The sequence below is a fragment of the Puntigrus tetrazona genome, chromosome 23 (genome assembly GCF_018831695.1).
Source record: "Puntigrus tetrazona isolate hp1 chromosome 23, ASM1883169v1, whole genome shotgun sequence".
Taxonomy (NCBI): Eukaryota; Metazoa; Chordata; class Actinopteri; order Cypriniformes; family Cyprinidae; genus Puntigrus; species Puntigrus tetrazona.
Window position 1 is genome coordinate 2,043,507 of NC_056721.1, and position 268,987 is coordinate 2,312,493.

Here is a 268,987-nt window from a genome sequence, read left to right on the forward strand (position 1 = left end):
CTACAATAAACATAGGCTGCACGAATGTCGCGACAACCCCCGGTGCTTTGCATGGACTAATACCTCTCACATTTACATCAGAAAATGCAAAAGTCCAGCTGGATTTACAAGAGCTCAAGCGAGAAGGGTACACTTGCAGAGGAAGACGGCAGCGGCATTTTATTATCTACTACGGCATTTGCATGGAAATGCACTTCCGCTTGCAGCTGACCGAAGTAAACGCCGATGAAAAGGCCGAACGCGGAGCTGCTTCCTGCTGCACCGTTGTCTCTGCTCCGTGACTAAGACGCACTCGTTCGTCAGATGTGTCTCTACACGACTGGAACAAACAGTCCCAGAGGAATGGCCTTGGCAGGAATACGAAGCACACTGAGTCACCGGGGATGAGGCTCCACCAGAGAATACACGGTCCACCAAAAGAACGTCTGAATGTCCTCCTAACCAAAAAATGTAATGTTTTTCTTCCCCTCCCTGTCATACGGGGCCGCTTTTCACCACACGGTTCGATTGGAGTTATAAAGGCCCATCTCGTCAGTGTTTTTCTGCTGATCACGTACATACCGGCCAGGTTTATGGATATGTAGGGGTGAGTTCAAACCTCAGATTACATAACCTTTATCTGTCCCGTCCTGAAATATCCTGCCCGGGCCTGTGTCTCCTCTTACCCTTAGCCTTTGCCTGATAACATAAAGCAGCGCTGGGAGCGGAGGTCGCGTGAAGAGACGCCGCAGGCCAGCAGGTGGCGCGCTGACGTACAGCCTCAAGCAGGTGAAGGACTGTTTTTGACCAAACCTGGCCAAAACTTTGCTGAAAAACCTGCCTACATGCCTTCTGTCGTCTAGCTGACAGTTTCGTATCAACTAAAATGTCTTTCAGCATAATTTTACACATTCAGCTCGTGCCTAGCGCGTCTTTTAGTTGATTTTTGTAAGGTAAGCGCGAGAGCAAGTTTGTCTTGTTAGCCGTACATCAACGGGAACATTAACTTTACAGGCTATCAGAATCAGCTCGGTTCGGTCCTCGAAATAAAAATGAGGTGCTTTATAGTTTTACTAGATGATACTATATAAGCTATAAGTATTTCAGACTAGTTTCTGACTATTATATACAGTGTACAGAATTTATTATTATTTCTGTCAGTTCTGCTCTTAAGGACCAGAGACCTAGTCAAGTACAATAAAAAATAAATAAAATGCAGATGTATTGTGACGCTTTCTTGACTGATCAGACAGGAATCAAACAATAAACCAGCCGACTGCATTAGTAAAGACATTTAAAGAAGTGCCAGTACTCGCCTTTCAGAGAAACTCCTCGGGAACTTAGACTGGAAACCATGTGACAAAACCTGAAACTAAACCCAAAGTTGAACTCTTTGGCCTGAAAGGAAAGCGCTATGTTTGGCAGAAACCGGGTAACACCATCCCTGTCGTGCTATGGGCTCGCTTTTAGAGAACTGCGGGCTTGTTTGCATTAAAGGCTGCTTTGCATTTGTTTGTTTTTTTTTCGTAAAAATCTCAAAAGCAATGGCTAAGTAGTGCGTATAAAATGGAGGTCCGGGCCATTGGGTGCCATCTTTTATTGCCAAGTCAGTAGGTGTTGAGCCATTTTGCTTCCAATCCAGATGAATACAGATGGGTTTAGTTACTTCATCTAGCGGCAGGTGCAGACAACCACAAGCCCTGACTCTTCACCTACTTATAGGTATGGAGTTAGCAGTGCTGTTTAAACTATCTGACTTATGTATATTGACTCAAGTAAAGCTCATCAGAAAATTACAAACACTTTCTATCACAGTGACTAAGAAAGTACTCTGCTTCCCTCACACCTAGCTTGCAGGCGGCTTCCTACTTTCAGCCTTATTAGGTCCAAAATTGGCCAAAATTTGCCATTTGCATTAAATGTTTGGTCAGTATTAAACAGCAACAGCAATTATCAGCCCTTTGGTTGCCATAGCAGGCATTTGTAATAATGCCGATTATTTATTTTGTATTATGTTAAGTATTTAGCAGTGTTATTCAATGGAACCATAATTAAACCATATACAATATATACCTCGTTATTTTTTATATAGCCTAATAGAATATTAAAAATATATGCGTAGTTCGTGGTGGTGAAATTATTACCGACAATAAAATACATTAGCCTACCAGAAAAAGAGACCATTACAACGAGATATTTTCCACACTGCTGGAGTTTATTTGTTCGTTGGTTCATTTATATACATGTATTTAACACGCGCATTAAAGCCGTTTTAAATCCCTGCGCTTGAAAATCTGTTTTTAGACTCTTCGGGAGTCTTGGGTTGCCAAGTCCGCAGTTTGTAAGCGAACGTGTTATTTAGCCACTGAATGCGAATTTAATAAAATGATAAATTTTTTTGCATTTTTGTTCCTCAGAGCGCGATTTTTACCGGGGGCTCCCTCGAAACGACTTTGGGATAGTTTTAAGTAGCAACTGGGCTCGTATTATTTTTTTTTATTTGAAAACCTGGCAACCCCTATTATAACGGCGAGTCAAGCCACGTGATCTACTCACCATATAAGCAGCTGTTCTCTGTGGGATGCGCGGCCACGCACATCAGACAGAGGCTGAGGATGTGTGAAACATCACGATACAGCATCATCCGGCTCGCACTTATCTTAAAAGTCTCTGCGACGACACCAGAGGGAGTCTGCGGACCTGGAGCCTATCAGGCGCTTTCACCCCCCTGCTGTTCCTGAGGCGTCCACTAGGGGGGAGTACAGTATCAGCTGTCAGAAAGACAAGAAGCGACACGAATAACGTTAAACCATCGCTCAAGTTATTACCGCTCAGCCGTCGCGCAATGTTGCGACATTTCATTATTATTATTTAATTTAGATTATCAGCTAAGTGTCGATTAATTTTATAATATATGTTAATAGCTGTAAAAATGCACTTACTGACGGTCACGTGGACGTGAAGGAAACAACATTTCACAGAGAGTCATCAACAGGAGTCATGTTTTTAATAAACGATAACACATTTTTGTAAACCAAAAAAATTTATTTTCTTCTCGGATGGCTGTTTGTCTCATAAAATGTTTTATAGGACACTGTATGATGACCAGCAGCGAATACTAAAGCATAAAAAACATATGTAATTAATTGTTCATATGATTACGCTGTACGTCTGAAAGGCTGAATATGGTTAATATCATAATGTATTGTTATACATAAATTCAACACTAATCCATTTGATCCAAATGTGTAGGCTTTTTATTTTTTAAGTCACCAATTAAATATGTAATGTTAATGTTTAATGGGTTTAAAACACTAATTCGCTTTTTCTTGTATGCAGTGTATGTGGACCAAGAGTGAATATTTACATATATTTTAATATAATGTTTATATTTAAATTCACACAAAAAACAACACAACTCAATTTCGATGGACGGGACGGTCATTAATGAAGTTTCAAGACTCAGTTAATGCCTTTATTCGCTTATTAAGACAACAAACAGAAAAAAAAGACGAACTCTTGTCAAACAGGATCCGTTCACTCTTTTTGACCCCTGTGATTGGTCAGGAGTCACAGCGCAGTGATTTGTTAAAAATAAGAAAATTACATTGACTTAAATTAGACGTGAGGTACTAAAAAGCAGCTTTTATTTGCGTGGCTTGTTATTTCATTCGCAGAACGCCTTAATAAACAATACATTTATGAATGAGTATATTACACTACAAAATCCATATTCCCTGTCGAGTAAAAACAGCTTTTTGTCCCTTCGGGGAACTCGACCGTTTCTTTCACTCAGTATTTAAACAAGCGGTGTGTGTTCAAAGGGAAGCGTCTGAAGTGTGACTTCTGAATCACCCAGCAGTTAATTAACGGCCTCTTAGTAAACGAAGCTGTCTTTAAAGTAATTCATTTATTTGATAGGCTTTGATTTGCATAACAATTAAAAGAGAGAAAGGGTAAGGATTATACTGCAGCGGTTGTGCTGTTCTCCAGTAGATGGCGGTGTAGGAGAGGGGCAGAGAGGCTCATGGGAGTTTACGAGGCTTGATTAGCATGCCCGTATTAGCCGCTTCACTATCACCATTTTCTCTTTTTTAATGGACATTCAAAAGCAGCCACACATTCCAATAAAGAATATGCATTTCCACTCACCATATTAATTACCATAGTAATAATAATAACACTCATATTTTCCCTGTCCGCTCTTCTTGACGTCACAGCTCGTGATGGTCACTAGTGAGGGCTTTTTGTGCTCTTATTATCGTCACGTGACCCATTACCGCCTCATTGATTTTCCTCTTTAAGGTGTTTGGCTCAAATGTTTTGTCCCATAAGCGAAGGCTTTCAAATTGTATAGCCTACCTTTGTTTTTGTCCAGTGGGAATGCTAACAGACAGACCTCTTTGTGTTAAACACCCTCAAGGTGCCTTCACCACATGCACAGATATCCGAGGTGCTCACATCAAACCTCAAAAATCGTAGATCGTAGACGTCGCAAACTAAATCTGAGTAAATTAGATTGGAGAACATCCAATGCAAGTGTTATCTGACTTCAGAAACAAATCAGGTCCATGACTGTGTACAAATTAGACCAAGGATATTTTTTGGGTCTGAAAACACCGGGATTTTCGTTATCATTTGTAATTATTCCCGTCAAGGCGAGCGTGTTGTATTCAACATCTGTGGTTATTTTCACACATGGTGAGCGCGGCCCGGCGTCCAGCCTCAGCCGGTCATCTGAGGACGCTGGGGTGTTTGCTTTAGAGTCGCTCGTGTTTTGATTGAGGTCGAGTCCGGAGGAGCAGCAGGGTCTTAACAGACAGGTCATCAAGGTAGACAAAGGTTGTTAAGTGAAATTCCTGGGCTCCTCCGACAGAAGGAGCGTTTCGCCATATGTTTCAGCTCAAATTCCAGAGGGGGTCTTATACAGTACCTTATCTAGCTCACGCTGTGTCAGGCGGGGGATCTTCACACCCCGCACACCCCTCCCCCGCGACACTCACTGACTTTCAGTGATTTCCCTTTTCAGCATTTACACTTTATTTTGATAGTGCACTTTAGTAACTATAAATAATTTTGCAACTACATGTCAGCTGCATGTCTACTAACTCTCAGAGCAGACCGTTAGGTGTAGGGTTAGTAATAAGCTGACATATACTAGCAAGGTTTCTGATATCAGTATGCAGTATCTGATATCTCATTAAAATAAAGCGTTAAAAGATATTAAGTCTCAGGACTGAGGCTAACCTTCTAATGACTGCTAGTTAGAGACCCGATCTGGCTCTTTAAAGTCAAACAGAAACCTTAGCATCTTAATTATAATCACATTTTCACAAATTTTATATAAAAAAAAAAAAATATATATATATATATATATATATATATATATATATATATATATATATTTATATATTTTTTTTTGGGATTTTGAAATACTGTAAACATGCTTTTTGGACATATAAAGTATCAATTACCTTATGATTTAAATGCCATTAAAAAGTTTGCATAGATTTTAAAAATTGTACATTTTTGCTCAGCAAAGATGCATTCAACTGATCAAAATTAACAGTAAATACTTTAATGTATCAATATTTAATGTATTGACAGTAATGTTCTTTAATATTTGAATTTCTATGTTATATTATATTATCATATTATGTTATGTTATAGTTACTTTACATAAAAGCTATGCTCAGTGTGTCGTAATGCACAGCAGTAATCATACATGTTTCGTACTCACACACACACACACACACACACACACACACACACACACACAGGGTGAACTCTGATCACAGGTCTGACGTTGATGAAATCATATGACTCATGTAGGGCGAGTGCTGAATGAAGCTGGAGTGTAAATGCTCTTTTCATGACTGCGCCGAGTGAGTGTCTGTCTCTCCTGAGCAACACAAGGAAAACATCTGTTCTCAGCTCGGGACATTTCTGCGCTTTATGTGCTCCCTGTGTCCAGGTCAAAAGATCACGGCGCTCTGCTCACAGAACACAACCTGTGGCTGTTTCCTAATGCGAGCTGACAGGCATGAAACGCAGGGAGTTATGTGGACGCCGGTTCAACACTAAAAGCTTTTGTGCGCGTGAGATGTTTCGGACGAAAATAAAAAGAGCTAATGCTTGTACTGTGTGTGTGTGTGTGTGTGTGTGTGTGTGTGTCAAAGTGTCTAGCTATCTGTCTACGATAACTAATAACTATGATATGACAACTATGTTAAAATGCTAGATATTGTTGATGTCATTATCACGCGACATTCAGTACGACAGCGCGCGTCTGTCTGCGAACACGCACTCAGTCGTTTACGGTGTTGTTTACGAAGGGAGCCGTCTGCTCGGCGTCTCCGGGTCAGCGCGCTCCCGAGCACAGTCCGAGCACAGCTTAGCGCCTCGTCTTCCGGTCACGTGAGAGCCGGGCACCAGAGGAGCGTTCACGACGGACACCTTTGTTCAGAGAAGCGGGCTCGGCTTTAATCGCCCCCGCCGAGCGCCTCTCGTCTCCCGCGGTGTCCCCCTGGTCCCGGAGAGGCCCGCGCTCCGAGTCACTGATAAATGAGCAACGATTGTGCTTTGTGTCACCTTCAAGCCTGGGTGTCCCGCAAACGTCGTTTAAGGCTAGGAAGAATACTTTTTAAACCGTAGCGAATAATAAAGATACAGGCTACTGCTAATGATTTTGCTAAGTAGGGTACAGGCTAAATAAAACAAGGATCTAATATAGGCCTGTTACTGTGTCTTTGTAATTGTTTTTGAGACATAGGCCGATAGTAATATTGGGGGGAAAGTCGTTTCTACACCAGTTTTTTCGTTGTAGACTTTTATGTATTTGTGCTTTTCATTAATTGCTTCATGATTGTTTAGCTGATGGCAGGTTTCATTGCGACAACTTATACTAATAATTTAAAAATAATACATTTTTACTTAACCACTGTCACTTACAAAGCGATACAAATCAAGGAACGATTTTACGAATGCGTGTGTAATAATCAAACGATATTTCCGCAAACGGCAACCTTTTATTCTGCAATACGTTTAACGCATCTCATTAACATATTAATCAGCTATTATACAGCAGCTCATCCAATCAGATCTCTTTACCCAATCTACAATCTGATTTTTTTTTTTGTTTAATGGCCTAAATATAAAGGGTGTAAGGAGGCTGTAAGATGGATGCTGTGGTGTTTCCCGCGGGCACCTGCGGGAGACGGGGTCAGTCGGCGGGCGTTCCAGGGGGCGTGGGCAGCGCACAGGCCCCGCCCTCCAGTCCCGCCCCGCCTCATATGAAGAGACCCGTGTGTGCTGAATGGCAGTAGTTCATGTCGCGACTGTCAGAAAGCTTTTCATCCGCTTCGAGCTCGAAGACTGCTGGAAGCAGACCGTGATCCTGAAGGATTCGCGCAGAGACTCAACCCAGAGTTCAGCTAAAGCCTTTGAGTTTGCGGGAGGATCTTTTCAAAATGCCACGCTCATTTCTTGTCAAGAAATATTTCTCCAACAAGAAGCCAAACTACAGTGAACTGGAGAGTCAGACTGGTGAGTGCCGAGAGATACATGTTTATGTCTGTTACTGTATACAATATGAGCAGGCCTGTGTCACATTAAACAGCTTATGATTAGTCAAAACTTAGTGAGCCAAAATCTCAGCCACCTAAAGTTGTCATAACGTCCTGCACCACAGATATTGACATAACCTTTTCCATGCTTTTATCATCCTTCAAAGCATTTTCATATTACCAAAACGTGTTCATTTTTGTTTAGTTTTGGTCATACTTGCTAGTGATTTTTTGACTTAAATTTTTTAATTTAAGTTTTACTAACTTTTAACTAATATACTTCAGCTGTAGTGTTTAATTTAACTAAATGAATATTAAAAAGGTGAGTCATAGCTTCGTCTTTGGGGTATGAGGTAGATCTTTGGTAGATACTAGGCACATGTGACCACAAACCAACTTTTGAGATCTGTACAAGATGCAAATATTTAAAATCTGAGGGTGCAAAAATAATTACATATTGAGAAGAATGTTCAAATTAAGTTCTTAGCAATGCATATTCCTAATCAAAAATTAAGTTTAAATATATATATATATATATATATATATATATATATATATATATATATATATATATATATATATATATATTATTTTTGTAGGAATGTACACATAATATCTTCATGAAACATGTTTTTTACTTAACATCCTAAAGAATTTTAGCATAAAAGAAAAATAATAAATACCTGTGCTACTTATGACTGGTTTTGGAATGTGTTTCTGACAAACCAGAAAGCAGGAAAAAATATCATGCAGTCCAGCAACCCTCTAAAGGGCATCTCTTCTCTCCCCCAGACCAACGCTATGCTGTCTTCCCACAATGCTTCCCCCTGGACGACTTCCCCACCGGAGAAGGCGATTCTGTGGGGCCCAACTATCCCTCCATGCTCGTGTGGACCGCCGGTGCCTTACCCCTGTCTCTCACGGCGCAGTCGCCCAGCAGCCCGTCTCCTTCGAGGCCTCTGGACCTGAGCTCTCAGTCCAGCTCCAGCAGCAGCAGCAGCAGCGGAGAGGAGGACGACTGCCGTACCTCTGACCCTCCCAGCCCGGACCCCGCTGACCGCTTCCAGTGCACCCACTGCGGCAAGACCTGCAGCGGCCCGGCTGCGCTCACACGGCACCAGCTCACGCACTGCACCACGGGGCCGCAGACCACCGTCAGCGCCGCAGGAACCCCCGGCGCCGGCCCCAGAACCGCCTTCCGCTGCAAACACTGTCCCAAAGAATACAACAGTCTGGGAGCGCTCAAGATGCACATCCGCTCACACACGCTCCCCTGCGTGTGCACCACGTGTGGGAAGGCCTTCTCCAGACCCTGGTTACTGCGAGGACACATCCGCACACACACCGGTGAGTGAGCTCATTTTTTTTTCAAACTATGTGGGGAGCAAACTTGGAAAGTTAGGTGTGTAACTCGCCCTGCAAAAACATTTCCAAAAAAAAAAAAAAAAAAGTAAAATTGTAGGCAGAAATAAAACAAGGATATGAAATAGCACACTAAAACGAGCAAAACAAATTAGTATAACTTGGACACAATTGAACAGAAACAAAGAAATGAATTGATAAATCAAGAAGCAAAATACAATCTCATATATTCAGCTTTCATTTAATGCCATAGTTATTTAAAGAATAGATTGAAGATATAATTTTAATTGCTGTTTTTTCCAGTTTTTATTTTGTGTTTGTGTAACTCTTGTATTGAAGATAGCCTTTCATGCTGAAAAATAATATACGTAGAAATAACATTCCCATTCTTGTCAATGGCAGTTGCTTGGCTGGCACATCTATCAGCATAAAGGACGGCCAAAAAGTTATTTCTAGAGACAATGCTTTTATAGAAACCTAGATATACATTACGAAACGCTTCCAAAACGGTGTTTTGAAGATCTCTTTTTGCACAATCCTGTTTTCTATATTACCTGAACTGCATTTAGAGTTAATCTATAGAGGTTATATATATATATGTGTGTGTACTAAAAACGAATCTCTTTTTTTTTCCCGAAGGCGAGCGTCCCTTCTCGTGCCCGCACTGTAACCGTGCGTTTGCGGACCGCTCAAACCTGCGCGCTCACCTGCAGACCCACTCCGAAGTGAAGAAGTACCAGTGCGGGACGTGCTCTCGTACCTTCAGCCGCATGTCCCTCCTGCACAAGCACACGCTGTCCGGCTGCTGTCCGTCTGCCTAGAAGACACGACAGCTGCGGCCCGTCGAGCGAGTGAACGTTCGGACTCGTAGAGAACGTGCAAGGTGCCTTATCTTCGCTTCCGCAAGCCAAAGGAGAGGAGATGTTTTTCTTCCAGTGTTAGTCTTACGCGCAGGTTTCTGTGGCTGGGGAGGGGGCCATCAGACTGGCTCTCGGTGGATTCCCAGGATGCACCTCGGTGCCGGCTGGTCCGGGACTGCGAGGGGGGCAGCTGCTATAAAGCGTGTGTGGTGAGAGGTCATCTCTCAGCGAGATCTCCACAGACACGCGGGGATGTATTGGGACAGCTGTCGCAGCGCGGGCCTGTCGACAAATGCATCGGCTGTATCTCTAGAGCGAAGGCCGAAAAAGCACACCAAAGAGCTGTTTTAATAAGAAGTTCAATCCGACTCTGGAATCCGTCTCTGTAATATGAGCTCGGAGGTATTAAATCATCCTGAATGTTGTTATATTCCTAAAGAAGTTCGTTAGATGTTGTACAAAGTGTCCTCCACCTGAACTGATTCGAGAAAGTTCTTCCGTGAAACCCGTTTCGTCTGGTCGTCTTCAAACGTATTTTTCCCAAAGCCACAATGATGTATGAAGCTGCCTGTCTGCATATTGTTTATATGTCGGACGCATAACGCAAACCAAATGCTATGCAATCCTTTTTTTGGAGCGAAGATGTGTTTTAGTGTATTTCCACTTGCCGTTTTTTCCAATAAAGTAATTTATGTTCTTTGTTTAACAGAAAGGTGTCTTACTTTTGTGTGTTTTTACGAAAGTTACATTTAAATGTAAAGTTATTCCGTATTTATGCACACGTACGTAGCTTTTTATCTTTCGTGATAATCAAATTGCGTTGAGCAGAATGTTCTCGTCGCTCATTTAAATAACTAGAAAAAGAGAGTATAAGCATTTCGCACAGACATGTAGAAGTTCTGGTTATTTTGGTAATATAATGCGATTAAAATCATATCATTCACGCCCGAGCACATTACACAAGATTTGACTTCGAATATGGTTGATAATGGCCAATAATGCTCGCTTAACCGTTCTCAAATCAACCGAATTTTGAAAGAATTGTTGAAAACAAGAAATGCGAATCATTCCTCGAATGCTTGAATTGACATCCAAGGGTCCCCGAATAGATACGGTGCAATAAATATATAGTGTCCACGTCTAGACGCAGTCGGATATTTTGAGTGATGGTCAGAACACCTGCACACGCTTTTTTCTGCTTAGCCTAACGCTAACACAACACTAACCCAGTTTAGCTGACACATGGCCAACAAATGTTCGCCTCTCAGACACTGCAGGTGGAAAGAGACCAAAAGGGAGGCCGAAGACTTAAGAGGAGCGCCAGTCCTCACCATCAAGACCAGTGGATCCAGCTCTGAGCTCCAGAACCTCAATCTGTCGAAAAGATAGATATGGCTCCCCGAGGGGAGATGTAATAAATGTGGGAAATGCCAGCAATCTGCGCTTCCAATGTGGCCAGAGTTTTGAGGTTTTAGGTTCTGTAGACCTCCTCCGCAGCTCACCCTTTCTCTAGGAAGCTGAATCCACAAAGCCCTTGTGACCTGCGCTGACGCCAACCAGTCTTGCTAGAGTAACGATGCACTTCCTCTGCTGATTTGGAGGCTCAAAGCTGTGGGATTTTGGTGGGGGAAGCTAGCTGCAGGGGGAGGGCACGCTTAAAGAGATATTCCAGGCTGAATGCAACTTAAGCTCTATTTAAAGTATCTGCGGCATTCATATCTACAACATCTGTGACCGCTAAAAAATGCTGTACTCCTTAAATGCAGAGCACAATACACGACATGCTGAGAATTTGTTCAATTGTTCCCTTTTAGTTAAGTTGTGGCCTCGTACTAATTCGTGCTCTCATGTTAGTTAATGTTGTAGTTTGTTCTCTTGTGAGTGAGCGCTGGCCCAGGTGAAAAAAGTACACTTCTATAATGTACTCGTTTTGTGCTTTATATACAGAAAATGATTCCTTAGTACTTATTAAGATAAATAAGATCATCTAAATGTACTCCACTGTGATATTTTAGGACACCATATGCTTTTAACACACTCTCTTTGTACTTAAAAAAATGTATTTAGTCAAATGTATGTAGTACACTAAAAGGTTAAGAGTAGACTTGTCAAATAATTTTGTTCTTTAAGATTGGTCAACATTTTAAAACATAGATCTGGAAAAAAAGTGACATTTTTTATATTCAGTCTTTAATCTTATGTCATGGCCATTTCAATTTTGTGAACTTGGTAACTTTCGATGATATATGCAAGGATAAACGAAAGGGATGTGGTGTAAGCTCACAATACAATACCTGGAGAAAGCTTAACATTCCCATTCTCGTAGTTTTTTGGCTGGTATCTATCTACCAGCAGGGACTAACCAGTAAAACCTTCACATGAGGATTGAATAAAGGACTGCTTACTCGAGGCAAATTTTACCAACAGAAAATAAATGCTGACAAGATGTTGCATTCATCCAGAAAAAACTTTAAAAACACATTATGTGCAGGACACCAGGATCATAACCAGGTTGTAAGTGCTACTTTAAAATAGTAAAAGAAGAAACAGGTCCAAGAGACAAAAACATAGAACATTTATTTATTAAAAACTGCATTTAAACTCAAACAGGCTGTTTATCGGCTGATCAAAAGTTTTAAGACCATTGCCTTAAAAAGTTCAAATCAAAACAAAAACATGGATTTCACGCCATTGTTCTTCAGGCAGTAACGCTGTCATGATTTCCTGATGGCAAAGACAAAAGTCTTTCTGTCTTTGAGTGCGTCAGGATTGTTGAGCCCCAACATGCCATCACTGCCGAGGTTAAACTCAGTCAAACATTCATTTCACAATCCCTAAAATATCCTGAGAGCGATGGGACAACAAAGTCAAGTGGTAGACCCCCCAAAAAATCAGCTGCTCTGCGTCGGCTGTCCGTGATGACACAGGCTGATCCTCGACACAAATGAAAGCCTTTCCTGATGCCGACTGGGCCCAATTACCAGAAGACGGCGTCTCTGAGAGAAGGGTTTCAAGAAAACCCTTTAAATGTCTTTAAAGGCCAGATCTCCTCCCATGAGACAATCTTGTCTGTTTGTAATTTGCAAGAGCGCACCAAACAGGACACTGAAAGGTGGAAGAAAGTTTTATTCTCCGATAAAAACATTTTTGCCTGGACAATCCTGATGGCTTCCAACGTTACTGGCATGACAAAGAGATCCTCTGAAGGTGTTTTCCACACTGCTCCATCATGATGTGGTGTGCTTTTTTCTTCAGTGGGATCATGGATCTTCAGGTTGTGCGGTGGAATATGTGGACATGTTGCAGGGTCATCCCTCTCGACTGAGGAGCTTGTCTGAGCGGAAATGACTGGGTCATTTCAACAGTTCAGAACAACCGACTGATGAACCATATTCTTCCAGGTGAAGACATCCTGCTACATCCTTTCGGACCATTCTGTGTGTTCTATAACTTTCTCAACGTTTTCTCCCATCGCTCTCAGGATATTTTAGAGTTTAACCTCGGCAGTGATGGCATGTTGGGGCTCAACAATCCCAACACACTTAACGACAGAAAGACTTTTGTCTTTGCCATCAGGAAATCATGACAGTGTTACTGCCCGAAGAACAATGACATAATAACCATATTTTTCTGCATATTGTAAGGCTATGGTCTTAAACCTTTGATCAGCCGATGAACAGCCTGTTTGAGTTTAAATGCAGTTAGGTTCTGTTTCTTCTTTTGGCATTTTTAAGCTGTACTTACAACCTGGTTATGATCCACCAACGTGAAACATGAATACATGTAATATTTCCCAATATTTAATTACTCATTTAAGGTAGTTTTCATAAAATCTGCAATAACTGTGTCATTTTCTTATACGTATAGAAAAATTAGCATAGTTCATCAAGAAACTGAAACGGAGGTAGGTGTATGCTTGTGCATTTCGATAGCAAGCCAAGAAACTGTCAGGCCGCATGATTGGTGTTCAGAAGACAAAAGTCATTTGGGATTTCGGTTTTGATGTGGTTGGCCTAAACCGGAGACATAAAGTCAGACATAGTAGACGTGGAGGACTGAGCGGCCCCTCAAACCCACGGAGTCATGTTCACACAGAGATGACAACTGTGTGTGGGCGACTGGATGGATGACAGGGGCTGATGTCATTATCTTTCAACCCTCAAAGCGGCACGAATCTGCACGAATGCCCCGTAAAGTCGAAAAATGTACCTGTGAGGGGGTGAGATAATGTGTCTGTAATTGACGGGGGTGTAGGGTGGTATGAGTTGCCTTCTCCTCTTTTTCTCCAGCTGGAACAAACATATCTGAGGGCCCTTCAGCTGCATATATTATATGTCTGTCAGTAATGAAGAGCACATTTGTCAAAGTATTGGTGCGTGAAGTATATAATTTGAAAGCCACAAGGCGCTAATAGAAACACTGGTACAGTTGACCAGCTTGACCTAGTTTAACCTCACTTTTTCCTTTCACTTGGTCTTTGGTTTACTCCTTTCTTCTCTCTGGGCTGAAGGAGCTCATCGGACACAGGAAACGGCTTGTCAGTCACATATAAACACTGGCCTTGCTGCAGAGCTGATAAAAAACATCTGAAGCATCTGGCTAGAGAGAAGGGTCCTGCTAGCTGGAGCCTGAAAATGACAGGAATAGTTTAGCCAAAAATAAAAGTCCTGTCATCGTTTACTCATCCTGAGGTTGGTCCAAACCCAAAGACTTTCTGTGAAACACAAATGGAGATTAGACAGAATTTCCCTATTTTCCACACAGCGGAAAGAGATGGAGCTGTCAAGAAGGGCCATAAAAATCTAATAGAAGTGGTTCATATGGTTCATGCACTTTATTCCAGACTCATATATGACATCTTGGTGTGTGGTACAGATTCGAGTTATTCACCGATCATTAATGACAGGCAATCATGAGACATATAAGAACGAGTGACAAGTTTAATAATACTGACATCTCAATTCGCCCTCGATGCGTCTTGACACGTTTCATGACACTTTAAACTTATAATAACCTTGTAACCTTGTAGTTGAGACCTCTGTAGATCTACCTGCTTTTTTCATTTGGGTAATTAAGTTGAGACCGAGACATGAAAATATGGTTTTATACTACACACTGTCATGTAGCTTTGAAGTGATGAGAAAAAAGTGAACTGTCATTTTTTTGTATGATCTATACCTTCTTTGTCCTAATTCTCTAATCTCATGTGTTTTTGGTCATTTACCCAGCTCTGAGTTCAGTTCCTTTGGAGCCTGTCTAGTTTGAAGTGGGAGAACTGGTCATAGATATTCAGTGCGAAGGCCTTTGGCCTGGCTCTAGTCTCTGTGTTCAGTTGTAGCCGTACATTGCCTTTAAAAGGGCATATTTGAGCAGTGATGTTCATGTCTTTTCATGTTTGAGGTGGTGGTTTAGAGAGCTGAGTCACAGGGATCATGTTTGAGCCAGGAGCTGTTATGATGGTTTGGATTACTAACAGAGTTCTGGGTGACTTTGCTCTTGTGTGGGGATTACCCACATACTTTGGCTTCCGGCTTTCTTTCTCCAACTTTTATTCTTTCTTTCTTTTCTAGATGCAATTCCCCTCTGGAAGCCGGCACTGCTCTCTTTATATCATTTGGTCTTCTTCTTCCCCTTCTGGTTTCCTTAAATGTTCTCTCTCACAATGAACATGAGTTATAGCGGGTGCCTTTCTGTCATCATTTACTCACCCTCTTGTCATTTCCAATCCATAAGTATTCGATTTCTCCCGTTTTTCAATTCTAAAGTCAAAATGCTCCAAAAAGAACATTAAGATATTTTCCAACCTCATAATAACACAAATGTCAAATGTTATGCTGTTTGGAGAGATGACGTGCTATAACTCGTGAGGTTGGAAGTTAATTGACGTTTAAAGTTTGTGTTACCATATTGTGTTATTCCAATGTGGTGTCAATCAAGGCCTTGATTGGCTATGTCTCTCTTCTCTCCACATCATCACATCATCCAGGTGGATGCTACACACTAGTGGTGGCTGAGGAGAGATCCCCGCCAACATGGCATCAAGCAATACACAAAAAAGTGCTATATAAATGCTTCATTCATTCATTCATTCATAATGTGTGAAAATTGTGCTTTATTAAACAAAACTCTGTTTCAGTGTCAGAGTTTTACTGCCTCTAGTATTCATTTCTTCTGGAAAATGCAGTGATATGTACCTGTTGGTACGTATTTTGTGTCTCCAAGTGCACCAAGGTACATTTGTGCTATAAGACCAGGTAAAAGTCATAAATGTCAAAAAGTGAAGTGAAACTTAAGTTTCAAACCTGCTTCAACACACCTGGTTATTGTTTTCTAGTCATCCTGAACACCTTGACTATGTTCGGTCTAGTGTTTATTCATCCCTTTGTCACAGGGTCCATTCCTGCTTCTGGAGGGCCGCTAGGTTCAACACACCTGCCTTTGTACTGCCTAGTGGTCCAAAAGACTGGCTGTGTTTAGCTGATTCAGATGTGTTTAATTAGGCTTTGGAGCTAAACTCTGGTGGGCCTCAAGGAGCAGGATTGAACGCCCCTTTTCGTAACGGAGGGGACAGGCTGAAAGTGGGGTGGTCTAACAGTTTAGGATTTAGGCAACCTTGAACAGAGAAAAACAGATGTTATAGAACAGCAGCACACTGTAGTCTGGTGCCCATGGCTTGTGGCCCAATTTAATCATCTCTGCAAGAGCCAAACAAATTATGTGCCATTCAAAATTACAGGGAGACTGAAGAGAGGGCAGGAAATTAGATGCAAGGGCTTCACTTTATTTTGATGGTCCCGTTAACACATTCTGTTGACTACAACTAACTTTGCTTCTACATATCTATTAATTCTCATTAGAGTTTTAGTAGAAGGTTAGAGTAAGCTGGCATGTATCTGCGAAGTTACTAAAAAAGTATTTTGGTACCATTCACAACTTCTGAACAGAAACGGTCATAATTAATGTACAGTACAGTATACAGTACAGAACCGTGCCTCTCAGTGGAAATGAGCCATTAGTAGACTAGTAGGGTCAGGGTTAGAATAAGTTGACATATATGTAAATAAAGTAGCAGCTCACCTGAGCATGATTTGGTTCATGTCTGCATTGTACACTGGGTATTTCCATAGAGGGCTTGAACGCAAGCACAGTAAAAGCGTTGTTTTGTGCTGTGAAACTGGGGGCGTGTTTATCGCTGTGTGCTGCACCTGCAGAACCAGAGAAAACACCTGCAGTGTCTCTGACTGCGCCACAGGTATTCAGAGCCTCGGGAGGTACTTTGGATGATTTGAAAGGTGCAAGGTGCACTTTTGTTCTGCCCTGAGACCTGCAGCACTTTACAGCTCTATTGTTCTGCCACTTGTGTGAGGCGGAGGTGAAGGAGGCCGCTGTGGGTGTCACACACACTCACTGGCCTTTTCGCTTGCGTCCCGAAGACGGCCTCCAGAATTATAATTGCACCTGCCTGAAATGCACACCCTCTGGCTGCCTTCGTATCTCTTCATCTCACACCCTCTCAGCGCATTCATAAGTCTGAGCAGTCATTTATCTGCGAGTGTGTGCATTTTTGACTAAGATTGGTGTCTTCTTACCGTGACGTATGTCAGCATATTATATTCCTTTTCTAGAAAGCATATGCAGCACTGATCAGTTCAAGGTTCTGATGGGATTACAAATTTCACGAAGCATATGGGAAAACTTAATTACACACACACACACACACACAAACACAGCATATCCAATCTCTTTTCAGAGATATCAATAGAAACTTCTAGGTCTATTTTGTTATCCTTATAGGGTAAATGTTGGATTAGATGAAGTGTACTTTAAGAAACCCAGTGTGGAACAAAACCCACAACTTTTTTAATATGGAAATCAAGTGCAAATTAAGAATGTAGTTTAGGCCCTGTCCCAAATGGCACACTTCTTGTGACATATGTGTGTCTTTTTAGATTTCAGAAGGTTGCTCAGAAGCCCTTCTTTGGCCTCTATGTGCCTCTATGGCCTCATCGTGTCATGAAAGGATGGATTCGGAGGAAATCTGTGAGGGCTTTAGGGTGTCATTTGGGACATGGCCTTGTGGACGGTGCACAAGTAACCTCATTTTGAGTCTTGGCTTGTGATCTGTTCCCGATTCTGTATCTCAATGCTTACTGTCAAAAATAAAGGCAGAAACAATAAAGGTCTCCTGCTTCTCATATATAAGTTCCAGAAGAGAGCTAATAAAATGTGCTCAGTTGTGAACGTTTTTTAACTGCAATGTGAGCTAAAGCAGCCAAATTTATTTATTTGATATATTGAAACCTTGATAAACCATTTTGGAGATTCACCATTCACCCACGTGGATGGGTTCATAGCTCTCTTATTTATTTTTGACAACAGTTTCCAAAGATTGAAGGAATTTCCGGAGAAAGTGTGTTCACTCTGAGTGTAGTGTTTGGAGAGCTGGGGGTCCCAGCACAGAAGGCACAGACAGGTGGATGGAGACGAGACAGAAGGTGCCTGTGACCTCTGGATGTGGTCAGGTGGGTCCACACCTGTCTCCTTACTCCGACTAAAGATTCCGGTTACATAAGACACACTGGATATCTTGAGGGAATTTTAAGGGATCATAGAAACACTTTCATCCAGAGGCCATTGATTACGTTTTTTTTTTTCGTACATTCAGTGCTTCAAAGTACTAACAAACAGTGAGTCACATAAAAATGAATCAATTTCACCTAAAGCCTTTATTCTTATTACAGGTACACTTCAGCATACTTTAATATGCATTCAAAGATTGTACTTAGGTGCAATATGGATGCAATTTTTTCAAATACTGCGCTCATTTTCTGTTAAATATGGTTTAAAAGTATTGTACTGACATTTACGGTAAACTAAAATAGAGACATTTGCATATCATGTGTTTACATATTTTTGTAACGATGAATTTTAAATATGGTGCAGTTTAAGAAACAGTCATGATGAAAGTACACTAATAGTGATTAAAACCTATTATATTGTGTATTTTTTCACGTTCAAGAATGTAAGCACACTTTCTATTGAATTAAGCCTTTCTTTTTCACAACATGTCGTAAACATGCCAACGTTCAGCCCTGAAATCAAACGTTGCATGCGTTTAACGTGCATCTTACTTTCACTGAAAGGAATCGAGGTGTTTCTAATACATGCAAGCACACGGAGATCAGTGAGCTGTGACAGACAGTGACCTGCCAGCTTGGTCTGAGGTCTCTACAGCTGTCGCTCTGTAACTCTAGATATCAGTCCACCTGAGCAGCCCGTGGAGCCAAAACAACAGAGGCCCAGCTCCGTCCTGCTGAAGGGGGTCGTCACGCAGGTATGTGTGGATAAATCAGACAAGCTCACTCCACGACCTGTTGACTTTTAGCCTTTACTTCTTCCAGACTGAAAGGACTTCTTATCTTAATCTGATTTCACACTGCTCCATTAGCAGGGGGACGTTTTAAGCTTACAAGGCTGTAGCTGAATTTCTCAGTGTAAAATGATTGTGAATTGTTGGGTGCTTCTCATGTAGTTTTGATTCACATTCGCTCAGAATGCTGATTTATTAAAAAGAATAAACTGATTCATAAATTAATAATTTACTATGTGCATTGCTATCACAAAGCCAGGATGTTTCCTTCAGAAATCATTATAATATGCTAACACGCTATATTTCTGATTATTTATATATCATGATTATTTTTAAGCTGCTTTACATTGGTGTAAAAAAATATTTTTGAATGTTTTTCTTTGATGATCGGAAATAAAAAAAAAAACAGCATATAGCAATCTCATGTAACATTAAAAATGTCTTTCTGATCAATTTTAATGCATTCTTGAAAAATAAAAAAAAAACAAAAAAAAAATAGGTCTATTAAAAAAAACCAAAAACAAACGCGTACTGATCCCAAACTAAAGAAATATAAAGCCTTTTTAAGAAACATTGTAGTAACAGTAAAAATCAACATACACATTTATACAGAAGTAAGTTAAAAATATTACCATTTATTTCAAAAAGTGTCTGAAAACGTCGCACAGGCGTAGCAGAAAAACCACAGGTGTCCCGATACTGCCATTTTGGGCAGTGCTTATCTAATAAAACTTCACAAAGAGGTTATTTAGCTTCAAAATACTTTGGTTTGATCCTTTACATTAACGCATTCAAACATTGATAATGTGAAACACTAGGTGCACAGGCGCAAATGAAGAAAAACTGGCGATGTATTGTCCTCGAGTAGCTCTTAATTTTTTTTCCGAGGACTTCATGTGCAGTTTAATTACGAGCGCTGAGATCCTAAAATACCCCGTGAGCCAGACCATGAAGGCCACATCAGTGAGCCAAAGCCAGCACACGTATATTAGAGGCTTTCTAACCCAGAGCAGAGATCAGAGCGCAGCTCGTGTGGCTCTGCATGTGTGGCATTATAAAAACTGCGTGTTACTGAATATTACGCGCACGTAGCGTATACAGCGTGTGTGTGTGTTTGCTGGAAGCGCACGTTCTGTGCGTGTCTGATAGGCAGGTTGCACTCAGATGGTTTCGGGTCAGCACCCAGATGCTACGTTGTACATCAACCTGACGCGGTACCCGAATTGTTTATCAAACGAAATGTCGTATGTTAAAATGTATTAATGTGATAATTGCTGCATGGACGCAGACTCACAGAGGGAAAAGAAAAAAGTGATAATCGTTTAAAAATATCTCCGACGTGCTCCAGGCGTGAATCCCAAGAAGCTAACTTGAGGATAATGAGGTTTTATCAATACAGTCTCTCGTTTGTGCACATGGAGACACACACTCACGCTCAAGTCACTGCTTTAAAGCTGGTTTTGGGGGGTTTTGAGAAAAAACTCCCTCCTACAGAGACCGCTGAGAGAATTCCCACACACACACACACACACACACACACATGCGGCGGCTCGGCTCCAGAGACCCCCGCCTCCAGCGTGTAAGCCTTTCCAGATGTGCTCACATCCGTCCCACTGCTGAGAGACGCCACGAAAGACACACACACCACATTTAAATGAACGTCAACAGGCAGAGAATAACGTCAACAGTGTAAAGAGCCTTAGTAAACGTAATAAAGATGGAAATCATATTAGTTGCTTTTCTTTTTACACAATATCACAATTAAGCGAACACCGGTCATTTCAGTAAGTATAAATCATTTCACTACTTTGGTTTCATTGGGTGTTTTCTTAAAAATAAAAGAAAAAAAAAATATATATTTTCATGCTATTGCACAAGTCAAGTTATAATAAATAATATAAGCCTGAACAAAGCAAATGCTAGGGAAAAAGAAAAGCATATATATACTGTATATATATATATATATATATATATATATATATATATATATATATATATATATATATATATATATATATATATATATATATATATATATATATATATAGCAGTACACTTTAACTTTATTTCAAAGACAACAGAAGCAATGATGAAAATATTAAAACATTAAAAATCATACTTAAGAGCTAACAGCAATCAATATTTATTCATTTATTGCAAGTAATGTGCCATTAAACATTACATTTAGTCCACACTTAAGTAGCCTAAATTCTTTTAAGATATATTATTTCCATAACAGGTTCTGTAATAAGTACACAAGAACAAACTGTATGACAACAAACACTATTACTTCACGTCTCTGGAGAAAAAAAGCATGTTCCTTTGGGACAACGTGAGCATGTTCGTGTGTTAATGAAGTGTGTCTCATGTTATTTAGCTAGTTAGCATTACTGATTTTCACAGCAATGTTAACAGGCTAAATACAGTCTTTCACAGAGGTGCTAAATGAGCAGCAAACAGCTAATTAGCTTATTCGTGCTCAGCTATCCAGTTCAAAGAGCTCTGTGTGTGTGTGTGTGTGTGTGTGGGGTGGGAGACAAGTGTTGTTACAATCAAGAAGTTATTGTCTTCTAAAGTTCCCTACACCTCATCTCCTCTCAACACACACCCACACCCACACACACACACTCTTTAAGGACCCTCATGCCTCAACAGGTGCTGGGTAGAAACACTTTTAAAAGGAAAGGGAGGGAGAGAACATCTGTTATAAAGACCTCCCATGCAATGTTTACAAGAACAGCACATTATAGAACTATATTTTTATACAGTGCTATTAAGGAATGTTAAAAGTGTAATAAAAAGTCATTCTATTGAATTAGACACCTCAGTAACACACCTTCACATGAGGAGGAGTGAAAATGCAGGGCTTGCCATCTCTCTCTCTCTCTCTCTCTCTCTCTCTCTCTCTCTCTCTCTCTCTCTCTCTCTCTCTCTCTCTCTCTCTCCTTTGACTCCTTTCAGGAGGTTGTGGAGCCAGAGAGACTGTGACCCCCTAATGAGTGAATGACACACACACCCACACACACACACACACACACTGATGCATTGTTTTTTGTGTATTTTACGAGGGCTTTCTATAGACATTTTATATGCACTGTACTATCTATCTCCAATAACACGTTTTCTCATATTCACCAAAAAAATTTCATAAATATAATGCACAAAACATACATTTTTTGTGTCTTGGCTGAGAGCGTAACATGAGCGATCAGCATGGATGCCGACGTAAAGAACTGAAAGAATGGATACTGCAGCACAGAGATGTTTGTGCTTTGAAGAGCTCCTTCATCAGGGTGCAGGAATCTTCTAGCCCGAGGACGAGGAGCTGTGAATGCTTTTATGGTATGAGGACTGCTGGAGGAAAAATGAGTCCAGGGGAATTCTGTCAGCTGGAATAGAGGTGGGATCATACTTCATTTCTCCTCGTTTAATCATAAATCGCATTCAATTTAACATAACATTCAGTTCCAGTAATCACGCAATATGCATAATCGCTCTCCCTGTTTTTCAGAGACAGTGATGAGAAATAAAACGTAGGCTTTTTACGCGTTTTATTTTTGAAGCATGCAATTTAGGGTTGTGAACCAATGTGCCCTTGAGCGAATCACTTATCCCCAGCTTCCCCCGGGGGGGTCTGTTTCTGCTATTAGCGTACTGTAATACTCTCCGGGTTAAAAAAGTGTCTGTTAAATAGCGAGCACCCAATAGGGAGAGAGATAGAGAGGCTGAGATTAGGGTAATCAGTCCATCAGAGAGATTGATGGAGAAGACATGCGGAGTTTAAGGAGGACCTTAAGTGAGCGGTCTGGCAAAACGGCAAGTGCAGTGGAGCAGGGGCTGCTGGGTAAGGCACCTTGCAACAGCTGGTCTCAATTATCCACCCAGGGGTCGAGGGACGCATGGGGCTGTGGGACGGGAGGGGGGGGTTCAGAGACCACTGGCGCCAGGAGAAGAGCAACAGGTCAGGAAAGATGGAGATTATAAAAATACTAGCAGCCAATTGGCCCCTAAAAGAGAAAACAGATACCGTGTGTGTGGGGTTTGTTGAGGCCGAGCCACAGCGTTACAGAGGAGGAGCCGAAGGGTGGACATTTTATCTCCACTTCCTGTAGAAAACTAAATTTAGAAGCCGAGAGAATGAGAAAGACAAAGAGCTACGGAGACACAAAATACAGCACAAAAGTTGGGGTACAACCAATACAGGACTATATTTTATACATATCTTCTCTGTTGTGAAAGAAAGACATTCGTTCCTAACCGTTTCCATGCTGAAATCTCGGATGACTAGACTAGTGATTTATCTCTATTGAATACTCAAAATAGTTGTGTCTGGGACTCCCTGAGCCTGGAGACCGTAGCGAACAATGTGGATTTTTAAAGACGTGTGATATGAACAAACAGTGGCCGTCTCAGTTGAAAACAGTTGAGGTTTTGACTCGGAAATGATATTCCCTATGTTTTCAGCTTTGGGTCATTAAAGCACCCATAGAAAAACGCCTCAGAAAAGTCGGTTGACGCTGATGTTTTGTACCTAATGCATTTTCCAGATACATGGATTTCTAAATGATCTGGATTACTGAATTACTGAACACCAGAGTAGTGTACATCTGTAAGGCTTTCGCGCGCTTCATTAGCAATGAAAACATAGCGTATAGTGCCCTCTGCTGGACTGCTCTTCATATGATGGGGTCTTAAAAGTCTTAACTCTATGCTTTACCTATCGATCTGAATCAACTCAAAAAATTGCCAGTTTACATATTTGAATGAATTAGGGTGACTTCAGATAAACGTGTCAAAAGTTAGATCAGATAATTTTTTTTTGTATAAAATATGTGATTATTTACTAACAAAACAAAATAAAATATAAAATATCATACAAAACGAATTATTATAAATTAGTTACCACCAGTTATGTAACAAATAGTTTTAGATGACAAAATGTAAATGACTAATGAAATATATTAATTAAACTATATGCTATTATACGTGGTGCAATGACGTATCAACAATTGCAAAATAAAACCTTATGTTAATTCATATTAATAAATGATCTTAACAATATTTAATTTAATTGATTGTGTGAACGCACGCAAACAATGACATATATTTTTTTAAAACCAAACATAATTTAATGGGTAGAATTCTACGGCGATTCGATTCGAATTCATGGAACGCCCGCATAATGCGCCGATGACGTCACAAGGCGCGAGGACGACGGGGATCAAGTTCTGAGTCCAGAGAAGAGGATTTCTGAAGTCTGTACAGAAACACAAACACACACCATGTTCAGACAGCTCTCCTTCGCTAAAACTTCGTTTCCGCCGTGGAGAACTACAGGTCAGAGCCTTAAAACCTCGATAACGTTGATGAACACAAACTTGCCTCATTCCCGAGGCCTGTGATAATGAAAATATTTTTCCCAAATTACAAAATTCTCACCTCAGTATATAATTACAGAGCGTCTGTAATTGGCGTCTGTTCTATTTACTCTATTATAGATAAGCAACCAAACATGAAGAAAAAGAAAGGCATTCGTGCTTTCTTCAAAAGAACGTGGCTGGCTGTAAAACGCGCCATCGGCGGCGGCGGCGGCAAAGTTTCGCCTGATCGGTCTGGTCCACTTGGTCTTGAGCCAACAGATCCATCCAGCCTCGAGCCAACAGCTCTCCAGGATCCAGTTGATCTGCAGCCTGGCCCGTTCATGCTTGTTCCATGTCCGTCCAGTCTCAGGCAGATTTCTTTCGCAACACATGAGCCAAGTTCCACAAGTCCATTTGCCTCCCTATATGAAATGGGACGGAGACTGGGAACAGGAGGTTTTGGTACTGTGTTTCAGGGGACTCGCACATCTGATGGCCAACAGGTGGAGCCGCTTTCACAGCATTTGTTCACTTTCCCATATATTAATATCTAGCGTTTTGATTGAAACAAGTGTGAAATAGATGACAGACCACATATTGTCATTAACACAAATTCCTGATTCACGATTGGTAACGTTTTTTTCTCTTTGCAGGTTGCCATCAAGATCATCCCTAAGTATAAGGAGGATGATTATATCGCTATTGTAAGTTGGCAAAACGCATTACTACCTTCAAAAGATAATACATTAAATATATAAACCTAACCTTCTCTTGATTTTTCTCTAGCCTGGCTATTCCAGCGCATTGCTTGTAGAGGTGGCTCTAAATCTGCGGGTCAAAAAGTCTCCAATAAGCCCCAACATCGTCCAGATGCTGGACTGGTTCGAAGAGTCAGATTCTCACATCCTGATCTTGGAGTATCCGCAGCCCTGCGTGACGCTGGACAGTTTCCTGAAACTCAACTCAAACCGTTGTTTAGATGAAGATCAAGCTCGTCGCTTTATGCTCCAGGCAGTTGTTGCAGCCAAACACTGTATGGACCGCGGCATCGCTCATAACGACATCAGGGCGGATAACATCCTGATCAATACAGACACGCTCCAGCTCAAACTGATAGACTTTGGCTGTGGAGGACTCATCGAGGGGTGTGACGATGAAGACGTTCCATGGAGAGGTGAGTTAGCTTATCATTATAGAAATGTTTGCTAAACCCTGAAACTTTTTCGCTTGGTTGGACAGGACATGTGGTGCCGGAGCTTTATGTGGCGCACAGATACGCTCTGAGTGAGACGGTGTTGTCTCTGGGCAACCTCCTGCACAGGATGGTGATCGGTCGGTCTGCTCTAGAAAACGATCCATGGTTTAATTCCAGCCGCTGCTCAAACGGTGAGCCGATAACACGCACATAAAGCCTTGTAGTTGAAACACGGTCGGAAGTAATACACAAGACCGTACGTGATCACACGGTCATAAAGAACATACGTGAATAACCTTTTGTCAAAACTTGCACAGAGTGTCAGGATCTGATACGCCTCTGCATGAGATACAACCCAGAAGAGACACCAACATTAGAGCAGCTGTTAGAACATGAATGGTTTAAGCAGGGAGATGAACAGGAGTAGCTCAGGAGTCAGGTAACATCCTGTCTGAGGTAAATCAGGTGATAGAAAACAACATTTTTAATGATTTATTTTGATTTATTTAGTAAGCAGACAAGGAAACATTTCATGAAGGACAATCTCAATCAATCAAAAAAAATAAAATAAAAAATAGGGGAACAAATGTAATGAAAAAGCAAAGCACAATGTAAAGAAAGCACAGCAAAAATATTTATTCACACTGATGCCAAGCATATAACATTTTGCCAGAATTATTACTGTTCCTTCGTACTATATTGGATATTATAGTAAGTTTCCAGATGAGGCTTCAGAAGCTCAGTGGTAAATTTACTACGAAAAAATGATAAAATAATGAAAAATGTTTAATAAATATTAGTTAAAAAAATAATAAAAATAAAGTTTTTATTCATTATCATATTTCAAACAGTGCTGTGAAATTATGATAAAAAAAAAAAAAAAACTATCTATTTTCTATCTATTCTCTTTTGCCTTGCTCGGTTTGTGCCGTTTTTCAGTCTCTGCGTAACAATAGTAGTAAGGCCTTCCTCTGTGTATACGTATCCTTATGTAAGGATGAGGCGGAAGCCGGAGTAGAATCCATGCGCGGTCGTTTATTAAGGATTAGACAATAAACGGTGTGATTAGGCAGGCAGAGAGACAGCGACGCAGAGGCATGTACAAGGAGGAATCCAGGAGGCAAAGGTCAAAAGGTAAGTGATGGGTCAATACCAGAATCACAGTCCAATCAGGCAAATGATAGACGGGGACAAATCCAAGAGACGGAAAGCTCAAACGGGAAACTTGGTAGAATGCTCTGTAAGGCAGGTATACCGGCAATACTTCTCTTGGAGCGCATGGAGGTCCTCTGGATATAAAGCCCTCAAACAGGAAATGAGCGTGGAAGGAGACGGAGCACAGCTAGCACTCGGGTGAGGGCTCCTTCTGCTGGCTAGGCATTACACCTTACAAGTACAATTGCCGCTGGCTCTGACAGAGACACGATTCGCTTTGTTATATTTAACAGGTCATATAGTTCTGGCACAAAGCACAAAGCTATGTTTCTTTGCCTATTCATTTTGCAGCAGCGGCACGCTGACAGAAACGAATGTGAGGATGTTGCAGTCTCTGCGATCCGGCAGCAGCTTTGGGAACCCTCCCAATTAGTGAGGTGGAAACAGGTTTGTAAAACCCATTCTGCTTCATTTGTATTTTTTTACGGGCTATAAATTTAGCCGATTTTGAGTTTCTGCCTGTAGGTCGGTATAAGATGAGCCAAACAGTAATCAGAGAGTTCTAGACTCGCTTGTGGGACAGAGCGATATGCTTCCTTTATCGTTCTCGCTCATCAGATTTTAAGCCGAGGAGCTGGGAACGCCATATTGTAGTAGTCTGACTTGGCTTCATTCATCACAGTGATCCTGAATATCCATCAGTGTTCTGACATTCCACGCTCCAATCTTAATATGTACTTGATTTTTACCCCAAGTCGGATGTCCAGGAGTAAGGTCACCTTTCGATCAGGACGACTGTTCTAGGCCCTTCCCAGTTCATACGGCTGCTCCGACATCCAAGAGCTCTGCCGATTGGTCTGCTATACCTTGTGTCAGAGCAGGATGACCGCTTGACCTTGGCCACCTGGATGTGACCCCGATGCCATCCAGCACCTCCCACCGTCACACCTCGCCCATGGCTCCAAGACTCATGTAGATGTTCCTGGGCTGGACGTTCAGAGCCAAAAGTTGCCCGGACTTCACATCTCTCCTCTCGGCTAATTTCAATCCTGCAATATAACAAATAAAAGTCTTTTCCATCTTGTGAAATGAATTCCGCCGTGTCAATTACAGCACAGGCTCAACCTAGTCGTTAGGTATAAAATAACCCAGTGTTGGGAAAAGCTGGATTTATTCAAAGAGAAAGGTATTTGTCTTTTAATAAAACCTATACTCTTCCGATGCGCTTTTTCTCATTAAAGTGTGTCCGCTAGGTTTTCGATGGCCAATGCGAATAAATCTAGATGTAAATTAAAACAGAAAAGGCAGTAAATTCGTTTTGAAACGATGTTTCGTTCTTACTCGACGCCAGAGGGCGCCCTCGCGCACAAAGCCCGAAGCGGGCTCGCATGAGAAGAAAGGGTGTGCGCGAGTCTGGAAAGGTAAAGGTGTGTAGGAAACTCATACGTAGCCTGCGTCACTACGGAGCAGCGCGACTCCTCGCAGGTTTCACGAGACGTTTGTCGGCGGTGTACGGTCGGCAATCATTCGCCATCGTCCTTCGGTCATCTCTCCTCGCCTTCCTGTTTGTGAGGTAAGTGAAACGTTATGTATTGTAACGAAAGGGCTGCTGCTAGCAAAGTGACCCCGTCCTGGTTTTGGCTCCGTAACGCGTTACTCGTTTCCCGTGCTTCCCGGACACATCCCTAAACAGACGATGAAACGTGAAGACGATATGTGTGTTTTTTTTTTTTTTTTAGGTCTTCTCCAGGTAAAAAGAATGATGCAGTGCTAATTGACAGAAGTAATTGCAGTACAGAAACTATAGAATGTATTTTATGACTTATTCTGTGATTAAAAACTGAAAAATTGTAGTATCTACTAATAAAATTGTAATTAGTAAATTATCTAAGAATATTACAGAGGACAATTATATATTGTACAAAAGTGTATTTTTTTTTTTTTAGTAAAAGTAAAAGATTTTTTTGTCGATTTATATACATATATGCTTGTTGTTATTGTTATTATTATTATTATTATTATTATTATTATTATTATTACATTTGACACTCCCCCTCACATCTAAAATGGTTGCTACTATGATAATTGACAAACCAATCTTCCACTAATAATATCACACAAAGAAAAGAATGTTATGTGTCACTTAAAAGTCAACTTTTAAGTTCACTTAGAGGGGTTCTTCTGTTGTTTTGACGAAACCTTAAAATGATCGCCCTGGTATTGGGAAAAAAGGAAAACAAATGATACCCAACCCTAGTTTCCGTGAGCCTTTGAAGAGAGTTTAAATGTAGGAACTGAACGCAAGACGCAATTTATGTGCTGAATGGAGGATGACAGACAGCCGAAGCAGAGAGAAACATCTACCTGAACTTGAATTTGACAACTTAAATATTCGTTTGTACCTCGGATTTAAACTATGGAACGTGGAATTAAGTGCACCAAAAATTTTACGCTGCTTTTATAATGTTTATGTGCCTTTTTGTAGGGTTTAACAATAATACAGAATAGTATACGCACAATATTGTATTTAAATCAGACTCGACGTGATCGATGCATACCCTAGCAGGTCGTTAGATGTGGAGAATGGTTTGGAGAGGCACCTCAGAGGGAAAAGGGCCGGTGGCTCTAGTCAACCGTGCACGACCCTGGAATGGAGGGCGCACGATCATTTTTGACCACGCCAGGATATAAGCATGTGGATTGCTGTGATGTGTACAAGCTTTAGGATAAATAAAACTGATAAAAGCAATACCTACATGGAAACTTAAGTCAGAAAAAAAACTCACACTACCTCATAGTGACAATGTTTTTTTTTTATTGTCACTACAATTGTGAAATTGCCCTAACTTGAACTTCCAGTTCATGTTTCTGGTTTCCCACATTCGCGTAAATATGCATGGAAGCAAAGCGGAATGGTGGGTGCAAGTCATTTTCAGTTCCGGTAATGTGATCCGTATTCTGTCCCATTTCGCGCAATCATTGTGGGTTCAGTATTAGGCAATGTTTAAAATTTTTGGCATGTGACCATGAATAACTGGGCAATCAACCTCAGATAAAACACAAAAATAAATACAAATCAGTGTTGTCAGACCTATGATAATTATCACTATCTATATGATAATTTGGTCCTCTATGTGGCGTATGATCAGTAATGAAAAAAAATCCTATAGCGTACGATAATTTCAGATTTCATAAATTGTCATTGTAATCATAGAGCTTGATCTAGCTGTGGATCCTCCATCTACTGTGATGATTGTGAGGAGAAGGGAGACTTGGTGTTACACATTCTTTCAATTTCATCTCACGTTACGTCTTCTCTACCAATCGTCAAGGAGCATGACTCTGTCTTATGAGCACAGTTTAACATTTCTGCCGTGCTTCGGTCAGTTGTTTCATAATCGAGGTAGATAGAATACCAATAAAGTCTAAAAAATGAGAGCTGACTCGTTTTGACTTTGTACAATAATTTTCATTTGTCTAAGAAATTTCAGTAACTTTCTTTGTCCACATTTCAAAGATTACTTCAAATCTATAGGTCTGTGTCTGTGATAAAATTGTTACATTTAGCTTGAGCTTAGAATTCAGAAGCGTAAGACAGAACTTCTTAAAGCAGTAAAGATAATGAAATGGTGCTCTATTCAAGTACGTTCAGCAAAAACAAGGGTTTTTTTTTTAGATTACCTACAGTTTTTAGTTTTTTTTTTTTTTTTTGCAAATAAACAGCTAATTTACAGTTTGGGGCAGAATCTGGGATCTTTGAGCATTCACAATATACACTGCTGTATGAGAAAAAGTTCACTGAGAACAGAAGTTGCTGAAACTCTTAGGTAAGCCTTGGAAAGAGAGGAAAGAAGTGGGTGTATTTGAGCATTTTCTTTCCAAATGTCCTTTTTTTTACATGTCAATCTCTGCTTCTATCTTATATTTGGAGTGAGTGACTGTTGATTTAGTAAAAGTTGCACCAAGGAGATCTCCCAGTGCTGTCTTTCTGTAGGTGGTGGTTGTTCTTGCTTAACTCATTGTGGTAGCTCTCCAACATGCAAATTCTCAAATATTTGGTAATCAGACATATCTGCTGTAACTGGTTTGATTTGTCCATCCACTGCTGGAAAATCCTTTTCGCGTTGTTCAGGGGGTAGGAGAGGCAACTATCAAAATCTGGGGTCCAATGCAGTACTCTCTAGCAGATAATCCTGTACTTCTATGCATCTGAGTGAGAGGTTTTAAAGGATGGCTGCTTTTATGTTCGCTCTAGCTGTAGAGTCTTTCTCATCCAGTGTCATGATCATAAATCAACTCAAACAGCAGGCTAGTCTGAAGCACGAAACTTTTAATTTCGTGATCGCACTATACCTCTGACAAGCCCGCAAAGTCTGCCAGTCAGGTGTTACTACCACAATTTCTGCTTTTTTCAGACCAGATTGAAGAGGGTCAAAGAAATAGTTTTCAGCAAGAAGAGTTTTGGCAGCTTTAGCTTGGAGGCAACAGTGCTGTCCAGTCATTTGGAAATGAATGGTTGCTAAGTAGAAAGAACTCCAAGGTAAGTTACAGTTTTAGGATATGCAGGATACGGAATATAATTTCAGTATTAATTTGATGATGGAGGAGGGTTTAGGAGGTAAATCGAGCTCTAAGGTCTTATCAGAAAAACTAATATTGAAAATAAAACAATGTTTAAATGAACATCATGAGGTGAAGGTTTTGCTGAGCTTGTGTGCGCGCGCCTGTTAAATAATGCTTTGCACCTATTGCTTGACGCAGAAACAATAGAAACAATTTTTTGAGGTGTTCCCCACTGATACATAAATATATACATATATAAATAAATATTCGGTAGCCGTATTGGAAAAAGCCCTACAATGTCTTATCATTCTAATTGAATTTATTGACTAAATAAAAAAAAAAAAAGGTTTGAATAGTAACCTAACGGTAAAAATGCTACTGTAAATTGATTTAAATTTCACTCTATATTAGAAAAGTTTTGGAATTTTTTTTTTTTTTTATTGTCACTGCTTATGGGATTATTTTTGCATTTTCAACCTGGCTTCACTGTATCCTTCAAAGTGTTCTCCTTCCTCATTTCAAAGTCCGTCAGAAATATAAAAGGTGGACAAATACCTTAACCACTATAAAGGCACAATAAAGACAGTTAAGCCGACCAAATCCATACGCAATTTATCATATTGTCATGAGTATGTTAAACGTCTAAAGATTCATCTAAGGTTTCAGTAAGAAGAAACATGTCATGCTTCTTGTCAGTGATAATTTCACGAATGATAATGAATCTTCATCTAAAATCTACAGCTCAGAGGGGTGACGTCGACAGGGTTGATCATTGCTGTATCGTGTACCCAGTAGATGGTACTTTAGACTTATGCAAGACCAAGTAGTGTGACCAAATGCACATGAGCCGCAAATGTTTAAACTGAGAATTTTTTTTAGAATTTATGCACTAAATGAGCTCATTTAAAATGTTATGTCTACTACAATAGCTGGGATGGGGGCATGTTTACCGTGGTGACTAGTAGTAGTAGCACACTGACTACATTAAAGGGTTCACCCAAAAATTTGAATTAGCCTGTGTTTTATTTACTTTTGAAGCATCCTGGGTGTATGTGACTTTCTTCTTTAAGGCTTCGTCCCTTATGCACATAGATTTCACCAGTTTCTCTGAATCTTTTGACAATTTTATGCACGGTAGGTGATGAGATTTGCTAAACCTTTGCAATCTGATGTTGATGACCAATGTTTTTAAAGAATTCAACAATCTTTTTACGCAATCTTTCACAGATTGGGGAACCTCTGCTCTGCCTCTCTAAAGCCTGAGACGCACTACATGATTTCCTGGCTGTTCTACACAAAAGATTGGTGTCGTGAAACAATTGTGGCAAATCAGAATTCGCCACAATTGTTTCAGAATGCCAGTCTTTCATCTAGAACAGCAGAAAGTCGTGCAGTGTGTCTCGATAGTCACAGACCTGAAGTCAGTTAACTTACTTGGTTGCTAGATGTTTTCCCACCTAAATTGTATTGCTTCTTCATCCCTTTGTTGCCCCAATGCCAACTGTTTAAAAACCTGTAAAGATGACAAATTTAAAAGGAGCTCATTTAGTGGATAAAAGTGAAAATACTAGTGTTTAATAATTTTGGCCACAACAGTAAGAGATTAAAGACCTAGAAGTCATTCGAGTAGATTTGACAAAGCTTACTGGTCTTTGTTTTTATCAGTTATTTATATGCCTATTATTAATTATTTTTTTTCTTTGTCCAACTTGAAAACATGTGACCATGGTTCCTGGAGAAGAGGAAAAAGACACTCTGTCCTCTACCGGCCACTTTGGGTGAATGTCATCAGTGTGAGGTGTCTGAAGTTTACATCTAAACACGACAATGACATTGGCCAATAATATATAACATCATTACTGGCTAAAGGTTGCACAGACTAGCTTGAGCACAGACTAGATTCATGTTGATTAGTCATGCTTCGCAGATCATGTGAAGATGCATTTCCTGACTCTCCTCCTAAACGCACCTTTAGAGAGGTGTCATCTTTACGGATTAATGAGAGTTTTTTAAAAAAAAAACATGATGTATTCAACCCGTTTAACCAGTCCTGGAAAAAACACTTACAATATACACAGATTGCCCCCTTGGTCTTCACGGCTGATGCAAAGATTGTGTGTGTCATCTGGTATTCAAATAGCGAACACGGATCCACACACTTCCTAAACATTTTACTTGTGTTTACTGTAAGCAAGAACAATTCCAGGAAGATGAAGAAGAGGATGATTTGTTCTTCTTGCACTTGTTTATACTGTGGTCGGGCTGGTAGTGACGTCATAGGCTGTCACCGCCCAATGTCAGTGTCTCATTTCGATGCTGTTTGATGTTCCCTCAGAAAGGAACTCTTATGGAAGGCCTTATTTATGTAACGGTGGTCTCCACAATTGTTTATTGTGAATGAAATAGTAGAATGAAATAGGAGAACTTCAACAGAAAGAATACTTTGACCTGAAAGTAACATTTATGTACAGTAATATAACCGTAATATAACTGTAGACTGTAAAAAACATGGACGTGGTGTCCCGTGATGCCACCTGTAGGTTTAAGAGCTTTTTGAAGCTCAAAGAGGGTGTAAAATAGGAAGAGTACAATGATAGGCATGTATAGTTACGAGATTACTCTGTAATCAATTTGACAGAGATTAAGTGTCCTCAATTTAGCAAGGAAGCAAAACCCCATCCGTACAGGGGGAAAAAAACCTTGGGATAAACCAGGCTCAGTTGCGGCCAGTTCTCTGAGCAGACGACCAGCACTTAACCTCCAGTTAAATTTTAAACGCAGCTATTTGAGATTGTGTGTGCATCTGGATCCTGGTGATCTGTCTACGGGGTTCATCTAGGTGTTCTGCTCTCTGATGAACATAATCTCTGGGTGCTGATCCACCATCTGATCTGTATACAAGATGAGAAACAGAATAAGAAAGAAACAAGACTAATATTAGCATAGATGCCTCTTATTTGATGTAGACAAGTACATCATGTTTTATGAGGAGTGTTCCTGGTTCCGGCTGATCTAATTAATTCAGCCTAGCAATCCTTTAACGGATTTGGATAATAAAAGTGTCTAAGTGTGTTCTGTGAAGGCTAGGTTAGCCAGTGCAGGGTTGACAGAACCGGGCTAATATGATCATACTTCCTAGTTCTAGTTAGGACTCTGAAGTTTTATTTTATTAAGTGTGCAGAAAACCACACAATAAAGCATTACAATAACCTTGAGGTCATAAACGCATGAATTAATATTTCTGCATTTGACGTTGAGAACATAGGTTGTAAAAACACATTTTTCTTTAAGGTGCGAGTGTTCTCGTTATACCAAAGAGTCCGATTGTTTTCTTTCATCTTTCTTAAGCATACAGGAGCAACTGTATCTAAAGTGCTAGAAAAAAGAGAGTGCATAGTTTCTGTTGCACCATCAAGTTTTTGTGTTGTATTGGATGAGCTAAGGAATTGAGAAAAGTCAGGTAGAAGGAATTACAATGCAGTGTTATATTATTGAGGAAAAACCAAACAGAAGAACAGGAGAAATGAGGGAACAACACCATCAAACTCAAACAACTGAACTATACAGTAAATACACTGACAATGAAGGATAAAAAAAGAAATGTTGATAAAGTAAATGTGATCTAAACTATACTTTGCTGTTTTCTCTCTCAATCTCTGGCATCAGTTTCTGTAAGGAGAGAGGGGAGGGTGCTTTAGAAAGCACTATGTCCTGAGGCCAGCTGTGTCTATGAACAGTAAGAAATCAACGCATGAACTCCTTAACATCTGTAAGAGAGCAGTGACCTCTAACACACGGTAAGATTCAGCACAACCACCTGGCTTTTTCCAAAGAAATGAATGAACGACGACAACAACGTATAAAATTTTTCTTTTACAGATTATTATTGCTGTTTAACTATTTAGTTTTTTTTTTAACCCATCAAAATGAGACGGACAACAGTATCCCCAGTATCCATCTGTTTGTCTCTGAAGAGTAACGACTCTCTTTATCAGCCTCCTAATCTTGGGAATGGAACAATAATTTCTAACACCAGGTATGATGATGTTGTTGTTTTTGTTATCCAAAACTAACTGAAGTATCATTTTTCGTTTTCTAGCATACTGTCCCTGAATAATCTTTGCTAATTATATCACTAGATCGAAACAAAGAGGAGCATCTACAGTATCCAGCTGTGTGTCTCTGAAGAATTCCGTTTGTCAGCCTCCTAATCTCAGTAATGGAACAGTGACCTTTGAACCTGTGTGAGTAGAAACATGCAGTGAACCTAGCTCACAGCAGCAGCAATCCACCTGTCACTCAAGTTGCCATGCCTTTAATTATGCTGATCTTTTAAGGCTTAATATAATTTAAAGACGACCTCTGACCCTCTGGTAGTAGGAACATACACTGAAACCCTAATGAGATGTTATGATGACATGACTATAATAACAAAGATGTGTTGATTTAGTTAAAGGGATAGTTCACCCTAAAATGAAAAATTGTTGTTGATTTATTCACCCTCACGCCATTCAAGACGTAGGTGACTATTAAAGATAATACAAAGTATATCAAAGAACGCAAAATTAATGTTCATGGATTTTGATGATATATTATGATTTAAAACGATTAGTCTGTGTAAAAAAAACAAAAAAAAAAAACCCTGAACATTATTTACAATATTAATATGTAATCTATAGCCTCAGACAGTCTGGAATGATGTCAGGTTCATGGACAAATCATAATGCTGCATGCTCATAATGCAAAAAGTCAAATTTTCAACAAAAAGCATGTTATTTAAAAAGTTTAATGCACAGGTAGTTCCAAGTTTAAATACCCTATTAAGCACTTCTTTCATTGACATGCGCACACACACAAGAAGTATACAGAGATCAGAGATTGCACAATGACTTCACTGAAACATAACTAAACTGACAGCTTCATTATTTGTAGAAAGAGGCACAAAAAGGTAACGTGCACATGCAACTTTCTCTTTCTTAGGCCTAAAGGTCTTATGTTCAAACGCCATGCAAAAGTTAATTTTGCATTTAATGGCCCCTTTAAATGTGCTTTATCTTTTTTTTTAATTAATTTATTTTTATTATTATAGAGATTATCTGATCTGCACTTCCTCCTCCTGTCAAATCCACATCAGGCAGCACAACAAAGAAGCAGCTCTGCAGACACACTCACTGCAAGAGGGTTCTCACCAACCAGCAGATGCTGTCTTGCTTGGAGTAATAGACACTCATAAAACCCACATGAAGAGAAAGTATGAGAGGTTGTCTGAGGGAATTAAACTACAAAATAATCAAACCCTGCTGGATAGGATCTACACAGAGCTCTACATCATAGAGGGAGAAAGTAAAGGAATGAATGAAGAACATGAGATTGTACAGATGGAAAAAAAAACAAAAACACATCAGTCACAACACACTCCAATCCTTTGCAATGACATCTTTAAAGCCTTATCTGAACCAGGATGTAAGAAGAAATACCAAATCAGAGCTGTTCTTACTAAAGGCATCGCTGGAATTGGAAAAACGGTCTCTGTGCAGAAGTTCATTCTGGATTGGGCCGAGGGAAAAGCCAATCAGGATGTAGATTTCATGTTTGTGCTTCCATTTCGAGAGCTGAACTTGATAAAAGATGATCAGTACAGTCTTCACAGACTTTTGCTGGACTTCTATCCTGAACTTCAAGATCTGGACTCTAAGATTTATGAGGAGTGTAAAGTTGTTTTCATCTTTGATGGTCTGGACGAAAGCGGAATTACACTGTTTTCACACAGACAGAAAGTTTCTGATGTTACTGAGATTTCATCTGTCAGTGTGTTGATAACAAACCTCATAAAAGGAGATCTTCTTCCTTGTTCTCACATCTGGATCACCTCCAGACCTGCAGCAGCCAAACGGATCCCCTACCGATACATCAACCGCTTGACAGAAATACAGGGATTCAATGAGTCTCAGAAGGAAGAATATTTTAAGAAAAGAATCAGTGATGAACATCAAGCCAGCAGAATCATCTCCCATATTAAAAGATCAAGAAGCCTCTACATCATGTGCCACATCCCTGTCTTCTGCTGGATCTTAGCCACTGTGCTTCAAAACCACCTGAACCACAATGACAGTGCAGAAATCCCCAAAACTCTTACTGAAATGTACATCCATTTCCTGCTAATTCAAATTAATACAAGGAATCAGAAATATGAAGAAAAGGATTCAGAGAAGATCCTAAAGTCAAATAGAGAAATGATTGTGAAACTTGCTGAACTAGCTTTCAAACAGTTGATGAAGGGCAATGTGATGTTCTATGAGGAGGACCTGATTGAGAGCGGCATAGATGTCACTGATGCCTCAGTGTATTCTGGGATTTGCACTGAGATCTTCAAGGAGGAATCTGTCATTCATCAGAGAAAGGTCTATAGCTTCATACATCTGAGCTTTCAGGAGTTTCTTGCGGCTTTCTATGCGTTTCATTCATATATTGTTAGTAACATGCAAGCACTGAAACCTTTTTTAAGGGTTACAAGAATCTCGCTTTCTGAGCTACTAGAATCGGTAGTTGACAAAACCCTATGGACTAAAACTGGACACCTCGACCTCTTTCTGCGGTTTTTGCTGGGCATCTCGATGGAGTCCAATCAGAGACTCCTACAGGGTCTTCTGACTCACACAGAGAACAGTTCAGAGACCATCAGAAACGCTACTCAGTACATTAAATACACAATCAGAGCTGATGATAATTTCTCAGCTGACAGAGCCATCGGTTTGTTCCTCTGTCTGCTGGAAGTGAATGATCTGACTCTTTACAAAGAGATTCAGGAGTTTGTGAAATCAGACAAACACTCAAAGAATAAACTCTCTCCTGCTCACTGCTCAGCAATAGCTTACATGCTTCAAATGTCAGAGGAGGTTCTGGATGAGCTCGACCTTAAGAAATACAACACAACAGATGAGGGTAGAAGACGACTTTTACCAGCTGTGAGCAACTGCAGAAAGGCAATGTGAGTATTAATTTATGTGACTGCAAAATTTATAGTAATGTGAATAATTTATAATTAAAGAAATTACCAATTCCCATTGTTCAGTTCCAATTTCTTATGTCTTATTCTTTGGAATGCTACAGAACATAGTTTTATGAATATCTGGTTGAGTGAATTCTGTACACTAATTCATCTTAACATGTATTAAATTGGTGGGGAAACAATGACTTGAATTTGAACAAAAGATGGTGGATTCTTTATCTCACATTTCATACATTTAATTTTCTTACCATCCTATAAAAAGTAGTCTAATGAAAATAGGATGACCATTTTTAAAACACTAGGGCACTTTTAGAAAAGCCAAGATATAATTAAAAAAAGATCCCAAACCTTTAACCAGTGAAAGAAAATACCTTTGGCCTGATTTTTGCATTTATAAGGGCACGTTTTTTGACCATATCAAATTTGTCATAATTCTTTAATAAATGAATGCAAGTTGTAAGACGATCTTTTTAATGCAGCTAAGTCAAAATAACGATAGATTGTATTTATGCTATGGAAAAATAGCAATATTTTATGCTATGTTCTTATTGCAAATACTGGCAAACATCTGCACCTCAGTATTGTAGTACGTTACAAAACAGTATCCAGTAATAATGTATTGAGTATAAATGGATATTTGTATAACAATTAATAAATGGATTCTGCCTTATTAGGACAAAAAACCTCCCTATTACCCTGACCTTACTTTTCAGTTATTTCCTTGATTTTTATTGAAAATGCATGATTTCCTGCATGCGTAATGCGTAATGAACGTGAATTTGTCCAGTGAAGAACTGTGTAGTAAATGCTGCTCATTGTGAAATCATGAGCGTTATGGGATTTATCGCTAATTACAGAACTGGCTTCACTGATGTGCATTACATATGGGCAAATGTTTATTGTGCATTCCTAAAATTAATTTTTCCATCAAAGCATGGTGCAATTTTTAAAATTAAATCAGCAACGACTAAATAACTGTTAACTGGTGATACTGATCATCAGTGAACTGCAAAACATACAGAAATGTGTATAATGTCAATGAGAAAACTAAATAACTTATTTTAAATTAAACCTTTTTGTTCTTATAATTTTTGCTACAGACTTTCAGGCTGCAATCTCACTGATGCATGCTGTAAAAGTGTGGCCTCAGTTCTAAAATCATCAATATCCCCTCTGAGAGAACTGGATTTAAGAAATAATGTCCTACAGAGACAGAAGAATCTACAATATGGAGAGGAAAGGTTTGTGGTATTCAGTAGTAATATGGAGCTGACACAATAAATTAACCTATCAGTGTCTGTTAGTGCATTGTACCTTTCATTGGACAAGAATTTTTGCAAAAATAATGTTTTTTTTTGTCTAGGTTGGTTGTCTTGGATCAATGCTTTCGAAGTTTGAATTCATCTTTACAGAATTGTGGAGTGGAGATGCTTTTTGCTGGACTGAATAGTTCACAATGCAAACTCCAGAAACTGAGGTATTAGAAATGGCTTTATTGCTTTATGATCTTTAATAGATCCGCACATAAGCCCCTTTCATTTGTCCATGCCTTCAGGGTGTCTAGGATTTTGTAAGCTATATTCAACAGAAGAGAATGAGTAGGAGATTATAGACAGATTTTAGACTAGGTGTTCCTCCTGATTTCATCCATCAAGTCCACCACATGACACTGCAGTGAACCATCAAGCTGGAAGTTTCTGTGGTGTTTTTGAGGGACCTTTTAAATCAAAAGTGTTCACACAGGAACACTTAAACACATATTTTAAAAGGATTGAAATACATTTTAAATATACTGTATAACTACGCACTTAATCACAATACCTATGTGATGCATTTAGTTTTTTGTGTTGTTTAGATTGGGCAACTGCAGTCTCACTGATCAATCCTGCAAAAGCCTAGCTTCGGCTCTACAATCATCAGCTGCATCACTTAGAGAGCTGGACCTGAGTAAAAATGACCTGAAGGATTCAGGAGTGAAACTGCTTTGTGATGGACTGAAGAGTCTAAATTGCGTACTGGAGATACTAAGGTATTTTAAAACGTTACTTGGATTGTAAGAACATTTTAAAATTTAAAGCTGCTGTCTGTAACTTTTTTTGTTTAAAAGTTATCCAAAATCAATATTTGAGCAAGTAATCGCTGGGGCAGCAGTCTACGAAGGGACACCCAGACTTCTCTCTCCCCAGACAGAAACTTTGTGTACTGTGTGACATTACCTGAAAAGTTGCTGACCTAGATTAAATATGGTAAAAGGTGCTTTGTATGTCTCTGTAGATTATCTGGCTGTATGGTGTCAAAGGAAGGTTGTTATTATCTGGCTTCAGCTCTAAGGTCAAACTCCTCATACCTGAGAGAGCTGGATCTGAGCTACAATCACCCAGGAGATGCAGGAGTGAAGCTGCTCTCTTATCTGCTGGAGGATCCACATTGTAAACTGGAGAAACTCAAGTATGTTGGGCATTCAGATTCACATTTTCCTTTGTTTATATGGGTGTAACGTAAACTTAAGCATGTATGTGAGAACAATAAACCATGAAACCTAGGAATGTCCCAAGCCAATTTTAAGGATTGGGATTGGAGCCGATCAAGCACTTCCCCTCAGCCCTCATTTGATTAAAATTTACAATACAGACATTCAGTGTGAGCTTCATGCTTACCAAACATATCTCTGATTTAAGTTGCAATCATTCTACATATTGTACATACAAAATAGAAGTCATCAATGGCTGTTTCAGTAAGTTCTTCAGCGATCTTGTGTCCTTGTGTTCTCGTTCTACTTCATTATTAATTGTCAAAGTTTAGTTCCATTTGTCAAGAATGCAAGTACAGAGGACACGTGCAAGTACCCAGATGTCTTCTTGATATCAAGGATGCATCTAGTGCAGAGTTGAGAGAATCTAACCGTTAGAAATCCCAGAATAATCTGTGAGCTGCTATTAAACTCGTAAATACTTGACTGCCCTTTAAATATTTATTGTTTTGTTTTACTTAATATTAATACAGCTTCAAGATCCGAAGAAAGTCTGTAGTATTTTATTGGCATATTAAAATTAATCATAATATAGTCAAAGTTAAACTCTGTAAAATGAAACAATAGGCTATCTATAAGAGTATTACTTTTAAACAAGTTATGACATTTGTTTATAAGTTACGTTATATTTATTGTTCATTGAACTCTATTTATGTTGAGACTATGTGGTCACTTAAGCAAGAATGCAGTACATCTTTTTACGAGGATGCATTCTATGTTCTTTTTTATTTTCCATGAGAACACAAGTACATTCTCTGTGTTCTCAGAATTGAGAAACAATATCTCAAATGGGATCGGGGCACAAAATATCTGATCGACAGATCCCTAATGTAAACCAGTTGATGTCATGTTTGTGTGTATGTCAGGGGTGGTGTGAGAGTTCCCATTTTAATTAAATGTACGAAAAATGATCACTATTACTCCCTGTTTCTTATCGATGACATCAAGTCAACTTTTTTTTTATAGTGTGGATCATGTTGGAGAGGACATGATTGCAGCAGGACTATGCAAATGTAAGTGTACACACACGCGCCCAAACACTTTTTGGTTTGTTGTTTTGTTCTGTGCAAATGTTCTTTTCTCTGTGTCCAGATGCCTGTGATCTCACACTGGATCCCAACACAGCAAACGTTCATCTCTGTCTATCTGAGGAGAACAGAAAGGTGACACGTTTGGAGGAGCAGCAGTCATATCCTGATCATCCCGACAGATTTGATTTCTTTCCTCAGGTTGTGTGTAGAGAGAGTCTGACGGGACGCTGCTACTGGGAGGTTAAATGGAGCGGGTGGAGGGGGGCTGTTATATCAGTGGCATATAAAGAAATGAGCAGGAAAGGAGGAAGTGATGATTGTAGGTTTGGGTTCAATGAAAAGTCCTGGAGCCTTGATTGTTCTGATGACATTTTCACTGTCTGGCACAATAAACTTAGCACTGACATACCTGTACCGCACTCCTCCAAGAGAGTGGGAGTGTATCTGGACTGGGAAGATGGCACTCTGTCCTTCTACAGCGTCTCCAAAACACACACACTCACACACTTACACACATTTTACTCCACATTCACTGAACCCCTCTGTGCTGGATTCAGGGTTTTTATGGACTCTTCTGTGTCTTTATGTCAGATTTAACAGATTGAGTGCAACAGTGTGAAAGGTATTTCAGAAGAGATTGAGAAGCTTGCAACATTCATAAATGCTAAAGTATTTATGCTGCCATTAAAGGGCAAATATTAAGTCCTTTTTTTTAATCCAAATCAGACCTGCAAGCATATATGTATATACATATGCTATGTGCAAGCGGTGCCCTATTTATTATCACTCAAAGGGAACCCTGTGTATTATGACTTGTATGGCTTAATATAACGTAAATTATGTCCCTTACTGAAATATGAAACCCATGAATGGTTTGAGTTATTAAAATACGTTTGTGATGATAAACTCCTTTTAGCGGCTGTGACGTAAGCTACGTTTGCTTCCTCAAGGGATGGTGTAGCATTTCTTATCTCAGCCGTTTGTAAGCTCTTTCGGTAGCTGTGGTCTACTAAAAGAGTCAAAGGCTTCAGAGCTAAATTGGACAAAAAAACGGGTCTTTAGAAAGTTTTGTCTTGAGAAAATTGGCTAGGAAAGTAATGCATTGTTTCTTTTGTTGTCCTTCGACTGAAAATTACAACCAAAAATGACACAATATGGTATCTTATAATTGTATTTTCTGAACTGTTTGTTCAGTTAAGTAGCTCACCGAGTGCAACCATTTGACATCACTGATGCTAATGCTAATGCTGCACATAGTGCAAAAAACGGTTGTCAGTTTTGAAACATAACATAACACCTTTCATGGGTTTCTATTACATATTTCAGTAAGAGACATAATTTACGTTATATTAAACTATATAAATGTCTTAACACCCAGGGATCCCTTTAAAGGGTTGGTTACTACTTACGCATGTCTTTCCAGAAACTGTAAAAGCTGTTCATCCACAGTATGCAATTTATGATATTTTGGAGGAAAACAGGGAGGCTTGTGACTGTCCAACAGTTATGACTGCCAAGGTACAGAAAAGTATGAAAGATGTCATCTGAATGCTCCATCAGCCACCGGTTAATCAACTGTAATAGTATTAAGCTACGAGGATACTTTTTGTACAGAAAAAAAAAAGTTGTCGTGTACATAGTTCTGTGTTAGACGCAGTAGAAATCCCATAGATTATTTTTTATATGTATGGTTTTATTCCGTTTTCCCTGATCCGACCTCGTTGAATCCATGTTCTGCTACAGTATCCTGCAATTTTTGCTGGTTTCAAAACACAACCTGCATATTTCCTGCCATTTACTTTCACTTAATTGTAGGCACAGCTTCCTAAATGCTAGGGCATTACCATTGCGACTTTTGATGAATTTGTAAACTGCACACTTGTAAATAACATGATCTGTACATTTATTTAAACAATAATCTACGTTTTCCTTTATATTTCTACTCTGTTTTTCTAACATTATTGTTATATTCTAACGTTACTGTGTTAATCCTAAAGGATGCATGTGAAGCAGTTACATATAATCGAAATTGTTAAAGAAAAGACAATTTTTAAAAGTCTGCACTGCACATGTTATGATAGACCTATTATATTTATAGAGAGGGAGAGAGAGAGAGATTTTTTTTTACTGTTTTCTTACAATGCTACAAAAAAAATAAACCTAATTTAGAAATGTAAGTTTCCTAAAAAAAAAAAAAAAAAAATGTGCTCATGAACCTGGTCATTTCTCTTCAATCACCCCAAAATGAAGAGCATTTGTGTTAGAAGGAAATGAGAGAAGTCAGCATCCAGAATCTGAATCAAGGTGAACCTACAATGCTCCCCAGAAGAATAATAAGTGTCAGCTGGACATTTGCTGTCTAATCGGAGATGCCTTAAACCCAGCTCACACTGCAATTTTAGCCATGATTTAGCTGTCTGATATCCTAAAGGATTTCTATAATCCTATGCTAAAATCTATAGTCTTTGATTGGTAGTTTCCGACAGGTTAAAATTTGACCTCCAATGAAATTCTGGCAATATTTTGTACATTGTCATGCAGTGTGACATCTCCTATTACAAACAGCAATCTTTCTTCCTTCTTTCTTTAGGATACAGGAACCGAGGCTTGGCAGCAAGCCATAAGGGCATAATCAGCCTACACAGCAACACACCTTTTACATATACCTGTGATACACACACACACACACGACCATTTGTGAAAGAAACCCCAACGCCACTCCAGCCCTAGGCACTCAGCTCCTGCAATGAGCAAAACTCAGATTAAACACTTGACAGTCACTATCACTATTACTTTGGAAAAGTATGAAACGCCCAACCCCTCGACTAACCCGCAATTGACATAATACTTAAAACCATCAAGACAATTCAAGCAAAACAGCAAAAATTCATTACCATTGGAACACGTTTGTACAGTCTAACAAGTACAATCCTAAACTACCTACTGTATCTTAATTTGCGGAGGATGAAGAGAAAGCACACAGAAATGACAGTTGAGAAATAATAATTTTTAAGAAATTGACCCCGAGTTAAATTTCAACTGTCCCAGATAAGGGTGTGAATACTTATGCAAGTAGCACATGTTTCTGGTTGCTGCATATGAAAATGTATTAGCCAAATCTGGCAACGCTGCAGAGCGGTAAGGCGAGCCGAAACCAAGTTAAGCTGTGGGTGGGGTCAAAGCACGCTGGTGGTAGTTTCTCAGACTGAAACAGGAAATATTCAGTTAAACCTGTGGATGAAAAGAAAACTAAAAGCCGATCTTCTTCACATCTCACGGTAAATTCTGATTAGAAGCTGTCAACAAATCACCAGGCTGTAAGCTATTTATTTAAACTTTTTTTTTTTTCGACAGACAAGCTTATCTGTGTAGCGATCTGGGTCTTATTTCATTACATAAAACGAAATTTGAATACTAAATGACTACAAAAGCACTGCACCAAAAGTCACAGTAATGGTAATCGGTAGGCTATTCAATTCACTTATTTTTTGTTATGATATATATAGTTTTCTATTTGATGTATTTAAGCTCAAGTGCCACTTGTATGTTATATTGTAGTATGTTATATTACCATTTTTGATAATTAAGCAGCATTATTTCATATAGGTCATGGTGTGGTGTGGGAAGGAGTGCACAAAGATAACAAATAACAAGTCTTTTAATAAATCAAGGACAGATTTTAGACAGAAGGGTAGCCACCACACACACATATATATCATCAATACCAGACAAACTTGCACTGAACAGAATAAAACTGACATTAAATGATGAGACACACCTGAACGTAATGAACTGATTAACAAAAGAACAAAACTAGGTCACACAGAGCACATGGGGAATGAAAACACACACAAAACAGTCCAGGGATGAAGACGTTACTTGTCTTTATTTGACAAAATAGTGTCCTAAACACACTGCACTGGGCTGCCTGCTTGGTCTTCTCAGAATGTCACCATCTTTACGTCAGCATGTGAAACACAATGTACATAACTTTTTCAGCTTACATTGGAACCTACATTGTAACATTTGTGAACAGTATACATGTTAAATTTGACAAAAAAAAAAAAAAAAAAAAATTCAAATGTATCACCTCATATCTTGATTAAAGCAAAGGCAAACTTTTGATATACAAGATATGGTGAGAAGACTTTAAACCAGCTATGCATTCTCTTTGCCATTAACCTCACTGTATATTGAGGTAGGCTACTTTAATGAATCAGAATACTGTAGACCAGGGATGGCCAACTTTGATAGTGACCGAGGACCAGTATTTTTTCTCCTTTATACCAAGGGGCCAGATTACTCGTCTTCCACGTCTTTACATCTTTTATCTTACTTAATATCCTTTTTATTGATGGAAATTAAAGGTACATTTTTTTCAAAGGTTTCAGCTATAAAACTTGTGCTATAACAATGAAATTAAATGTACATACAGAGGTCATTTTTTATTAGTGGACGACAGAACAAATTAAGAGGGTCGTTAAAAATGGTTTATTCAAAGAATAGTACCATATAGCTTACCATATAATAAACTGGCATCTGCAGGATTATTTTAACATCCAATTTAAGAACTTTCAAGACTTGCACTTCATTTTTAAGAAAAGTCAAAATAATCACTTATTATCAATTATTTTATTACTAATTATTGAAATTATTTTATTAAATAACATTATATCTCTGTCTCGCAATTGTTTCGATTTTTAGAATGCGTTAGTTTTTTGTCGAGCCACATTTAGAAACGTGTAGCAAAACCTTCTTGTTAAAAAAGCCAATGTGTAGCAGTTCAAGGGCTTGTTCGAGATGAACTATATTAGCCTGCCACCTTCTGGAGAGAGCAGCAGGTGGAATTACTTTCTTCTCTTCATTTGTGAGCTTTATTAGAAATGAATTGTTAGAATGAGCATGCAATACGTGTCGTCCTTGTCATCCCAGAATCTGACCAATGAGAATAAAGTGCATCGTCATCAAGGCTCTCGCTTAAACTGTAGGCATCGTCTCGTTGAAATGGTTACCCAACCCCAAGATGCCTGTTAAAGATCTCTTGATCTGGAAAGCCTCTGCTGTCTACAAACGTCTGGCAGACATTCTTAATCAGAAACATCTTAAAGACATCTAACAGACATCTATTTGACATCTAAAAGGAGACGTCCAATTGTATAGCAGATGAGCAATTTTTGGGAAGTGTCCGATTTGACTTCTCCATTTTCAACGCCTCCCCCGAAACCCAGCAGAGCTGAAAGCTTAAACGCAGTACTACTCAAAACGTCACATTTAGGTGGATTACTTTTCTGGATTCCTGCTCTCCAGTGTTTATATCTTGACATAGTCTATTATTTATGATGTAGGAACTATCAATTAAAAAAACGTTTTTTCTTTAACTTCCTCTTACATTACATTAGTTAGGCACACCAAAATATTATAACCTTTTTATATACATGATATTTATTGTCACTTTCAGTCCTGAAATGTATCTCTAAAATGAGTGCCGACGAGGAGGATGTTCAGAGAGAGCACCAGAGAGCACCATATCTAGAGTCCAGCTGTGAGATGTCAGTGACCTCTGACCCCAGGTGAGGCGTTGACAGTACTGCAAACATGAAACCAAATCATAGTAATATAACAGATTGTCTTCTTCAGCATACAGTCTCTGAATCACCTTTTTCATAATCATATCATCAGAAGGAGACAGACAGCAGCATCTCCAGCATCCAGCTGTGTGTCCATGAAGTGTAATGAATCCGTCGGTCATCCTCCTGATTTCTGTAATGAAACAGTGACCTCTCACCCTGTGTGAGTATAAACAGTGAAAGCTGATGAGATGTTATGTATTTATAGGCTATGTTTAAATGATTAAAGGAATCTTTAAAGGAATTACTGCACTTAATCTGATATTTTAATTCATGGTTCCTATACCAACATTTTGAAACATAAAAAGCTAACTGACAATCATTTTGTAAATTTTTCAACATAAAATTTGTATAAGATTTGATCAAATTTTAATTGTTTTGTCGTTAATGATGTGTAGAAATGCTATCATTTAAATGCAACATATAAATATTTTAACCCTGACACAATTTTCATAATTTTGGCTTTGATTACCTAGAATAGAATAGACATAAAATGCTCAGGAATTATAACTATTTTTATACACAGTCCCCAACATTTTGAGGGGCTCAAATGCAATTGGACAAAAATATATAATCATAAATAAAATGTTAATTTTTCCCTTTGTTGAGAATCCTTTGTGGGCAATGACTACTTAAATATAGATCTTATGTGCATAACCAAAGACCAGTAAAATGCATACTCAGTGTTGAACATTTACAGTATTATTTACAAAACTATTCAGAATGTTAAATAAAGAGATTGAAAAGTAGGTGAAAAAATGTATATCAATATATCAATGAATATAAACATGTAACCACAATAGGTTAATAATAACAATAGCCTAATAATAATAATAAAGGCAATCAGCTAATAGAATGGATAAAAATGTTTTCTTCTATTTTATTTTATGTATTTTATGTAATATTTATTCATGATAAACTTCATTTGAATGCTGTCTACATCACACACAATTCTTCCTAATTTGCCACTACATTGCCAAGCAGCAACCTCCCGGTTTTTCTTGTGATTCAAGCTGCAATTCATCGAATGTTAAAATGCTCCACTTTACAGCCTTTATTTACAGCCTTTAACTGTGACTTCTCTCCTTAGTTTTGATATTATAAAACACTTTCAGTTTTCTTTCTCCATAAACATTTCTGGACATATCTATATTGATTAGTAACGAAATAGACCTGTTTTTCACTAAAAATCGAATTTGGAAGTATATACAACTTTGTAAAGAAAATCATTCCACCCAAAAAAATCCAGTTTCTGTTTGAGTACATAGTAAAGAACACTCAGTTGTTGCTTGTTCTTTTCCTAAAATTCTGTAAATTCATTCATTCTTGAGAAAAGTTGAGAATTTAAATGATCTAGACTTAAAATTCAAGTTCTGCTGTTTATAATGATATATGGGACAATAATGCTGACTGCTAGGATCTGAAAAAACTAAGAAAACTGCAGGTGTGTCAGGCACCCAAAAAATGCTCATGGCTTTAAGGGTTAAAGGAGTTTAACATACAGTGGCAACATAAACACAAAAACTTCTGCACAGCACTGCATATTTTCTATCTTAGATTTTAGTTTCACATACTTTCACAATGTTTTTTTCTGTTTGTTGTTCTGCTTTTCTGTTGCTGTTTCTCCAGTGACGAACGCAACGATCTAGTGAAATCTGTGAATCATCTAACCACTTCCTTAGTGGAGATCAACATCATACAACAAAGAATAAAAGACACTCACAAAACATGCATGAAGAACAAATATGAGACCTTATTTGAAGGAATCACACAAAAGAATCAAACCCTTCTGAACAGGATCTACACAGAGCTCTACATCATAGAAGGAGAGAGTGAAGGAGTCAATGAAGAACATGAGATTGTACAGATTGAGAAAAATCCCAAAACACAGCCCTCACAAGACACTCCAATCCTTTGCAATGATATATTTAAACCATTGCATCATTCAGGATGTGAGGGAAAAAAACAAATAAAGGCTGTTCTTACTAAAGGCATTGCTGGAATTGGAAAAACGGTCTCTGTGCAGAAGTTCATTCTGGATTGGGCCGAGGGAAAAGCCAATCAGGATGTAGATTTCATGTTTGTGCTTCCATTTCGAGAGCTGAACTTGATTGAAGAGCATCAGTACAGTCTTCACAGACTATTGCTGGACTTTTATCCTGAACTTCATGATCTGGATTCAGAGATTTATGAGGAGTGTAAAGTTGTGTTCATCTTTGATGGTCTGGACGAAAGCAGAATTGCAATGAACTTTTCAGACACTGAGAAAGCTTCTGATGTTACTGAGATTTCATCTGTCAGTGTGTTGATAACAAACCTCATAAAAGGAGATCTTCTTCCTTGTTCTCACATCTGGATCACCTCCAGACCTGCAGCAGCCAAACGGATCCCCTCCCAATACATCAACCGCTTGACAGAAATACAGGGATTCAATGAGTCTCAGAAGGAAGAATATTTTAAGAAAAGAATCAGTGATGAACATCAAGCCAGCAGAATCATCTCCCATATCAAAAGATCAAGAAGCCTCTACATCATGTGCCACATCCCTGTCTTCTGCTGGATCTTAGCCACTGTGCTTCAAAACCACCTGAACCACAATGACAGTGCAGAAATCCCCAAAACTCTTACTGAAATGTACATCCATTTCCTGCTAAGTCAAATTAATACAAGGAATCAGAAATATGAAGAGAAGGATTCAGAGAAGATCCTAAAGTCAAATAGAGAAATGATTGTGAAACTTGCTGAACTAGCTTTCAAACAGTTGATGAAGGGCAATGTGATGTTCTATGAGGAGGACCTGATTGAGAGCGGCATAGATGTCACTGATGCCTCAGTGTATTCTGGGATTTGCACTGAGATCTTCAAGGAGGAATCTGTCATTCATCAGAGAAAGGTCTATAGCTTCATACATCTGAGCTTTCAGGAGTTTCTTGCGGCTTTCTGTGTGTTCTTCTCCCATGTAGTCCAGAACACAAGATTACTGCAGTTATTTTTGGGTCATAATTATGAAAGGTACAGGTCTGAGTACAAATCTCTGTGTGAACTACTAAAAACAGCTGTTTATAAAACCCTTGAGAGTGAAAATGGACAACTAGATCTTTTCATCAGATTCCTCCTAGGCATCTCACTGGAGTCCAATCAGAGACTCTTTGAAGATTTATTGATAGGAACAGTGAACAGCTCGGAGAGCATTACAAATATTACACAGTACATTAAAGACAAAATTAAAGATGGACGTAATCTCTTTGCTAGAAAATCTATTATATTGCTCCTCTGTCTGCTTGAAATGAAGGATCAGACTCTGTACAGAGAGATTCAGGACTTTGTGAAATCAGACAAACACTCAAAGAATAAACTCTCTCCTGCTCACTGCTCAGCAATAGCTTACATGCTTCAAATGTCAGAGGAGGTTCTGGATGAGCTCGACCTTAAGAAATACAACACAACAGATGAGGGTAGAAGACGACTTTTACCAGCTGTGAGCAACTGCAGAAAAGGCTATGTGAGTATTGATATGATGTTATTCAATATTATTTAAACTATTTATTTTCCAGTTCAGGTAAACCATATCTACATAGCTACTAAGTCTGTGGTATTGTGTTGTTTACACAATGTTCCTTCTGCAGATGCTTGAGAGAAGCAGTGTTAGCAATGAAAAACTACCAGTAGGTTCTACAAAGAAATTATAGTGTAAACTATATTAAGCTTAATACACCCCCCTAAGTTCTGCCTTGTCTATGAATCATAAGCAGTGTCTCAGGACAAGCTGTTTTCAGAATCTTTAAAATAAAGCGACATTGTATAAACCTTATTCATGACTGCTGATGGACTTATTAGAATGGTCATACACATTCCTCAATGTTAATCTTCACACTACATTTAACTTACATTTAAAAGCAGAATTTAAGTTTGAAATGTCAAGGACTCAGGAGTGATTTTCTGTCATATTAACAGCATAGACAGGTATTTTCCCCCAGCTGTTAACAGTGTATGTATTTCACAGGTTCAGCTCATTAAGACATGAAAGAGAACTTAGTTTAATACTTCCATCCGACCGCCACTCTATGTTCACATGGTTTGGATAGTTTAAATCAGAACCATAAATCAGTCTGTAAGTTTTAAACCTGACCCTAACACTTTGTCGCCATATCTGTTGGTGTCAATCGTTCATGTTGGTCAAAATACACAAACAAACTCATTGTGAAATTTTTTGTCAGCCATCACAGACATTCACGTTTAGATGAGATTAGTTTCTCAGAGGATCACTAAGATTACCGCCAAAATTTTTTTAATTTACTTTGGAATTACTACAGAAGTTGGAATAGGGTTTAAAGTAATCACGAACTCTCTCTGTGGTTCTGTGAGATCCACTTACAATATTTTTACAATTTTAACATAAAAAACATAATAATAAAATGCTTCGTTTGAATAGGCGTGGTGGATTGTAGACTCAGAAGTAAACAACCACTGCTCTGATTGGCTAATAGTTTTGTCCTGGTATGTTTGACAAGTTTATGTTCCTTTGATATGCCCTCGCTATGTAGCTGCCTTCAGGTCATCTAGATCAATGTTGATTGGAGCGTAAATGTTTTCATGTTACAGCACATTAGTCATCAGGTAATTGCTAATTATGTTAATTGTTTTATCTTCTACCTCTGTTGTAGACTTGCAGGCTGTAACCTCACTGCTGAGTGCTGTGACATTGTGTTCTCAATTCTACAATCACCGGACTCTCTTCTGAGAGAGCTAGACCTGACTAACAATAACCTGCAGGATAGAGAGAACAGTCCACAGAGTCAACTGGAGAGGTTTGTTATTTTTGAAAATAATGTACTGATGATGCAATAAATTGACATCAACTTCATGCTTTCAAAATTTTGTACACTTGTACAATTTTACAAAACTTTACAAAGCACTAACAAAACCAGATGAATATATTGGGTTCAAAAGGTAGATGCCCCGAGGGAAGAATATTTTTCTATGTTTGGCTGATTGGTGCTCATGGTGGTGATTGCCCCACTTCAGGTCCTGAGAGATGGTGGTGCCCAGGAACATAAATGGCTTCACTGTTGTTAAAGTATTGTCCATGTTATTGAATAAGGGGAACGCAGGAGTGTTTCTCCTGAAGTCTTCTATCATCTCCACTGTTTTAGCATGTTAAGCTCCAGGTTGCTGTGACTGCACCAGGCAATTCTTTAACCTCTTCTCACATCATCTTCACTGATCTTAAGTACAGGTGTGGGGGTTACCTGGAGGTGTTAAGAGTTGTGCAGAGATATGTTTAAAAGCAGGTGTGGGGTGTAAGACCGGGTTTGAACCTCCAATAAAACTGCAACTTGTAGTATTTTTATTTTTTTTAGGCCTTTCCATGCTGATGCCATGTCATTGGAAGATAACTGATACTCTAGCTTTTTAGTATTTTTAGCTTTTTTACTTTTTCTTAGCCACTCTGATCTCTACTCTGATTGTTTGTGAATCTCGTCTGAGTGTACAAGATAATGTGAGCTTGTCCAGATTCAAACGGTAAAACACTTCAATCACTGCAGTCTAAAAAGGCTTGTAATGCCTGCTCTGTTTCATTAGTTTATCTCTTTACAGTCCAGAGGTTTATCTGTTTACAGTCAATCAGTAATCAGTGAGTCCCAAAGCTGCTCTAGTAAACACTTACAACAATAAATAGGAATAGAAATGCTTACAGTTGATAAAAAGCAATTTTAGCACTGTACAACACATTTTATTGATGCAAAAGCATGTTCCTTTGCCACACATTTTTGCCTGCTGATTCTGCATCGCATCTGCATTTTGTTGGAGTGGAGATTCTCTAGATGGATGCTAGACTGCGTCATTTGAAATCCGCTCTGAAAATGCTTTAAGAGCGTGCCGGCTTGCTTCCCCCACTTGCGCATTCTAAAGTGCTACTCTGTCTATTACAATGTTCAGCAAAATTACTGAATAGTGAAAAACTAGAAAAAGATATTGTGGTGTGTATTCAGCAATTCATTCGACAAAACGGATTGTGTTTAAAAACCAAAAAACTAACGAAAACAAGACAAGCACCATGGATCCGCACTTTGAGAAGCTTGATAAATAGGGACCCTGGTCTTCCAGGTGTCACTTCATCACAACAGTACTTTACTCAGTCTCCCTTGGTTTGTATGCATCCTTTGGAATTTTATTGTGCTACTCAACTTCTCTCTCTTTATCGGTTGCCAGTACAGCTGGTAGCTGAATAGAAAATCTGGGTCAATAGTATCCTAATAGCAGAGTGCCCACAAATATGCATTCAATTTTAAGGTAACAGCAGGGATTGGCACATAGCTTATGTCTCTAAACATTATACAGGTGATGGCAATGAATGTTTTCCAAGCTCCTGTAGTACAAGTTTAGATTGAGTGATGCTGAATAGCTAGAGTGCAGCATGGCTTCTATCTATACTGTAATACACATTCAGATACGCTGGATAGGGGTGAGCGATATGGCCAAAATTTTAAAAATGTTTCTTAATTTTGGTCTATACGATATAATTTATATATCAGTATGAACAATATAAAAAATCCTCAGAAAAACACCCACAAAAATACCCCTAAACAGATTTCTGTAGTTACAAACTCCTGAAAAATGTATGTGACTCTTTTATAATATCTATATATATATATATATATTAGATACTAAATTAAATTATTGTTCAACTTTATTTGTATTTAGCAATCAGAAATTGCCATCAAATAATCATAAATTCTCAGAACCACTGTATTAATATATATATATATATATATATATATATATATATATATATATATATATATATATATATATATATAATACTCAATGTATAGAAAAGCTAGTAATGTATATTGAAATACTGAAAATGTGTTGAAACACCAGCATTTAAGACTTTTAAAATTGTTTTCAGTCCTGATAAAATAATTAAATTATATCATTATTATCATTATTGTAAAACATTAAATCTGGCCCTCAGTAGAAAAGCAGCTAATGGGAGAGAAGATAAGGAAAGCAGGGAGTAGATTAGAAACTAGATTGATTTTAAACGTGATTATTTTAGGGGATTTGTTTAAACAAGATTAAAATAAATGTTGCATTATTTTGCAACATTATTTTGTTAGGTTTAGAATTTTACCTTGGAACCATGTGCTTTCATTACAGTTTTCAGGTGGCCAAAGTGTTGAAGCAGACCCAACATAAACATTTTCTGTAATAGAATATTAGCCAATCAGCTAGGACAAGTGGACAATGCCAAATACTACCAGTCCAAAGATTCTGAACAGTAAAATTGTCAGTGTTTTTAAAGTAGTCTCTTTGGTAGGTACTGACTCCAAAAGTTTGAATGGGATAGTGGATAATGCAGGGTCGCCAGGTTTTCACAACAAATCTGCCCAATTGCTATTCACTTGGCTACACTAGTATGTTACAAAAACTTATATATAAAATAAATGCTGATCTTTGAATCTTTTTATTCATCAAATAAACCTGAAAAATTTACTCAAATGTTTTAAATATAGATAACAACAACAACAACAACATGAATAGTAGAAGTAATAATACTAATAATAAATGTTTCTTGAAAAGCCAATCAGTACATCAGAATGATTTTCTGATGGATTATGTGACAATGAAGGCCAGTAATGACGTAAAATGAAGTAAAATGTAACTTTGATCACAAGAGTCAACGGTAACACTTTATTTTGATGATCCCTTTTGAACAGTCTGTTAACAATAAGTAACTTTGCACCTACAGGTCAACTAACTCTAATTAGAATATTAGTAGACTGTCTGATTAATATCTGCTAACTCTTTATTGTGATGGTCTCCCAAAAGACATTCTACTGACTATAAGTAATTTTGCAAGTGCAGTGTAAACTTATTCCAACCCTAACCCTACCAGTCTACTAATACTTTAATAATACTCTAATTAGAGTTTATGTAGGTGCAACATTAATTGTATTAAACAGAATTTGTTAAATCGACCATCAAAATATAGTAAAACCGAATTACATTTTAAAATATATTCAAATAGAAAGCAGTTATTTTAAATAGAAAAAAAGTATTTCATTATATTACTGATTTTGTTGTATTTTGGATCAAATACTTGCAGGCTTGGTAAGATTTCCATAAAAACAAAAAATCTTATTATATGTTATTTTTTTCCTCTTCTTCTGTTATAGAGGTGCATGCTGTAATCACACTGATGATTGCTGTAAAAGTGCACCTTCAGTTCTACAGTTAACAGACCCTCTTCTTGGAAAGCTGGACCTTCAGGAATCAGGAGAGAATGGTCCACAGTGTCAACTCATGAAACTGAGGTATGTGATTTTTTTTAATAGTGAAAAGCATTTAGTTACGATGGTATCAACTTAAGTGTTTTTCAAAATTTACCATTAAACAATCAGAAATTCAGTAAAAAAAAATGTTATGTGTTATATATAACTGTTAAAAGCTAAATTGCCCCTTTTCTGTTTAGACTTGCTATCTTCAAATACCTACATAAATCATTTGAAGATTTCACGTTCTCTTCACAACCTTCAAATTACCTGCAGAGAGAACCATATAACAATGATCAGCAGTATTCAGGAATGGAGCTGCTCTTTGCTGGTTTGACGAATCCTTACTGTAAACTGCAGATTCTGAGGTATATACCTTTTTTAATACAAATAATTATACTTTGTCTGTATAGAGTAAAGGAATGACAGTAATGTTACGGTTTAGGGGAGAGAATGTGTTTGTTGTTGTGTTTCGCTTACCTGTTAACACAGAGTTTGTGTTTTTTTCTTATTGACATTTTCATTTAACTATTTAAATCTTTTGCTATAAAACTTGCCATTTGTTTCTATTTCACACGAAGTACAAGCATAGACTGCATACATAGGTTTAATTAAAATTTAATAATAAACTTTATTTTGATAGTCCACTTCAGACATTCTACTAACAGTAAGTAACTTACATGTCAACTAGCACTCATTGGTAGACTGTCTGATTAATATCTTCTACACCTTTATTTTGATGGCTCCACAGCATACAACATACTGACTATCAGAAGCTTTGCAAGTATATGTCAACTTATTTTACTAACTCTAAACCTACCCTAACGGTCTACTCTGAGAGTTAGGAGACATGTCGTTGCAGATGAATGAGAATTAGTTGACACAAAGTTAATTAGTAGAATGGAGCTTTAAATATTTATTCTTCTTCTTTCTGTTTAGACTGGCAATCTGTAATCTTACTGATCAATCATGCAAAGGCTTGGCCTCAGCACTTCAATCATCAGACTCCTCACTTAGAGAGCTGGACCTGAGTAACAATGACCTGCACAATTCAGGAGTGAACATTCTCTGTTTTGGGCTACAGCGTCCAAACTGTACACTGGAGATACTAAGGTATTATAGCAAACATTGTATAAAACCTTTATGATAGACAAAACATTTCCTTTGTAATGTTTCACTGAAATTAATGCATTATCATTGTAAGCAGCTAAGTCCACTACTTTAAGCTGCTGAGGGATGCTGGTCGGTGCTTGTAAATGGACGCGCACACTTACATTTATATTAACTCGAATGTCCACACAAGATATTAAAATGCTCATGGTTGTAGATTTATTTTACCCATTACTGGTCTTCATTTCCATATGGCAAGAATCCAAACAAACAGTCAATAAATCCACCTGTCCATCACCTTACAACTTGTATAGTGGTACAAACACTTTAGCGTAGCGGTCAAAAAACTGTGTGCACCTTCCCTCCAGCAACACCTGTCACCTGAGGGAAGGTTCCCACCTATATACTGTGCCCAACCCACCAAGAGTGACCCCTACTGGACACACATGCACACAATCCAAAACAAGCCCATAAAATGGCTCTTACAATCATTCCAAACTATACTTGACGCTGTTTCCTCACAATGCTAAGTTTCTCCACATTAAACGGTACATGTCTTGGCAATGATGCACAGAGGGTACAGGAGCAATTTCAGCATGACAATGACACAGCAGTTTAATAAATATTATAAATAGCTACAATTGTTGAACATTTTCTAATAGTTTAAAAAATCTAGTCTGCTATTCCTTAGGCATACCGAGCTGTCTGATGTTCCTATCTAAGCTTATAAGTAGCTGAAATAAGCACAAATGTCAAAAGCACAGAAAATTGTTTCCGTTACATAGTTGTAAAACATGTTTCAGTGTTGGGGTCTTTACTATTTATGTGTGCATGTCTCTGTAGATTATCTGGCTGTATGGTGACAGTGGAAGGCTGTTGTTATCTGGCTTCAGCTCTACGGTCAAACCCCTCACATCTGAGAGAGCTGGATCTGAGCTACAATCACCCAGGAGATTCAGGAGTGAAGCTGCTCTCTGATTTACTGGAGGATCCAGGCTGTAATCTAGATAAACTTAAGTATGTTGCAATTTTTTTTGTTTATTTGGAGTTAAAAGTGTAACACTCTGCCCCATCAGCTGAGCAAACAATGTTAAAACAATATTTTACAATATACAATAACAAAAATATTTTTTCACAAACAACACCGAACTGAAATAACACAACATATACATAGAGCCCTTAGACTGTTAAAAGCTTAGAGACTGCTGGTTCTTTATCAAAAAGCAGTCTTGAAGAAACTTCATGTGTTGATAGTCCATTTGTTCACCTATGTATATACAATCCAAAGTGTTATAACACTGTGCAAGTGTCCTGGAAGGGAAAGTGTCCACCAAGGGTACTTCACAATCAAGTAAATGATATTGACTAAAGTCAATAATATATAATTATATAAGTTATATATTAGATATACTGATAAAATATACATTGTTCACTTTTGTTTGCTTTTTGTTTGCTTTTACAGTGTGGGTCATGTTGGAGAGCTTATGATTACTGCAGGACTACACAAGTGTAAGTTTACACACACACACCTTTTATCATTGTTGTTCTGTTGTGTTCTAATTCTCTCTTATTTTTCTCTGTGTCCAGATGCCTGTGATCTCACACTGGATCCCAACACAGCAAACGTTCATCTCTGTCTATCTGAGGAGAACAGAAAGGTGACACGTTTGGAGGAGCAGCAGTCATATCCTGATCATCCCGACAGATTTGATTTCTTTCCTCAGGTTGTGTGTAGAGAGAGTCTGACGGGACGCTGCTACTGGGAGGTTAAATGGAGCGGGTGGAGGGGGGCTGTTATATCAGTGGCATATAAAGAAATGAGCAGGAAAGGAGGAAGTGATGATTGTAGGTTTGGGTTCAATGAAAAGTCCTGGAGCCTTGATTGTTCTGATGACATTTTCACTGTCTGGCACAATAAACTTAGCACTGACATACCTGTACCGCACTCCTCCAAGAGAGTGGGAGTGTATCTGGACTGGGAAGATGGCACTCTGTCCTTCTACAGCGTCTCCAAAACACACACACTCACACACTTACACACATTTTACTCCACATTCACTGAACCCCTCTGTGCTGGATTCAGGGTTTTTACTGATTCTTCTGTGTCTTTATGTCAGATGTGTTAATCACCTCTACACGGTCAGCAAAATAACTAATAAAAATTGTTAATGTTTTTAAAATTATTAATATTTTTTTGTAAATAAATGACAGACCTGGTTGTCTAAGACTATCCTGGGCAGACAAAAAGTTTAGCCGTAAATCCTAATCCTTGTGTTTGAAGCAGTTAGAATAACTTCATATTTGTCAAGGACATCGACCTCCAAGTTTATCTACCAGTTGAAGCATCTAGAATTGAAGCATAAATAAACACTTGTCATAGATGAATTAGTGATTAAAATTAAAATATTTGTATTTATACATACATACATTAGATTTAATAATTAAAGTGGTAACTGTCAAGTAAAAAGTATTAAAACATTTTTGTACTAAAATTCCGTGTTAAAATGTAGTTTCAAGATTCATGAATACACTTTAAAGTAAACATGCTTTTTTTGTGTCCAGATTAATAACCAATACAACAAACTTTTGTTTTTTTCACACTTCAAGTAATTTGATATGCTTATACAAAAATATGTCCATTCCTTGTTCTATAGAATCTATGTTTACCTAAAACGATAGATGATCCAAATTATTATTTGATTAACTATCAAGACAATTTGGATTAAAATATAGAAAATACTACGATTTTATATATTAAAATATTACAGTGAATAAGAGTTTAGGATGCAAATGAAAAGCTTGATAGTAAAAGTTACTGATTAGATATAGTGATATGGTGATTTTAAAGTGACATATTTTGATGATTCTGTTACGCTACATTTTTAAGTTTTTTTAAAAGATTGCAGTGCTAGTAAAAATAACACCAAAGCACTTTAGTTAAATTAGTAAAAAGTGTTTAAGTTTAAAAACGTTTGTTAATTTGAATAGATGTAAATATTAAATAAGTGTAAACATGAAACTCACTGTAGTTTACACTGTGGATCATTTTGTAGAGCATAGAGCTGCATCACTCCAAAATCTCCTAGTTTGTTCTTACTGAGATTGAGGTGTTTTAAGTGCGATCTCAGAGTTGAAGCAAGGGAACTGCAGTCTTCCTCTGTGATACTGCAATTACAAACCTGCATAGAAAAAAAAACACTTCAGATTCTCCTGTAAGTTTTAATGAACATTTTTTGTGTCCTATCATATATGTTTTACCACTAATCCACTTGAAAGGCCTCATTTACAAAAAAAAGTGCAGAAATCACATGATCTCAAAATCATCTCTCAACTATGCATGTGTAGAATGGGCCTTATTCATGAAACACAAGCAGAACAATTTTTTTTGGTCTTTGGTAAAAATGTTCAGATGTAAATATGATTATTGTTTGTATTGTTAAAAAGTTAGTTTGAAATGTATCCCTGCACCCTACCATGTATAAATAGTGTGTAAAACTACAATTCTGTGTTGTTTTTGGCAAACCGATGACACTAAATTTTGACGCACTGCCATCATTCTTTTTTCAATTTTTTTTTATTGTAGTTAACTGTTTAGCTTGACACTCTTACTATCTATAAAACCCTGGACAAATGCTACTTTGACCAATTGCCCTAGTAATAACAATAACTGAACAACAATAGAGTTTATATTGTGGGTTACTGCATTTTTATATTCAGTAATATTCTTCAAAATAAGATACTAGTAATATGTTACTGCCATAGATATTGCTCATCATAGTAACTAAAGTGTCTCAGCTGGAAAATACATGGAAAGCATTCTTAATCACCATCAGCTGGCTGTTTTCAGCAGGCGAAAAACATGTTAGTGGACACACAGTATTGAATATTTATTGTTAGGTATATGGCGTATTAGTCTTTTTTGCCTTTATAGGGGTGTGCAATATCATACCATTCACAATAATACCGCCATAATTTTATACATGATAAAAAATGTGTCATATTGCGATATTAATGTATAGCAGATTGATGGTGTATTTTTAGGGATGCACCAAATATTCGGCCAATAATAGCAAAAAGACTTAATAAATAATGCTGAACAATGATGTGCTGAACATATTACAAGCACCGACAGCAAGAGACCATTTAGTACTGCATTGCAAGCCTTCCATGAGAAGAGGAAGGGGTAGTTGTTGCTGGTTACTAGCCTACTGTATGGTGATTAAAATCATGAAATGGCCTTAAACAATTAAATGCACTGCAGAACATTATGTTTTCTAATACGCGCATTAACTGCCTGTGTGCTGCACCAGGGTTCAAAGTCCAAACCGTGAAAGAAATCTGCGCTCGTCAGCTGCTCGGTAACATTTTAATGTTTTTTTTTTACAATGCATTTGACAATGTGATATGTGCATCATAGCAAATTAGAAATGAGAATAATTTATAAATAGTTAAATATATAATAAAAACAAGTAGGCATTCATTGTGTTTGCACTGATAAATGCTGCCTCCTGCCAGCTGCAATCACCAAGAAAACATTGTGCCATATTTTTATTTATTTATTTATTTTTTATTTTGTATATCGTCGTAAATATCATTATTGTAAATATTTTGGAAATATTGTGATATAATATTGAGGCTATATTACCCACCCCTATTAGGAGTAGTCAGATTTTGATCAGGTGGCTTTACATACACTTACAACATGTAGAAGTAAATTTTGCATAACAGAAGCCCTTTAATGTATCTTTTTATGTTGATATGTGCTTTCGTGGAAAAAATCAAATGTCTGTATGTTTTTAAATGTATGAGACTTGAGAACAAAATTAGACAGTATTACAAGTGCTTCTAAAATTGTCCAACAGTTTGATTGCCTTGTGTTTGAGCTCCTCCTTTTCTAGACGCAAGATGTTGTGAGGACAGAGGAATCAAAGCTAGTGGTATTTGTATGATTGTCCTTGCCTCATTACAGTGTATAGTAGATGCATACTTCTCAGTGTTACAGTTGATAATATCATAACAATATGATAACACGCACCTCAGTTTCTCCAGTTTACATTGTGGATTCTGCAGTAGATCAGAAATCTGCTTTACTCCTGAGTGTCCTAGTTCATTGTTGCTCAAATTGAGTGCTCTAATATGTGAAGGGTTTGACATCAGAGCTGAAATCAGAGTAACACAAGCTTTTTCTCCAATACTGCATTCAGACAGCCTGGAGAGAGAATCAAACAAATCTTCGTCAAATTAGAGGACTGGGTCAAATTGGCAATATAATTTGAGAATATCAATACCTAATGTAATAAAATACACTAACAGTAATTTCTCTAGTTTACAATGTGGATCCTGCAATAGACCAGAGAGTTGCTTCACTGCTAAATCTCCTAGATGATTATTATTTAGATTCAGTTCTCTCAGGTGTGAGGGGTTTGTTCTTAGAGCTGAAGTCAGAGCGGCACAGCCTTGCTCGCCAAGTCTGCATTTCCAAAGCCTCAAGAGATAAAAAAATATACTTTACACTTACAAGTCAGCACAGTAGACAAAGGACGTAAGAACATCTCTTTAATAACTCAGTATATACTCACCTGAGCTTCTCGAGGTTACAGTTAGGATTCCTCAGCAGAGCAGAGAGCAGCTTAATTCCTGAATCCCCTAGTTTATTACAGCTCAAAACCAACTTTTTCATGTGTGATGGGTTTGATTTCAGAGCTGAAGCCAGAGCAGCAAATCCTTTCTCTGTAATGTTGCAATCGCACAGCCTACAGCATGATGCATAAAAACATCAAACACACAAACACCATACCACAGATCGACAGAATTTAAAGTAAAGTAAATAAAGTAAAGAAACCATTTTTGGCATCAAACATCCATCTATGCATTTTCAATACATCTGGTTCTATATAGGGATGCATGTATGCTGGAGAATATACAAGCATCTGGCAGGGACGCATGCTGGATGGCCACATACAATTATACACATAGACATGAACACATTTCCTGGACAACTTAGTGACTCCAGTTTGTTTATCATGTATGAAGACATGATACTTGAAGACATACAAACTAAAGAATGTATGTTTTTAATTCTTCATTCACCATTTGGCTACATTAGTTGAGCCACTGGCAAAGCTCACCCAGAAGTATTTGGCACACATCTGAGAAACAAAGTATCATTGGTTGGTGAATTAAAGTATGGCTTTTCGGTATTGTAATTATGCAAAGAATTCACAGAAAGAGCAATCAACTTAACATTGTTTGAGTTTATATATGCAAATTCATTTGTGGTATTCTTCAAAAATAACATCAATTAAGAATACTGACTTGAGTTTCTCCAGTTTACAGCCCTGATCCTTCAGTAGATTAGAGAGCATCTTTACTCCTGACTCCCCTAGTTCATTGTAGTTTAGAGTCAGTTCTCTCAGGTGTGATGGATTTGATCTTAGAGCTGAAATCAAAGCAGCACAATCGTCCTCTCCAATGCTGCAGTCAAACAGCCTGTAGAAAACACACTTATAATAAATTGTATCAATCCAGATAAACTGGTAATAGCTAATAGCCACTAAAAATACGGTTGTTGAAGTAGAAAAGGTGTGTAGCTGGTACACTTGTGTAATGAGTCAAAACTACCAAATCAACTATTTAGATTAGAAAATATAAATCAGATGCACTCACTGTAATTTCATCAATTTACAATCAAGGTCCCTTAGAAGAGCAGAAAGCTGCTTAATTCCTGAACATCCTGGTTTATTATAGTTTAAACTGAGTTCCCTCAGGTGTGAGGGGTTTAATCTTAAAGCTGAAGCCAAAGCAGTACAGCCTTCCTCTCCAATATTACAGTCCCTCAATCTACAGAAAGAAGGATAAACAGTGGGAATAATGATTAACGTCAGCATGATACAATGCATCTAGTCAGGGGCAACCAACCCTGCTTTTGAAGAGCAATTGTGCTTCAGAATTTAAATGCAATTATTAAACACACCTGAACCCCTGATTAAGATGCTTAAGAATAGTTGTGGATGCACATATGTAGACTACATTTCCATAGTCAGGCATCAGCAGAATTAACAGATGCAATTGTGTATTGACCATTTCTATTATTTAATTCAATAAAAAAACACTTACTTTAGCCTCTCCAGTTTACATTGTGGGTCTTTCAGTACAACGGAGAGAAGCTTAACTCCTGAGTCTCCTGGTTTATTCCAGTTCAGATCCAGTTCTCTCAGATGAGAAGGGTTTAATCTCAGAGCTAAGGCCAGGGCAGCACAACCTTCCTCTCTAATTAGGCACCTAGACAACCTGTGGAAAACAGTTCTTATCTACCCTTAACTTGACTTATTACAAAAAGTCTGAAGAGAGGGGGAACAATACATCCACACACATTCAGCAAGAAAAAGCACTCCAGAGGAAAATTAATGTGTTACCTGACAATAATTATAAGATAATGATGAAGATAACAGTTCTAAATATTATTCGAAATATTGCTGAAATCACTTTTAGCACCATTTTTCACCTAATGAATGATAAAAACATTCAGAATCCATCCTGCCATAATAAGCTTAAGAGTTTAAAGCAGCAGGAGTGCATGCAGTTTGCTGTGTTCTATTACATTGTAATTAGCCAATCAGATTTAAAGAACCAATTTTAATTTTTGTGAAATTTAGGCTCAGTGTTTGGTGCTTGTATATTAGTATTATTCATCTGTCATTTAATCTGATTTTAGGCATTACTTAAGGTTAGGTTTAGGTGTAGAGATATGTTCAAGACTAAATGTCTGGATTAAAATATATCATTGTGTTCCTTTTATCTGAGACTAGTAACTGCTTTGAAGAATCTTACTTTAATGTCTCCAGTTTACATTGAGGATTCTTTAGTCCAGTAGAAAGGTGCTTCTGTCCTGAATCTTCTAGGTTGTTGTCACTCAGGTTCAGCTCTCTCAGACTTGTGGAGCTTGAGCTAAGAGCTGAGGCCAGTGCCAAACAGCTTTTTTCTGTGAGACCACATCCACTCAGACTAGAAATAACCATATATTTGAAATATGTAAACATCATACAATTGTGCAGATTCTTTCAAATAAATTGCATAAATCAATCTTCCTGTGTATTCTGGCCATATCTGATAAATCATGTGATGATTTATATGCTTATTCATGCATTTGCATCTATAAATTGCACAGCTGTGATTTATGCAATACACACATTTATCTGTTTTCCGTATCCTGTGTTACTGCATTACGCACAAATGTACAAATTGCATATATGGGTCATTCCTGTGATTTGGTTTTTAAATTCATAGTTTACTAAAATGAAGAGTTTTACTGAAGTATTTCAGTATACTATTGTAACGAAAGAATCAGAGGCGAGCAGATCCATATGACTAAAATAATTATTGCATTTTTAATAATTTTTTTAATAAAACAATGTCTTATTTCTATCATACGACAAGCAATCTGTCATGTGCCTAAGGCGCTTCATTTAGAGTTTGTACTTAGAAAATGATTACCAAACTGTGTACAGTGTCTTTACTATTTTTAAATAAATAAAATAAATGAATAGAACAAACAATTAAGAATGAAAGATTTTTTTGCTGATTACTGTTTGACATGTTACGGACAAACACAATAAAATAGCGATTCAGGTTAAACATCTAAATTAAATGTGAAAATTGTGAAAAAAAAAAAAAATATGATTAATGTGATTTTTTTGTCATAAAATTTTTATTAGGGACACACAAGCAGTAGGTAGTTGTTTGTTTTATAGCAAGTTCTGTGTCATTTTGACCTGTTATGGGGTCGAGTAAAAAAGATATATAAAACCCTAAAAATAATAAAAGATATTTGATATCTGAAGTAAAAAAATATGATTTTTTTTTAGGTTTGATATTTGTCTATTGTGTGGGGTATTTAGAAAATCAATCATATGTGGTTGAAAAAAAAAAAAGGATATTCTTTTAGAAGTTAAAATGTTAGAAAATCCCATCAATGACCCATATACTGGTGTGCATTCTCTTTTCTTTATATAGATTGCAATTTATCATATGCTGTACAGTGTTAGCAAAACGTATATTATTATACAAAAAGAAAAGAAAGAAAGAAAATACTGACTCTGCTTTTCTAGATGTTTTCACTACTGGCAGTAGCTTTAGAAGACATTCCTCTGATGGATCAAATTTGCTTAGATTAAACTCATCCAAGTCATCATCTGAATTTAGCAATACAAACACCAGAGCTGACCACTGAGAAGACGTGAGTCTGGCTTCGGTCAGACGACTTGCACCTGTTTTGCTCAAGTATGTCTGGACTTCCTGCACTAATGAATGATCATTCAGTTCATTCAGACAGTGGAATAGATTGATGGATTTCTCTGGAGAGGAATTCTCCCTGATTTTCATCTTAATGTACTCAACTATTTCCTCTTGGCTGGAGGACATGCTGTCTGTTTGTGCCAACAAGCCCCGCAGAAGCACCTTACTGGAAACAGATGAGAGACCCAGAAGGAATCGGATGAAAAGATCCAGGTGTCCACTCTCACTCTGTAAGGCCCGGTTCACTTCACTCTTTAGAAACTCAGTAATTTTTGAGCTGTGTTCTTTGTTCTCAATACAGGAAATGAGCTTGAATAGAGCAGCAAGAAACTCCTGAACGCTCAGGTGAACAAAGCTGTACACCTTTCCCAGGTAAAATTCAAACTCCTCTCTGAAGATTTGAGTGCAAATTCCAGAGTATACTGATGCTTCTCTGGCGTCAATTCCACAGTCTCTCAAATCCTCCTCATAGAAGATCAGGTTCCCTTTTTCTAGTTGTTCAAAAGCTAACTTTCCTAGTGATAGAGTTAGCTGAGGATTTACTTCATATTTATTTTCATACTTTTGTGTCTTCAGTTTGATCTGATAGATCAGGAAGTGTGTGAACATTTGAGTGAGTGTCTTGGGGATCTCTGCACTCTCTGCTTCACATAACATACTCTGTAGAACAGTGGCTGAAATCCAGCAGAAGACTGGGATGTGGCACATGATGTATAAACTCCTTGATGATTTGATGTGTGTGATGATTCTACTGGCCAGACTTTGATCACTTATTCTCTTCATGAAATATTCATCTTTCTGAGGGTCATTGAATCCTCGCACTTCTGTGACCTGGTCAACACACTCAGGAGGGATCTGATTGGCTGCTGCTGGTCGAGAGGTGATCCAGAGGAGAGCTGAAGGAAGAAGATTCCCCTTGATCAGGTTCGTCAGCAGCACATCCACCGAGGCCGGTTCTGTTATATCAAATAGGTTTGGGTTTTTTGTCAAATTTAAAGGAAGTCGACATTCATCCATTCCATCAAATATGAACACAATCTTGTAATCCTCATAGTCTGTTGATGTCAGTTCTTTGGCATCTTTAAAAAAAAGATGAAGAAGCTCCATAAAACTGATATATTTCTCCTTCATCAAATTGAGCTCCCTGAAAGGAAGTGGAAATATGAAGTGGACATCCTGATTGTCTTTTCCTTCTGCCCAATCCAGAATAAATTTATGCACAGACACAGTTTTTCCAATTCCAGCAACTCCTTGAGTCAGCATGGTTCTGACAGATTTATCTTGTCCAGGTAAGGCTTTAAAGATGTCATTGCATTTGATTAGTGTTTCTGGTGTCTCTGGTCTCCTAAATGCTGTCTCAATCTGTCTCACCTCATGCTCATTATTAACTTCACTAATCCCTCCTTCTGTGATGTAGAGCTCAGTGTAGACCTCATTAAGAAGTGTTGAGTTAATTTGATGGAAGATCCCTTCATTAATTCTCTGAAATTTGTCTTTAAGTTTGGATTTAAGTTTTTGTTGGCATACAGGGGCACATTCTGAAAGAGGAAATGTATATTCTTTGTAATATAAAATATGATAGCCATGGTATATCCTTAATGCAGTTCTTATTTATAACAAACAAATTATTCTATGAAATCTTTTTAGATTGTATTCATGCATTTATCCAAATAATTAAGTAAGTCCAAGTAAGCAATTCCAAGTTCAAGTTATTTTGATTTCTCAAGCGATCATTAAATAGTCTTTTTTTAAAATAGTCAAATGATGCATAGTTCTTACTGGTCTGTAATGTGTTTGCGAGGTCTGCCTGGTTCATCTGCCTCAGGATGTGCAGTGTTATTTTCAGAATCCCCCTTCTCAATCTGTCCTGACCTTTATCATCATTGTCCCACTCTTTCTCAGAGCACACTGGGTAATCTGGACTCAGTAATTTCTTGAATATTTTCAGCTCTTTTTTCATCAGAGAGATCATTTTGGGCTTAAGCTCCTGAAATAAGTGTGCAATCACAGTGAAAAGAGAACCTCCATTCAGTAACAGAGAGGCTGAACTGAACCATTAATATTATTGCAGCACGGACAGCGTTGGAGAGATTAGTTGCAAATTGTAGTTTATTATGGATTACAGGATACATATGCAAAGTGATGAAGTGAATGGATATATTGTATCACAGTCCAAAATTAGATGTCTCTGACATTGTTGAGAAAAGACAAATTGGTGAGAAAATGTGAAGCTGGCCATGCTCCAGGTATCCAGGTATAAATAGGCCAGCGTGGCATGTGGTCACTTACACGTCATGGGTTATTGTTGCAAAATGCTTTGGCTGAACTCAGCTACATAAGGAGTGTTTACTGTAAGTAAATTTAGTTGTCCTAAGACAGGAGCACATTTTGGTTTTATGTTTTAGGAAAATTTAGATGTATGTTTTTGATTCATTTCAATTGTTGACCACTGTATGCAAGCTCTACACCTTACTAGCGTCCTGATTACATAATTTAATGTCCAGAACTCTAGAAGAACAGACTACAGCCGACTGCAAACTTCTGTGCCCATGTGAGAACATTTACTGGTCTCTATCAGAAACGTTTAATAGTACATATTGGTTTAAACATATAGTGATTATATATACTAATATTCACATTTTAGTCATGGTCTAATTTGAGTCCATGAGGTTGTGGGTTTGAGTCCTATGTCTGGCATTGTAGGTGAGGTGAGCGAATAACCAGTGCTCGCTCCTCGTTTAATACCATGACTGAGGTGAGACCCTCGAGCATTGGCTGCCCACTGCTCCTGGTGTGTGTGCACTTTGGATGGGTTAAATGCAGAGCACAAATTCCAAGTATGGCTCACCATACCTGCCCACAAATCACTTCACATATTAAAATGCTTGGGTAAGATCACGTAAAATTAAAGTAATCTTCTATTTGTGTGACTCATTTACTCATTTTTATCACTTTTGCTTTAATTCTCAAAGAAATGTATTCAAGTCTGCTAGTAGTATAGTTATTTTAAACTAAAAAAATAGAAAAGTATGCTTAAAAAAATTACAAGTGAACTTTCAGGATAAAACTACTAAACTTTATTGAGACTATACTTAAGTGTACTAAAAATGCTACTAGTAAGCTATCAGTATATCTGTCACACATGTGGACATGTGGTTTTGTTGTTGTTTTGTCTTCTCCCATGTGCTCTGTGTGACCTACTTTCCGTTAATTATCTTTAGTGTGTTCACCTGTGTGTAGTTAATTTAGTCATTTCCTGTGTGTATTTAAGTCCAGTGTGTTTGTATTCAGTTTGTCCGATTTCGTCTTTAATGCGTGTGGTTTTTGTTCTGCCTGCATATTATTATTTTGCTCTTTGGAAGAGGATTAAGTACTGTTTATTTAGTTACAATACTAGTATTTAGTGACAATACCAAGTTCACATTTAGTGTAGTTTCAGTACAAACTAGTTGTATACTTAAAATGAACAGCTGTTATACGTAATGTACACTTTAATATATTAGAAAGTGGAGTACTGAAATAGTGCACTTACAAGTATACTATATTTGTATAATTTGTAGATAAGCATAATATAGACTAATATACCTTTAACTTACGTTTACGTTTTAGGCAGCTGTAAACAAAGAATACTTTCAGAAATATAATTAATAATAATAGTTTATTTTTGTGGATTTACAAAAGTGTAATCCCAAATCAAATCAATATTTGGCGTGACCCTGCCTTCAAAACAGCAGCAATTATTTTAGGTAAACTTGCGCAAAGTCACGTATTTTGTAGGATTATAGTCAGGTGATCAACCAATTATACCAATTTTCCATGACGTTCTAATTTATAGAGATGCACCTGTATATATAACTACTTAATTTTTCTGCTTTACTGAGAGAAGCAAGCAGCATGTTGATCTGTCAGTCATTGGTTTCTTGTGCTTTCTGCTCCCTTTATGAGTTTTTCATCATGAAAAATGTTTACATTTATTTTATAATCTATACTCCATCCACACAAAGTGAAAACTGAATTTTAGAAAAGTTTATTTAAAATAAAAAAAATGGAATTATCACATTTATGTGAGTGCTCAGATCCTTTAATCAGTACTTACTTAGCAGCAAGCCAAATACCCAAGTCTTTTATGTCTGTACTTTGCTCCATTCAGCTTTCCCTTGACCCTGACCAGTCTCCCAGTCCCACCACAGCATGCCATGCGGCTACCACTAGCGCACTTTACTTTTGGGATGGTGCTCTGCAGGTGATGAGCATAGCTTGCTCTTTTCAACCCTCAATATAACGGCTGAGGTGAGACCCTTGAGCAAAGCCCCAGTGCAGGAAAAATGGCTGCAGCGATTTGAATTTAGACAGACTATTGGCAAGACAGAGGGATCTGGGTAGAAAGTATTTAGGGGCAACAAAACTAAATGATAGTAAGCAGGAGAATTTTAAACTTGACATGAAAGGCCGCTGATAGCCAGTGCAGATCAGCTAGAATAGGGGTGATATGGGCTGAAAGCTTAGTGTGAGTTTTGAATATGGTGTAATGTAGCAAAAGCGTTAGCTGGCCAATGAAAAAAAACATTACAGTAACCGAGAAGAGATGAAACAAAAGCATGATGATTGGTACTAATGGAAGGAAGGAGCTGTACAATTTGTCCAAAGTGAAAGAATGCTAATTTAGAGAGAAGGTTAATGAAACAGGGGTCAAATATAACACATTTCTAACAATACTAGAAGGAGCAATTGAAGTGCCAGTATTAACGCAAGTAAAGGTAGCAAGAACTTTGGTGGTAAGTGATGGAATACCAAAAATTATAATCTCCGTTTTATCCATCTCTAGTTTCAGAAAATTAGAGTTAAGACATGCTCTTGTATCCTGCACAAAAGGGAAATTTTGTCACTTTGGGGTGGACGTAGTGTAGATTTGAATGTCATCATAAAATGATAGGTAAATCTATGACTCTGTAGTATCTGGCCGAATGGTAAAAATTAAATAACACACAACAAAGGCCCAACAGCTGAATGGAAACATACTTTTGACTCTCACAGATGTGCAACGCTGGATAATTGTTTTAGGACTTGTAGTAGATATACCAAATTCACGTCCAGTGCAGTGGGTTGTGGGAAATATCAGCTGTTGGATTGTGCATGGATCCACACTTGAAATATTAAGTGAGGATACTCTTTTCAACGTACTGTTTTGTTAAAACATTTATTTTAATCTCAGATACTATTTAGGATAGACAGTATTAACATTGTGACATAGGGACATACACAATTTCTTTTAAAAATCTCACTCACAAAATCACAAAAATCAGTCTTACCTTAAAAATGGAGTCCAACTTTTTCTTTTCAAGCAAAACTGACCCATCCTGTTTGTTACTGAAAATATTGGAAATTCTGGTAAATATTTATTTTAATTATTTTTTTCCAAGCATTCAACATTGCGTGTATGGTTTCATACAGTATGTAATTTTCTTAGTATTTTCATACCCTCTTTATTGAGGGCACACGGACAATACACATTTTTGAACTTTTTCTAATTAAACACACCAGACTCATTAGCTGAGAATCAGTTTTAATATATAAAATATAACTTGTTTTTTAGCTCTTTGTAAAACTAAACGATTTAGTACATTTAGTTCAATTTAGTTGCAATTGCTAAATCAGATATAAAGGAAGTTTTGTATGAACTACTTTAATATTGCTTCCTCCCAATTCCTTTATTGAAATTAGATTTTGAATGACAGATTTACAATGTGCATAAGATGAGGCCAATTGTGCATTAAAGCCGATCAGTTTAATCACCATTCTAAACGAATGTGCTGTTTTAATTGGCGCGCACACACACACACACACACACACACACACACACACACACACTTCTCTCACACAGACATCAGCAATAGTACTACACACTCACATAAATATTCAGTAGCTCTGAAACTTCAACATTGCAATCATTACATTATATTTCTCAGCAATGAGGGGATAAAACTGATGTTTTAAATGAAACCATAAGTATGCACTCACCTGACATCAGCAGAAGATTCCCTAAAGTTAACTGGTGTGCCCTTTGACTCATCACTCTTCATGGACACACAGCTGGGCTCAGGAGATTCACCCTGAGTACTAAAACACAGCAACCAAAGTTCTTCATACAAAATTAAAAATGAAATTAAGGGTGTGTTAATATTGCTGTTTCTTATGTGCAAGGTCATTATCAAATTTAATGATGGATGAATGATACAAGCACCAAACACTGATTGTAAAGCTAAACTTCTCAAAAACTGTAAACTGGTTCTTCAAATCTGATTAGCTACAATGTTGTAGGAACACGTCAATCTCAGGAAAATCAGGTTCTGAGGAACACCCTGGCCATCTTTTCAAACAGAACAGGCAAAGAAGTCCAAGAAACCATTTCTTATTCTGTTTCTCAGTTCAATTAGTGTTTGGTGCAAATGTGCCAGATTCTTAAAAATGTACTCTTCATTTATTTAAGTATGCACTCACCTGACATCAGCAGACGATTCCCTAAAGTTAATTGGTGTGCCCTTTGACTCATCACTCTTCATCGACACACAACTGGGCTCAGGAGATTCACCCTGAACTAGTCTAAAACATAGCAACAATCAGGCACAGTGAGGTCGCAGCTCACTACACAAAAATTAAACTGCCTACATTTCCAACAACGTATATAAGCAGACAGTTAATGAAAACAATGCAAAAGATTAATACAAAACATGGTTTCATCTTACAATACAAGGATTATGATTTGGGTTTTTTAAAATCCCATGAGCGCTTATACAATTTTCATTAATGTAGATATGCTTAACATTCTCTCACCTATTGACAACGGGTGTGTTTAGGTGTTCCCCAAAGAAACTTCTTTTGGCAGCCATACTGTAGCACTGTTTAAAAAATGCATATAGACAACTTCCTGAAGTTGTGAAAGGTAAACCTTAAAAGATAAACAACTATTTAGATACAGAATATAACTTCAGTACTTACTGTGTGCTTCTCACTTGTCACAAGAGCATTTGGAAGCTGCTTATCGTATCAAATTACTTAAAGGTGGTTTGTTATCGTTCAGTCAGTCAAAGAATGTTTTGGAGATAGAATCTTAACTTTCCGGTTTTACAGCTAGTTTCAGTAATTGTCATTTATCCAAGGCGTGGATATTGTAGAAATGTACTTATAAGGTAATTTGGCTTTATGAAAATAATCACGCAAAATAATTATTTCAATATTAAATAATATTTCAAACAGAAAACAAGATTATTGTCCTTACCCCATTGGCAAATTATTTTGCTTCTTTCAAGTAAAAACTCACTTAGCTTTGACTAGATTATTTCTGAAAACAACACAATTTTTGTGTCTTGAAAATCCTTCTTGATTTAAGAATTTTTATATATTTTGGCTGGAAACAAGACAAAAAAATCTTGGCTTAAGAAGCAGTGTATTCTAGAAATGTTGGTGGTCTAAGGTGCTTTCAATGATGGGGATTGTTTTGTGTTGCATTTGAGCTGCATACACTACTTCCGAACTATCAGATATGGCTTCAGGAGCAATAATGTCTCCCGAGATGGCAGCTGAAGCTGTGGAACTTTTTGAGACACTGCTGTATGCTCTGAGAGAAGAGTTCCCACCACATTATCTTCAGAAGTGTCGATTCTCACTCGTTATAGTGGCAGCACCCAGCAAAGTTACCTTATCTCGTCATGTTACTGTCAAGTAAATGACTACAAAACTCCCGAGCTGGTGGCAATTGCTGAAGAACCACCAGAGGAGTCAGTGGTGTCTTCCATTCAGCTCTCGCTCTGCCCTGTTATGGCTATGGAAGCTGTTAATGATCCTTTGCTCTGTCCTGTCATCAATGAGCTCTTGTACTGTCTGGTTAATAGCTTGAAGGCTGATTTTGAACTCTTTCCCTACTTTGAATCAGCCGAGAAGGCTACCTCTGAACTCTCACCCTGCTCGGAACCAGCCATGTTGGCTGATTATGAATGGTCTAACTCTCTTTCTGATTTGTCTGAATGTCCTGATACAGTCCAGAAGTCTAAAGTTGAATTATCCATTTGTGTTAAATCAGTCTTTACCAGGGAACCCTTAAATCTGTCAGCTTTCCCAGATTCAGTCTGTAAGCCTGTTTTTGATCATTCTGTTTTGTCATTTCCAGCCAGTGAGTCAGTTTTTGAAATGCCTATTTATTCAGTTCATTGCCAGTCAATGCTTGGCTTGATGAGTTTTATTTCTTTGTGTCTTGTCAGATCCCCCTAACAAGCAGGACATTAAAGCTTTGGTCTGTTTAAGGTAAACCAGTTCAGGTTTCGATTGTAAATCCATTGGTGATCGGTCTGCTGGTTTGCTGCTAACTAATGTCCTCAATACTGAACCATTGTTACTGAACATTGTTTCCCTGTACAGTCAAGGCTATGTCAATATATGGTCCTTGTTGTCTGTCTCTACTCTCCTGCCATCCCAGTCTTTTCCATTCTGCAAAGTTTTAAATCTGAAAGTGCACAGTGTATAAAGTTATTGTCTCTCAAAAGAAAGAATTTTCTGCTGAAGAAAACCGCATATGCTGGTTAGGTATGTTTTGAAGCTGGGGTGCTTAGTTTTACTGGTTTTAGCTGGTTTCCGCTGGTCCTTTGCCAGCATGTGAGCAGTATAAACCAGAAAAAGGACCAGCGTAAACCACGATGCTTCAAAACATACCTAACCAGCATATTCATTTTTTAACTCTGAATCATTGAAATGAGTCCCAAACTGTTTCATGTTGATGTCAAAATGAAACATTAGCATATTGCCTGGTGAATTGGTCATTTCGAATGATGAAAATGCAAATTCATTCTTTGCCACTAGGTGCTGCTTTTGGAGCATTAAAAGCTAACAAACACTGCTTTAAATGAAATCGACCAATCACTGGAGGGGTTTGGAAAAATTAATTGTTAAACAAATTCTTTGGGAGTCATTGAGCAAATAAGGAAAACCTAGATTTTTTAAGTGTGATTTGTCCATGCAACTTGGGCTATGAGCTTCTCCACCCTTCCTCCAGGCTCTAGGATCTTGGTTCCCAAATCAAATACAAAACTTGCTCTCATCTGTAAAGAGGACTTTGGACCAATGAGCAACAGTCCAGTTCTTCTTCTCCTTAGCCCAGGTAAGACACACTACAGAGAGGTAGAATTAAATGGGAACTGTAAACTAATGTTTGGGAAATATTTGGGAGTTTACTAAGATTTTCTGAAGAGCACACCACTAAGGGGCGCCATTTAATCATTCAGATGGGACGTTGTGCATGTGACTTGCTGTGGAAACCACTTTCACAGCACTTGAATATGAGGCTCGTCTGAAAACGAGTTTGAAAACGATTATAATATATAGAGGCTGAGTGTCCTTTAGTTTTGTAGAACTGAAGAAGAGCGGATTTCTGCCACAAGTGTCTTTGCTATTCTGGAACTGGTTTTCATTTGCGTCACACAGTCGACTTGTCAAACTTCAACATCTAAGCGTTCTCAGTGAACGCTCTCACATGGAAAACTAACTCGAAGGCTGACAGTCTCAAGCTATTATCAAGTGCTCAAATCTTAAATCCTTTTGAAAAGTCCACCCTATATTTTCTATTTCTGGCTGAATATTATGATACACATGACTCTTCTGATTTGTACAAATATCATTTCAGACTCATAAACAATGTCCCTGGCCAATGTCAATGTTTATATACACTGCTGTGAGCAATGGCTGCATTCACTCACTCAGTCACAGTAACACAGCCACATGGTGATAATGTGGTGAACTGGGCTGGAACAGCTGTTATTTATAGGAATCTGGTCTGAATCTCAATAATGTCTTTGCATGGCATTGTGGCATTATGAATAGCGATAAACACTTAGTCAAGTAGACTTAGTCTTGTTTTACATTTCTGTGTAAATCTTTGTTACCTGTTTTTGTTAGCCTGAATCTCCTATGAATAATTGTAAGAAATATTATCACATTATATAATACCATATAAAAAAGAGCTGATTTATGTACATTTAAATATGAGAAAAGTCATAAAGTATTACCTCTATGTTTATGAAAATCATTAAGACATGCCTTAAATGATATCATGTTCTATTCTGCTCTAAAACACATTTCAATAGTCTTTAATCTGCATTTTTGATCTTATAAAGATAGCAATTTACCCTTAAACGGCGAAACATGACTGCTCTTTGTCCTATGAAAATTGATGACTGCTGTTTTTCATGTGGTGATCCAAACATTGGTTTGCTTGCCAAACTCTGAGCTTGTGTTTGTCCGTGTGGACACTGAGGTGAGAGAGGCTTCATTTATCATACTGACCATTACAGTTTTTCTCAATGCATTTCTCGAATAATTAATATTAGCAAAGACGTATGTGCATTTCTCAAAACAATTTGTACGAATAGCACAACACAATGGATTCGCTTCAAAAAGTCTGTAACTTAAAATCTTTAGTCCATATCCCAAAAGTATTCGTCAATAAGCATATCAGTATGAAAGGGTAGTAAAAATGCTTAATCATGTTGATGACAGTTACTGTACAGAATTGATTGAAAGAGACTAAATGTTTTAAAATATTTGAATTGAGAATATGGTCGATCTCCCAATATGTAGCTGCAGCCTTCAGCCATTGTACGACCATGATTAACAACATGATCCACAATAGTGGCCCTTATTTCATCTGATATGTGCCTCTGTTGTTGGCCTCTTCTGCATCTTCCTTTGTTTTGCCTCTTTACCCAAACCACCGTGAATCTTTACTCTCGGCTGTTGACCCATACATTGTCATAATTTGTAACTCTTGTGTTGTCTATGCTTTCCAGATTCATGAGATGCACATTTGAGCTATTTCAGAAAACTGGTTCATAGTTGATGGATCTATATTCTCTTCATTAGTAAAAGTTAAGATTCACTCCCACAATTCATGGCAGATTTACAAAAAGTCTAATAGCAATGTATAGAAAATTTCCTTGACATTTTTGACAACTAGAGCAACCATTTTGCATCCAATGACTAGATGTTTTGAGGGGTGAAGCTATAGCGCTGAGAACTGTATAATACATTTTGAGCAACATGATATTAGCAATTAAAATGTATGAAACTGCAGACAAATGTACATAATCAGTTGCAAAGCAATCCTAATTTGTTTAAAAGAATGAGAATTTTTATACTGTGCACAAGTAACTAGATAAATGCAGAGATTGAAAAAGTAGTTTTGAAAAATTCATTTTTAACTCAGAAATGCACCAAAGAAAGAAAAACTGCTAATTTAATTCACATTAGAGACATAGAATCATATTTTACTTTGGATGATTCCTACATTATCAACTGCTTATGTCATGTTTCTCAAAATATAATAACTGCTCTCTTTTGAAGAGAGCAATTATCCCAAAATGTCCAAGTCTGACTTTATTGCCAAAAAAATTGCAACAACTAAAAAATGCAAAATGTTTTAACCTTTTATCGTAATCTGTTCATACGTTTCATACGTTTTATGAATTTTTTCCCTAAATGATTATAATAGGTGACAGTGGCCCTCCAGGAGCAGGACACCACTGGTATATAGTAACCATATTATGTCAAAGAGGCTTAGTTGACAAAAAAACTGGGAATCCTTGGGTGCCACAAATCTGGAGAACACAGATGAATAATGAGCAAGCACGATTATTAAGACAAAGAGGACTGGGAGAAGTAAGCGGGTGAGAACCGGTGAGAACAGTGACTGGATGCTGGTAGTTAGCCTTGAGGAGCTTTAGAGCGGGTCACTGGGAGTAAGGAGAATCCACGAGGAGCACACTCTGGGAGATCACTAGAGAGGTACAGTAAGGAATCTAGAGGTAAGTAATACCATTAAGACCATAAAGGGAGTCTAGCTTAGTTCAGAGTAGTGAACAGCAGACCAGACGGCGAGTGACTGAATGTAGAGTGTATCTGAAGGTGGCTTGATTGCAGATTGTCAGGTTCAGGTGATCAGAAAGCAGATGAAGGTTACATATTAAAATGAGATTAAGTTCATTTGTGTATATTGATGACAAAAGCTTTCAAAGACATTGAAATACATAGTGCCGTAAAATAACGAACCGGTTTATTTGCTGGAAGTATCTACAATAGTGTTGTGCTATTTATTGGGGAAAAGTATGTTATAATAGCCCATGTTGCAGCCAACACGTGGTCAGTACTGTTGTGTGTGAATTTAAGTAGAGCTTAATGTAGTGTGATACAGTTTAAAATATGGAATGTATATGTTTGTTTGTGTTTTCTGTAGGGTTGTGTGTGTGTGTGTGTGCTGGTTGGCAGGTATTGCATATGTTTATTAAGCTGAACTCTAGATTAGTCCCATATGTGAATCTCTATTGCTGAAACATCACCACCACGGCTGGAAAACTCTAGTCTAGCAAATGAATCATCAGAAACATACTCATTCAAGACAAAATGTCTCTTCCCTATCTTTTAACTGAATTTGTATAATAACTTTGCTCTTTGTTTGTTTATCTGTCTGTTTGTATGTTATCTCTGTATCAGAGGTGGAATATTTGAGAGTAATCTGCATTATGTTTGTTGAGAAATATATCAGAATTCAAATGGATGAAAAATAGACCATTTATTTAAGGCATTTAGCAGATGCTCTTTACTAGAGAAACTTACAAAACATCACTTACGAAACTATTTCGATCAACAGGCAAGCATTAAATTGGAAACACTTAAAATAATAATGAAATGACTGAAATGTCCTCCACTATTGTCCTTAAATGAATTGTCCTGAATTATCCTCAACCTTCTGGAGACTGAAGCGAATATTTAGCAGGAATGCATAAATATATCTAGTCCCAGATAAAAAGGGAATGTCAACCAAAATGTAGTAATCATGAAACAATGCAGATGTTTAAAACATTTATGAATGGATTAGATGGGACTACAATCAGTAAACAATTAGAATAGACATATGAATTCAAATCTGACTAATCAAAACAATCTATTCTAAGATCTACTCCCTATCCAGCTGAATCTAAAATAATTGAGCTCCTTTTTGATACTGAGATGGCCTAGTTTACCTGAACTCACCCTGATTTTAGAGATTGATCTGTTGATATGTCTGTTGATGTTGATACAGCACAAAACTTCATTTGATTCTTTCATGCACTTGGTGGGCTAAATAAAACAGCTCACTCCACAAAACACACTGTGGTCAACATTAATCATATTCATGCCAAATGTGAAAACAAACGTATCGTAGTCTGGCTTGTAGTCTTTTGCTTTCATAAGCATGCATGATTTTCTGGTCAGTTGCCTTGTGCTATCTGCACTTTGCATTGTTTTCCCGGCTGTCCACAACCATATTAGAACAGATCTGCCAGCCGATTATGGTTTGTGACCCCACCAGCCGAGCCCAAACACTGCCCGTCTAACAACACAATAAGAAAGAACACACACAAGCAGACAGCAGGAACACTCTCTCACGCCTGATGCCTTCAAGCTAAGGAATATGCGTCTGTGCAGAGCCAGAAGATGAGGGGGTAAGAACTCAAATGTTTAAGCGTTGAGAGAAACTCAACTCAGTCAGTCCCACAGTCCAGGGGTCATGACCCCAGAATGGGAGTTGCAGTCCGTTCAGCAGGTTGATAGCTGGCCATAGCGATCCATCACTGAAGTGCCGTCTTAAAAAGAACATTTGTGATACTGTGAAAACCCGACGAAATATGCTTTCCATTAATGTAACGTGTTAGGATTTGACTGACATACATCTATTTGAAATTTCTGAGGTGCAAAAAAATTCAAATACTGAGAAAATCGCCTTTAAAGTTGTCCAAATGAAGTTCTTAGCAATGCATATGATAGGAAACGTACAAAATATATTCATGAAACATGATCTTCACTTAATATCGTAATGATTCTCGGCATAAAATAAATCATTTGGGCCCATACAATGTATGTTGGCTATTTCTACAATACCTGTGCTACTTATGAGCACCTGTGCTCCAATGTTACAAATGGGTTCATTTTTGTATACTGAACCATTTTTGGATAAATATGCAAAAATGTATTTAAAATACATATACTAAGCATACTATAAATATAACAAAATTACACAATTGTACTTTTGGTAAACTAAATTGGAACAACTAATTTTGTACTTAATACACTTTAATTGTACAGAAGTATGCTAAAGTCTAAGTATATTTGATTGTGCTAATGAGGAACCATTGCTAGTGTACTTCAAGCATACTGCACTTTAAATATCCTGCATTTATTATAAGACATGTTATTGAAAGTTCACACAATCCTCACCAATAATGACGTTAAAACACATTTTAGGCTTGTGCGCTGGATAGTACTCCGAATAAAGTTTTTATACCACCAAGTCTTTAGCGTGAAACAAACGTATTATTATATTACATTTTTACTAGGGTGGGCCTCTATGTAAAACGTGCATCCTGATGGGAATATCTCAAGTTCTCAACTTTAATCAGAGATGTGTGTGTATGTGTTAGCAGAGACGCTCGCATATCCACATCTGAGGTGAGAGTTAAATGAAGAAACTGTGATTATGTCAAATGATAGCGTGTCTTAAAATGAGCACTCATTTGGGTGTTCGAACTTGATAAATGGGAAGACGCCGCCAACACGTGTACGCGCGTGTGAAGTCGCATAATAAAAGAAGTGCGTATTGCGTGTCGCAAGCTGAAATCTATTTGTGCCGACCCCAAAGTTTGAGCGATAGTAGCGATGACGCTCGCCTTAGCACAGCATGAAATGCTTACATTATTGCTGGGACAGAGCTATATTAATCACGTCAATGTTTGCAACAAAATAATGTCACTAATAAAAAAAATACTATCCCATAATGCTCTTCTAACAAGCATTATGCGCGTATAGAGAGTTTGTAATAATGCAGTGCATGAGTTTGTTGCCATTAGAGTGAATCACAAGGAATGCTCTCATCGTCAGTACTTTGATTCATCTCTCTCTCTCTTTCATCACTGACAGTCACTGTGATTAAGCACACGTGTTGTTGTGTGCATCAGCTATCGTGTGTTGATCGTGCTGTCGTACTCGAGTGGAAATAAAGAGGCAACGAGAGCGTGAGAGAGAGAGACAAATTACAGATCTTGCCGAGTCTGTGTGTGTTTCAGTTGTCTGCCTGCTCTTAGTTTGGGGTTTTGGGCCACGTACACAAGTTCTGTGAGTCTGTCAACTTACTGCATATGTTAGAAAAGTGAAGGAGTGTGTATTGTGCATGATATTTGTCTATCTATTAGAAAATCGAATGGCCGGTTATTATGTCTGGCAGTATACTTAGCAGTAAATTAAGTAAGTTATAATGTCCGGGTTTCGGCTTTGTTTTTCTGTTGATAAACAGCTGTCTTGCATTATATGTGTGTGTGTGTTTGCATCGCTCTGTTTTCTGTAGATTCTTTGCGTGCCACAGTTGGTCGATTATGTACGCTATTGGTCACTGAACTACTCTTCAGTGTTTGCCTTCAGCAAGTACGTCACCAATAAGAAAACAAAGCCAAAAACCTGAATGTTGCCGGCAATCAAGAAGTGCCCTATACTGAGTCTATTGGATGAGAACAAAACATGACTGTGATTTTTTTTCCAGTTGATGAACGATAATGACATTGACAGCCGATCAGAATGTATGCTGCTGCTTGAGCTTGAGAACTTAAAACAGCAGACGAGCATGCGCTGAGAACAAACAGACGGTTTTGTTCGCTGGTAGTCGTCCTTGGTGTAGACGGGGCTTAAGCAGCGTGTCTTCAAACATCTCTTGAAGGTTGTGAGTGTTTTAGCCCATCTGATGGAGGTTGTTCCACTACAGAGAGAGTAAAGGCTCTGAAAAAACGACTTGATGGAACCACTAGGCGCTGTTTGTTCACTGACCGCAGGGTGACTAGAAGGAACTCATTCCTATTGTAGTCTTGCATAGTCAGAAATCTGGACTTTTTCATTGCTTATCCTGGTCAAGAGCACTCTCTCAGTTTCCCGATGTCTCGAACTGCGCCTCTGAGCCTCTGACCATCGATTTCCCTCAACGCTGGGGAAAAAACGTAACTAGCGTTTTGACATTTTTTGTAAATTATAAAGTAGTGCATCACTTTACTAGTAACTTGAAAAGCGTAATCTGCGTTACTTATAATGCGATACCCCCAACACTCCTGACAACACGTTCTGAACAAATATTAAAAACAAGACTGATAGAAGCAAACAGGAACAAAAGTGTTGATTCTTCAATTTTATTGGTAGCTTATTAAAGCAAATGGTAAAGGTCAGGTTCAAAAGTTCTGTGTGGGTTTGTTTACATGTAAACTCCTCGCATTCGTACGACCGGATCCATCTGGTTGACCCCTGATTGCTTTTATTGGAGATAATCTGCCCCAGAAACATGCACGTTCCCATGAGATTATACTTTTAGTGAGGTTTGATTTGAAATTGCGCGTATAAGAGAGAGAATTCACACAATTTACGTTTTGGCGTTTGTCTAGATAAACTGAATTTGAATTGGACTGACTCGAGTTTTTCCTGGCTAATAAACAGTTATTTGTTAATCAGTGTTATTGCGCAGTTTCCTTCTGCATAACGAATGCCTCTATGATTTACTTTTGCTTTTTAGTGAATAAATAGAAAAGATGAATGCCAATATACACAAATAAATAGCTTGTCAAATTAAACCATATCAACCAAATGTTGAAACAGGTGGAAAATAATCTAAACTAATTACTCATATGGTAAAAACTCGATTCAATAAGTCGTAAGTTTGAATAGCTCATACAGATCAGCTGGAGAGAAGAGGAAAAAGCACTTTGGGCATATGGTATGTATTGTCTAAAATTCCTTAGACAATACTAATATTAAAAAATCATGAACGAATCATTTTCATGTCTGTGCTGTGAATTCTTTTGAGTTTTCTTCTGTGCTTGAATGCTCCTGTATCAGCAAATCTCAAAAATGTGTTTTTGGGTTTCATGATCTTTTAAAGTGTGTGTGTGTGTGTGTTTGTGTGTGTGTGTGTGTGTGTGTGTGTGTGTGTGTGTCTATGCACAATTAATTGTGGGTATGTTTCATCATCCAGATGAAAGGAACCGTTCTGAGAAATTGCTGTTTTAGCTATTATATTAATCAAGAGAAGCAGGCAAGAGAAAGCCACAAAGTTTTATGTCTAAACAAGTTGCACTTGTTCCTGATACTGATTATATGAGTAATTTTCTTTCTATTTTATGCACTAGCTGTTTAAACCAAAATTTAAAACAGATCGACCGAACCTGCAAAGTTGGACCGACAATTCACAGACTCATAAGACATAATCAGTCGCAGACAAAAACATGACTATTTATGCTGTAGCCTGAGGATATTCACACAAACAGCTGTGTGTGTGTGTGTGTGTGTGTGATTTCTCTAACCTCTTTAAAATCTGTTAATGTCTACTAAAATGAGTCTCGATCAGCAGAAGCCTGGAACGTTCTTTTTGTTTTAACGGTTTTCCAGTACAAACAGCCAAGCACAAATTTCCGAAACTAAGTCTTGTTTTCTGAACTATTTATCAAAATAAGTTTAAGATCAGTAAAATCAGAGTTTATGCTTAAGATGTGGAAAATGCCAAGGGGGTAAGACGAATTAAAACATAAGTTTATTTGTTCAAGCGGCAATAAAACATGTTATGTCGTTTAGCTTGTCAAGAAAATTGTTTCGATATTTTTAGGTCGCAATCGTGAGACCTACGTTTGTGTAATTATTGCCTGGTTGATCATATGACAATGTGTAATTACAGATGATATGTTACGATATGATATATATATAAAGTATACCTAAAACACCAGTGAGACCATTAACAGATTGCCGTCCCTATTCAGATCAAATTTAGTGTACTTTTGTGATGTTTTTGTTATTGAAACCAGGCTTTTTACTGCCACCAGATTGAAACAGTACTGATATTTTTACTGTGTAGACGATCGTTGATTCTGCTCTGGATTTGATCAAAACAGTTCTCTTTAACAGAGACATATGTAGATATAGAGATATATATAATAGCTGGCTACATTGTGTCTGGCCACGTCAATCTAAATATCAATGTACGTATGTCTATACGTCACGGTTTCCCTCAGTCCTCACATAATCGCCTGCTCCCTGTTTGCAATCACGGACTAATCAAGGACCCTGGCTCTATCTGAAAGCTTAGCAAGCTGAATTGTAGTCCTGCTGCCCTGTTACCTAATAACCATAATATAGGCAGCGTATTTTATTTTTTAGCTCAGCTGTATGAAGGATACATCAATGCAGCTCTAAATACGTGACTGGCATGACTGGCATGTTTTGTTCTCTCTCGTCAATGCTTCAGCATGCCACCGTCAGCAGAAGTGAGACAATAGCGTTTATTAAGTTTGAATTATGGATATATGGGTATATTTGGAGTGCACTAACCCTTTGAAAGAGTCAGCATGCCAGACAAGCAGTGTCATGGCATACGACCATTTAGTGATCACCTGATAACTGGATTAGTGGAGTTTTCACGGAGGACTTTTCCAGCACTTTTGGGTTATCACTTCTGTGGACCTTTATATATACATACGGGACATTTATAACATTCATATTGGGACTTACAGCACACTATGAATCATCGTGGACTCATCCCTTCTCCTGTTCTTTCCACATCTCCTCACTATGGATGACCCTGTGAGATAAAACCATTAACATTCATCCAACGCTTCATATTTACGTTTTTAAGCAAACTCCACGTACAAATCCCCCAAACACATATATAAACGTGTACAACACATGTCCAGACAGATCTTTTGCTTAGTCTTTGCAGGTTTGGTCTTGAAGACTTCTCCACCAATGAATCTATTAGCGATTACACTTTTCATTCTGGTTGAAAAACAACCTACCCTCAATGTTATTAAACAGAACAACCGACCTAATTGCATTAATGGTATTTTATGATCCGGTTTCAAGAATAATTAAGCTAAACATAAACACGTGTCGTCAATTCAATTCAGTAAGACTGAAAATATATTGTGGCTTTCCTCAAAGGGATTCCAGCGCGGAAATAGATGATATTCAGTTATTCTTTACATTTATGGGTGTGTTAATTATATGTTGTAGCCTCGTAATTACATTTAGTCGCAGATGATTTGTTATCAGCAGTTTACAAGAGCTCGCGTGATAAAATTATATATGTTTATATGGGTATATATGTATATGGGTGTAACGTGCAACGGGGAAGGTATGTTTGTAATTGCTATATGGGCTGCATGGTTGCGAGTTACCGTCTACCAAAGCTGCAGCGAACAAATTGAATAAATGTTTTGCTCAAAGATGGCAATAGAGTGGATAATTTGCAAGCAGTAGAAGTGGACAGCAGTGCCAGATAGTCGCATACCTCCGCAGTCCACACATAAAAACAGGTAGTGGTCAGACCCTGGCTCTCACAAGACTGGATTTAGCGGTCAGGACAACAACTGGACACCACTGCATTAGTTCGTCGTCATCTTCGTGCTTTGCGACCGCAGACATACCCGATTTAGCAAATGATTGGCTAGATGAAAAGGAGAAAAAAGCAAAACAAAAACGGTAACTGAGGCTAAAGGCGCTTCCCAGTTTACATACCTGTGCACTATTTTGCTCTTTTTTTTTTTATATAAATAGTGCATTCAAATTGAAAATGTACATTTTAAATACCTGGATGATGCACTTCAAATCGAATGTGGAAAAGTGCACACGTAATAAAAACACAATTTGAGTTGTGAAAATGCTCGTTCATTTCAGACAAATATAACAATGCTTGACGCATATCAACTGCTAAACATGTAATTATGGTAATTATGGCATATGTTGAGTGTTAAAAGTGGAAGTGCATTTTTAAAAAAAGTTCACAAGTGTCCATATTTCATACAGACGCAGAAATAACTACAAACATTGTCAGGGTGGCAACATAGCCTTAACAAAAATGAAACATGAACTGTAGCCTAACGATGGAATGCAGCCTGTATCAAAAAAATAAACTTACTCAGTAATAACTCAGCTGGGGATGTAACCGCTTTAACCCATGCCATGTATAATTAAATTAAGTGCCCGTAGCCTCGTTTAAACGCCATGGGTGTGCTTTCTACAAATAACTATATCGTTCCTGTCGTCCCGCCTCCCTCTCTCTCTCTCTCAGCACTGAGCACCTTCACCCTGCAGATGTGTGTTAAACACAGTGACTGCTGTCCGCTGGAGCGAGGTTTTCTCTCGTCGGGTTCATTTGAGGGTGAGTTCATTTTTACATTTTAAAACTTCATTAAAATGCTGGATATGAATTAGAAACAGGAAGTGTAAAAACTTGCACTATTGTTATCACTGTATTGTTTAGCTATATATTATCTTTTCCTCACTCTGTACTGCATTACTCCTTTAATACCCCACTCTTTGAATCAATAACAGCCTAATCTAAATCTGTTACTGTGTAATTATTTAGAAATGCATATTGGTAAAACTCTATACTTGTGATACATTTTTTTTTTTTTCATTTTAAAAGTGTCATACACCATACACAGTACTGCATACAGAGGATTATATATCCTACCCACTTTATTATTTGTATAAATAGGACAAGTAATTCTTTATTAATGGCAATACTCTTCTATAAATTTCCCATTTGTTTCACAACTGCAAAAGCATTGTATTTTTGTTTGCATATTTTCTTGTTTAAAATCATGTCATTATCAACATTTAGACCAACATTAATACTTTACCTACAGTTTATCACTTTTTCCATTCTTGAACCCTTGTACTTGGCATATTGGCTTGCTCTACCGGTCAAGCTACAGGAACTAACTTTAGGAAGTGCATTTACACTTGGTACAACTTTTGCAGATTGCATAGCTTTTGCAGATTGCATAGCTTCTAACATAACCTTCCAAGGTGGTTTGAACCAAAATGCATCTGCTTGTTCAAGTCGCATATAAATTGTACTCTTCCCAAAATGCAACTGTCAGCATTACCATTCCTGTGATGAGAGTAGTCAGGAATCCCTCTTCAGCAAAGCACACATCTGTTGTCTTTTTTTTGACTCCTGTTGTTAATTTTCATTTGCCACATCAAGTGCACCAACATTTTTAGCCTCACATTATCACTACCAGAAGTAAACAGAGCAGTCCAGTCTGTTCTGTGACCATTATCTTGATGTTATGAAATATAACCTCACCCCTGAACTCTTGTGTCTTTACTTTCAGGTAAAGCAAGATGACCGTTCCTCCATCTTTGTTGTTCAGTCTGACAGCATTGGCTGTGGTTGCATTTTTGGTCAAAAGTGGTGCGTCTATCACAAACGATGAAGATGACTGCCTTTCGGCACGAATAAAGATCCCAGTGATCCTGGACCAAAGCACAGTGAGGCTTCAAAGCCCAGAATTCACTGCAGAACACTTCAGTGAGCCAGAAGTGATGTGCGGGATCGAGTGCCAAAGAAAGCTGCCAGAACCGAGGCCTGCGGAGCTGGAGCGGCTGCTGTCCTACGAAACAGTCTACGAGAACGGAACACGTACTCTCACCGAAATACAACTGGAAGAGGACGGCGAATTAAGAAACGCATCCTCTTCTGTCGTCTGCAACGCAGGACACCTTAAACGCAGAAAACGGCAGGTATACGGCATGGATGGACGCTTCGTGATCACAGATAAACACTACACCACCAATTACCCATTTTCTGCCTCAGTCAGGCTCTCTACAGGTTGCTCCGGCATTTTAGTTTCTCCAAAACACGTATTGACCTCTGCCCACTGCGTCCATGATGGCCAAGTCTATCTGAAAGGCACCAAGAAGCTGCGAGTGGGTGTCATGAAGCTTCGCTCCAAAAAACGCAGAGGAAACCAACGAGGAGGCAGGAAGAGAGGGAAAAAAGTGGGAAACGGACAAGACGTAGGAACTGACGAAGACCAACTTCATAGAGAACACAACCGGAAAAGAAAGAACCGTATTAGACGTAACACAGATTCAGATCAGTCCAGGCAACCGGTGTTCAGGTGGACACGTGTCAAACTAACACAAGTGCCAACAGGCTGGATGAGGAGAGAGGGCAAGGAGATCTCGGCTGACTATGACTACGCCCTCCTGGAGCTTAAACGACCCCACAAGATGAAGTTCATGGAGTTAGGAATCGTTCCTGTAGTCAAGGACATCCCAGCTGGGAGAATCCACTTCTCTGGTTTTGATGACGACCAATCGGGGAAGGTGGTCTACAGATTCTGTTCGGTCTTAGAAGAGTCCAATGACCTCATGTATCAGTACTGTGATGCGCAGAAGGGGTCAAGCGGAGCCGGGGTGTACGTGAGGCTGCGAGATCAGGGAGGAAAAGGGAAGTGGAAGAGGAAGGTAATTGGGGTGTTCTCTGGACACCAGTGGGTGGATGTTGACGGGATACAGAAGGACTATAACGTGGCAGTCAGAATAACACCCACCAAGTACGCCCAGATATGCCACTGGATCCATGGAGAGGCTAGTCAGTGTAAACTGGCCTGAATAAGGTCAAACGTCCTCAAGACTGCTGGGACGGTCTAGATGCAAACTGCTCATGTGTTCCACCTAATTGAAAACCTACAGTGAGTAGCTGAGAGCACAAATGGAGCATCTGTACAGGAAATGCTGTTTTAGCAAGATGAATTTGGATGCTGTATATTTATTTTTGTTTTCCTTGCCAAAATTTGAGACTGTAGCCTTTGTAATGTCATGTTCAGGCCATGTTTGTGTTAAAAAGCCAATATCACCAGCTGAGGCCAAGTAGTTAACTACTGAAAAACAAAACAGCTTGACATTCAGTATGATTTTTGTTTAAGTTCTCGGGGAGTTCACCCAAATATGAAAAATATCACCAGCTGCATGAGGAAGAGCCCGTTTTCCATAAAGGAAGAGTACATGGCGGTTCATACTACCTCTGAAAAGAAGTGGGAGGATTATTTGCTTACAGTAAGAATAAGGTGCACAAGTGATATGGACTATTATGCGTTTTAAAGCCTGGCAGTATAAATCACTATGCAGTAGCTTAGACATTCAAGCTTGGAAGAAAGTGGAGGTCATTTTATAACTGGGGTGATTGTTTGACAACTGTATTTGTATTTATTTAATATTTTATGCATTTGCCTAATAAAGTCAAAAGGAGTTAAAACATACAATTTAGAAAAGCACCAACTCATATGTACAAAAAGAAGCATTTGCTTTGTTGTTTTAATATTTCCTTGCACAAAACATCAGAAACAAGATTCCTTTCCTCACCATTCTGGTTTATTGTCTTTGAAATGTCAGAAAAAGGAACATTTGTTACATTACACATGACCAACAGCCATGTTAATAGCAAAAAAATAAGTAACGCAAACAAAGTGCACGTTCTACACTAACAGCTCATCAGATGGATCCAAATATAAATACAAAAGCTGAGCGGAGTGACACCAGAACCAGCCAATAAGCTGGACTTTATCCCTCCAGAGATCCTGATTGGACAGCATCCTGGTAGGAGGGCCCGCCTTCTTTCTGGTCGGGGAAGAGCTTGATAAGGTCATCGATTCGAAGGATAGTGATGGCTGCCTCTGTGGCGAACTTCAGACTCTTGGTTTTAACCATCGTGGGTTCATACACTCCTGCCTGCTTGTTGTCTCTTGGCTTTCCATTCACCAAGTCCAACCCGATCCTAACACACACACACACAAAAAAAGAAAAGATTTAAACAGTGTAATCCATCTTTTTTTTTTAACTGCACTGGCTCTCATCTTAATCCATAATAAGCCATATTGCTTCCAGATTGTGTGCACAAATCCCATTCATCTACCAATTCCATTCTTAGGACATTTTAGGAAAGTAAACCAAAACCTTACCTTTAAACACCAGAGTTTTTATTCCTGATTGTATGTTTGTCTGCTGTCTGACAGCGCGGTCATATTTCTAAGACCTGAACAGCTTCCCTGTGTGATGAGAAGAGAGCAACACTAACCATTTGAGGTTCTTGCGTTCAGGGTTGACCTGAGCCTCGTTGTGGAAGGCTCTGAGCTTGGCCACCAGGTCCGTGGAGTCTTGTGCGGCGTTGACTGCCAGAGTTTTAGGAATGACGAGCAGAGAGCGAGCAAACTCCGCAATAGCCAGCTGCTCACGGGAACCCTAGGTCAAACACACAACCGTGTCAAGTATTAATGCCAACTTTTAAAAAACATGTCAAGACTTTGAAATTTTTTCCCCATCCCATGCCATGTTTTTAAATGGAAAAGTACTTTTTGTGATTGGTTTTCGGTCCTTGCACACACATGATACCGTTTTGTTTCTAATCATTTAAGCAAATTAATTCATAATACGGTTTATTACACACAAAATAGAGACATGCATTGGTAACAAGAAGGTGCATAGAGCAAATTATGTCCTCAGGAAAGAAACCAAAAGACAACTCCCCTCTTATTTGGAATTATGCCTTTTAAATATAACTTTAATATTGATAATATTAAGAACAAAACTCTAAATATTCAGCCATTTTGACAGCCCTATTACAGTCTAGGTATGAGATTATTTCAAATTACTGAAATATTCAAACAGACTTCAACAGACCATATAATTCCGATCTGAAAATAATTCTGCTTAAAAAAACGAAACAAAAACCTGATGTCTAGAACGACCCCAGAAGTAGAAAGCTAAGGTAAATCACTACAAATCTATAATCATGAACTACTCTGAATTGTCTTTAACGGTTCACACTGAAGGCCTAGTGAGGGGTTGAAGCGTCTCTACGATAAATGAGGTATGTTTGTTCTGAGCGGGATGGAAGCAGCTGTCAGCAGAGCCGTCTCTCTGTCCCTTTCCCCACTCAGGACTCTCACTGTCTCCCACGCGTATAACTGCGCAAGCCATCAAACAGGCATGGCAGCAATTATAATGGGAGTGTGCATACATCCAGGAGCACATAATACAGAAACATAACATAAAACCAAACATTACATCAAGAAAGTAAAGCTCCCAGCAGCTGTGAAACGGGGTTCTCACCATGCTGGTTGCGTAGTTCTCCAGATAAATGGACAGTGCGGCCTCTACAGCGCCACCTCCTGGCACCACAGATTTGGACTCCAGCACCCTCTTCACCACACACAGGGCGTCGTGCAGAGAGCGCTCCATTTCATCACACATGAAATCATTCGCCCCACGCAAGATGATAGAGGCAGACGTACGGGCCTTTGTGCTGAAAAACGAAGAGAACAATCAATACGGAGATACTTTCGGCTTCATTTATTGCCATTTTGCGTTTTCTGAATTTTCAGCGATGCACAAACACAGAAGAAGATGCGTTTAATGTCTCCTCTTTAACATGAGACCGAGATTATTCATTTTGGGCCTGTTTGAGCTCTGGAACTGCCAGTCATCGAAGATCAGTGCTTTGATGCAACCAGTGCTGTTAAAAGCGCTATATAAATAAAAATGATTGATTGATACGAGGTAGAGTGATTAAAAGCAAGCAGGACTGATTTAATGAGACTCGTTTCGCTGTACAGGCCGTGTGAAATCTCACAATTATGAGGTTCAATCTCTGGAGGACGCGATGTGCAGACAACCTAAACACTACTCTTCAGAATGCAGGTAATATCAGGTTTTGTTGAAGAAAGAGGAGGATGATCTCACTTCTTGATGAGGATGAGCTCGTCGTCACACACTCTCTCCTGTAACACCTCCTCGGCCTGACCCAGCATGGACGCCTCAAACGTTTCCTCTCCCTCCAGGTTTGACAGAGACGAGCAAACGGTGGCTATAGGGACAAATCAAACATCGTTCATCGAAACGAAGGCAAAGAGAATAAGTGACCTGTAGTTCTAAAACAGTGTAGATCCGCTCAAAGGCTGAAGCTGACCCCCGGTGGCTTTGGCGATGCGTTTGAGGTCCCTCTTGAGCACCCTCCTCACGGCCATGGCTCCTACGTCTACAAAGTATTTCAGACACATGTCATCAATGCCTCCTGTGGTCAGAATCACATTCGCGCCCGACGCCAGGATCTTCTGAATGCGCTCCTTTGTGATGTCTGACTCCCTGAGAAACAAATCCAGAGAGAGATCATCAACATGAAGAAACCCATACGGTCCGAATAATGCAAACAGAAATAAAATGAAAAGATGGCACTTATTTGCATTCAAGTATGCATGCAAATAACATTCTGCCCAACCTTCTGAAAAATATATGGTCACGGTCAGGAGGTAAAAATAAATCCAATCCAATAAATTCAATGCAGTTTAACAGGTTCACCTCTGATGTTGATCTAGTAATCGGTGCTAAATACAGACATAAGAGTCTAAAATAAACATAATGGCCTTTTTACGTCAATAAGTGAACATTTGGAATAACTTTTAGTTTTCAGCATCATTACTCCAGTCTTCAGTGTCACACAATCCTTCAGAAATCATTCTGAAATGCTGATCATAAACATTTCCGATTATTATCGAATGTTAAAAACAGATGTGCTGTTTCATATTTTCTCTTTTTCTTATAGGATTCTTTGATAAACAGAATTTAAAAAAAAAGCCTTTACTGTAAAAAAAAAAAAAAAAATCCCACTGAGCCCAAACTTTTGTGGGTATACATAAAGATGCATGTTGTACAGCCCAGAGGTAAAACACAGACACGTGTATCTGTGTGTAAGAGAGGCCCCCGGGACGCCGATGCTTTATCCCACGCGTATAACTACACACACACCAGATGTGTGGCAGTAATGTAAATGGGAAATTTCTTTGTGCGTGTGTGTGTGTGTGAGACACGACCTCACCTCTGCCTGATCTGGTCCAGTTTCTCCGGATCGCTGATGACCACCTGAACGCCCAGCTTCATCTTGGTTTTCTGGAGGCTGAAGTCCAGACAGGCTAGCTTGGCATTGGACACGCGCTTCACCATTCCTGAACACCACAAACAACGTTTACAAACACACACTAACGCACACCTTGCACTGGTGAAAAGCAGCACGCACGCGTGGCCAGACCTTGTGATCCGACGGTGCAGTTAAGTGCGTATCCGTTGACGAGGAAGCTCTCTTTCTGGCTGCGTCCGTGAGCCTTCAGCACATTCACGGAGTTGATGGGGTAGCGAGCGACACCTTTACCATCGACAAACTTCACAGCCAGGGCAGCGTCCACCACCATATTAGCAAAAAAATCGGCATCACTGAGAGAACGTCAAGGAACGGTACTTTCATGTCAGATGATTAGTCAAGGTCTGCAAAAAACTCTCAGATGTACTACAGACTCTTTATGCAGCCTAACCGAGGGCTAAAAGTGTCACAGTAATAACATGTTACTTTGGGTACAACGGCATGCCACTTTCTGGATATTGTGACATGATTTTAGACATTATTATATTGAAAATAATACAATAAACAAATAATTTAATAAGCAGAATCTCTAATAAGTAGTCAAAAAGCAGTATTTGTATATAGAAAATGCACTAATATATATATATATATATATATATATATATATATATAGTCAATATATATATCAATATATATATATATTAGTCAATATATATATCTCAAATGTAATATTATAGAATGCATACATATGTATATGCATAACACACACACACACACACAGAGGATACACTCCAATGATCTTAGAGGACATGGAAGTCTTGGCGGCATTGATGAGACACTCTCTGCCCAAATCATCAGTGCCGATGGTCAGGTTCTCATTGATGTATCGGACTGCCTCCCTGTGAAACACAGCAAATTAGACCTTTACATGAACATGTCAATCACGCTTAAACACACAAGACTTCCTGTCAGGCACAGCGACTCTTACTTGCAGGCCAGTCTGTATCCGCTGATGATGGAGGTGGGGTGGATCTTCTGTTTGACGAGCTCATCAGCACTCTTCAGCAGCTCAGCGGCGATGATCACCTACACACACACACACACACACACATACAGATGAGTGGTTCTCACTTGAACATATCGGCTCAACACTGTCTGATGTTCTGTCGGGATGTGGAAGCTGGAGAGAAAGACCTGCAGGTTCCGTAGTTTACGACAGACGCTTTCTGTATCCTGCTAGCATAGCCACTCATACCGATACTGTACGGACGGCACTACAACAGGAAGCGTTTCTTAACAGAAGCAGAACGTCTCACCACTGATGTTGTGCCGTCTCCGACCTCCTTATCCTGCAGCTCCGCTAGCTCGCAGAGGACCTTAGCCGCCGGGTGCTCCACCTCCAGCAGCTTCAGGATGGTGGCTCCGTCATTGGTGATGGTCACGTCCTGAAACGCAGAGGTTAAACGTGAGAAAACGAGCCCAAAGGGAACACCTTCACTGCATTTGGACACTCGTCCGCACTTACTCCGATGTCATCCACCAACATCTTGTCCAGGCCGACGGGACCGAGAGAGCTCTTCACGATGTTAGCGATGGATGCTGCGGCCATGACTGCGAGGCGACAAATACAATTTAATTTAACGTTACACTTTTTCCCGCTCGAACAGCAATGTCTGCGCTGCTGAGTTGAGAAATAAATCCACACTGCTTTTTAACGACTACGGCCCTCATAGAAGACACCATGTTTGATTTGTGACCATAAAACCCCAATACTATGGCATGAACGCAACGTGTTAAAAACATCAATTTGATAACACTTGCTGCATATATTCACAACACAAATGGATGAAAAAGTGCGCTGAAATAAGTCACAAACCACCTTAGAAATGTGTACGGGATCCATAAATGATGAATATGTCCCACATATACATGCTATATCACCATGCACAAGTTAACTGCGGATTTAACTATACTAACCACGTTATTATCTATATACTAAAGTCTGAAGGGTTTTAAACAAATCACTGGCTCTTTGTGAACAGCTCCTTATAGGGCAGCTCTAAGGACTTGAACTGTCAGCAGGTGGGGCGTGAATCATCACAGAAAAGCCGAAGCCTTCCGTTTCCGATGCCGTATCGTATGTATACACACGTGCGTTAAATGCATTTATTTCACGTTGCCGTATTGTGTCGTGCAAGCAAGAATTTTTACGTCTCACAGACCTAGTTTAAGATGCGATTATTGATGTGACAAGGCTGTTCCTGCTCACGGTATCAGAGCTGCGACACGATGACCACGCGGGACCGTACCGACGGAATTCATTTGCTAACGACTTCAGGTATACGTTGCTCGAAGTCGAAGACGCATTTTGATTTAAATCGAGGAGCAGGCACTCTGATTCCTGTTAGCCGCACGTGCTGCTCGAGACACCGGCCGGCCCTCCGTTCAAACACCGCCGCGTGAGGCCCGTTCACCGCGCCGCCGCGTTTAATTGAGGGCGAATACGAACGCATTCCCGACTCACCGTTTTGAGTCCTCACGGACTCGCCGGTCGTCCTCTGGCCGAGCACGTTTAACGGACCCTCTGTCATGGACATGTTGGATGGGAGAGAAGAATGGAGACGCGCGCGAGGGGTTATGGGTAGCCCGCGAGCGGGAGGGGCGCGTGTGGAAAGTTCCAGATCGATCCAGAACAGCAGCTTAGTTCACACACAAACACAAAAATGAGCCACTAAACCGATCACAAGACGCGACTCGGCGGATATATGTTTATAAAGAGCTCTAAAACAGCCCATTTTAATCCGCAGATTGATGGGGCTATAAAAACTACAATTCCCTGTTTGAATGCGGTAATTCACTCGGTGGTTTTCGCCGAGGAGTTTATTACGATTGAAGGACCTCTAGTGGTCTGACGGGGCATCGATATTTTAAACATTTATCTCCAAAACTAGATTAATGAAGCACGAGCACAGACGGTCCCTAAGCACCACCACCAGCCCTTTTGCAAACAATTTTGTTTTATATTTTGGTTAATGTTTTACAATGTTTTAATTAATTCTTTAAAAAAAAGTAAGATTTTTGGTGTGCAAGTGAACCAATCCATTTAAGTGATGCAGCTAATGGGCCGCTAACATTTTGTTGGAACTCCTTTTAGCTTTGAAACCTTGTTTTTTTCTTTGTTGCATTGTTTCAAAAATGCAATACAACATGTTTAAACTGAGCTCATTTACAATATGATGCCTGCGGGTCTTAAAGTAGTTGCGACGGGGACATGTTTACAGTGGTCTCCTTTTCAAAACGGTTTGAAGATGTCTGGGCATCAAGGTTATGAGTTTCTGGAATTCGGTCCCATTCTTGCCTGATATAGGCTTCCGGCAGCTGAAGAGCTCTTGGTCGTCTTTGACATGTTTTTTGTTTAATGATGCACCAGATGTTCTCTATAGGTTCTACTACTTCTACTGTGAAGCCGTGCTGTTGTAATAGCTGCAGTATGTGGTTTTGCATTGAAATACACGAGGCCTTTCCTGACATAGACATCATCTGGAGGGGATATGCTCTGGATATATCATACGCTGCTCTAAAACCCTTTATATACCTTTCAGCATTCATAGTGCCTTCTAGCACACGCAAAATGTCCACCGCGTATACACTTTCGCACCCCCATACCATCAGAGATGTTTTTGAAGTGTTCCACTATCTTTTTACAGATTGGAGAGCTTCTCGCCATCTTTACTTCTGAGGGATCCTGCCTCTCTAAGACATCTCTTTCATAGCTAATCATGTTACAGGCCCGATGCCAGTTAACTTAATTAGTTGCTAGACATTCTCCCAGCTGAATTTAGCTTTTTTTTAACCCTTTGTCGGCCCCTTACCAACCTTTTTGAGATCTGTAGCCTTTGGAAAAACATGGCACTCAAGACAGGTGTGTTCTATGCTGTTGTTTTATGCAGTTGGGTGTTACTTCTAGATTTAATATTATATGCTCTTTAGTCCATCCTTTAAAAAAATATAATCTGTATACAAAGTGACCCACGTTTGATTTTTTTCACCACAGAAAATATATTTACCAGTTTACTCCAGGAACCATTTTTAGATCCCAATATCTCTGGAACCAAAACGACGCAGGGCCTTAAAAATAAAGATGCCAAAAGGAAAGTTTAAGACCCAAAATAAAACTTTACTATACATTTTCTTGTTAAAACGTGATTGAAAAATAAAATTAAAGGCAAAAGCAGGTTTGTTTTAATTGAACGTTTATTTGTTGCCTACATTACATCATCGACCAGTTACAACTAGGCAATTATAAAAAAAAAAGAAAAAAAAAAGCAAAAACTTAAATTAAGATCACGAAAATAGGTGAATGGCAACATTCATGATAATGTACATCTTTACAAACAGAATGTTTAAAAGGAGGGAAAGTGCAAAAGTAACAACTCCAATGGATAACAGTCCCCACCAGTGAAACGTACAACTAAATAAAAATGAAAGAACTATATAAACATACTTCATTCAAAGCTTCCATTAGACTATTTACAATGGAACTTAACAGATCATGATTTTTAGGAGATTTCTTCTTTCAGTGTAACATTTCGATAAGGTAACATCTTTGAACAACGCTCATAAAAGCACTGCAATATTCACAGCACATTCGAAACATTTATTTAATTTTTTTTTCAAAATCATACCAGATGAACCACCGATCAAAACATAATAATTACAAGTTTCTGGAGACTGGGGGAGGAAAATGCATTTTTCTCAGAAGTTAATAAGTTAAATCACTAAACTGAAATGTGCTGCGAAAATCACTAATAAAAATAGCGAAGTCTTTGGGATGACAGACAGTGTGTAGTTTGAAGGCAGAGACACGGTGGGGACAGCGCACAATTGATCAGACGACACTGGATTAAACTCAAATTTACAGTACATTTGTAACACCTCGAACTCCTTAAATCTCCATCATGGTCCCTGAACGCAGTCAGATTAACCTAAAGTTAACACGCTATAAATCATATTGTCCTGTCTTTTAAATTACATTTACAAGTGATGTTCCTGAAACAACGCTATCAAAAATCAAATCTAAAAGCAGTATAGTAATTTTATGCCATAATTACTCGCAATATGCTTATGTCTGAGGCTTGGTTGATTGTAACTAGGATTTTAGCAAAACCAGATAACATTTTTAAATATACTTACGACTTTCCAGACTGATAAATCTATATCTATACCTAATGTACAGCATAATAAAATATATATATGGATTCTATGTATTCTTGGCTTCTGAAAAATGTGGCATGCAAATATTACAAATTACACACTGAATGGTCACTGGCTGATGTTAGCGTAGTTTCCTGTAGATGCGGCCACCTACACAACCAACTGTACTAACTTCTACACAAAATATTTAGCTATTGGCTAAAGGACCTGTTGTTTACACAGGAACGATGGCAGATAATTAACATCACCATTCATGTGCACCTTATGTGGCTTATCTTAAAGCTTGTATGGCAATATTTATATACATGTACTAGAATATTATAAGCAGTAGTTTCAGAATATTGTAACAGCTTTAGAGAGAAATGAGTTTAACTACTGCCTGCCACTTAAGCCCATGTAGCCAATGCGTTTCTTTCATTTCCTTTCTTTTCTTAAAACGTGTTCTGGCATGTACATGACTTTTAATGTAATTATTGGCTCATCATATTAAGAAAAAGAGAGATAAGATAAATCATTTGAAAGATGTTGTGTACAGTGTTCCGCTTGGATATATAACTACTGTGTTTAACTGAATTCAAGTGTAGAGATGAGCAATGCAATGCTGAATCCATAATTTACACATCGTATGTTGTTGAGTGCATCTAGCTCTGTAAAGTAAAATTAATAGTTAAAATATAGTATGTCTTGTGCTTTGTGTTGTGTCTTTAAGTAACATGTTCCATGTGTAAGTTTGAGTTGGCTGTGTCTCATTTCTTCCTGTGTGTGACATGTCATCCATCTTTTCTTGCTTCCTATGCAAAACTGCTTGAGCTGAGACACTGGAACTTCTCCCTCAACGACTGGACAATAGTTGGCTGATTCACACCTTGCTGACTGCAATCTGGATCATTCCACAAGTATTCCTGCAGAGCCATCTCAGGGTTAGTGGAAACCTGCTGTCCTTTTATGCTGCCTTGATTTGGGTTGCAGTAATTTACTGCAGTTCCAGGCAGATTGTGCGGCTGAGCAGTTTCCTGCTTCTGCTCCTCACCCTCATCTTCAGAACGGATCTCTACATAGTCGTCATCATCATCTCCAGTGTCTTTAAAGTTGGCCAGATAATTCTCAGTGGCACTTTGCGCATTCAGTGGCACCTTTTTGTTGAGCACCAGTATTTGCTGTGAATCCCGCAGTGTGATATCACATGCTGCCGAGAGGTCTGAAGTCCCTTGGACGGGGCAATCTGGCAGGCTGTGCTGCCGCGGCATATGTGTCCTTGATTCGTTACCGCTCACCTCCCACGCCTGATTACTTAGACCCCTGCCATTCTCTTTTCCGGTCTGGTCTATCAGTGAAGATGAGGACTGGCAGCGATTATAGGGTGACACCTTGGCATTGCGTGGCCCAATTGAAGTGTAAATGTGATCAGAGTCATCTTTAATTGGTGTCACACAAGCACTCCAACGCTGATTGGGAGGAGTACTTGGAGTTGGAGGGAGGTTCTTCAAAGCAGGAGTAGAACTTGCTTGTGCCAGTCCTCTCTGTGGGGGTGAAGTGCATACTGTTGTTTCTGCTGGCCAAGACACAAAATCAGCAAGTTCACCATTACTGTATGTGCAGTTCAACCAGTCAGACTCTTGGGTAGAGCTCTCAGATAGGGAATGGGAGGATGTGGTGCTGGGGAAAAGTGGATGGGGGCCAGCAATACTGATAGATGACTTGAGCACTGGAGTAGTGTTTGGAGAACCTTTAAAAACCACCTGATCATATAGATGCGAGTACTCTGCTATTCTTGCTCCTAAGCAAAACAAAGGAAGACAGAGGCATTCATAAACCTTTATGAATAACAAATTGTAGGACAAAGAAAAAATTATGTTTTCCATACAGATATGTCTTACCTATTGCAGTGCCACCTTGTTTCTTCTCCTCCAGTATGGCTGCCAAGTCTTTCTGTTTGCCTAGCCTTAGCTTAGCACAACTGGGTTCATGGTCCATGCTCTTCATCTTCAGTAACTGGTTGGCCTTTTTGATCTTCTGACTGTACTGTCTAGCCATGAGGAACACTCTGTTCTTGCCCCTCTCTCCAAGCTCAAGAAACTGGTCCCCAGCTTCAACACTCAGCAGCATACTAGAGGAGCCTGAATCCAAGCTACTAAACAGGGTCTGAAGCTCTGGGTCCTTTGGTGAGGGGAGATCTTCATCATCCATCCTGAAGCTTCCACTGCTTAATCTTGCAAGTTTATTGCGGATGCTCTTCACTGTACCAGGTTGAGGTTCAGGGGTTTGAGGGAGTGGAAGGGAAGGTGCTGCGGGGGAAGATGCTTCGTCTTTCTCGTCCAATCTAGTTTCTACAATTTCAGGAATGTTAAAGATGGGGATCTGGGGAGCTGGAGACGGGTTAGAGGCTGGTGAGTTGGGTGACCCAGATGCAGCACAAACAGGGACCGTTTTGAAGGGTAATTTACATGGAGAATCATTTGACTTTTGGGCAGAATTGGCTTTCTTACTTGGAGATTCTTGTGCTTTGCATTGGGAATCACTAATTCTTTGTTGCTGCCTGTTCCCTTTGCTTGGGGAGTTGTGTGTTTTTCGTGGAGAGTCTTGTGCTTTGCGTGGGGTATCATGCACTTTTTTGGGAGAGTCCTGTGTTTTACATGTAGCGTCCGTTCCACTTACAGGAAATGCAGCTGGAAGTCTATCTGGCTTCTTTTCATTTTTCCGTATGTAGTTTTCCAAATCTGTCCAGATCTCTTCCACTTGCTCTAATGTATGATCAGCTGTGGAATGCTGAGATACTTCAGTGTGTGAAATTGCAGCAGAGGGAATGTAAGGCTGTTCAAACTGTTTTTCCTCGGATGCAAACCCTTCTAAAATCTGGCTAGCCATGAGGTCTACTTCAGATGTCTGCAAACTCTGTGGTTTTCCTTGATCCTTCACAGTTGCAAGGACGGAGGGCTCCTGGTAGACAATGGTATCATAGACATTCTCCTCATCCTCAACAATTTGCAGTTCACATGTCTCAAGTGGCTCCCCGCTTTGACCAGAAGACCTATTGCTCTCACATGAGCTCTCGGTTTCAGTTGGAGTTATTATAACTTGTGGAGCTATCCTAGATTTGACCTCTGATACCTCAGAGTCTCCATGGTTAACTTGATCCTTGCGGATAAGCCCCATGGCCTGAAGCTCCTCATAACTAATGTTGTCATAAACATTCTCAATATCATCAATTGTTAACTGCTCGGCAGAAGATGACCCTGAGATTTCATTGCTTGAAGACTCAGTCTGGTTGGTGGTCTCTTCTTGAAGGGCTCGCTTGGTAGGGCTTTGTTGCTCACTTTGGTTTTCTCCAACACTGTTGGCCCTGCGAAGTACTCTGCTCCTGCTTGTGGGAAGGTCTAACCGAGATGTTTTAGTTTGTTCAACATGCCAGCTGCAGGGTCTTTCTGGATGGTCAGCAGTTTCATGGTCACTTTCAGCATCATGACTGCTCATATCATTCTCTGTTGGCACAAACATCTGATAGATGTCTTCATCATCATCAATTTGAAAACTCTTTTGACGAGTTGGAAACATAGCCCTCCGGACTCGGTGGTCTGTCCATATGTTGCGGAAGGAAGGTTCTTCTCCAGTTCCCAGCATGCGAGAGTAGCGTTCATCTCTGTCCCCTTCTGGAGGTGCGGTAACCCGTAGGATGGGTGGCGTGATAACCTTATTTTGCAGGGACTCTTTAGCAGTCTGAATGAAAGAAAATGAATAAACATTTTTTTTACCATACAGATTGTAAGATTAGGGCTGCAGGAAATACAAAATAATTATTGCTGTAAACTATGTCCTAGTCACTTCACGTATCACACTGTGTCCTTACCTGGAGGTCTGCATGAGTAAGGTTATGGTTTCTCCACTGGTCAATGCTGTCCACCGACACTTGCTGGTTCAGTCTTTTCCGGCTGCCCTTCCCTGGTACTCTTAGCTTGCCCCCAGAACTCTGATTGTGCAAAAGTTGACTCTTAGAATGTTAGCATTTCAAACCTTTACTAACTGTCATTTCCTTGCTTGCTGCTAATTTGACAACCCCCTAAATAATTATTAATATGATATATTATTAATATATCATATAATTATTAATATGTAATAAAAATATTACATCAAATGTCATTTGAGACTCACCAAACCAGTATCGTCCTCATCATCAGCATCCTGTGGATGTGGCTCGTCGTCAACATCACTGTGGTCACCAGGGTCCAGAGATTCCTGTGACTCGCTGACAAGGCTACGGGATCGGCCAATGGTACCCAAATGGGCAACAGGTGACAGCAGAGTGACTCCCAAACTAGAACGCTATGAGGAGCAAATATTTTATTTTTTACTCTTTAAAGATTTCAAATCTGATTTGTATAATAGATTAATGTTCACATGCTATGGTTGGTGTTCTTTACCTTCGGAATATCTGGACTGGATACTACTGCAAGAGAGAAAGAAAAAATTCCGAAATGTTTAAAAGATGAATATTTTAGCATATTGTTTCTTGATTATAATTTTTACTGTGAATGCTACTCACTTATATGTTTGGAGTTTTTCAGTAATTTGGATAAGGGCTCTATTGAAACAGCAAAACAGATTGAGATACAAAGAATGAGTAAGCATGATCAGTGAAATGTTGTATTTGTTTATTTGCTACGGGTCTCACCTGTCTTCCTTCGTACTCTCCGGGGCGAAGGACCCTCTTTAGTGTTCACTCTCTTGTCATCAGCGTTGTAGTTAAAACTTGGGTGGTCTGAAAAAAGTTAAGAATGGTGTCTAAAAAAAGTCTTCATGAAAACACATAGAAAGTGCTGAATGTAGTGCTGTGTAGCTTTCAGTTTAATGTTAAAATAATGCTTACTAGCAGTATCCATCTCCAAAATGGCCTGCTTAGCCTGCAGAGACAGAAATAAAACCATCTTTAAACCCTTTCTTTTAGTATGTATTTGTGTTTCATGACTAAAGGGCCTCTGGGTGGCGCTATGTATTCACTTCTGTAAGCACAGAAACTTCTGCTCCACCTTTGAAGTTCTTTTATTCTTTCTGAGTGAACTACTTTATCGTGACACAGTTGAGTGTGAATAGCCAGATTCAGCCACAGCTGCCTAATTACAGAGTACATTGTACAGAAGCAGAGTAAGGACATTGTGCGTGTGTGCACGTTCTAACCTTGGCCGGTATTTTGGCAGGATGGTTTTCAAGGATCAGCCGTTTTAGATGCAGGACCCACATTTTCTTGTCCTGTTGAGACTTCGCCTTAAAGTGAATTAGAGACATATCAGCACGATCTGCAAGTTTAAGATCATTTACCGACACACCTTTAAAAGTCCTATAACCGAGTCATCCCACTATCAGAGAACATCAACACCATTCGTCAAAATCAAAACAAACACTTCCATCAACTGGGTGAACGTCAGCAGAATCAGTAACAAACACACACAGATGTGGTTGACTGGAAGCTCTACTCAGCGGTGACGGTTTATTTCAAAAACATTGAAACCCAACATCCTGCTGTAAGGATTAAGATATCTAAATTTTTATTACTGTAATGCTGTGAAAAAAATATCAATAGGTAGATTGATGGTTGGATAGAAAGATGAATAGATGTACTAACCCCTAGGAGGTTATGAGTACATATGACCAGGCATGTATTAACTTCTGAGATGACAGTGGGCTGTTCAATATTTAGGACGCAAGGTGATTTACAAGCGTTCAGTAAGATCAGGCCTCTGTGGCACATACTGAATCATATTTATGATCGCTCGGCTGAGGTCCAACACAAAGGTCAGATGTACCATCACTGGCTTTAGGCGAGACTCGTACCATCATTCGCACACACACTTTCGTGTGCGTTTATTCATACATGCCGAAGCCTGTAGGTAAAGGGGTGTGGTTTTACTAGGGTAAAGTTCAAGGCGATTGGCTGTCCGTCAGAAGCCTGGCCTCAGGCTGGACATTCCACTGTGTGTTTAACACAACCCACTGATCTTGGGTTACATGCTGTTTGTGTGCGTGTGTGAGAAAGTTTGAAATATTACCTGTACAGTGTGTTGAAGTTTGGGGTTCTTGTAGTGGAACACGCTGAAGCTTAGAGGCTCTTTAGGAATTACTTCTACCAACATTAGATTACAGCACTGGAAAAATGTAACAGAAACAGAATATAGATTAAAGTGATCACTCTCATTTATAGTTCCAAACATTTTATTGAACAATAATAACAATTTAGGCATATTTTATTGCACACTGTGCAATAAAAAAATATGCTTAGAGGTACATCTTTGTAGTAGACCTATGTGACTTGCTTTACCCACAAAGGCTGCATACAAGTACCTTTAAGTAAAAATAGTATACACTCTTAAAATAGAAATATGTGCCCTTGTGGTACTGTTATGGTACTGTTAAGTCTGGGTAAATAAGGTACAGAGTTCTCCCTTTGAGGTTACAGTTTTTCCTTTTCTAAAAGTGCACACTGTTGCAATAAGTAATTTTTCAATCTGGACAAAACTAATACAATAGGTTGCTTTCAAAACTGGATGAACTGATCAGAGTAAGAGCTTAAAAAGGTTAATTCACCTTGAAATGATAATTGTGTCATTAATAACTCACCCTCATGTCTTTCCAAACTTGTAAGACCTATATTCATCTTTAGAACACAAATTAAGATATTTTGTGATGAAATCTGAGAGCTATCTGACCCTCCATAGACAGCAACACAACTCTAATGATTCAGAAACAGTAAATACATCGAAAACAGTCTGCATGATATCAGTTCTGTGTTGTTACAAGAATACTTTTTTTTTTTAAGAACAAACAAAAGTAACAATTTACTCAACCATTTTTTCCCCCTGGTTCCACCATTTTAGCGAATAAACGCATCCATGTACATGCTTTCTCCCTGTATATAAACAGCGCTAGTTCTTAAGCAATCTCCAAGATGGCGTATGATGTAACTCAGGGGAGAAGAATGGTTATGTAAATTGTTATTTTTGTTTTCTTTGTGCTAATAAAAAGTACACGTCTTGTAGCATTGGAAAACTGAATCAACTGATTTAATATGGACTGTTTTACCAATGGTTTTACTATGTCTCTGGATCTATGATAATTTCATTAAAAATATCTTCATTTGGGTTCCGAAGATGAATGAAGGTCTTCCAACTTTAGGATGACATGAGGGTGAATAATGAATGACAGAATTTTCATTTTGGGGTAAACTAACGCTTTATTTCCACCTCCCCTGCAGGTCTATTTAAACACAGTACTGTTAGTGTTCAAACCACATTATATTTGCATCTTTATTGGGAGTACTATCCAAAGCTGTTTACTACAGTAGTTGCATAATGAATCATTTGTGCCTTTAGATTTTCCACCAAACTTTAAATGCACAGACCGTCACTTGTATTTTCCATGGCTACATTGCAAGAGATGTTAAGAATGCAAGCTGCTCCCCAAATGGCATATTCCAGGGACAAGTGTCAATGAGAAATGCATTATGACCAGCTGGTGAAGACAAGAGTGACATGGAAGACCATTTTGGAAAAGTCTAACTACCAGCTACCATGTCTGAAACACCAGCTTGACCTGATGGTGGAAACTAGTATGTATATGGACTCTCACCAGGATATGGGCTTTGTAGGTGTAAGTCTCCTCGCGTTTCTTGGTGATCAGCAGAAGTTTGTCAAACAGGAAGAGAGTTCTTTCATTTTTCGCTCTCTGGATACGGAATGTTCCCTCAAGAACCAGCTCGCCGTAGCCAATCAGATCAGGCCCCTTCCAGTTAGTCAGCAAGCTCTGAATCTCCTAAAAGAGAGAAGGTGAGAGCAGAAGTAAAGGAGTGTCATTCTTAATGTACATCAAGTAACTTAGCCAAAGGGCAAGTCGGGAATGATGTTTATAATGTTCTGCTATCTGTTACCATGTACCCATACATAAAAAAACATGCACCCTGTAGCCAAAATAAAATTAAATTAAAGTAGTTGGTAGTGGATTTTACTTGGTTTGGGATTATCTTTTTCTTTCAACAACCAAATTCAAGTGTTTGACCAAACTACTAGTTGGTGGCCAGGGGTGTCTAATCATGCTCCTGTAGGGCTCTTTTTTTCTCCAGAGTTTAGTTCCAACTTGCTTTAACACATTTACCTGTAAGATTAGTAATCCTGAAGACCCTGATTAACTGGTTTAAGTGTTTAACTTAAAGGAACTTACAGGAACGTTCTCCTTGAAAAGGAGAATTGGACACCCCTGTTGTAGAGCATCTACAGCACCTTGTGCCAGTAAAAAAAAAAAAAAAACAGCTACTATTTTCTAAACAACTATAACTCCCCTTTTCTAAAATAGAAGCTATTGGCAGTTCTATGATTTACTTAGGCCTACAATTCTTTGGGGAATGAGCCCAGGTCAGTTTACACTCTTGTGAAGTAACTGATCTACTAGTCTGCATGATGCATAGTGTGTGTGTGTGTGTGTGTGTGTGTGTGTGTGTGTGTGTGTGTTTTAGGGTACACAAACCTGCAGTCTAACTGCATGCTCGTGTTTTCTCTTCATGTCATTGATGTGCCAGGCAACCCTCTGCATGGTGTCGATGGCCTCCTGGATTACATCATACATCTCTGAATCCTTCTCCAGATGAGTGGCAATCTCCTGCAAAACACGGTACATCTGAGTGTATGTGTATCTAGGACAGTATTTGTGTACAGGTGTACTATGTCTAGGGTCTGTGTGTTAGGGAAGGTCATTCTGGGTGTTTGTGTACTTACATGCAATAGAAGATGATACTTTAGGATCCTCTGGACAGGTTTTAGCAGGTAGGAGCCGAGAGGAAGGGAGTGTTTAAGACTTTCCTGGCGCTCTCGTAGAAACTTTGCCACTGTTTTGTTCCGCATGCACTCTGTTAAGACAGCAACAGACCTGCAAATGCATATAAACGCGTGTTATCAGTAAAAGTGTTTGGCAAATATGCGACTTTGGCAAATATGCAAGACATAAACATGCTAGTGACATATTAATTTGCCATCGCTATTTAATTCTTTTGCTTGGGCTAAAACCAAAATTATATATACAATGGCCAAAAAAGTACTTTAGCGCACTTAAAAATATCTCCTTGTAATTACATTAGATGCCAAATATCAAAATGTCATCTACACGTAACTTCACTTTTGTTCATTGTTGCTGAGCAGCTTTTAATCAGCTGGTGTTTTGGTGATTTTTAAAGGATCTATGAAGTCAATTCATGAAGCGTTGTTAAAAAAATAGTTTTTTTTCCATCTTAGATCTGTATGTAAGTTGAAGTCTGTGCTCTCTTTTAAAGAGAGAAAGTTGTGCGTGCCTTTGTGTCGTCTCATTTGGATTACTTTAATTCATTATATTTGGGTGTGAGTCCAGTCTTTCTCTCTCGCTTGCTCACTCGTCTGCAGCTTGTTCAGAACTCAGCTGATAGGATCCTAACGAGTATTAAGAAGAGAGAGCACATTGCTCCTGTACTTATCAATCTACGTCTTCAAAGCTTTCCGTGGCTTAGCTCTTGAATAGTTGATTAGCTGATTTCATCATTACTCTGCATTCATCTGAAAGGTCTTGACATTCAAATGATCAATTACAGCTTATGGTGCCTTGATCTCGCTTAAAATGCGGAGGTGATGATCAGGGTGATCATTCCAAAGCTGTTTCAGCTCCAAGGCTTTGGAATGACCTTCCTCTGCGGGTTAATTCATCTCCTACACTTATTATATATTTTAGATGGTGCTAAAACCCATCTGTGTCCTTTAGCTTTTCAAAAGGCTTTGTAAATTGTTCTGTGGTGTGGTTTTTATCTTCTTTTTATCTTCTTTTATTTATTTGGTTCCACATTGTGTTTTTGAAAGCGATTTAGAAATTAGGTTCAGTTGATCCCTCTCAAGTTCACGCAGGTGTCCCAGTGAGATATTATGGATGTTGTTGATAACCATGATGACCATCATTTTCATAATGAACAACATCATCTACCAAGAGCTGCGCGAATTGCCAAAAAGCAAAACAAGTGATTATCGAATGCAGGTTAACTACTAACAGCTGAAAATTGACTAGCACAAGCCGTAGTAAACCACCTTGTATAATTCATTTCAATGCTTTCCTCCCATAAGTTTTGTGTCTGAAAGGTGAACGAATACAAATGCATATGCAATAAGGCCGCAAAAATAATTTCATTGCTATTTTTACTGTCTCTAGTAAATCTGTATTTAAGTAAAACTATTTATTTATTTAAATACCAAAAATGCAAGCTGTTGGTAAATCTGTTCCCTCGGTTTGCTATTTTATCCAATGCAATGACTTTCAAACATTTTGGATTTTAGATTTGGATTTTGAGGCAAAAGTTATAGTTAATGATTTGTTAATGGTAAGCATTGGACCTTAAATCAAAATGTGACCGATAGATCATCCAAAAATTAACATTAACACTTTACGATTATACCAGTTTGGAACGAGATGTGGGTGAGTAATTGATGACAGAAAGTTCACTTTTGGGTGATCGAGTGCCCAAACATTTTTTGATAGTTATAGATAAACAAACACAGACATGCGCACACGTATATGCACGGCTGAGAGAGTAAGGTCAGGCCCTTCTGTTAAAACACAGATTTTACAGTTTATTGGATCTGCTGCCACGCCTCGCAAAGCACTGGGACAGATAGACGTGTGTGTGTGTGTGTGTGTGTGTGTGTGTGTGTGAGTACTTGCATTCCAGCGTCCAGCGCACAGACTTCACATTGTCCCGATGGGAAATATGACCCCAGTATCACTGAGATACAGCTATTGCTTTCAGGAGTGTTACTGTATGTGTGTGCGAGCGTGCCACATGACCTTGGTTAGGGTCAACAGCTGTGTGAGGGTGTGGAGAGAGGGTCTCCGTGGCCCAGACAACAATCCATTCATACTCACACCATTCAGCATCTGATGAAACTATAACTGAGTCATGTCACTTTTAATTTCTCCTAGCATCAGAAGTAGGACTCATGACAGCACGTGCTGCACTAGTGTGTATGTGTGTGTGAGTGTGTGTGTTTGATAAAAAGAATGGAAACCATGGGTGTGGGTGGCATTTTGCAAGGGTAAGGTGTCGTATGTCAAAGCTTTTGTTGAACCTCGTCAGATTTCAGGCTCATGAATGGATTTAAATCTCCGCACATATACAGGCAAATATATTTGACACACATTCACAGTAATCTGCGATAACCTTTATTATTCAGTGTTCTTTATTTTCAATTTCGATTCTCAGCTGTACACACGCTCAAAACACATGTTTGTGAGGCTGACCCAATGTAGCATACTAACCAAGCAAAGCTAAGCTAACTTGAAGGAGCTGAACAGCATCAGTTTGTTTTATATTAGCATGCTAGTTTTAGTGTTTAGCTAGTTTTGCACGCCCTACGTTTTGACCAGTCTGGTTCACTTGGACCGCTAGCAGTGTTAGTCTACTAAAGAATAAAATAAAATTAGATTTCGTAATCGTAAATTGTATGAATGAACTTTTTTCCTCAACTAAGTGGCATATACGGATGGATGTTTTGTGAACTTGTTTTTAAATGCATCAAACAATAATCTTTAGGATTTGATACAATAACCTGGAATAAACATGAATTAATATTAACTAGTTCAGTGCAACAGGCCAAACAGACTCACTTCAGATTTCCCTCTTACTTCATCCAGGGTTCACATAAGAACATGCACGCTCTTCAAAAACACCCTCTTCATACAGAACTAAGCTTTTGTCTGTATAAACTGAAAGATATGGATTCGTACTGCTTTTTTAAGTCCGTGTGAAACAAGAAACCTTGTTTAATCGCAGTTTGAGGTTGTAGCTCAGATCTGCAAAGCTGTTTGCAAATGTTTGTTGGAAATATGGTTTCGGGAAACAGCAAATCAATAAACTATGATGGGAAACGCACCCCTGGTCAATAGACCTCAACATGTCGGCCATTTTATCTCATCCGTATGTCATTTTGAAAAAAGTTCTATTCATTTCTTTTGGGGTAAGATTAAAGCGCTAAAGGTCACTTGGTGCATTTTTACATGTAATAAACAAAGGAGAAGATTGTCCATGTGATAGAGAGAGAGAGCCAGACAGGCAGACAGGGGGTTTCCCTCAGGGAGGAATATATAGGAACAGACTCCCAGACTCCAATGGTGTTATATACATGCACACACACAACATATAACATGAGCACACACTCTCACAAGTCTCACATTCCACACAAACACACACAACAGGCATCTGAGGCGGCCGTCTTACAAAGCTCTACATCGAGAGACAGATGGTGACATACAAACCACAGGAAGTAAAACTGCAACCACAAACCACAGGAAGTATTTCTTACCTTGGATAATTTGTGCAGTACTGTGTGTAGATGTGGAAGTCTTCGCTCTGAAAAACAATCAGGAAATTAGGGTCAATTACTCAAAGACTTGCATCTGTGTGGGGGTCAGCCAGAGGTCCCCACAAGGGGAAATAACTAGATTAACATATTAAACGATATCGTAGTGAAAAGTAAAGCAGGAAGGTTTGCGTGAGGGTAAAGAAAACTGCGAAGGACAAGTTACAAGCCAGATTTTAATATGACTTTAAAAACTCATTTACTCTGTCTCGTCAAATACGGGAAACAGAAGTTCGGTTGTTTGTTCTTGATGCACAAGAACCAGTAAGGCTTACTGTTGCATGTCATAAATCTGTCCATCATATAAAGTAATGGTGTCTCTTCAGAAGAAATAGATTGAACATGACCGATGAATGTTTTGAGTATGGTCGAGTTTTGTTGACATGGACCTTCATTGAAGGAAGTGCACATAAAACAAAAGAAAACAAAGTCCTACAAATGGTCCTTAGTTCATACTTTTAAGTTTTAGATGAAATTACATATTAATTCGCCACATTTGAAACAATATATTTCTAAAGGCAATAGAAAATTACATATACCAAATTCCTGCTCGGGTTAAAACGGCTAATTGCATTCAGTGTAAATGTAAACTGTATTACGCTTTCATTTATTTGCAATTGACATTCAATTACTGTCAAATATTGCATTCAACTTGTATATATTTGGAAGTATTTTATTTCTGTAATTACTGATTTTAAATGGATGATGAAGTGCGCGCGTTTAGATAGCCAGGTCAGTGTTTATATGGCTGTTAGAGAATCATTTTTGCTCTGAAAGGTCACATCAGGATGGTGCATTACAGCCTCGCACACACACACACACACACACACACACACACACACAGCAGCGGTTGCAGTGACTGTAATAAGAGTCCTGATGTTGTGTTTACAGTAATGGTAGATGTGAGCGTGCTCTGATTAAATCTCTCTCCTCCTTCATCTGGAGTCTTTTGCTCTCTCATTCCGCCTATATGAACATCAAAGCACTTGGAAAAGTACAGAGAGTCTGAGTATCAAAGAGCCATTTATCCTCTTCCTCTAATACCCCCCCCCTCTTTCGGCCGCCCCCGCCGGCTTTCACATCTGCCCGCTATCTCCCTCTACACACACACACACACACACACACACACAGGTAGCTTTATTAACGAAGGTGTCCTTGCATAAACGCTGTGACCCAGCGCGCACACAAACTCACTGAGTGGTAGGTTCCCCATGGGAAAATGTATAAATTAAAGAGCAGCGTACTCTCCTGTTTTTAAAAGCCCGGAATCAAAACCAGATGCGCGCTTGCTGCTTGATTATGCCAAAGCTGTCTTCAAGTCTACAAATATGAATAGATGTGAACACGCGTACTCCTGTTTTTAAACGAACGGACGCTTCTGTGTCAGAACCGTTGCATGATGCTGGTGCAAGCAAAACTCTTATTTGTCGTATAAGTTGTGACAAGGCTGTGTAAAATAGTCCTGTCTGAACTGAAGAGCTGCAAGCAGCAGGTGGAGGATGTTGTCAAGGAAATAGACCGAGTCAGCGTTAACGGAGAGAAAGAGAAATGCAGTGTTCTCAGGAAGCTTTGATAGGAATCAGGTGTAATAAAACTCCTCTCTCTTACTGGAATCCTGAAGCTCCTTTGTGATATCAGTACCAAGGAACTCGCTGAGTAATGCTTTTAAACACACACACACACACACACACACACACACACTGGGAGTGTTTGCTAACGATGACTAACCTTTACTGACCAACACACTGCAAAATGTGGGAACAAGCTATTTATATTTCATTGGCCCAGCCTTTCTTTTTGTTGTAACGTAACGCATTTGGATGGATTCAGCGATATTAAATAATATTTATCGCATAAGTAAAATGTTAGCATTTTTAGATTACAATTAAAACAGTATAGCTCACTGCTGTTGTTGGTAACTCAAACAGAAATGTCTCGGCGAGAAAAGTAGTAAAATCACTTGTGAAAAAAGTGATTGGAAATGTAAAAAAAATATTAAAGCTAAAAATAAATAAACAAAAATACACAAATAAAAACCAGCTAATTAAAGTATTATTACATGCTATGTTAGAACTCAAATAATACTAAAATTACATGTATTATTATGATTGGATGAGAAACCTGAGATGAATTGCTTTTGTTGTATTCATCACTTGTTTCTTTTATTAAAAAAATGTGAACTCGATACATTAATTCATGTTTTGTTGTTTTATATATACAGTATAGCTTTAGTTAATAACCTATTGTTTTTATATGCATTATTTTTTTATAGTAATGCTCTTGAAAATCAAAAACAGGTACAGTAGCAGATGCTAAAAAGCTTACAATCAGACACTACAGATACAAGACTAATAGCTACAGTCTAACCCTGATCCAGACGATTGATTGATTGATTAAATTAAAATAATGTCGTTAATATTTTGTTCAATGTATCCCTTTTACCTTAGAGGACATATCTGGATACTCTTGTGATACGTTTTACGCACACAGATTAGACTCCATTATAAATCCTGCTATTGTTATATCTCTCTATATCTATTGTAATATCTCTCTGTTGTTTTCTCAAATAGACATAAACATAACCCTCATAACTCTACACGCAGAGCCTTTCTCGCTCAGGGCTGGGCTAGCTGTGTGGGTTTTTTAGCTTTATTTGAGATCTTGTAAGCCACAGTCATTCGCACTGTGCAAATTGTCAGCCCCCTGCTAACAGCACATTAGCACAACAATAACCCGAACAAAACAAAGCAATTATCACACAAGGCCACAGGACAGAAACCACACAAAGCAGCTGCATTCCAGCAGCTGTTAATTAGAGCTATAAAACAGCTATAACACGTACTCAAGTATGTGTTATTACACCAGAGAGGGGAAACCGATTGTAACACATTAGCGTTGTTTGTTTTTGTGCGTGAGAGCAGATTAATAATTTCCCCATTCGAGTTTCACGGACGGAAGACAGTCGGAAATCTGGTTTGGAATAACTTGAGGGCGAGCGATGATCGTCAAAAGGTTTGTCTTTGTGGAAAGAAGTGAGAGTTTTACCTTGGCTACGAAACACTTGGCGATGGCAACTGGGTTGGCATTACACTTCTCCAGGTCATGAAGCAGATCACTAAAACACACACACACACACACACACACAGAATGATTATATATCATTACTCACATCCATTAAAGGGCTGAGCCGTTATGAAACTCTCCGGCTTCCAGTTATGTGCTGCATTGTAGGCTATGTACTTTAAGGAAAGACCCACTTCCATGAATTGAACGGCTTTGTTAATATGTGTGTGGTCACTTCAGCATTGCAGTCATATGAAGTCACACTCTCTCTCTGAATTGTGTGTGAGCCTGGCAAATTGTGCAAGCGCATGTGTGTGTGTGTGTGTGTGGTCCGAAGTGAGACGGACTGAGGAAAGAGAGATGGCAAATTCAGCAGAACAGAAGATCTTTCCTCATTGTCGTTTTTGTCACTCATTTTGTTGTAATTTTCGTTCATTTTTCTGCAAACGGTCAGTGAAGGTATTTCTAAAATATTCAATAGTCAAATTAAATGTTAAAATAATAATTTATAAATAAATAATTAAAATAATATTTTATATATATATATATATATAAAAACTACACCCAATTCATAAATCTGTCGGCTATTGTGGAATGAATTATTGGCTTATAAGTACTGCATTTATTTCCCATAAATCCCAAAAACTTGAATTTGGACTGAATGATTGATTGATGAATGCCTTTAATATATCAATATTTGACAGAAAAAGAGGAAAGATATCTGCTGTGGAAAGTTGTTCAATTGATGTCACAACATTCTTTTAATACATGTCAGAATATTGTGGTTTTAGGGTTTCATAGATATTTCTGATCATTAAAATTAGGTAACACTTATTCACTATTAACTACGACTTTTCCCTAAGCCTGTTTAATAATAGTCAGTGTGGTAGTTGTTAAGTTTAGGTATAGGGTATGATCAGAGATGTAAAATAATGTAGAAAAAGGCATTAATATGGGCTTAATTACTACTAATAAATGGCTAATATTCTAGTAATATGCATGCTAATAAACAACTAGTTAATATACCCTAAAACAACATGTTACTATATATATATGTGTGTGTGTGTGTTGTCCTAGGAGCGCATTTTTTGTTTGGAAAGGTTTTGATCCACTTCGAATGTTGACCACTGTGTATATCTGCATCTGTATCTTTGTACCTGTTGAAACGGTAGATCTCACGGATATTTCCAAATAAAGAATTCCTCTCTTCATCTTCCAACAGCAGAAGAGACTGATTGCCGATGCACTCCAGGTAATCCTGTAGAGAAACGGATGAAAGCGTGAATGATCTCATCAGCAGCGTCATGTCTGCCGTCAAACACACTGCGTTCACAATGTCCAGGGTTTTCTGTACTCCGGACAGACGGACCTGCTGCTTTCAACTCGCAGGCCTGACATGAACATTTCCACGCTGGTCAAATTAGCTCCGATACGTCTGCTTATGTCTGTTATGTAAAGTACTTATGGAGCGACGCTTTGATGCATATAGCATGAGGCATCAAAAGTGTATCCTCGTAGCCGCTAGCGATGCATGACTAAAAGAAGTTCGACGATGAGCTCTAGTTCTGTAGAAACATACCGACGTGTCAGAAAGTGTGAAACTGAAACACGGTAAGAGTGTAACAGTGCAGAAGCGCGGTGAGCTTTCACATACACCGATATCAGCAAAGCGTGTCAGAATCTGTAACTTGTGCTCCGCCCTGCATCTGAATGTCTCTGTCTGGGGTTGACAGATGAGATAAGTGATTCTCTCGCTCCTACACAAATCCTTACCCGAACACCCTCGGGCAGTGTAAAATAACCATTCTGTGGGGAAAACACAGCTTGCGTTGACAGACCGAGAGCTGCTGTTATTTTTAAAACCGAAGGATAAAGACAGGATCACCTCAGGGGAAAAAATCAACATCATGACCAACATACCGTCTACACCGGAGGTACCTGCTTTGAGTGTGCTATAGTGTTCTAAAAGTGCAGAAGATATATTGAGGTCACGAGCAGCTGACATATTAATCGCCTCAAACCTGTCAAAACACAAGCGATTTCAAGTGCAATAAAGTGTTGTGATCCATCAAGAGCTCCGGCTTTGCGACCCCAATAGTTACTGGAAACTGAGGGAGGCTCTTTTAAGTGAATAACCTTTAAAGGTCGTGACCTTTATTGGGTCAAATGATGGCTGTCCTGCTTGTGGTTGCACTTCAGGCCGCAAGCTTCCCTTCCCTAGATTGTCTCAGTGAACTTTTAAGGGGTTTCTTTAAGTAGATTTTGTCCAGTGACTCCATATGACTACGGCCTTTTCAATGTATCTATGTAAAGCATGAAATAATCGATGCCCTTTCACAGATCTTAGTTACCGTAAGCCAACAATTTTCTGAGAGAAATAGCTATAGATTTGAACCTTTTTCAAAGAAAGGTTTCTAGGTGATTGCTAGCTGGGAGCTACGTGAACTGTGTTTAGCGAACTGAGATATGTTATAGCACTTTTTTTTAATTTTAATTGCTTCCACTGTCCTCATTTATAGGACACATTGGATAAAGGCATCCGTGTCACACCGTCACTCCCCTCATCAACCGATCCCGCCACCTGTTCACGATCCCGATCTCCAGAGTACTGATTACTCACACCTGCAGCCACTCAGTCCAGTCCCTATATTAACCTGTGCACCACAGCTAGTCAGTGGCTGATCTCAAGGTTACCAACCACAAGCTCTGATCCTTGCTCTATCAGACAAGCCAATGGGATCTGTCTGCCTGTATAACAAACTCTCAGATGACTGTGATCCTCGGCTAAGGAAACTTATAAATGGACTTTGTATGCCATAGAAGATGCTTCAGTTTCCTTAATTGGATGCTGACTGCGCTTTGTGTTATTGAAGTCCGTGTCGTTGCATTCAGAGTCCGTGTCGTTGATCAGAGCCTGACAATCTGCTAAATGTCTAAATGTAATGTAAATGGTGGTTCCTTTCAAGATATTCTGGCTCGTATATTTGAATTTCATTTGTAATTAATGCATATTCAAAAAGCAACAATGCTGAGTTATTTTAATTTTTTACAAAAATATTTTTTAATGAGTTTTTTGGTTTATAATTTCAGTTTGAATTTTAGTTTTTATGTTTTTAAATATTTTTCTTTAGCTTCAGTATACTTTTTATTTTAAGTTGTATTTTATTTTTTATTCATTTCACCTTAATTTCAATAAATGAAAATTATTTTAATAGTTTCCGCTTTTCCTAACGCCGACAAACAATAAACATTTGCACGCCATTTTTCCCATCTGTTTGCCAGTACCAGATTTGATATGCTCACGTTTACATTCTCTAACAAAAGGGAAGCAAAAAAAGTCTGTAGACTGGATGTAAACGTGGAAAAAAACTTTAAACCAATCGAGGATCTGCTATTTCTAGGGGGACTATGCTGTAGGGGTCCACTAAGTTTTGTTTGATCTCAGATAAAGTTTAGCTAAATGATGAATTTCCTTTCACTCGTTAGCATAAGTGAATGAAGTTAAATGACAATTCTGGGGTTTTCGCACAAAGTCAAGCTGCTACTCTATTATTTCTAATAGAAAATATTCTTAAAATAGCTTGGTCTTTTTGAGAAACCAATTATAGATCAGCAGGAACCACCAACTAACAGCGTTATGGCTTATTTACAACACTGAGCTCACAAATGTGTTGTAACTAAGAGACAATAAAAAGAAATAATGTAAAGTGAGAATATTCACGTATTCATCAGTCTCATGTGTTTTCCTGAACCTCTTTCCGCTCTTTTATCTGTCCTCTCCATCCGTCCTGCCCGCTTTCTTTTCTTCCATTCTCTGCTCGGACCATCTATCATTCCCTCGGTGTCGGGGGGCTGTGAATGTGTCTGTCTGTAGGCGGGGAGGGGGCCGCGACCCACTAAAACCCTATCCCCCGCATTAACCGAAAAAGAGAGAGAAAATCAGGGCAAGGGTGAGAGGAAGAGTTTAGCATTCATCTCCTCGCTCTCTAGGTCAAATGACAGCCATGTGCACTTTACATCTGACAGCTATATAAATCATACACAAAGAAAGCGCACCCATGCCTCTTACTCAGAGAGAGTCAGTAGTGTCGTGGTTTATGGGGAGCGGTGGTTGAGCACAAAGGTTCAAGGTTTGAGCTGAAGTATGAGAAACCCGTGCACCGGACAATCACTGCCGTTTGTTTCCTTGAGCGAAGCACTTCACTCGAAAGTAAACACTATGTCATATCTCCTTTCCCCAGACTTTTTCCATAGAAGAGAAATAGAAATGTTCTGAAGAAACCAGGTATTAAGATCTATGTCAGTTAATGATTTATATCAGTGACACCAAACTCCATTGATTATTGCGTGAGTTTGTGTGTGTGCATTTACGTATGCATTTGCACTGCAAGTTTGAATATGCAGAATTACAGTTGAGATCTGAGCAGAGATGATTTTCAGTGAAGAATGATTTTAAATGCGATTCATGTTCTTGCATGAAGTTATCATGAGTTTAGAAAATGTAGCACATTATATGGTCTACTGTACTTTTCCAATACTTCCACGATCGTCCATGATCGTCCACTGCAATATTGTTTTTGGAGATGTTTTCGTTAAAGCTAAAATTTATATCACAAGCGAGTACGCCATTAATTCTTTTTCCAAATTGTGTTTTTGGCTTGTGACATGATTTGCGACTTTCTTACCTGGACTATGCTGCGAAGGTCCTGGACGTAGGTTTTTTCCGTTTCAAGAATTTCCTCCACCACTCGGTCCACGTACTGGACTTTACGTCCTTCCGGCGACTGAATATCTGCATCGCTCTGACTGGTGGGTGTAGGTGTTTGTCTTCCCGTCTCCTCCTCCTCTAGTTGTTGGGCGGGCACCAGCTCCAGTCGGATGGCTCCGGAGTCATGATCCCTCTCGGGTGCAGAGCCTAATACCGGCCGCCCCCCCAGCGAGCAGTGGCTGTCCCGGGACGAGGCGGATGAAGACGTGGAGCCGTAGCTCACTGGTCGCTCATTGCAGTCCATGCTGCGCGAGGAGCAATATCTCAGAGCTGAGTTTCTGATGGGACCCGCTGGGCTTAGGACCGGCCCTCCAACAGGGACCTCCGGGAGTGGCGGTAAAACATCAGTGGAGAATGGATAATCTTCTGAAAGATAAAAAGTGGTTAGACATTAGTGCTGCAAAAGATGAATGTTCTTAACCAAACAGTTGACTTCCATACTATTATACTACTATGAAATTCAATAACCTTGGCAACTGTTTGGTTTTTAGGCGAACTTTCCCTTTAAATGGACTCTTGATTCATGTTGAACACAATATTATAACCAAAAATCCCACCCACTGTAATTATAAATTTGATTCCCACAGACTTAGATCTCGAGGGGGAACTTACAAAGAAAAACATCATGAGAAACCCACAGCAATTTCTAGCATTCCTGTGTGCCGATCGCCCTACACATACTCAAACCCATTCTCGGCTTGTCTTTCAGACCACAATACTGGTCTCTTTTTTAAGTTAACATACTTTTAAGCAGCTATAGCTAATTCCTATCTCAGTAGTATAGACTGACCATACATGCCATTTTTCCCGGATGCCTCTTTGCCAGGATTTTGACCTCGAGTACCTCGAGAGCGCTTTGAAAACATAAGGAACCGGCGTCATACACCGACTGGTCTGCACGCGAACAAAGCTAAAACCTAGATATTTTAGGCAATGTAGAAATCTTGGCCAGGACAATTCCTGGGAAAAATTACTCTCAAGAACACAACACTAAAATACATAATTCTTACATTCACAAAAGAAAACCTGTGGGGTTTATATGTAATTCTATTAGCTAAGGTGTTTTTAGCATAATGCTAGGTTATTAGCAAGTTATTCTAGGCTGTTGCTAGGGAAGGACTCATATCTAGAGACCAGAATATGACAGGGCAAACTTAGGGTGGACCTGGGACAGTAAACAACACCCTGAAAATACTCAAAAGACCCTAGCATTGTGACGTTTGAGCAGCATGGTAAGCGCCATTCACATTTTCATAAGAAGATACTAGTGTTTATTTAATCTAAAGAGTTGTTACTGCTATAGGTATAGTATTTGCACGTGTCTCTGATTTCAGTTGTGATTCAGTCACTCACTGAATCACCATGGGAACACACACACACACATACACATGTACATACATACACAGTCTTTCATAAAAGAGAAAGGCCAGCACTGAAAGAGAGAGGCTTTAATGAACAGATTAACGTGTAATGGAGACATTTTACTCTCTGGGTGAAATGAAAGAGAGCTCTGTGTGACCGTGCATGTGTGTGTGTGTGTGTGTGTGTGTGTGTGTGCACGTGTAGACTGTCTATTGTCAGACTCCCTAACACAACAATGTAAGATCATCCAGACGCACCCACTCCACACACACTGGCACAGGTGTGCACACACAATCAACTCGCTGTAACCTGGCCATTTTTACCCTCCGTTAACACAATAGGTAGATTACCGCACTGGAAAACGGTAAGTGATATACATATGAGACAAAGCGTAGCATAGAATTACAATATATCATACAATTCACAACCCAACAGCATCGTGGAAGCCAGTTAGATGCAACAAGTAATCGCTCTCTGACAACAAAACCATATAAAGGGATTCCAGGGAATTTAAGACCGTCTTTTTGTCTTGCATTCAACCACATGTCTCCTTCTCAGCTGCCAGTTATGAGTAATCACCGTCATTACTCACTCAACACGGAGCCGTCTATATTATCCAGGGCTCCAGAGCAAAGCCACATGATTGGTTCTTGATTGTCTGAGGTAGCCCGTGATTGGCTAATTCCCATGCATGCCAAATTCACACACTGACCCACTTTCACTAGACAAACACTAAATGAGATGCAGCCATCAAGTAAACACACATGCTTTTGGGAGTCATGTTTATTTCAGTTGAGCTATTGAGCAGATAAATGGATATGTCTGTATATGTTAACGGCGTTATTAATGTTTCACGCATCAGGTTCGCCGCTGATTGTTTGTTTTGGTGGGCGGGGTCGTGCTCAAGTAAAATAAACTTCTCTGGGTGTGTTTGTACACCGTTCGTGCACCGATTTGTCCGTGTTTATTTTAAAGTACAGAGACTCTCGTGTTTCTTGCAACGTTTTGCCTATTAAAACACAAAAAGTATAATATATGCACACCACCAATGACATGAATTCAATTAATTCTCTTACACCAGTATAAATGTATTTTTATACTTGAAAACATCTGACCGCCTTTATATTTCAGGAAGGATGTCCGTCGCACAGGGATCGTGTTTTTCCCCACAACTGTTGCGCTGGGGAATGGGGCCAATATTAGCTCAAAAAGCATGCATGGACTTTGAAAATCCACCAGACATAGTAAATCATCTGGGCACTTTTGGCATTCTAATACTAATCTTACAGGCTAAACTAACCCAGACCCACAACAGGAGTGCAATGCAAGAGCTCGAGTGTAAGGTAACGCAGCTCACAACGTTCAGTCAGTTCTGAGTTTTATGTCAGTTGTCCGTCAGAAGAACAGCTTCTTTTTTTTGACCGGTCTATTTATATAACTGATGTAAAAGTTATGACTAGTTCCGAAGAAAAACTAAAGATGACTAACTTGTCAGACTAGTCTGAGCAGTTTATGAATTTGGCTACTGATCTCCACTTCCTTCCAGCATTATAATGACGTCACATGCTCATTTCTCAAAACAGTAACAAAAATAGGCCAGGGCTTATAATACTTATAATAACCATATAATACACACTTATGTCTGCTGTATGATGCAGCATGTATGTCTGATACAGCAGCATCTACAGCTTAGTTTTTATAATAATTAGGTCAAAATGAAATCTCACAGACAATTAAAAACGTTTTGATCTGTTTTTAAGTAGGATTAAATGTGATTTTACCTTGATTAATCCGACCTGTTCTCTTTACCTGTACTGTGCCGATATACAGTACCTGTTCAGTGCTATTAACATAACATCTATGCCTCGTTTTCAGCTTCTAGGGATTTTAAGCATTAAAAGCTACCTGCTGGACATAATGCTTTGTCAATAAATCAGGCCGATGGCCTCAATCTCGTGAAAGTCCACTGAACTAGAAAATATGTTCCGTGTTGTTACGGTGGATTTGTTTTCGGTTAATAATTTTAGTATAATTTTTAGCATCAATTTAGTAGACGGTCCATTGAGAAGTGGCAACGCTCCTGTTACCTTCCAAATTATCCGTTGCCATTTCTCACCAAAAGTGGCACAAAAGATCATTGTCTTAAAAAATATTTAATAAAGGCAAATGTAAAAAATTAAAAAAAAATTCTCTGTTGTACAGTTGTCTGTTCTAAAGTATACACTGACTATACAGATAAAACGTTAATGTCACAATTATGGATTTTTGTTTGCTTTTATTGCTCATGTGGCATGTGTGACCTAGTTTATGTCTTGTGTTAACTGTCATTATGTTCAGGTGTGTGTCATTTAATTAACGTCATTATGTCCTCTTTCTAAGTTGCATTTGGTTTATTCTGTCTTCGGTTTCGTCTACAGTACATTTATGTAAATGTGCAAATGTACCCTTCTGTGCAAGATTGCCTGTCTGTGGATTATTAACCCTGTTTATTGTGAACTTTCATCTACGTTTGTTCCTTCCCGCACCACACCATGACATTTAAAACATTTGCTATAATAAGTACATTAACACAAATGTGCAATAATGATGTATTTATTGATGTAAGTGTGTACTGCAGTCATATATGTGTTTGAAGAATATTACATGCAATAGTTATATTTATTATTATTGTGAATGAGATAATTCAATTTTACCTGATTATATGAATACAGAATCAAACTTATAAAGGGGAGGTAATGACATTAAATGATGAGACACACCTGAACATAATGAACTGATTAACAAAGGACCGAAACTAGGTCACACAGAGCACATAAGGAATGAAAACACACACAAAACAGTCCAGGGATGTTGAACATGGAGGAGGACAAAGGAGAGGATTTGCAATGGTGATAGGGGATGGCAAAGGGCTGGCAGGAAGGTAAGCGGACAACACTGGGAAAGGTTCTGGTGGAGGACAGACACTAGCAGAGTCCAGGGTAGTTCAGACGGTGGGAGAAGCCAGGGAGGAAACAGGAGGACCTTGGAGCAGGAGAAGCCAGGCGGAACTCAAGCCACAGCCATGGTGGAGGAATGGCCTCCAACTCCAGGGGGCCGACCGATGGTGGCAAAGCAGGTGGAGGGGGAGCCGAGGTGGAGATAGAGAACGGATGAGCCAGGGCGATGGGGAGGATACGGAGGGTGGCGACTGATGCAGAGACCGAGACCCAGAAGGCCACGGTGGAGCCGGAGTGACAGAGGACTGAGGTAGAGCTGGAGGGAAGGAGGGACGTGCAAGCAGCGGGAAAGAGACAGGAGCAGGTGGGACGGCGGTTAATTGCAATTTATAGACTATGTTTCCTGTTCCACACAAATCACACACACAAACACTGTTTCATGAGCACACTGTGTCGTGCAGACACTGTCACTGACGTGCCTTGTGTAAAAAAAAAAGAAAACAAAAAACAGCTGTCCTACCTTTACAACCACATACACATATGCACACACACAGACATGTAAATAAACACAAGCATGGCATGTGCTGTTGGACTTCAAAGGATACAGGGAGTTGTGTATAAAGCTCAGGGGTAACTCAAAACCAAGCAATGGTGCAAGAAAATGTGTGTGTGTGTGTGTGGTAAATGTAAAGACATTTGTATAAGATCATGTTTACTTTGATCATTGCACCCAAACCCATTAACACACTAAGGCTAAGCCTTCAGTTTATTTAGCAAAGGATTCTGGGTTTCACCATCTTAAATTACAGCTAATCCAGTGTTCTTTATGTATATTTACCCTTTGATCTGTGAAAGTACAGTGATATATGGTAACTTTTTTGTTGGTACACCATAACTGTTCTGGGTGCTTTCTGGGGCATTTCTAGGTAGTTACTAGGGCTGTATGATTGCTGGAAAATTGATCAGGTCCAGTGCTGATTATTAATTGTTATCCATAATGTGTGGGATGAGTTATGTGCTAAAGTTTGAGCAACACTAAAAGACAATGCTTCTCTTAAATAGGGGCTGAAATCATCTATTAGTCTTGGGATATTATTGTAAAAAAAAATATTTTATTTTTGTGTTAGAATTACCCTCCCTCCCCATGTTAAATTGCCTGTTGTTATGAGGACTTTTATTCTGACGGGGAGAGAGAGAGCGGTGAGTGGTGGATAGAAAAAATAAAGTGGAGAAAAAGAGCTTGTCCGTATTCAATGGTTTTATTTATATAAACGCGCACAAGCAAAGTGTTACACTGGTGGCAGCGGTGTTTTGACGGATATTCAAGTTTCTTATATATATATATATATATAATATATGTATGCACTTTTTTTTTTGCCGGCGCAAAGTTGGGTGTGCCGTTAATAACGTAAGACATGTCAGACGAGGAAGCGAGGAGAACAGTGTTCATACTACCCCGAAAGACAATTCCATTACTGCCACCATTTCGCAACGACGGCACTTCATTTCAGCTGTGGGCTCGTCGTTATGAGGTTATTCAAGGCTCGAGGTTCGCTATAAAGATAGCGGTGTTGATTTGGATACAGTGTTAGCAGCAGAGTTGCCTACTTGACTGCCACCTGAATTGTTCATTGTTTGGGACAATTTTCCATTTGAAATTCAGCACTTATTCAAAGTAGCGAAAAAAGAGCTGCAAGAGGCCTTTAACCAGAAGGAGGTCATTGCATCATTTCAAACATTTCCAAATTCACGTCATAAATTACCGAATGAACCAATGGAAGTGTATGCAGCAGACATATGTAGACTGGTCAAAGAAGCTTTTCCTGATTTTGAACAAAATGCATCTGAATTCATGAGACTGTCACGATTTCTGGCAGTAAACCTGATCAGATCAAGCCAGATCAAGAACAAGATTAAATGTCACAAGAAGGGGGTGAAAACGTTCAAAGACGCCTTCCAAGTTGCCACCCAAGCTGAACGGGCACGTAAAGCAGCCAAATTGGTACAGCCAGTTTTATCTACGGTCAGAGAGGATTCAAGGGCACAGACAGTGAACATTATTTCTGACACGGACACTCTCATTTTAAAGCAAGCCGTTGTTGACCTTACAAACAGTCGAAGATCTAAGTAAGGATGTCTCAACACTGAAACTTCATCTAGATGATCAACGTGGCCGATCTCATCAAGACGTCATAGTCGAGATATGCTAGTCCAACAAGATAATTCTGTCACCATTAAGTATGCCCATCCATTGCCTAAAACAGATAAGAGGTTCATCTATATTCAGTACTATGGATCTTTCATCGGCAATAACCAAAAACAACTTTCACCACGGGTCGTTCGTTGTATCAGTTTACAATGATGCTGATGCGCCTTGTCAATGCTCCGCCCACTTTTCAACACTTGGTGCAAGTAATGCAACACTTGAGAGAGGTTTTCCAGCGTTTGAGAGCAGCAAACCTGAAGCTAAAAACAGCTAAATGATCTTTTGCTCAACCACAAGTGACATTTCTGGGCCATGTTGTATTATCTGTGGGTCTTCAGCCAGATGGAAAGAATATTCAGAAAGTCAAGGATTGGCCTACACCAGCAAGTCCTATGGAAGTTTGAGCCTTCTTAGGTTTGTGTTCATATTAACGACATTTCATTCACTGCTTTGCTAAAATTTCAGAGCCACTGCATGCCCTAACACAGAAAGGGAAGTTGTTTGTTTGGACTGAGACAGAACAGGAAGCATTCAATTCCCTGCAACATGCACTTACACATGCTCCAATTCTTTTTTATCCAGACTTTTCAAAAGAGTTTTTACTCTTTACAGATGCGTCTAATACAGCCATTGGATGTGTTTTATCTCAGCTAAAGGCTGACAACAATGAAAGGGCCATCACATATGGTAGTCATGGTTTGACACCTATGGAGAACCGATGGTCCACCTATGACAAGGAGTTGTGGGCTATCGTTTGGTCCATTCGCCATTTCCGTCAGTACCTCATGGGCCACTCTTTTCGGATCATCACAGACCATAAACCCTTGCTTAGTCTTAGAAGAATGGTTCTGGTCACAGAACAGGTCACATCCAACAGGTCACATCCAACAGGTCACAGAGCAAGGTGGGCTCTAGAGATTGAACTCTATGACTGGACTATTGAGTACCGGCATGGCCATAAACATGCCAATGCAGATGCCATGTCTTGCAGACCTAACAAGGAGAGTAGGGAGAGATCATGACTGTCCATTTAGTGTCCATTTCAACACAGGCTGGGGTCACTGAACCATATACTACTTCTGAGCAGCCTGCTGTTTCTGATACATGTTCTGGGGCTGAACCTTCAAATTCTGCTCTCTCTACCTGTTCCAGCATTACATGCTTGGGTATGGGTAGTGAAGATATACAGCAGGCTCAGACAGCTGACCCTGTCCTAAGCGTTGTTGTCGAATGTGTATCAAGTAATAAGAGACCTTCATATTTAACACTAAAAGGAACTACGAGCGAACTGAGGCATTTCTGGAAAGAGTTCCCAACGCTTCCTTTGTGGAGTCTGTTCTTTGCCATGAAGTTAGACCCCCACCAGGTGATCAAATCTTGCAAGTTGTAATTCCATCTACACTGCAGCCAAAAGTGTTCGAGAATTTGCATGGTCATTCACTTTCTGTACATTTTAGTGCACAAAAGACATTACAGCATGCTCTGGTGAGATGTTTTTGGCCCCACATGTTTGCTCAGTGTCAAGCCTGTGAATCAAGGAGACCACAAACACCTCATCAGCAAGCACTGATGCAAAACATAATCACAAGCATGCCTTTTCAGAAGATTGCTGCTGATCTAACAGAGTTGTCTGTTACTCAGAAAGGGAACCGTTCTGTTCTTGTAGTAATGGACTACTTTACAAAATATCTCAACCTACATGCAATTTCTGATCAACGTACAACGGTCGATTATGTGGGCCAACATGAAGTGCCCCAGAGTTTGCACACAGACCAAGGATGGCAGTTTGATTCTGACTTGGTGAAAGAACTGTGCTCTCTACTTGGTATTCATAAAATCAGGACATCCCCATACCATGCTATGTCGGACAGTATGGTGGAACGTGCCAATAGATCTATAAAACATCAGCTTGCAAAACACCTGTATACCTAAGGTGGAGAATGGGATAATCACTTAAAACAGGTTGAATTTGCTTACAATACAAGTGTTCATTCATCAACTAAACACACATCTTTTTTCCTGGCGCATGGGCGAGAAGCCCGCCCTCCTGCTGATTTTCTTCTGGGTGTTCCCATATCACCTTCTAAAGCTATTCTAGGATCCCCAAATAAATATGCACATTCTATGCTCAGCCAATTGCGTTCTGCATTCAATACAGTTGCAGACAATATTCAGAAAGCTGGAGCACAGCAAAAGCAGTACAACGACCGCCATATCCGCCATTCAGCTTATCAGCCTGGTGATCTCGTATGGGTTGATCTTCCAGCTATGGCCAGGCACAAGCTCTCTACAAAATGGACTGGACCATACAGGGTCTTCAGCAGATTGGATTCCTCCACAGGTGACACTGGAGTGACGTACAAAGTCTAGCAGTAGATCTGCTTGATCCTAGGTCAAAGCCTAAAGTGATTCACTATAACCAGCTAAAACCTTACTGCTCTGCGTGATCCCCTGAACAACGTCCTGTGCTGATATCCCCTCAGAGTGGACGCCCTCTGCTTACAGAGCTCTCAGGGTCCAGTCCTTATGTTCTTCGAAATTCTTTGGTACCCAAGCCTGTAAGACCCATCCGAATGAGGCCAGGGATGTTACATTACCTCATGCTCAGGATGAACTGTCTGAGGGATCTAGAGCAGAATTGCCAGTAGAAATCCTTTGTGGAAAACCAGTAGAGCGAACGACAACAAGATCAGGATGTTCTATAAATTTTCTGATAAAATATAGGGAATTATAACGTCTTTATTCATCTCTTTGGTTTTATTTATATAAACATTTATATAAGCCCCGAAAACACCCAAAAACACCCATCCCACAAAGCGATACATTATTAATTTAGTCAATATTATCAACAATGTGAACAATTAAAAAAAATTGTTCAATAGTGATTTTATCTCATGTGACATAATGTAAGGGCCTGTAATAGCTCACTTTGACCATTGGGGCGCTGTAGTGCAAGACTATTTCATGAAATCCTACCAAAGATGTGATGTTTATAAGAAGTGCAAACAAAGCAGAGGCTGTTGGGTGCAGGAAAGTTAAAAATGCTGTTACGTATCAAGGCACCAAACTATATTTACCAAGAATGCAAATATAGGCTTGATATATGCAAGCGGGGGTTAACCATTAGCAAACGTCCTGATGCTAATGAAAGCAGTATTAATGTGAAAGTGTATGCTACACTTTTTCCCCTCAGCGAAAATAAACAAAAACAATCAGTGGAATAACTGACGATTAGTCATTTAATCACTCTAGTACTCATTAGATTAATCGGTTATCAAAATAATAATTAGTTGCAGCTTTATAGTCTTTAATCAGCACTCTTTACTTGTGTGCGATGTTAACATGTTAAGAATGTGCTTTATGAAGCTCTTAGTAGCTCTCAAGAAGCTTCGCTCACACAATGTGACTCGGAGGTAAATCCAGAAGGTGGGCAGTCGGTCTCCAATTTCCCACTCTCTCCTTCACATCACAATGCTGGCTTAGACACACAGATCCATTCCTCGCAGTGAACGAGAGATGGAGAGTGAAGAAAGGGTAGAGAGTAACTCAGGGGGTTTAAGGCGGATTAAGCCCCGTCTGCCCCCCTCTGAGCGCTACTGCTGGGAGACTCAAACATGACATAATTCAGAGGAGACTAAAGGACAAAGACCTCTCTCTCTCCCTCACACACACACACACACACACACACACACACACACACACACACATAAACTCTGTGCCTCGCTCTCATCCACTCATCAGACAGACAACATCAAATAGTCCCCCCCCCAAACAGCCCTCTTCAGATGAATGTTTCACGTTTTACAGTTCCACACACATTTAGCGAGTTGAAGGCGCTCAGTAAATGTGGGGGCGTGTATAGTTATGCTGAGGGAGAAAGGGATTTTGAGAGACTCCCAAACTTGAGTCATGTGTGTGTGTGTGTATATATAGAGCTAGATGTCAATAAAAGTTTTAAATACAGACTTGGAGCTGAAATCCAGCTGTGAGGTAAGCGGTACAGCTGAGCGTTTCCTGAGGCCAGTCTGTCCAATTTAAAACTATTTTTAATCTACAAAACACACTCGTGGTCATCCAGCATGGGGTTTGCGATGGCTGATATAATGGCGATTTCTATAACGCAGATATACATTTTAGTATGAGATACAGACAATTTTTCTGCATAAATGGGAAAAAGTTGTGAATTACAGAAAGCTCAAGTTTATGATACTCATACTCTTTTCAAAGTTTTATTGCTTCTAATCGATGCAAATCACTGCACTCTCCCTGATTTAGGTGCCAAGACCTCATATACAGTTTCACAAAGTATGCACACACAGTGAAAAAGTCATATAACTGCAGTCTGTGTACATTTCCTCCCTGTCATTATGCACAGTAAGCAGTTCCTGACCGCACATACTGTACAGTAAGCATACATAATCATTTCCAAACACACTCATAAACATGTCAAATACTTAAACATAAGTATGAATGACTACTGGTTTGCGCGTATCTGAAATGTGACCATTATGCAATCATATGTAACTACAAAGTGTGCAACTGATGTCATTTCTTCTATAATGTAGTGTGACGTATATAAAGGTCAAAATGTAAGTAATGTTACATCACGCATGCCCATCTGTAGAGAATGTGAGCTTTTGAGTGTTTTTGTTCTGGCCAGTGAACTGTGCTCCACTGGAAAGTCTTGCAGGAACTGAAATCAGAAGCTTGTGAGAACATCAAAGCATTAAACTTATTAAAGATGGTTGACCGCAGATGATTGTTAAATGGCTCGTTTAGCACAAATGATGTTGCTATGAAATGCTGCTGCCATAGGTTTTGCGGTATAAAAATTTTAACAGCATCATTCTGATGAAAAAAACACGGGTGTGGTCATAAATATTAATCATTTTCATATTATTTTGTGTTCATCCATCAAACACAAAGGGACGTATTTAGCTGCTGTTTTCTACACAGCAAAGGTTGATGGTGCATTTATACTGTAAATTATATTTGAGCAGATTATCAGTCACCATTGGTCTGTTCTTTACACTATACTATAATATGGCTCCAGACAACGTGTAATTCAACACGTGAGTTATGTGAACTACTTTTAGGGTTATTATTTTATGCTGCTTTTATTATTTCCTTCTAAGATTTCCTTTTGAGTTTGCAAGAAAATAAAAATCCAGGGCTAGAAAAACGAGACAGTAAAGCAAACTATGACAGAATTTTAAGCAAATTATTAGTATACAAGTACTTTTTCTGCTTGATTGATTGTCCATTTTTATATTAGATTTGAATGTTGTTCAGACAGACGAGGTCAATCCCTTAATGGTGGATTCAGTTTGATAACCTCATTATCATATGAGGCAGCAAATATGCGCGTCAGTTTGCAAATTAATTTCCACATTGACAGATTTTCATTAAAAAAACGACACTATAGAATTTTTTCTTCTGCTGCATCATGCTTTTTTCGGTCCCAAACACTGGCGTTATTGTGTATTCATTCTAAATGAATCCTACAGCGTGAAACATATGCAAACACAAACCAAGATTTTACACTGTCACATTAGCTTTAAGAGAGCTCTGATCACAGAACATAAAAAGAATCGGACACATGCGCAAAATTACACAAAGCTCTCACGGTCTTGACATCTTCACGACAGTGTGTGTTTTGCAGCCAAGCGCTGCTTGTCCATAACCAATGGGATTAATTCTCTCCAGCCCGACTGCACGAGAGCAGCACACACACACACACACACACACACAAGAAACACAACTTCTATTCTGGTCTCAGGAACATGTTGGAAGTCCACCACGGCTTCTGGAGCTGGAATGCCTGTGACGGATTCATAACATGCCGAAAACAATCCCAAAACAACTCCAAATTCTAATCTACTCCAAGATCAAGGATCCTTGAGAAAAAGTCCTTATCACGCAATCAAACATAATGACTCGGAGTAATCACATCTTTATAAATAGCTCTTCTTCTCTGCCCATTTCCCGCAATCAGAACGACTCAAGTGCTGATTTTAGAATGTTCTCAAAGTTGGACATTCTAGCTCGGAAAGTCATCAGTGTTACAACCAGATGAACAGTGAAATAGAGTTATTTCTTTCTTTTCCCAATACGTTTTACTTGTAGACGTTCCTCTCTATCTACTGTAACACATCAAAGAACTGCAAAAGAAAAAAACAGTTTGACTGCAGTCCAAGGAAATTCCTAAATATATTCTTTATCAACCACAAATACTCGTGGGAGAAGGCTAGACCCGTTTACACTCTTGATGGATGGATGACTATATATCAGACTTTGTCTGATGATCTCTGCAGTCATCTGCGGAGCGCTGCTGTCCAGTATGACATCTGAACTATGTTTGCCCTGTCTGGAGGATCAGGATCTTTTATTGATGTGCTTCTATTCCCAGACAGCAGCAGTGTGGTGTCATTAACATGAACAATTAGTTTTTTTCACACCCCATGTATAATTATTACACATGGGCCAGATAAAAAAAACCCAATGGGTTAATTACACATTTATAACAACCAAATTACTGACAGGCTGGTAAGAAGTTCCCTAGAGGACCGAATGCATTTAAAGAATAGGATGTGACAAAGAGACTTAACCTGCATGAATGAACATACTAACACACACACACACACACACACACACACATACAGGGTGAATGTCCGCCCATGACCCAGTGCCCCAGCGCTACCCACAGATTAGATTTCACTGAGACGGATCTGCTTCAGAGAAACCTAAACCTGACATTCATATACGCCATGCATTTATAACCCCAGCACACAAATGATCAAAGAATGCAAATGAACAGGCTTTGACAACTTCCTAATTTGAGGAAAAACTGTTAGATTGAAATGTGATAAAAATGGTATCTTAAAGTAAGAATAGGTACCCTTAAGGGCTAAATAAGGCGTACCCCTAAAGGTACAGTGTACTTTTAAAATGCAATTTCTAACGAGAAGCTCTGGATAAGCTAGGGTAAAACCTCCTAGGACGACTGCTTTTTGAACTTTTGAAGCAAGTAATTGTTATCCTCAAATAAGTTCTGACAGGTTTTCACCATGCCATCTTTCAAACACACGCTTCAAACTCTTTCTCGCTGTCTCCAGCTGGGTTGCGTCCCGGGGGGTGTATTACTTTAGGGACAGATGTCCTGAGGGGGTGCTGGTATTGTCTAAAGCAGACTCTAAACTGTTATTATCCCCCCGAAACCCTCAACCCATGGGGGACTAATTTAGGTCAGGGGTGGGGGAGAGCGACAGAGAGCGAAAGGTTTCCTCACAACGACAACACAAGCGAAGCATACCCATATTTATTACATCTTACTTCTAAAAAGCGGAAAACTTCAGCACTGAATTAAACATGAACATTTGAACTAGGGCTGTAGGACATTCATGCAAAACCCTACCAAACGCATGCTCGTGACAACCCACAGTTTATCAATCCTTACCTTTCACAGTGTCTTCAAATAAAGGTTCGGTCAGCTCTGCTTAAAAATCTGGAGGCAATTTGGAGCCTAAAGTATAGCTAAGTTCACCAACCCACACACGTATGTATGCACTTATAAACATTTCAGTCAGTTGAGGTTGTGTAGAGGGCTTCTGTTTGGTACAAGAGCCCACCGGCACAAACCAAGCCAAATAAATACTCTTCAGTTCACAACTTGCCAACACACACACACACACACACACACACACAGATATTTAGTTAAACAGAGAGTGCCCTAACGGCAGTTTAAACACAGCAGCTCTGACTTCAATCAGAGAAGTGTTTGAATGTTGCCACACATTCGCAGGAAGCTTTCGAGAGCTGATATGACTTTAGAAGCCATAAACACACATATAACCTGGACATAAAACACATCTATCTTATGAAACCAAGTGCACACAATAATACAACAAAACATAACAGTAACAACAAAGACTTATTATGTTTATATTTGCTGCATGCAAGTGGGATCTCTTACCCGTAGGCATCGCAGCTCGATCCAGGTTTGATCACATAGTATTCCACTTAGTATCCACTTAGTATTCCAGACCAGTGCCACACACACACGCACACACACACAACACACTCCTCTAATCCTTCAATTCACTTTACATTCTCTCTGAGACACACAGGATAGCGCCGTCTGTGAGTGATACTGAGGCTATCTGCACACACACACACACACACACACACATTCAGTAAATCCTCAGAGCTCTGAGCCGCACCACAACGCTCCTGACGGTCTGCCTGTCACTCACACATTGAGCACTTCTAGATTCTCTTCCAAAATCTCCCTCCCCATGGCTCCTCCCTCTCCCACTGCAACAAATTAGCAGCTCAGACTTCCACTGAATGCCTCTCTCTCTCTCTCTCTCTCTCTCTCTCACTTTTTCTTTTGAATTCCCGTGAATTTCCTGTGTTTATCCATTTACTCCATTCTTTTTCATCATGTGACTTATTTGAAGTATTTCTAAAATTTGACACCAAGCTTGACGCAGTTTGATTCTGGCTGAATTTTGGAAATTATGAAAGGTTGCTTTCATCGGGCCAGGTCTTTGTTTTCTGCGACATGTTCACTGCTCACCGACAGATGATTAATTGCAGAGAATTTTAGCCTCCGATGAACTTCTGACAGTGTGCTTCAGGAAGGATTCTGATCGAAATGGAAGTTCGCGTTAGACAGGCAGACAAAAATAACATGCTATAAGTGTCTTAAAACATTACATTCACATTTAAGTATATTCTTATTGGCAGTTTTTTGTTGTCTGGCATTGTTATCTTCAAATAAGCTCTGACAGGTTTTCACCATGCCTTCTTTCAAACACACGCTTCAAATTCTTCTCTACAGTGATTGCATGTGGCAAAAGAAAGCCATTTAGACTGAAAAATACATGCGTTATAATTTGGCTAAACATGTCTACCTAGGCAACTCACTAGGTAGCCCTGGAATGAGAAAAAAAGAGAAAATGATATCAGGTTGTGAATGTCCTGCGTTAGTCAGCATGTTCACAGTGAGCTCTCTCTCTCTCTCTCTCTCTCTCTCACACACACACACACACACACAGAGACTCACACTGAAACAGTAGCAGGGGTTCAGGCCTGATCAATAGCTGAGAACAACCCCACATAAAGACTGCCCCCTCTGCTCTCAAACAATACAGCCACTTCATCACCGCTATCAGTCAGGGAGATTTATTCCTGTCCACTAACGAGCCTGATTAAATCACACACCTTAAACGTGCTGGTTATTTTACTTCATTCATTATATGTAATTATCTAAAAGATATTAGATTAGATACGACTATCTTTTTTTACAATAAACGAATAAACATAAGAAAACACGCTCACTAATGTGCGGGGGAAAGTATCTTTTTTATAAATTAACTAGATAGGAATAAGAATGAGTGAAGGAAGTAAATTACCAGACAGCGAACTAACTAAAAAAACGAACAATAAATCCACCTGCTGATTAACTGACAGCAAAACAAAATACATTTTCAGATTTATTTATTTTACTCAGCAAATACAAAAAGATATTTCTATCGTGGCGACAGTTTATCATGGTTTTAGATATGTTTTCTAATGTGGTATAAACATGGTCTTGGCACAATAGAACTGATAGACGTCATAACAAACTGCTGTTAGCATGCCACACACATCAGACTTACTGTAAACGGTAGCAGCCCTGCACAGGTGGAGCTGGGGAGGTGGAGGGTTTCTTTACAGTCAGAAATCCTCCGCCTGTACATCTCTGCTACAGGTAATGAACCATGGACCAAGAGCTACATATATACATCTTCATATACACATTGACCACTTCTTAGTATATATGTAACTTATATGTAGCATATTTTAGCATTTTGAAAATGTTTACAAAATCTATTTCAGTTAGATTTATCCCTCTCTCTCTCTCTGTGTGTGTAGGATTATCTAACTAATAAGCAAACCTATGAACACAGCAAACCTACACACTGACAAAAGCATACAAGTGACGACTGAGCAACGAAAGGAAGGCATCAGTGAGCTTTCATGCCAGCAAACGAGCAGACATCAGCATCGCAGCCTTGCCTGTACTTATCTCATGCGTCATTCAGACGTCCGTGGTCACCCCGCTGTGGACAGTCAACCAAAGATTGAGTAATGTTCAGTATTTCACTGGGTAATTAGTAAGTGTGAAGTAAACAGAAGTGCGGCTTTGAGCTGATTCAGAATTGCCTCGAGTTGAAAAGACCCTAATTCTCCTTGGACACATTCAGGAGGAGACAACAGAGGTACATGCTAGTACAAGTGACTCCAACACACCTTAAATACACACACCCTCTGAACGCCTAAAAAAAGCTATTTACACAATATGATAAGCGACTGTGAAAGTGATAATACCTTTTAATGAGCACTAGTTTAACACACACACACACACACTCAGTAACTAGTTTGACAATCCTCAGTCGGCAGGCTATTCATATCCAGTGACCCAAATGAAGCCCACCTTTCAGCTCCAGCATACAGCTCATCTCTCTCTGTCTCACACACACACACACACACAAACACACGTGCGCACGTATATTTATACATAAATGTTTGACCACGTCTCAAATCCAGATTAATGTCAGTATAGGTGGAGCAATGAGGTTCGAAGGAGTGTGTGTGTGTGTGTTGTATTATAACATGAGCTACAAGAGTTTGTTGTCAGTTAGAATTGATGGATTAAAGTCTCTTTTTCACACACAAGCGCACACATGCACACACACAAATCCAGCCCCATTCACAGTTTCAGAGTTTGAAACTGCAGTCTAATCCTTGATCGCTCAAACAAACTGAACAAAACCCCCGTTTACCAGCAAGAGGGTGAGATTTCACACACACACACACACACACACACACACACACACACACACACACACCCATTACATGTGTAGTTCACGTATGTTTAGTGTTATCTGAGGACATCCCTAACATTGTGTGCTCGGTATTACCCATACAGTGTATTTTTAGCTATTGCTACAAATATAGCTCAGTGACTTAAAACTGGTTTTGTGGTCCAGAGTCACATATATTAATTTGATGAAGCCTTGCAAAAAAGCTCGGTTTGAGGAAACTAACGATGAACAATATATATTTTTACATCTAAGTTAATGTTACTTTTTAAACACTTCGGTTCAACAAGGATGCATTACATTGTTCAAAAGGGACAGTGCTATAAACATTTATAATGTTTCAAAAGACTTTTATTTGAAAGAAATGCTGTTATTTTGAACGTTCTGTTAATCAAACCATTAACTTTAACCAAACTTTCTGTCAACAAACCAAGCTAATAATTAATAGTTAGTGCTGTAGTTGTTAGGTTTAGGTATTGGTAGTATTAGGAATTGGGAACATGATTATGCAGAATATGTGCTTTATAAGTACTCATAAACAACCAATATGTTATTAATAGGCATGCGAATTGCGATTGGTCCCTAAAGTGTTACATAATGCATTAATAAATAAATACATTTAAGACATGTATGCTGAAAATGACATTTTAACATTGTAAAATATGACTGTCACGTCGGTTCATCAGTTACTAATCAGAGACTAATCTGAAACACGTAACTAGATCTTCTAGAGCAATTGAATGCATTTATTGAAATAACACTCCAATCGGAGGTAAGGATTGGTATGAGGTTATATTACAGCTACTTCAAATACTTCCTGTTACTTATGAATCCAATTTTGCTCAATTCTGGGAATTATTATTATCATTATTATTTTTTACCCCACACCATTTCAAAGTAAAACACAGAATACAGAGGGCTGGGGGTCGCCAGGAAGACAGCTGTTGTTATGACAACAGGTTCGGTGGCAGGCCCTGGGATGTGAGGGGCGGGACGGGCCACACAAAAGAACATCGTTAATAAACGAGTGGGTCCCTCACTCTCGCACTCCTTCTCAAAGGAGGACAGAAAGACAGAGAGAGAGAGAGAGAGAGAGGGCAAACACTCACAATGCACTATATGAGCAAATACAAGTTACGTTTGCTGTAGATTTGCGTGCATGAATGTCGCCACACTCCACTGGAGCAGATGCAAATCTGAAGCAAATTCTCCTGATGCGTCCTACTCACAGACAAGGTTTCAGCAGGTGATTGTCTTTCTGTTTTTGCACTCAAGCGTGTGTCTGTGTGTGTACTGGTATTCACTATGAATGCGCCCACGAGGATAGTGACACCAGCGAACTTCCCCAAAAATGTCCCCACGCGAGGAAAACGGCTTATTAATGTGTTTTGTTAAGGGGATAGAAAATACAGCTTGGACGAAAACCATTACACCTGTGGAATAAACCCAATGTGTGTTTGTGTGTGTGTTAGTATTTTGAAAAGGGATATGTTATTCCAGCTGTGAAGCTGACCCTAAGGAAGTGGAGTGTGTGTTTGTGTCTGGGGGAATGTTAGAGGTAGTTTTAACGATAAATGAAAGCTATTGTCTCTTATACAAACACACACACACACACACACACTGGGCATTCTACAGCATGTATACTGAGCTGTGCTAGTTTTCTATCTCTCACGGCGCAACATTTCAGCTCAAAATGTCAACGCTGATGTTCCACTGCAATTTATTTGTTCATTTGGTATCTGTGTGGTAAGTAGGTTATGGTCAGCCTTGTGTCTTCAGGGGTCAGTGGCTGTGTGTGTGTGTGTGTGTGTGTGTGTGTGTGTGTGTGTGTGTGTGTGTGATGGAGGAAGTGCGGTTTGGCCTCAGATGATCACGCTGGGTGTGCAGTCAACAGGAGGTGGAAATGGTCTTCCTTTCATGGATGAGTTTGTGTGTGTGTGTGTGTGTGTGTTGTAGAAAAATGAAAATCTAAAAAACATAAATGATTCAAAATACGATTCGACACTGACTTTGTGTCCATCAAATGGGTCACATTCACACACTCACATACCGACTTCAGCACTATTTTCTTTATAATGTAAATGCTATGTATCAATTTTTCCCATCCACATCCAGCATGCGTGCATACGAACTCAGTGGACAGGTAGACAGATTTTGTTTTAAATCACTACCAAATCAATACTAATATTTAAATATTAAATATCTGAATCACTACTAATATATTTTTGTCATTAAAAGTGTTAAAACAAGATTAATAAATTAGATAAGAACATATATAGTGATAGACTCATAAACATGAAAGAATATTAAAGAGTTATCTCTAAGTGCCCTACATCTATCTGCACAAGCGTCAAAACAATATTCACCAAGCATTAGGTCCATAAATTGAATTCCTGTTGTAAATGAATGAATAACAACCATAAACTCACCTTTCAAACAGCTTTACCACTGTTCCCTGCCCTTTGGAGTGATTCACACAGTTTTCTTGTGAATAAAATCCTTCGGACGTTTAATTCCATGTCCATGGGCTCAAGCGGTCTTGCTTTCTGTCTCTGACACACACAAACACACACACAGCCCGAGACTGACTCTCTCCACCGTGTCCACACCTCTATGAGATCAGAAAGAGAGAGAGAGAGAGAGAGAGAGAGAGAGAGAGAGAGAGAGAGAGAGAGAGAGAGAGAGAGAGAGAGAGAGAGAGAGAGAGAGAGAGAGAGAGAGAGAGAGAGAGAGAGAGAGAGAGAGAGAGAGAGAGAGAGAGAGAGAGAGAGAGAGAGAGAGAGAGAGAGAGAGAGAGAGAGACAGAGAGAGAGAGACAGAGAGAGAGAGAGACAGAGAGAGAGAGAGAGAGAGAGAGAGAGAGAGCATATATCTGATGATCTACCTCCTGATGCACCATCACAAGACACACACACACACACACTCACACACTCACATTCGCGGATGCAGGAACTGGATCACGGTTAACGCTGCAGGCAACGCAAACTGTAAAAAATGACTGAAACAAAAAGAAAGAGTTGGAGGGAAAGAAAGTTGGAGAGAAACGGAAGGGTTAAGAAAGCGAGAAGCGAGCCAAGGGCGAACCGTCCTCCTCACGTACACACAATTGGGTCACTTTAAAGAGGCTACACACACAGAAATAGATCTGAAAGCGGTCTGAGATAGACGTAGAGATGGGATTTCTGCTCAGCGCTCGGTCTGGAGCTAATGCTTTGAAAACACACACACACTCGGGGTGTAACTGTAGGAACCAGACTCTTGCTTGACCTTCAGTCAACAGAGGAGAAGACGAAACTTTACCTCACACACACACACACACACAAAACACACTAACGTCACCAGAGGAAATCGCTGAAACTGTATGAGACCCAAAACAATGTCATAGTGTAAAACAGGGGCATTGTTCGGATAATTGCTGCACACACTCACACTCTTGAGGAAAGTCCCTCAGTAGAGTCCAACGGTCATTCCTGCTTCCCGAGACCAAAGTGTTTCCATCACACTTTGGTTTTTGCTAAAACAAACAACCCTCGCATATTTATGGCCTTATTCGCGACCAAAGATACATTGCGGCATAAATAATCATAAATGTCCTTGTAAAAATGGCATAAGCTCACAGGGCACACACCGTTTGAGATTCAGGTCACTGGCTGGCGCACCCCACATAGAAAATATACAGCTAATTAGGTGAAAATTGGTTCAAAGCTTTAATCACAAAGGTTTCTGTGCTTAATCACACATAAAAACCAGATATTATTTTAATTACATCTATAAATTGGCATATTTACTGTAGGTTACGTAATCCGATTCCAAAACAGAATTACTTGTAATTAGAATTAATTATTAGTCTTTTTAAAATGCTCAGATTACCTTTTTTTTATCCGTTACATAAACACAGTGGCAGCAAATCAATCAGAATTTATTATCAAGGCTGGTAATATACTAAACACCCTTTTCACTTTTTTCAGATTGTGAGAACATAGACATCAACGATATATTTAAATCAATTTTAACATTTAGTAATTACTGAGCACGATCGGTCTTGTAACGCCGAGATGAGCTTATGCTGCGCTCTAAAGCCTGATCAGAACTAGACTCTTAACTTCAGAAGTTGAGAAAGAGAAAGCCGCTTCGACAAAACATTTGTAAATAAGCACCATTTTCATTCAACGAGTCAAAGAGAACAAAATCATCGCCCCCTGATAAACCAGCCACTCTCGTATATAATAAATTAGCTACGCACAGCTAGCAAGTGAGCAGATGAAGCTACGCAGTCGTTGCTTTTAGAGGCCGTTTAAGGATGACCATGTCAGATGCTGTGCGATGAGATCCGTCGGTTTAGTGCAAAGTCATTATTTTTTTGATGCACACGGAGGAATTATTGCAATTTTTTTTGCTAATTATTGCTAATTATTGCTATGCTATTTTTGCGTGGTTGGTTTCTACCAACGTGCATTGCTTGAAAACCACATGAAGTCATATTACTTATGACTTGAATCTTATCCCTTAACGGATGTTTTAGCTATGATATCGTAGAAAGTGGCACAATGTTGCTATCTACCATATAAGATTACTGTCAAATGATGATCCAGTGACCGGCTTGTTAAAACAAACAAACCATTCGTTTCAGATAAATCATTTGCAGGAAATGCATCATAATGTGAGATCATCTAAAATTTGCTAAGATTGTGAATGGTTCTCAGTTATCTTGTTCTGACTGGCTACGAGCCACAGTGACTCAGTGATTACCCATCAGAAAGATTCTGGAGAGCCAATGGGCAGTGAGCATTAGTGCTCAGTTTACAAGCAAGGTGACCACCACAACAGCACGTTCACATTGTACCGGGAACCCCCCATGCTTCCTGCTCCGGATTTCTGGAGATTGGGAAGCGTACAGGACGTGACCTCATCGTGGAAAGACCTCACTCAAATGGCCACTTATGGATACCGCGATAGTATGACCTCAAAGCTATTTATAATGCATTGATAAATATCAGCTCTGCACAATCATGCTGCTATACATTACGACTCTGAATAAAACACGTGCACAGGAGCTGCACACAGAGAACACATAAAAAAAGCTCATTTTAGACACAAAGGCAGAAATAGATGGTGGTTTTTAACACACGTTTATAAAAATGGTGTGGGTAAGCCAGTATTGGGATGCCATGTGTTTGGTATTAAAGCTACAACCACAGCCTCTAGAATATAACCCAAATATAACTGAAGTCAAAAGTGTATGCGTCGCTGCCCACTGCGGTGGAGTTTTCAGGTTAAAGTTTGCTTGCACATAGAGATAACTACATTTTTACATTTTCTAAAGTAAAGTGAGTAATGTGCACACAGAAAGGCTTTTTTTTTTATTTGCTATGTTTCTAAAGGATGCTTGGCGGCTTACAGCAGGTTGCCAGGGTGTTGCTTTGCAGCTTAAAGGTGCTGCAAGTTAACATATTCATCTGAAAAACGGTGCTACATTTATTCTCCTTTGAAAATGTGCGTTCCAGGCCAGAATGCCAGGCTCAGTTTTGGTTTGTGAAACCCGCCCACCGACAGTTTGCCACATTGTATTTCAGCAACCCGTGTTGCCATGTTGGTGGAAAACGCGCCTATTTAAGTTCCTTCATCATCATGTGCACTTCTTCCCATTGGTGTCGTCAATCTGGCAACGTGTGCATCAAGTTAAACAAAAAAAGTGTAAAAACCTCCTCTCTATTATTTTTAATTTGGGCTGCGATACCTAGTTCAACCACAAGTTGTCAATTCTATGTGGGGTTTAATTCATTACCATTTGACTGCGACTGTAAGTGGTTGCTTACTAATCTAAAATCTCCATCCTCTAGTCTCCATGTTTCTGTATATGGGTGGGTTCCTAGATTCTCGTCATCCAATAAGCATTGTTAAAAAAGTACTCACATGTTAGATTTTTTTAAATTTCGAATGCTCAGAAAAGTCATTCTTGCAGCTCATTTTTAATAAAGGAAGACTTGTGAGTTGTTACACTGTTCATATTACATAATCTTTTCTCTTTAATTATATTTCTTGTACATTGTGAACAATTATGTGTATAGTATTCAGTGCTCTGATCTTTCAGATGAAATATTTTGGAAATGAAGATGAATACAAGTCCATCCCTGTCGCAACAAATCAGAAATGAGAAAATATGAAGAGAGAGAAACTCTGTAATTCATTTGGGCTTGGTTTTCCGCGTTCATTGTTGGCTGGACGACCAAAACCATTAAACAGGAGAGTACATGTCTGACTAATGAAGGGTTATCTGTGTCGAAACTGCTTTTAGACATGTATACACACTCACAAAGCAGCAACGGGGCCCAGATGTTTGTTGAACTTAAAGTATGAATATCTCAGAATGCGAAGAATGTCCTGACACACGCAAAATGAGTGACAAACAGACATCAGATGAACTGAAGATTTCATACTCTGCATTTACAGACTTCCTTCTACTGATAGACAACTCCCAAAAACACAACTAACGTGTAACAGCACTGACATCTAAGGTTAAATAAGTCGCTAAAATGATGCCAGGATGTTGTATGTCGTTGCCAGGTGTTGTTGAATGCCTCCTATAGTATTATGGTTGGTTTGTTAGGTAGTTACATACTGGCCAACCATCAAGTACGATATTTTGCTTCTTGTTTGCATTGTCAAAAACCATCATGAAAAATTCATAGGCCAGGACATCTGAAGAATGTGTTTTAGTAAGCACTGCCAAAAACGCAAGACTTCTTTTCCAGAAAGAGCTCAATTATAGACATTATCCAGTTTTACTGGTGGATCTCTGTTCTGTTTTGAGTATAAATATTTGCTTGCACACGCTTTCATAATCCAGCTCATTTGTGACTGCGGATTGAGCATAATTGATATCCTGGACTGTGTCCTATGATACACAGATGAACACGGAGAACTGCTGCAGGCTGATCTGTAGCACTGCATGCTGTGCAGACATGCAGGGTGTGTGTGTGTGTGTGTGTGTGTGTGACACAGATGGTGAACCTGTGAGTCATCGCTCCCTGTTCTGCACATAAAACGAATCATTCTGATCTCACATTTCTTGCGTATTTTGTTTCATTTAGGAGACGTTGTTTCACAGAGCATGAAATCATCATCTCTTTAATGTCACCTGTTTCTACAAGTTTCCCTCAGATGAGATCTCAACAGTAGCATTGCTTCCCGCAGTGCAGGAAGCCCACAGAACAGGTGAGCTATTATGACCAAAACCCCTCAGTGTATTCTATCGCAATATCTGCACACATATGCAGCCCTGCAAGATTAAATATTAAAACTCCTAACAGTGCGTGTCCACTGGGAGAAACGGGAGAAATCACCTCTCAGTGCCAGCGAAAACACCGAAACTCTTCTGCTTCGGGGCGTGCAAGAGTGTATCTATCAGCCTTGTAGACCAGGCAAGACCAGGCTTGAGAAAGAGTGCTGAAGGGCCTGAACATTTGAAAAAAAATGGACAAGACCATGAAAATATCGTCTTGGACTTGAAATTGAAAAGGAATCATGAGCGCCTTGAGTACCACGACACTGTAATCTACTGAGCTACAAAAGTCCAAAGACAAAATTCTAAAGACACCAGGACTCTCTGATGCATGAGTTCCCAACCCTTACTTGCACCAGAGTTCCCTCAACACTATACATTATGGATGTTTTATTTGACACACCTATTTTCTGTCTTGGATTCTTTATTTACAAGCTGATGAGAAGATTCAGGTATGTTTGATTAGGAAAATCATAAATAACTACATAAGTATTTACTTTACCTTTTTCAGATGCAATGAATGGATCGTTCAAGAATGATCCATCATAAAACGATTGGTTGCTGCTGGCCATTTTTCTCTTGAAATTTGCATAAAGTTTCTCATTTCTTAACTTTTGGATGTCATGTCTTTTTGTACTGGGGTCCTTAAGATCTTAGTTACACTGCTGGATCTCAAGAACATCTCAGGTTAACCAGATTGAGCAATGAAATTCCCCTCTGGCTGGGGAATTTGTTGAGGTATCACTTACTTAACAAAGTGATGAAGGACTAATTACATTAGTTATAAATATTACAAACATGGTTGTGTTAGCTCTCTCCTGTGATGCTAGCTAACCACACAGAGACCAAGGCACTGTAAACATACCACAGAAGAGAGTGGCCGACAACCGTTACTAGCCAAATTCATGACCCGGGTGCTCCCGGCATTACCCCGAAAGGACAATCAACAGATGAGAAGACAGGAGGGTTTCTTTATAAATGACAAAGATCAGCACGTTATTATTATTTTCCAAAAGTCAAAAACAAAGGTCTCACTTTATATAGGTCTCACTTTATAACTGCTATGTAATTAAATTTAAATGAATTATTTGGTACAATGCATACATGTTTTTACATTGTACTTATATTATTAAAATTATCTATATGTAAGTACATCTGTAATTAATTTCTGTAATTACATTTATAATTACACTATTGACTCTTACACCTTAACCCACTCTTAAACCTACCCATGCCACCAAACCAGTCCCTTACCTTATTCGTATCTCAACTCAATAGCAGCAAAAGTGTTTTGCAATACAATATGACCACAATAAGTACACTGAACAAAATTATAAATGCAGCACTTTTGTTTTTGCCACCATTTTTCATGAGTTGAACTCAAAACTGTTAAAAACAGACCAATGGTCACTGATAATCTTTCACTCTACATCTTTAAATGTAGGTGAGGGTGAGTGGTGTATGGATCAAGTGGGCAGGCGCATGTTATGAACAATGAACACAGGTGCATTTTATTGATGGCATTTTGAACGCACAGAGATACCGTGATGAGATCCTGAGACCCATTGTTGTGCTGTCCATCCACGACCATCACCTCATGATAATGCACGGCTCCATGTTGCAAGGATCTCTACACAATTCCTGGAAGCTGAAAACATCCCATTTCTTGCATGGCCAGCATACTCACCAGACATGTCGCCTATTGAGAGCGTTTGGGATGCTTTGGATCGGCATATATGGCATAATAAGTGTTCCTTTTATTGAGGCCCGCATGTGCAATAATCATGCTGTCTAATCAGCATCTTGATATGCCACAACTGTGAGGTGGATGGACTATCTCGGCAAAGGAGAAGTGCTCACTAACACTAAGACAGATTTGTGAACAATATTTGAGCACATAGAAAAAGTCTTGGATCTTTGAGATAACTTTTTTGATGTAAGTACATAGTAGTTATGGCCACCTAATATAAAGTGACACCAAACCAAAAGACCACAGGGGCCATGAATTGCAAGAATTGCAAGGTTTAAATTATATTTCACATGTTCACGTTCATAAAATAAAATTCATAAGTACTGCACGTCATGAATATACTGTAGAATGGAAGGGTTGCATCTTCAGAAAGCATTTCAGACCACCTGTAGATTGTTTTATTTGTTCTAAAACAAGGACTAGTTAGTGTTCCCCTTGTGTTTACCTTGGTTCATGGTTAATGTTTATGAGATTTTCTTTATCCATCGCAATGCAGAGATATAATTTTTAGATAATTAGCTTTCAGTTGCGATAAGTAATGTGCGCACTTTAACTGCTGCATTTTATGCAACTTATGTACTATTGTAAATTATGATCCATCTTAGCTTGTTGCTCCGTTGGATTGAATGGCCTTCTCACCACGAATAACCTGTCCGTTTGGAGTCAGCTGATCTCAGACCAATTGTTTTTGCATGTATCTGATTCATACATACTTAATTGAAAATGCCATAAGCTTAGAAACAAAGACTTCAAGCAAGCCAGGTGTGAAAGCGCCCTTCGAGCTCTTCTCCTAAAGTTTGCTAGAGCTGGTGACATCTCAAGCAAGCTGTTTGGATTGTGTCTTTCAGATCCAAAAGGTCATGATGACATTCACGTGGCACCCTGAAGCTAAACTAAACACGGCCACACCTAGAAGACAGAGAAATAGAGTAACACACGTATCTTTAATAGGGTCTCGATAACACACCTGCCTTTGAAACTAAATCTCCACACAAAACAACTTCACCGTTCACCCTTAAACAAAACACACACACACAACCTCTTTAGACTTTAGACATACAGTCCATCGCAACTCAACAGTCACACATGCGGTTTTGATCGTCAGATACGCTGCTCGGCTCGTCTTTCACCTCAAGTGTGTCACTAATATAGGACAGCTGAACCTTTAGCGACTAAATACAACCTATACAGCCTCTACTCTCTAAGTTCTCTACTCCTCACCCCTCCTTCTCCCCATAACTCCCCAAGGTGCTGTCACAGAATACAGGAAACTAGGACGAAAGACGAAGAGAAAGAGAGCGTCAGTTCTAGAACCGGAGCCTGAGTGCTCTCTTTTCAGAGAAAATCAACTAAAATATACCTGACTATCTCTTAACCATAGGTCTTCAACCCTGCTCCTGGGGATCCACAATGTCCCGCAGAGTTCAGTTGCAACCCTAATCAAACACTCATGAACCAGTTAATCAGGGTCTTCAGGATCACTTGAAAAATTACAGTTCAGGCGTGCTGAATTGGTTGGAACTAAAATTTGCATATTTCAATTGAAAAAAAACATATGCTGGTTAGATATGTCCTGCAGAGGCAACACAGTCTCATATTGAAGCTTGGTCAGGACCACTTGGTGCTGCTTTTTGAAGCTTAAGGTACCCCTTTTGAGCCATTTTTCCACATGAAGGTTGTCTATTGTTTATCTTGATTTAATGATTTGGATACAAGGATGCCATGTTGCCGAACCCCTCACAAAAGATGAAAAGCCGTCATGGTTACGACTGTGAAGACAAACGCTTCAACTAGCGCATCAGGATCAACTAAATGCTGAATTTTCATTTTATTTTACTAGATTTTTTAATATACAAAATCAGGTAGAAAAAAAATTAAGTGCTCCTGGACCCCTGTCTGTTGAGGGTCCTTAAAATTGCTCCCATTTTTCACCACCCCTGATTTTGAAGCCCACACTACTTCTGTCCTGAAATGCCTTTCTCATTGTCAAATAAAAATCCATGGAGAAAATGAGTGGGATGTTTACTTCCAGGACCCCACTGTTGTGCTCTATTTTCATTTGTTGCAGTTTCTTTCTCACTCTCTCTCTCTCTCTCTTTCTCCCTGCACTGATAATCATTTCCTGTGTGTTGCAAGAGGTCATCGTTACAGAAGCACTGCAGCATTGTGTTTTATCAGTGCGTTCAGTGCTGGTGCTATCAGTGGCTGATAGCATTATTCTGTGTGTGTGTGTGTTTGTGGTTTAAGGTGAGGTGGCAGCACTGTTACAGAGAGAGATTTATTTTTGGGCCTCTTATCAGAGCTGTATTTAAATCTTCAACCCCCATCTAACCCTCAGCATATAGATCTTCACACGCACATACACTCAGAGACACACACATGCCCAGTGTTACTGCATTTCATCTTTTTTTATATCACATGCCAAACACCTGTTGAAAGGAGAGAAAGAGTCATAGAGTAACAACGAAAAGGCCCATATGGTTAGTTTTGAATGTCTTTATGGGCCCAAATGCCTCCACATGCTTCAGCTTTGCAGCTGCACACACACACACACACACACACACACTGGGCTATTTATACACAGTTTCCTTTTATTTATCCATTGCATTGTTTAGCACACATCTGCTGCAGTCATGGAGCACAATGGATGGGCCACACAACACACACACACACACACACACACACACACACACACACACAGTCTAAACACTATTTGCTAAAATCAGACTAAAGTTGTGATGTTGTATTATGAGACTATACCAGATGTTGGCTGTCTAACAAAACCTAGAATCCTGAATTCACTGCAATGAATAAAGGTTTCACTTTATTTTGATGGTTCTTTTAACACATTCTGTTGACTATAAGTAACGTTACACCTACATATCTACTTACTCTCATTAGAGTATTATTGCTCTCATTAGAGTATTAGAGTATTATTACTTGCAAAGTTACTTATAGTCAGTAGAATGTCCGTTGGGAAATCGTCACAATGAAGAGTTAATACTTTTTTTTTTAAACAACCTACGCATTCTCTCCTGGGCTCTTCTATGGAAAGGGGTATGGTATTTGGAGCTGGAATAAACTGAAAATGTGGAAGAAAGGAAATGTTCAAAACCTAAGACACACAAACACAGCACACATGTTTAGGAAAATAAAATAAAAGGAAATACAGTTATTTTAATGAAAGGATAACCCCGATATAACCCCAATAACTAACCGCAACACTACCCATAAACTTCAATTATTTTTACTTTTTGAATGAAATGTAGCTTTGAGGATGAACCCGAAGAGAGGTTCTGACATTGGTTTGTGAAACGGGTCCCACCACAAACTCACACCATTCGTTTAGTCGGTTGAAGGCAAAATAAACACCCTGACCAATCTGACACTGTAATTACAATTTCAGATTGGTCAGGATGCTGCCTCAACATGCATCTGGAAAAATATCACCTCCAAATTTATACATTTGTAATTACAATGTGTTGCACAAGTCGGACATAACAGGGAATAGCCTAAACAAAACAAAGCAATTAAACTGAGCAATACTCAACTTAAAATTTGAAAAAATATTTAGATTCTATGAAAAAAACTAAGAAAACATAAAGTGTTACATAAAGCAAACTATGAAAGTTGAGCTAACTTGTCTATCGGTGGTTCCATATTTCCAACTTGATCTCATAAAAATATGTCCCTCTGCGCACTTTTTGTGCGACACCGTTTTATGTACATTACTGTACGTTTCCCCGAAGTTTGAAAGAGAAATGTCGCTAAACACAGGTTCGATACGTGACCCTGGTACATTTTTATTACGTTGACATAGTATTGCTGTGTTTTGTTGCTTCAGTTACATTCAGAATTCGGACTGTCGCTAAAAGTTAATGCTCTATGATGTTGGAAATATGCCCTACACCAAATCCAACCATAAACCTACCTGATAGTGTTAACAAATGCAAAACCGATATCAAAAAGCATTTACCACCACACCGTTTTATAGTACTTTAGTGCAGATTTCAACTGTTTAGTTGAATCTCTTTACACGGGATTCAAACCAGAGCGTTTCTTAATCTAAGTACTTATGTACTTATTGGTACGTATTTCGTGGCTCACCCAATGTTAATGCCATGAGACCAGGTAGAATACATCACACTTTTAAAATGACTGGCATACAAAATTTTTATAAATTGCACATTTTTGTTTCTACAGACTTGCATACTGCTCACTGATCTCTATTTATAGATTATAGACGTGATATTATCTATATTATAGATCAGTGTTTCCACTATGCTTTAAATCAACAAGCTCATCCAACATCATAAACCGGCAGCTCATGGATCATTTCGAATTCCAAGTTTCCCACCCATAAATATAGCTTCTCTTCTCTCATTCATGTGCTCCGAACTCATAATTATGATACTTCCAGCATGTTAAAGCAATGCCTCAAGGTTTGGCTAGTTACCACAGAGAAGCTGGTTTATCCCTGCTAGTAAATATAACTATGCTGTCGGACCTCGCAGCACCTTCATCATGTCTTCGTCAAGTAGATTAAACTGATATACTTTAAAAAAGTGTAGAGTGCACTTGGCCTTAGTAACCCCTTCAGCACACATTTGCAGATCAGATACACTCCAGGGGCATATGTCTGTGATCACCAGGACTTGATGGTGTCTTGAACTTCAACAGAAGGATTAAAATAGCCTGGAGGTCCTCAGGCTTCTGTCAACCTCAAGACAAGTGAAGAACTGACAGGTTAAGCTCTTAAAAGCTTCCTCAGCAGGTGTCCAACATATTAAGAAACACACACACACACACAGACACACCAGTAGACAGAGTAGACAACAAATGTCATTTTTCACGAATGAAAAAAAGACTGTATATGATGGATGTACAGTTTCCCCCACACACACACACACACACACACACCTACCCTGAAATGTTGTCAGCCCCTCTATGCCCTCATTTCCTGATACAGAAAGGTCTCAAAATGGCTGAATGAACTGTAAACAAGATCAGTATCGCGAAACACACACACACCCACATAATGCTATACATCCCAAAATGAGACAAAACACGGCTCTGTAAAATGTGTGTTTGTGTCAGAGTGGATAGACCTACAGAAGACTCTGGAACAATGCCTAAAACACACATATATGGATACAAATGCCAAAACAGTTTGTGGGGCCCAAAGGGCATTCCTAAACACCCAGTTATGAAAAACATACACACTTTTAGACTATAGGAGGCTGGTGTTGCTGGGGAAGATTGTACCATTTTGGTTCAAGTACATTCTTTCCTGCCAGACAGGAAATGGCCGTTTGTCATTGCCCCAAATAACAGTGTTTACTTCCTGTTGCCTTCAGAGTTTTGTTTTCTTTTTGAAGGACAATTGGAGAGAAATCAGATCTGAAGATGGAAGCACAGAGACTGGAAATCACGTTTTTTTTATGAATTTTTAGGACTTTTTAGGAATCGCCATATTTGTATTCTTCTACATATATGGGAAAATTCACACATTTATAGGTGATGCTCACAACGGTGATTTCCAACTAAAATATTAAAACAAAAAACTTCAGCCGAGTGGGTTCTTGAGCATGTGAAGAAGAACAAGATTTTCTGACAACAGATTTTTGTAAAAGCACATTTATCATACTCTGAAAATGGACACGGTGCACACGGCGGCTTAGCCAAACACATTGGTGTTCAGCCAAACCAAAAACAAGCATTCTGCCAATGTAAAGAGACACTGATAAATGCTGCACTGCACTCCCACAAAGAAATTTTCCCACTGCATTATGGGCTTTCAATATTATTATAATAGTAGTACTTTGGTACTTATTTTGACCTAAATATATAAAATACAATTTTTATGTGTATTCTCCTAACTATAAAAATGTCCTGAGAAAGGAAAATAATTATTAAATAATTATTGCCATAAAAATGCCAGTGGATTCAAAGGGAATGTGGAAGTCAAGAAGTCTTTTTCTCATACCCATCAAATCATATATTCAGATGCACACACTCAATATTTAATAAGAAGAACAACAAAAAGAAGAAGATAATAATAATAAGTATTACTATTATTTATGTTACTATCATTATGTAGGTGATAATCAAAGGTAACTTTTTTCTATCCTTTTAATGCCTTTTTATGCCCATTTTAAATTAGGTCATCAGCTTGAACTTGTTTAGAAGGACAGATCCATCTAGGAATTTCTGAATGAGCGACTCTCCTCTCTCTTGCACAACCAGACACACGCAATGATCCTCAGCCATCATCAATCAATCCTACTGTCTATGAAAACCCAAGCTGGACTTCATGTATATTGAGAAGACAAGAGGGCCGAGTACTGAACCCTGAGGTATCTCGATAATAAAGACAGTTTAGCATTAACACAAGATATGAGCTACTGTCGTACATGTACATTTTCACATTTCATAACCTTTAATGCTTTTATATGCATTGTTTCTAGAAATAAAAAGCTTTCTAAAATGGATATGTTGATAAACTTGCAAAAGCAGATCACTTTCTTCCACCTGAGAAGGCCTTTGTCAGTGAGCCTAACCAATGGAAATGGGACATGCCTATATTTTTATGTGAAGTGTGGCATGTCTGATCATATTACGGTGAAATCAAACGATAGAAATGTCAGTCTACACACGCATGGCTGCACTTCATCCAGCCCATCATTATTCTTGAACTTTCACCTTTGACATCACATCCTAGTCTTGTCTCCGGACAGACAACAGACCCTTACTGACCCATGAGGGTCATCTCTTCTGCGTAACCTCTGACCTCGACGCACATATCAGCAAACCCAATATGTGGCCAACTCTGACCCCACAACCCTGACCTTACTTGACTGTTGCAGATAACAGACAGGTATGTCAGTGGCAGAAAAACACACACAGACACGGCTGAGCAGATCGGGACAGACTGAAATAGACACTAAGGTAAACATAATAAATGCAGCTAAAAACATAACTAAACATCATCCAACCACAAGAACCAAAAGTTCGAATCCATATTTAACTCTGGATAGTCCATTGTCATTATGGAAAAACTCAGCGAACATCTTCAAAACACTCGTGCTGTGAAAACACACAACTCAACAGGATGAAAAAGTGGAAGCGAGGAATAATGGTTAGTGTACACATGGAAACACACGCACAGGAATCCATGCATTCACAACCAAAATATAGCACAGGCCCTGGCCCGCTGCCCCCGGATACAGTCTGACACACGAGTCGTGAGACCCACACCTGCATTGAATATATCAGGAAGCACACACACACACACACACACACACATACACAAAATATGCAGAACCATACTTTCAGTTAGGTAGGTGTTTTCCTTGGGACTGATTTAATTTAGGAATGCCAATTAAAAAAGATAAAAACTGATTCTTAAAAATGTAAATGCAACTTTTCATTTTAATATTCTCAGCTTTTAATATATGTAAAAAAAATGCTTTGTTAAAATTAGGGAATGCATATTCACCATTAATCAACGTTTACACAACACATATATAGTATTGCATCAAAGTCATGTAAAGCTGGAAGACATCAAAAAATCGTAATGACGATGTATCAAAATCTTTAAAACGAGAAGCACTGATACTGGTCAACATGTTCATGTTCTTGAAGTGAACTGAATTTTTGTTACTTGAATACGTCGTTGCTGCTGAAGGTTACAACACGTCGGCTTAGCCTTATTTACCATTTTGCCAAATACTAAAATCTTTCATCGCCATGCTGGCGTGCAAAGGCAAAATATTTGCCAAAACTTCAATTTTTGGTCAAAAATGAGCTATTGATATGTTTGGGATCTCTATATAATAAACCATTGCAAAGATCGCACACATCTAGGCTACAGTCACATGTCTGTATGGGATAGCATAGGTGTTAATGTAACGTTTTTGCAAATGGTGATTAGCAACCAAATATTGTTAATATGGATGCTATGCTGTCTTTTTCCTTGGTACCTATCAAGAAAATGCAAAAGCAGAGTACAGTACAGTAAAAATGTTTAGTTTAAGCTCAGTTTTTGTATGTATGTCATTTTCACTACTAAAACATTTTAATAACCGGATTTCCAGTGTCCTACTTGTGATTTAATTGGCTGGACAAAAGTATCATGCGCCATAAACAGACAAAACACAACAGGATGTGCCGTTTTGTGTGAGTAAAATCAGATTAACGAGGTAATGACAGACAGCAGCCTTGATTGGTCCACAGCTGTTTTCCGTGTCCTGTTACCGTTTTTTTTTTTTTAAACACGCACACATCCTCTTTTAAACCGTTCCGATGTAACCCTCATATATTTCGTTCACGTCTGTTACACACAGACACCCGTATTTTATGCGCTGCCAAAATAAACAAAATGCAAGACACTGAGGGCCTCGCTCGTGGAAGACAAACAAAATGAAGTTCTGTGTAAATCATTTGTAAAACGACGCATACGGCGGTTTTACGAACGATTTACACAGAATTTCACTCTGTATATGTGGGGTGCCGCGGCGTCTGAATTTGTCAGATACAAAGTTAATTGCCTTTTTTATTTTTATTTAGTAATTTTTTTTAATTAGTTTGTTTGTCATTTCTAATATGTCTAAATGCTCAAATATACAGGCTATGTTATTAGCGCAGTGCAAAGCTTTTGTAGCGTGTCAATAAAACTACTCAAGTCTGAACATGAGAGAGCGAGAGGAAGTAGGTTTGCGTTGTTGAGGAGAAACAAAAGATGAAGGCTCCTTCTCTGTCTCCGTCTCTCTGAAGCGTGACCTCTCTGTGGGTAGTTTGAGAGGGACAGGTGAAAGGTCGTGACCTCTGCTGGGCGCTCCGAGGGTGTGGAAGAGGGTCACAGGTGAACCCCGCGGGGCGAAACACAATGCTCGAGCGCTTCTCACGCGCACCGCTTCAGGAACATGTGAAAACAAGGCCGATCATCACAGCCCGAAAGCAGACGACTTCAAGCGTCCTCGTTGAAACCTTCAGCTCGTCTATCCCTCCGGTTCTAATTGACCAGCGCTGGACTCGTGAAAAAGATAAAAGATGCCGTTGTGTTAAGAGTTAAGCAAGTAGCCTAAAGCTGTCTTTCTGAAGTATGAACACTGCTGCTCTGTGGGGTTTCTGAAACACTGCTCTGTTTGTCCGTTACGACTGGGACGTGGTAATCGTCAGCTACCACCTTCTCTTAGGTGAGGTGTTTTACAGTTAGGATGGCGCTCATGTTGCAGCTTCGGTGCTGAAAGTTGAACACTTTATTTTTAGGTGTCATATTGCACAATACGTACAATTTATTAACATACAGCGTGAATTTGTATGATTTTTTTCAGTTTTCTGGGTAACACTTTACAAAAAGGTCACGGCTGACAACATGTCGATGGATCAACTAACAATGCATTTATTACACTATTTTTTAATCTTTGTTAATGTTAGTTAATACGATGATAATGATAAAAATGAGTTCATCGTTTATTCATGTTTAAACAAACGCAGTTTGCGATTTTTAATAATGCATTTGTTTTATTATAAACTTATTGTAAAGTGTTACCGTTTTCTGAATTGAATGCATTTTAAAAAGCGATTTTATTCCCATGACGTCATTAGTCGCACAATCTTTTAGAAATCTTTTTAATTCGCTTTGTTTAAAATAGAAATCAAATGTATTATTTGTTTTTATTTTCTATTTGTAACAAATAAAAGTCTTAATATCACAAATGTCTTTACAGACGCTTTTGATCAATTAAAAAAATCTTTGGTAAATGAAAGCATTGATTTCTCAAAAATATCTTAGAGTGTGTTTACTAAAATATTAGAAAATGACATGCTGTGAACAGCTTTATCGTTACAGAGATTACAGTTATTAATAATACAACAAAAAAATAAACCATAGCCAATAAAATACTAGGTAGCTCTAAAAAAGATCTGAATAAATCAATCAATCAATCAATCAAATTATTTATTTATTTAAAAGGATACAGTATGTGCTAATAATTTCTGCTGAATCTTAATGGAATATTTGTTTATAGTTGACTAGGATGTTTTCTGCTTGATTTTTGTTCATTTATAAAATATTTATTAATTAAAAAAATATATCTTTGGTGTCAACCTTCTCTTTACTTTACAAAATATTTGACTAGAGTTCTTCTGAGTTCAATGTAAAACTTGAACAACAGTCAGATTTATAAAATGAAACTATTAATAAAATGTATTGCACTTAAAACGTTATGTGATTTCTAGCAGCTAGCTGGTAAATATAAGAGAGAAATTCTATAAAGTTTTCATCAATACGGCTAATTTTCATCAACATACAACAATCTGAGTGGAGTTTTATCACATTTTAGGAAATAATGTTTTATTTAATTCGAATTCATGACTACCGGTTCATTGATCGGTTTTCTCAATTTCAAATCATAACTTCTTGGGGTTTAAAGTGTCCTGCAAATAACTGAATATACATAATAGGCAAACAGACACAAGCCTTTAAGCAGCCTTTTCCTCAGATGTTTGGTGGCATGTGAAGTATTTAGATCTACACTGCAGGGATTCATCACTGTGAGCTTTTCAGTTCAAACACACAGTGTGGGTCTGTTTAAAGGCACAGGTTAGTGGTTTTATGTTTTGTTGAGAAGCAGCTGCACACAGTGTATACGTTGTGCATGTTTCGTAAGCACAGTAGCTATGTGAGAGGTGTCTAGACAAGACCTTTTGATTACAGGCCATTCCACAACTTCAGCCGTCCTGCAGAGCTTTCGCTGGAACATAATAATTCACTCAGCATGTTTTTTTAAACTTATAATAGAGCTTATGTAACACACACACACACACACATCAGAAAACAGTTTCTACATACAGTGAACTCACACTGAGAAAGAAAGAGAAAGATCTTTTGTGATGTTCTGATGCCAGTGCTAATCCTGGTAAGGCTAACCAATGCTTAACAATTTAGACAAAATTGTTCTAAACCGTAATATTGGCCTACATCGTATTGATTATACTAAAAAATGCTGGAAGTATTGGCTAGAACAGCTTTCGCTTAGTTTATGTTCTTCGACTTTCCCTGTACCCTACACACTATTAGGGCTTGCAGAAATAACATTTCAGGGGCATTATGTATTGTTGCGCAAAACCCTTAAAAGCATGCTAATGGATTGCTAATGGGGTTCCATAATTCATTCTTTGACACCAGTCCTGAAGGGATCAATCAGGTATACACATTTTCTAACCTAGTCTCATTGGAAAATAAATTCCTCAGTCTACACTTTCTAAAATATATATATATATACTGTATATATAATTGATTAATAGAATCAAAGAATCACCAAGAGATTTTTTCACAGAACCTTAGTGCATGAGTTCTGAAATAATATATTATATTTCACATACGATCCCCGATGCTTGAGTCATGAGCACTTAGAAAAATCCAAGAAGTTGCTTCACCAAATGCTTTTTTCCAGCTTGCCCACTACATAGAAAGTAAGTTATTTTCATTCACAACAGAGCATCTTCATATAGCACCACCACATTGGATATTTCACTTCCACCCATTAGAGCGGTGGTCTCAAACTCAATTCCTGGAGGGCCAGCGCTCTGCAGAGTTTAGCTCTAATCAGCTTTGAATCGCACCTGCTCGGAAGTGTCTACTGATCCCGAAGAGCTTGATTAGCTGGATCAGATGTGTTTGATTAGGGATGGAGAAAAACTGTGCAGAGCTGTGGCCCTACGAGAATTGAGTTTGAGACCAATGCTCTAGAGGTTTTACTTTGAAACTGCCATAAAACATGCAAGAATGTGCTCAACAGTGGTAAGTAATAAATGTACTAATATCATACTTCAAAAACGAACATTCTTTGCCATTAGGAAAACTTCCCGGGGGAACCAAAACAAGCCTTAACAAAATAACGTTCTGGGAACTAAAAAATACCATGCTTGGAATGTTGGGAAAATGTTATGGAAACATTACAATAACGTTCTAAAACAAAATCGTAACGTTCTACAAAATGTCCAGACTAACCAAAAACAAACGCTCTGGGAACCAAAAATTATTAGCTGGGACATTAGTTAGTTTATTCAAACAATATTCAATCGTTTGATTTCAAATTTAAATGGACATTAGTATTTTTGACAAGGGATTTTGATAGAGATGTAATTGACTACTGACTGTAAAAACAAAAAGCATATCCTCCTAAGCGTCTTAGAGGTGGCATTTCTGCATATTAAACTAGACTGAGAACATCCAAACAGCAAAACATCACATCAGCTTTCGAATTCCTACAGACTCTCTTACAGCATGGACTACGACTGGCCTTCAGTAGCTGATGTGGTCTGGTGTTGAAGTGTGTCAGTGTCTCATCAGCCGCAGCGGTGTGGGGTTTGTCCTCATCTGCGCTCCGCTCTTCGCTGCTCCTGATGAACAAGCCGTCTTTAAAAGCCCTTGAAAAGCTGCTATTGAGCGGCGCTGGGCAGCTGCCAAGCTCTGTGGGCAGACTGCAGGACTACAGACTAATAGATGAGGAGGGAATTCCACCGAGATCCGGCCGCTTTCACTGGGAAGAGGACTATCTTTTCGGTTTCAAAATAACTTCCAGAAATAGTTTTTTTTAGTTTTAATGTTTTCAGTGTTTTTGTATTTCCGCACAGCTCTGTCATCTGCAATGATAATTGGATGTTTTACGGTTATAGCGGCGCATGTTCTGTACGATGAAGGCTGTTGTGGCCGGTAGTTAAGGGTTTTTAGGTCACTGCTGACTTGACCAGGAGCCCAGACAGAAGGACAGACAAATGGATGGACAGATGTATGATTGAGGGATCACACTAGCGATGTGAATCAGTGTTGTATGTGGGTCACAGCAAGCCAAGCAAATGTCATAAAGTGGGTTCACATCTGATTGCGCCTCCTCGGAAGACAATGCACATACTGAGACGCTGAGAGGGTGAGAAACGAAGGATCTCGAGGAGGAGAGAGAGAAATGAAGAGAGTGGGAGATTATGAAATGTGAAATATCACAGACTCATCTATGTTTGTGCTACAGAACACTTTTTACTATATTCATCTTTAATTATTAAGTCTTTAGCCACACATTTTTAAAGAAATGGCTAAAGATGCGTCATTTTGTCAACGTATGACCCATTAATACTAATAAAGTACATTTTGCATCCGATGACCCAAGGACTGGAGCTGTCAAGAAAAAAACAGAACTCAGTATGACTCAAGCATTATATTCTGTCTTCTGAAGACATGAGAGCTCTGTGTCAGAAACGAGGAAGAATCGTTCACAGATAAGCTTTCACTGAGTTCAAGTTCAATCAGTCCGACTCATGAACGAATTACTCACACTGGTTGTGTGAACTACATGAACCGATTTATTGAAAATAATGAACAAATCGGACACTGTTGCTTCTCTCTTCTTTCATGCAAAATTCATTTGTTTGTTTGCCATTGGCATTCATTATATCGAAAAGATTTTCCTCTGTGTATCAAAGAGATCCATCATTTTAATTATAAAATGACGCTTCCTTCCGTATACAAAATAAATGCCATCGGTACATAAAATACAAAACAGAGATGCCCAGAGCGACTGGCAGTCATCTTCGACTATTAAATGATCATAAATGACAACAAACAAACTCAAGTGTCTCAAAACAAATACATGAAACATAGATCCCGTGCTAAGCCTTCATTTTGATGAAAAGCAATCTGTTATTGGACAGACAATGAGTGTGTACTTGTTTATAACTTGACCTTTGTATGATAATAGAAGGATATAAAGCAGTACACAAACCTTTCCTCACTGACACTGATCTGTGATCAGCCACACCACCCACTGAATAATAATGAAGATTGTTATGACAGGACACACACAGGATGATGACCCGAGGGCTGACCTTTATCCCCAGACTTTTCCCGGACACTTGACTTACCGGCACCGAGAGTGATGTCATCACAGCACTTTCCTTGTTACTGATGTTTACGGATCATATTCATCTCAGAGGTATGCGCTAAAACTCCTTGGAAATCACTTGGTTACACTTTGTACCGACAGTCCACTAGACAGACAACTAACTAGACGTAACCCGGTAACTACATGTTGAATTATTCTCATTAATTCGCAACTGCTTGTCTACTAACTCTCACTGTAGACTGTTAGGGTTGGTTTAGGGTTAGTAGAGTAAGTTGACATATACTTATTTCTGATAGTATGTAGTATGTAGGACTCATCAAAATAAAGTGTTAGAAGATATTAAACAGACAGTCTACTAATACTCTAATGACTGCTAGTTACAGTTACTTACTGTTAGTAGAATGAGTTAGTAGACAAAGTGGAAGACTTTGGTGGCTTGGGTTAGGAAACATCTGAGAAACATGACTTTTTCATTAGAAAACAGGGATAATTTTGAATAGATGTTAATGAAATGACGTTTTTTGCAACCACATACCAAAAATAAAAAAGTAGGACAATTTGAGAAAACAAACGCCCTCCAGTTATAAAGATGGCTATCTCATTTCTATTTATTGGTAAAAAGATTTTGTGTGGCTCACTGATGATGACTTCCTGTTGATGGGATAAACGCATCCTGCTTGCTAATTCTTGTTTATCTCCGTGTGGCCTGTGGACTTTGCTGGCTATTCAGTGAGATTCCACGCTGCCCCATGTTCAGATCTGGACACTGCGTAAGATATAGGGAATAAGGGGACATCAATATATCGCTACAAGAAGTAGACCATAGAAAATCAATCGGCATCACGTCCTTTGAAGATTTAATAAAATGAAGGGTTAGCGTTATGTGATACGCTTACAGCTTGATCACACGCAAATAAAGACTAAAATGGTGTTTTAATTGCAGATCAAATGCTTTCAGTGTCGTTCATTTCTTTTAGCTCCTCCGCCGTCTTGAACAAAAGTATTTGCTGAGCTTGCTAAAAATAAGCGCATTTATAAAAAAGCATACTTATTATAAAAAGAATTATTTTGAAGAATATACTTAAAAGATGTCCTTTATACGTCTTATACTTAAATGGGTCAAAAGAAGTCATAAAGCACAAATAATTAAATCAATAAATAGAATAGTTTTAGTACAGCCAGTCGCTGTAATTGTGGTGTGTAATCATGGCTGTATATCATCAGGGGAAACATTTCAGCATATAAATATTTATAGTAGTAATGATGTTTTAACTAAGGTCAGATGTGTCAAAGATGGCTGCTTTTAAATTAGAAATATAATTTTTAATGAAAGATTCATTTGTAATAAGGTCAGAGAGTGACGGCGTCCTGCTACTGATGCTTCAAATAATGAAATATGACCTGCTTCGATTTACATTAAAACAGACGCGCAATTATGAGAGACAGAGACAGCTGCAGTTAAAAGACATCATCCAGACGTTATGTTTTGTCTACTCCTGCACATCGTTTATCCTTTACAGCCGACCGGCATACAACCGCATTAACATTCAACCAGACTTGTGAGTGTTGTCTGAACTGAAAATGAGCAGTTATGAATATTGTTTACAATTTGCATTACTGTCAAGTGATATTTAAGTGGCGTTTCCTCCTATATCCAAAGGTGCTTTCATTTTACTTGAATTTGTAAAGTTTGGCCATTAGGTGCTATATACGATAATGAAAAATGTAATATTGATGTTGGTACTCGTCGAAGCTCACAGACAGAGGCTGCTCTTGATGGCAAGCGTGCGAAAGTCCTCTGATGATAACGAGGATCGTCACACACAGGAAGTGAAGGAAATGCCACAGCGGGAGCGTAATGCCATCTCTGATGTCTTTTTATACCGGTCTGTTTATTGATAAGGCTGGGCGTGGAGGGGGTTGTAAGTGTAGGACGGGAAAATAACACACTGACCAAAACACCGCAGCGTGAGTCACATGACTACCGTTAACGACCCAAAATAAGCTCCACTGTTTTTACTGAATATTACAGTTAATGCGTTTAATGTTAAAAGTGTAATACAAACTGATTTAAATACATGTATTTAAACTAAAAGCTGTACCCACACACATTTGCGCTAAAATATTTTTCGAAAATTTGGAAAACCTTAACTTTTACATGAATTTTAATTTATTTATTTATTTACATTCAGCACATGACACTTTAACCATAATTCAAAGACAATAAGTAATTATGAAATTACATATAAAGATGGTCTTCGGTTCTACTTAAGTGGGTCAGAAACTAGCCCTCCAAAGTGCTGTATTTTAGATCATTGTAAACTATATTACATTTTTCATCTATTTGTAAAAAAATAAAACAAAGACATTTTGGAATGTTGTTTATTTTTTATTATCCACATATGTATATAAGCATATGCATTTTAGTTTTTTATGTTATTTATTTATGTTTACACACACACACACACACACACATATACAACACTTTTGTGGTGGTGTTGTTGTTTTCATGTGCCATGTGTTCAGTGTGACCTACTTTCTGTTAATTGTCGAATTGTCTTCAGCTGTGTCTTGTTCATTTTTAGTCAATTACTTTGTCTATTTAAGTCCAGTTTGTTTCAGCTCAGTTTGTCCGATCGTACGCAAGGTTATTTTCTGTCTGTCTGCTTGCAACTATATTATTTATTTTTCTTTTGGAAGATGAAAAGACTTGACGCGACACTTCTATTTTAGAAACTAAGCAAATATATCTTTTTTTTGTTCATTTCACACAGTGAAATATGGCTTTAGGTGCTTTGTTTGCTAATGAAAACATTGACATTGTTAGCACAAAGTTGAGCTACGGCAAACCAGTGGCAAAACTTTCTAAAAGAAAAGCTATATTATCTATATAGAATTTATTTGTTTTAAAGAACTGATACAAACGGAGCCATTTTTTGAGGATTTCGCACAACAGATAGTGAGTTTAACACGCTTGGATGGTTTTCGAAGCAGACAGTGACCCATGAAAATCACTTCTCAACGTGTCTCTATAATTTCAGGCTTATTTCATAGAAAAGCTTTTTTGCCGCTAAGAAGCAATTAGTTTCGTAAGTCTTGGATATCTTAATGCCCAGCCTACACACAAAGACTTTACGATCTGCATCCCACGGTAAACGCTCTCAGCGTCTCGGTTCGGTGCACATCACACAGGTGTGTGTGTGTGTGAGCCTTTATTCAGACTGAAGAGGGTCTCGGCTGAACCTACGCATTGACTTAATCCCATATCTGGGCCGTTTCAGCGAAAGCCTAATCGCCGTTATTATCTTGTCATGTTTTTAATGGAGCGTAAAGCCAGACGAAGACGTCCTCTCACCTTCAGCGTGTGTGTGTGTGTGTTATGTAAGAGATGATGACCTTCTTGGATTTAGCGAGTTAACAATAGCTATTTTGAGTTGAGTAAGAGTCTTTTTGAAGTGTAGGGATGGTGGGACGCACACCTGAGCACCTTTTAAAATAAAGGTGGCTTGACATCTGTTTGTGCTTAAGGCAATAAACTCTCACTTCTAGACGGAAAAGTCACAGCTTAAGCGGTCTCAAAGGGATCATTCAGCCCAAAACCCTTTTTTCTGTACAATAAAATGAATAGGGTAAACTTTTAATGCATAAAGAGGTATTTTCAAAATCTTTCGAATGTCTGCTATGAGCTGGATGTGGAGGTAGCTAGTTAAAAATAGACCAGCCTTCCTTTTATTGATCTTTAAATATGAGACGGAAAAAAAGTTTTCAAAAAACGTAATATTCTTGACCATGAATTAAGAATTAGCTTCCGTGACGTATAATAATTACCTCCTTTTAGGTCACGTTGGGTAAATCACTACCACTGGAACAAATGAAAATTAGCTCTGCATCTTTGAAACATTTCAACAACAAAGCTGTCAAAAAAGTTCCTATTCCCATGGAAACAACTAAAAGCGCTGTATGATGTATTCCAAGCCAGTAGTTGGTGCTGTAAGAAACTCAATGTGACCGCACACCTTTACGTTCCTATGGGCTGAACATGTAATACAATTGGATGAGACGTCACTGTTGGCCTTAACTACTATGTACCTTTTAAATTAATCATTTGATACAGTTATTATGTACATGCATGTTTTTTTATTGTTCTTATACGTTTAAAAATACTTATATGTGATTAAATCTGTAATATATGTAATTAAATTTATAATTACACTATGGACCCATAAAGCATTCATGCATAGAATATACTGACCTTCATTAAATGGTTTTATATCAACAAAAAAAGTTTTTATCATAACTGAAATCAGCTGTTTAAGCAGTTTCTAGCATCTACTGAAAGGTTTGTTGTTGTTCTCTGGCTTTCCTTTGCCCTCCAATCAGAGGAAAAGCCGGATTTGACCCCAAATGATGACATCAGCTCATTCAGAGGCAGGGAGGAACGAAACTAATGTGACTAAACGCTCCTTTTCACCTCTCTGTTCAATCACACATCAGCATTTCCTCAACATATATCTCTGTTCCCGACGTTTCATTCATTTTCTCTCACCTCATCTGTTTTCTCCATCAGCTGAAGGGGGTTTCTCCCATCCTCCCTCTTCCGTCTGGAGCTTCCCAAGGGTAGAAATCGTCTGTTATTCCCATCAGCACGGCCTCGGTCTGACACAAAACATTTTACTTGAACTTTCAACACTGGGCAACGCTCCGATAATATATTCTGTCACCATTCACTATACAAACAGGCCATAATTTAAACATCTTTCCTCTCTCTCGTGCGCATCAGATATTAATACATTTGACAGGATGTTGGAATGATTGGATGTTGCAGTTAAAACGCAAAACTTTACTCTTGCAAGTTTGCTTTATCTATCAATCAATCAATCAATCAATCATTTTTATTTATATAGCGCTTTTAACAAACCATCAAAGCACTGAACAGTATAAAGTAGAAGAATACAATGACGAGAGTGACCAATTTGTTATTAAATGCAGAGACGTTCTCTGTAATCAATTGGACGATAATCACTAGAAGTTAAATGTCCCCAACAAAGCAAGCCAGAGGAACCAAAACCCCATCCATACAGAATGGAGAAAAACCTTGGGAGAAACCAGACTCAGTTGTGGTGTGTGTTCCAGTTCAATTTTAAACGCAGCTGTGTCAGATATGTGTGTGTGTGTGTGTGTGTGCGCATCAGGATCTGGTGATCGGTTTACAGACCGCATCTAGGTCTCTGATGGTCTCTGATGAACATGATCTCTGGGTGAATATAAGATTTTTATTAAAATAAAAGGTAAATTATGGAATCCCTTGTAAATATGATAATATTTGCTCCACCAATCAATCGATCCGCACAAACCCAGGTGAAACAATGGCCGATGTTGAAATGAAGTTTGTAAATTAGGTGAAATGGGGATGAAAGTTCATCCGAGCGCTTCAATGGGCCTAAAAGTATAATTGTTCCCCTTAAATCACTGTAATGAAGGACCTACTTTAACATCAAAGATCATGTCAAATAATTAGCGCCTAACCTAATTAAAATTCACAACCCACCAATTCATTTTTTGACATCACATCCACAAGAGCGTTTCCAGAAGCATCTCTAGCCAACTACAGCTCAAAAGCTCTGTTGTTCACCAGCGTAGTTCAACCATTCAATAGCTATGTTTCCATCCACCTATTTTTATGCGCATTTTGGAATATTGCATAAAAACGCTGGATGGAAACACCAAGATGCACGTAAATCTTTTTTTCTTTGTCCTTGAGTAAATCATTGTAAATTCTGCTATGGTTGTTCAGGAAATACATCCCAATCATGTCTGTGAACTGCCAACCCAACACCCGCTAGTTTACAAAGACAACGTCCACAAAACATTGTTAGACCATGGCCAATGTCCAACAATCTCACAGAAATACAATTACACTTCTGCCACCCTCCCCAAAAATGCAGTACGATATCACTATGTCTAACAAAAAAATGCATGCAATATCTTCTAATAGCAGTGCATGATATTTTGCTGTTTTCAGACCCCTCACACATTTGTCGAATGTCGAATATCTCTCCCTCCCTCCATGCTTCCATCTCTCTTTCACTGATCAGTGCATCCTCACCAGGTTTTGAGCTAGTGATCGCTAATATATCTGGTATCAGTTACTTGTGACCTCCGGCAAGCAGCAAGAAATGTGATCACAGTCATCTTTGGTTTGTGAAATGTCTCCCACTCTTCAGCCGATGCTGGATCAGTGTGAAACTCTGAAATGATAAGGACTGATCTACTGTACTTTAGGGGGGGGAAAGAGCTTAAAATCTTAAAACTAATCCTTTTTTTATGAACCACTTTGAATATGAACCACTCTGAATCCACTTCCTTTGAATATGTCGACAGATTTTACTTCAGAGTAAAGTATAAAATTATAACAAGATGAGAGATTCTTCCTTATATATACACATCTCCTGAAACTTCCATCATTTATCACTGCTTTCTCTTCATCCTGCAGAAGTGTGTGTGTGTGTGTGTGTGTGTGTCAGCATCCCCTGATGATAGAACTAGATCTTTTTAAACTGGGCGAATGCGTCACACACACTCAGGGACAGGTTGTCCCACGGCCCGCCCCAGATTAGACGCGAACTGCCGGTGGCGCTAAAGTTAGCGATGTAATTAGCACACAGGCTAATTAGCCCAGAGACATGCAGAGCACACACACACTTGATGACAGTGACGGGGGGGCAGCAGGAGCCATGATACGCCACTTCCATGTGTTCCTGACAGCAAAGCAGATATTTATAACAGCATGAATTATTGCATGAATTATATATGACATTTAGCATTAACACGATATCAGACGCTACTTATTTATAGTGACCACATAGTAGGTCACTGCACATTTAAAATACCTTCTTAATAATGTGTAGTTTGAACACCCATTGAATGTCGTGTGGAGCAACTCCCAAGAAAACTGACTACTCAGATATTCTGTGTTTAGTATATTTATAAAATGAATGCATAAACACATTTGTAAAATGGATGGATAGACAAACAGATTGATTGATTGATTGATTGATTGATTGATTGATTATTTCACCATTTTTATTATCAGCATCAATGTCTTTTTTTCCCCCTACCAATCAGATTATTTGGTTGGACATAATTGACCGTTCACAGGGAGTGTGACACAGGGCTACAAGTCTTTGCAAATGGTCAATTGTTGTATAAAAATTCTGACCTCGGTACTCATGGACAAAAGTCCAGTAGCTAATATATGGTCCATCTGCTGTCCTGCTCTGACCTCTCCATCTTGTCTGTCTTTTTGTCCTTCACGCCGATTGTACTCTTATTTTTAAAACTCCCGCATATTAAGTGTTTGAATCCGACTGATCTGAAGCTCTCTCTCTCTCTCTCTCTGGTAACTAAAATGCCCACGTTCCCACATTCTCTCTTAATGGTGTCACTCAGCCGAAACATATCCAACAGATGAAGGCAAGAGGAGAACGAACAAATCTCAAAACACAAGCCCCGGGAAATGTGTGCGATGGTAATCAAGACCACGGCCAAAGAATGCGGAGCGAAAAAAATCGAACAATTACGACTCTGTTGGTCAGTAGGAAACTGACTCAGGTGCAATCAGCCCTCATTCACACATTAAATAGAGCTCTTTGTGGGTTCACACACACATTATTGTGCAGTATCTCTCCGCATCTGAGTATCAAGTGAATGAATGCACCTCACACATTCTCTCTGAATCATTGTATGTTATATATAAATGAACACAATGGGAACACATTGAGGCATCGGGTAACAGCGCTCCTTGATATGGAAAATTGCACACTTGATTGGCCTACAAGAAGCATGCACACTTGGTTCAGATTCTCATATTCTTACACAAGGTAATCAGCTCTGCTCACGTCAGTGTTCAGTTATGCACCGTACATTCTCTTCTTGGTCTTAAAGTCGGGAACATTGGACGCAAAATTAAAAATACATTTTATTTTAAATCCCACAAATCAAAATTACTGGGCAAAGTGAAATCCGCTTGCACAGGCCCCTCCCATGACTATTAACGGAAAAGAGGTTGGGGTGAGCAGAGCTCATTAGCATTTAAACAGACATGTACCAAAACAGGTCGCTGTGAACAGAGTAGTTTTTGACTAGGTAAAAATGGTGTTGTTTTACACTACTGCTGATAAATTTTACCCTTACCTAAGCCATAAGCAACTGTGTTTGCAAAGATACTTGGAGACATGCATTTTGACATAATTTCACGCTTATGTGTCATTTCAGGCACAAACACATGTAAATCAACTGAATTTAGTGTTCATGTGCATCTGTGTTGCTCTTACCATACACAAGACTAGACAAAAAAACTATAGAACCCATTACAATCAGGGATGTTTTCTGTCTGAACAGGTGCAGCTCGACACGACTTGTCTTGTATTTAATGACGTACTGCCACAAACTTCAAATGATTAGCAGTGGTTGCTTTGTTTTTTGGAACATGTATCCATTCTCGACAGACATGGCATGTCATGCAGGACATGGCATGATAGGTCTGGTAGGTTCGATGAAAACTGGCCTTCAAAATGCAGCCTTTCCAGTTCCATGGAACAAACCAAGGTCACTTTTATCATCTCCCATCTCACTGGCTCTTCAGTAGAGAATGGTGCTATTGGAGCAAGACAGACATGTGCTCAATTCAACAGGGTCATACATCTGTGGCCGGTTAGGCTATGCTGTGTGCTGGCAGCTGCTGGTGAATGAAGTGAACCAGCCTTCCTTACTAATACTACCGTTTGCCTTGGGATCCAAGATGCAGCTCTAGTTGCTGGAAAAGGTAGACACTCATTCTCAAGCATCCAGATACAACCAAGGTATTGAGGTTGATGCTTGTACCTCTGGGGTAGGAGCAGTACTTTTTTACAATACCATGGCATTCCTCCAAAAGTTCCTAAATTTCTTAAACTCATGGCCATCAAAATGAGCTTGGAGGAGTGGATCAACACCAAGAGGGTCCATCGTTACCGGTCATCACTGACTAGAAGTGGCATGGTCCTAGGTCTCCTGGTATAACATTCTGGATCCAGGCCTCCTCACAGAATTCCACCAATCACATCCAGATCCTACACCTTGGCCCTGTGGGTGTCCATGAAGATGAGGAGTGTGTGTTGTGTGTGTGTGTGTGTGTTTTGAAGTTGTCTTTACTTTTTTCAGCCATTTGTTCAGCTGAATCAGTCGTTTTAATAACACACACCCCTGATTAGGTGCTCTCACCGAGGTCAGTATCTCTACCCATTCCTAATCCCTGACACACACACACACACACACACACACACACACACACACACACACACACACACACACACACACACACACACACACCTACACCTGGTTGTGAATAGATGCAGCAGCAACAGATGGAGCTCCATAAATCACAGGAATAAAGACGAGTGTGTGGCCCATAAAGAGAGGTGTGATGTGTGGAGAAGCAGATAGACGAGTCCCTGGTCTGGTCTTCAGATCACCCAGGAGGCCATAGAACTGTAGATCCCACAAACTGCAGTTTTTGACATCTTGGTTGAGGCTATATGGAGTTTTAACAAGCAATTCAGACATTATTTGTGCTGCAGTGTACACAAATGTGTGCAAATGCGATTTCATAAATCGGTGCACAGGTTTACGGGTGTGTGTCGGTCGTGGAGTCATATAGTTACGCTTTGAATATTCCCAACTAATCATCTGCCGATGATAACCAAATGCAACACTTTGCATTGGACACTAAAGGAAGGTTTGTAACGTTCTCAAAGGGTTTGCATAATTTAGCACTGTAAATGCATCAAAGATAATGTACATTGTAACACAATTGCATTACTCATAAAAATAGGAACTGCTATACTATTGCCATTAGTTGGTTTAATTATATATAACAATTGTGTTGTGTTATATACACGCCAAGCTCAGTTGAGGTTCAGTTATGTGTCTGATCTGACCACTGCTGTATTTAATGCTGCTCTCCATCACAGCAGAGGGGCTTTCCAACCTCAGCACAACCAAACTACTATTCCGTTTCCTTTATCTCTCTGGTCACGGTTTGCTGTGGTGTAGAGAGTCCCGTCATCTCCAGCGTGACCCGACCGTAGCACTCAGCAGAGAAGCATGTTCTCTCCAGGGCGAGTTTGTTCCTCCTCGAGCCCAGATTTAGAGTCAAAGTTTCAGGCTGGACTCGCACAATGCCGGCTTTCACCATCTGACTTCACGCATGACCGCAACATCTCAATGACGCCTTCGGCAGGATAATCTACAACCTCACACACACACACTCGCATTCATGCAAACACAGCAACGGCAGTCAAATGAATTAACATAAAGAAGCGCAGTGCTACGTTTGTCGTTAGTAACTGCAGCTCGCTGCTGCCCCTAACCGGCTCTACATGGAATTATGTCTATATGATAAACACAGAGTTGTCTGATTTGTGATCTAAACCAATCGAGATGAGCTAACTTCCCCACAGTCAGCGTAGAAAAAGTGAAATATACTGCAGAGTCTGTCTGTAGGGCTATATTACAGTCAGTATTTATTCGTCGTATTCATGTCATAGGAATAAAACCTCACCCAGGGGCTGTTTTTGCCGTGGTTTCATCCTCGTCTCTCTAGACATAAATGTCTAGACGCTGTCTATATTTCATTTGTACATTCCTGAGGGAAATAACATTCAGTCACCATCAGCAATAAACGTATTTGTGTCCAAACAGACATGAAAGACAGCAGGGCTGCTGTTCTTATAGCAGAATAATGACAGCAACAGCAAGTTATTTCATTTTCATAATGCTGTGTTTGATCAGACGCCAGGGAACAATGTGTCCGAGATCCAACGGAAATGTCACGCAGCGCTCCAAACCTTGAGTCTGTATGGTGAAATAATATTGCAGACTGTTTTCATTCATTTCGGGGTTTTTTTTCTGTCATCAAGGCATCATTACTCCAGTCTTTAGAGTCACAAGATCCTTCAGAAATCACAGCCGATACAATTTTTAGAAACAGTTATTATTGTCAAATGTTGAAAACAGTTGTGCTGCTTCATATTTTTCAGGATACCATGATGCTTCTTTTTTTAATGAACAGAAAAAAGCATTTATTTGAACCAGAATTGTTTTTGTAACCATGTAGAAGTCTTTACTGCCACATTAGATCAACTCTTACAATGTTTTACGATGCTAGCGACATGCATGAAAAAGAGTGCTTATTTCATCCATCTGTGCGTGTGTGTGAAGTTTAAAGCTCCGACCTCATCACCATCTTTGGTTGTGCAGCTTTTCCCAATGATCATGCTTTCACTTATTTCTGTTATCATTCCTGTCAACATGAAGGTGGGTCGTGTGTAGTGTTTGATAGCCTGATCTGATACAGCTGTGATCTGCGGTCATGGCCTTCAGCGAGTTTTGAGCTCATAAATTAAACCCACATGATAAAGAGGAGCCATCTAGTGGTACTTCACCATTAAGTGCAATGCAAAGCTTGATTTTCTGGGGTTTATTTTAAGACTATTTCTGCATGTTGCTGTGATTTCAATTGCCGGTGGATAGAGGACATTACTAAAACATCACGTACCTTTAAAAATTGACTGTGTGTAGCACCTACAGCTCCACAAGTCCTTCAAAAATCGAGTAATGTTTCAGCAATGATGGTTTTATCACAGGATTTCAAGACAATAATATATGAGGAACCCCTGAAGAACAGCAGCTAACACGTAGTATCTAGAAAAGCTCTGGTGAAGAGTGAAGCCTTTCGCTCTCGGGACGTTCACGGTTTGATTGCCCTACATGACCAGAGCGAGGGGACAGCTGTCATACACTAACAACCACAAAAACACCTGCAGGACCACACAGCTCCCAACACAAGACTCAAACCAAACAGAGCCTCCAACCGCTGACAGATCTGATCCGTCCGAGCAGGACAAATACATCAGTCGGAGAGAGATAACATCTCTGCAGATTTACAATCTCACATACAAAACAGAGAACAGAAGCGTTATCCTCTAGTGCTTGTATTGTTTTCACATTGAGATGTGCTTTAATAATCAACTGGTTCAATGTAGCAGCAAGCAAATATTAAGGTGATATTTACTGGAGGATATATTGTTGAGCAAAGTTTAACAAATACGCTCAAACTTGAACTTGTGTAATTTTAAAATGTTTAAAAAAATACATCTAGATTCAGTAAAACCATGAATAATATACAGAATACAAAATGTATAAAAGCTGTAAATTCACACTTAAACATTTTAAGAGTTTCTTTAAAAATAAATAAGACGACTGCTAGTAGTACGGGTAGTGTTAAAACACACTGAGGAGATCTACAAAATCGAAAATCTATATAAAACATGACATTTTCATTTCACATGAAGCACATGAAGAAGTCTTCTCCCTGCTGCAGGGACCTAGTGTGCACTGACCAGGGAGGCGATGTAGACCCAAACGGAGAGCACGTCCCCAGGGTACGGGTGCACGTGGACCGCCAGGGCGAACTCTACATTTGGGGCTTCGACCTTATGAACCCCTGTGCTGTGAACGGCTTCAACGATTGGCCGAATCTCTGAGAAAGGAAGGTGTAGGGGAAACCCAGATATCTGAAACAGATCGGTGAGAAAACAACGTTAAATGGGTGTTTCACTGCTGGCGATAAAACCTGGCCACCTGTGCAGTAGAAAGGCTTTTTTCCCCTGCACAGGGGTGTAGAGTTTCCCTTTGGAAAACTATACTGCGCTGGGCTCGATCCGCCTCGCAGCAGGAAGTGGATCTGGGTGCCGCCAACATGAAGAAGAGCACAAACGGTTCGTTCACAAATACTAATGATACTGTAACAATGCGGAGATGATCGGGAATTGGCTAAATCGTCTCACCGAGCACGTATACGTGACCTATAAACGGCTATATTAGCTAACAGCATGTGATTTTTTTAGCAGAAGACTCACCCTGTATTCTCCCAGAAGGCTTTGCAGCTCCAGGCGGTGTTCCTCCGCCACCTCTCGCCCTCCGCTCAGCTCTAATTTTGGCAGGAACTGGCGTAGCGTAGAGATGCAGTAGCGGTTCCAGCGCGTGGGGTGACGTGGACGCCAATCCATGATCTTCTCCCTCAAAACCTTCTCTATCCTACAGCAGGAGCTCATTTCATCAGACAGGTGTGTTTGTGTGTGTGTGTGTGTGTGTTTGAGTCAAACTAACCTGTCCTGTAACTCAGCAGCAGCTGCTCTGTCCGTGTGTCTGTACACCAGGCTCTCCGGCTGAAAAACACGACTCAAATCAATTCTGACTAGATGTTTGACGTCACTTCAAAAAGTGGTTTTAAGATCCAGTAGAATCACTGGGATTCTTCAGCTGGGTTCAGTTAGATCGAGGCCTGTGATTGGTGGAGAGGTCCTCACCTGCACGCTAGAGAGGCCGGGATCAGGGAAGGATCGAGAGAAAAACGCCTTCCAGAGATTTGGCTTAGAGACGTCGAAACTCATTCTCACAGGAGCAGCGTACGGCTGGATGTTAAACCACACCTGAGACGGACGCACAAATATAATTTTTTTTTTAAAAATTACCATACGATACTGCTTTTTATCATATTAAATTTTAACATAAAATAAATGCCACATTGGCCAGAATTTTTTTTTTTTTTTTTTTTTTTTTTTTTTTTTTTTTTTATGGTTTGGAAAAAAAATCTGAGTCTTTTATTGGCACTTTTTTTTCTTTTACTGGCACTGGACTTTTTCCACAAAAATGCAGCACTGTTTTCATCACTGTTTCTTGAGCAGCAAATCAGCTTATTAGAATGATTTCTGAAAGATCATGTCACACTGAAGGCCGGACTACTGTAAATACAGCTTCACATCGCAATAATAAACTACATTTTAGCATAAAATTCCCACAGAAAACACTTGATTAAAATTTATAGTAACATTTTAACAATATCACTGTCTTTTTACTGTAGTTCGGCTCAAATAAAGTCGCCACGTTTCAAAAGTGTAAAACAAGTGTAACATTTGACTAGAAAATTAACTAACAGTGTGTCCTAACAACAAGCGACAAGCAAAAATCAATCAAATATCACAGCCAATCAGAAGCGTGTGTGGGCGGGCTCTGCACTCGCAATGAAATGGCTAAGTTTATAATGTAATTCAGAAACATTAAAGCTTTTTGACATCATTAAACGTACATAACGAGTGAATAATAACACCTTCGTTATAAAATAAACTTGTGGGTTCAGTTTTAACGGTCGTCTACTTTCAAGATCTGAGGTAAACTATTTGTTGCTGCTTTCGAGTATGGCTATAAACGCCACACAATATGACATCTAAACTCCCGTTTAACTTTGAATAAAGCAGGGCCTGAGATTATCTACCGTCGTATAGTCTGAATGATTGTTCCTGCGGCGTTGCAGAAATACGGTTTCTTGAATAGAAATAGTTGGCAAAACCGTTGTCTCAACAAATCGTGTGTCGCTTGTAGCACAAAATGTATTTTTGCACAGATATAGAGTCAGTTATGATTGAAATGATTAGTTCAGGTGAGGGTGTTTTACTAACGTTGTCCGAGTTGATCAGGCAGCCGATGGACTGTAGGGGGCAGAATGTGTCATATTGTCCGTAGTGCTGCCCGGTGCTGGGATTCCAGATCAGATAGCGGTTCTGCTCATACGTCAAAACATACGCTGTAGGGCCCTAAAACAATCACACAAACCCATAATAATAGATACGCGATTTAGCGATTTAGGTTGTACCGACGCGTGATTGGCTAAGAGGCCTGACACTCACCTCAGGAATGGCGACGCCTACGATAAGCCACGCCCTTTTCCCCATAGACAGGAAGTAGTTACAGAGTAACACGGCGTGCTCCTCCTCATCTCCAGCTAGCAGTGTTAGGAATTGCTAAAACACCATAAATCAGACAAAAATGGGCGTATGTGACACGATCTCAGAGAACAGAACCAAACGAGAGCCGCCCGTGTTTACTCACGTCACACGTGCTCCACAAGTCACAAACCCCAGCAAAAGACACGCTGTCCGGGAGAGAAGGAACGAGCGACACGTATCGAGCGACCAGCTCCTGAGGAGAGAGCGGAGGAGAGGGTGAACACACACACACACACACACACACACACAGAGCTGCTGTCCGAACAGTGTGTGGACAGACCGTGGTCTCCTGAGGGCCGTTTGGGAAAGCGTCCAGCAGCTCCTGCGGGGGGTTCAGAGGTCGTATGAAGCGCGTGACGAAGACGGTTTTGCCGTTGATGTCGATGACGGTGGTGAGACAGGGGCGGTCGGGGAAACGCCGAGTTGCCTCCTTCTCAAACACTTCACTTGCTATCAACAAGCGCTCGCCTTCCTGAGAGTCAAACTGAGAGGAGAGAGAGGTCAAAGGTCGTGAAACAGCGATTTTTACACCGACATTGGACATTGAGAGATATTAAACCTGATCTAAACAACACTAGGCATGGCTCGGGTTAAGCTACACGTAATACAAGTTACAAGGGAGCACTTGTGAATGAAATGAGTACGAGGCTCTCATTACCACAGAAAATCACTCTTTTCTCCATTTTTGAAAACAAACAGCAATCACGTTTACAGTTATACAGACACTTACAGCTGAAGTCTGTGGGGCAAGACATTCTGGCAAGCAACAGAAATCTGTATCTTATGTATCTGTTAAAGCGCTTTTACTCATCCAGTGTGTTTTACATTTTAAGCTGTAAAGTGTTTTTTATTATTGTGCCTGTAGAGGCGGGACAACGGCCCTGGGTTACTATCAGAAGATTTTTATCCACGTAAACAGTCCCTTTCTTTCGTCCTTTCTGAGTTTACTGGCTTAAAAAAATGGTTAGTAATCACAATGGCATGATGTTAACACATAAAGGTTTAAGCGTTTTGGTGAAAAGTGTGTATTTTAATGTTTACGTTAGTACAACGCTTTCCCCATAGACTTCTACTGTAAATAAAAATGATTCAGACTCCAGACATGTTACCTTTACTTCCTTCATCTATTAAAAGCGGTCAAAAAAACAGAGACAGAGAAGAAATATTGAACAAAAAAATACAACTAAAATTAGCATTTTTACGAACATAAAAAAAGTTGTCAAACGTTTATCGTATCTGAAATAAATTTTTTGGTTTACATAATATATGTGCGTGTACTTTGTGTGTGTGTGTGTGTGTGTGTGTATTTATGTGTACATATATATGTATATTCATTTAATTTATATTATAAATATTTAGCATATTTCTCTTCAATTATATACGTGTGTGTGTGTGTGTGTGTGTGTGTGCGCGCATCTATATATACATAATAAATCTACTCGCACAAAGAGATGTGATAACAATGAATCATTTCAAAGCTCTATAAAAACTATTTTTCTGTCATCACGTAACACTTGATGATAAATCCGATTTCTCGGCTGTACCTTTTCTCTGATGGTGTCTCCAGGAACCAGCTGGGGCTCAATGGTGATAAAGAGGCTGAGGAAGGTTCCTTCGCTCAGACTGCGGACGGCGTCGTATCCACCTTCGCTGCCCAAACTGCGCTCCTTACTGTATCCCAGCAGCACCGGAGGAGTGGACACCTTAAACGTCCCATCAATCTAAACATCACGTACAGATCATAAAACAAATACAGATCACAATCAATCAAAGGTGAGTGAAAAAAAAGTAATAATAATAGTTAAAAAACACACTAGCCAATAAAATGTTTAGCCTATCGGAGCGTAGCAGGATTATTTTAAAGCACATTTGCATTATACAGGAACGCATGTTAATGGAGTGCTGGTGTTTGGTGTCTTGCCCGGGACTGCAGGTAGATGGTGCTGAAGGGAATCTTGATGGAGCCGAGCCAGTGGCGCTCTATACGGGTGTGAATGGTGTTCCCTCTCTCCCGCTCATCCTGACAGAGTTCACACGGACAGGTCGACATCACATCGGGAACATTAAAATGACTCGGCATCCACAAGCACCACGTCTGAACGTTTCTCACCTCCACCACATCATAGAGGACCTCATCGAAGATGTTGATGAAGACCTCGTCTCTGACCGACTGCAGACTGGTGGAGCTGTAGTCTCCGTTTGGAGCACTGAGATGACATCAAGAAAAAAAAAAAAAATTATAATATATTATTGATAATGTATATTTAAAATATTTATCCTTATCAATACTAATAATATATAACTATAATAACAAATAAAAAAGAAATAATACAAGTATAAAAGCATTCAATATTATTCCTTTTTTAATATTGCTGACTCATTCAACAACCCCCATTTACTGTTTTTTTTGGTTTTTTTCCACTTTATTTCTAAAATGTGGAAGTAACCTCTAATTCATTAACCGCTATAGGGAAATAACAAGAATAACAACGTGTAGTAAGTGGTAAAAAGGTTTCGGAAAAACCATTGTGTTCATAATTAGGACAATACACTGCATTAATCAAGCAGCAACAGGACTGTTTTTGAACCACTAAAAATGACTAGAAGAGAATGCGACCGGAGTCTAGACCCATTCAATGTATAAACGACAACGCCCATTAAATATATTACATAAAGAATAAGGTGGATAAGAGTATGCCACGACCTCTTTTTGCTGAGTTAGATGTGTTCCCAGGTCAACATGTTTTGACCATATCCCTACTAAACCATAGTCAATCCTTTAAAATCAGAGGAATTGAGAGATGAACGACAAGCACCAAACACTGTGCAGCCTAAACTTCACAAAAACTATAAACTGCCTCTTCAAATCTAATTGGTTAATCACAATGTTGCAGGTTTCAGTCTGACCTGAATGGCAGAACAATCTCCTCGTTCCAGCAGGGGTTCGGACCCTCAGCGGTCGACGTCTGCAGCACCGAACGCTGGAAAGATACCTCCACAAACGGCCTGATCAGAGGCTACAGCACACGCGAATACATACAGTTACAGTCCAATAATATTCCGCCTAAGGTGCAGGTATGGTGCAGTCGTGCCGTTACCTGTCCGAAGGGCCACTCACTGCCCTGTTGGGGTGTCTGGGACGACACGGCAGCTGTAAACGGCTCTGTGAATGAGCGCCCAGACTTAGCCGACGCAGGGGGTTTGCTGAAAACGCAACGAATAATGAGTGATCGTTTAGTGTCTTCTCATTGGTCAGCTTCTCTGGAAGTGTAGAAACGGGCACCTGGCGTAAGGTCTGCGGACGGGGATGTCGTATCCTCTGATGATGTTGACCAGGAGCTTGATGTCTCCGTCGGAGAGGTTCTGAGCCGTCACCTTCTTCCTCTCCTTCCTGCGAGGCTTCAGGGGCCGCTTGGGTTCGGCCAGTTTGAACAGGTTCCAGCCTAACACCCTGAAAGACCGTCATCGGAGAGTCAGTGGAGATATCCCGTAACACACTGCGGTATTAGTGAGGGATCTGTTAATGTTCCACGCCAACAATAGACACGGAGACAGGACTGCATCAGCCTCACATACAGTGTGTTGGTTTAAAGTCTCTATCTCTATCCTCAACACAAAACACGTGTATATATTATTGTCGTTGAACGCGTTCCCGATGGATAGTCAGTCAGTACATTAGTGATGGAGATCATCAGTGAGTCCTTCTGTTATTGACATCGTCGTACTCTTTACGAGTGAGTCAATTGAATCACTCACTCAACGGTTTCATTCGAAAAACTGATTCATTCCGGAGGCGACTGCATCTTATTTAATAAGTGTGCATGTGAACGAATGCGTGTGTATCATCAATTGATTTTTTAATTAATTTTCCTGTGTGTGTAAATATAAACAATCTACATATGTAGTGATTTAAGACACTATTGCTACGAGTGAGTCATTGAATCATGCACTTATTTGTTTAAAAAACTGATACGTTCAGGAATGGATCACACTGATTCCTTTTGTTGGCGGAGCCTTTCAGCCTGGTCCTCACACAATATTAATGATTTTATAATGTTTCGGACAATTTTTGTTCCTTTTGGGCTTGGAGAGTCCCTAGAGCAGCATGAACATTCGGTTAAATGGTTAATCCTTCAGCCTTCCACAAAGGAAAGAAAGTTATGGTTTGGAATAACATGAGAGTGAGTGAGGAAAAGAATACATAAATGCTCTAAACATTCACTATCAGTACTCACCAGCGGATCAAACACAAACACTCTCTGAGTGTGTGATCTCGACTTTAACACACACACACTTCACACTAACTCTACAGAGAATGACATCTCATGAACACACAGATCTTAGGGGAGAAACATGAGAAAAATAAAGGAATACGGGGGACTGGAAACGGAACAGAAAATCCTCAGAACATACCCAGCACCCGGACCACTGAATATACAAACGTACAGGAGAAAAAAAAAAAGAGAAATAAAAGACAGGAACTGTCAAATAAACATCGTATTATACTGATTTAAGATATTAAAAAGCCTTGTTCTCTGAAGTGCACAACATCTGAAAGTGGGTGGACTGCTAAAGATGAGGCTGCCTTCAGAAAACTTCAAGAAAAGATCATCAATAGAGCCTTTACCCGATGCTGGGGACCTCGTCCTCTGAAACCACGTCGGACAGGATGAAATGATGCTTCGCTATGAGGAAACGATTAATAACTGACTCCCGCACCTGAGACGGAGAGACAAACGGAGAATTTGAAAAGGAATTTTAATTTAAGGTTGCAGTAAACTCGCTTAAATGTCCACAGCTCTTACATCATTAGGGCAACAAAACACAAAGACAGAAATAATAACATATGTTAAATAAAAGTCTTACTGACACTAAATTATTGCTTTTATTCAGCAAGGACGCACATTCACAGAAATGAATTACATTTTACAATATATTAAAACAGAAATCGCTAATTTGGAATTTTAATAATATTTTACAATTTAACTGTTTATTACTGTATTTCGATCAAATAAATGCATCCTTGGTGAGCAGAACAGACTTTTTTTTTTTTTTTTAAACATCTGAACAACAGTGTAAAGCTAAATTTTAACTCACTCTTTGCAGATATTTGGCCACAAGGGCTCGATGTGCGTCAATGTGTTCTTTGGTATCGATAATTTCGCCCTCCTTTAATCTCTTCTCATAATCCTGAAACAAGATTATTACTCAAAACAGCTGTTTATCCTTACACATTTTTAATTACTGTAAGAACTACCCACAGGTACATACACTAAACAGTCTAAATAGATGAAAACGACTAACAGCTTTCACCAGTGCAAACCATCTGTTGGCGTTAAAATAGTACTGTCAAGTTTAACTAAAGACGTGAGGTGAAGAATTAGCACTGAAATGGTGCACCTGAACTTATTGATTATGCATTTCACTTTCAGATGCAAAAGTTGTGGGAGGAGAGTTTTCAAATGAATCGCACAACATGTTTTACTAACGTTTGCGCTAGTCTTTTGCAAACCATCTTGAAATGGCTGCAATTTGCTGCTAGGAGAAGGCACCACAGAAGAGAGAGTGTGTGGTAGAAATGAGAAGATTCATTCCATACAGAATTCATTTGGCATGGAAGAACACAAAAATACTGTTTGCCAAGCCAGATTGTTTATGATTTGCTTCAATCACCATCAGCTACTTTGCACTGTGCTTGTTAAATTGCGTTGGCCAATATGTAAATTGCATCTATGTTCTTTAATTTCCACATTGTTAGTAAATCACCCAGAGAAATTTACACGTCCATCGGCGCTGTTTTGCAATTGCGCTATCACACTAATTTGCCTTTTTTTACATTTTAAAGTCTTTGGCGATTCATCCAGTCTGGACACAGAAGGTTGGGTGATCTTACCTGGAACACTTTTTCAGATATTTCCCGCTCCGTGGACGGGACACATTTAAAGTGACGAAACTCTGGCACCTCCTGACTCCGCAGCCTCAGGAGACGGAAGCGTCGGGAACGATGCAGCTCCTCATCGGCTAGGAAATTAAACTCCTCCTGAAGCTGCTCCAGGCGGAAATATTCAGGCACCGCCACATCTCCACCACTCACCACCTACAGAGACAATAAGACATAAAAACAAACAGCGTTCCTGAATAATACACTCTTACTGGTTTTCTCAATGGTGGTGTCGAGTAGTCAAATGCTTTTTTTAAAAATGACTAAACTACACGTTTCAAACGTTGAAATTAATCTTCAAACTCATTGGTAGACGCCCTTGTAGATATCTTAGAGACGCAGTATAGTTTGATCATGTAAAGACAACATTAGACAATCATCATGGAGGTACATTATCAATGAGATTTGTCTAGGGAATTCTGGGTGTTTACTTACCGAGAGTAGCTGCATAATGGAAGCATTGTTGGGGTCATTGGGGTCGAGGCGAGACTCAGCCGCCCACTTCCCCAATTTCTTCATGTCATTCAGCCCAGATGCTCCAATACATGCTATAGCGTCCATCTGCCTGAGACCACTGAAGAGAGAGAAAAGACTGCATATCTGATCCAGCATAACTGAAAATGATACGCTAGCGGAGGGCTGGGACTCAATTTGGCTCTCTGACCTGTACATACCCCCTCCAGGCTGACTGGACGGGGGAGCGAGGGGGACGTCATCTTCTCCTACAGCCCATGAAACGTAGCAGGAGAGCTTCCCTGACGTCATCAGGGTCTGCGTGTTAGTACCGTCGGCCTCGAAGGAGAACGGAACACCTACAACAAACAAGATATAAAACAAGCCTTTACGACTCATGAATGGAACAGTCATTTTAGAAAGGTTTAAAGAGGCGTTTACCGCTGCCGACCCCCTCATGGTTGAACGTGACTCTTTGGTTGCTGCTAAACTCCATCTCCTCAAACGGTGCACTGCCGGTCAGGACGGAAGATTCTGGAACCGGCACACACACTTCAGCCAGCAGGGAGGAAGAGGAGCCGACGCTCTCGAACACCTCGAGACAACATCCAGAGCATCTCAGACACAAGCAGACAAACAGCAATGCTTTCGCGTGAACGCGCACACACAACCTAGCTGTACCTGTAGTTTGATGCTTTCTGGCCAGTTCACTATCTTGAGGTTGAAGATCTGACCAAAGTGAACTCTGAAATCCGTGTTCAGGTTTCGACTGTCTGTTCTGGAAACTTCTTTATCGTTGTACAGCACCTTGATGAAGAGGGCACGTTTGGACACATCCTCTCTACGAGCAAACTCGGCACTAGACAAGACAAACAAAAAGGACATTTTTACATTTCTGGAGCTGATATACGGTTTCTACATATCGCCAATCCTTCATCATAGAACTAGCAGCAATTGAAGTTGACAATGGTGTTGCCTCATGTTGATTGCATAACGTCCAAAAAGTTTCACTTGAACACACTTCAAAAACTATAGCCAATGGCCAACTAGTGGTAATTATGGATGTGTAATCTAACTTCTTCCAAATACCTACACTACACTACACTACCATACACTGCAACTGCATCATTTAATTAGAAGCACCACAAACTGAATTGTAATTGTATCACCTGTTATAAATTTCTAAGTTAATTTTAAAATGCAAAGAATTTTAAAATAAAAATAAAGCTATGTAAACACTTGCATTTTTACAAAACACAACTGAAATGTTCCCAGAAATATATCAAGAACATTGTTATAATTGTCCATGTGACATCAGTGGTAAAACTGTAACTGTACGAAAACCATACCCTTTAAAGGAACATACCACATTTTCCAACTCCCCTAGAGTTGAACAGTTGAGTTTTAAGTAACTACAGAAAAGTCGAGTTTTAAATATGAAAAACATCTCTAGTCATTTTTGAGAGAGATGCTAACGTTCTAATCAGATTCAATGATCTATGCTAAGCTACAGCTAAAAGTGCTACTATGCTACGCTATTGCAAGGGACTTCAAAATATATATTTCAAACACTGAAAAACTGACACGTTAAATATAACATTATTAAATGTAAACACTTGTAGTTTATATATTCGGATACAGCAGTCATTCATCACTGTTAGGACCGCGTGTGTCCTGCTGTGATAAGTTTGCAGGAGTTATCAGTCTAACAAAATCAAAGTTAACTTTATTTTAAAGACCAACAGTTTAACACTAAATATTGGACATAAACAAGCATGTTAAAGATAAAAGTATTTTCATGTTGCAAAATTAATATTTTTGGAGTAAACGCTCAAGTGCTTAGGGCCGCGCCCCACGATGAGCCCTGTTTTAGACTGATAACTTATTAACTGCATATTTTTTATTATAACGAAGATAAAGAATAAGCATCAATGTTTTTATTCATGTGTTGTAAAGAAAAGTCCTGGTGACAATGCAGTTTCGTCTTGTTCATTCATAGCTGTAAAATAAAAGACACTATAAGTTGTAAATAAAGGTTTATCACTCTACAGTTAAATTTTATTGTGGGTTTAGTTTTAGAGTTCGTATTTAAATCACTTCTATTGAGGAGGGGAAGCCTCATTTGCATGTATGTGTGGCGCTGAGGTGAAATATCGAAAATATCGTCGATTCATGATGCTATTGTCTACCGGCGCAACCCTACTACAGCAGCTGCTGAAAATCAGAGCCAGTCTGCAATCAGATAATATTCAGTAATATTGATGTTTACCTTAGCAAAAACGTTTTTTTTTAAACTTGTTTTTCATTACCTGAAGGTCTGAAGTAAGTGTATCAGAGTGTGTGTGTGTGTGTGTGTGTGTGTGAGACATTCACCGTGGACACTGCTCATTAGGGGTCACGGGCCCTGAGACTGTAAGTTCTGGAATTAGAACAGGTTCTCCAGGTTTCCTGCGGATCCTGGCTGCTTTCTCCTGCACTTGCTCTTCTAGGTTGCCCATATCTGGTTTCTCGGGAGGTTCCGGCTTCTCTGGCTCCTCGCCGAGCTCTTCCTCACTTTCCTCATCCTCCTCTTCCTCCTCCTGCTGCCTTTTCTTTTTCAGCTTTTTCTTCAAAGCTTTCTGAAGGAATCAGGAACATGTTGAGAACATCTCAGACCGGTTTCAAATAGGATTACAAACGCAGAAACAGTAGGCACATCCCATGTGTAGAAGTACCTGTTTTCTCTTCCAGGATTTCCATTCCTCATGTTGTCTTCTGTATTCACTCATCTTCCTCTGATAGTCTTCCTCTGCCTCTGCCTGCAGCTCCGACACCTCCGCTAGGATGTCATTCTCAAACTCCTGCTCGTCCTGCTCTCGGTCCACCTTCTCCCTGCAGACGTCACTTGTTTAATGAAACAAAGCACAAGCACAGAGTCGGACTCTTATGAATGAAGCCGTACCTCCTGATGAAGAGTTTGAAGGGCGTGTTGGTGAACCTCTGGAAGTCTCTCAGAGCTTTGATCTCCTTCCAGACTCTGATGATGCTTTTGAGGAGAGCTCTGTCCTTCTCCTGCTCCACATCACGCAACTGACGAGTGTGTCTGATGATACAGAAGAGACCAAGCATTAATTTAAACGTGATGGAACAACAATCATATACAGTCATAGCCAAAAATATCCTGCACCCTTGGTAAATACCAAAAAAAGAAGCCATAGAAGCCAGTCCCATTTGAAGTTCTAGTCGTTTGTTAACTGAATAAGCTGGATTTTGTTTTTGAGCGAGGAGAATTTTTCTCCCAAAACAGCATGTGGTGGGTGAGGTTTGACAATGTTAAGGTTTTCTGACCTCAAGATTTTCTGCAGTTCTCCAGCTGCGGTCCTTGGAGAGTCTATCGGCACTCAAACTCTCCCTCTCAAGGTGCATTAGGACGATATTCCAGACAAACTCTCTTCCAGACAGTTTCCAAACATGTTATGTTCGATTGGAAATTCTTAATTATTTTCCTGATGGTGTAAATGGGACTTTCACTGCTCTAGCTCTTTTCTTTTGTGAAGCTTAATTATCTTTTGCTGCACATTAGAAATATATTCTTTGGTTTTTCTCATTGTGATGGATGATTAAGGGAGTTTAATCTTTGTTTTCACTCCTATATGCGTTCATAATCAATGGAGTGCTCAAAATCGTGAATATGAAAAGGAATATACTTCAGATATATTTTAATCATAAGAATTTCTAGGGGTGCCAATAATTGTGTCCAACATGTATTTGAGACAAAACATTTATTCAATAATGATATTTCCCCTCATTTTTAATTCATATTATCCAATGAAAGGCTAGATTTTTGTGAATTGTTTAAACAAAAGATGGAAAGGATTAACAATGCAGCTTAATTTTCACAGCCTTTTTTGATCTTATTTACCAAGGATGCTGATATTTTTGGCCAGGAAATTTCTTACTTCACTTCCTGTTTGTACTCCGCTATCCTCTGCTGGGTCACCTGACTCAGAGCCTCTCCTCTGTGAAGCTCCAGCATATTCTGAATCGTGTTTCTCAAGCTGTTCAACTACACACACAAACACACACACGCATTCAGAATGAGTCTGAAGAACAGGAAGCCTGCTCTTATTGGCGCTCTTCGGAGGTACCTTATCAGTCAGAAGCCTTGTGAGGTTCTTGTGCTGTCTGGTCAGGTGCTGATCGTACAGCTGGGCGAGACGAGCTGCCAGCACATGTTCACGGCTGAAGAGAGGATGATGGGAGAAGATGAGGCCGGATGCATCTACATCCAGCTGGTAGTCTGCACTTGAGTCGCCCATTCCAGCTATGTAGAGGTTCACATGCTTGGACTTCAGAGCCTGGGGCAGAGCAGACAAGAACGGAAAACACCAAGTGAATTTGCGGTCTAAAGTCTACAACAGAAAACTTGTGCTATGTGACTACTGAGGGGCATATGAAGAATTCTGCACCTGCACTCTGCTGTTCAACTCATCTTTTAATGTAGCAGCTTCTTAACTAGTGCCATTATATTTCAACTGTATGATTAGAGGAAACAGTAATTATGCTTGAAGGTACATCAAATAGTTATTGATTTAACAAAACTTTATGGGGATAATCATTTAAAAACAAAGTTAATATTGCCTTTGGAAATGAATACATTTTAAAAAAAGGTGGAAGTACTAAAATTACAACAACGAAAAAAATTCAATTATACAAAAATGATAAACTAATCAACAAATAAAACTACATGAAAAATTCACAAAAATCACTAAACTGAAAACTGCAGGATGCTAAAATACAGGTTGATTTTGTGATTGTTACTTTCTAGCAATATTAGTAATAAAAAAACTAGTTTAAAAATTAGACATATTTTTATTATTTTAAAGTGCCGACAAATTATTAATTACATCCAAAATAAGTTTGTTTACATTGTGTGTATACAATGTAAATTAATTACTCATATAAAAATACAAACACACGAATGCATATATTTAATTAAAATGTGTTCTGTTTATACTAAATATATTTAAATAGATGTATACAGGTAAACATTTAAACGCATACACACACACACACACATATATATATATATATATATATATATATATATATATATATATATATATATATATATATACACACATACACACACACATGCAGTGTTTAGCAATTTTATTGTAACAATTTTTTGTAACATTAAACTGTGTGTGCAATTTTTTTATCACTTATCACCGAGCGTAACATTCATATTTATTGCTACTCTTCTTTTCGCGGTATATTTATATTTCAGTTTTCTCACCGTTTATCAGCCTTGCGCTCCTAGTGTCTGCTTGATGGTTCTCATTTTCACTCTTTTATGCTTCAGTGGGTAGCACTACCAGAACACTTAATGTCAATTAGTTCCACATGTCTGCGAGCGCTTTCATAACGTTCATTTTTATAGGCATGCAGCATTCACAACAAGTACCTCTAGAATTTATAAAACACACACGTCTAAATGGGTGTGTTATTGTTCAATTATGTGTGTGTGTGTGTGTGTGTGTGTATTATGAAGTCTGTTACGGATCTCCTATTTCGAGTGGTGTGAGGCGTGACAGACACATGTGACCTCACTGCCCTGTCTCACAGCAGAGCCCGTGACATCACTACATCTGGAGCCCATCTCCGTTCTCACACCTCTCATCTCCACAAATATTATTGGCAGTTCATATTGCCTGGAAACAGGCTGCATGGAGGATATGACACCGAAAAAGCGCTAGTAAACATTACAGAACATAACTGATTCTTCGTCTCCAGACCAGTGTTAGAGGTCCAGCGTCTTGGGAGCACAGAAAACTGTCTTCCAAAACCAGTGCATTTAATGCGAGTCATGTTTCATCTGAATTCCGCAAATGTTGCAAAACCTAAACTGGCAAAAACTAGTTGTTTTATTTGAAAGCACTGGTTGTAGCAGCCTGGGAACTCGGGTTAAGGGCACATGTCGTGTCTACTGAGTATTGTTTTGACGATTATCAAGTGATTAACTCACTTTGTAAAAAAACAAAAATTGCTATTGCATTCGTCCCATTTCTATAACTGCATTAAACAATGTGTGTAAAAATTCTAAAATGATTTTGCTGCTTAAATGTAGCAATTCAACATAAAATGATGGTAACACGTACTTCTAATAAGATCAGAAAAATCAAAACGGCGGTTAATGAACCTTCAAGGAAACAAAAAAGTGAGAGGAACCAGCCCATAAACACACAAACTATAATTATCATGACGTATAGTTCAATCCCTGACCTTTCTGTAGACAGACTGCAGCGCAGGGTCCAGCTCATCCTCCAGGTGAAAGAGAGGCGGTCTGGACGAAGACTCTTTGATTGGGTCGGGCAGAGCAATAATACGCCCATCGTCTCCAAACCACTTCCTTCCCTGCGCCAATCGCGAACACTCGCATTACACACAATACCATCTGTGACCATTAGTTTTTTTACAGTATCATTTCTTTAATTACCTCGGCCTGCTTCAGGATTCGGTTTTCCAAAATGTTCTGATTGGTCAGACAGACGGGTGGCCTCTCTCCCACGTATAACCCTTCCTCCTCCAGGAAACGGGGACGCACGTTCTCTGGCAGCTTACCGGAGGCAGGAACTGTGTAAATCATACAGGTTATTGTAGTTTAATACTACAGGAGGGTTGGGATGAAGAGCTGCAGTGTTTCTGTACCTGGCCTCATGCTGGGAACGAACAGTGTCTCTCGCTCCCTCTGCAGTCGCCTGCTGTAGCCTATATATTCTGCTCTCCTCACTTCCAGGAAGTCCTGCGCTGATTGGTCAATGATGAACAAATCCTCCTCGTCGTCTCTGACCAGAGGAGAATCTTCATCCTGAAGAATGAATGCATTACATCATGAATGAATGCTAACCAGCAACAAAAATAGGGACAGTTTACAATAAGCTCAGATTTATGTTAACTAATGCATTATATTATTACTAAAACTCTACAAAATATACGTCCGTAAAAAAATATGAACTCAAATCACCCTTGTTTCAGACTCTTCTCCTTCATGATCCCTCTCTAATTCACCCTCTTCCTCCTCCTCTTCTTCTTCTTCTTCATCTTCCTCCCCGGATTCTTCTTCTTCTTCTGTTCTCCTGAACCGTCTTTTCTTGCGGCTCTGTTGCCGTTGAGGCTCTGGGTCAAAGCTGAAGGTGAAGAAGTTGTACGCCTCTTCATCGGTCGGCAAACCAGCCTCGGCCTGCCCAGAAACCAAACACGCATCACAACGCATGCAAATAAACGTACCATTTTATAACATATGTCCTCGTTGAAGAAACGGCAGACTCTTACCCTTCTGTCTTTGGCTGCACGTCTAGCTGCATCACGAAACTTCAGCCTGGCAGCAAAGGATGAGTCTTCATCGGCCTGTAGATCTGGATCCATCTGAAGGAGGAAACCGTGACAGAACATGTTCAGATGTCTTCCAGCTGGAGGTGGTGCGTTTCATCTTAACGGTAAAATTTAAAGCTAATATATTTACAAAAATCGAATTTATTCCTTTGATGCAAACCGAATTTTCAACATCACTTCTCCAGTCTTCAGTGTCACACAAGCAGCAAATCATAATATTAGAAAGATTTCTGAAGGATCAAGAAACGTTTCTTATTATCGTCAATGGTGAAAACAACCGTGTTGTTTCGTATTTCCTTTTTGTAGTGCATATTTCAATATTTAGTTTATGGTCTCGGGGCAACTACTGTACGACTGAGCTCTGCTTTAAACACGACCACGTCAGGACCATTTATGTTTACATCAAATTACATTTTGACGTTTTTCTTTGCAGTTCATCAGCGCTTACATCTCTGTCGAATCTGGTGAGGGTGTCTCTGTCTCGCAGACTCTGTAGACGGCTGGCAGGCTCAATGATGCTTTCCTGCTCTAGAAGGCTAGCGGCTTTAGACTGTAGGGGTGACGCAGTTAAGAACGAATTAGGAAGCGTTTAGTATTCTGAAATATATGAATAAAAATCCGTGTTCTGATTTCCTCTTACTAGCCCCAGGCGACCTTTACCTTCGCTGCTCTCAGCTTCTCTGTCATGCGCCGTCTCATGGTGGTCTCTGATTGGCTGGATCCTGGCCTTATCGCAGGATGAGGAGGAAGATCTAGAAAGATTGCGAGGATGAGAGTCACGCAGCGGCAGCCAGCTCCTGAGAAACCAAAGCGTGTCCTAACCTCTCGGCGAGCGCGCTGGTGGGCTTTCTACATCCTCTCCTAGGTCTCGCTCCTCTCTCATCTCCTGCACTGCTGTCACCTCCTCCTCATCTGGAGGAGACTCCACCGCCATCTCCTTAAGAAGCTGAAGACAAAAGAAACCCAAGTGCAATGGATTTTATTGTTGCAGCAATTGTTATTTTACAAAAAAGCAGAAATGAAAGGTTAAATCAATTCCGCATCGTGGCAATAATATATCTATAATACAGATGTAATAATATACGTGTCTATCTATAAAGTTATCACAGTCCTGACCTTCTTCTTCTTTTTCATTCTCTTCGCCATCACTGAACGTCTGAGTGTCTCACCAAGGTCCTCTTCTCCACCTGGAAGCTGCTAATGTGACATATTATGAATATATATATATATATATATATATATATATATATATATATATATATATATATATATATATATATATACAAAATTAAATCTGGAAGGGGGCCAACACGTTTTCACACTTTTTTGTGTATATATATATATATATATATATATATATATATATATATATATATATATATATTATACACACAAACTGTATAGTTATTGTTTTTTGAGTTTGCTGTTAATCATGCCAGCATAAGATATATGTCAACTTAGATAAAATAGCATGCAGTGTTTTTAAGGAAATTTCATGCTTAGAAACAAGAGGAATGAAAATCCAACAGAAAAGCATCGAAAGAATAGTTAAAATGTTTAACTATTTAACTACAAAGCCTATATGACCATAAACATTCTCTTTAATATCTAATTTTACGAATAGATGGATAGATGGATGGATAGATAGATAGATAGATAGATAGATAGATAGATAGATAGATAGAATGTCATGATGACACAAAGGTGACTGATGAGCCATTGTTTATTTACTTTGATGATTAACTAAGAATTAGGACAGAAGAGCTGTAGAAATGTGTTAGTGCATTCGAGGACATTGCAGGGGTGAGAACAGAACCAACCTCCACCGCAGTGTGTTCATTCTCCTTAGACAGATCCCAGTCTGACGGAACCAAAGCCTACAGCAGATCGGCACAGACCTTCATGCATGTGTTCAGTGAAGGAGCATACTCTAGCTTTATATCGCTACAGTTTGTCTTGTAAAACTAACTCCTAACATAACGTGTCTGGCCACTTCAGAAGCGAAATGCACCAAACATGAATATATATGCGCGTACTCTCCAAAAGTGCAACCAGAAGGTAACTAGCGATATTTAGTACCTGTTTATCATCTCGGACTCTTCCTAAAGACTCCTGCAGCTCTCTCCTCTTCTTCCTTATCTTCTCTCGTACATCACTGAAGATAACAGGAGATCAAAAAAAAAAAATACAAATAAAAGTCTTAAAGCGATCGCATTTTACATTTTTATTTTTGAAATAGAAATAGAAAGATTACCTGGGCGAGGACATTTTGGTGGCCATGAACACTTCCCAAACTCATATCAGATTAGAAGTCTTCACGGGAAACCAATACAATCGTGAATGAGTGAAGTTTACAGACTGTATGGTCTATAAGCATGTTAATGTTACACGGATTTCCAGTGCACCGAGTAACAGCCCACTGCTCTTCTTTCGAGGCAGAACAAGTGAACAAAACAATGGCTTTCTAGATTTTCATAGCGCACAAACCATTAATCCGCTGAAAGAGCAGATTTGTAGTCTTTATGTTGGTAGAGTTTTACCGTCACGCGTCGCTTCGCTGCCTGGTAACGGATGTAAATAATCTGCAACCGAACACAGAGCGGTTTCCGTCCGGTCCCGCCCACTCTATGTCAGAGCGGTTTTCATTGGCCCACAATCCCGTCAATCGTCTAAATCCGGAGACGTCAGCAGACTCTGATCCCATCCTGCGTGTTTGGATATATATACGACAACGTTTACCATACTACTATACAAAAATGCTATTTAATATAAAACCAAAAACGTATGTTAATTTTATCCATCATTTTATACCATTTGAGGAGCGTGTTCACTACCACAAGCGTCCACTACCAAAACACAGTACTGTCTGATGCAATAAGTTTTTTTATTACTAATATTGCATTTAATTACACAGTAATTGTACATTTAATTATTTACTGTGCTATAGAAAACAGTATTGTTTATACTTTCTGAGTGATGGTAGCTTAAACACAGAACAAGAGCGTTTCCAAAATACATCCTAATAGAGATTTAACTTCAGACCAGTTCCAGTAATAAACCTTACATTATTTTTAAATTTTGACTATTTACTGGATGATAAATTAGAGGATCAAAACCCTTGGGAACTATAATTTATACTGCAATATGTAAGCACTCGCTGTATTTTTGGAAACATCTTCATGTTTAGCTTTTTAGTTTTTATTTTAGCATTGGGTGCATTTCCACATTCTTCATTTGATTTTGTTCAGATGACTGTAATCAGAATTCAAAGAAGGCATCTTCAGGATTCTGACCTTTTTGGTTTTCATATTATTTGTCCCAAATGCAAAACTGCTGTTGCATTACTCATGTGAAGTCACTGCTCTTCACTGTATTTATTTATTGATTGATTCACTTTTCTGTTCTTTGACAGAATCATCCGTCTTGCTGTAACAAACTTTCCCACTATTACTTATCCAGCTGGTGACACATGGATTGGATTTATGCACTAATATGCACTTACGAGCGCACAAGTGCAAATGAACAGGCACATATTGGTCCGATCGTCTTATTAAAGTTTTGAAGTTAACTTTGAAAGATATATTGATTTTTCCTCTTCTTCTAAATTGATCTAAACAATATACATTCTGAAGAAGACTAAAATATTCAGCAAAAATATCATATGACTCTAAAACTCATAAATCCGCAGAGTTCTGTTCAGGTCAAGGTCTCAGAACAGTCCAGATGGTTGAGCTGTTTCCTCTGAAAGCAGACAAACTCTCTTACAACAAATTAAAATGAATTCAAGTGACTCATCGAAACAATAAAACCAAGGGAGTATCTGTTCAAATCTTTGGATTCATTTGACGGGAATACACACAACAATAATGGCGCATAAGCTAACATGGCAAACATTGTCATCGTGTATTTAATAGTCAGCAACGTAAACAATATATACTCTTTGTATAATACAATATAATATTTCACATGATCATAAATTCTTTGTTTCTTCTGTATCTTTAGTAAGCAAATAATTGAATCATAAATGTAGTTACAGAAACATTTCACATGTACAGTCACATGAAATATGTAAACCCTATGGGGAAACTCATAATCACATAGTTACACCATACAAATATCCCAAAACCACATGCATGTGCAAAGCACATATTTTATTTTGTTATTTTAAGACGTGATTGTTATATCAGCTACTTTTATTAATATGTATTTATTAAATACATATATTTTTAAGTGAGATACGTTCTGGGCCATATACTTGGTATGTTCAAAATACAGAAGAAGTGGAAAAACTTCCAAATAAATGTGCAAAACATTTAAACTTTTCAGTTGAAACCTTTAGTCTTAGGGATTTATGTATATAGGATTATATATATATACACAGGTAACGAAATTTACATTTTCAGTATTTTGCAGTTAAAATATAAATGGTGAATTACAGCAACTTCGAGGTCATTCACACTGGACACGAAAACACCACAAATAATACAAAATATCACACATCACCGTTCAAAATGATCACAAAAATAACTGAATGAAAGATTTTCAATGCAAAAATGTTTTGTATATTTTTTTTTGTGTGTGTGTGAGTGTGTGTGTGTGACCATGTCGGTCGGATGATTTACCGGTAGACCAGCGGAGGCGAGGCAGGAGCGGAGACCGAGAGCCGGGGATGTGTGTGTGTTACTGTCTTGTTTAAAAATGGAAACAGTGTCTAAAAATTTAACCCAACCCAAGATAACACCAGTTAATGATGTTAATGCAGCTACTAATAGTCTTCCGCCAATGTATCCATATAGTTTGTATCTGCATAAAGTAAAAACCCAGAGAACAGACTGTCAGCCCAGCCGGGGTCAGCAAACAGGCCGTTCTGGTCCTTGTAGAAGATCTCCAGCCACACCTCATCCTCTGGGTTGAGAAAAATCACTGTTGAGCCAGACGCCACGTCATGGTTTCCTGTGTTGGCATCAAAAGTCTTTATCCGGTACTGTCCGTTCTGAACCAAACCAATGGCCAGGTGCTTGTCGGCCAAGGTGATGTCATAAGAAAAGTAGTATATTCCTGGGTAAGCGCAGATAAATTTTCCTGTCTCTGGGTTGTAGTGGCTACCCTCATTAAACAGAACTTTGTTGAATTTGATAGGTGCTTGCTCAGTGGGGTAGCTGCTGGTGATGCCTACAGAGAAAGCAGATTTGGGAACCAAACTTCCACATCTGCAGATGCCTGGTTCCCCCCGAGGGCCTCGTTGGCCCTTGTCACCCTTTAGCCCGAGACGTCCCGGAGGACCAGGAGGCCCTAAATCTCCAGGATCCCCTTCAGGGCCACGCTTCCCAATGAATCCTCTCTCTCCACGTTCCCCAAGCTTTCCCGTCGGCCCGACTCTACCTCTGAGGCCTGAAACAAACACAAGATGAAGTTGATGTTAAGCCAAAATTCTTTCAAACAACATTGTAATCGCACTGGCCCAGTCTGAAATGATTTAGATCAAATGATTTGCCATTATTAATAAAAACCATCACACTCAGAACATAACATTTTGATGTGGATGTGGTTGGAAATGTTGAAATGCGATGATATATATCTTTCTGGAACTCAGATCTCTCCCAGAATTAGAAAAAATCCCTTGGGTTGTTTAAGGTCGTTCTTTGCAAGATGTTTATCTGTGTGTGATTTATCACATTTTGATAACCTGTCATTACAAATAAGAACATTTATTGAAGCAAATATGAATCAAAAAACTTGTAGAGGTCCTGTAGAGCAAATTCCTGCAGAGTGTAGCCCCTTAACACCTGCCTGAACGTTTCTAGTAACCCTGAAGACCTGGATTGTACTGTTTCAGGTGTGTTTAATTAGGATTGGCGCAAATCTCTCCAGGAACTGAATGTGACACCCCTGTTCAACTGTAAGGTTTCTCAACCCTGGCCCTTGAGGTGCAGGTTCCTTCAGACTTTAGGACTGGATTGCCATCACGCTACAACAAACAAACCAAACTACAGGTGATTTGGGATGAAGAGTTCAAATGAATGTCTACTGGGATTACTTTTAGAGAAGGGGTGTCCAGTCTTCCTCCAGGAGGTCTACTGTCCTCTGCTCCAATAATTAAAAAAACAATTTCAATTGTATAAATGCACAACCTTGTTTCTCGATGCTTTAATTAACCAATGTCCTAATTTTCTTTCCTTACATCCTTCCCTCATATGTTAAGTGGGGTGGAGCTTAGACACGAGGAAAGGAAGCGATGAAAGGAAACAAGGATGCACAATTAAGAAATAAGAAGCAACAGATACCGAACTCATTAGATCAATCAATTTGAGTCAGTGGTTACCAGTGGTCCTGGAGAACCCCCAACACAGCACATTTAGATGTCTCCCTAATCAAACACATCAGCTCATTAGTAAAGACTCCAAGGCTTCAAATGTGTCTGTCAGGTTAGAGAAAACCATGGCAGCTGCCAGATGAAATCTATGAGAAATCTAGGGATGCCACAGGAAGTGGCACCGCGACCTACCACTGCCAGCATTCACGCTTGCATTTCTTTTGCTTGCATCCTCCCCTTGTATCCTAAGGGGAGTGGAGCTAAAACACAAGGAAAGGTAGCAAAGAAAGACAACAAGGATTTGCAATTAAGAAATGAGAAGCACCCTTTGACAAACAATTTTTGTTAACTTTAGCTGTAAGCATTTCATGATCTTTCACATCATCAGGGACTAGTTTACCTGGTTCTCCTTTTTCTCCTTTCTCCCCCTTCCGTCCATCCCTCCCATCTCTTCCTGGGATTCCGACATGGCCATCCTCTCCACAAGGCCCAGGAGGTCCGGTCTTTCCCGGGGCTCCTGGCAAACCTGGTATGCTGCAAATAAACTGAGGCAGGGCTCCTTTGGTCCTGGCCTCCAGCAGCTGACCCATAATGCACTGAGAAAGACAGACCACACCCACAATCGTCCACATCCTCGGACCTAAGCGCAAAAAAAAGACCAAGGATTTCACAAAAAACAACAACAACAAAAGATTGTTCACCCAAATGAAGAATTTGAAGTTTGCAGAAAATGAAGTTTTTGGCTGAACTCTTCTTTAAGATCACGACGCTGACGCCGAGTGCCCAGTTTTCACCTATTGGTGAAAGTCAGGCTACGTCAGCGGCTCTGATTGGCCGTTCAGCTTAGTGAACCAGTGCATGAGAAGAAAAACCAACACAAGAAAACAGCAGCACACACAGAAGGCTCATGTTATTTTACATCTCCATAATTTCAGAACATTTTCATAGCCATCTGTAATGAAATGAAGACTTAGTCTAATGATAAATACAGACTACTGCCACCTGCTGGTACGGAGAGCTGATTCAGCTTGAGAAGGAGCAGAACATACATAGGTTCGAACAGAAATTTTGGCCTAGACACAGTCAGCTTTTATCCCTGTTTATTCTATGATGTCAGTTTGGTGTGCCACAGGCTTCAAACAAGGAATAAGAAGTGTCTCTATTTTATAACTGCAAACTGTTTCATATTAAGAGGAAGAGGATGTTTCTGTCTTTGAACTTTAAAACAGACCATTTTATTGTTTAGACTGTTTGCTGACCACACATACACACTGATATCATTTGTAACTCGTGCATTAAATTACAAAGAAAAAAAATGCTAATCTGATATTAATCTTACAAATGTATATACATTAAGAGCATTTGCTTTTTATTGGATCATCTAAGGAAAAGGATATTGTTAAATTGAAACATATACTAAAGATTTCAGATCAACAAGGGAAACTTGCCCAGAGCCAAGTTTACATGCCGCACAACAGAAATGAAAACATGACACAGAGTCTCTTAAAAATGAACTTGTCCGGTCTTGAAACAGACAAAAAACAGCAGTAAAACAACTCATGCATTGTACTGTATTTAAAACAAGACTGCACAGCTTCTCAGCACGCGTTTTCAATATGAAAATAAGTATATGAGCAGTTTATTATGATTACACATCTGACTTTATCCCTGCCAAGTATTTCAAAAAGATCACATATCGCGTCTTTAAGAATTCAGATGTGCACAGGCATGCGATTACCTAAACATGCTGAACCCTTGCAGGACTTTGCGAGTTTTGACGGCTCGGGTGCATGGCATGTGGCAGAAGTCATCTCATTGGCCTTTCTGAATAATGATATGCTAATGGGTCTGAGGCTTTGATCCAGCTCATTCCAGAGCTACAACATCACTGAACTACATCAGAAAGCAACATGAGTGTAAGACTGATTCGAATACCAAATTATTGTCATATGTTGTTGCGTTAATGCTGCCAAAATCATTTTTGTCTGGTTTTCCAGTAAAATAAGCATCCTTAAAATAAAATGAATGTATGTATTGCATTAAATGAACTTGTTAAACATAAAGAAAGAATATCATTTTAATGTTTAAATGAATATATCATTAAGTAGTTTTTTTCTTTACCATCTAGCATATTTTGTGCGTAATAAGCATGCTAGTGTATGCTTATAACACACAGAGGTTTTTTTGAAAGTGATTTTGAAAGTGAAATTGTACTTTCATTTATTTGAGGTTGTAAAAAAAACTGGAAAAGACATCTGGAAATACACAGAAGAACAACGAGCGCATGTTGTCATATGATTTGCCAGCAGGGAGTTAGCACTCGAAGCGCTCTGAGAAACCGCACAAGCGATACAGATCATTGAAACTGTGCTGCTCAGGTACAAAGATCAGGCTTAAGCGAATCTCTATCAACAAAAAGTGTCAAAAATCATCCCACCATTCAGAAATCTGTCCTTCATGGCTGTGCTGTCTGATGAGCCAAGCACAGCTGTGACGGCAGATTGGACCGTAGCGCATTTATCCGCTCTTAAATCCGGTTTGTGATGCATGCAATAAAACATCTGTGACATACAGCAGAAGTGTGAAACGATACTACCAAGAGACAAACACCGTTACCACGGCAACACTGTCCCATCACAAAAAGAGCAGTCTGTTAAGGAAAAGCCCAAATGAAAAGTCATTTAAGAAACTCTTTTTTTTAACCCTTTAAGTCTTTTTTGCGGTCATAAAGATCAAGAAACTGTTTAAAATCTTGAGTTGTTATCTTTACCTTTTTATTTATTGATGAATGAATTTTTCGCATTTGTTTCTCCACATTTTCCAGGTACAATATTAACGATATTTAACCAAATACAGTATAAAACAGAACCTATATATATATATATATATATAACCTCTATACGCAACAAAAAGTAGTGACTTGCCAGTTTCTGTTGCCGGGTTGTTTTAGTCGTCCTGACTTATTGTTTCACTGATGTCCTTTCCTTGTTTAAATTCCTCAGTTTGAGCTGTGTCTTATTTTCTCGTGTTTTACTTCTCTTCTTGTTTCCTTTCTGTACATCCATGTAAGCCGAAGGTTTGCAGCAGATGCATATATGTCATGATCATCTCTCCCTCTGCGCTGCTGTGATTCTGTCTGACTTCTCTTTATCTGCTGTCATGCTTCTGTCTGTCTCCGTTCCTCTCCGTTCATCAATCTCTCTAAATGAGCGCATTTCTGCAAGATGTTTGCAGTGATCTTTCAGCATTCCTGATTTACTTGTGGAAAGAGTTTTTAACCACCCACTTGAAAGACACTCCTACGGCGTTTCTCAGTGAGGTCACACAGCAACCAGGCACTACACACTCAACCAGTGGAGAACTGGTCAAATAAAACTGCTGTTTATACAGTTTGTCTTCTAATTCTCATTCCATACCTTTTTACATTCCATTCCGTTTTCCGTTTTCCTCCAAGAACAACACGTTAATCCACAGTCTAAACTTGTAAAACTACACATGCACATGAACTAGAATGAAAGGTTGATGTTTGATATTGAACTCAGAAACTGCTCCGCCTGCTGGCTGATGGTGTTTCTTCTCAGGTCCAGATCGATATTACATTAGCGCATCCTGGGAAATGTTTGCTTAAATCAAGCTTTTTCAGGCCCAGAGGGGTTTCATCTCAGAGCTGAAGTCTGCAACACGACAGCCTGGAGAATATGGTATGAAAGATTTAGTCAGGATTGGTCATGTAGTTAAGGTAGTTTAACCTTAAAATTAAGGTACACTTTAAGGTTTAAGGTAACACTTTAGAATAGGTAACACTAATAGGTAACTACTACTTTTCCCTCAATACATTTTTAATTAGCACTAAAAAACGCTAATATTCTAGTAATATGCATGCTAATAATCAATTAATAGTGTTACCAAATTGAAATATTTTTTCTGCTACTTCTCATGTTAAACAATGTTAATAAAACTTAAGAATTCTCACAAAGACAGCTCTCAAACACTCCAATCAAGTGCTGTAAAATTGTAATCAGTTAAGGTCAACCTTAATTAAGTTGACATGCTTCAGTGAGTTCAGGATCTGCTTCATCCCAGAATCCTGTCATTGTCAGAAAGATCTAGAGCTTTGAGACGAGTGTTCTCCAGACCCAGCCCACAACTTTTAGAAGTAAAATTATCTCTCTAATCTAAAAAAATAACAAAAAGAGATTGGTAATTCATTTCAATCCACCAAAAGTGTTCTAAATAGACAACCTCACTTCCTATTAATTGCTTCCTGAATTGGTTGATATGGTTTGGCATATCAAAAACTTTTGAACACTGGCGCAATGACTATATTGGGGATGATTAGTGTTCTAGGAAAAGGTGTAAATTTGCTGTTTGCATTATGGCAGTGATTCCCAATCCCGGTCCCCGTAACTCTGCACATTTTTTGTGTTTCCCTAAAAAAACACACCTCGTTAGTAAGAACTTCAAGTCCTGAAATGGTTGCATCAGATGACAGAGACATCCAAAATGTGTACCGTCAAGGTAGTCCAGGACCAGTTTTGGGAACCATTACCCTCCAGACTCTTCCATGTGAGCAGACTAACTTTTTTATTTTTATTTGACTGGTAAAGCTTGAAAAATAATACACATTACCTTAAAAAATGCAGTAGCTCTGCACACATTCTGGGCCTCTAAACAATAAAAGCAGAAAAACTGACATTTTCTACAGAGAATATCATTGCACACACCTACCTCAACTTTTCAAGGTTACAGTTTGGGTTTGCAAGTAAATTAGAAAACATCCCAATTCCTAAGTCCCAGAGTCTATTATCACTTAGGTCAAGTTTCTTAAGCTGGCAGGGTTTTGAACTCAGAGCATATATGAGGAAAGCACAAGCCTCCTTTGTGATCCCACAGCTTAAAAGCCTGCAAGTAAAAACTGCTTTCTGTTGAATGATGCAATTCCAGCAATATAGACATCCATTCTACTAGTTTAGGAAGTCAAACAGTATTGAGCAGCATCGTTCCATGTTACAGGGTTTAGCATTTCCCAATCCCAGTCCTCACCCGTATTTATTTACATAGGTGTATTAGTGGTTTAATGATAAATCGATTAATCTAATGCATCGCAATTCTCTCTCAAATCTATTCTGAACTTAGTTTTAACAGCAGATGGCGCTGCATTCTTTAGAAACGACTTGATTTCAGTTCCTTACACACACACCACTTAAACTTAAAATAATCATTCATAAAGTTCAAAAAGGTTGATGTTAGTTGATGTCAGTTGATGTTACTACAGTGTTCAAAGTGGGCTGTGTTTACATTAATATTGCATCATAAAAGCCTAAAAGCCAAGGTGCAAGTACATTTAACCACTCAGTTAAACGCGCAAGCTATCTTCTTCGTTAGCGTTTGAGTGTTCAGTTAAAAACTAGCCTAGAGTGCCATCTGCTGTCGATAACTAAGTTTAAGAGCATTAGGAAAATCACAGAATCAATCCATTAAAGGATTTATCATTATTGCGATTGGGAACTGCTGCTTTAGTGTATGATCAAATGTCGGACATAGTTCAACTTGTTACAACCCACCCAAAGACTAGTTGTGTAAGCCTTATTTACAGCACTCCATACAGAGCTCTTCTAAATCTGTGTCTTGGAATGGTATCTTGAATTCATCACTGGGCATTTTAGTTGTAAACCAGTGAACGTGAACAAACAAAGCAGCAAGATATTCTTGGAAACTCAAATGCACAAAACTAAAGACCTTCCTTTGGTACAGGCCAAACTCCTCTCAGAAGATCTGGGGGCAAAGTCCTGAATATAGTGCTGCATCCTTGACATCAATGCCACTCTCTATCAGGTCTTCTTAATAGAAGATCACAAAACCTTTCCTCAGTTGCTGGAAAGCCAGTTTCCCAAGTGAAACTGATGTTGTGTGTGGTTCCTTGAACGTATCGTTCATCGTTCTGAAAGATCATGATGTATGTGTACATTTCAGTTAGAGATCTGGGGATCAGACTCTCTTTGTCATTCATAATCTTCTCTAGAGGCTCTTGATAATTTCATGTGTGAGACGATTCTACTGGATAGACTATGATCAAATATTTTCTTCCTGAAATATTCATCTTTCTGAGGGTCACTGAACCCTGGTACCCCTATGATCTGGTCGACACTCCGGTGAGGGGTGATCCAGAGATTATTCTTGATGAGACTGGTCAGCAGCACACAGAGGCCGGTTCTGTTATATCAGAGCACCTTTTATTATTACTCAAATCAAGAGGCAGTCAAAACTCACCCAAATCGTCAAAGATGAATATGACATTATAGTTTTCAAAATTTGAATCCTTCAGTTTCTCTGAAGAGCTTATAAACAAGTTGCTCCAGTTTGTACACAGTGCGTCCAATCAAATTCAGCTCTCGAAAAAGCAAGGGAAACACAAAATGAACATCTTGGTTGGCTTTTCCTTCATCCCAGTTCAGAACGAGTTTCTACACAGAGACAGTGTTTTCCAATTCCAGCTACTTCTTTGGTCAGCATGATGGGTTTGTTTTGTCCAGGTAAGGCTTCAAAGATGTCATTGCATTTGATGGTGTTTCGTGTGTCTCTGGTGTCCAAGATACTGTCTCAATCTGTTTCACCTCATGCTCATTATTACTTCACCGATCCCTCCTTCTGTGTAGTGCTCTGTGCAGACCTTGTTGAGAATGGATGTATATATTTGCTTATACCTTCAAATATATGCTGGGTCCTGTTCTGACACGCATCAAGCATTTCATGAACTAAATAACTATTTGTTACTCCTCTTTGTCTGTACTCAATGTAAACTATCATAGTAAAAAACCCAACATATTTAAAATACATTTATTTTATACTAAGTATAGTTCAAATCTATTACCATTTAGGGACATATCTCTAGAAACATACTCAAAACGTTTAATTAAATGAAATAATTAAACTTTATTTGGAGTACTACATGTGCACAATGCACATTTCTTATTATTAAGCCTAAATGTGTTTTAATGGCACTTTTAATAGGGACTATATGATTTAATATTGTCTTAAAATACTAGATATCTAAAGTATACTTGCAATTGTTTCAATTTAACACAATTAAATATACCTAAGCATATCTTTAGTTACTACTTGTGCAAAATTAAAACGCTTTAAGTACAGTTTAGTATGCTAAAAGTACAATCGCAGGGTATTTTTATTAAGTACTTAAATATGTAAATGTATTTATTGTTTACTTAGAATGAAATGCATTTCAATTACATTTGTGTCTTTGGGGTTAAATGATTGGTTGGGTTGCTCTGTGCAATCAGAACAAAGTATCCAAATTGAATATTAATAAAAAATGTGATTAAGATTTTATGTGTTTTTTAAGAATAAGGCAAAACGAATACAAACAAATCCTGACATACTGTTGTTGGATGGGAGAATCAACCATATGGAGATCAGTTGGTGGCTCCATTGACCAGTTGCTCTGAACAGACACACGGGTGCGAGCAGACAAAGCGGCAGACTTTGACACAACAGAACATACTTATTATTCGCTGAACTGTCTAGTTCATAAATAAAGAGAAGAACCATACAGTGTCGTCATACTGCGTCATAGTCATAGCTTATAAATATTACTCATATAAACGATAGAAATAATTCCATATTAAAGGCTCTTGGATGAAATGAATGAATGTCGGTTTATGATGTGAAAGTCATCGGTGGTAAATGTGTATCACCTTTGATCTTCCTTCTGGAATTTAACTGGAGGATTCATTGATGCAGCACTTTTCATAGAAACGCTGGAGAGGAAGCTGGAACCAAGTCAATATCAGGAACTGAACAAAAAAGCTTTTCAAACGTTATAAGCCTGCTATTCAAACTATTTGAGTGCGAAACGAACAAAATAGCAAACGCATGCAGAGACATTTTAATCATGAATAAACAATAAGCAAACAAACATACTTTTTAGCTTGAATGTTTGCGGTTCGGTAGAAAAACAACCTGTTTTTTTCCTAAATGCTGAACGTGACATTATCTTTGGTTTCACTTGACTCGCTCATGGCAACGTTTTTCCAGACGCCTTTAACGATGTTATCTTCATGTCATGTTATCTTCTCAGAGGACTTAGTCTCGATTCACCTAAGCTGGGCATTCAGCAACTTCTGAAACATCTCATGTTACATTTGAATGACTTTATCTTGTGTATATATATATATACACACACCTTTCATATGTGCAATAAAGTTCTAATATCAATAAACTATTGTTACGTTCCTTGTAGGAGATCGATAATATAAACATCCTTATGATTGAATTTTGTTTTGGATCATTTTTGATCATTACATCCTCCAGGGGGAGCTTGAAGACCCATGTATTAAACGATATTAGTAGAAAAATAAAAAAACTCCAGATACTTTGTACAAAAGAATACAGCCGAGACGGGGCTTGTGTCTGAACAGAATGGGTCTTTATTCAGGAAATGAAAGAAAAAGATTGTAATCAACACCCCATTTAAATACAAAACAAATCAAAATAAGGAACAACATGATATTCAGTTTGCATATCAAAGAGCCATTCAGTAATAATTACAGTCTGAACACTTCATAAACCACTTGTGTGAATCTATACACAAACTTGATTTAGAAACTAGAACATTAACAATATTACAAAGATTTTAGCTTTAAAAATAATTCAAATTGAAATAATATTTTAGCAGTTAGCATCATAAAATTATATATTCATATCTTTCCACATAAAAATACAAAATAATATTAATGACATATAATATGAAAAATTATCCCAAATATTTTGCTACTATTAGAGTAAAATAAAAAAACCAAAACGAGAAACAAAAAAACAAACCAACGAACGAAAAAGAAATAGAAATATGCATGAAAAAGTTTCTCCTTTTGTTAGCAAAACACTATCCAAAATAACTACAATCATTTACATCAGTACAAAGATATCTGGATTTAAAAATAGTTGCAATGAAAAAAAGGGGTTTCATCTTTTCTGACAGTAAAAAATGACACTGTGAATCAGAAATTTGCAAAATATGCAATGAAAAAAATAAATCTGCATTAAAAAGGTATACACTGCAATTCTCACTTTTTTTATACAAACATTAGAAACAGTATTGCACGTCACAACACAGATTCGAGGTTAGTAAGCCTTTCAAAATGTGTTATATTCAAGTTTCTGAGTATCAGTGAGGGGAGGGCTGATACCCCTCCATCTAACCAGGGAGAGTCTCAAGTGTTTTCCATGAACATAGTAGAACCCTCAATGCTTCCTTCCTTCAAATTAAATACACGACCAACTTAAATAGTAATCAAATCGATGTGTGCTAAGCAATAATACATAAATAGATTCGTATACATACACTCGCTCACACACGCTGCACGGATGATTCAAGAAACGGCCTTTTGCGTCTTCCAGCGCGACGCTGTGTGTGTGTGTGAACGTAACCATAAATACGTGGGCAAATCAAGTGAGAGAGGAAATAGAAAAATACAATTTAAATCAAATAGTTATCTGTCTACAAAAATAGTCAAATAAATATGATTTTTGCAAAACGACCACGACGACAACGAAAACCCACACATACACGTACGAAGCAACAGTGTTGAACACGGAAAGTAGAGCGCGCTGCTCGTCACAGACTTAAAGACGACGATGACGATGCAGCGGCCATCTTGTTTAGCTCCCGGGAACGCCTCCGCTACCTACTCCCGAGTACGCGGCAGATCGCCGCCATCGCTTAAATAGAATCTGGGTCCGGCGTCTTACACGATCAAATAAGTTACTATGCAAAAAAATAAAGATATTTAAATTATCCAATAGACTTAAAAAAAAAGGTCGCAATTCTTCCACAACCGAACAGCATACAAAAAAAAAAAAAAAAAGGTGATGTGATACAAAATCAAAGAGACCGTTTTGCGTTCGACTCCAAACGACGGGAAAAGAGGGATTGGTTCTCTGAGAAGAGAAAAGAGAGGAGAGAAAACGGAAAGGTAGTGCATCACGTGTCCTCGAGAGTCTGGGAACGCGTCGACAAATAAATACACACAAATACGCAATAAATAAACACGCAAACTCGGCTCACCGTTGACACTTGAAGGGTTAAATCACGTACACGGGCTCCGCAGTGCGACAAGGGCACCAAAACCCGGGAACTCAAGAATATACAGAGTGCAAACAGAACGACAGAACAGACAGAAAGAGCGAACTACTGGTCGCGACGCCATTGCTTCTGTTGAGATTGTCCATAAGACCGATCCGAGCGAAAACGCAACTGCTACAAAAATATTCGCGACGGGCTTCCTTTCGTGACACCTCTCTCCTCTCTTTTCTCTGGGTCTGTTCTTACCGATAGATTTCGTCCGGAGATTAAACTACGAAACGCGGTGCTAGGCTCCGCCCACCATGCACAGACAACGACCACGGGTACGATTCCTTCGCGAATTCCTACGAACTACACATATCAAAGTCCTGCGCTCTATCGCGATATGAGGGGTGGCATTTAGGGGTGTTCAGGAAGGGCAAAGGTTAAATGTCGAGAGACGATTCTCTAGATCGTAGAACTGAAACCTCAATTCATAACTAGACTCACACGGCACGAAGACGAAACACGAAAACCACAGGACAGCACACCGTCTCTTGACTAATTATCAAGTTACAAAATGGCAGAACTCACTACTCTAAAAACTAACGTCACTTCTCTCGTAATAAGTTCGTAAAGGAATCATCACAACAACGCATGCAAAGGTTTTTACGAAGAATTGTACACCGATTTTTTTTTTTTTCCTTTCGTTATTAGTATTGATTATCTTATATATCTAAGTGTCTGACCGTTTTTTCGCCTCATGCTACATAAATTCCTCTGTTTATCGTTAATATGCATCGTGTTTTGTTTGTGTTTTTTTTTTCTCTTTCTTATATGTGCTGGTAACCTTTACACTGCATGCAAATGATGTACAGCCACAAACATGCACGCGCGTTTTCACATTCTGTGTTTCCGCGGCGACGATCGGCCAATGCCGCGCGAGAGGGAACGGACTGCATTTCTGTGTATGACATCGCCAGTGACGTCACAATGGCATTACATAGAACACCGACGCTATCTATTCGTTATATCCTATATAGCAGCAAAGCTTCTTCTATAGCTTGTGATTAAAATTGCAAGAGTAGAGCAATAACAAGCCAGATTAATATTCTGAGGTATTGTCTTTTCTTTTTTTTTTTTTTTGCCAGTGGAAAATGGAAAGTCTCAGTAATTCGTTATTGAATCATTCCTATTCCTGCTAAGAGCACATTGGAGCGAAACATTAAGGGGAGGGAAATATTACTCTTACTATCGTTTTTTTTGTTTTTTGTTTTTTGTTTGTATATTCCGCGGCAAACGTCTCGTTTCCAGGCCGCGCATTTTGCTACCTTTGGTTCGAGATCCAGGGCAGGCATCAGAGATTGCGTCATCAAGGGTTTTCCAGAGACAATTGCGCACTTTGCCCACTAGGGGTTTGGGGGGGGTAGGGGGTTTAGCAGCAGACGGACACGCGACGGACAGAACGAATGAACAGAACAGACGGGCTGCCCCCACCCCCCAAGCGAAAACATTCTCGTTTCTACTTTTTAAATCTCACATATAAAAATAATTTTGAAAAAACTACAAAAAATCAATCTCTTGTTTTTTCTTAATCTCCTTTTTAAAAAACACGAACGTACCACAAAAACTCTGTTCCGAGCCTGAGATGCACAGGGAGGGAGGAGAAAGAAGTGGTTTGGTGAAATAAACTGAGGCTTGTAGTGTTTCTGGCTGCTACAAAAGATAAAGATATATTTATATATTTATAGTTATATATATTCTCTATATACTGTATACGGTTATGTACTCTATACTGACGGCTTGGGTTCAGGGGCCAAACTAAGCATCGTTTTTTTTTCCCGCAGCAGACTTGTTGTTCCTGCGTCGTCTTGCATGCTGCCGTTCCCGGCGCTCTCTCCGAGTTCCCGTCTTCAGTTCCAGCGGAAGTGGATCTGTCGGGGACGGTCGGCTCCCTCTTTGACCAGCGGCTTGTGAAACTCGCGGCCGGCGCGGGAGTGGATGTTCGCCCAGCAGAACTCGCAGTAATACTGCAGGCAGGTGACGTTGGCGCAGAAGAACGGGGCGAACTTTCCGCCACAGCGTGCCCCCTGACATTCGTCACACAGCTGGTCGTCCAGCACGTACGGCTTCACCTCCACCTGTGGCACATTAATAAGAGAAATGCGGTTGTTTGATTTCAATTTTGGTAAAGTACGGCGGCTGATGTAACTACTTCAGCAGTACCGTGATCAGTATCCGGCGTAATGCGTTGCTAAGTAATTGAATTACTATTCCCTTGAAAAAGTAAAGGATTACTCTTCATTTTTTTTCTCTAATGTAAGTTAATCGTGAAGTATATATTCGTGATATATTCAAAGCAGTATGGTAGTGTGCTGTTCTGTATCTCACTAGTCTCTAACAAACACAAAAGTGCTGTCTATTTACCCGTTTGTCGATGTCGCCATGCTGCAGCTGGACGAATCGGGCGCTGATGGCAGCGATGTAGCTCTGCTGATTGGAGAAGGCCACACGCCCCGGCCCCTTTGGGTACTTCAGCTCTGGATCAGTGTCAATACCCGCATAACACACTCCACCATACAAGCGGTCCATGATCATTGCCAGCTCCACTGCAGATGAACATACCGTTAAAGTCTATTTAATACATTCAAACATATGAAGAAGATGATTTGAAAATCAGTTAAAATGCTATTAATTAATTCAAAGATCAAGAATGCATTACTACACACACATGAAAGTACTTTGAAAATAATTTTTAGATTCTTTGTTGTGATAATAAGTATTTTTTCCCATTGTTTACATCATATGCGGTAATTAATCTGGCGTACCAGCTCTCAGTGGACGTGGCACTCCTCCTACAAAGATGGTTTTGCGAGGGTCCAGTGGCTGAGATCCGTCCATCACAAAATCACTGTCGCTCAGGTTCCACGGTCGAATCTGGACCTGACAAAACCACACATACATCCCACATATCACACACAGTGTACATGATAACACAAAAAATATGCATGTGAATTGTGCACATTAGGTGCCCTTTAAAAATAGACACTTACTTTGATGTATTGACTAACATACTTATTAAATGTGTGTGTGTGTGGACTCACAGGCTTGTCTTTGATGGTGGGGCTGGACACACACAGGTAGAGTTTCCCGTCCTCTTCCAGACAAGCTTCGATCAGCGCTTGAACTGAGCTCTCCTCTTGGAACAGGAGGAAGGCGTAACCTTGACAAAAGCCAGCAGGAGTCAATCACTGTAACCATGACAGCTCGGAGAAGCTGACCGAATGAATAAAAACTAAAGATCTTAAGAACCAGCGGCACTGGGTAAGTACTGGGTAAAATCAGTAGGCTCAAAATGTAGTTAATAAAAACAACGAAAAGACAATTCTAATAGTTCTACAATGTGAAAAAACTCTAATAGTGTCTACACAGTATGCGCATGCAGGTCTCCCTTTCTGCATTTGCTATGAATGTGGTAATACTAGAAGTACCTTTAGGGGGGAAGTAAGATTTGCTCTCCGCTTTGTGTGGCCAGTCAACAACCAGATGACCGAAGCGCCGAAAACTGCTTGTGATTTCGTCTGTGGGAAAGATGAGATCATGACGATCAGAGCAGCCGGGACTTTTTCATAAAGATACGTAATGATTTTAACCTTAACATCAGAGGCTAAGAACGTAAAAGCTAGTAAGTCCAGTGTGTCCCAGATCACTAAGCAAACCCCGTTCGATATATCTGCAAGGTAGAGTTAACTTATGTGAAAATTTTTTCCTCAAATTCTCCTCTGAATGACAGTAAATCAGCATCTCTCATCAGTGGCGGCCATTTTGTCTGCGGGGTTTTATGTGTCTCAGTGCTGTTATCAGTAACCAGCCACTTTCACTCAGATTAGCGTTTTCATAAAATGGTTACTACATGTAGCTGGGAACGTGCTACTGTTCAACATATGGTACCTAATCTAACCCAATATAATATAATATGACTTAACAAAAACAGAGGAGTTGTACAAACAAGATGCATTCCTGATTTCAGCATATAGATGAAGTGCAATAACACAGTATATGTAATTATATTCAGTATATGTAATAATATTACTTAATATAAATAATCTTTTTTACCCCAAATAGTCATAATCCCCCGCTAAAAGCAGGACCCTCAGCGATATGCACAATACGTCAATATTTACCAATATAAGCGAAATCGAAAATGCAAATCGTTTTGCAATTGCATTTAGATTATCTCACAGTTTTATGCGTGGACAACTTGGAAATGCAACTAAGAATGCATTTTGCAATTAGTATTTCAAAATAGTCCGGAAAATCCTTCCAGAGTATGCGGCATACAATTCGAAAACTCATCGGTGAATACGTGCTCTCTCTCAAAACGCGCTCTCAAACGAACCTTCATCGATGTCGGGAGGCAGGCCGCCCACAAACACTTTGCGGGAGAACCTCTCGATGCGCTCCCCGTTCTGATGGGGGTAACAGTGAGGAGACCCCAGGACCCCCGGGACCCCCTGGTTGCCATGGCCGTCATCCAGAAGTCCGTCATCAATGGGGAAGAGGGAGGAACGTCCTGTTAAAAAGTGAACGACAGGTGAGGACGCTTGTTTTTGCCTGGCATTAACATCCATCCTGGGTGATCTGATCAGCTTTATGCATCTCAAATGCAACTCAGGTCACCACTATAAAGAAAAGTCTCAAAACAAGGGCCCTTATTTTACTGCAATGAATTTCTGTATATTAACAAGTGGTTATTCACTTCTAGGGAGGAATAGGACATTAAACATAGCACTTTTGTTTCTAACTACCTGTTTGAATGATCGGATCAATCTGACCCCTGAACACTCTTGTATTTAATGCTGTCCAGTTGTGATCAGACCACCTGAGATAGATACTACCAATGTCAATGCATGTATGAAAAACAGGTTGTGTCAGTGGACTGCGGCTCTCATTCAGTATAAGCCTCAAAAACACAAGTATACATTACATCGATAAACTCATCAAATTGTTGCTAGTGGTCAATGACGAGTTCACAAATGACGTGTTTACTCGATTACTCAGTGATGAGTACCGCACACACACACACACACACTCATATATATACGCCATAAACAGACACAGAACAATGCCATGCTAACACAGATAGCGTAACAAACAGTGTATTTTACCTCGTCGTCTCCCATAGCTCCTGGCTGCATGTGAACAAAAACAATACAGGAAACTATGAAACAACCGACTGAAAGCTCAACTTCGTGTTTGTTCAAATAAAGGAAAAAGATTGCTGATGAAATATTCACTACAGCTAGTCATCATGATCTGGACGCTAGCATTCCCTGATATACTTGACACTAGCATGCAGATGGTGATAAGGGTTTATTTATTTATTTATGTTTAAATAAAGTTTTTACAATGCCAGCATTTTACATACCAGTAAAATTTATACCAATTTTGATAGACTAATTGGATCGATTAACAATAAGTACACGGTCACTAATGCACAGATCCAATGTGCTTTGCACAGTACTTGCCGAAACAAGCATTTTATTTTTTTGTGTGTGTGTGTGAGTTTCAACTATTTAGGTTGACCTGATTTCACTACAAATTCTTAAAATGCCAATTCTAAGCCTCAGTGTGATGTGGGCACGTTGTATGAAATGTATAAATAAAACCTAATACAACATATGAATTTGCTACCAATTTAGCCAAACGCAAGGTTATGACGCGCTGGAAAGCTGCAGTACATTGCTTTTTTTCAAGTTTCTCATTAACTGTGTATAAACTGGCATTTGGCATTTCATTTAAACAACTGATATACCACCCTCCCCTAGACAGACCGGCATCAAATCCATCATAAACCTGTCTTTTCAGAAGTTAGTAAGAAGAACGATTGTTTTCAAAAAAAGTGTGAATAAACAAGAATTGAAAATAGTTGCTAAAAGCACAATATTCCAGAAACGTCTTCACATGTCACTCCTAATAATCACATGATCAACTGGTCAACATTAGTCAAAGCTCTTATAACTCATGTCGTCTATGCTAACACATGTCCTTCTCGCCCATGTGACCCAAACAAGCTCCACAACCAGTTCAACAGCGCTGTCAGAGATGCATACGCACATGATCGGGCCTGCATTTCACAAACGCATTGTAAGCCCGAGTAGACTGCAGAATCTGAATTATGACTAAAAGGTCTCTAAGATCAACTTAGCTCACAACGCTTTTGCCAAGACAGGTTGGCCCCAGTCCCATTGCCTTTCTTTTGTCACTACTTTTTTGTCTGCATTGAATTTTCCTATAAAGGGAGATATTAAAATTAAAGTGTAAAATCACAAAAACATGAAATTATATGCATGCCTCAATGCTCAGGTGTTCATGGTGCTTGAAGACTCAGGTATACCACACTCCAGGAGGGTCAACATCCTACAGCTTGTCCTATACCTCTCCTGATGTTTCTAGTAATTCTTAAGACCCGATTAGCATGCTCAGGTGAGTTTGACAGGGGTTGGAGATAAAACGGGCAGGATAGTGGCCTTCCAAGATCAGTGCTGAACACCCTTGGTTAACATGGACATCAGTGCATGATGATGAAGCTTATGTCACACGAGCTGAACGCAGACCAGGTGAGTATACTAATATTGTTGTCAGTTTTTTTTATATTGGCCAACCAATATAATTTATTGATTGACCACTAGTAGCAAATACCAATAACCATTTAAGACACCCTAGCAACATACTTATCAATATTTTCAATCAACAATGGTAATAACTGAAAACATCTGTACCGATAATGCTGATAATTGAAAGTCTCTCTGTTTGGTTAGTAAGTAAGATTTTTATTTTGACATCACCAAGAAGCCTTACAGATGCCAAGTCTGCTGAGATTCACAATCACTATCCCATGAAGCCATGGGAGAAGATCTGTGAACGGCAGAGAAATGATGCAGATCACATGACATTACCAACATGGCATATGCAGTACAGGTAACACTTTATTTCAGTAGTCCAATTTAAGACATTCTACTAGCAGTATGTAACTTTGCAACATGTCAACTAGCAGTTATTATGGTATTAGTAGACTGTCTGTTGTCTGTGATTCTTTATGTTGATGGATTCACAACATCCTACATACTGACCATCAGAAACTTTGCAAGTATATGTCAACTTTTTACTAACACCAAACCTACCTTTAGAGTCGGCAACCATGTAGTTGACATGTAGTAGTAGTTGACATGTAGTTACAAAGTTACTTATGGTTAGCAGAATGTCTAAAGTGGACTATCAAACACACGAGACAGCATGTGATTTTGACACAGTTTGGGCCTCCAGAAGCAGACCTCTGAATTAAATAGTGTAATCATATGTATTGCTTCATATGGACTAATGTGCTATCCGAGATATCAGCAGTAGCTATCAAAATAATATCCTCAAAACCAATAATATAGTCTAAATATGTCTAGATATAATCTAGATATGGCTGAAGTCAATCCATCAATTTACCTATATTAGAAGTCCCCCAGACATAAAATGCAAGTGCGATACATCTGTTCAGTGGTTTGTTCAGATCGCTAACCCTACATATGAGCAATAGCAGTAGTAATGCGCGACTTAGTAAACACCAATGATTAAAGCAAACAAAGCGAAGCCTTTTGGCTACAACGACAGTTATTTTTAGAGTATAATCTATGATGATCCAATTATCCAAAAAAAGAAAGCAACAGCTGTTACTGAAATATGTCATCACAAAAGAGCAAAGCGCAATCCTGCCCAGCTTCAGAGACGGTGATCCAAACCGAGCGTAGCGAATATCAGCCCGGCCAAACACAACGAGCAAGACCGGCTAAAAATGGACGGAGCCCTACTGGCAGACGCTCCGTCTGGATGCAGCGAGCTGATTGGACAGACGGGATTACCTCACCGTGCGTCAAATGAAAATGCTAAATAGTTGAAATCCCATTGAGGAAATGTTCATTTGTAACTCGGATTCAAAAATAACAGGAAATTACATTTAAGATAACATTACGACAACAAGCATTACATCAACGTAATTGAATTAAGACATAACATTTGAGTGGCTGTGAGCCAAACCACAGCAACATGACTGATGAGCATGAAAGCTTTTAAACTGAAGAACATGCCTGAACGCAGCATTATAGAAAGACAGATTGGTACATGAAGTGTACAATATTCATTGAGGTCCAAAGGTGAGACTAGGCAGAAGTAAAGATTTAACAGCATTTCAGTAACAATTATATAGCAATATCTTTAATGCTTTACTGTAAAGCTGTTTGCGGTCCTGGATGCTAACTGCTAACATACGTCTAAACGTGCTAAAATGCTACATCAATGTGAATAGCAACTTTCACCTTTCAGGCAGCCCATCTTCATCAAAAATACCTAGATTTCCAGTCCGTTTGGAATGTATTACAGACAGAAGAAAAAATACTGTAGAAAATACTCGCTGTCATAATTACCATTGAGCATGAGTAGGCCGTCAGCGGCTGGGTGGGGGCATCCCACACGGCCTGAACGTGAGAGAAGGAGACAGAAAGAGAGCAGCATGAAACATATAGCCACATGCCAGCGTCACAAAACCAACACAGTTGCGGATGGAGGGAGAATTTATAAGCATCTATATCCCAGATTGCACTGCAACAAGCTCATAGAAACAGACCGGCTAACAACCTCTGTTATTCCTGTTGCGTTTTTATGTGTCGAACGGTGTATCGTTACATTAGCGACATGCTAACAACAGAGAATCAACTGGCTAGTTCTCTCATGTGCTTCATGCGAAGAGTAGCATTTTGACGCTAGCTTCCAAATTGGCCATTAAAGGCTAGTTCACAATAACAACGCCTATAGTTTTAATAATCATTCTAATTATTTGAGAATGTTATTTGAGAACATCACAACTACAACGAAAACAGCGCAGAGAAATAATATCATTGCAATCACTTTCACAACGACCAACTAGCGAACGATAAGCACATTGACAGCTAATCAGAATCGCTCAGACTTCAAAGAGGCTTGTGAGACATTCCTGTCGTGAGTAATGTTTCTAGAAATGAGGAACTAGCTTTGCTGTGTTACTAGGTCACCCTTAAGTTTGACCCCGGTCACATGGCGCACGCGAACACAGAGCATCGAATCTCAAGCTCTGTCACATGACACATACCGGGTGGACACATGACTATTTAAGACACTGAAAAATTCACTTTGAATGTGTGTTTGTCAAGGGGATCTGTAACATGGGGGATGGTTAGGATCATTTCAAAGGCCTAAAACAAAGTGAGGGGCCCCCGCATGTATAGAGTATGGCAAAATGTCCCGTTTTCTGTTATGTTTTCCATGTTGTTGTTGCAAATTCTGCTGATTTGTCACACAGATAAAGTTATCTAGGTGTCTTACATATTAAGTTGGTTATACTGTATTTGAACAGTCCACTTTAGACAGTCTACTATCTATAAGTAACTTTTTAACTACATCTAATTCTCATTCATTCACAGCTACATGTCTACTAACTCTCAGTGTTGACTGTTAGGGTACGTTTAATAGTTATTAAGTTGACATATGAGTTTCTGATAGTCATTATGTAGTATGTAGGGCTCATCAAAATGTTGTGTTAGAAGATATTGAGCAGACAGTCTACTAATACTCTAATGACTGTAAAAATAAAGTAAAAATAAACTGGAAAAATCTGTAAAAATATTATAAATACTGTAAATATAAATCTGAGGAATTTTCTTAAATTTATGATTTTTTTTAAAATACTTTCAAGTTGCAAATTGTCTTAAGTAAAAAAAAAAATTTTATAAAAGGAAAGAAAACATTTGAATGCAAATTTTACAAAATACTTATCTAAAAATTAAAATGTATCCTTGTTTTGTAACGCATATCTAAAAATGAAAAGGATTTCTGGGGTCAGATGTGGAAACATTGGACATGCTGTCCTGAGATTTATCCATAATCTAGTCTGACAGGTTTTTTAGAAAACATCCAGGTACATAGAGAATCAGCTGTAATTCTTCCAAGTCCTCTTAACACACACACACACACACACACACACACACCATCTGTTGTCCAATTATTAAACGCGGATGCTCCTAGAGACATTACAATGTTTCACAGTCTATCCGCAGTGAATCAAACTATTGTTTCGTTTCATCTGCTTTGTGATTAGGCACAACATCACAAGACGCGATGCTGTAAAGCGGCGCGATATCTCTGCCAAGTGTTTAATATTTCAACAGCGTTGCGTTGTTTTGAACGCTTTAGCGAGAGTCAGCGCATTCCCTGATGCTGGCATCCCCTCGTGACGACCCATTAACAGAACCATCGTTCATTAAACAGCTTTCTCGGAAATGTGGTCGGCTCAGCACATCTCCCGTGATCTGTTCCATTAAGCATCTGCCGTTGAAAAAGCTCTGCATTCCAGCTTAATAAAACATTTGGATCATAAGCTGGTGGTTTTGTAACCCCCTTCTCCTCACTCCCCTATCTAAAAGTAACAGCCGATTATTTAACGTCACAGATTGGCACATTCCAGAGCATCTGGAAACATTTCTATTATATACTGGTGTGCATTTCATTGCAACAGCTTGTATCAATTGACAGAATCAATCATCTGCGTTATCAATCAAGTATTAACGTAAATGAGGTTTCGTGTTGACTTTAAAGGAGGGCCTGTGTAAACCGTAGAGACCCACGATCATTCTCCTGTCTTTTATCTGTCACAGGGTGTGCTAAATATAGCCGTACCCACGCCCTTCCCTCTCTCGGTCTCTGCAGTGAGTGCCTCCCCATGTGTCTGGTCCATCTGCTCCAGCAGGCTGAGCGAGAAGCTCCGGTGAGAGAGAGAGAGTGTGTGTGCGTGTGTGTGTGTGTGTGTGGCGCAGTGCCACACCCTGATCACAGCGCCACACACACCTCACCCAGACCGAACCATACCCGGCTTTAAATAAAACTGAGAGGGCATCCGTAAAAGAAAAGTCGTTTTAGAGAGGCCTAGCATCCCTTGTGAAAAAATCGTACTGAAAGTGCATTTTATAAAAGTAGGCCCAGTGTAATATAGTTTAATTTATTCATGAAAGGAAAGGTGAAACTACATAAAGAGAGTCACTTTCACGGCTGTTTTTTTTTTTTACACACATTTTAACATTACACGATTGTTTTAGTTGTCTTTTGTTGTGCTTCAAAGAAGACTTGCGTACTAAAGCACGCGTAAAGTGTAAACGTGTAAAGTCATTTGTTATAGAATTCAATTTTTTCTTATATACTAAATATTTTACATCTGTTAAATTGCCACCGGATCATTACAAATGTGTGTTCACAAATATATGACACGTCGTACATTCAGAAGCATTTTAAACATATTTCAAAGACAACTGAAGTAAATATGAAATGAATATTAATTTAAAATGTAACACGTTTTAAATGGACTTGCAATTAAAATGCAACTGTGTGTCCGAACACATTAAACAGAATTATGTAATGTAATTTTTCAGCTCAATCCTGATTGTTTAAACATAATTGCATAATCTGTTGAATATGTTGGAGTCATAATTTGTCGAATATTGCATAAGTAGGGGAAAAAAAGTGAGAAGGACGCGACATGTTTGCGTACGTTCGTGTTGTGCGTGTAAGTGTTTTACAACCTCTGTAAACGTCACCCGATCGGATTTTAGAGCATGAATGATCTATTTTATACCCTGACTTCTTGATTTTAAGAAAGCAGTGTCTCATTGCGAAGCTCAACATAATCGTCAAAAACATTTCAAATTTTCTTTCAATTAATCCATGAGTTAAAATGCCAGATCTTCTCTGACAGGGATGAAGACAGACCTCATATGAGCCATATACAGTGAAGCCTGTCCTCGACTTGTCTCCAAAAGAAGAGGCTCTGGTGACGAGCAGGAAACGGCTCTTACCCTTCAGAGGGTCCTGCTCCGCTCTCATGATGTCAATCAGGGAGCTCTCCAGCGAGTGCATGTTCAAGCTGTCGTACATCCTGGACCGGTCCTGAGGAAGAGAGGAACGTGTCAGTACACACATGTAGTCCGTTTAGGAATTATGGGATTGCGTGCGGTCAGGAGCACACTTGAATGCATGGAATGGAGTGTTTTCTGTGTGCCGGCGAATACTGAACGCCGCTGGAATGTTGTTTGTAGAGCTGTCACGAGTGGAATTAACCTGCTTTGTACGGTTTAGTGCGCTTTGGACCGAACGTTCAGCCAAACTAGTGTGTGTGTGAGAGGTTCGCGTGTGTGTCGCTCGTTGTTGTTATTCAGTTGCGTTACCAGAATATCCCTCTTCCCTTCTGCAGACGTTTAAAGCGTGTCCCATCTCCCGGTAACAACACCTGCCTGACAACATGCCACAGATATCTGTGTCATTACCGCACTGAGACCAAGAAGGAATGTGAACATAAACAGAGCTCTCCGCCGCCCGGCCCTCATAGACCTGTGTGTGCATATCACACACACACACACACATTTGGTTTTTGTGGTTTAAGAGGACCAATAGGCGTAATGGTTTTATACTGTATGTGTTATTGTCCTACACTTATACCTACCCCTTACAGGAAACTACCGACATTTTTTCAATTCCATAAAACAATGTTTAGTATGTTTTTTAAGCCTTTTGTTTTAAGGGGACAAAGGAAGTGTCCTCATAAACCGTATTTACATTGTAGTACCCATGTCATTATACACACACTCACACAAACACACAGAACACTAAGACCACACGTGGCTTCAGGCTAAACACACGTCACACACTTCTGAAAAAGCGATGGAGTTAGTATTGAATGTGCACTTACTAGTGTAGTTACAAGTAATATTAATAAAATAAAAGGTTGCTTAAGTGTACTTAAAGAGAGCGCTGTTAAAGTTAAAGTGCCTTTAATATATCTTTATAAACTAAACTTCAACAATTAATTGTTATACACTTATTCTAAAAAGCATTATATTCAGGCATGCGAAAATACAAATCGAAAATTGTAAAAAGTATGTAAAAAGAATTTTTAGTATTACAGAAACTAAAATCCCTCTTCGACTATTTCCTTACCAAATCCAAATGTTCTGCAATGCATAGTAGTCTAAATGTTTGAATTCTCCAACAACCTTCATGTCTTTACAGTATAATGTGACCAAGACCATGTGAGATGCATACAGTTCTATTAACTAGTAATATACTATTAAAAGCCCTACAAATTGCCATCAAATCATGAGTGATAAAATCGAGTCCTGTCTTATTAGCTACGTTTTTCACTCTAAAATACACTACACTATGTAGTGTTCAATGCTCTGCAGACAATTGTCTTTAATATAGTCCTAATATTGTAATAGTCACGAATGGTGTGCACTTTGTTCTTGATAACTTGTAGTTCTCTTAGGAAATGTTGACTGAAAGGTTCTTTCAGGAGCCTTACATTGTTAATCTATGGCATCCACCACGTATTAACTAAACTAAATTCATACGTGGCCGCTATCCATCTATAAGGAAAGATAAAAAGTTAGTATAAAATGGCTATGAAATGTTTAATTCTATAGTTTGTTCTCCGTATCATATAAAGGCTATAAAATATATGCTGTGGATACGCTGGCTGACATATTAGCGTATATTTACGATGGACGTGGTTTGGAAAGTGCACAGCGTTGACCGCTTCACGCGCAGCTGCTTCCAATTGGCCCTGTCACAGCCATCTGCCTCCCACAGGTAGAGCAGCTTTTAAAAAGCGAGGGCTTATATCATTGCTGTGCCTCTTTCAGCATCCAGTCCTATTCGCGGGCCCTCACGGCCGAGCTTACAGACAGCGCGAGGCTGCGGAGCTAAATATAGTTTTAGCAACATCGCCAGAAATAGTGTCTGAAAAGCAGCTCAGTTCTCCAGCGAAGAACACGAGGCCTGAGACCCATGACCCCAGATTTGGGTCCCAAGCTACCGTTCAATAACAAATTCGAAGCGTTTATGAACAAGACGTCTCTTGCCTTTTCTCGTGCCTCCGTTTACATGTCTTGCGGTCAAAACCAGCTGGGTATTTCGATTCTGAACCGCCGCGGGACAAACCTATATCGACGTAATGTGCAAGGGTTCGCGTATCAAACCTGGGTTTAAGCGTCACTCAGTGGATATTTCTCTTTGAAACTGTGGCGAAACGTGCAGTAAGGTACGTAAAAACAGTGTTGCGCAATAAATGCGCAGAGGTACATCTTTTCATAAGACCGGGTTGAGATTATAGCTATATAGAGAAAACGGTTTTGGACTCTTTCATGGACTTGAACTCTGTTCTTGGTGTCGATTCAGCTCGACTACAGCTCTGTCGCCGACGTACGAATTTTCAAACTTCGAAAACATGAACTCAAACGAACTCCTCGCAATGACATTGCATCTCTATCCTTTCCTCCTGCCTCTTTTGAGTCTTTTGGATCGCGGAGAAGGAAGAAGAGCGCAGGAGGAGAGAGGAGAGGCTGTGGAATGCCAGGAATGCCAAACGAACTGGAAATGAACAATACCGTAGATACTAGTAGAGTCGGACCTGTTTCCTGACAGAGGAGAAAAGAAGGTGATGAAGGCCAGATCGCATGCATCTCGGGTTCCTCATTTGTGCTCTGCTAGGCTTGGCATTAAAGGAATTATCTGTGACGTGTCGAGCACTCATCTGCTCTGAAATTATTAAGCACAAATGACCAATGAATCCTGAGTCATTAGATTATACCAGTATCACAGCTCTTGAAGACAGAAACTTTAAATGCGGCAAAACAACACATGCGACGATATTTAGGGCCTGAATAAGTTGAGGATAAGGATGGCTGAAGTACATATGATTGCATGTTGATACGAACTTGGTTAACATTATCAGTGAAGGTTTAAAGCTAAAGTAAGAGGATGAGCACTCAGCTACAGGTGTCACAGGCGGGGAGTTTCCTCGTACACTTCAGTGATTCACATGTAAATGACCTGCTGTTTCATTCCATCTAAACAATGGGGCGACATGACAGAAATTTGTTGCTCTCACCTCCTTTTCTCTGTCAGCCTCTCACACCCTTCACAGTTTCTCACTTTCAGCTTGGAAGTGAGAAACCTTCCGATGATCTCAAATACTTCAAGTTTCAAGCAGGGCTGGACAATGTACTGAACATTTACTATATTTGCAATTTATTTTGGTGACATAAAACATAGCGAATATCAAGTACTGATCACCTTGCGCTCACATCTTTTTATTTGTGCTTCTTGGCTTTTTACGTTTACATTTTAGCAGCAAAAATGACTCTAACTGTAGATTTAAATAATCGGTTTCAGAAGAAATGAAAGGACTGACACCATCACTGGTGTGTTAAGTGGTGGAAATTATTATTAGCTTCCATATAATATCTACATTCAAATCTTGCAGTTGCGAACATAGTCATGTTTTTGAAAGAAGTATATTTTGTTTAGCAAGGCTGCATTTATTTGATCAAAAACTAATTAAAACGGTAATATTGTTAAGTATCATTAGAATTTAAAATAGTTGTTTTCTAATGTATTTTACATTTCCAACATCGTTACTCCAGTCTTTATTATAATAAGAACTTATTATCATGAGAACATTTCTAATTACAATCCGTGTTGAAAACAATTGTGCTGATTCATATTTTTGAGAAAACTGTAATATTATGCCTTTCATAATACATTAGCAATATTTGATTAAAGTTGATAGAACGAAAGATTGATGAAAGTTCAATAAAACAGCATTTGTCAGAAACTTTTTTGTACCATGAATGTCGTTGCTTTTGATCAATTTAATGCCAAATATAAGCAAAAATAAAAAGACAAGCAAATTGATCCTACCCCAAATTTTTGAACGCTACTGTATATATACATTTTTATATTTACTAAAACCACATCTGTGAGAATATTCACCTCCCAGTCCCAATGCCAGGAGAAAATCAATAAACACAAGTTGATGGCCATGCGAGCATGAGATGGCACGTCTAACTGCAAACGGGAAATGAAGCAGATTGAATTGATTTTTCCAAAAGCTCACTGACACTAGACGGGCCAATTTCTCTAAGCCTAGACTAAACAAACAGCGACGATAGCAGTGCTCTGCTGCGTGGCTTATTTTTGTCCAGAACTGAGTTCAGGCTGTGAGAAACCGCCCGAGCCGAACAATAATGACGGGAGAGGACAGGTTTCTTCAGGACGAAACCAGCAAAACCCTTGATGACCTCACTGCGAGTCACCGCTGTCTTCAGATCCCGTAGAAGGTCCTGAACGGTCAACAGCTAAACGTAGGGCGTACCGATGCACACTGACGCATACATACCTGCAGCGGCAGAAGAGTGTTGCTGTTGTTGTCGGTCCGGAACATATTCTCTTCGATCCAGGATTTGGGTCCCATGGAGCCGGCGGAGCGGGGGAACTTGGGCGGAGCGATGACGTTACTGGAGAAGGGTTTCTTCATGGGAGAGATCTGATTGACCGAGCCGGGCACACCCATGCCTCCCCCGCGCCGGTGGTCTCTGCCCCAGGAGACCCCTCCAGAGGTCCAGCCGCTGCCCTGATGGCTGCCCCACGGCGACTGCTTCATCATGGGCTGCAGACAGACAGAAAGCACGGTTACTAACCGAACGCAAGTACGCTAGATTCAACGGCTCACTCGGCGGCCATCTTGGGAAAGCGCTCGGCGATCTATTTTTAGTCAGGCCTGTACAGCTGCTGTCCAGCTGATTGGGGAAATCTCTTGACAAACTCACATTTCTACAGCATTTCGATTCATGAAGGAATAAACTGTTTACAGTACTCAGGTGATAGTGGCATTGGAGAAAGAGCATTTTATAGGACAAAAACCTTCAGATGATTAAACACACACACACACACACATGCACGTATATATTTAAGGACACTTAAGTACACTTTTGCAAAGTACAGTTTGTAACATTAATTATTTAACATTAATTTACTCAACTATTAGGGACACACAAAATGACCTCAACGTTAACAGGAACTAAAAGCTACAAATATAACCTGTGTGTGGGCATCTGAATGAGAGTGACTGGTGTAATCGCCCGTGTGTTTTTCTTGCATGGCCAGGCTTTGCCTTGCTGCGCAAGTAAGAAGATTTAAAGCTTTGCATCTAACGCTGCACATCTCTTGAACACGGTGGGAACAACACACACTCTCTTTATCCCAGAACATAAGCCAAAAACACACACAAATGCGCACCGACCAGTGACAAGCAGGCAAACACATTTTGATTATCAGCATGTGTTGTCACTGCATTGTGTGCACAACTCTCCCCGAATAAGTGTCCCACCCATCTCCGTAATGTCTTTGTGTGTAATTGGGTAATGGCCCGAGTGTGTGCGTGTGTGTGTGTGTGTGTGTGTGTGTGTGTGGGTGTGAGGCTGCGTGCACATACAATCTGGTTGAGTGTTTAAGGGATAGTGAGAGATAATTGCCGTTGATGGCGTCTAGACACTGGAAGGATGGTGTACTGTGCAGCAAGAAGTAAACCTGCTGCTGGTTTGATGTATATGTGACGTAATGGTAGACGTGCACGAACCAGTAGAGTCATTGCTCGAACATAAGAAACAGTCCTGAACTACTCCACAAACCGCAACTTTCAGTAGCCATTTTATTCTCAATGGCAGAGAAGGATATATAAATTATCGCTAAACTCTTTCGCACGTACAGACTTACCGGTAACTTACCGGTAAATTGCCGTAAAGACGTCGTGTGTGAAGATACTGGTAAACTCATTCCGGCGACTTACTGCTATGAGATGTCGTAGCATTACTAATAAGTTGCTGAGCGTGAACGCAGGCGGAAGATTACCGCTTTGGGCACGTACGAGTTCAGAAAGCGCTAACCGATCCAGAGCCGCTGAAACTCAAAGTTCTGACACAGATGACGCATTACTGTGTACTTCGGTTTGAGGGCCAGAATCAGCCGCATGGATGTGTGCGTTTGACACAAAAATGAAAACATCGGCAGTACCTAGGTGTAGACCGCATATGCCTCTTCGTGTTTACAAACACAACACCGGGAGGCGTAGTCGTTTAGAGGTCATTTCTGGTTAATACTGAATTTACCAGTAATTTGAAAGCGACGTGAGAGCGGTGCTTTACCGGCAAAAAGACGTTGGAGCGTTGTTCCTTTTGTATGCATCTTGTTTTTTAATTTACCGGTAATTTTACAGCAATTTACTGGGATTACTGTGTGAAAGGGGCTAACGCTGGATTCAAAAATTCGATTCCGGCCAGTGTTTCTCAGTTTACAGATGCAACTGTAGGTTATTATTCATATGCATTCACAGCTGTTCATTGGCTATTCAACCGCGACTTTATCTATGGCTTATAAAGTCAGAAGAATCAGATCAATATGTTGGAAACTTGTGTTATAGATAAGCAAAAAATAAACTTTGGGGTGTTTATGCTACTGGATGGTTAGGATTACAATTCATTCTTTTAAGTACCTTTAAACTACGATTTTTCTTGAGTATTTAAATATCAAAGAAATGGTACCAGAGTGGTATTTAATACAAAACTATTAACTAAATAAGTCTTTACATATTAGGGAAAAATAGTAATATTGCCTAATATTGTTAACATTTTAAGCAACCATTTACTATCCGAATATATATTTAAATGTTATTGATCGCTGTGATAAAAGCTGAATTTATGGCTGCAATCTTTAGTGTCACACAATCCTTCAGAAATCATGTTAATATTCTGATTTGTGATTATTTCTGATTATCATCAGTGTTGAAAACAGCTGTGCTGCTTTGTATAGTTTGCTGTTACGTTTGACAAGTTTAATGCATCCTTGCACACACACACACACACGATTCTGGACTCCTGAATAAAGGGTGTCTCCAGCGTAGCCCTAATATCACGCTAACGGACATTCACTCTTAACAGCTGTTCCGCCAGCATGACTTCACATGTACAGATATCACTGTGACACATAGGGCCACTCCTAAAGTCATGTGACCGTCCCCCCTCCACCTCTACCCCACCCCCCACAAGAGCAGACGCACACAGACACCGAGGCCTGCCACGCTTCACCAGCACCAGATATCTGCGACGACGCGAATGAATCGCATCTAGAACATTTTTTCTGTGGGGAACCGATGCTACACCGATTCATTTCTGTAGCAAAGTGTGTGTGTGTGTGTGTGTGTGTGCTAAAAAAACGTGCTAACGTAGATTCAGTAACGATGCAGCAAACGCTCCCATGCATGCAAATATATTGTCAAAAAAAATGCTAACATTCACCAAAATGGCCCCCTATAAGTGGAACGCTCGCGCTAACTGCAGATTACGGTAATAACCGCTTTTTCTAAAACTGCCGCAGTTTAGCCGGGTGTTGACATCTCCGGCCTCTGAGCTCTCAATAGGAGGTTTCACTGAATGCCCCAGAGGTCAAGACATCCCTGGAACGTCACGTGAAGCCCTTGAACAATATTACCGCAGCTCGTGCTTGATGCGCCCGGAAAAAACGGCCGTTGTATTTTGTAAACGTGCTGCTAATTTCTACATTTGCACAAAAACCATAGCGCGCCGTTCATAGTACCGTATCCCACAATGCCCTGAACTTCACCTGACCTTGCATTTCCACCGTGACGTCCCTTTCTCGACTCACTGACTACCACAAGTTATATGACACGACACCGAATTGCATTAAAAGGCGCAAATATTGCGAGACGACAGCAGCCATTCGCAATGCCTCACACTAGCGTGATGCTACGGTTTTTAACATTTGCTAATAATAAGCACTGCTTTTTTTTTTGGAGGACAGGTCTTGCTGCGTTTGATCCGAAACACGGTAAAATAACAGAAAATATCACTGTAACTGTTACCGTGTTTTTGGAACGCGTGAATATGCAAAAGTATGGGTCAGAATTTTTCTTTTAAGCCGAAACCCATTAGGTTATCAAGCAATATCGTAAATATATAAAAGCTTCATTTTTGATCAGTGATATGCATTGCTTAGAACTTATAACAATATCTTGATTTATTCGCACCCTCGGATTCCATATTTTCAAATAAAAGCATAATACTGTCCTGTCCTAACAAATCGGTGGAAAGCTTATTATTCAGCTTCAAACGACCTACAAATCTCACATTCAAAACAATGGCCCTTATGGTTTTGTTCACATATTTCAAGCATATTTTAAAATCCTGCTGAGCGGTGCGTCCTGCGTAGTACGCAGTAAGCTAGTAATGCTGGCTTGTCGTGACGCACTGACAGGCCGCATTTGTATGCGCCTCACAGACGTCACAATGGCTTCATTGAGCGCTGCATTATGACGCAACAGAAGCCGCTTCGAGGCCGCGATTGCGTCACAATGACAGCCGCCGTCGTTTTTGGAATTCTACAAAGGCCTTTAATAAACGCGGTTGTCTTCTTAACGCGTTGCGCTTGATTGGCCGGGTTTTCTCACCTGGTGGTGGTTGTAGTTGTTCCTCTGCTGCAGAAAGGCGCCCTGCTGCGGGGGGATCTGCGGGCTGACCGGGGACCGGCGGCTCTGCGGCGGCGCGTTGATCTGCGGGGAGAAGGGGCTGCTGAAGCCCTGCACCGGGCACGGGTTCGCCGAGAAGCTCTGGAAGAAGCCGGGGTTGATAGAGGAGGGGATGCCGGGGTAGAAGTTGTCAGGCTCGGTGGTGGGGATCGGGTTTATTGCGTTAGCGGCGTTGGAGACGGGCGGAGGCGGGGAGCTCGTCTGCACGGACCACGGCGTCCCGAAAGCGGGCAGGGAGGGGGAAACCGAGCCGCCGCCGCCGCCAGGGCTCTGCATCTCTGGGAACGCGGCTGCCGCGAGCATGTTATTGCCGCCGGTGCCATTGTTAATGTGGTGCGCGCTGGGGGACTCCATCTGGGGCTTCACCTTGGACGATGGCGCATCGGTGTCCAGGCCCGTGGAGGAGGAGGAAGAAGAGGAGGAGGAGGAGGAGTACGGCTGCTGCTGCTGCTGAGGTGGCGGCGGCGGATCAGTCTGCTGATGTACGTTCCGGTCGCGCTGAAGGTCACCGGCCGTCTGTGCGTGACCTACAGCGGAGAAGCGGCTCAGGTCGCTGTCGGCGGCGCTGCTCTGCTCGCTGTTGGACTGGGAAGCTGTCAGCCCCGCAGGCTCATCCTGCATGTTGCGCTGATGTGACGGGAAAAGAGGGGACACCAGAGGCGAGCCGCCGGGGCGCACCGGAGACGCGCTGGGGTAGGGTGCGAATGCGCCTCCGCCGAAACGAGTGGAGCTGCTGCTGATGTTCGCTGTCTGCAACAAACCGAACCCGTAATCACCCATTTAACTGCGTCAAAACAGCGCAGCTCTCCTATCCCCAGGCCTGCTCAAGAACAATAAGAGAGGCACCGCGTCCCGTAACTTCCTAAGCCTGTTTGGAGCGAGAGAGGAGGAGCTTTCGGTCGCCTTTTTACGCGCTGTAAATATTGTTCGCGGATTTAATTGTCTGCGGCTTTTTTTAGCCGTTCTAGCCGTCCGACCGACCGCGCATCCCCCTCCTCGCGTTACCGGCGGATCTGATCTGCTGCTGCGGCAGAGGATTAAAACTCCTGCATGCGCGTCACCGCCGCGTCACAGCGCCCGCCTCCCTCACAGCCGCATAGAGAGCCGCAATGTGCGCGTCGCTCATTCATTATTCAGGAGGTGCAGCAGAGCAGGGCATGTCGGAAATATGGCAGCTGCTCGGTCAAACGCTCGTTCGGGTGTCTTCCAGCCTTTTCACCTTTAGCCTTTATAATCTGCCGAGGTTACGCTCGTGCATCATGCGCGGCTGTAATAAACCGGTAATAAACGGCGTACTGTAACCGCACGGAATTACGACCATTCACATATCATATTACTCGGCAGACCTTCGGTGCCTGATAAAGCGTCTGGATTATGCTAGCGCATGGCAGTGGAGCATATAAGTGTGTAGCGCAGTCCATAGTATGCAGTATACAACGAACTACATTGTGTTTTTCAAGTATTCCGTAGTGCTGTTTATTGTATAGTACGTATAGTATATAGTGCATTCTATATAATGTACTCTGTAGTATACAGTCTAGATTATACTACATACTGTAGAATATTCAAAGTATTGTATTATATAGTGTGCAATCGTTCATTATGTAATATAGTGTGTAGTGTATACTTAATATAGTGCATTAAATCCACTGTGATGTAGTATACAGTCTAGATTATACCATAGTATTCAGTACACAGTAAGTATAGTATATTCTACGTAGTGCGAATATACTTTAATGTATACTAAGTGTAGTATTTATACGGTTTGATTTATACCATACTGTTCAGTACACATTAAGAAGTATACATACATTAGTTATACATATTATATACATAGTGTGGTATATGTACATAATGTACTAAACAGTGTAGATTATTCTGTAGTATTTAGTACAATGTAGTACACAATCAAAATACTACATACTACATACGGTAGTAAGCAGTATAGTATTGTATATTCAGTGTAGTAGACTATGTAGTATCGTATAGTATAGTGTACTCTTTTTATATTCTGTTTAATGTACTATGCAGTCTAGATTATTCTGTAGTTATCGGTACATAGTAAGTACTGTAGTATATTATGTGAAGCGTGTTATATAGATAGCAGTCGTTTATTATTGTGTCGTGTATACTTAACTGTGTTAAGAACACTATATAGTGCAGTAAATCCTATATGAAGTACGTGTATGTCCAATTTAGGTCTTGCATTGTCTACTAACTAGCTAATGAGTTGAATCTGGTGTGCTTCAAAAGAAATGTGCCTCTAGGACAGGTTTAAAAACCACTGGTCTACGGTACACCGTAGTATTAGTACGCAGTAAAAAGTGTCGGAAATTCTATGTAGTGCACTATATAGCATTCAGTTTACTCTTTGATATATTTTGTATATAAGAGGGTATACTTAATTGTTTTATACGTAATATGCAGTCATGTTATAGTATAGTATTGAGTACACAGTATATAGTGTAGCCCAGGGCTGTTAATTAGGGTTGGAGTTAAACAGGACAATGGCCCTCCGGGACCGAGTTTGGACAGCCCCGGATTAGTATATTCCATGTGTTGTAGTGCACTATATAGTATCTGCTTTTATATATAATGTTTTGTGTAGTGTATACTTAGTGTCATATATAATGTACTAAACAGTGTAGGTAATACTGCAGTATCTAGTATACAGTATGTGGTGTAGTATATACTATGAAGTGCACTATATAGTATGCAGTTGTTTATTTTTTAAAACAGTGTGGTTGATAGAGGTACTTATCAATGTAGTATCTCCCGTATATTGTAGTACACAATCTAGAGTGTACTGTAGTAGGCAGTAGTACACTATATAGCATGTAATATTTTATCATTATTATAATAGTGTAGTATAATACATCTAACTCAAAATCAGGACGTGCTACGCACTATACAATCTAAGTATAGAAAATCTAGATTATGTTGAAGTCTTCAGAGTGTCATAGTATAGAGTAGATTCATACTGTGGTATTTAGTATATTACATATACCTGCTTTCTAAAGAAGCATTTAGTATTTGGAATTATTGTATCAATTAAAAAAGCGTAATTGTATACAGTGTGGTATACAGTCTAGATTATTTAGTATACTGTGCAATATAGTGTTCTAGTATATACAGAAGTATTTAGGCTATGGTGTAATATATAATCAAGTAGTGTATACTACTGTATACCTTGTCCTGAAGTGATCATGTCTAGTGTACATTGACGAATTGCGTATATTTTGTTGTCTGTTGTATTTAGTGGGAAGTATATTTTTATATTACAGAGTATAGTTTAGTAGTGCACACTTCAGTATGTACTGCTGGGTGTATAATCGGAGCGAACAGAGATAATGACCCCGCGTTGTGCATCCTCAGTGCGCAATGACGCTGGATTCTAAAAATATCTAATTAAAATGCACCGGGTGTCAAGGAGATTAATTCCCTATGCATGCTTAAACAGCATCCTCATGCTTCTAACGAGGGGACATTATTCTGTCCCACCAGTCTTTGTCCACCTTTTAAAGCATGTGATCCCGTTTGACAGCTGGTCGTGTTTGTACCTCCCACGTCAAATGTGGCATTTGTTTTAACCACTTACTCCTCAGCCCCTCTCTCTCTCTCTCTCTCATGCTGGGCTCTGATCAATAATGAAAGCTTTTACAGGATGCGAATGGAGGGGGTTGTCCGCCGCTAAGCGCAATTAATTACGGCTATATCGGCATCGATATAAGCACAATGGCCCCTGTCATAATTCCCATAAATGTCTCATTCCTCCGTTGATTCAATCACGGCGCAGCAACACTGAGGACAGATTAATCACGCAATCATTGATCTAAGCCCATCAGAGCTTGGCCTCCACGAAGAGGCTATTGTGACAGTCGCAAATGAACCCAGGCATCGCAATTGATCAAAGTCTACTCACTTTTCCCGTTTGCGTCCTTGCTGCAGTTTTAAGACACGCGCTGTAATGTGCCACCAGATATGACGCGCTTCGATCACTGTGTGTGTTTCACGACAAATGCGTCGTACGAGAAGAAGATGAAGATAAGGTTGGTCCAGCAGGAGCGTCAACGCCGCCTTTATCATGCGTCATTACGGCTGGCGAACGGATAAACCGTGGAAGAATCAGCTGAGAACCTGCAATTATTCTTTTTTGAAATTCGTTATTTCGTAGAGAGATGGATGGTTGTGTTTGACCAGAGACGCAGATGAATGAGATACGGGAAACAGAGCTAGTCAGGAACGGGGATTGTGGGATATACGGGGGTAGAGAAAGAGTCAGAGATACGGTGAACAGGCATTGTAGGCAATCTAATTTGCTGATTACCACCGTATAGATTTCAACCTACAACTAAATAGCAGCTGGCCTTCTAAGTGTGTGTGTGCGAGAGAGAGAGAACTGACTGAATAAACACACACTAGCAGACTCTTATCTGGATCCGTGAAATCCTTCTTTTTCCCCCTTATTTTGCTTGCGTTCTAAATCACACACATCTTAAAGACAAGTCACGTATGACAACAATTGTTTTAGAGATGCATTAAAGAGGTCTATGCAACGCACTCATGCATTTAGGGTGATCAAAACTAAACTAGACAAACTAGTGTTCGGCTAGAATCGTACTAGTGGGCGATAAACTGCGTTTTTAGCATGTAGCTATACTACTGCTAGCATTGGCTTGCATTGGAAATGGTTTTACCGTTTACTGCACTTTGTTATTCTTCTAGACATTAACTTATAGGATAATGGCTTATTTTGGCATTGCAAAATAAGATCATTTGATATGAGCCGTCATTCGTGTCTGTAACACAGACGCAGGATGGTTTACACAGAGGTCTGATTAGGTGGTTAAATCTGATGCTGCCTTCAAGTGCTACTGGAAATTTCCTCGTTTCTTCTAAGATATGAACGAAGGTCTTGCGGGTTTGGAACGATATGAGGGTGAGTAAATATATTCTCGAGGGTTCTGTTATTGGGGTGACGCTTCCACGAGAAGCGAACTGTGATTGGCCGTTTGACGTGTCAATCAAATGCGCTCGACCAATGAAAGCTACCATGTATTCCTAAGTCTATGTTCCTGAATCAATATTCTTGTTGGTCCTGGAGCAACATTTCAGGTCAACCAATCCAATTTGAGGGATAATCTTTACATTTAATTTTTAGGTTTATGATCAGGGTTAAGTGCTTCTACACCTTTGTTAATAGCTATAATTTCCAACTGATTTAGGAATACATTTTGGGTAGGTTTAGGGGTAGGGATTGGAATAAGTAATTTTTTTTATGTTGATCCAGAATCATGTCTTTCTTGTCTTACATGTCTCTCAAAATCCCGGCGACCCTAATGAGGGGCTTCACTGTAGCATGCGCTATATAACGCTACTAAATCATGCAACCTTCGAATCTGTTTTTGTCTAGTGTAAGCTTTTCAGATTGAACAATTGCGTTGTTAAACAGCACAACAATACAACCCACTGAAAGCACTTCACATCCGTCCTTCACATTCTCGGTTTGATTCCTGTCAAAAATGACATATGGTACTACCCCGACTAAGGGTGTGTGCACACCTGTCTTGTTTGGTTCGATTGATTCAGATGCTTATTTTCCCCTCTCGTTGCGGATCTTTTGGGCAGCAAATGAACTCGGGGGCGGACCAAGCAACCATACCGAGACCCAAATGAAGCGGTTTCGCGGTCGTGGTGTAGATCATCCCCGGCGTGAATAAGCTAGAACGCAACCAGACACGGTTCCTCTCCTTGTCTTCGCTTAACAGTTTAACTTTGAGAAAAAGAAATGGGGAAATTACACCGACTGCTGAAGGTAATCGATTAAAAGAGGATATTTTAGAAGCTGATGACTGCAGAGATGACACAGCATATTCCCTTGAGGCCTAACACACGCACACACACACACACTTCGTCATCACTTGTATCCTCTTGAGATCTTTTCTTTACGTCCCCCTTCCTCCATGTTTCTTTTCAGCTGTTGGGTCCATAAACAGGGACCCCTCCTCCTGCTCTTGTTGCCCAGATGGGGCAGCTCTCCCATTTTAAGGGCAGGTGTGGTGGCCCTGGCCGGTGCTGAGCAATCATTGGCTGTGATTAGTGTGTGTGATTTCTGGGTGGGGTTGAGTGTGCGTCTGCGGTGGTGGTGGGGTGGTTATAATAGGGCAGGCTGCCAGCTGCTGTCCCCTTCTCAATGTATAGCCTTCTTAAACAGGATGGGGGTTGCGTATGTGTGTGTGTGTGTGTGTGTGTGTGTGTGTGTGTGTCAGCTGCCACTGAACTGAATGTGACACCTCAATCTGATGATGAGCACATACTATGGATGTGTTCTAAAACCTAGCGGGCTGCCTCACGGACTACTGTCTACACAGACACCGACCAAAATGAAATCTTACAGGTGACTCATTTGGAGCCGTGCAAAGTTTTACATACGACACTTAAGTGTGGTGTTAGCATGCTGCTAAGCTAACAACATGACTTTCTAAAGCTGTGGTCAAGTTTACTGTTCTGTGCGTTTTTTTTGTCGTCAGAATCCAGTCAGTTCAGGAATTTCACACGATTTGGCAACAGGTTCAGTTCATGGCGTTGACTGACAGAAAGCTGACTGATTTGAAAGTGGCTTCATTCATGTACACCATTGTTGATAGATCAAATTTTGTACTGTTTTTGCTCACACATTACTGTAAACACACCTTTATAATAAACAAAACTATAATCCGTTTATTGACAACCATTTCACTTCACCCATATTTTTTGTTCCACTGGGTTGCAGCAATGTATTCTGGGATCGGCTTATCTACAAACAATGCATGTGATGCTGCTGTTTTGTTGACTGTATTGCATTTTATTTAATATATATATTTATTTAGTTGATTGTCTTACACCTTTTGAAAGTGAAGCGCTTACCTAGAAACAGGGTTGCCAGGTTTGCTAAACAAAATCTTCTTAATTGCTATTCGAAACCCTGCAGGGGGTTTCAGGGGGAGGGAAAGATTACTTTAACCCGCAGCAACAGTGTGAGAGCCCGGTTCCACGGGGAAAAGCCACGGACTTGGAAACACTTCCCAGAAGCATGTCTGCCGAAGTTGACATAGTTTGCTTTTTCAATGAAATACCGTACGAACGTAAACGGCACGAATTGACAGGGGAGTATCCAATCTGTCCGCTTGCGTGGGAGATGCAAAGGCATGAATCTGATTCATATCTGGTTTATTTCCAAACATTAAACAGGCCTGAAACCAATTTGAGAATATCAGAATAGATCTGATTTTTTCCTGTTAACGCGGTTACGGGTCCGTAATTCAGAAATGGGTAGTTTGAACCAACTAATGTAGACGTGAATTCGAAAGGTGAAAAATATGCGTACAGTCATATTTGTGCTTCCTAAGTAGGCAGCTCACTCAGTTTTGGGCAGCACTTCCAATGAAGGGGGAACACTTGGTGTCAGTTTGCATAATTGTTGCGCGGCGCAAAGCTATATTTAGATTGACGGTGGTCCTGTCTACCAGACGCTCTATTTACAGATTTCTAAAAAGATCTCTGTCTCACAGCGACCGAACATGCAGTGAAGACTGAACCAAATGCAAATGTTTACGTTGGCGCTGTTGATGACTGAGATACAAAAGATCTAAAGTTAAGATATGCGTGAGTTGATGTTAATTAACCGAAGTGTGTGATACGTTTAATTCATGCAAATGAAATCATGCTGTGAGGGACTGAAGTACAGACTTTTGCGTAGTTTTACAGTCATAGGTCATGTCTAGTTTGTTTTCCTAAGCATTGAGAAGAGTATTTTAGAAATAGTCTACGCTAGTTTTTTTGGTTTTTTTCAGTGAAACGATGGACACAGCAGTTCAACCTGCTGTACTTTTCATTGCAGTTTTAACGTAGTGTGTCTGCCCAGACTAAGATTCAGTAAGATAAAGACCCCCAAGAGTCTTAAAAAGTCTTGAAAGGACCACTTGCTCTCTCTCCCACACACACACACACACACACAATTACACCTACAAACATCTAATAGCATTAGCAGTGTGTTTCCGAGGCTCTTTAAGAGGCAGCTGTATCGGTTTAAGGGTGAGGAGCGTAATCAATGTTCAACACAATGGCTCCTTCTTCTCTTTTAAACAACTCAAACAAATTCTGAACAAAACAAACGGCCTTTTGTTTGAATCCTGGTCCTGTAAATCCAGCGAGAATCTGCAGCTTCGCACCTTTACGCGAATTAATTCTGATAAAACTCTCATTTTATGACTACAGCAACCAAATGAGCGTTAAGTGTTCGTCACTAAAGTAATGATTCGTTCGGACGCTCAAATCTTCGGAGGTGTTTGTTGAGTCAAGCATCGCTAATACTATTGCTTATACGTTATCTTTTTCAGCATTTTTTTTTTGCAAATCATCAAATTTGTTGTTGCATAAGGCCAAATTTGTTCAATTGGTTTAATCGCCCTAATGACAGATCGCAATGTACAATTGTCGACATTGTTCACAAGTTAATGTCATCGTACACGAGGCTCAGAGACTACAGTACTCATTTCAAAAACATATATAAAGCAGACTTAGCATTTTTAATGAGTATATATATATATAGCAGTCTTTTTCATCCCATAACCTTCGCATTGCAAGTCCCATGCCCTACAGTTTGAGCTACATTTTATCTTGACCCAGACGAACAAGCATATCATGAATGCACTGTGTGTGGCGTTTTCCGTTGACAGAAAGTGTTTTTGAGGGTGTGTCTCCGAGGTGTGTCTGTGTGAGTAAGGGTGTGTTTGTGTGGGGTGTGTGTTGAGGTAGTGAGGGGTTAGGGTTTGGTCTCGTTATCATCTTGACCTGTTTTCAACATCGCCGGTGAAGCAATCCGTGGATTAGGACTAAGTCACACACTTATGCACTCGGAGGAAGTGTTTTCCTGCGTGCCGCTCTGTTTGTACTAGTATGTGGCAGGGTTTCATTCATTTATGGCCGACTATTAGTTCTGCACATACTTAAGATTAGTGATTTGAATAAACCCACAACCCATGGATTAAAAAATGAATTCACAGCGTTCGTGAGAGTTCGTATACCGCTCGGCAGAAAGGCTAAAACTGCCATCCGTTTCTTTTGCAAAGCGCTTGTCCTCTGAAGGTTCACAGGAGATCACAGCATGATCTGCAGTATTTGAGGAGGGTGAGGGTAGGCCTGACCCGTGAGAGAAAGTGTGAGGAAGAGGGGGATGGTAACGAGAGGAAGACGCATCTGACAAGGTCACCATACAGCCGAAAGAGAAATTTAAACATTCGCTGTTGTTCAAAATGACTTCTAGGCTGCTCTTTTAATACAATGAGGGTGAATGGAGACTGTAATAAACTTTATATGTAATACCTTACAAATGGTGCTCGTTTAGAGAATTGCTGTGGAGCGGTGGCATTAACATGATCAAATGTGACACAAAGGGCATTTATAATGTTACAGTAGACTCTGTTTCAAATAAATGCTTTCTGTTCCTCAGACAATCCTGAGAAAAGCATCAAAATAAAAGAAAAGACACAAATCAAACAATTAGAATGATTTCTGAAGGATCTTGTGATGCTGAAGGCTAAAGTAATGATGCTGAAAATTCAGTTTTGATCACAGCAATATAGATTACAATAGAAAAGTGTTCATTTTAATAGCATTATTATTTTACAGTATTACTGTAATGTTACCGTATTACCGTTTTGATCAAATAAGTGCAGAATTGCTGAGCAGAAGAGACCGATTTGGAAAACGTTTCCAAACATTTTAAACTTTTAAATTAATAGCATTCAATGACTAGTTACAGGTTTAATGATACAGCGGTGAGCAATAGACCGAAATGTTAATTTTCCATTCCTTTGAAAAACACAAGTGCATCCATCGGCGAGATGACACACAAAGATAACGTTTTTTTTTTTTTTCGCTGCGTAATCGCCCTTACTGTTTTCGGCTCATGCCATAAAAAAATCGATGGTGTTTGTAGCCTCACATGTTGAGTATGATGATGCATTTGTCTCCACAGCACAGATCTGATAAGCGTGGAGCTACTGGACACCTGTTTATACAGCACACATACAAACCATTATCTACAACTTACACAACAAACACCGCAGGCGTCTGCTTCGCGCTGAACATTTAAAGGGACGGTTCACCCTAAACGCAATCCTGACGTTATGTCATTCACTCACCCTCGTGTTCTTCTAAACCTGTGTAATGCTCTTTCTTACACCAAGAGCAGCGCGAACATTCTTCAAAACATCTCCCTCTCTGAAAGATTTTTTGAAGCAGGTTTGCGTGACGTGAGAAAACAACGTCAGAAAATAACTGTTCCGTTAAATCATTGTTCCGTATATATTTCATGGTTGACAAAATATTCCAGGTTTATTAACATCGATTTGTAAAAAAACATGCCCTAAATCACACCCTAAAGCTGTCAGTATAGGCTTTTCGACTACATTGTACGCGCAGCAATTACGAATAAACACCGAAGTGAATTTTATTGTTTACCAACCTTGACAATGCGATTTCAGAGCCTACTGACAGGTCCGTCTTTGTCGAGTGTGTTAATTACACCTTCGCTCACGTGTCCGTTTGTGACCTCAAGGAGCTCCAGCTGGAGGTCGGAGGTCAATGATGACAGGTGTCTAGAGCTCCAGATGCATTCTGGGAGCCAGGCAGGTGCAGCGAGAGCGGTACCGTGGCTTTAATAAATAAACAACCGAAAAAACAGATAACGCAGAGTTAACAAAAATATGTCTTTGTCTCTGAGATGCTCAACAGAGGCTCGGGGGAGAAGACAGACGTCACTGAGGCCGCGTACAGCATTTGGTTTATTTACGATCTGTTTGTCTCATAAACAATGGATGTCATTAGATGAAATGGTCCTATTTTGGTTCGGTTTAGAGGCTCAGCTGATTTCAACTGACCACAAAAATACATTGATTGTTTATATATATATATATATATATATATATATATATATATATAAGACCGAGCAGTATAACGTAAACCGCCTAAAGTTTTGTTTCTGTGAAATGATAGGTGTTCTTTCAGTGCCTGCTATCGTGACTTATCTGAGCGCACACGCGAGCAGGCTGTAGGTGGGAGGAATTTATTTATTCATTTATTTATTAAGAAATGAATCTGTTTTCTTTTGGTCACCGAATAACTACAGGCAAAGGAAACTGTCACCTGCCTCTCAATAATGTAGCGAGTAACTCAAGCTTCAAACGGTTAATTATGCATCAACACAGACAGACATGGACACACACTGAGGGACATTAGCATTATAGAGACAATGGGAAAGTGTGCGTGTGTGTGTGTGTGTGTGTGTGTGTGTGTGTGTACTGGGAAAGGGGTTCTTTCATTATTAATATGTGAAACTGGGTGGAATGAGGACAGAATACTTCTGAATCTAAACCTTGCACACACACACACACACACAGACACACGTTTTATGGGGGCATAATGGATTTTATACTGTACAAACTATTTTCCATCACCCTACACCCCTTACAGAAAACATTCAGTTTTTTTGTATTTTCAAAACACTTCATTTGGTACGATTCATAAAGCATGTCTCCTCATGGGGACCTTTCTTTTCTTTTTTTTAAGATTTCTAAAACACTTAATTTTATGTGATATATAAGCTTGTTTCCTCGTGGCTATGTAATTTGTCAAAATATTGAATCTAATCAGCAGCTAACTAGCGGCGCAGTCAACTTATCAGTTTCCACAGAACCCAACTTTAAGAACTCATTTTGTACTATTTAACCAGAATCCTTTCAATGATGTTTCAGTCAGGGTGCTGTTTTCCACCAGATCGCTAGAGCTAAAAAAAAAAAAAAAAAACAACAACTGTGTTTTGTCTCCCTCTGTTCGCGAAAACAGATCACTACAGTAGACTTATTCTAGCTCCACTGGTCTATAAACAGAATGGAAGTTGTAAATAATATGCAATAAATATGTAAGTCATGTTTTATTTTGGTAAGATGATTTAGGATAACGGTTTATGTAAATGTAGGCCTCCAGTTAACATCATATGTGTTATATCAGTGATAGAAGTCTTCTATTTAAAATGTTATATTTTAAATAATGAAGCAGGAATTTTTTTATTACTTACAAAAAACTGTGGCTGTAAATAAAACATGCATTAGTTTACCTCATAAAATTGTGTTTTTGTAATTTGCATAATTCTGTTACCAGTGTAAATGCCAAACTACACACGGATATGGCAAAAGTAAAACACTACTATATTGAGTCTTTTACTTGTTCAGTGTGCGGTGGTTTCCCGGGTAAAAAACAAGTACGCTTCCGTAATGTAGCACACTTGAGTGTACTATTGTATGAAAGACGGTTTTTGTCTTAAGAAGTACTAAAGAATCAGTATAGTAAGTACAAAATGAGTGCACGAAAATAGAGCACTTTAATTATGGAAGTGTGCTTGATTTTTTTGACCTGGGTATACAGTGGGTATGTACAACTAATAAACGTATTTATACACTACTATTTATACACTACTGAGCACCGCCGCGTCCGCGAAACTTTAAAGTATACTCAACCGCGAATGAGCGCGGACGAACGAGCTCGACACATGCGCAGTAGCACCTACTCGACCTCCACCTCGCGCATGCGCTGTTGCACGCGGACCGTCCGCGAGGTCTCCAAAAAATTGCCTGAGCGTAATGACGTAACGGACCGGCTGGAAGTCCTCTCACAGATGTAACACAACAGGAAACAACTTTACACGCAACCACAAAGAACCGTAGACACGTACAAACATATCTGAATGCATTTTTAGGAAATGTTCTGTGTTACATATTTATGTCGTCCTACCGCGATAATTTTTGGCCAGGGTTAAGACACTGTCCAATGCTCGCTGGGATGCCATTCAAGTACTCTATCATTGATTTCAAAATGTGTGATAAATTCTAATCTTTGGATCTTTCCATTCACCAAAGAGTCTTAAAACTATTTCACATATGAACTGTTTCATCTTAACTGTTTTATATATTAATGATGATAACTATAATAAATGTTTCAGTTTGCAATGTCGAGCTATTTTATACGGCTAAAAACAACTTAGCAGCGGATCACGTGTTCGAGTCACAAACATTAAAAACAAGGCGAACGCAAATAATTGAGCGATGGCTGATTAATAACGAAAGTGAGTGAAGAGCAGCCGGCACTAGAGGGCGACACAGTCCTGTCAAACTTCACACAGGTACCGGGTTTGAGAAAACCTCAACACAAACCTGCTACTGATCATGTCGAGGGCCATCTTGTTCTGATTAGCAGGTGAGAGTGGCCCGTATGCGCGTGTCCTTCCTCTTGTTGTAAACATCACAAATCAACAGCAGAAAAGGTTATTGTTGAAAAGATGTGTTGTCAACATTTTAGGTCCACACTTGCGTGCAGTGTCAGCAATAGTAACGAATACATCTCTCTCTGTGTGTGTGTGTGTGTGTGTGTGTGTGTGTGTGTGTGCTGTTTGCTGAGGTGATCAATACACAATAAGCCAATTGGCAAAAACAGTCTTTAATGAGGCGCATACAGCGTGTATGAAGGTTTTTGGCATACGTTTAAATGCATTGTGCCCTGTGTTTTCCCGCGGGCGCAGTTTCCGATTGTTTACCGTCTGTGTCACGGGCTGCACGTAAAAGATGTTTACTCTTTTCTACAGATGTGTGTGTTCAGTTGATTGTAGTGTGTTACGCCTTTTCACACACAACATCTGTTTTCGGGAGAAACGCCGAAAACACGAGGCTCTTCGAAAACAGGCTCCGGCGAACCTGAGTCAGCGTTTTAAAGCAGTCCGGTGCGGCGTCGGCGGTCCCCTCAGTCGCAATTATTCATATTAAAATCAAAAATAACACCCTGACGGAGTTAAAGTCGGCTTTATTGTCGAGTGTGCCACACGTACGGAGACTCGGTGTCGAGTTAGGCTACTCTCAGAGCCCTGAAGCGTACAGACACGCTAACGGTAGGATGTAAACATACATGTAAATACAGATTAATAGAGCAATACGCGGTTATTGTATGCGTAGTGAGGTTTCACGGAATAAATCAGAGCCAATACAGTTTAATGATATTAATAAAAACTTTTCCTCCACCGAACAATGTTCACGTGAAGTGGTTTACGCAAACGTAAACAGAGGTGCATGCTTGGAAATGAAAGGTGCGGCGTGTAATATTCAATATCCGTCGACAGAAATGCAATATAATATATGCAACTATGTTTTCAGAGGCGTACAAGACCTTACACAATGAACCGTTACGTTTTTACTAACTTGGATCGATCTATATCTACACACACTTCTGCGTAAAAGTCTCCATCGTGTTTGTACAGTTATCCAGCAAACACGTAATGTTAGTTTTTGGTTACTTTTTAAAAAAAAATAACAATAGGGGAATGTTCTTTTTAGGGTTTTTTGGCAACCATAAAATGACGTTCCCAGAACGTTGCAGGGTGGTTATGTTAAAAATGACCTAAAAATAACCTATACATAACATTCGCTCGTGGTTGTTTTTAGTTTTTTTAAACCAAAAAATAACGTTTTTAGAAAGTTGCAGGTTGGTTATTTTAAAAAAATACCACATGGTTATTTTTAGGTTATTTTATAACCTTTTTTTTATTAAGACTACATCTTTCCAATCGAAACAATGCAGATTTTTTTTTTGTTGTTTTATGACCTAGGCAGATCCCTGAAATTTATTCAAGGCAGCATTTATTAAAATACAAAAATGGTTGCGTTAAGCATAGAGTTACAACAGAATCATAACTTTGTGGGTTTCTTTCATCTTTATTTACTCCACTAAATAATTAAAGGTCATTTCGTTTTACTCCCTGACTGACTCGCAATCTAATTATTGAATTTATTACTTAAAATGAATTTAGTTCTAAGAGTAAATATGATTTCAGAAGAGAATATGATATAAAGCCAGCTTTTTTCAAAAGAATACTATCCCGCTCTTCAAGCTACATTTCAGTGATGGTACTGATACCCCATTTTAAGTCAAGTATTTTCTATTTTAAGATCTGTGAATAAATACCATATTTCACAAATCATACATTGTGTTGAAGCATTTTATTTGGTGCTGAAGAAATTTAAAATCTAGGTAAGTCACTCTGTAATGGACAGATTTAATCTTATTTAATCTTGCATATGATATTGGTCGATGTGCTCAGATTATTTTTATTTATTAAACGATAGATAAAAACAAGATATAGTTTTTATAATACTGATGAAGCGTCCGTATGGATAATTTCTATACTACTTACACTATTCTGTGTCACGGGTGATTACTGATGTACAGCGGAGTGCTTAGAATGATGTTAGGGAAATGTTAAAGTAATGTTAGGAGAAGGTTAGAATAATGTTAGGGGAATGTTAAAATTGTTATTCTAACGTTAGAATAGCGTTATGAGAACGTTATTCTAATGTTAAACTACGTTAGGGGAACGTTAGAATAAAGTTCTACAAACCAGAAACGAATGTTTTATTTGCGTGAAGCAAACTTTCCTGGCTAACCAAAAACTAACGTTCCCAGAACATTCCGGGAACCTTCCGGGAACCAAGAATTGTTAGTAGAGTATGGTGTTACTGAATAAATCACTGGCACAATGACGAACAGGTAACGGCAACATTTGCAATAACGTATCGATTTATTGAATACTCACCGCTAGATGCTGCTTAGATTTACACTTTTAATTTAAACGGCTTCAAATTTGGCTCAACCAATCAGAATCAGGCACTAGAACTATTTGTTTTATAAAATATAACATACAACTGCGAATGCAAAAAGGAGAGATAAAGCAGCACTGCTGCTGCTGGGAGCAATTACTAGAACTGTGGGTATTTAAGACATGCTGCTGCTGCACAAATAGCATATATAATAACCCTTGGCAGATCAGTGGAGGTGGAGCCGGGGAAGGTGGAGGCTTTCAGAGGAACTGCAAAACGCTCAAGTGACTCCTAACCAGTCTTTCAATTGTAAACCAGTTAGTTCATTGGTTGCGTATGCAGAGTGAACCAGTCCTTTAACGCTGTGAATATCACCAGTTACGTGAAGAACCCATCAACCGTCTAGAGTTTCATGAAAGAGCTCTGCATTGATAGAAGTGGTCCACAACACATTTTATTCCCCTCTTTAACATTTCAGTCCCATCTAGTCTTCATCTTCATTAGCTTCTTCTCCTTCGTTTCCTCTGCGCCCAAATTTGATAAATTTGAGAAGACCCTCATGACGAGAAGTTATCAAACGGGTTTAGATGCTTCTACAAGCATCGTGAAGTTATAAGACGATCAAAATGGGTGGTTTTAGCTATCATAGACTGGAAACTGGAAACACAGACGAGGGAACATTCTGAGGATACAGGACAAGGCGTATCAATCTCTGTTCATACGGCGCTCGAGGTAAAACATCTTCATAATCAGCTATTTATTTCAATGATTTTCAATGTGTTTTTTTAGCTCAACATCAGCAAAGATTTAAGACCGTTGATTCTGCAGTGAAACCCATCGGAAAAGATACATGACGAGCGTGTCACCTAGTGATTGATTCGAGACATTAACGCCTGATTGCCGTTTGCGGTTATATTTATGTAGTCGGTGGACAGCCAGGCAGCTCGCTGGAGTTATAGATCCATCTCTGCCATTACCGCACACATTTTATCAATAAGGCCGTGCGTGCGTGTGTGTGTTCAGTTAATGAGTCGCAGAGACCGAGAGCTTCATTCATGTTTAAATCAGCACTCCCTGCAGAGATCAGACATCACAGACACGCAGCTGTCTGATTGGATAACGAGATCAAACCCCCGCTCTGATTGGATAATGACGCAGAGTAAGCCATCTCTGTGGCATCTGGATCCGATCGAGACTTCTTCTTCTTCTTCTTCTTCTTCTTCTTCTTCTTCTTCTTCTTCTTCTTCCACTTTAAATCCCGTTCTGCCTCTTTTCCTTGTCTTCCTCTCAGGCGAGAGCTAGCTTGGGAGAGAGAAGCTAATTTTAGAAACAGTCCATTTATTATGTTATGAATTACATGTAAAATAGATGCGTTTCTATTATTGGTTTACCATTCGTGTGAGTTTAGGTAGCTAGTGGCCTCAATGCGGGTGGCAGGGAAAGCCAGCGAGGTCAAAGGTCATGCATTGTGTCAGTCGGAACAGGAAAAGGAAACAGTAAACATCCTGAACTGTTTACCGATGGGCATGTTGTCATGGTAAAAGTGTCTATGAGGTTAATGACTAGAACGTGTGTGTGTGTGTGTGTGTGTGTGTGTGTGTGTGTGTGTGACATCTCATTCAAGACCAGCATTCCAGAGCTAGAGGAGTGCTTCACGATTAGACTCGTGTGTGTGTGTGTGTGTGTGTGTTATAACACTCTCTTCAACATGTCTCTGTTTTCCGTCTCCAGCATCTCCGCTATCGATTTATCGCCGCGAATCTTCTTCCACTTACTGCTGAGATCCCCCGGGTCTCCCTGCAGCATCCTCGTGTCTGCAGCCGGAGAGATATCGGAGAGCCCACGCGAGCAGGACAGCTCCGCCACCAAAGAGTCCCGCTGCACGGATCTGCTTTAACGGCTGTCAGTAGATATGCGTTCGGGGGAGATTAATGGGATAAAGAGCGCTCTTCCCGTCCGCTTGAGAAGCTTTTAATAGCTCAGGAACATATCTAAAGCCGAGCTGTCGTGGCAGTGCTCCTGCTTCATAACTTCACTTCATGCATGCAAATATTTTTGCTTTTACTTAATTGCATGCTATTTACAGTTAAATTAAAATTTTAATTTATGGTAAATGCAATTTGTTGAATTTTATCTTACCATTAGGATTTCAAGTAAAGATTATGTTCCATGAAGATATTTTGTAAATTTCCTAACGTAAATATACCAATAAGTTTGATGAATTGCTAAAGACTTAATTTGGACAAACTTTAAAGTCTATTTTCTCAATTTTGCACGTAAATTGCTAATTTTTTTAAGCACTATTATCTTGCCCAAATCTCTATAATTAAGTGTGGAAAGCTTATTTATTCAGCTGATGTATGAATCTCAATAAAAAAAAAAAAAAGAGCCTTGATACTTCATACTTTATTGAATTTGAAATATGATGCAGCGTACCGCCAAATGTATAAATATAGCCATATGCAGCATTTATAATAAACTAAAATACACGCCATTTGAATCCGAAGGTGTATTTCAATATATTTGTATTATAATATTCGACTTGTGCATCAAAATAAGAGTATGCAAAATAATTTAAGATGTTCTCGTGACATAAATGTGAATTTAAGTGTTCATAGATGTGTGAAAGCCGACTCTTTTCAAGCATAAATGTAATTATCATGTTATCTGCAATTTTAATTTCTTTTTTTTTTTTCCATATGTGCATGTTTTTGCAAGGGCCAAACTGACCCCAGATGCCAAAGGAGGTCACCTTTCTGAAAATGTGCACGTTCCCTCCCTAGAAAGGCTACAAAACCACTAGATGGTGATATTGCACTTAGCCTGCTCTCTTAAAGTCACGCACGATCTTCTAAAAAACACTATCTTTTTCATTTTGGTCACGCTCTATGAAATGAAAGCGAGATCTAATCAGAGGAGCACCTAGAGATCGAAGGCTCTCGTTCCGTCCGGCTGAAGCCTTCAGACCCTCGTTCGGTCATAAATGCCCATTCGTCACTGAGAGCGTTTGTTCAAGCTGCTGTTATCTTTGAGAAATATTTACTTCCCCTGGTTAAAACCTCCCCTTCGCACCTCCAGTAGATGCGGGTCACAGAGACGGCGGTGGAGAGAATGGCCCGCTGTAAACAGGCCGACAAAAGAAACAAACCGTGCCTGCGCTCTTCAAACAAAAGCCACAATTGCGTGTGTGTCGGTGATCACCAGCTATTCAAGCGTGCAAATACTGAAAGTACAAAAAGAAGGACGGGAAGCGTCGTGGGACTTTTTTTCCAGCGCGACACGGCTCTTTTGATGAAGTCTTCAGGAGCTGCGTGACTGGATGAGAGACAGATGCTGTAAACTATCCCGACTGAGAAGTTTAGTGTGCTACCTAGTGCACAGCTTTTTCGAGACCCATGAGTGCAGCTGAGTGATTGGACACAGTCTTACATGAAGGGCTTACGTGAAAATGGATTTCAGAGAAAAAAATCTATTCAAAAACAAACACTGCGGTTTATTATTAGCTATTTGACATTTGATGTCATTTCGATTTTTCATCATTTTCGGTTGTATTCACATTTCTTTAGTACTTTTGACCAGTGAAATGACGCCCAGAATGCTGTCTAGGGAGAAAGGTCGCTGGGTTTTGTAACATCTTACAACATTTAAAATAAAAATGTTACTATGCTTTGATGTAAATTGAATTTTGTAAACCACAGATCAACCAAATTATGTTTTCAAAGAGATAATTATTTTATTTTTTTTAAGTTTAAAACAGCTTTTGTTGTACAGATATACCAGATATACCAGGTCAGTTTCAAATTTATTTTCACAATTTATATTCAAATGTACACTTGCATATATATATATATATATATATATATATATATATATATATATATATATATATTGAAAAAAAAAAAAAAAAATATATATATATATATATATATATATATATATATATATATATATATATATATTTTTTTTTTTTTTTTCAATAGAAATAATTTGAATTTAGCTTGCAGACTTATGAGTCAACAAACTTAGGTCTTGACTCATAAGACTAAAGCGTATCAACTATCTATCTATCTATCTCTCTATATATATATATATATATATAGCTATTTCTATAAATAAATAAAAAAAAAAAAAAAAAAATATATATATATATATATATATATATATATATATATATATATATATATATATATATATGTACACACACACTTTAGGATATATTCAGATATGACTATATATTTGGTTCTATATTCGATATAGAAACGTGTTCAGGTTCTAGAATAATATATTTTATGATTTATATAAATACATTTGTATTTTAAACTATAGCCTACATTTAGACTCACAACATGTATACATAAACTACATAAACTGTATTAGTATACAGGGCCTATTTCATACTCAGATTTACCACTTTTGTGAGGAAAAAAAACATAGATAACCAAAGTACCACTGCATCTTCAGAATTCCATATACGCGGTTGATGGCAAACAATAAGTTTTAGTCCTCAATCTGATTAACATCAAGGTGAAATGAGAATGTAACTTTATGAGCGGATGCCGCCGGAGCTTGTTGACTGTTGACTCGCGCAGGAGCGTGTGTTTGCGCGCTGTGTCAGATGAGTGGGCTGGTCTTCAGAGAGAGACACTTCACAGCAGCCCGACTCTCACTTCACTCTCAGTCTCTACAGAGGAGAACAGCAGGAGAACCACTCAGGATACCCGCTAAGACGAGACACCAACTTTGGGACGGGAGAAACAGAGCCGGACCCGACTGAAGGAATCTAAGCAGGAACAACTTCGGCGCGCTTTCTCCAACAAACACCCTGCCTTTCCACCTGGCGTCCTCAGACAAGTTTGCTCTGCTGGAAGACAAATAACAGTCCTGTCAAGACACTTTCGCACTGGAGTGATTTAACCCGAAAGAACAAGGTAAGGAACTTCGAATTGAGATGTTTTAGGTATGGTTTTAGTTTCCCGTGGCGATGCGTTTCGAACCTCCCGGGATCGTTCGCGCTGTTTCGAGACGTCGCTCAGAGGTTACCTGCCTTTGCGTTTTCCCGAACGCTTTCAAGCCTCATGAAAGAGTTGAAACGCTCCTGCAGCGGAGCGGGACTCCCCGCGCTCTTTGAACCTTGCGCCAGAACAAGAGCGACGGGGCTTTTGCGGTCTGCAGACTCCTGGAAGTGGAAGATTTCAAACACCTTTCCATCAAGCCCGAGCTCGCAGGCTCTTTTTAATGTTCGTCCGGATCTCAGAGGAGGTGCGATGGGAGTTTTTTTTTTTTGGACATTGTGTTGGAGACGCGGTTCCCATGCGCTCCCATCCGCCAGACGCAATTCATCACGACTCGTCCTCGCCCTCTCAATTGTGCGGCTTTCAAAGTGTCTCAGCTGAAGGCAAACGCACGTAGGGAGTTTTTCTTTTAATATCAGCTTGTTAGGAACTTCTGCAAACAGTAACGCGTAAAAGCACCTGCGAGATGCGATTTTTGGCCCGTTCTCCACGACTGTTTTTGAATGGTTTGACAGGAACAACTTATTTCTTTGATTTTCTTTGTTTTGTATAAACAGGCACCAAGATTTTACTTTCATTTTACAGTTTTTGAGACAAAGTGTATCATTTAGAAAGGAGTTTTCTGGTTTTTAAATGTTATTCCCAAAAACCCAAACGGTGAGGATCATGCTTCACGAATATGAAGCGAATTAAGAAATGTGACATTCGATGAATGTTTAGCACCGATAGCTAATGAAAAATAAACCAACTTAGTGTGTCCAATTAATTTTTAGAAACGGCAAAAATAATCAATATATGATAACAAAAGTCGCTCTTTAAAGATGAAAAAGTCTTGCATGTCACTCGCTTGAAATTTCAGATCAGCTACCCATCTGTAGCATGCAGCGAGATCTTTTCTTTTTGAGTTTGAATGGTAAATTGTGTGGATTTTTTAATCTCTCCGATGGGATCGCGAGGATTAGTCTCCTATCAGACACAAACAACTGCGAAGTGGATTGCTGGCTACCTGATGTGGTTCCTGGTGAGAGTGATATTTTTCTCCGGGCTGGGAGACGTAATGAAAGGCAGACTCAGAATGAGGGAATTTGAATAACTGTATTTAGCGGCGAGGCCAAGCTGCACTGCCTCCCATCCTCTCTCGGAAAGAATGAAACAGGAACAAAAGTCTAAGAACGGGAAGGTCTGTGTTGCATAGCGTATCTAAACCCTTATTTGCATATGAAAACTCTGGCAGCGAAAGAATTCCGCCACTGTTGCAATAGCCATTTGTGTGTCCGACGGAGTGACAGTCCGATGCGGAGATACAGTCGTCCTCACGCTGGTCTTTGTGGGGTCTGACGTGACTGTGTGTCATGTCCTGTTGAGGAGAACCAGGGATTTAATCTCAGCTTTTCGAACTTTTTGTGACCCCCTGCTCTTTCATTTCCATATCTGTTTGTTCGCAAAGCTTCAGAGCTCAAATTCGGTTTGATTCAGAGCGTCCTGTCTGAGAAACACGCAAACGACGCCGCTCACATGAGATCGTTTTCGGTCTCGGTAGGTAGATCATAAATAAACGGCAGTGGCTTCTTTATTTCCCAGCATGCCCGTTTGTTGCTTCCTTGGATGCGGGTGGGGTGAGGAGGACTAATTGTCCCTCGAGTCTGTGAATATCGGTGAGATCTCGAATTCTTCTCACAAAGACAGCAATGAAGTGAACATCAGTCAGGGGCCTTCCCATTCAATGGTCTGTTTGTGTGGCGCTTGGAGAAAGTGGCCCCTGCACCCTCAGCACAGCTGCTGAAGGGCATTCCCAAATGTTGTACTAATTGGGAGTCTTGAGATAAAGACCTGTGCGAGGATACTTCAGAGTGGGACATCTGGATGCTCTTGAGTAGGTTTGACTTTATGAATAATCTTGAAATCGCCAGGAGACATTATGCTTTTCAGCTACTCTGTGCATGTCTCAAATGCGCCACGGAAACACAAATACCTTTAAAGATTTTACTCAACAAATGCCGCTTTGGGTCCCTGCCAAAGTAAACAAGCAGCAGACAGCCAAGTGTCCACGATGGAGTGCTGGACTTCAGCTCTCAAAACCGGCCTCTAACAATTAGTCATTGTGCCGTTTGGCTGTTCAAGAGCACCGGTGCAGCTCAGGGTTGGCACAAAGACACGGCCAAAGTACATGTCAAGCACCTCGGCTCTAAAGTGCTGATCTCATTTATAAGAAATCATAACATTTTAAGGTGAGAAGGACACATAGTGGCTGTTTGCGTGCACGCTCTTTCACTTTTCGTTACAAAACCAAATACCACATAATGAGGTAATTGAGACACAGCTGAGACTGCCGTGTGTGTTTAATGCTGTCCTGCAGGCTTTAATTTTGATCTGCCCCAACACACTCGCCTGAGATCACCCCCTTTAACTTGTCCCGGAGGGGCGGTTGTCTTGCAGGCTTCGTTTCTAACCTTTTTAACACACCTCTCTCATTTGTAACTCTATGCTTAGCCTCTTTGGGGTGTTCCATTAGGGTTAAACTCATCAGGACACCGGCCCTGGAGCCCTGCCATGTACCCTTATTCACTATTCCTTATCTAATACAGTCTTTTCCAACCATGTACTTGGAGGTCTCCCAACATTGCAGTTTGCGTGTTTCCTTAATCAAACGGACCCGATTCAACTCATCAGCTCATTACTAGAGACTCCATGATCTAAAATGGGCGTGACAAACGAGATATGCAAAATGTTGTAAGGCTCCAGGAATGTGGTTGGGAAGCACTAAACGAGTGAACAAAAACACTGAATCGAGATGCTGTGTGCACCGGTAATGTTAAAGATGGCGTCTGTTGGCAAGATGAGGTAATTCATTTGCATGATGCTCATAGTGAATGGGTTTTCTCGAACTACTAGTCATTAAGTGTACATAGGTCTTACAATTATTGTTAAGGGGCATTATGGGATTGAATGACTGCAGTCAATAATGTCCAGACATCACTGCTAATGGCTGTCCCCTCGAATAGTGCCTTACATCAATGGTTCCCAACCACTTTCCTGGAGCCCCTCGACATCTCACATTAATCGAACACATTTGATTCATTTCATTATCTCATTAGCAGAGACTCCAAGAGCTGAAAGAGGTGTGTGGGAGAAAGGAGACATGCAAAATGTTCTGTGTAGGGGGGATCCAGGAGCACTGTTGTGAACAACTGAACTACATCAGGGTATAATATGTGATTTCAGATACAACCTGGGAGTGTCTAAGAATCCCAAAGACCTTGATTTGCAGGTAAAGATGTGTTTAATTAGAATTGGCACCAAACTCTGCAGGATAGTGTCTCTCTAGGAGCAGGACTGGACTAATGATGAAAACGAAACTAAAATAAAGTTTTCAATTGAATGTGGTTTTGAATCTGGTTTGCCCGGGTTATACCAAGAAATAAATAATTAAATTGGATCACATAGCTTAGCTTATTGGTGTAGCAGGACAAGGACTGTCAGAATAAATGGACTAACCACTGACTCAGAGTTGCACTGAATCAAACTGCTCTACAAACTCCACCATTGTCCCCATTGTGTTCCACTGTTGAGGTTAGTTTCTTTCCCCCCATCTTTAGCTTTCCAGCTCTGGCTCCGTATGTATGCATGACAGGGCCGTGAGGAGCCCAGGGGACAAAGCTCACAGTAAATGTCTGTTCAGAGGTTTCGGGAAGCGCTGACAGAAGCTGAAGGAAACTCACCCATTCTCCAGTTTCAGGGCGTCGTGCCTCTGTTGAAACAGAATCTGAAATGTTTCCCTTATCTTGGTGGAAATGAAGGCTTTTGCAGCTCCGCTGTGATATAGGAGAGTTCACATATGTGACACTGAGCTCCGTAGGGAGGAGAGTCAGTGTGGAGGTAGCGCGCGTGTGCTTGTGTGTGTGTGTGTGTGTGTGTAAATGTGCAGTCATACATGTTTAAAAAGCGAGCGAGACAGAAGTGACACCCCCACACAGGTTAGCGCGGTAATGATGGCTCTCCGCTGTTTGTGGCCCTGGCCGCTGCGGTTTGATTGACAGGTGGTAGCTGCTCTGGTGCGATGTGTGTTTTCACCCTGTCAGTAGTGCTGCTTTTCATGCACGGTACATGTGCTACTCATCTGTGTGTGTGTGTGTGTGTGTGTGCGCGTTTCCATTGCTGAGCCTGTTAGTGCTTGTCTCACCTTTGTGAATTGCACGTTAACACTTCCCGTGGCAATTAATCAGTCTACTATTGGACTGATTAAATCATTTAACGACAGGTTGATAAAATGATCTGCTCCTAATTGTTGATCAATCGGACTCTGCTGTTGCTCAAAGCCTCTAGACTCCCAGTGGAGATGAATGGTTATTTTATCTGATTTGTATAAACATATTTCCAAGAGAATGACATTTCCGTCTCTAGAGAGATCATTAGAAGAATCGTAACCAAATGAAAGTGGAATGCAGCCAGATGTTACTGAAACACCTGACACGAGATTCTTGAAATGCATTTGTGTTGCAGAATTATCTCTAATGGCTCTCTAGATCGTAGAACGATAATCAGGGAGCGTAAGCTGTTTAAATAGCGCTATCGCGTCGTTGTTTTTACTCGCACGTGATTAGGAGCATTTCGAGGACGATAATTCAAACATTACAGCTTGTTGCGTTCAAAGGGTTTAAGCTGTTTAACATTATGAACTTGACTCTACGACCTTCCCGCAACACACTCTCTCCCGAAACCACTTCAAGGTCCGATCCATCACGCATCTCAGATTTGTACGTGGTGCATAAGTGATCCAGGACCCGAATGAACCCGTTTCCGTCACAGGAAGAAAAAAAAAAGTTTGGTAAAAACAAATGAACGCAGAAAAAAAATAAATAAAAAGGAGCAAAACAAAGTTGACACGATTGCGGCCGACTCTGCCTTCAAATTATCCTCCCCCAAATTACGATCAGACATTCTCCCCAGCTCTAATTAAACATTAGCTTTTATTTGTTCCAGATGGGGCTTTGTTTTGAAGTTTTATTTTAGAAAGAGGACTGCTTTCTGCTCTGGGAAACACAACTGCATCCAAACCTGACGTTGAGTTGCAGAGGAAACCCTTGTTCCTGTGTTTCTTTCGCTTTCTTCTCTTGGTTGTAAATTGGAATTTGTGGCAAATGTTCTGCGACCACATCCAAAGAGACACAGTATTATAATTCCTCCCCAAGGAAGGTCTTCCCAGTCACAGTCTACACTTCAGAGATCTCCAGTGAACACTGGCTTAATTTCTGCAAGCCTAGGCTGGATTTCTACAAGTAAATATTATGTTAAATCACTAATCTGGATTAGAAGACATCCACATGAATGAGAATTAAGATGGACTGTTTTCATACCAGTTGTGAACCATACCAAATTTCACATTCTTTTTTTTTTTTCAAGCAAGCGTCAGGTTTCTGTCTGAGAAAATCCTATTAGAGCATCAGCACAAGAGAAAGCGGTGCTCTCTTGTTGTGGGAGACAGAGGAGAGGAAATGTAATGCATGATAAAAGCAGTGCTTTGTGTGCAAATGCAGTTAAGTACGTTTTGCGACTGGCCTAAGAGAAAAGCCCAAGTGTAACAGATGGGGGAAGTGATAATGCGCAACTTTTAAAAGAAAGGCGAGAGGAAGGCACGTAAAAGAAAGAGAAACAATGCATGAAAGCGGAAGAGGAGAAAGAGAGAGAGCACCATCTGAGTCTGGCAAAGAAAGAGGGAGCGAAGGAGGTCAAGAAAAGTGGGAATAAAGGCAGCAGGAGGGGAGGGATTCCTGGAGAGGTCATTAAGAGGACAAGCACTCACTTGCTGTTAATGACAGTGGAGTATCGCTCTAATCTGCCATCATTAGCCTGATTATATCAGTGGGTTTGGGCTTTGCCTTCAGCTCCAATCAATAGCACCAAATCAATAGAAAGTGGATATCATGTGATCCCTGCGAAGCCAAATCCAACCGGAGTCGGACCAGCACAGATGAACCAAGTTCAGCTTTCATCACAGTTTAATTCAGAACAGCATACGTAAACTTAGTCCAGCTCAATCTGACCCAACATAGTTAAGCACTACATGGGACAGGACAAGCTTTTTTATGTTACAAAAATGTTCTAAATGTTTTTATGTTCTAAAAGATCATGTGACACTGAAGACTGGAGTAATGATGCTGAAAATTCAGCTTTGATCACAGAAATAAATTACATTTATATATGAAAATAGAAAACAGATTTTAAATTGTAATAATATTTCACTTTTTTACTCTTTTTACTGTATTTTCAATAAATAAATGAGGTTTTGGAGAGTGAAGAAGAACCTTTTTTCCAACATATTACATAAGTCCAAGTCTTATTGACCTTTTTGAACTTTTGAACGGATTTTCGAACAGTTTTTGGTCTATTGTTTAATATCTGTTCTAAAGGCAAATTTCCTCAATTTTAATCAAAGTTGTAGTATTAGCAATAATAATAAAATGTACTGTTAGTTATTCACTTCAGAATGAAATAAAATGCGCGCAGGACAGATGCAGAAGATCAGCGGCAAAGAAAATCTGTGAATAGTTACAAGCAGGTGTTTAACACCAACCAGACATAGATATTTTTGTACTGTGAGCTCGGACACTCTACACAAGCATTCAAACGTGATTAGTGAGGGAGTGTGTGTGTGTGTGTGTGAGCAGATGTGTGCATCTGTGAGCGTCTCCGAGTGCCTGGATGTTCTCATGAGCTGCTGAATGTTGTTTGCGTGCAGTATCAACCGCCGCATACCCGTCTTTTACCCCAGCTGTGCCGCCCCTTGAGTTAAAAAAGCAGCAGAACTTCAAAGGTGGTCAGTGAGGACATTAATTTAAATTCTTCATCCCAAATCTCCTGTAGTTTGGTTTGTTTGTTGTAGCATGATGGCGCAATCCAGTCATTCAAGCGAAATGTTAAAAGATTTTGCTGCTCTTTTAGAATATAATAAGAACATCGTGGACTGATTAAGCAGTCCTTCATTTGAGCTTTTAAACAGTCATCTTTAGCTCAACTAAAGGTCCTTAACTTATTGCATTTATTCTCCAGCTTTAAAATTTGAGTTGAATTACTTCAACTAAGGTCATGCAGTTGATTAATTCACGTTCAGCAGATAAACGTATCTTGTTTTTTCCTTTTGCACAAATATTGACTGCTAAACAGGTTTTGGCCAATCAAATGCTTTCTTCTGTGCCAAACCCCCAACATGTGTACTGGCTAAAGCTGGGCTCACACTACAGGAGTTTTTAAATCCTAACCGATTATGAAGCTAAGGTGATTTCTCTCAAGCGCTTCTCTTTCTCCTTTACGTTTGTGATTTGTTTACGACAGTCCTGTTACTAAAAAACTCCTTCTCCAGTACCCAACAGAGCCGTTGCAGCAGCTGTTTTGCGGTCACACATTGGCTATTGTGAAAGCGCTGACATTATCACATAGCCGTCATCATCCCGATTTAAATCCTGAATATCACACATGTTTGATATGATCGGGGCTGCTCTGATTTGTGCACGAACAGACCGGTAGGCGCACCGTTCCATCGGTGAACGCCTCACATGAACAGATAATCAGCGATCGAGGTGCTCGACAAGATTTTTGAGGGGAAAATCGGGGCTAAATCAAGGCTAAATCGGGCTAAAAATCCTGTAGTGTGAGCCAGGCTTAATAGTTTTAATAATCGTTCAGATTCTATGAGAACAGTCAAGTCCAAACCAGAACTATAAAGCAATACGATATCATTTCAATGGAATTTTCTTCCCAGTCAATGAATGATAAAAACATTGGCAGTCAATCAAAATCCACCCAATAACCAAAATAGGTGTGCTTTTAACAAACAGAGCATTAATGTGTTTAGATGTGGATGTTATGGTATGGTCGATGAAGACTGTGCTCATGAAAAAGAATTAAATTTCATTCAGTCACTGTCAATCTCTCTCTCTCTCTTTAGGATGACGTTGATGTGTGGATGTTATGGTTTGGCGTTGCTGGTCTTGGGGGTGATGGGACAGAAACTGCCCACGCGTGATGAAGGCCTCTTTCAGATGCAGATCAGGGATAAAGCTCTGTTTCACGACTCTTCTGTCTTGCCAGATGGAGCTGAGATCAGCGGATACCTGTTCAGAGATACACCGAAAAGGTGGGACCATGCACAAACATACACAATGCGTAAATTGTTTGTTTTTTGCGTCGGAGCGTACGTTTTTCAATTTTCCTTCACGTGAACACATTTTTTTAAGTTTGAAGGTCGATGGGAGGGAGGGTTACAATCATGTGCATTTGTGGAAGTGTCTATGGGTGAGGGACGAATAAATATGGGATCTATTACAGCTATAATGCATCAGATGAGTGTGAGGCATGCATTATGAATGAGAAGCTGGAAACGACTGTGTGTTTGATGAAGCATTGTTTTGAGCAGCAGGTGCATTCAAACGGATGAATATCAACCGCGTTCTCCACGTCCGTCAAACTGCGCCACATGCGAGGTCTCGGCAAAAGGCTACAGGGTTATTTTAGCGGAGGATCCTGGATGAATTAATCACATACATACCACAGATGGTCTCAGGCTGAGCTATTCGCGAAATTTGAAAACGCTTCGTAGTAACAACGAACCTCTTCGTTTTCCCGTTTGATGTCCACGCCAGCGATTCTGTCAATGTCGTGACCTGCTAATGAACTGCAGTGTTCTCTAATACAACTGATTACACTGAAAACTAGCGTACATCTGTCATAATCATTTTACAGAATGTGGAGTTGAAAGGTGTTCCTGCTCACAGAAGGTCTGATTAAAAGCTCGGACGATTTGGAATAATAGCATCATGCTACTTACTGATACTAATTTACACATACATGTACAGTAGATGCTTAATGCAATATCTGAACGCATTTGGTTTTGAAGTAAAAGTAAAAAGCTAATTCAAATGATTGAAATGCAGTGTTAAAAATGATAAATTAAAAAAAAAAAAAAATTTTACGACAACATCAAAACAAACTATTTTAGTCTTTCTGAATAAATAATCTGATTGAATTAACTGAGTTATTTGCCACTTCTCTGTATGGATATAATTCATCCTTAATGTGGTGATGTAAATAAATTGTATATAAATAGTAGGCAGTATTCAGTCTATATTTGCACTAAGTAATATTGCAGTATAGAACGTGGTTACAGCTAAAATACACCAGCTGTGTTTGGTGTGCCTTTTATAAGACATCTCCCATGTGAAACGCGTTGTCAAAAGTATGCTAATTCATTGGCAACACGGTGCTAAAAACGCTAACAAAGCTAGCGGAAATGTGTTGAGACAGCAAGGCTAATGTAGCAGCGCTGTGTTTGGGGAATACGGTCCTAATTCGGTAGCGGTCTCCGAAAGGCCAGCTAGTTCTTATTTCAGTATATTGTGTCTTGGGACTTGCTTTAATATATCTGAAGTACTTCTAAAGACGAAACATGACTGCAATCAGGCGGGCAAAATTAGCCACACCATTATGCATAACCTTGCTAAAATAGCAGTCTTAAACTTAGGGTCCTGCACTTTTTTAGGCCCTAATGTGGAACGTATTGTTATACACCTTGTTACGCAACCTTCTATGTAATTTTATGCTAAAAAGTGCATGTGTGTATCTAAAAAAAGACCTAAAATATAATAGCCTGCAGATGGCTAGTTTTCACACAGTCATCAAATGTGATTCAGTCCAAGCAAAGAGCACATCTGCTATACAACACACAATGAGTCAGGTTTAATTTCCCGTCTCGTTTCTAAGCTGTTGTCATTTTTGCAGCGCATGCTAACTTTCTTTGCTCTTGCAGGTACTATTTTGTGGTGGAGGAAGACAACACTCCTCTGTTGGTGACGGTGACACCTTGCGATGCTCCTCTTGAGTGGAGATTGACGTTGCAGGAGCTCCCAGAGGAACGCAGCGGGGAAGGATCAGGTATCCGAATTAAATCTTCCGATCAATGTTGCAACTCTGCAGTAATTTAAGACTTGTTTTCCATGTAAACGTTCTAAACTATTATTAGAAAACCTGATCTTAGATCTGTGGAACAAGAGAACATATCCCTTAGCCATTCAATACAGCTTAATGATTAAAGTAGACAGTGGTATCTCTTTCCATTAATCTCCGAAGGATTATACTTGATAAGGGAGGAAGTCATTCCTAAATGAAGAATCATTTAGGTCCTAGAGGATTAAGAATTCCAGTACGTTGTAAAATAAACTAAACTTCTATAATATTTTGGTTTCAAAACCTATTGATCAGCTTTCATAGGCAGCATTTTAAGATCGGAATGTTAAGGCGGTCCTAAAATGTAATTAACTTAGGAATGATTAGGCTAATTATAGAAGAAAAACATCTATTAGAATAATAATAATAATAAAATAAAATATATTTCAATCTAACAGCAAATAAAATTGTGCTTAGTAACCCATGGCTTGCCAGCTCTGATGAAAAATCCAGAGTATGCTGGTTAAGTACGTTTTGAAGCATTACTGCTGTTTTTTTAGCTGGTTAAAGCTGGTTATGTTCTGGTTATGAGCTGGTCCTTAGCAGCATCTACCAACTAAGCACCAGCTCAAACCAGCAGCCATGCTTCAAAACATACCTAATCAGCAACAGCAACACTGTTTTTTCAACAGCAGCACTGTTGGCATTAGAAGGTTCCATTTGAATTAGGTGATCTTGCCTATGTAGGAAATAGACCAAATATGTGTTTAACTAAAAGTCAAAATGAATGTCCTACAGATGCCCCCTTGGAAAGTTTTATGCAAAAATAACTCTAGTTTTATTTGAAAAAGCAGCATGGCTGCAGGTAAATATGTGTTTTCTGTGAAGTACTGTGGAGCGTGTCCAGTGTGGGTCAGTGTTTTCCACCGTGGTCAATCATTAGCCCTGTTCTAGTGCCAGTGTGTATTTGTGAAGTGTGAATTTGGACCCAGTGCTAAGCACATTTGGTATGCTGATAGACGGCATCTGATCATCTGCAGACATGAAAGCCTGAAACCAAGAATTAAAAAGAGTAAAATGGATATATATCTTGTACAGGGATATATATATATATATATATAAATCTCACCAAACCTGTAAAGAACATGACTCCAAAATGAAAAAATGTGTAGTGAAATGTGACCTAGACATGCTTTCAATCACACAGCCATAGAATTCCTCCCACTATTCCATCAACTGTAAGCAAAAAAAGGTTATGACTGGCATTCGTCTTCAAAGCAAACTTCTCGCTTGTACTCTTGTTCTCCCTTTTAGCAGTACTCCCTTCCCTTTTGACCTCCCTCCTGGTATTTTTCTCGTTTCTTCCCTTTCTCCATCACCCTCTCTCTGCATCACTCTTTTTCCATCTGGACAGTATCCTAAAAAAGAAATCAATAAAGTTGCACAAAACACCCTTGTATTCCACTCCACACACATGGCGGGTTTCAGCTGTGCGTGTCTATGAAACCCAACGAATAGGCCCGAAATGGGGCAGAAGCTGCTGTGTCAGAAGCATACTGTACATGCAGAACATGTACATGTGTGAGCTTACATGAAGACACGAGTGTCTCCCTGAGAGACGACAGACTTCTCTGATCATCTCTGCCTTTTTGTGCTATAATGACTCCCAGGCCTTGGGTTTCCTCCTTTCTCTTAGTCTGTGGCCCAATATGGCTGTCCTGGCTGATGAAATGCAGAGACCTCCATTATTCACTGCTGTACGGTTGGGTTTTACGCAAAGGATTTAGATTTTTTTTTTTTACACACCGTGTAACAATCGTCGTGCTACGGCGTGACTTGGCTGTGATTGGGAGATCCTGAAAGACAAATCAGTCACAGTTGATGATATCCGCCTTCAGACTCATTTCCTTGCTCACATACGCATTCAGTCATTCACAGTTGCAATAACTCAAACACAAATACACACTCACTCTTGTGGGACCGGACCTTAGGAAAGAACTTTTCAAACGAGAACTCTTTAATATTTCATTTGTTTCAAGACAGCAATGGGATCAAACGGAAAGCAAATTATAACTTGAAGTGAATGAATGAAAACAGGAGTTTTGTGGCTTTTAGTCAGTGTCTGTCTGCCACCGATATACTATTTCATAGGATCTTTAGGTCTCCTGCTTTTCAGATTTAGTTTTCCTGATTAAGATCCCAGTACCTTACAATTTCCGAAAAGTGTTCAACAATGTCTTAAACTTTGCAATTTACCTGTTTTTACAGCTCTATGCATTTATATTGATGCTTTTATGCAAAGCAACTCGATACAACCTCTGTTTCTATCAGTCCTGGGAAATCAAATCATTCAATGGGAATCGAACCCATACCCTTTATGTTGCCAGTGCCATGATTTACTGTTTAAGCTGTGTAAATACTTAGTGTATCAACAACTGTTGAAAAAGAATTTCAGGAGACACAAAGTTGACATTTCAAACATCCGTTCTAAGCAATGCCTGTGCAATACTTTGTGTTCTTTTTTTCTGGTTAATTGCAGCAACACGTTATAAATGAAAAGCAAACAAGGACATGGAAGCACTTTTAATTTTTGTTATCTTTTTTTGAGGTACACCAGTCACAGTAAATAAATACTCATACACAAGTCGTTTCCCATGTTTGCGGAATATATCCACTGGGAGCCGGGCCTTTGAGTGCAACGCGTGTTCATTTAGTTCTCTGGTTGACAAACATAATATTATGCTTTCTCGCCCAGCTTAACGGAGAGGGCTTGGAAAGGAACTCAAGGAACAGCAAAGCCACAAGGCATCTCTGTGTAGCTTAGAGTTCCCTGAGAAGGCAAAGAGAAAGTCACTCTCTGATCTGCAAGTTTGTTTGGATACAAAACACAGTGGCCAGCAGACGAGTAGCTAAACGTCCACAGGAGCAGGTAGCTTCCTGGTACCTCACAAGGATTAACACATTAAACGATGCTCTTTCCGTTAAGATGGAAATTACTGCTTCTTTTTTTCCAGTGGTGTTAATCGGGGTGTGGGGAGGAAGCGGAAAGTAAACAACTAGATGAGAGGATTTGGAGTGGTGAGGGAAATGCGTCATTATGTGGCAGTTAATGTTAAATGTCTCAGTCATTGATGTTCAGAGAAAGCCTAAGTGTGCACATCCATTTGTTCGACAGTTTTATGCATCCAAATATTTTTACCCCCACAGAATGAGCCTTGTTTTTGATGTTTGCGGTTTGTTATGTGGGGACACTCGTTTCCTCATCATCTTTTGATTCTATGTGCTTGTTTCCGAAGGTCTAATTTTGTGTCTTTTGTGTCCCAGGTGAGCCAGAACCTCTAGAGCAGCAGAAACAGCAGGTCACGGCTAATGAGGGGACCGAACTCTTTACCTACAAAGGAAATGACGTTGAGTCGTTCATCTCCACAAGCTCCCCTTCGGGCTTGTACCAGCTGGAAATCATCTCCACCGAAAAGGACAGCAACTTCAAGATGTACTCTACCACAACTCCTGAGTCCGATCAGCCATACCCGGAGCTGCCTTATGACCCCAGGGTTGATGTTACTGCACTGGGTCGTACTACTGTCACGCTGGCCTGGAAACCCACTCCTACTGGCTCCATCATGGGCCAGCCAATCCAGTACTGTGTGGTTATTAACAAGGAGCACAACTTCAAAAGCTTATGTGCAGCCGAGGCCAAGATGAGCTTGGATGATGCCTTCATGATTGCTCCAAAACCCGGTCGGGATTTCAGCCCCTTTGACTTTGCTCATTTTGGTTTTGTCCCATCTGAGAATGATTTCAAGGATCGTTCCCTCACCACCAACAGAGCTCTGAGCAACAAGATGAGTCGCACATATATCCCCAAGCCCAAAGTGGCAGACATACAGAAGATCTGCATAGGCAACAAGAATATTTTTACCGTGACAGATCTAAAGCCAGACACGCAGTATTACTTTGATGTGTTTGCCGTCAACACTGGCACCAACATGAGTACTGCGTACGTGGGCACATTTGCCCGCACCAAGGAAGAAGCCAAGCAGAAGACTGTGGAGCTCAAGGATGGGAAAGTAACCGACGTCTTCATTAAGAGGAAAGGCAGCAAATTCCTTCGCTTTGCGCCGGTCTCCTCTCACCAGCGCGTCACACTCTTTGTCCATGCCTGTCTGGACGCAGTGCAAGTTCAGGTGCGGCGTGACGGGAAGCTTGTTCTCTCTCAGAATGTGGAGGGTGTCCGTCAGTTCCAGCTCCGAGGGAAGCCCAAAGCCAAGTACCTGATTCGTCTGCGGGGATCCCGCAAGGGTGCCTCCACCTTGAAGGTACTCGCCAGCACACGTGCCGGAGGCAAGCAACCTTTCCCTGCCCTACCCGAGGATACCCGCATCAAGGCTTTCGATAAGTTGCGTACCTGTTCCTCCGTCACAGTGGCTTGGCTTGGCACACAGGAGCGCAACAAATACTGTGTTTACAGACGTGAAGTTTCTGAAAGCTATGGCGAAGAGCATCGGCGCAGAGAGCAGAACCAGTGCGCTGGACCAGAGAGCCGTCGCAAGTCAGAGAAAGTGCTTTGCAAGTACTTCCACAGCGCCAACCTGCAAAAGGCCGTCACTACCGAGACCATAATGGGCCTCGAGGCAGGAAAGAGCTACCTCCTGGATGTTTATGTGGTGGGACACAGCGGCCACTCAGTCAAGTACCAGAGCAAACTGGTGAAAACAAGGAAGTACTGTTAAAAAAACTCCGAAGCACAGACTCTGCACAGAAGTAAATATATTATATATATAATGAGAAAAAAAGAAGTTTTATTTAACTCGAAGTGATATTCTACTAAGGAGAGTTTTGCAGACTGACTACTTGCGCACAATGCTAATGCTAACGCTGCATGTGTCGCGGTGACCGAACTGCCTGTAGAGTGAGATATCAACCTCTGTATTTATGTTTACATTACCGAGTCGAGTCGAGTCTGGCGCTCTCAGGCGACCTTAGGCACCTGAAGGTTTGTTCTCAGGGGGTGCCATCGCTGTTGCTACGCAAAGAGTCCCTGTACTGCATCCTCAATGCCGTGGAAATGGGAGTTTGGAGGAGTTGCAGTTCTCTTTTAGCCACTGCATGCACCATTTGTCTGCCTTATGTCTACGTTCGATTTGTTTGTTCGTTTTGGTTTTTACGCCAGCCATCACAGAGGTAGCTCCATGACTCCTTCTCTCCGCTCTCCTGCCCTGTATTAAAAACACGGTGTAGAAGACTTTTTAAATTATTTCATACTTCTTAATGTTTTATTTTTTTAACTGTTATTTTTTTTGTTATTGACAACAGTTATTAGTGATAAAAATGTGTTTTAAATCTATATGAAAGTCAGCGTTGTTGAACCCACTGTCAGTTTGTGTGTGTATAATCTCAGTTTGTGAATCTGGTGTGTGTAAAAGTATCTCATCTCTGTGTCACATGTACAGATTTTCTCTGCCAATATTCATGTACATAAAACACTAAATATAGACATCTGTAATCCCAGCCGTTCTGTGTTTCTCTTCCAGGATGATATATACATACTGGAAAATATCCACATGAATGAATGACTTAAATTGTATGACCTGCTATGAAGTAAAGCTTCGTTCATATAACTCATAGTAATGCAATGTCAAGAATACCATAACGACCTATTGGGCTTGCCAAAATTTGCAGTGTACAACAGAGCACACTGCACAGAATACTTGATCCCACAATGCAGTTCACTGCACAATATTAGTCCTTCCTGATTATTGGCCAAGATTTAAGACATTTTCATTTGATAAACAAATTAATGCATAATACCTTTTGTATTGCTACGATGAAAACGCAATGCTACTTGCTGTATTAAAGGGGTATGTCACCGAATTAAAATGTTGTCATTAGTCACTTGCCCCCATGTCGTTCCAAACCTGTAAAAGATTTGTTAATCTTTGAATCAGAGGACAGCAATATAATTAATATTATTGTACCAAAGGAGATTGGTAAAATAATTGGTAAAATATCAGATGCGAAGGATGCGATGTATTGTTGAATGTTGTCTTCTTTTCTTTTGAGTACAGATCAATTCTCGTAACTTCATAAAATTACAGGTGACCCCTGATAGCATGCTTACACATTAAGTACATGAAATCTTTCTCTCTGTCCATCTCTATTTTTCACATTCACATATAGGGTTGAATTTGTGCACGATGCTCAAACGAAACTGTAATGTCTTTCCTGAGGAGTTCAGTTTGAGTTCTCTTCGCAGCCTGTCAATCACTACAGACATAGCGCAACCTCGCCTGTCTTAAATTAGTCTCATTGCTGCCCTGCAGTAATGAGGAAGAGTGCTGGGAATGGTGCAGGAATGGATAGGGAATGCTTGAGGCAATGGTTTGGGAATGCCATGGATGGCCCTTTACAGAGAAGCTAATGAGAACGGTCAGCAGGGACTGTGTGTGCAAAGCTCACAAAAAGAGGGTCAGTTAAAGAGTGAATGTGTTTTTAATAAAACTAAAATTCCCTGGATCCCAAGACAATCAAAAGAAGAGGTGGCCAATGCATTCACATTTTCTTTTTTCTCCCAAACTCTAAAGTTGTCTTGCTCGCTACTATCTACATAGTCACTTGCCTTCTAAGTAAATACTGAAATAAACCCTTACAATTGACTGATGTAGTACACTAGATTGGCAGCAACGCTGCATCACCCTAAGAAGCACATGGGAGACGTCCTTACATAAACTATATGAGATTGGCTCAAAACAATTTAATGATTACTTTCTTCAGCTCCTGATTGCAATTTTTTACAAAATCATGCTATATGCACTGTACCTTTAACTACATTATAACAAACATTTCTCTCTCTCTCTCTCTCTCTCTCTCTCTCTCTCTCTCTCTCTCTCTCTATATATATATATATATATATATATATATATACTTTTATTACGTACTATAATAGCATGCATATACCTGATTAGCCTGATAAAGTAGCTTGTACTTTATGCATTTACTCTGTTCACATCAGTCTTTATTTATTAGTGGTTTGTTAGTTAATAATCTTCTTAAAGTAATGTTGCATTAAGAACATTAATATTTTATATACATTTTCATAATGTTGCAAAAAAATCTTGGAACATTTTTGTGGTCTTGTGGTCTTATTCTCGTAATGTTGATAGAAAACATTCATGGAATATTATTTTTTGGGTAAAAAAAAATAAGTAGGATGTTGTGAGAAAACTTTTAGTAAAATTTTGCATTCTAATCACAACAAGATAACATTTTAACATTACAAAAACAAAAACAAAAAAAAAAAACAATGTGTATATATATATATATATATATATATATATATATATATATATATATATATATATATATATATATATATACATTTTCAATAACATTATTTTGTGATGAAAGCAAACTTAGTAAAACATTGCAAATTTTTATGACCTTATTTATAAATATTATTATAACCACAATAAGAAATATGGACATTTATAAATAACATTTTTCTAACCTAAATTCGTTATTTGGCAACTTGCTATGCTGCTTTAATATTTGGCCGAAGGAAGTAGTCTTATAAAGCAGCTAAATTGAACTGCATATGTTTTTGAACAGTGACTGCATTGTTGCGCATGCAAGACACTTTAAAATGCTATCAAGCTGGAGAAGCTCATTAGACTTTAGAATAGAGCTTATGTCTTTGACACTTTTGTATCTTTCCCTCCCACTCACATATATACAGTCTTTACACACACACACACACACACAATCCATTTACCTTGTTGTATCCTCTATTCTGAAATTCTTATGAGCCACAGTTGCCACATTTGGCCGCCAACACTCACTCAGAGTAAGATGATAACAGCACTATCAAAACAGGTCTTCTCTCTGAAAAAGCAGTTCACATTGGTGTCGTAAAAAGAGGAAAATACTCTAATACACAGAATAAACGGTTTCATGCTGGTCGGCGGCTCTCCAGGGACTATAAAAGGAGAGAGATGTGGTTGTTAGGGGGAAGAGTGAGAGATATACAGCCAGAGAAAACAGTGAATGGAATAAATATAGAGGGATAGAAGCCACATCTCAGAGTGATGGGTTTCAGCTTTTAGCGCTGAACTTTGTTCTGCTCTTATCTGATTTTTGGCTTGTGTGTGTGTGTGTATGCATGCATGTATACGCATGGCTTGCATCCCAGTTCCTTAGAACTCAGTGACACTTTTGAAGATAGTTTGTGAAGAAGGATTCTGAAGCAACACTTTCACACACACACATATTCGCTCGACATCCACATACAAACTGTTTATGACACTTGAGTGTGATGGTGGTCGTAAGACAGACATACTGATATCATCAGAAGGTCTGAGAAACCACAGTCCTGGCAGTTCCTCTGAGGTCAGACCATCTGCACCTAAAGACCTCCTCACATGGATTAAAAAGCTCCATCAAAAGCTCCCTCTAAAGTGGTTTATCATCATGACAAAAATGAGAGAACAATAAATACTGCTAGTTTGACAGATATCTTACAAAATGCTTCCCAAGGTCTCTTTTTCAAACTGGAGGTAGGGAGGCTCCTGATGACTTTAAGCTGACTAAATTTCTGGGGATCATAAATAATCTTTCACGTCAATGTTACATAGCTGTAACTCTTATAGGAACCATTCACCCGATCCCTGATGGTTCCCTGATTATTACGCCGAATTGAGAATATAGTTCCTAGCCATATCGGCCTATAAATTCACAAATCTTCATTTTCCATCAGTCCTAGTACATACGTAACTACAGAAAGTTTTAAAAAACGAAAGTCTTTGACAAGATGCAAGATGCTAATGGTCTAAACGGATTCAGGGATCTATGCTAAGCTGCAGCTAAAAGTACCACCACCAGACCCAGAGACCAGCTGATTGGGTTTAAAAACGGTGAAAGAGTTGTAAAATGAGCCTGTTTTCAAAAAATAGTGGAATGTTCCTTTACAAAAAGAGTTTCCAATTAGTTCCAGAAAGTCTAAAGCCACAGGGGTTTATCGCTGTACCGCCGCATTTTGTGTGAGATCTGTAGCCAATCACCATTGATTACCGTATGCCATGTGACGTGGTCAATGGCACATGAAAACATAAACCTGAAGAAAAGGTTGTCAGGTTCCTTATTGGCTTTAATGATTCTATGAAGAACCTTTTATTCATCTATCCAAGGTTCCTCTGGGCTTTCCCACTGGAGGAACCTTTTCATAGTCCCTAAAACGATTGTGTGTGTTTGCACCGCAGGAAGGAATGAATTTAGTTATAGAAACCCTATTAGCACAACCAACACAACTAGCTCACTAATTAGCTTCTACATCAAATTAGGGTCTAAAAGAGCTCAACTAACACTGGAAGCTGTCATAGGAGATTTAGTCCTTCGATTTTAGTTTTATGCTCTTTCAGCCGCATAAATTGTGTGTTTACATTCCATCTCCATTATCACAAAAACCCATGATACACAACAAAAACAGCTACGATCACAGTGTCCTCTATTCACTGGTTGTTGACGTTCGTAGGGAAAGAGTACAAATGTCGCTGTTGGCTGTTTCAGTTTTTGCGATGCCGATGCGACCAGGAAAATATCGCAACGGGGAAATTAGTTCTCGAACCCCCATGCAAGAGAGCGCATAGAAGTAAACTCCTGGAACTGTCGGGGGAAAGCCCCGTTTGGAACCTCTCAATTGGACAAAATGTTCTTCAAATGGTTCTTCAAAAGTTTCTTATTAAAATGTTTCTGATTCTGATTCTGATTTATATCAGTAGGTCTCGAGTTATCTGTCAGTAAATATATTACGCCAAAAATCTGCCGAACCTAAAAATCACTGAAGAACACTTTATTTTTTTAGAGTTTATGCTAGCTATTATTGTCTCCATCTGAATAAAATGAGTATAAATGAACGGGTTTTGTTACGCCCTCATAAAGGGTGGTCTGGTGTCTGTGTTGTCCTTCATCAGATGTCTGTTGTTAGTGGCAGTCATTTTCTCACGCTTTATCTTCACTGTAATCTCTCTGTCTCTCAGGACTGTTTCTCTACCCACCCTTTCATACTCTCTCTATCAACGCTTCCCATCCTGGTGGCCCTCAAGAAGCAGCGGGGGCTTGACAAAGTCAAACACAGTGTATATAGTAACGTCAGCAGCGCGGGACAGGCCAGAAACAGCATTCATTGGGACGTTGGTTTGGAGTGAGGTTTGGATGATGGAGACACCTCAGTTTTGAAGAGATCTCTCAGTATCAAGTTTTCAAAAGTGTCTCTGAAATATAGTAAAACGCTGGGGAAAATCCTGCATGAAAGGCGGTTGTGTGAACTGCCAAAATGAGGTTTGTCTGCAGAAAAAATATTTGCGTTAAGAAATAGAGACCCTGAGGAGTGAGAGAGAAAGAGAGCTTTTTTTGGCGATATTTAATGATCTGTGCTTCTGTTAGGATCTGGTACCAGCCTTGGTCTGACTGGATGATTCTGCCAATAGTTAAAGTTAGGATGAATTGCTATTGATCCATTATAATGTATATAGTACTTTAAACAGCACAGAGTTATTGGAAATACAGTACGTGCTTGTAATGTAATTTCTGCAAAATAATATAATGTTGCTTTTTACAATGTTTTTGCAACACTTTCAAAGTGAAACTTAAAGTGCATTCAGTCCTCTCCAGAACAGTACAGAACAGAACCGTATGCTAAACCTTACCAAAAATGTAAAAATCGATCAACCCTGTTATTTTATCCTGTTTTCACAAGACTTTCATGTTCTTTTTGCAAGTGCAGTGTTGTATCAGGTGGGGTACCAAGCAAGTTTACTATGTACAAAATGCCATATGGAGCTGCCTGTATGATGTGGCAAAATGGTACAAGTAATGTAGTCAGAACTGTATAAGGAATAAGTATTTGAAATTGATTGTCTGCCCCTGTAATTATAATTTGATAGTTTGATGCCACTAGTTAGCTAGAAACAGCTCACTCAAAAATAAAACTGTCACACTTTCATTATTCCAAACCCATATCATTTTTTTTTCCAGAGGATCATGAAAGAAGATGTTTTTAAGAATGTCAATGTTATTCCTTTTGTTAAACTCCAAACTACAGCTCTACTGTATTATAAAAGCAAAAGCTTCTATGCAGTGGCTCATGTCTTACTAGGTCACAGTGGTAAAATGAGAGATTGCAGGATTCCTAAAATTATGAAAATTGCCAGTTTTCCAATTTTGACCACTTACTAGACAAAACTGTTCATTGAAATGCCAAAATAGTGTAAACCTTTAATCCAAACAACTAAACAACAAATACATTTTGTTTGCTTGTAAAAAAAAGGTATAGACAATAAGTTATAATTTAAACATCATACTCATTAAACAACATTTATTTATTTATTTTTGGTTCAATCAATACTCTTTAGCATGAGTATGTCCTTCCCCCAATACCACCTGCCACTGACTAACAATAGCTAGTAGCAAATCATGGATTTACTGAGCTGTGACGTAAACTGATGTCAAATGGCTAGTTACACACATACACACACACACACACACACATCAATGACAACAAGAAATGTTTTATGATTTTCTGCTTCTACTTTCTGTTTGAATAAGCAATACATCAGCACAAGAAATAAAATGCATGCAGTTCTAGCTCAGCTGCTGATGCATGTGTGATTGGCTGTGTTTTGTGTGTGTGGTCAGCATTAGCCGACTCTAGCTGAGAGAGTAAAAGTTGATGCTCAAGTGTGTGTGTGGGTGTGTGTAGGGTCAGGTCAAGGGTCACTGAGTCCTAATCGACGCAGCTCTCCATCCACAGACTCCTCACTGCAGGCACAGCGACAACAGGGGTCAGCGGGGGCCCGGGGGTCACCGGAGGTCAGGGGATGGAAGAAGATGGGCCACACAGAGATTGCTCTCACAACTTCTGTCTCTACAAATACTCTTCATCTCTTCAATGCATTCAGTAACCTCTCAAAGACCCAATGAAATTGTCTGGCAAGCAGTTTTTCCCCTTTGTTGGGGCATATCGGTGAGCTTGATGGGCCTTCATATTAGACTTTCCATTCGCTGCCATTCATATGCATGCAAATGTGGGGAAAGCATTTGTATTTTTGGGACCTTGTGGGTTTCTTCAAACACGATTTTCCATATTGTCTTTGTTCTGTTGTTTCCAAAAGAGAACAACATAAATATGTGCATTTGGCACAAGTTCATTTATCATACTGATGGTCTCAAAAGTATTTACCAGGATTAAATGGCATACGATGATTTATTGAGAGGTTTTCTGTTGTCTGGATCAGGGATTTTCTAAAAAATGCTTTCAATGGAAATAACCACATTTACTACATAATAAACTCTATTGACTACATTGACTTTTCCCCGTGATTTGCGGTCTGGAGGAGTCAGTGCTAGTCAGAGCCAGTCTTCAGATTTTGGTCAGTCGGAGTTGACAGATTTCACAAAAAAATCATGTTTTGAGGATGAACGCAGGCATAGCTTCAGACTAGGCCGTTAAAATCTGAAGGCTGGTTATAGTCTATAAAATGCACAGGAGAGTACGTCCCAAAACTGATTTCGGATTGGCATTCTGAGGCAGCATATTAGTTTAATGATCTGCAAATACACAGAGAAACTAAGCAAATGTTTATACAGTAATAATTTACCACTAACTTATCGATAATCGTGGATTTGATTGCGCAGATGCTACTTAAACTGAACTGAGCTGGACAACTAAATTCAATAATTAAAAGCCTTCATAAATCGGAAAAAGGAAGTCATCAATACTTCAGCCAGGATGTGACATGATCGATTCAGACGTATCTTGTTGTCTTTCTACCTGGAGGAGGTAACCCTTTAGTATAAGGAACAATTCTGTTGCTTATTAGCATGCCTATTATTAACATATTGGCTATTTATAAAGCACATACTCTACATTACCGTATTTTACATCCCTACCCAACCTAAACTTAAACAATTACTATTAAAAAGCAGTCAAATAGGGGTTTATAAAGACAAAAGCCATAGTTAACGGTTTGTTATTGCAAGAATTGGAACTTAAAATAAAGCGTGACCTTACTATTTTTTGACTGTCGTATGACTCCTAGCAAGAAGACACACATTTCTGTATGAGTCTGTTGTGCTCAGAATGACCGAACGAGTGAAGGTCTGGCAGTGTGTGATCTTTTAGTCATTTAGTTTTCTTCTGTAACCATTTACGAAGTGTTTTGTGCCTAGTGTTTTAATAGTCGTGCAGTGTATGCCAGCCTTCAAGTTCCTCCATGAATCACAAAGAGATGTTTTGAGAATGTTTAACCTCGACTCAATGTTAATAACACTATTGGTCCTCGTAACAGGTCATGCCGAAGGTTGAAATACTTACTCTACTAATGTACAGATCGCACAATAAGACATTCGTTATAGTCTAATGGCCCTTGGCCTTAAAAGCCCTGTGCTCTGTATGCCCATTTTCTTCAGTTCTTCTTTGCAGAAACCTGTTTTTAATACACCATTGTTGGTTGAAGGACCATTGTACAGCATCTAAACACGTGTGGTAACACAAATACTGCTGTGATTGTTAACAGCAAATTATATTCCCATCCATCCTCCATTTACTGTGGATTATACAGCCTGGTTGTTTATAAAGCATTAAATCAAATAAATGTAAAAAAGCAATTACAGAAAACACAATGTGCACACGAAACAGAGACCACACAGACAGAATAGAGGCTAATGTTCAAACCGAGGTGCTGTTTGGAAGTCAGATGTAAATAAAACATGTCAGTAAAACGCTAATGTTAATTTAATGCCATTATATGTTTAAATCTGGACAATCTTTGCTGGTACATTAATAGGGTCTGAGGCATAACAAAATAACTGCTTGTCTCTTACAAATCGCAATAAATAAATAAAATAATAATAAAAAAAATAATATATGCTATAAGATACATTATTATTGTTGTTGTTAGCCACACGGTTACTG

General features: G+C 39.4%; 12 protein-coding genes and 1 long non-coding RNA gene across 30 annotated transcripts; 6 read left to right on the forward strand and 7 right to left on the reverse strand.

The window, feature by feature from the left end:
• Positions 1 to 6,623: 6,623 nt before the first annotated feature.
• snai1b (snail family zinc finger 1b) lies at positions 6,624 to 10,469 on the forward strand. The gene is made up of 3 exons (XM_043224101.1): positions 6,624 to 7,524; positions 8,337 to 8,891; positions 9,546 to 10,469. The coding sequence occupies exons 1-3, from the start codon at positions 7,449 to 7,451 to the stop codon at positions 9,725 to 9,727; spliced, it is 813 nt and encodes a 270-aa protein (XP_043080036.1). The 5' UTR covers positions 6,624 to 7,448; the 3' UTR covers positions 9,728 to 10,469.
• Positions 10,470 to 25,161: 14,692 nt separating this feature from the next.
• On the forward strand, positions 25,162 to 27,893 carry LOC122328880 (serine/threonine-protein kinase pim-3-like). The gene is made up of 3 exons (XM_043224942.1): positions 25,162 to 25,200; positions 25,283 to 25,670; positions 25,736 to 27,893. Exons 2-3 carry the CDS (start codon positions 25,367 to 25,369, stop codon positions 25,903 to 25,905), a joined length of 474 nt encoding a protein of 157 aa, XP_043080877.1. The 5' UTR covers positions 25,162 to 25,200; positions 25,283 to 25,366; the 3' UTR covers positions 25,906 to 27,893.
• Positions 27,894 to 28,232: 339 nt separating this feature from the next.
• Positions 28,233 to 43,913, forward strand: LOC122328839 (NLR family CARD domain-containing protein 3-like). Its single transcript, XM_043224853.1, has 11 exons — positions 28,233 to 28,419; positions 35,076 to 35,206; positions 35,289 to 35,445; positions 35,549 to 35,653; positions 36,499 to 38,397; positions 39,519 to 39,659; positions 39,782 to 39,895; positions 40,274 to 40,447; positions 40,693 to 40,866; positions 41,915 to 41,961; positions 42,041 to 43,913. Exons 3-11 carry the CDS (start codon positions 35,336 to 35,338, stop codon positions 42,574 to 42,576), a joined length of 3,300 nt encoding a protein of 1,099 aa, XP_043080788.1. The 5' UTR covers positions 28,233 to 28,419; positions 35,076 to 35,206; positions 35,289 to 35,335; the 3' UTR covers positions 42,577 to 43,913.
• An 892-nt stretch (positions 43,914 to 44,805) lies between these two features.
• On the forward strand, positions 44,806 to 59,175 carry LOC122328881 (NACHT, LRR and PYD domains-containing protein 3-like). Its single transcript, XM_043224943.1, has 11 exons — positions 44,806 to 45,296; positions 47,438 to 47,549; positions 47,659 to 47,769; positions 49,236 to 51,112; positions 52,279 to 52,414; positions 55,790 to 55,927; positions 56,086 to 56,253; positions 56,825 to 56,998; positions 57,839 to 58,012; positions 58,458 to 58,504; positions 58,583 to 59,175. The coding sequence occupies exons 2-11, from the start codon at positions 47,458 to 47,460 to the stop codon at positions 59,119 to 59,121; spliced, it is 3,456 nt and encodes a 1,151-aa protein (XP_043080878.1). The 5' UTR covers positions 44,806 to 45,296; positions 47,438 to 47,457; the 3' UTR covers positions 59,122 to 59,175.
• LOC122328884 lies at positions 55,748 to 58,652 on the reverse strand. Of its 2 annotated transcripts, XR_006247848.1 has the most exons (3): positions 58,525 to 58,652; positions 56,109 to 56,155; positions 55,748 to 55,877 (listed from the first exon to the last, which is right to left on the reverse strand). It is a non-coding gene; the product is annotated as an uncharacterized LOC122328884 (long non-coding RNA). The 2 variants fall into 2 exon arrangements; XR_006247849.1 differs by lacking the exons at positions 55,748 to 55,877; positions 56,109 to 56,155 and adding an exon at positions 58,018 to 58,306 and having other exon boundaries at positions 58,525 to 58,623.
• Positions 59,176 to 59,203: 28 nt separating the features above from the next.
• LOC122328833 (NACHT, LRR and PYD domains-containing protein 12-like) lies at positions 59,204 to 73,377 on the reverse strand. 5 transcript variants are annotated; one of them, XR_006247837.1, is made up of 16 exons: positions 73,286 to 73,377; positions 73,121 to 73,185; positions 72,788 to 72,889; positions 72,308 to 72,406; positions 71,599 to 71,656; positions 68,069 to 68,276; positions 66,090 to 67,827; positions 64,826 to 64,999; positions 64,112 to 64,285; positions 63,662 to 63,835; positions 63,311 to 63,484; positions 62,575 to 62,748; positions 62,307 to 62,480; positions 62,031 to 62,204; positions 60,020 to 60,174; positions 59,204 to 59,341 (listed from the first exon to the last, which is right to left on the reverse strand). XR_006247837.1 is itself a non-coding variant. In XM_043224833.1 (16 exons), exons 2-16 carry the CDS (start codon positions 73,174 to 73,176, stop codon positions 59,326 to 59,328), a joined length of 3,651 nt encoding a protein of 1,216 aa, XP_043080768.1. In that variant the 5' UTR covers positions 73,177 to 73,185; positions 73,286 to 73,377; the 3' UTR covers positions 59,204 to 59,325. The 5 variants fall into 5 exon arrangements, 4 of the variants coding, with proteins under 4 accessions (XP_043080768.1, XP_043080769.1, XP_043080770.1 ...); XM_043224833.1 differs by having other exon boundaries at positions 60,020 to 60,172; positions 62,028 to 62,204; XM_043224834.1 differs by lacking the exon at positions 73,286 to 73,377 and having other exon boundaries at positions 60,020 to 60,172; positions 62,028 to 62,204; positions 73,121 to 73,244.
• Positions 73,378 to 86,491: 13,114 nt separating this feature from the next.
• Positions 86,492 to 89,327, forward strand: LOC122328869 (inactive serine protease 35). The gene is made up of 2 exons (XM_043224927.1): positions 86,492 to 86,543; positions 87,508 to 89,327. Exon 2 carries the CDS (start codon positions 87,518 to 87,520, stop codon positions 88,790 to 88,792), a length of 1,275 nt encoding a protein of 424 aa, XP_043080862.1. The 5' UTR covers positions 86,492 to 86,543; positions 87,508 to 87,517; the 3' UTR covers positions 88,793 to 89,327.
• A 202-nt stretch (positions 89,328 to 89,529) lies between these two features.
• tcp1 (t-complex 1) lies at positions 89,530 to 95,769 on the reverse strand. The gene is made up of 12 exons (XM_043224914.1): positions 95,614 to 95,769; positions 94,615 to 94,700; positions 94,406 to 94,534; positions 94,078 to 94,175; positions 93,878 to 93,988; positions 93,261 to 93,442; positions 93,051 to 93,177; positions 92,145 to 92,320; positions 91,919 to 92,042; positions 91,289 to 91,481; positions 90,255 to 90,418; positions 89,530 to 89,954 (listed from the first exon to the last, which is right to left on the reverse strand). Exons 1-12 carry the CDS (start codon positions 95,684 to 95,686, stop codon positions 89,741 to 89,743), a joined length of 1,677 nt encoding a protein of 558 aa, XP_043080849.1. The 5' UTR covers positions 95,687 to 95,769; the 3' UTR covers positions 89,530 to 89,740.
• Positions 95,770 to 97,325: 1,556 nt separating this feature from the next.
• LOC122328830 (pleckstrin homology domain-containing family G member 1) lies at positions 97,326 to 138,503 on the reverse strand. Of its 2 annotated transcripts, none has more exons than XM_043224826.1 (18): positions 138,340 to 138,503; positions 118,456 to 118,904; positions 114,928 to 115,028; positions 113,753 to 113,822; positions 110,651 to 110,697; positions 107,057 to 107,207; positions 106,809 to 106,940; positions 105,918 to 106,100; positions 104,342 to 104,437; positions 103,473 to 103,559; positions 103,165 to 103,198; positions 102,970 to 103,056; positions 102,841 to 102,879; positions 102,719 to 102,744; positions 102,450 to 102,620; positions 102,148 to 102,267; positions 100,181 to 102,017; positions 97,326 to 100,080 (listed from the first exon to the last, which is right to left on the reverse strand). In XM_043224826.1, the coding sequence occupies exons 2-18, from the start codon at positions 118,780 to 118,782 to the stop codon at positions 99,095 to 99,097; spliced, it is 4,494 nt and encodes a 1,497-aa protein (XP_043080761.1). In that variant the 5' UTR covers positions 118,783 to 118,904; positions 138,340 to 138,503; the 3' UTR covers positions 97,326 to 99,094. The 2 variants fall into 2 exon arrangements, with proteins under 2 accessions (XP_043080761.1, XP_043080760.1); XM_043224825.1 differs by lacking the exon at positions 138,340 to 138,503 and adding an exon at positions 133,015 to 133,296.
• A 32,378-nt stretch (positions 138,504 to 170,881) lies between these two features.
• On the reverse strand, positions 170,882 to 190,082 carry cc2d2a (coiled-coil and C2 domain containing 2A). Of its 9 annotated transcripts, none has more exons than XM_043224817.1 (40): positions 189,754 to 190,082; positions 189,579 to 189,654; positions 189,320 to 189,376; positions 188,616 to 188,693; positions 188,322 to 188,445; positions 188,160 to 188,251; positions 187,948 to 188,049; positions 187,440 to 187,532; positions 187,132 to 187,347; positions 186,816 to 186,975; positions 186,604 to 186,740; positions 186,390 to 186,521; positions 184,253 to 184,462; positions 184,064 to 184,170; positions 183,067 to 183,207; positions 182,840 to 182,996; positions 182,499 to 182,743; positions 180,807 to 180,984; positions 180,567 to 180,720; positions 180,337 to 180,484; positions 180,108 to 180,246; positions 179,625 to 179,828; positions 178,829 to 178,921; positions 178,359 to 178,450; positions 178,145 to 178,159; positions 177,015 to 177,182; positions 176,830 to 176,935; positions 176,639 to 176,748; positions 175,842 to 175,938; positions 175,653 to 175,751; positions 175,276 to 175,452; positions 174,841 to 174,855; positions 174,012 to 174,215; positions 173,835 to 173,924; positions 173,633 to 173,746; positions 173,405 to 173,539; positions 172,256 to 172,378; positions 172,056 to 172,114; positions 171,806 to 171,983; positions 170,882 to 171,460 (listed from the first exon to the last, which is right to left on the reverse strand). In XM_043224817.1, the coding sequence occupies exons 1-40, from the start codon at positions 189,777 to 189,779 to the stop codon at positions 171,272 to 171,274; spliced, it is 5,040 nt and encodes a 1,679-aa protein (XP_043080752.1). In that variant the 5' UTR covers positions 189,780 to 190,082; the 3' UTR covers positions 170,882 to 171,271. The 9 variants fall into 9 exon arrangements, with proteins under 9 accessions (XP_043080752.1, XP_043080750.1, XP_043080757.1 ...); XM_043224815.1 differs by having other exon boundaries at positions 188,616 to 188,696; XM_043224822.1 differs by lacking the exon at positions 189,320 to 189,376.
• Positions 190,083 to 191,324: 1,242 nt separating this feature from the next.
• LOC122328872 (complement C1q tumor necrosis factor-related protein 7) lies at positions 191,325 to 197,145 on the reverse strand. The gene is made up of 4 exons (XM_043224930.1): positions 196,737 to 197,145; positions 194,213 to 194,452; positions 192,169 to 192,890; positions 191,325 to 192,097 (listed from the first exon to the last, which is right to left on the reverse strand). The coding sequence occupies exons 2-3, from the start codon at positions 194,442 to 194,444 to the stop codon at positions 192,265 to 192,267; spliced, it is 858 nt and encodes a 285-aa protein (XP_043080865.1). The 5' UTR covers positions 194,445 to 194,452; positions 196,737 to 197,145; the 3' UTR covers positions 191,325 to 192,097; positions 192,169 to 192,264.
• A 5,088-nt stretch (positions 197,146 to 202,233) lies between these two features.
• On the reverse strand, positions 202,234 to 225,401 carry cpeb2 (cytoplasmic polyadenylation element binding protein 2). 4 transcript variants are annotated; one of them, XM_043224896.1, is made up of 11 exons: positions 224,316 to 225,401; positions 220,194 to 220,463; positions 215,815 to 215,905; positions 212,362 to 212,412; positions 209,059 to 209,082; positions 208,290 to 208,463; positions 207,382 to 207,471; positions 206,995 to 207,113; positions 206,719 to 206,833; positions 206,318 to 206,499; positions 202,234 to 206,031 (listed from the first exon to the last, which is right to left on the reverse strand). In XM_043224896.1, the coding sequence occupies exons 1-11, from the start codon at positions 225,171 to 225,173 to the stop codon at positions 205,804 to 205,806; spliced, it is 2,202 nt and encodes a 733-aa protein (XP_043080831.1). In that variant the 5' UTR covers positions 225,174 to 225,401; the 3' UTR covers positions 202,234 to 205,803. The 4 variants fall into 4 exon arrangements, with proteins under 4 accessions (XP_043080831.1, XP_043080833.1, XP_043080832.1 ...); XM_043224898.1 differs by lacking the exon at positions 212,362 to 212,412; XM_043224897.1 differs by lacking the exon at positions 209,059 to 209,082.
• Positions 225,402 to 244,474: 19,073 nt separating this feature from the next.
• On the forward strand, positions 244,475 to 260,527 carry ndnf (neuron-derived neurotrophic factor). Its single transcript, XM_043224909.1, has 4 exons — positions 244,475 to 245,001; positions 253,028 to 253,216; positions 254,885 to 255,009; positions 258,346 to 260,527. Exons 2-4 carry the CDS (start codon positions 253,029 to 253,031, stop codon positions 259,752 to 259,754), a joined length of 1,722 nt encoding a protein of 573 aa, XP_043080844.1. The 5' UTR covers positions 244,475 to 245,001; position 253,028; the 3' UTR covers positions 259,755 to 260,527.
• Positions 260,528 to 268,987: the final 8,460 nt, after the last annotated feature.

Coding starts and splice junctions, on each gene's coding strand:
- snai1b (XM_043224101.1), top strand. CDS start 7,449: ATGCCACGCTCATTTCTTGTCAAGAAATATTTCTCCAACAAGAAGCCA. Junction 7,525..8,336: donor TGAACTGGAGAGTCAGACTG/GTGAGTGCCGAG, acceptor TCTCTCCCCCAG/ACCAACGCTATGCTGTCTTC. Junction 8,892..9,545: donor ACACATCCGCACACACACCG/GTGAGTGAGCTC, acceptor TTTTTCCCGAAG/GCGAGCGTCCCTTCTCGTGC.
- LOC122328880 (XM_043224942.1), top strand. CDS start 25,367: ATGCTGGACTGGTTCGAAGAGTCAGATTCTCACATCCTGATCTTGGAG. Junction 25,671..25,735: donor TGAAGACGTTCCATGGAGAG/GTGAGTTAGCTT, acceptor TTGGTTGGACAG/GACATGTGGTGCCGGAGCTT.
- LOC122328839 (XM_043224853.1), top strand. CDS start 35,336: ATGAGACGGACAACAGTATCCCCAGTATCCATCTGTTTGTCTCTGAAG. Junction 35,654..36,498: donor ACAGTGACCTTTGAACCTGT/GTGAGTAGAAAC, acceptor TTATTATTATAG/AGATTATCTGATCTGCACTT. Junction 41,962..42,040: donor TGCAGCAGGACTATGCAAAT/GTAAGTGTACAC, acceptor CTCTGTGTCCAG/ATGCCTGTGATCTCACACTG.
- LOC122328881 (XM_043224943.1), top strand. CDS start 47,458: ATGAGTGCCGACGAGGAGGATGTTCAGAGAGAGCACCAGAGAGCACCA. Junction 56,254..56,824: donor TGTAAACTGCAGATTCTGAG/GTATATACCTTT, acceptor CTTTCTGTTTAG/ACTGGCAATCTGTAATCTTA. Junction 58,013..58,457: donor TGTAATCTAGATAAACTTAA/GTATGTTGCAAT, acceptor TTGCTTTTACAG/TGTGGGTCATGTTGGAGAGC.
- LOC122328833 (XM_043224833.1), bottom strand. CDS start 73,176: ATGGCTGCCAAAAGAAGTTTCTTTGGGGAACACCTAAACACACCCGTT. Junction 65,000..66,089: donor AAAACATCTAGAAAAGCAGA/GTCAGTATTTTC, acceptor GGTTATTTCTAG/TCTGAGTGGATGTGGTCTCA. Junction 63,485..63,661: donor TGTAAATTGATGAAATTACA/GTGAGTGCATCT, acceptor TGTTTTCTACAG/GCTGTTTGACTGCAGCATTG.
- LOC122328869 (XM_043224927.1), top strand. CDS start 87,518: ATGACCGTTCCTCCATCTTTGTTGTTCAGTCTGACAGCATTGGCTGTG.
- tcp1 (XM_043224914.1), bottom strand. CDS start 95,686: ATGTCCATGACAGAGGGTCCGTTAAACGTGCTCGGCCAGAGGACGACC. Junction 93,443..93,877: donor TCCTCTAAGATCATTGGAGT/GTATCCTCTGTG, acceptor ACGTTCTCTCAG/TGATGCCGATTTTTTTGCTA. Junction 93,178..93,260: donor CTGCACCGTCGGATCACAAG/GTCTGGCCACGC, acceptor TGTGGTGTTCAG/GAATGGTGAAGCGCGTGTCC.
- LOC122328830 (XM_043224825.1), bottom strand. Junction 106,941..107,056: donor AGTATCATCTTCTATTGCAT/GTAAGTACACAA, acceptor CGTGTTTTGCAG/GAGATTGCCACTCATCTGGA. Junction 103,057..103,164: donor TTTGGAGATGGATACTGCTA/GTAAGCATTATT, acceptor AACTTTTTTCAG/ACCACCCAAGTTTTAACTAC.
- cc2d2a (XM_043224815.1), bottom strand. CDS start 189,779: ATGGCCACCAAAATGTCCTCGCCCAG. Junction 175,453..175,652: donor CCATCTACCTGCAGTCCCGG/GCAAGACACCAA, acceptor CGTGATGTTTAG/ATTGATGGGACGTTTAAGGT. Junction 172,379..173,404: donor GCCTGATCAACTCGGACAAC/GTTAGTAAAACA, acceptor CGTCCGTCTCAG/GTGTGGTTTAACATCCAGCC.
- LOC122328872 (XM_043224930.1), bottom strand. CDS start 194,444: ATGTGGACGATTGTGGGTGTGGTCTGTCTTTCTCAGTGCATTATGGGT. Junction 192,891..194,212: donor AGGAGAAAAAGGAGAACCAG/GTAAACTAGTCC, acceptor TGTTTGTTTCAG/GCCTCAGAGGTAGAGTCGGG.
- cpeb2 (XM_043224896.1), bottom strand. CDS start 225,173: ATGGGTGATTACGGGTTCGGTTTGTTGCAGACAGCGAACATCAGCAGC. Junction 209,083..212,361: donor CGGCCTACTCATGCTCAATG/GTAATTATGACA, acceptor GTTCACATGCAG/CCAGGAGCTATGGGAGACGA. Junction 208,464..209,058: donor GAGCTATGGGAGACGACGAG/GTAAAATACACT, acceptor ACTTTTTAACAG/GACGTTCCTCCCTCTTCCCC.
- ndnf (XM_043224909.1), top strand. CDS start 253,029: ATGACGTTGATGTGTGGATGTTATGGTTTGGCGTTGCTGGTCTTGGGG. Junction 253,217..254,884: donor TTCAGAGATACACCGAAAAG/GTGGGACCATGC, acceptor TTGCTCTTGCAG/GTACTATTTTGTGGTGGAGG. Junction 255,010..258,345: donor ACGCAGCGGGGAAGGATCAG/GTATCCGAATTA, acceptor TTTGTGTCCCAG/GTGAGCCAGAACCTCTAGAG.